General features: G+C 30.0%; 20 protein-coding genes and 2 long non-coding RNA genes across 55 annotated transcripts in view; 7 read left to right on the top strand and 15 right to left on the bottom strand.

The window, feature by feature from the left end:
* Window positions 1–2,575, top strand: part of LOC149893473 (uncharacterized) — an 8,753-nt gene extending 6,178 nt beyond the window's left edge. The window contains exons 1-2 of one of the 3 annotated variants that reach the window (XM_090072570.1): window positions 1,007–1,132; window positions 1,262–2,575. In XM_090072570.1, coding sequence (XP_089928696.1) covers window positions 1,263–2,369 — 1,107 coding nt within the window. In that variant the 5' untranslated portion in view covers window positions 1,007–1,132; window position 1,262 and the 3' untranslated portion in view covers window positions 2,370–2,575. Of the gene's footprint in view, window positions 1–1,006; window positions 1,133–1,261 lie in introns of those variants that run through there. The other 2 variants (XM_090072565.1, XM_090072572.1) reach the window with 2 other exon arrangements.
* A 4,608-nt stretch (window positions 2,576–7,183) lies between these two features.
* Window positions 7,184–8,874, top strand: LOC145187653 (uncharacterized). The gene is made up of 3 exons (XM_080064109.2): window positions 7,184–7,337; window positions 7,489–7,727; window positions 7,830–8,874. The coding sequence occupies exons 1-3, from the start codon at window positions 7,277–7,279 to the stop codon at window positions 8,004–8,006; spliced, it is 477 nt and encodes a 158-aa protein (XP_079920235.2). The 5' UTR covers window positions 7,184–7,276; the 3' UTR covers window positions 8,007–8,874.
* A 10,038-nt stretch (window positions 8,875–18,912) lies between these two features.
* LOC149893472 (glutamine synthetase-like) lies at window positions 18,913–21,178 on the bottom strand. The gene is made up of 4 exons (XM_090067992.1): window positions 20,334–21,178; window positions 19,982–20,209; window positions 19,652–19,818; window positions 18,913–19,564 (listed from the first exon to the last, which is right to left on the bottom strand). Exons 1-4 carry the CDS (start codon window positions 20,700–20,702, stop codon window positions 19,231–19,233), a joined length of 1,098 nt encoding a protein of 365 aa, XP_089924118.1. The 5' UTR covers window positions 20,703–21,178; the 3' UTR covers window positions 18,913–19,230.
* A 2,025-nt stretch (window positions 21,179–23,203) lies between these two features.
* On the bottom strand, window positions 23,204–25,171 carry LOC145188339 (glutamine synthetase-like). Its single transcript, XM_090068038.1, has 5 exons — window positions 25,035–25,171; window positions 24,392–24,769; window positions 24,023–24,250; window positions 23,737–23,903; window positions 23,204–23,618 (listed from the first exon to the last, which is right to left on the bottom strand). Exons 2-5 carry the CDS (start codon window positions 24,758–24,760, stop codon window positions 23,285–23,287), a joined length of 1,098 nt encoding a protein of 365 aa, XP_089924164.1. The 5' UTR covers window positions 24,761–24,769; window positions 25,035–25,171; the 3' UTR covers window positions 23,204–23,284.
* A 7,527-nt stretch (window positions 25,172–32,698) lies between these two features.
* LOC145190905 (uncharacterized) lies at window positions 32,699–35,654 on the bottom strand. 3 transcript variants are annotated; one of them, XR_016454520.1, is made up of 4 exons: window positions 35,145–35,358; window positions 34,853–35,020; window positions 33,429–34,621; window positions 32,699–33,299 (listed from the first exon to the last, which is right to left on the bottom strand). XR_016454520.1 is itself a non-coding variant. In XM_090094098.1 (4 exons), exons 2-4 carry the CDS (start codon window positions 35,243–35,245, stop codon window positions 34,093–34,095), a joined length of 798 nt encoding a protein of 265 aa, XP_089950224.1. In that variant the 5' UTR covers window positions 35,246–35,262; window positions 35,477–35,654; the 3' UTR covers window positions 32,699–34,092. The 3 variants fall into 3 exon arrangements, 2 of the variants coding, with proteins under 2 accessions (XP_089950224.1, XP_089950213.1); XM_090094098.1 differs by adding an exon at window positions 35,477–35,654 and having other exon boundaries at window positions 32,699–34,621; window positions 35,145–35,262; XM_090094087.1 differs by having other exon boundaries at window positions 32,699–34,621.
* An 8,299-nt stretch (window positions 35,655–43,953) lies between these two features.
* Window positions 43,954–51,290, bottom strand: LOC145187486 (N-acetyl-beta-glucosaminyl-glycoprotein 4-beta-N-acetylgalactosaminyltransferase 1-like). 4 transcript variants are annotated; one of them, XM_090096258.1, is made up of 9 exons: window positions 51,201–51,290; window positions 47,407–47,932; window positions 46,400–46,533; window positions 45,774–46,315; window positions 45,470–45,687; window positions 45,166–45,326; window positions 44,869–45,009; window positions 44,591–44,735; window positions 43,954–44,365 (listed from the first exon to the last, which is right to left on the bottom strand). In XM_090096258.1, exons 1-9 carry the CDS (start codon window positions 51,204–51,206, stop codon window positions 44,208–44,210), a joined length of 2,031 nt encoding a protein of 676 aa, XP_089952384.1. In that variant the 5' UTR covers window positions 51,207–51,290; the 3' UTR covers window positions 43,954–44,207. The 4 variants fall into 4 exon arrangements, with proteins under 4 accessions (XP_089952384.1, XP_089952378.1, XP_089952372.1 ...); XM_090096252.1 differs by lacking the exon at window positions 51,201–51,290 and adding an exon at window positions 48,529–48,879; XM_090096246.1 differs by lacking the exon at window positions 51,201–51,290 and adding an exon at window positions 48,404–48,473.
* Window positions 51,291–60,016: 8,726 nt separating this feature from the next.
* Window positions 60,017–61,421, bottom strand: LOC145181213 (uncharacterized). Its single transcript, XM_090094397.1, has 2 exons — window positions 60,861–61,421; window positions 60,017–60,611 (listed from the first exon to the last, which is right to left on the bottom strand). Exons 1-2 carry the CDS (start codon window positions 61,419–61,421, stop codon window positions 60,120–60,122), a joined length of 1,053 nt encoding a protein of 350 aa, XP_089950523.1. The 3' UTR covers window positions 60,017–60,119.
* A 3,419-nt stretch (window positions 61,422–64,840) lies between these two features.
* On the bottom strand, window positions 64,841–65,976 carry LOC145188160 (tRNA wybutosine-synthesizing protein 5-like). The gene has a single exon (XM_080064731.2). It carries the CDS (start codon window positions 65,892–65,894, stop codon window positions 64,911–64,913), a length of 984 nt encoding a protein of 327 aa, XP_079920857.2. The 5' UTR covers window positions 65,895–65,976; the 3' UTR covers window positions 64,841–64,910.
* Window positions 65,977–67,368: 1,392 nt separating this feature from the next.
* On the top strand, window positions 67,369–70,000 carry LOC149893471 (uncharacterized). The gene is made up of 2 exons (XM_090101164.1): window positions 67,369–67,496; window positions 67,928–70,000. The coding sequence occupies exon 2, from the start codon at window positions 67,940–67,942 to the stop codon at window positions 69,539–69,541; it is 1,602 nt and encodes a 533-aa protein (XP_089957290.1). The 5' UTR covers window positions 67,369–67,496; window positions 67,928–67,939; the 3' UTR covers window positions 69,542–70,000.
* A 4,126-nt stretch (window positions 70,001–74,126) lies between these two features.
* Window positions 74,127–97,447, top strand: LOC145187526 (band 4.1-like protein 4). Its single transcript, XM_090094393.1, has 25 exons — window positions 74,127–74,472; window positions 78,992–79,096; window positions 79,282–79,324; window positions 79,489–79,576; window positions 82,479–82,523; window positions 82,608–82,660; window positions 84,327–84,400; window positions 85,145–85,191; window positions 85,354–85,530; window positions 85,873–85,939; window positions 86,027–86,118; window positions 86,198–86,272; window positions 89,833–89,901; window positions 90,084–90,115; window positions 90,459–90,492; window positions 90,724–90,813; window positions 90,889–90,933; window positions 91,765–91,827; window positions 92,220–92,288; window positions 92,415–92,486; window positions 94,818–94,913; window positions 95,018–95,150; window positions 96,236–96,387; window positions 96,896–96,920; window positions 97,167–97,447. The coding sequence occupies exons 1-25, from the start codon at window positions 74,389–74,391 to the stop codon at window positions 97,248–97,250; spliced, it is 1,914 nt and encodes a 637-aa protein (XP_089950519.1). The 5' UTR covers window positions 74,127–74,388; the 3' UTR covers window positions 97,251–97,447.
* Window positions 97,448–107,275: 9,828 nt separating this feature from the next.
* On the bottom strand, window positions 107,276–127,129 carry LOC145187593 (tyrosine-protein kinase CSK-like). Its single transcript, XM_090066340.1, has 15 exons — window positions 126,808–127,129; window positions 123,034–123,093; window positions 122,843–122,893; window positions 122,525–122,628; window positions 122,170–122,292; window positions 120,454–120,562; window positions 119,855–119,963; window positions 118,967–119,135; window positions 118,785–118,872; window positions 117,087–117,160; window positions 116,948–116,998; window positions 112,187–112,235; window positions 111,434–111,529; window positions 108,193–108,279; window positions 107,276–107,745 (listed from the first exon to the last, which is right to left on the bottom strand). The coding sequence occupies exons 1-15, from the start codon at window positions 126,838–126,840 to the stop codon at window positions 107,566–107,568; spliced, it is 1,383 nt and encodes a 460-aa protein (XP_089922466.1). The 5' UTR covers window positions 126,841–127,129; the 3' UTR covers window positions 107,276–107,565.
* Window positions 127,130–135,097: 7,968 nt separating this feature from the next.
* On the top strand, window positions 135,098–144,599 carry LOC145187861 (haloacid dehalogenase-like hydrolase domain-containing 5). The gene is made up of 9 exons (XM_090065493.1): window positions 135,098–135,603; window positions 137,250–137,362; window positions 140,499–140,589; window positions 140,755–140,794; window positions 141,195–141,363; window positions 141,534–141,579; window positions 141,656–141,801; window positions 143,619–143,695; window positions 143,950–144,599. Exons 1-9 carry the CDS (start codon window positions 135,259–135,261, stop codon window positions 144,168–144,170), a joined length of 1,248 nt encoding a protein of 415 aa, XP_089921619.1. The 5' UTR covers window positions 135,098–135,258; the 3' UTR covers window positions 144,171–144,599.
* A 3,955-nt stretch (window positions 144,600–148,554) lies between these two features.
* LOC145187427 (lymphoid-specific helicase-like) lies at window positions 148,555–160,969 on the bottom strand. Of its 2 annotated transcripts, XM_090083918.1 has the most exons (17): window positions 160,631–160,864; window positions 160,310–160,476; window positions 159,380–159,965; window positions 158,939–159,121; window positions 158,780–158,848; window positions 158,610–158,690; window positions 157,215–157,532; window positions 156,119–156,348; window positions 155,608–155,733; window positions 155,354–155,450; window positions 150,600–150,761; window positions 150,310–150,455; window positions 149,907–150,147; window positions 149,611–149,730; window positions 149,331–149,447; window positions 149,095–149,254; window positions 148,555–149,018 (listed from the first exon to the last, which is right to left on the bottom strand). In XM_090083918.1, the coding sequence occupies exons 2-17, from the start codon at window positions 160,381–160,383 to the stop codon at window positions 148,753–148,755; spliced, it is 2,976 nt and encodes a 991-aa protein (XP_089940044.1). In that variant the 5' UTR covers window positions 160,384–160,476; window positions 160,631–160,864; the 3' UTR covers window positions 148,555–148,752. The 2 variants fall into 2 exon arrangements, with proteins under 2 accessions (XP_089940044.1, XP_089940050.1); XM_090083924.1 differs by lacking the exon at window positions 160,310–160,476 and having other exon boundaries at window positions 160,631–160,969.
* A 7,523-nt stretch (window positions 160,970–168,492) lies between these two features.
* Window positions 168,493–181,730, bottom strand: LOC145187587 (CREB-regulated transcription coactivator 3-like). Of its 4 annotated transcripts, none has more exons than XM_090093529.1 (10): window positions 180,097–181,730; window positions 177,693–178,000; window positions 174,545–174,755; window positions 171,287–171,364; window positions 171,107–171,194; window positions 170,907–170,994; window positions 170,470–170,528; window positions 170,325–170,371; window positions 170,053–170,111; window positions 168,493–169,977 (listed from the first exon to the last, which is right to left on the bottom strand). In XM_090093529.1, exons 3-10 carry the CDS (start codon window positions 174,728–174,730, stop codon window positions 169,131–169,133), a joined length of 1,452 nt encoding a protein of 483 aa, XP_089949655.1. In that variant the 5' UTR covers window positions 174,731–174,755; window positions 177,693–178,000; window positions 180,097–181,730; the 3' UTR covers window positions 168,493–169,130. The 4 variants fall into 4 exon arrangements, with proteins under 4 accessions (XP_089949655.1, XP_089949666.1, XP_089949661.1 ...); XM_090093540.1 differs by lacking the exon at window positions 180,097–181,730 and adding an exon at window positions 178,872–178,886; XM_090093535.1 differs by lacking the exon at window positions 180,097–181,730 and adding an exon at window positions 178,123–178,192.
* LOC149893469 (uncharacterized) lies at window positions 180,087–186,764 on the top strand. Its single transcript, XR_016454324.1, has 3 exons — window positions 180,087–180,225; window positions 181,099–181,169; window positions 185,403–186,764. It is a non-coding gene; the product is annotated as an uncharacterized LOC149893469 (long non-coding RNA).
* On the bottom strand, window positions 182,531–184,017 carry LOC149893470 (uncharacterized). The gene has a single exon (XM_090093551.1). The coding sequence runs from the start codon at window positions 183,647–183,649 to the stop codon at window positions 182,681–182,683; it is 969 nt and encodes a 322-aa protein (XP_089949677.1). The 5' UTR covers window positions 183,650–184,017; the 3' UTR covers window positions 182,531–182,680.
* A 1,820-nt stretch (window positions 186,765–188,584) lies between the features above and the next one.
* LOC145188340 (putative ATP-dependent DNA helicase HFM1) lies at window positions 188,585–216,844 on the bottom strand. Of its 18 annotated transcripts, none has more exons than XM_090096303.1 (41): window positions 216,637–216,821; window positions 216,379–216,437; window positions 216,099–216,149; window positions 215,895–215,962; window positions 214,204–214,336; window positions 213,150–213,301; window positions 212,818–212,898; window positions 208,952–209,110; window positions 208,779–208,825; window positions 208,464–208,617; window positions 207,727–207,815; window positions 207,450–207,493; window positions 207,217–207,318; window positions 206,046–206,071; window positions 205,851–205,970; window positions 205,628–205,675; window positions 203,572–203,618; window positions 203,359–203,492; window positions 202,926–202,973; window positions 202,732–202,812; window positions 202,537–202,628; window positions 202,350–202,456; window positions 201,852–201,899; window positions 201,529–201,592; window positions 201,024–201,057; window positions 200,484–200,565; window positions 200,021–200,067; window positions 199,776–199,861; window positions 199,499–199,531; window positions 197,952–198,002; window positions 197,445–197,584; window positions 196,272–196,372; window positions 195,342–195,425; window positions 194,486–194,555; window positions 194,233–194,281; window positions 194,071–194,110; window positions 192,465–192,490; window positions 192,288–192,371; window positions 191,946–192,108; window positions 189,542–190,772; window positions 188,585–189,456 (listed from the first exon to the last, which is right to left on the bottom strand). In XM_090096303.1, the coding sequence occupies exons 2-41, from the start codon at window positions 216,401–216,403 to the stop codon at window positions 189,420–189,422; spliced, it is 4,278 nt and encodes a 1,425-aa protein (XP_089952429.1). In that variant the 5' UTR covers window positions 216,404–216,437; window positions 216,637–216,821; the 3' UTR covers window positions 188,585–189,419. The 18 variants fall into 18 exon arrangements, 9 of the variants coding, with proteins under 9 accessions (XP_089952429.1, XP_089952413.1, XP_089952418.1 ...); XM_090096287.1 differs by having other exon boundaries at window positions 188,587–189,456; window positions 189,542–190,856; window positions 216,637–216,809; XM_090096292.1 differs by lacking the exon at window positions 192,288–192,371 and having other exon boundaries at window positions 188,587–189,456; window positions 189,542–190,856; window positions 216,637–216,812.
* A 799-nt stretch (window positions 216,845–217,643) lies between these two features.
* On the bottom strand, window positions 217,644–220,576 carry LOC149893468 (uncharacterized). Of its 2 annotated transcripts, none has more exons than XM_090076003.1 (2): window positions 220,291–220,576; window positions 217,644–219,787 (listed from the first exon to the last, which is right to left on the bottom strand). In XM_090076003.1, the coding sequence occupies exons 1-2, from the start codon at window positions 220,301–220,303 to the stop codon at window positions 217,812–217,814; spliced, it is 1,989 nt and encodes a 662-aa protein (XP_089932129.1). In that variant the 5' UTR covers window positions 220,304–220,576; the 3' UTR covers window positions 217,644–217,811. The 2 variants fall into 2 exon arrangements, with proteins under 2 accessions (XP_089932129.1, XP_089932140.1); XM_090076014.1 differs by lacking the exon at window positions 220,291–220,576 and having other exon boundaries at window positions 217,644–219,611; window positions 219,722–219,901.
* Window positions 220,577–227,684: 7,108 nt separating this feature from the next.
* Window positions 227,685–237,509, bottom strand: LOC149893467 (uncharacterized). 4 transcript variants are annotated; one of them, XM_090097701.1, is made up of 17 exons: window positions 237,381–237,509; window positions 237,109–237,290; window positions 234,525–234,644; window positions 233,206–233,264; window positions 233,096–233,137; window positions 232,724–232,828; window positions 232,419–232,481; window positions 232,101–232,139; window positions 230,890–230,991; window positions 230,627–230,741; window positions 229,940–230,116; window positions 229,703–229,800; window positions 229,037–229,188; window positions 228,827–228,928; window positions 228,654–228,728; window positions 228,103–228,172; window positions 227,685–228,022 (listed from the first exon to the last, which is right to left on the bottom strand). In XM_090097701.1, exons 1-17 carry the CDS (start codon window positions 237,416–237,418, stop codon window positions 227,960–227,962), a joined length of 1,602 nt encoding a protein of 533 aa, XP_089953827.1. In that variant the 5' UTR covers window positions 237,419–237,509; the 3' UTR covers window positions 227,685–227,959. The 4 variants fall into 4 exon arrangements, with proteins under 4 accessions (XP_089953827.1, XP_089953844.1, XP_089953834.1 ...); XM_090097718.1 differs by lacking the exon at window positions 232,724–232,828; XM_090097708.1 differs by lacking the exon at window positions 233,096–233,137.
* Window positions 237,510–239,022: 1,513 nt separating this feature from the next.
* On the bottom strand, window positions 239,023–240,089 carry LOC145187601 (uncharacterized). The gene has a single exon (XM_080064035.2). The coding sequence runs from the start codon at window positions 239,913–239,915 to the stop codon at window positions 239,220–239,222; it is 696 nt and encodes a 231-aa protein (XP_079920161.2). The 5' UTR covers window positions 239,916–240,089; the 3' UTR covers window positions 239,023–239,219.
* Window positions 240,090–245,916: 5,827 nt separating this feature from the next.
* On the top strand, window positions 245,917–248,256 carry LOC149893466 (uncharacterized). Of its 2 annotated transcripts, none has more exons than XR_016449231.1 (2): window positions 245,917–246,274; window positions 246,339–247,419. It is a non-coding gene; the product is annotated as an uncharacterized LOC149893466 (long non-coding RNA). The 2 variants fall into 2 exon arrangements; XR_016449230.1 differs by having other exon boundaries at window positions 246,040–246,274; window positions 246,879–248,256.
* A 15,431-nt stretch (window positions 248,257–263,687) lies between these two features.
* On the bottom strand, window positions 263,688–264,428 carry LOC149893465 (uncharacterized). Its single transcript, XM_090066419.1, has one exon. The coding sequence runs from the start codon at window positions 264,426–264,428 to the stop codon at window positions 263,688–263,690; it is 741 nt and encodes a 246-aa protein (XP_089922545.1).
* Between the last annotated feature and the right edge of the window lie 11,180 nt (window positions 264,429–275,608).

Here is a 275,608-nt window from a genome sequence, read left to right as displayed (position 1 = left end):
TTAGCAAGTTTTTGTTAAATTTTTCTTGCTGCTGAAGCTTTACTTAAATCTTTGTTACCAATCACTAGGATCTTAGTTAACAACTTTATTACCAACAACTTGGACCTTTCTTTAGCAATTTTTTGTTGTTGTCAAGTGGAGCGTAACGATGATTTTCATTGAATTCAATAAAAATCTTTTTTACGCTTATTTAAAACAATGTTTTAAATTGTGACTTTTTTTTTTTTGAACTCATGGATTTTAATGAATCCATTCATTTTGTTTTATGCAAATGAGGTTCCATGCATTTGGGGTTATGATTTGGCCGAAAAACCTTTACCGAAAAATGGTTTGAACCTAAACCAGTTTAATTATCAACGACGCTGTTGATTTGTTTCGATCATAAGTTGGGAAGCATCATTTTTTGATGACTTTTTTCAAAATTAAATTTGTTTTGCTCTTAATAACAAACTACATTTACATTATTTTTTTTGTAAGAGTTTTTTTTTAGATTTATATCTACTTATAATTTTACTTTGAGGGGTGAACACACTCTTTTTTGTTTATTCATTTTTTTGTTGTTGTTGTTGCAGTTAATTTAATCTGAAATATCCAAATTGCAAACTGGTTAACTTTTACTCGTGTAATAGACAACAGATTAAATTACAGAACCAAACAATTTACAAAAACAATTTGCATAACCAAAACTTTAACTTATGTTCTTGTGTATGAATTTTTTGCTTTTTTTACTTTACTGACATTTTTGTGATGATAAAACCTTCGGTGCACGTTTAAATAGAATGAAATTTGGTATCGAGCGTGCTATCTTGATCGCAATTTTAAGTAGGTTTAAGAAAAAACATGTTGAATTAATACACTTAAATGTTTGATTATCCATAACTTGAACAATTGAGATTTGTTAATTTGATACAACTTTGATATTTACTTCCAAGATTATCAAGTTAAAATACCAAATATTTTGCAACAGTAAATATTTAATGAAGGCTGAAGAATTTTCTACGTTTGAAATACTTTGTTTATTTTTTATATCGATTGATTACCTTAAAGACGTCATTTACCATCAAAGTAGAAATATTTTTGACTTCAATGTCTCTGTTTGAGATTGGGTACTCAGTTATTTAAAACTTATCAGGTTTTTTCAAATTTTTAATACAAATTTTTGATACAAATTTTAAAAGATATTTCGTACTAATTGCCAACTCGTTTACTGTTTCGTTAATACGTTTACTAATTCGTTAATTACAAACTTTGATTCCGGTAGGATGTTAAAATGGACAAAAACTAAGTCACGAAATGGTTCTTTAGTTGATGCTTCAGACATTGAAGAGCATTTTAGGAAAGATTATGAAGAATCTGCTCCTTCAGATGATCTAGAGTATGTTTTCGGCTCCCCTGATAGGAAGCATTACTACGTTCGTAGAAAGTCCACAGAAAACCTCATCAACCAATCAACAAGAGGATGCAACATCGTAAACCTTAGTTATTTAAGAAGAGGAAGTTCTTGTTTAGACCTAAATATAGAATCAGAAAGTGAAATGAAGCGCAATATTGAGTGTTTAGTAAACCTGAACATTTTATGTGAAGCTGATGAAAATTTTCATAAAAACGTGGAAGGAATTGACGAGGACAAACCTGATTTAAACTCTGACAGCTGTAAAAGCAGGATTTTTTTAAGTTCAACGGAAACGACGGCCGGTGATGGCCGTTTTGTTAACGAACATTATGGAAAAAACAACTCCGAAGACATTAATGAGCTTTCAATTTCTCGTTTTAGTCAAAGTGATACAACAAGTGATGATGAGGTTGACTTTGCTGATGACTGTCATAATGAACTTAGTTATACCAAATTTCAGTGTTATTGCTGCACAGAAGATGATGACATATTTTCTGAACTTAATTATCATGATGGTAGAACTATTATTTGCTCTGGCTCTTGTCATGATGATGCAATTGATAATGTAAATCGTCAAAACGTTAAAAATTCTGAAAACGATCTGATAAACAATAACCAGATTAATGATAACCTTGATTACAATTTTAAATCTAAGGAAGTAGCCGACAGTTATAATGCTAGCGAAAATGTTACGTACAATTATAGTAGGGATGAATATAGTGAATATAATGTGTCTTCCGGAAGATGTGACAAGTCAATCAACCACTTAGGAACATTAAAAAGTGATCAACATTTGACACGATGGTTGGTTCGAACAAACTCCAAAAGAAAAAAATGGAGGAGAAAACCTATAAGAAAATTAATAAATACAATTACAACCGATGAAGAAAACGAACGCCCTGTTGTTGTTGCGAATTTTGTGCATAGAGAGAAAAATAGCAAAGACGATACTAAAGTAATTGAGAGGCTTATATAAAAGTGGTGATAAAAATCAAAAAGTATCTCACTCAGTATTCTCTTCAAAACCTTTTAACGTTCCAGGGTTCAAACGTGTAACGACTCGATAGAAACGTGTAACGACTCGATAGAAACGTGTAACGACTCGATAGAAACGTGTAACGACTCGATAGAAATGTGTAACGACTCGATAAAAATTTCAAAAATATATTTGTTTCTTAAAAACATTCTAATTAATCTTTGAAATTTCTGCGATCTTCAAAAAAATAGCTCAACTCTTTAGTATATACAAAATGGTTGGGATCCAATTATATGCTATGGAGTTTTCATGCTCGTGATAGGTTCGTTGAAGCTCAAAATATATTTTAGAGAAACCTTATTTAAGAAATCATTATAATCTGCAGACTTGGGTAAATGCCCTTAATTAATCAATTTTTAAAGAAAAGAAAAAAAAAAAAAGCATTGAAATTAAGACTAAAATCAATCAAATAAGTCAATGACGTGAGCAGAGTTGCGTCGGTGATTTTTGTGTCATTAAATTTTTTAATGACGAAGTAGAAAAGATAGGAACACACTTAAAACTTCAAAAAAAACCGAAAAAGGAATTCAACTAGACCGAATATTGAAATCATGCTAGTAATTTACCGCAGCTTTGTGTTGTTTTTTTTTTTTCAAACAATTTTTCGATCTCAAATATCTTTTTAATACTTTAAAAAAAAAATCAAGAATCTAAAAATTTTTAATTTTTTTAATAAGTTTAGAAAATTAAAAAGAATTTCAAAAACCTCATAAAATTTGCGACATTCAAATAAAACAAATTTAAAAAGATTTTTGCAAATCCTTACGTTTCACACTTTTTATTCGAAATATAATGATTTGCTTCTCAAAAGATTACAACAAATCTACGTGGGAGAGTGTCAAGGAGTGTAAAACGTTGAAGATTTAACTTTAAAGTTGAAGATTTAAAAAATGAAATATCTGTTATTTAAAAACGTTGAAGATTTAAAAAATGAAATAGCTGTTAATTAAATCCTTTTAAATATTTAATTTTTTTAATTTATAAAAACTCTACACTCCACTCAGGGTTTTCTTTAAGTAAAATAAAAAAAAAGCTGATTACATGAAATAAAACAAACGTTATCTGAAATTCTCGTTTTAATTCTTTCTTTCTTACGCTTTTTGACATGAAGCATCATTTTTGTGTAAACATAATCAGTTGGTTTTTCCGATGACAACAAATAAGTTCACTATTTCGTCATAGAGTCATTTATTCTTGTGGGATGTATTGTTTAACTTTTTTACATGCCCTAAATCTTGTTGGGGTGATTTTTTTTTTATCTGGGAACAGCACTTCTTTTAATATATTGAGTTTAAATGTTAATGTTTAGAAGACCATCACTAATGTTAGAAGCCTTCATATAACCTTTCAGCTGACTTTTGAACACCAAGAGTCAGTACTAGCTTATGCTTTTTATCCTTTTTTTCAATACCGTTTGCTATTTTTTAAAATACTAAGGCCACCCCATTTATGAAAGCTTAGCACGTCTTCATTTTTTACGGATTTTACTTTATAAGTTGGTGAGAACTATTTGGCTGTCTTAATTAGATTTTCATACTGGCTAGGTTCAAAGATTTTGAAGAAACCTTCATACTGTTTGCTTTATCACTGAAAAATCTCGGTAATGGAGCAAAAAAATTGTGGCTCCTCGTACTGGAAAATATTGGTGGATGATTGAAAATCTGTTATTAATTGTCATAGCCAAAAGCATTCTGGTCACCGTGTGATTTCTATTTTAGCCACCATACGTATCACAAAATATATGAAACTCCTTTACTTCATCAGATATCGTCTTGAAAAAAAACAAAAAGAAAGTAACAAACTTCATTTGGAAAGCTACAAACATTTTTTGGCGGTGTAAATGCAAATTGTTGTTTTCTAATAAAACATGAACATTGAATACGTAAAATCCAATAATATATTATATATACTAGATGTCTAACTTCGATCCGAAAAGTGAAGCCGTGGAAGCCATTTCTAATTCGGGCAAAAACATGCATTTTTAACTTTTATTTCGCACGTTGGATATAGCTTTTGCCCTTATTACAAATGGCGGATTCAATTTGTAAACAAAAAAGCGGCTTCACTTTTCGTCTAATAAAATCCCGCAAGTTAGACATCTAGTATATATAATATATCATTAGTAAAATCATAACTTACGTAAATAGAACGTTTCCTGGATTGACATGAATGGACGGGGGAGGTTTTGCATATAATTAAACGTTATGGTCGTTATATCACCCTTTGTTATTCTTACTGCAAAGCAATACATAATTTTCCTAGTCGAAGGAAATGTTAGGTATCTTAAGAACTAAATCAATTATGAATTCTGTGCTCTGCGATAAGTTTCATGTAAGAAATACACAGAATTAAATTTTTGATTTTTTTTAGAAATTTGGGGCGTCTTCTACATTATTGGAAAGTTTAAAAACAACTTGAAAGTATACACAGCCACCCACACGCTTCGTTTGCTGACGAGAAATATTGATAGCTTCTATTAGCAAGATCCTATTCACTAGTAACACGGATTTCTTTTTCTAGTCAGAATCCTGGTTGAAAAAATCATTGAAAAACTATTGTACAAAAGGTAGAGGTTTATTGGCCTCTTCCTCTTTTCCTTAATTTTTAAAACAGAAACAAAGCCCAAATTTTTTTAAAAAAACTATGACCCAAATCTGTAACTATAATAAATTTAAAAACTTTTTTAAAACGGAAAAATAGCCTGATTAAATCTAATTAATTCATACGACGACTTCAAGCGTCGGCGATCGAGCGACATCATACAAGGCGGTGCGATCGAGCGACATCATACAAGGCGGTGCGATCGAGCGACATCGGCGGTGCGAATCGCATAATAAAAGTATTTATTTGTTAATCAAAAATTTATTAGGAAAAAAAAGAACGAATAAAACAAATTTAACGGTGTTAGACAAATTTACATGAGTTGTGTACAAAACCCTCGAAAATGTCGCAAAAATCGTACAATTTGCGTTTATTCGTGTAATGAAATGGCTTCTTTTTTTCACCTATAAGTTTAATCTTATAGCATTTTTAGCACTGCTTTGTAATCAGAAAAGTTGCTCAACATTTCTTACTTATTGCACGAAAATTACATTTAATAAATACATTTCTAAAAAATTTTGCTCGTGGATTTTCTTTTAAAAAATGCTAAAGGAGGCTACCATGAGGTTTACATGAGGTTTACATGAGGTGCCCAAAAAAAAAAAAGGAAAAATTAAACACAATAAGAAATAAATTTCAAAAAATCTCTTTGTTTTAATTTTCGAAGAATAAAAATGCGTTATAAAAATGGGTACACCGCTCTTTCGTATTGTCCAAAATAAGTTGTTTCTATAATATTTTCCAGAACAAAATATTTGTGAAAAGAATTAACCAAGTAAAGCACGAAGAAGCCTCTCCAGCGCTTGTATGTTTCGCACTAATCACTTGTCGGTCTGAAGGAATTTTATTGCATCCATCTCGATTACAGCAAAATGTCTATAAAAAGTCAACAGTAAAAAAAAACGGAATAACAAAGAAAATTAAAAAAAAAAAATTTTAGATAAGAAACCTCTTGTTTTACAACTTGATAGTGAGTAATTTTTGCATAAACTACGTTGTTTAAGAATGAAAATTAATAAAATATAAATAAATAAAAAAATTAGAAATTATTGTTTAAAAATATGATTTTTTTATTGAACTTATTTTTTCCCTAAAATTACGTCAATAAATTCAAATTTGAAACTATCATTAACTATTAATAATTATATTAATCATTAAATTAGTAACTTATTCATAGTCTTTTAAATAAAAAATAATAACTTTGCTTTCGCGTAAAGATAAATAAAAACAACATAGTAACCCCCTGAATAATTTATTTCCGATTTTTTCAAAGAAAAATATTAAGGTGACGTTTTACCTTGCATTCTTTGCTACCCTGAAACGGTTGACAGTAGGCTCGGCAGGTCCGAGTTGTTCGCGCACATGACTTATGGTATCTCGATTTTGCCAACGTTTCATTACCGGATTGAATTATGTTGGTGTGGTAAATTGTTAAACAAATGTTATGATTCTCTTTACATTCTTCAAGTTTTTGCTTCGCATGGCAATTTTTCTCAGAACTCGTAGAGCAAGTATAGCATTTCAAACAAGAATCTGCGTAAAACAATTCATTTCCATGAACATTTTTGTCAATAACTTAATTATCATTAGTAATAATTGTAACAACAGTTAAAGAAAAAAGTGTTTTCAATTAATATTTATCATGGAAATCAATAATAACAAGTATTCTTTTATGTGTTTGCTTTCATTCATAATAAATATTTCTTACTGAGAGTGATGTAAGATAATAGAATGGTCAATCTCAAAAGTGAAGCTGAATGCATGATCAAGTTTTATGTACTTCTTTCTCCTGTTCGTTCAATTTAATTATGAAAGTGAAGATTTTTTCAACTCGTTTTTTTTTCCATCTTATTTTCTTCACAATACATCCCGTTTTCTGCAAAGAAACTTATTGCAAAAGCTACGTTAAATAATTCAAGTCAAAAAAAAATATGGAAAGAGTTTGAAGCCTCCATTAATACCATCCTTGCAGTTTAGATTCGTGATGAAATTCGCTTAAAGAAGTTTTTTTTTTCACTCGCTCAAAACTCATCTTCTGTGCTCATGTAAAAATCATTAAATATTTATACATCTGTTCAAAATAAAACTTTATAAAATGAGTAATTTTCCCCTGAATAATTTTTAAAAAAACTATTGTCATCGACAAATGAAGATGATCCTATTCAGAGAATAAGTAAAAAATTAAAGTATGATTTTTTTAGAAATGAAGTTTAATGAACTTCAAGAAAAAAATTTGAAAATAAAAAATGGAAATGAAACCAATCGTACCATTTTTGGTGCACATTATCTTTATAGTAAGAGCAAGTGGTAAGAATTGTTAACTTCATCTTTGATACTCACCTTTAGGACAAATGGTTACAATAGTCTTATCCTCCACTTTAATAAAAGATTTTCTTTTTTTTTAAGAAAAGCTTTTCAACTTTTCTGTTTTTTTTTTTTTTTTTTTTACATTTTTAAGGTCTGGAATGTTACACTTGTATGGCTGACAATTACGAGAATTGTCGACGTACTCAGAAAAGACAAAACTGCTCACAGAACGATGATTCTTGCATAACTGTCTCTTATCGTTACCAAATTGAAGATCAAGATTTTATTTCGTACGAAACGTTTTTCGAAAAACAGTGTCATAACTCTGTTGCTGAAAGCTGCTCTAAAAGACGCAGAGGTTTTGAGGACATAGGAATACGAAATTCCCAGGTATACAAAATTAATCTAAAGTACAACTTTAGATTGATCTCTCTTAGTGACTTTTTATAGCTAAAAAACTTTATGAAAATATTCATTTTATTGTATTATTAGGTGGCGTGTTGTAACAGCAATCTGTGTAATGAAGTAAAGGGGAAGTTGTTTTTTAAGGTTTACAAAAATGCTGACTCAACACAAACACCAACGTCGCCGATAGTTTTTTTAACTACATATTTATCTACTATATTTATAAAAACTATTTATAAATGGATGTATTTGAAAATTCTGTAATTAAAAATCTGTTCATAAATTTAATTATGATCAAATATGTCTGAAATGTAAGAAATATCCAAAATGTGGTACTTTTTATTTACAGTTAATTAATTGGTTTTAAAGTCAAAGTTCTTTTATCGTAAAGAATTTGAATCTCTTAAACTCATGCAAAGATTTTTAGTGAAAAAATCTGGAACAAGGCAAGGACCTGTTTAATTTAAGAATTGACTTTCAATACTTTTTTGACATATATAGAAAATGTTACAACTTTTTTGTCAAACACAATGACATACCAGCCATCTCTAAACGTTTTGTCTTAGGAACTACGTTTACACGAAACAGTTAAAAAAATTTTTATTATAGAACCCATCAAAATTTTACTACGTTTCAGACGATACAAAATTTTACCACTTTTAAGACGATACAAAATTTTACCAACGTTTCAGATGATACAAATTTTAAAACGAGTTTGGTGCAAACCTAAAAAACGAGCAATTCGAATTTTTAAAATAAAAATTTACAAGTAAGTTAAAAAAGACGCTAAAATTTTATCAAAATAAAAAAAACTTTGTTAAAAACGGCCAAAAATTATTACTTTATTTGAATTTTTAAAGCTTTCGAATAACTTTGAAAAAACATTGTAAAAAAAAACATTTCAGCATTTCTTTCTTTAGCATTTTTTTGGCTTGATTTTTAAACGGGCAATTTTTAATGTACATTTTACCAGTTTAGTTACTATCTTCAAAAGAAATGAATGTTAAAAAGTGGAAATATGCGGAATAAATATTTTAATTTTTCAATTATAGATGGTTTGAAATACATGTTGTGTATGATCTGAAAGATAATGGTAAATGAGCGAAAAAAATATTTAAGTTTTTGTATAAAATTTGAAGTTTTATGTTGCGCATTTTTTTAAAAAAAGCCTTTGCAAATATCATTGCCGGTGGCAGCTGTCCTTAAAAATTTGTATTAATATTCAGTTTCATCCTTGTGTTTGATTACACATACAGTGAGTCCAAAAATTATTGGCCCACCCTTGGATAACTGCTTTATATTTGCTGTCATCTAAGAGTTATAGAAGAAAAATTACTCAATGTTAGTATCATTGTTTTGTCTGTTATCATTTATTTATATATAACAAGTTTCAGCTTTTCAATTACTTTTGTTCTTGTTTTATTGACAAAACAGTATAGGGCTGTTCAAGTATTACATACAAAAATTATTGGCCCAGAAGAAAGGAAAGAAAAGAATTCTCTTGAAAAATTCTAGAACTTTCGTGATTTTTTCAGAATGTTACAGAAATGTGTCGATGTTTTATCTAAAACCACCAATCTTATTATAAATATGTCGATGTTATATCTAAAACCACCAATAATATTATAAATATTCGTTGATTTCTAGATGACAATCAAATAAAATGACGCCTAAAAAGAAAGAACATAGTAATGATCTTCGAACTTTAGTAATTCAGCACCATCAGAACTGTGGTTCTCAACGGGAAACTGCTGCTAAGATTACTAATTTGTATTTCATAATTATGTAGCGTACTGATGTCAGTACGCTGCATAATTTGTAGTCTACATTGTAGTCAAATTGTGTCTACAGACACAACTTGTATTTCTTAATTATGTAACTTACTGTCAAATAAGTTACATAATTAAGAAATACAAATTGTGTCTGTAATATGTTCTGGCGTGGTCGAAAATGAATAATAACCGAAACATCGGATAGATTGATAGTACGTGTTGCGGTAATCAAATCGTCATAAAAGAATTAATGTCCCCCTGGTTAATATCGTCTATTGACTAGTAAAACTCATTAAGTGAAACAGCAGCTAATTTGAAATAATTTAAGTTTTAGTTTACTCAAGGACGTATTAATAGATGGGCGTTCAACGAATTGTTATAGGTCAAAGGTGCCGCCAATTAGCCAAAAACTATGCGTGTTACCGTCAGTTTTCTAAATTCATGAAATAGATATTCCGACTTCTACCCGTCAAATTAGTTTCAAAAAACCCCCCTTAGCAAACCCATTATAATTATGCATTTACTGAAGCTTATGGTTGTAAAAGACAAAAAAATTAATCAGCTATGAACTTTGTTTAATAAAAATTTAACTGTGCTTAAGCTTTGACGTCTAAAACTGGGCTTTTGCAAAAAGGCTATGTATGGTTTACTAGAATGAATAGAGTAAAGTGAAACAAATTTTCCTTGTTAAATTAAAATTGCTATGATATAGTTTAAAGGTCGAATAAGAGATTCTCAGTGTTCTTTTCACCCCACTCTCAGATTATGCTTCTCACTTTAAGGCTCAAATCAGAGAGTATTTCTTATTTTTGTCGGAAATGTCGAAATTATTTGCCTCGCTTTTTTTTTTCTCTTGAATTTTTTTTTATTTTCGCGAACGTCCTAGTTATAAATTTTCTTATTTTCGATGCCTAAATCGCATTTGGTCTAAAGGTACTATAACTAAAAGCATCTTAAAGTTCATAAAAAACTATTGACTTCAGAAGTTGGAAAGAAATATTAAGTATGTATTTTTAATGAGCATTTTTGATAGAGCATTTTTAAACAGTCAGTCATCTAAAGGTACTTTAACTTATAATGATCCTATTATTTTTATCATTATTGTTGTTACTAATAGCAACAACATATGATAATAAAAATAATAGGACCATACCTTTCGTTGCGTATTCTTGAGCCTTCTACAAGTGATGTACAACCTTATTTTTAACTTTTTCTAGATATATCAAAAGAAGTAGTCGTGTATTCCTATCTATTACCTCATTACTGGATAAATAATGAACCTTCATGAGGAATATTTAAAACATTTATGTAGAAAGTGTGGCTGCATAATAGAACAGGATAGTCAATATCAGTTAAAACCTGTTGTTATCTTTAAACAAGCAACTTTTAGTTTTTACAAGGTGGATATAACCTCAGACAATCAAAAAGTTCATCCTGAATATTTATGCAAATCATGTTACATGGTCTTATCCAGGTTAGATTTAAAACCAAAAAAAGGCTTTGAAGCTGAGAGGAATGATAAATTCTTCACTTTTTCTGAACACATAGAAACCTGTTATGTATGTAACACACTCACAAAAGTTGGAAGAAATAAAAAAAGTACATGTGATAAGTATTCATCAACAGTTAAAAGCATTTGCATCAAAACATGGTTTTAACTGTTACAATGAAAGTAACAAAAATTATCCACATGTCATTTGATGCATGTGGAGACTAATTGTTTTAAACCGTGAAGTGCCATTATCCATTAACATTAACAAATCTCTTCCAGATCTACTAAATCTTTAATCTGCTAATATCATATTCTCCAACATTTCATGCATAAACATCTGTAAATGTAATAATGACTTCTACTCTCTTTTTTTCTAATCAGAAATAAATTTTCTGATTTTAAAAATTTCCGAAGCACATCAAATGAGGATGTTGGAATAATTGAAAGGAAAGAAGGCAATACAGTTGAAAACTTTAAAGTTATTAGACATAAAGATTGTTGATGTTCAAAAGTCTGTTGTGATCTATCGTACTAACTTGCCTGTAATGGAATCCACGTTAATGAGTAACAAAAGTCAATCATCTATTACCTTTAACTAGCCATTTTTTAACTGTGCACATTTCCTTACACCAGTATATGTAATAAATGTAATAAAGACAACTTGCATTCTTCTATATGGAAGTTCAATAGTAAATTACAACAATTTACAGTTTTGAATGATTTCTAAAATCAAAATTAAGAACTATTACAATATTTTCATAATCTGGGAGTATTTGCAAATATAAAATAGCACCAGTTTAGAATTTAAGTTCCCACAACATGCGAGTATAAACACGCCATTAGTACCAATGTAACATTTCTTTTCGTACTTTTTAAAATTCGATTGTCTAAGCCCAGCAAACATCGAGTCTAAAAAAGACGTCTTTTAGATGTATAAAAAACGTCTAATACGTCTAAAAGACGTATTTAAGACGTCTTTTTTAGACTAAATGTTTGCTGGGAGATACTTATTGTGATATTTCGGACAGGTAAATTTAGTTATTAAGCGTTCTTCTGTTTTTTTTTTCAGCATTTTGGTTTCTTCTTCTGCAATTAGCTTCTCTGTAGGAATTGCTGTTGGGGTTGAATTGTATTTTATGTACGTAAATGTAAGTAATTAAAAAGTTCTTTTGTTTTTGGAATATTTTTAAACAAAAGAGTTTGAATAATTAAGAATTTCACTAAATTATTGAAAATATTTGTAAAGTGAAAAAAAATTTTTTTAAAAAAAACTATAAAATGCCATGACCGCAAGCATCTCGCTTTATTTTTCCAGATAATGAATCGGTCCAACCGAACGACATTTTAACTTCAAGATACAATCTTACCACTTTAGCTCGTATTTTATCAGACGAAAATGCTGTAATAAATTGGCGTACCCGTAATCGGGTTATGCCTAACTCATTTCTGTGCACTTCTTGTCAAAATCAATGTGGAATTATAAATCGAAAAGGAGTAGTCGACGGGAAACCTTGGTATTGTCTACAACGTAAAAAAAAGTTTAGCATCAGAACTAATAGTTTTTTCGCAAAAAGTCACCTTTCCATCTATCTAATTATACTGATAATGTACGGATTTGCTGTTGATTTTCCACAAAAAGACATTGCACGCGAAGCAGAAGTAGATCTCAAACGAACTGTAGTTGATTGGTTAAACTTTTGTAGAGAGCTTTGTGAACAGTGGCTCGTGACAGTGGCTCGAAGAAAATCCATGTGAAATAGGAGGTATAGACGTTACAGGCCGACCAATTGTGGTAGAAATAGATGAATCAAAGTTTTATCACAGGAAATACCATCGTGGCCTTTGTCGTTAAGGTCACTGGGTATTTGGGGGAATTGAGCGTAATTCCGGAAAATGCTTCCTTGTTGAAGTGGCTGATAGAACAGTTCGAGCTGCCATTGAAAGATGGATATTACCTGGCTCACATATCATATCAGATGGATGGGCATCGTATGCAAACATCGATAGTTGAAATGACAATATATATATACGCACGAAGTTATTGTGCACGAGGAGAATTTCGTGAACCCTAACAATCCTGATGCTCACACTCAAAATATTGAAAACCTGTGGATGCGAGCAAAAAGAAAAACTTCGCCGACAAAGTGGCACAAGTGAAGACTTGTTTGCGAGTTATTTGCATGAATTTGTGTGGAGAAGTTCGGTCGCAAACAAGGATTTAATTTTTAATGAATTCCTTAAACTAGTCATATTAACTTATCGAGTTTGAATAAATTAAAAAAAAAAAGAAAAAAAGATTAAATTAAAAAAATGGTAATAACAAACTTTTAATTTACAATTATTCAAAGAAATTGATTTAAAACATATTTTAGGTCTTAACAATAGTTGCATAATTATGCAATAATTATGCGCTTTTCCTTTAAATACGCAAAGTTGCGCTTTTTACTGTTTTAGTTTACGTACATAAAATACGATTCAACCTGCTGTTGGTATGAGCTCTAATTCAAAATCTTCTGATAACATGTCCGCTAACTCTTCAAGATCTATCTCAATAAAATCATCTACAACTATTTCAATTTTGTTATCAATATTTTCAAGCAAAAAAGAATAATCTTCTTGATTAATTGCAAAGTTTTCTGTCATACTCATTTTATGTGTCGCTGCTCAGAAAAATACTTTTAAAAATATTTTTATTGGACAGTCGAGACCATCTTTTTCCGACGTTGAAAAAAATAAAAATACTCCCCGGTTTCGCAATTATCATCTATTGTTTCGCTTTTGTTATTTAAACAATACCGTAACACGCATATCTTTTTTATGAATAAATGCGTTGAACGTCCATCTAATAATACGTCTTTGGTTTACTTTATTAAAAGTCCATTTATCGAGATATCAATGTGATATCTCTAGATAAAATACTACTATTTCGGATTGATTGACGCAGTTAGTGACTTTTTCTTGCAATAAGTTGTTAATATTTGGGCATCATAGTGTTATAAAAGTCAATTTCCCATAAAACTGTACATAATGAGTTTTACTTGTCAACCGACGATATGTAGAAATGTTGTGGTAATCAAATTGTCATAAACGTAAATCGTTTGGATCGGCTGCTTGTATAAAACAATTAATGTCCCGCTGGGTAATATGTATAAGTAGCGTGATCATCGAAACCTCGCTCTCTTGGAGCAACCTGTCAAACAATAACGGACTTAAGCAACTCTTCTATTCTTCTTGGAGCTGTGATATACGATATCTTCTTTGTGTTTATCGCATACTTGTATAACAATGCTCTTATAATATATTAATAAATTGAACTCGTTTTACAATACGACTCTTTCGTAAAACAACAGCACGCAAAGTAAATCTCCCAATGCTGTTTTCAAGTTCGAGGTCGAGATCGAATTAGGAATATCATTACATGCAAATAGACACAAAAACACTAAACAGACTTCATGAAGCTGAGCTTTTCGGTTGTGTAGCACGAAAGAAACCATTGGTCAACAAGATCAATCGAGGTAAACGTCTGAAGTACGCCAAAACAATGTTGAACAAGCCGATTATGTTTTGGGAACTGTCATTTGGTCCGATGAATCGAAATTTAATCTGTTGGAGTTTGATGGGAATGTAATGGGAGAGAGAGCACCCAAAGAAGAATTTGATCCACATTGTACTGTGGCTACGGTCAAGCACGGTGGGAGTTCTGTTTCCATTTGGTGTTGTTTCACGCGAAAATTGAATTGGCGAATTATATATTTTGGACCATACAATGGATCGATTTTATTATCGTGATAACTTAGAGCAGCGTTTGTTACCATCGATCCGAAAATTTAATTTTGGACAAGAATTTTTCTTCGTCCATAAAAATGATCCTAAGCATACATCAGGTCTAGTTAAGGATTGGCTCAAGCAAAACGATATTCAAATATTAGAAAGCCGAAGAATATCCATGATCTTCGGAATCTCTTGAAAAATGAATGGAAAAACGTCGAGTTGTCTGTTCTTCAGAAACTAGTTGAGTCAGTACCAAATAGATTACAAGAATGCATCAAAATGATAGTTTACCCGACACAATAATAGATTTGATGAAATACCTGTTTTCGAAGGACAAAAATTTCTTTCTTTCCTCTGGGCCAATAATTTTTGTATGTAATATTTTAACAAAATTGCACTGTTTTTTTTAATAAAACAAGAACAAAAGTACTAGTAAAGCTGAAGCTTGTAGTATATATACATTAATGACGATAGATCACACAATGATCTTTTTTTTTTTTTTTTTCTTTTCTTTTTAGTTTACAATTATTAATCGTAATACAACAATATAACAATACATAAACTTGGTATCTGAAAGAAGATCCAAAAGATTTTGTCGTCAGAACCCTATAAAATATATCAAACGTTTATATATAATAAAATAAAAATACAATTGATTTAATAACTAGTAACAAAGTAGAATTAACAAAAACTGAAAATAATTTTACAAATTATCCAGAGTGAAATAACTTTTCATTTCAAAAATATTTATATATATTACCAGTAGAAAGAATATAGTTTTTTAATTTAGTTTTAATAACTGAAAATGAAATTGACAAATCAAAATTTGGAACAACAATTTTGATCCACAAATATGGTGCTCGATAGTTTATGCAAAATTGATTAAACTTTGTTTGACAAAAGGGTTCAAGTAATAAATTATTATTTCGTAATAATAATTTTTTTTAATAATTTCATAAGTAATTTTCTCTAGTTCTTATGCGACAGCAAATATAAAGTAGTTATGCAAGGGTGAGCTAATAATTTTTTTTTCAATTTTTGGACTCACTGCAATGCAAGTAGTTACATATGAAAACCTTTTTATATTTTTATCATTTTAGGTAGAAAATCATTTTTTAGTAACAAAATAAAAAATGGCAACCTGTGGTTTATAAAAAGATACTGAGCGATACTTTTAATGTTTCTTGAACTTAAACTTTCTAATAAGTTTAAAAATATTTGAAAAAAAGTTTTCTATAAAAAATAGGATTTAAAAAAATTCTGTAATAGTATTTGTATTTTACTCATTTAAATATTTCATTACGTGTTTTTTTTTCTGTACCAAAAAAGTCAGTCATAATTTGGAACCAAGCTTCGTTATTTTCAGCTAAACTGACCACTGTGCCCCGTCGAGAGAACGAGTGAGTTCCGAGCCAACTAACACTATTGGTCCTTTGTAACCCAGGGGGTGCTTTTTTTTCTTTTTTTGTATATGGTTACGTTTTTGGGTCATTCCTAAATATAAAAATAAAACTAAATATAATAAAAGTTTATAACTTAGAAGTTTGCACAAGTTACCATGAGAACAATAAAATGTTCTGATTATACAAGTATTACGCGGAAAGAAAGTTTACAATATTCAATATACAATATATTTTAATTTAACGTTTGCTTGGTGATAAGTTTTATAGATTATATTTAAAGATTTATATATCCACATCCAAATTCGTAGTTAAATTTTGAAAGGGAAAAAACCTTTTAAACAACTTTTCTAAGACGAATCTAAACTTAATTTTTTTTGGAAGTAAAGGCAGACAATTTGTACGACGTCATGTTGGCTCGAGAAATGACATTCGGTACCAAATTTCAACTTCAACAACACAGAAACTTCTTTTGTACTTTCATGAAATCTAAGTTAACACAATCAACTTACAATATCATCACCATTATTATCAACGATAATTCTCTACTTGTTGAGCAAAGAATGGATTCCATCCGTGTAAAAGCTGCCTGGCTGCAACTCGAAGAATTTTTTACGAATGCCAGCTTTTACATCAGTTAAACATCGTCATAGCTTTTCCATGACATGTGAAATTAAAGGGCATTAAAAAGTTGATCGTCGGATTGTAGCGATGTCTGCAGAATATGGTGGGCGGGATCACCCGTCCCACCTCTATAAACCTAAGACATGCCAAATTTGTCATGTTTGGCCACATGACAAAATTGGCATGTGGCCAAACATGACAAAATTATATATTTTCTTTACACTTTGTTGTGCAGAAAATAGCTTTTTTTATTGTTGTGGCCGCGTTTAAATGACTTTCTTTCGCACTGACAGTATGACCTTCTTTTGGTGAGGATGTGCTTTGGGCTCTGGTTCTGCCCGCTCTTTAGCGTTGGCAAACTGACAATTTTTTGTGAGGTTTACATAAAGTATCCACTTCTCATCGCCCGCAATTAAATGATCTAACCATTTAAAGCGTCGCTTTTTGGAGAGCAAGAATGTGCAAACCTTTTAGCGCATGTCTTTGCCATGTTGTGTCAGACTGTGGGGAACCTAAAATTGCCCACCTCTTCAGAATCAATCTCAGTTGGACGATCAGACCATCGACTTCAGAATCAATCTCAGTTTGACAATCGAGTTGGAAGTCATTGAAATGAAAACATTGAAACCAAATTTGACAAGTGAGTTTGTTAGTTGTGCCTTGGCCGAAGGCTTGACATTTGTTTATTCGGCCTCACCGGCGGAATGACCTCAAATAAGAAGCAGTATCGAATATGAGATTTCTGATATGACATTTTATATTAAGCGAATATCTTGTTCTCACTTACAAAATTGAGGGGAATTTTCTTAAAAAAATGCACCGTTGATTCTTTAAAACATTCCGAAAATTATAAACTTTCTACATAAAAAGTAAAGAACAAACAGAAAAATAGTCAACAGAGGATTAAAGAGGAGATGATCCTTATTGTTGAATAAGTAAATTTTCAAAGATGAACCATACAGCCAAGATATCTAGAAAGATTATGATGAACCAGTACCAATACCTCTTGATCAGAACTGATCATACACCCTGAAATTGATATATCGCATGTTTATTTGGATGAAAACTTTTTTCTACTTTTTAACTTTTTTTGGAATTTGAAATGTCAATTGAAAAGCTGTTCTGTGTCACCTTAGAAGATCACCGAAAAAAATTCAGCTCAATAATCGAAGAGGAAGAGCTTTATGTAAAAATTTGGATTTTATGAAAGGAACACATTTTTAGCCTTTTTTTTTTTGTTGTATAATTTTGTTGTATAAAACCTAATTAGTTTTCTAAAATTATAAATGTGCCTAAATATTCATTTTATTAGTTCATAGCAAAGAATAATTGAGCTTAATGTTAACAAACAGGAAAAAAGAAAAAATGACAAATACCATAAAAATCAATTTTTACATAAAGCACTTAGAGTGGTCAACAACAACTTTTTAGACCTTTTTAAATCCTTATGAGGTGGAGAGTATCTTTAAATGTAGTGGTAATTTTCGAAAAAAAATTTAAAAGTTTTCACCCATATGTTCATATGTAATATGATGGTTACATAACTTTTGCCGTTTTTTAGCCGTTCTGACTCGCTGTGCATCGTAGAAATGGCGAGACTTCATTTTTGTTGTTTGACCACGACTTTAACTCGACTTTATTCATTACTTTAAAATCTTTTGATTTCACCTGTTTACATCCACAATCTTGACAATAACTTTCCATTAGATTTGTCATTAATCCTTTTAATGTGTTGGTGTATTGTGCAAAAATAAGTTGAGCATTTAATCTGACAACAATCATTGTTATTAGAAATTCCGGTAATCACTGCTTCGATTAAACTCAAAGTCTACTGGGATCTTTTACTTACAAGGTTTTTCCATCACCTATAAATTTTTTAAAACCTAATAAGTGTCATGTCAAATCCCTCACTATCATGCCATTCCCATACTGAAATCACAAGGAGTGTTTTTTTAAAATGGCTCCGTGTAATTGATGACGTTTTTTCTTTCTTAAGACAATTCTTTTATACATAACTTTAAACATGAAACTAATTTACAAAATACAACAACAATAACCATTGTGTGATTGTGTTGTTTGCATTGTTCTCATGATTAATCATTATCATAATCTTTTCACAATCTTTTTATTAAAAAAAGAGCTTTTAAAGTTTTTAAAAGAATCATATAAGATACATTTCAAAAGATTCTTCCTTTTAACATATTTACAATATATTATACAAATATTGCTATCAATGGGAATTGAATAACAAAAAATACTCAATTAGTGTTAACTTCTCCCAAAGAATAACCGAACCCAAAAGCCAAAGAAATAAAAGCTAATGAAAAGAAAAACAAACAAAAAAGTGACCTTGCTAAATATTTAAATATTTACCGAACTCAATTATGGAATCTTACTATGCTAATATTCTGTTATCTAACTATTCTGTTTCATTCACTAACTACTTCATTCAAAATAACAGTTCGTACAATAGCTTCAGTAACCACATAAGGATCGCAATTTGATGCTGGTCTCCTATCCTCTAAGTATCCATAACCATCTTCTGCACACTGACGAGGTACACGAATACTGCATCCACGATGTGCAACACCATGTGAAAATTCATGTATTGTAGAGGTCTCATGGTGGCCAGTAAGACGTCGTTCATTATCTTTACCTCCTGCTGGATCATAACATCGAATGTGATGCTTATGGTTCTTTGATAATTTCTCAATTGCTTCATAGATTTTTTTAATGCCCCCTTCTTGACGCATCTCTATGGTACTAAATGACATATTTTACATAATTAAGTTATGAATTTCAATGACAAAAATAAAACAATAAGTAAAAAATTAAAATATTCAGACAAACCTGAAATTTGAATGGCAACCTGCCCCATTCCAATCACCTGGAATGGGTTTAGGATCTAGTGTAACAACAATTCCAAAGTCCTCTGCAACTCTTTCAAGTAGATAACGAGCAACCCACAGATGATCACCCATCTCAATACCTTCACAAGGTCCAATTTGAAATTCCCACTAAAATTAAAAACAAAAATAAAACTTTAGATGAGAAGTTAACTTACAAATATATAAATGTTTTAAATTTAGGTTCATGACCAATTTTAAAGTTTAGTTGTTAAAACTTAAAGTTAAAATTTAAGTCTGTTAGATATTTGAAAAACTAAACAAGTTTTATTACTTGTGATGCCATAACTTCAGCATTTTCACCAGCAATTTTTAATCCAGCATAAAGACAGGCCCTATAGTGAGCTTCCATAACCTCTCTACCAAACACTCTGCCTGTTCCAACTGCACAGTAGTAAGGACCTTGTGGAGCTGGATAGCCACCCTTTGGCCAACCAAGAGGATATCCATCTCGATCCAGCAAGGAATACTCTTGTTCTAATCCAAACCAAGGATGAGAGTCCTAAAAAATAAACAATTTGGGTTCTTCAATATATTTCCATTCCAAAGTTTAAATTGCAGCAGTTCAAATATCAAATACTTTTGAAAATCTGACAAATAGATTTTAATAAATAAATAATTTTTACTTTAACAGACTCCATAGCAGCTTTACATGATTTTCGTTTATTTGATTCTGTTGGTTTGTGGTCATAGGTGTAAGTTTCACACAGCACAAGTTTGTGCTTACCTCCTCTGAATGGGTCAGCAAAAAGTGCAACTGGGTGTAAATAAACATCACTATTTTGACCAGTTGCTTGGCCTGTAGATGAACCATCGAAATTCCAGATAGGTAGTTCTTCAGGAGTTTGTGGATCATAATCAAGTGTTTTTGTTTTTGATCTTAGTGTCTTACCGGAACCATCGATCCAAATGTAGTTTGCTTGGATTTTACCTTTAGTATCAAGAGACATATACTTATCCAAGATACTTTGGTTGAGACCTTTGTAACCTTCCATTTTTTAAAATATATCCTAAAATAAATATGTTATGACGTCATATATTTTCAAACAAATTTATCAGCAGAAAACGTCGCACTCCACAAACAAGTGAACAAAATTGCTGTTTTTTGAATATCAAAAAAGAAGATCAACTCAAACAATTTGCTAACTCAAGCAAAAAATTCTTATTAACAGAGCAGATGGCTCTTTCGATTTATTTATTTTATTTTCTTTTACCAAAAGACATTTCACTTGGCGTTTATGTCCAAGATTTACTTATTCGTGTTCTCACTGTCTTCAATATAAATAATTGAGCACTAGAAAGTTTTTCAACTACCCTTTTATTCAAAAATTTAAGTAAAGAGATTAGCCTGAATTGCTTTTTGCGATGAATGCGCCACGTTCTCGTCACGTTTTAAAACAATCTTTACTTCCCTTTGTGCCAAAAGTCTTTTTTTTTGCTGTAAGGTCAAAATTTAAAATAAAATGTTAATAAAAATTCACTGAAAAAATAAAAACGACTATAAGTAGTTTTTACACAACTATGTTGTAATTAAGATTGCCGTATACTCCCTTTTAATCCAAAAAAACAAATGTAATTTAATTTCTGTGGTCAACCTATTTAGGAGGAAGTACCTAACTTTTTTTTTTAAAACATTTTTCTTTTTAAGAAACTATTTTTAATAAATTTTTCAAGGAGAAGAATGTTTTTTGTAAGTTTCTGAAAATGAAACACTGTTTCTTTCAGTTTAAATACTTTTGGGTAGCAAAACTATGCGGAATACCCAGACTAAAGCACTTGACCTTTTTTATTGAAATTTACATCCACCTCGTTATTTAGTATGGGAGTTAGGAAGCAGATTTTTAAAATTTTTCTTATAAATAATATTTATTTTTTAAAAATCTTTTTTTTAAAGTTTTAACCCCGAAAACAAATTTTTTTTTCAAAAAAAAATCCTTCATCTTGTTTATAACAGCATTGGTTGTTACATTAAATTATTTTAAAGTTAAGTTCACCCACTTTTCACCTTAATTTCTGATTCTGTTTTTTTGTTTGTTTGTTTGTTTGTTTTAATAAATATAATTCAAATATATTTCAATCGTCTCGTCGAAAATTAATGACACAAATGAAACAATTTTTGAGGTTCAGGTGACGAAAAATAAATTTCTTACAAACCCAAAATTTCTAACAATATATTTTAATCAAATACATCATATATACTGGTTGTGAATGTGTAAAATAATGTAGCGCTCATTTTTAATAAACATGATATAATTATTTGCAAAAAATAGGCTTTTGAAAAAATTGAAAGTATTTTAATAGTTTTAATCTGAATTGGTATTAAAATGCTTTTAAAAAGCTTTTCCTTTATTAACACTCAAAGCTTATCCATTTGCATGTGATCAAATCATGCGTTTTTTTAATCACACTTGATTGATAACACGTGTTTCGTGTACCGTAAAGCTTTGGGCATACTTTTTGGTTTTAAGTACAAAAAGTAGTTCATTTATATAAATTCGACTTTATTAAAAATGCCATATAAAAAGCATGTGTAATATTGAAAATCAGAGGTAGAAACCAACCATATAATCAACTTAGTTGGTAAATCAAGTACTTTAAACTTGTTTGTAAACTAATCTTTAAACGAACTTTACATGAATTAATAATAACAGATTTTTAAGTGTGGTAAATTTTCTTTGGCTTTTGGTAAATTTTTTTGAGGACATCACTTAACTACCACATCGATTAATCCATTTCATTCATTTTTACAAATACAGAAATTTTTACCACTTGCTAAAGTATTTGTTAGTTGAGAATTTTCTAAAGTTCAGTTTTATGTTTGTTAAACTGTAATTATTGTTTTAATCATTACATCTATATATAAATATATAGAGCTCAAAAAGCAGTTTATAGATTAATTTTTATTGATTTCATATTTTTATAATTTTTGTCGTATTGCTGAAAATCTATAATTACATTCATGTACTCTGTTTTTCATTCCGAATATTGTTGTCGACTTTTTAAAAGTTGCATTCTGCATTCTTCATTCAGAATTTTTTTTTTTTTTTTTTTTAAATTTTGTAGGTATTTTGTAAAATATAATTTCAAATTACACTTTCATGAAAAAACAATGACAATCTTCATACTCTCTTGAATCATGTTTGATATTCTCGTTATATTTTTAAAAACAAAGCAACAATCTTCGCAATAATCCTCAGAAGAAATAACTATTTTAGGGAGAGGGGAAATTCGTAAAAAAATATTTAAACGATGTCTTTCAGTACAACAACTTTCAAAGTAGGAATTTTAATCCCTTTTTTTAACAATGAAAATCTTAATCGGTCTTACGATTAACTGTGAGCTAAAATGTCTCCGACTTTAAGTTGATCAAATTAATTTTACTCCGAAGCTTAAAAATTAAAGTTTCATAACTTTATGAAATGATCTGATCGGAAATCCATTGTCAAAAACGTGCAAAAAATTCAAGTTTATATTTAAAATATCATTTGGGAAAAGATTTGAAAGGAAACGATTATGTATTTAGGAAGTAAATTGAACACATTACACTAAATTGATGGTATTCGTATTTTGAAGAAAGTTACTCGTTTACTATTTCGTTCAAAATTGTTGTTCGGACAATTGCTTCTGTTACTACATAGGGGTCGCAGTTAGAGGCGGGTCTTCGGTCCTCTAAATATCCGTATCCATCTTCAGCGCATTGACGCGGCACTCGAATGCTGCAACCACGGTGAGCTACACCATGTGAAAACTTGTGTATGGTCGAAGTTTCGTGATGGCCAGTCAAACGTCTTTCATTGTCTTTACCACCTGAAGGATCGTAACAACGAATATGGTGCTTATGATTTAGAGATAACTTTTCAATCGCTTCGTATATTTTTTTGATTCCTCCCTCTTTTCGCATTTCTTCCGTACTAAATAATTTAAAATTAAATTTACATAACTTATTATAATTGACTTAGAATTAAAGTAATAAATACATCATCTTAAAATGTTAAAAATTAAAATTTGAACAAAAAGAAAGATGCTTGCCTATAGTTTGAATGACAACCGGCCCCATTCCAATCACCTGGAATAGGCTTAGGATCAAGCGTAACAACAATTCCAAAATCTTCCGCAACTCTTTCAAGCAAATAACGAGCAACCCATAAGTGATCGCCCATTTCAATGCCTTCACAAGGCCCGATTTGAAACTCCCACTGAAAAGAGAATTTTAGATACTCGATACTTGTTATAATACTAAAAATATAATAACAACATACTTATATGTTATACTATTATGGAACTAAATAAGGTAATAGTATTTTTCAATTTAAACCTGCGAAGCCATGACTTCAGCATTTTCCCCAGATATTTTTATCTCTGCATATAGACATGCTCGATAGTGAGCTTCCATTACTTCTCTTCCAAAAACTCTACCTGTTCCAACAGCACAGTAATATGGGCCTTGTGGAGCTGGATAACCTCCTTTTGGCCAACCAAGTGGATGTCCATCACGATCAAGCAGAGAATATTCTTGTTCAAGACCAAACCAAGGATGAAAATCCTAAAAAAGAATGGTTTTACAATTATTGCAATGGATAACATAATGGATTAAAAATTCTAAATGTAAAATTTCCAAAAATATTGTTTTCCAAATATAATTCCTTATTGTGCACCAAGAAAAAAATATGAAAATGTATAATACCTTAACAGACTCCATAACTGCTTTACAAGATTTTCTTTTATTTGATTCCGTTGGTTTGTGGTCATAAGTATAAGTTTCGCATAAAACAAGCTTGTTCTTCCCTCTTCTAAAAGGATCGGGAAACATAGCGACGGGGTGCAAATAAACATCGCTATTCTGACCAACTGCTTGACCGGTTGACGATCCGTCAAAGTTCCAAATCGGCAGTTGCTCCACTGTGGTTGGATCATAATCGAGAGTTTTTGTTTTTGACCTCAGTGTCTTACCTGAACCATCAATCCAAATGTAATTTGCTTGCACTTTACCTTTTGTATCAAGATCCATGTATTTATCCAACACTCCCTGATTAAGACCTTTGTAGCCATCCATTTTGATTATCTGAGAGATGAAAGTTAAAGAAATATATCAAAAATTCCTCATTGAAATCTTTTGCCAACAATCAAGATAATGATGCTGCAACGAGCTCTAGCTGTTAATTGCAGGAGTCGTTGATTGAACCAATATTTACAAAAGAGACTTCAAAAGATAAGAAAATTGAACGATATGATAGAAAAATAAATTAAGTTTTTATGCAGCATTTAGCAAATTATGAATCAAAGGATTGAAACTTCAGTATTTCAATGCTAAAAACAAAATTACGTACCTCACAATATATCAACACTTAACCCGGTTGCTGTTTAAAACAGCTAGTTTTACAATAATGCTCTCTTATAAACTCTCCTAAATAATGTGCTTAACAGAGCGTAAAACTTTAAAGATTATCATTTAAAGAAAAAGCAATTAAATCCGATCTGTTTTAGTAATTGAAATTTAGTGGAATTATCCAAACAGATATTTTATTCGAAATGCGCAACTTAATATTGCAGCGGATATGAAACAATCATATTAATATATGCTACTAATTTGTTTTCATTTTTTTAAAGGCTTTTTTTTTTTTTTTTTAAATCAAAAATTTGCTTTACACAAAATAATGATAACTGAAGGTAATGTGTTTTGTAAACTAATTTAAGGTCTTTCAACTCACAATCAGGATATCCGTTTGTTTTATTTAGAAATTTTACGAAAGAAAATGCGTAAAATAAACTTCTAATTACGAAATTAGAGATAATTTCGTAATTATAAATTTATGCTATGCATTTTTTAAGTAAATAATTTTATTCATATATTTTTGTTACAGGATTTCAACTTAAAAGTGACCTTTTGTTTGTTTGTTGTTTTTTTTTCCATCGAGAACTTTTTTATTTCTTAGTGTTAAAATATTCCTCAAAAACAACTTTTTTCTCGACTTAATTTCATGCCCAAATAATACTTGAGCACTGACACTAAATTTTAAAATATTTGACAATTATGGCGTCCTCTGCTTAATATGGAAGGAGACGTTGAGCTGATAAAATTTAAATAATTCAAGGCATTTCCTAAAGTAATTACCATTAAAGTTTGATAACTCGAAATATAATAAAAAACAAAATAGATATGGCAGCACGCAAAAAGCGTTAATGAAATTTAAGAAAATATAATTCTCATAAATGGGCTTCATTAGTGAACTATAATAAGGGTTTAATGTTAGAAGAGGGGGAGGAAGGATGTATATTTATCTCCACATAACCAAAAAGAACTGAAAGAATAATGTTATACCTCATTTAGCGATTTAATTTACTTTTTACCCAGGAGATTTTTTCCCAATTCATTCCCATGATTATATATTATAATAGTAGTTGGTCGGATAATTTATACCAAGTTGTGCCGAATAACCGGTTTGTTTTAACATAAATATCGGTTCGTTTTAGAATATATCGGGTAAAGTGGAAGATAGAAGGTGGTATTTAAAAAAAATAGTTATCCTAAAGTTCAATTAAAATGGTTCCAAAAACATAAAAAAAAGCCATTTGAGGCTTTTTTTAACTTTACTACCCAGTGGGCAAAGCGACGTCGGAACAACGTCGGATCGATATCGGAGCTGACGTCAGATCGATGTCGGATTTACGTTGGAAATGGAAAGGGTGGACGACGTCGAAAAAAAGACATCGGGCGTCGTCAGAATTCCGTATCAATCAATGTCGAGAGATGTTAAACCAACGTCGGAGCGACGTCAGATTACTGACGTAAAGACGATGTCATTATGTGGTAGAGCGATGTTAAACCAACGTAATGAACACAGTTAAAGAATAGCACATATTTTCTGGCGTAAAAGAAGTTATTACAAAAAACAACTTTCTATTTTGCTTCAGTATCTTTCTGGAGACGCCCACCATCCCCGCCAACAACTTTGCTAGGGCCTACCGCAATACCTTTTGAACTTCCGCTTTGATATCGACTACCGTAACCTCGCTTCTTTTCGTCATGACGCTAGCTAAAAAGTATAAAGGCATAGATATATAAAGACCAACTTTAGTTAGTTTAGAATTTCAAATCATATAAGTAAAGTTATTTCGGTTACAAAAACAAGCAACTAATGATATTTTGAAAAAAATTATCCATTGACTACGCGACAAGAACAGCTTAAATTGACTGAAAACGTTAAGGCGTATTTCCACGGAGCGAATTATTTCGTGCGACGCGATTTTTTTCGCGGCTCGTTTTTCGCCGAATCAGAATGTTAAATTCCACCATCAAGTTGGCACGCCTTTTTTTTTTGCTAGAAATCATGTCATTAATAAGGAAAAGGTTGTTATTGATTAGTAGAAAAATAATTATTTTAAAGATTATGCAAATAAAACGAGAAAAATTTAAGAAACGATTTTGGGTAAGGAAAATTTATGCAGAACTCCAACAGAAATGAGAGTTTCATTTATTAGTGCAAGATTTACGTTTGCACGACTAGTAATACTTTTTTAAGTATTTTCGTATGTCTCCAACAACTTACGAAGAGTTGCTTGCGTTTGTAGCGCCTATTATTGTGAAACAAAAAACTATAATGAGAGATCCTATCAGTCCAAGTGAGAGGTTGGCCGTAACACTTAGATTCCTTGTAACAGGAGATGCTCAGTGTACTATTGTTGCAAGTTACAGAATCAGTGCTTCCACTATTAGTAGAGTTATTAGTGAAACGTGTGCAGCCATTTGGAATTAATTGAAAGAGAGAAATTTTCTACACGTCCCATCAGAAAAACATGAATGGAAGTCAATTGCAAAAGAATTTGAAAATACTTTGGACTTTCCACATGCTCTAGGTGCAATAGATGGCAAGCTCCCCATAATATAGGGTCAGAATATTTTAACTATAAAAAAACGCATAGCATTATCCTTCTGCCAGGTTGTAATGCTAAATACGAATTCACTATGGTAGACATTGGTGACTCGGGAAGACAGAGTGATGGTAGTGTTTTTAATAACTGCAGTCTTGGTTATGCAATTTATGTTCCGCTACACTTCAACCACTGACACAATTAGGCTATAACAACTACTTAAAAGATGCAACACAGGTCAGAGACGACTTTAAAGAATACTTTAATACACCAGAAGAAGAACTGGGATGGCAATTAGACTTAGTAAATAGAAACTCATAAATTTGAAAAAATGTCAACCGATCAGTTCCTGTCTCAACTTAAAAGTGAGTAAAAAACTGTAAATTATTACTTTTTGTAAAGTTTCTGAAGTTGAAGTAAAAATATTTTTACTCTTTTAATAAAAAATAAAAAAAACAAAGATTCAAATGTTTATTTGTGTAATGCACATTTGCATAAAAATACTTTGATTTCACATAACACATAAAAATTTTGATAACCTTGAATTATGTATCCCCTATTATATGTGTATGTATAAACTATTTATAAAAACTATTTATAAAAACACCTAATTGTATCCCCTATTATATGTATATGTATAAACTATTTATAAAAACTATTTATAAAAACACCTAATTGTATCCCCTATTATATGTATATGTATAAACTATTTATAAAAACTATTTATAAAAACACCTAATTGTATCCCCTATTATATGTATATGTATAAACTATTTATAAAAACTATTTATAAAAACACCTAATTGTATCCCCTATTATATGTGTATGTATAAACTATTTATAAAAATTTGATTACACATAAAAATAAAGGATGAGAAAATAAAAAAGAAGTCATGAGATAAAAAGCATCTTCATAAATTTATGTAAATTTAAAGCATCTTCATAAATTTATATAAATAAACTTAAAAACTTATTATTAAAGGTGACAAAAAAACATAATAATAAACCATATAGTTTCAAGGTAATGTCTAACAACTTTAAAGCAAAATATTATGACACTTTAAAAGCTAAAATGATTTAAAGACAAACATTATACAGTTGATTAATAAGTGAATATTCAAATGGTGGAATTCATTTGCAAGGTTAACTTTTAACAGTTGGCACATATGCTTTTAATCATATATTAACTACTGTAACACACTTCAACAATAGCTTTAAATTTTGAATTTAAAAATAATAATTTTCATGTCAATCTAAAAAGATCAGTTCATCTAAAGAAGTATTTCATGGAGCATATAAACCTAAAGGTTTTAATATACATTCATATATATACATATGAATATATTAACATAAATTTCTTCTTGTTCACCGTATTTCATATAAAAAAAAAAGTGTTTTTATCTTTATCATAGTCCGTCTGAGAGACATCTCTATCTCTCAACCACTCCGTTAACGGGTTGTTGTCGGCCATTTTTAAATTTATTTTATTTTCAACAATTTCGATGTGTTAGTTTTATAACACGATTTCTGAGTTTGCATATTTTAAAGGATCTGATTGGTTCCTTATTTAAGTGAATAAATTTGCCACAAATAAAGTTGAAATCTATCCAACTTTTTTGCGAAACTTTCAGAAAACTAGACCCATTTACTAGACCATCTTTATAGGTAAATAAGACTTATATTAAGTCTGTTTTGTTACTTCAGGGTTTCGTCAATGTTGAAATCAGCTAAAATGTTGTCAAATTTAGGATCCAATTGTTAAAGGGATATATATATATATACATATATATATATATATATATATATATATATATATATATATTTATCCCTTTAACAATCGGATCCTCCTCTAAGAAAAAAAACATATAATCAGAAAAATAAGTTACCATAAAATCAGTAAGATCCTTAAAAAACCCCTGAAATCAACAAAATTTCTGTCCCCTAATAATTAAAGCCACTAAAACTGTGAACTCCCTAAAATCAGAAAAATGAAATCAACAATTTTCTTTTATTGACTTTTATGGAGAGTAAAAAGTTGCTTAGCAATTTTAAAGTATATTTTTAATGTTTTGAAAACAATTAATTTTTTAATTTGCAACAGCAGATGCCATTTTTTTTACAAAACTTGAAATTCTTAGTGGTTATCAAATATCTGGAGATATGAGTGTGCTACAGACAAGTATATGACATATTTGGTAATTGATTATGTCAATGCGATGTGTAAAAAAATTTGAGCACCTATTTCTCTTGCACCACCTTGTGCCAAATACTTTTTAAAATTTAGTCAAAAAAAAACCAAGCTCAATCAATCATTTTACCGCATTTACGCAATTTCCGATGGAGGGATGCTCTATTTGAAAATAGTAAACACATACCAGTCAAAAAACAGGCAATAATAATTTTTTTTTTTAAAAATAATGCAAAATTATAAATACGGCAAAAAAAATGTAGCCTTTTAAGTTACTGTTTTCTATATTAGAAACATAACTCTTGAAAACTTCCTGAAGTTAATTACAAACATAAGAAAAATTAATTATAAAAATTAATTAAAATAATTAACTATAATAATAATAAGTTAGAATAATTGATTAGATAGTTTTAAGTTCAAAAGCACTAAAACAAAAATACTTCACCCACATTTACATTTCAAAGTTACACTTATCCTCAAACTACACTAAGGATCAATCAAAATGAATGTTAACGGTTTAAAGAACTCATCTTTTTCCTTGATTACATTTTTTTTCACTTCTGAAACCCATTTTCAATAAAATTTTCAAAACTAAATAAAATTGATTCAATTGAATTCAGTTAACACACACTTCAGACCTTTTGAAAACCGCCAAGCTGAACTTCAAAGTGAGTGCACAACATGTAAACAAATATTAAATGGGAAAAACTTGTTAAGTACAGAATTACGGCATGATCTCGCTAACTGTGTAATTAACAAGCCCTGGTTGGCGCAGCTATAAGTGCCTTCCCTGAAAAATCTTTCTCGTTAACACGTAGATTGAAAATTTGTCTTCAATCTACTATGTCAAAAAAGCAATTAAACGGATTGGCAATACCATCTTCTCAAAAGAAGCTGACACCATTGGTATGTGTTACAAATGTGGCTTGTTTACTGAAAACCAACTGGAAAAAATAACTTTGGAAAATTTGTAGAAGATCATTTGTAAGCTGATATCGCATTTATTTTACATTGGGTCATTATAAATTAAAATTGTAGCTTTCTAATTTTCTCTCAAAATTTTATATTATGAGGGGAGATGTGGGTAACCCCGGACACTTAACAATAATAGAGATACTACCCATATGCATACGGAAAATAAAGTGAAAAAACTATTTTAATCAAAGTAGAAACATTAATTTTTTGAATTAAAAACAAATAAACAATGATAGGGTACTTAACAAAAGCGCAAAACTTAAAATAATTGACATAGGGTTGCATAAATATACTAGTTACTAGTTTTTTTATGCGAAATTTTTGTTTTTTTCAAAATTATCTTTGAAACCAACAAATTAATACGATTAAAAGCGCATTACACGTGTTAATTAATTGGTATATAATTCGAACTTGTTAGGTTAACCAGTCTTGAGTAATTATTAATTCAATTAGAATATACCTGTACTTCTAATGTAGCAAAAATATTGAGTCAGCTATAATTTAACGACTTAAGTTGAAATATCTCAACGAAATGTTATCCGAGCGATCTAAAACTTGGTGGTTGATTTCTTTCGAACTATATAAACGTTCTTGCGAAAATAAAATTAAGTTTTCATTTTTAAATCTTGAGTTATTCACATTGGTAATTATTTGGTAAAGTAAAAAGACAAAAATGGGCAGAATAGCTGTTTTAGACAACGTACGAGACAAGTTGTAGGTCTGCTAAAAGATAAAACAAAAAGCCAACGAGAAATAGCTCGAAAGTGCAATGTTTCGCTTGAATGTTTACAAACAACGTTGAAAAACCACGAGCTACATAATGATGTCAAAGATTTACCAAGGTTTGGTAGGCCTTTAAAGCTAACTTTAAGAGACCAAGGTTATCTCTATCGAAAGGTTAGACAAGATCCTAAAATTTCTTACCACGAACTTGCTGAAGGGTTCACAAATACTCCTGGTAACGTTAGTGTTAGTAGATGGACTGTACAAAGATGCCCAAATTAGAAAGGCTTAGATTGATATGTCGCTGCTCGAAAATCACTTTTGTGTGTCTCAGATCGCCTAAAAGATTAAAGTGGTGTAGAGAAAGACTTCACTGGTCTGTAGAAGACTGGGCCAAAGTCATTTTCAGCGACCAATCCAATTTTTAGGTGATAAATTGCAAGTCAAGATTATTTATCAAGAGGCTGGCTGGTGAAAAGTTCAAAGAGCGTTTTTGTGTACCAAGGATACAAGGCGGAGGAGGATCAATCGGAATATGGGAATGCTTCTCCCACAAAGGGTCATACAACATTTATAACGGCAGAATTAACCAGTACAACTACAAAGAGAACCTTGAAAGTAGACTTTTGATCCAAAGGTGATCAAGATTAATACCGATTGCGCATTATATTATATTTTGAAGATCAACACCGCATTTGTTACTTTTTAATCAACATATAAAACATAATATTTTTACCCTATTTATACAATTTTAATCGGTTAAAAATAGATAAATTGGTTTTTTAATAATCATCATAAATGTGCTATATATCGTCGCGTTGGTTTGACAAGGTTCTAACTGATCCGCGAGTAGTTTTGAGAAAATTAATGTTAAAAATTGTTATGTTCCTACCACCAAAAATTATTAAAATCCATCGATAATATTTTTTACTCATGATAACATAAGCATTTGCTATAAGTATTACTACTTTTGATTAAAAAATGTTTAACTCTTCATAGAAAAATGAATACCCCCAAAATGCAGTTAGAACCTTGTCATAGTGAAATAATCATATTCTCACTATGACAAGGTTCTAACTGCTGTTTAATGGTAGTTAGAAACATGTTAGTGACTTTTAAATTTCGTGACTGAGGCAGCTAGTTACTTTAAATTTTGTATCTGAAACAATGATATGATAAAAAAGCTAATTTTTATAAAATAGACTATTGTTTCAGTCACAAAACAAGGTTACAACATTTTGTTTACTCTTTTTTTTTTTTTTTTTTTTTGTACTACATTTTTTGGTACATTTTAAAACCATTACATTAAGTACAACCCTTAAAAGTTTTTCATGTTTATTTTATAGGTGAAGTACAACTTGATAGTAATCTCTGTCCTCGAGAGGCATAAGCGGAAATGCAGCTTTAATATCTTTGTTTTTTAAGTCTGCAAGTTCCTTTGTACAATTTTGAATCTTTGGTTTTACATTCAAAACAGTGGAAGTTGATGAACTTGTTGCTGCATTCTTTCTGTTAGGTTTTTCATTGAACTTGACATTCGCACAGTTCATAGGTTCATTGCGATCATGGCTAGATTTAAAATGTATAATGTGAGATGTTTGAGTAAATTTTAGAACAGCAACGTTAGAAAAAGAAACTGACTTGTAATTAAACAGCTTTGCTGTTACTGAATACTCCTTGAAGTCATGTGGTTTCATTTGAATGATACGATAAGGATTTTTTCTGTTCACTTGTTTCAACATCTTTATCAATCCAATTGGACTGTAAAAATCAGTTTTCCTCATGAGCTTCTCAATTTCGCTATGGGCATGATCCACCTCTTGGACGCATGAATGACCTGGAAGGGAATATTTCATAGTGATTGAGTTAATGTTAGGATTGTCTCTTAAAAAATGTAACACAGCATTTGATAATATACTATTCCGATTTTGAGGAACGCAGGAGTCAGACCAAGTAATTAAGTCACGTCGTTTTCCTCTGCCACATCACTCAAAATTTTGCAAAAGATACTGGCTAGATCATTGCCGCTTCTTCCTGCCATTGATTCATTCCATAATGCACAGTACACTTTTTTGGTTGTTGAAAAAAAAGCTGTCAAATTATACACGCTTAGCTTTCTCAGATAAAATAGGGAACTAATTTCTGCATGCGGAGTCAAAATAACATTTTGAAGGTCAAATAGTAAAACCGGAATATTTTTATCTTTTTTTTCTTCAGCACGTATATTTCTCATTTCTTTTTTAAAAACTTGATGCCTTTCAAAGTCTTCTCTCAATTTTTCAGACATAGTATCAGTGTTTTCAACAAGTTTAAACTTCTCGCAAAGGTCGCATCTATCCTTTTTGGGAATGTGAAAACCAAGATTGAATTCGGTTGAGAAAATATGGTTGTACATAGATTTTTTTACTGGCTCAACATTTTCGTTTATACATTTCTTTTTGTAAAGATTATACATTTTTGAAACATTAAGGTGTGACTCAAGGTATTCTCTATTGGTACTTACACAACAATAATGTGACTCAACTGTTGGAAAAGATTTTATGTGATCCCTAGCTGAGTTGGCATCACTGTGCGGTGTACGTTTGCCTTTCATGATCTTACCTCGTAGATCTTGTGCTGGAGTATTTGTTTTAACATCTTTGGTATTGTGAGCTGTGTAAACTGGCTTTTTGTGAAATTGACAGTGTAGTTAGGTAAAATGTTTTGCAAATACGAACTTTTTCTCCTTTTACATGAAAAAAATATCTATAGGCGTACTTCCTTTTTGAAAAAAATTGTTTTTCAGCGTGGTCATCAGTTTCTTTATTTGCATTTTCACTATCATTATTTCCCTCATGGTATCTTTTTGGTCTAGCAGTGGTTGTGCGATCAGTTGAAGTAATAAAGAAATGCCTCTTTTCAGTAGCTGAATTTAAGGCATAAAATGATAAAAAAATATCATTTCGCTCATCTGATATTTTCTTAGTACATTCGTACTTACAGTTTGCCAGACAGTTTTTTTTGTTTGTTTGAATGATCTTATTCGGTACTTGTTTTCCTCTTCGACTTGTATAATTTTTACCAGCTTGGTATGCCTTTTTTCTTTTATTACATCCCCAGGTTTCAGGTTTAGATATTCGTTTTCGGACTTTTTTTTTAATCGTTTGTTGAACGTGATCCCTAGAAGAGTAATATTACTTAGTTGATAATAATATCTCTAGTATATTATTATATACTGATTGAATCATTCTTAAGTGGTTAAAAATAGTTCACTTTGTATACAATAGTAGACTTTAATATCAAAATCACTTTTTAGATGAAACTTTTATGATAAAAACAAACCATAAATATATTTAAAAATATTTATGATTTAGAGGATGATCGAGGGGGAACACTACATATTTCGCTCACTTGTTTGTCACTAATTCAGCATCATTCGTAGGTTGCACATTCATGTCTATCTCAAAATTACTTTCAGCCTGTGCTACATAAACATTGGCATTGTTTCCAAAAGCGTCTTCTACAATATTTCCTTTAGAATCTTGTGCAGTTCTGGTTAAATTAAAACCCCTCTTCTTCCTGTTTGAACATGTTAAAAAGAAAAATCTTTTTAAACAACTTTTCCGAAGCTTATAAATATAGTTATTTTAATATGTAAATGCATGGGCAAAGTCACACAAAAAAGTTATATTAGGTTACTAACCGTGTACTTAATTCACAACAGCCTTCGCCGCTTTCACTGGTTGGAACAACAAACTCGTCACTATCATATCTGCTTTTGATATCAAATACTACTCCTTCCATTTTCTGTTGATATTTTGCTTAAAACGAAAATTAATACTTTTCAAATTGTCTTTTTTTTTATTTTCAAACTTTCGAAAAAAACTTTCAGAAAAATTATTTTCAAATCATTTTTTAAATCTTTTTTTAATTACGCAGCCTGGTTTTTATTATTGCTACAAAAACGTTTTATTACAAGTTGTTTAAATTTTAATATTACTGATTTTTTTGATTTAACAAGTTAAAATAAGTTACTTTGTAAGATCAACGTTCCAAAGTGCACATATATCGACTGATCGTTGTAGATAAGTAAAAAAAAAAGAAGAAGTATTGACTTAATTTTTGGGGTAGGTACTGCAAAATATAGTTAGATCGACTTACCGTAAGGGAATGGCGCGGCGAAATGTACTTACATTGACTGCGGTAAGTTTGTAAATTTATTAATGCAAAAACATCATTACTTTAAAATAAAAAGATAACTTTAGCTCAAAAATCCCCTTTTATTTTGAATTATAACAGTTATTTCTATGCTAATCGAAACCAGTATTTTGTTTCGTAATGTGACAGGACCGGTCACATTGGCACATGTTGTCAATTTGAGTAACGTTATAAAAAAGATTTTTTTTAATTTTCAAATAATAGCTTTAATGGTATTTTATTCTACATCGGTATCAAATTAGAACACTTTTTGTTGATTTTCAGGCTTATTTTTTATATGATTTTTGATGGGTATAAAAATTCTCCATCATAATAGTTAGTTAATAAAAACCAGCAAGAGATTATGCAGTTATTGTTAGTTTAGAACCTTGTCATACTAAATATTAGTTAAATTAAGTTGCAGATAGAACTTTGGCACTTTAGCAGTTTGCTTGTTATGCGCTATGTAGCTGTAAATTTCAGTTTATTTTGTTCATCATGATTTAAATAGTCTAATAAAATGATAAAATCAATTTTGGCAAAAATGTCAGTTAGAACCTTGTCAAACCAACGCGACGATATGGCACACTCATGGTAATTTGTCACACAAAAGCACCCAGGCACCACAACCACGCATAATTATATATAATTATGCGTGGTTGTGGTGCCTGGGTGCTTTTGTGTGACAAAACAAAATGAGTCAAAACAAAAACAAAAGTTGATCAGAAGAAATTTACGTTAATATCATTTTTGTAACTTCAAAACAAAACAAAAGTTGTATTCAAAACAAAACAAGTTTACCAACAGTCAGAGCTTTTTACGGAAGACGACAACAATTGTTTTTTTAGCACGATGGCGCAACGGCTCACACTGCAATCTCGGTTAAAGAGTGGCTTGATCGGAAAACAATACAGTCATGCCTTGGCCAGCTCATTCTCCAGATCTCAATCCCATCGAGAACATTTGAGCTTGTATAGACAAGAGATTGGTCAAAGAGAGCATAGTTAGTGTTTTTTTTTTTTCTTACTTTGTTTATAATACCACTGTTAATAAAACTTAAAACAATCTAAATTATTAACTTTTTTGTTTGCTTTAATTTTTTAAAAAACATTTAAAAAAATCATATTAAAAATCAACTGATTCTATCTTTATAGAATCAGTTGATTTTTAATATGATTTTTTTAACTTTCAAAGTTAGAGGGTACAATCTTTATATATAATTTCAACTCCTTTTTTTTTAGTAATGGTCACTAATGTTATTCATAGTTTAAATTACATAATGCCACACAGACATCCCAGTGATTATAATCTGTGGTACGAACAATTTTAACACAATTTTTGTGCTAAATCCCTCAGAATTAATGGAAAATTTTCAGATTCAGGATTGCGGGGATATAAAAGTCATGTATTTGCGAAATGTTAAGTTTAATCTTCGTCATGTGTAAAATAATCCAAAATTATAAGAATAAGGTTTTTCTTTCAAAAAATCCCCACTCAGTTCTTCACTATACAAGGTTGGCATATTATTTGGGAGATGCATTCATTTTCAAACCGTCATCATTTAGAATTTTATATGTTAGAACATTTGCTAATTGAAAACAAATTGAAAAGCAGTAAGTTTGAAATTTTGTTGTTTGTAAGTTGAATGTCGGTTTCTAAGTTAACTAAATCAAAAATGACAAAACACAAAAATATTCAAGTTGAATGTAGCCTTAGGTATACACATAAATCCTTCACTTATAAAATCATGTTTCATGACTTCATAAATTTCATTATATGAAAAATTCGTAAATTTTCATTTTTAGGAAAAGTTTGTAAATTTTCATTTTGGGAAAAATTGTCTGGAGGTTCCCTCCAAACATGTGTCCGGTCCCACTCGATCATACCTAATTTACAAATAACTGTTTAAAAAGCTATTTAAAGAATAACAAAAAATTTTTTTAAAGAATTATTGTAAATTAAATTTTATCACAAACTAATAAAAAGTTAAAGGCATAAGAAAAAATTTGAGACAGTATTAAATGAATCAAATGATGATGATACATAGTTCTTCTGATGGTACCAAACAATATTTCGCACTCCCAAACGATTGCTTTGGTGCATTGGGACAGATATTTTTTATAAGTCACAGCTTAAGCGATTGTTTTTGTGGTACTTAAGATTAAATAATTTCTTTAATTTTAGCTATACGTTAAGTGTCCGGGGTTACCCGCAGTCCGGGGCTACCCGCCTCTCCCCTATTGCTATTCATATCTCTAGCCGATAAAAGTAACTAGCTTACTTAAGCTTACTAACTAACTTAAGAAAGGAATTATTTTGTAGATATTTAGAGAGTAAATACCGAAAAACTATTTAAAAATTGTTTTAAAATAAATTTAGAAATATCAGTTTTAAAGAATAAAAAGCCTACCAAATAGATATTTACAGTTTATTTGCTACATATTGTTAACGTTGAATAACGAAAGTGAAGACAGACACTTATTTCAAGGCTTCAACTAGTTTCAAGGCTTCAACTAGTTTCAAGGCTTCAACTAGTTTCAAGGCTTCAACTAGTTTCAAGGCTTCAACTAGTTTCAAGGCTTCAACTAGTTTCAAGGCTTCAACTAGTTTCAAGGCTTCAACTAGTTTCAAGGCTTCAACTAGTTTCAAGGCTTCAACTAGTTTCAAGGCTTCAACTAGTTTCAAGGCTTCAACTAGTTTCAAGGCTTCAACTAGTTTCAAGGCTTCAACTAGTTTCAAGGCTTCAACTAGTTTCAAGGCTTCAACTAGTTTCAAGGCTTCAACTAGTTTCAAGGCTTCAACTAGTTTTAACGCTTCAACTATTTCAAATTACTTGAGCCGAGAAAAAGTTTCATAAACAAAAAACCAATCATTTTGATTTTATATTGGGAATAGTTACAATTAAAATAAGTACAACAACATTTGTACAACAACATAAGCAGACATTTTCGACAAGAGTTCACTAGATGTTTTGCGATGATTTTTGTATAGAACTTAATTGAGTATTACTATTATTTGTAAAGTAATGTAAATGAGGAGAAAAACCAATAGTAACTATAAATATTAGACATGTTCCGAGTCAGTTGTAGCAAAATAATAAACTTTGTTGCCTCACGTGTTTCTATAGCGTCACTTTTCACATGTTTTGGAAACAGGTCATTTTACCAAGATGAAAAATTTTACCTTCGTTTCAAACGCTTCGTTTGAAAAGGTTCATACTTGTGCTTACAAAAGATTGAGATTCAATTTTTTTGTAAAAAAGATTAAAATCTTTGAGTATTTTTTTTTCATTTTAATTTAGCAGGTAATAAATTAGCAGGTAATAAAACTGTTAAGTGTTGATTTCAATCAAGAAGCCATAAGACTTTTGAAAAATAAAAATTTAATTGAACTCTGTAAAAATGTAAGAACTTTTTAACGAGGAAACTATGAAAAGTGAAACTTTTTCAAAACATGACTTTTAGATTTTATAATGTCTGACTTTATGCATTGCATCGGGTTTTGCAGCTAGTAATTCATAAAAAACCCTCAAATACCTTCATAAAATTAAAAAACCACTTAAATTATGTTTACAAAGATTTCTAGTTAAAAAACCATTAACACGTCATACAGGAAAACTACGTAACGTCATTTTCTTTTTACCACTTTCCACATTGCGTCCGCTCAATGCAATAGCAATATTAGTTAAATTTCACTGAATGAAAAATAAGTGTTTAAAGCAATATAATAGAAGCACGTTAATTGCTACACTGAAGAGAATCTAAACTCAAGAGTTAAGGAATATTTTTTAAACCACAATATGAGTATATAATATTTTTTAACCCTCAATGTGGGTAAGTCACTAAAGAAATGTCAAAAAGGCAAATGCAACGCACCTAAGAAAGATTCAACAACTGCTGAAAAATCATTTACCTGAAAAAGATTCACCAACTATTGGAAGTTCAGGTCCTCAGAGAAGAAGTGTCCAAGCTGTTGTTGATACCCCAAACGACAAAAATGAAGAGTCTAAAATTCAGTTGTACAAGAAACTCAAACCAAGCGTAGGTAAGGGTTAACTTCGCAATCTTGAAAAAAAAAAAAAAGTAACAAATACACCGTAAATGTCAGCCTGACATACGCATTAATATCCGAAATAAACAAGAGAAGGAAAAAAAATATGTGTAATGAAATAAAAGTTACTTTAGAAATTCTCCGTTACATTAAGTTAACAAGTTACCGTGGTGTGATCTAACAAAGCCCTATGCTTTAAGAAAGTCCTAATTTAATAAATTACAAATTTCGTATATATAAAGTAAATATCTAAAGGAAAAAATTTAGTTATTTTAACTAACTAGATATTTTGTTAAAATAACTAAGTTACTTTCCCCAAATGTTTATTTTATATATACGAAATTTGTCATTTCTTAAATTAGGACTTTCTTAAAGCATAGGGCTTTGTTAGATCATACCACGGTAATTAGAATATAATTTTTTGTAAGAATAATAGAGTAGCGTAAATAATATTTCGCTTTATTATTTTCATCATTATTTATTTATTTCAATCATTATTTACAATATTTTATTAAAAGTTATTTTCGTATTTTAAAAAAATTGAATTAAACGTTCAAAATAAAGTTTACCATAAAACACTCCACAAGCGAAGTGCTACAACACATAAATATGTCATAGAGAGTTAATTACTTTGGTGTTCTCATTATCACTTATTCTTCGCCGCCATAGAAACTCAGCTAAGGGTGATGGGGTCGACAAAATTTCTTTGATGAACAACATCATCATGTATATAGATACCACTCGAAAATTGTGGAATACTAGCATAAGATGTCCAACCATCAAAGATTATTCGACTTCCAGATAAAATCCGTTATTGTATTATAGGTAGCAGTGTTTCTCGCCGTCCATCAGGCACCTCTACTAGACAGCAGCGTCCCGAATGTCGCTCTATGGGCCCATAACCCAATGACCCTGCCGCCATTGATCACGATGATATTTCCGGTGAAAATATATAGACTCATCAATTTCCACATCTGTTGGTTCAACATTCTCATCTAAACCTCCAAGTTATTGCGAATTTTCTTCTAAATATTGCTTACAAATTTCACTCATAAAGTTGCACCAGTATAACGGTTTTTCTAGAGAGGCGTAGTTTTTGAGTGATTTGTACCTGTGTAAATACCTGTGTAAATGTATAGCAGCAATATTAGAGTTTTCAGAGGCAGATTACTTCTTTCGAAAAATGATTGATGGCGCACAGCTTGACTGATATTGTCTCCATTACAACGTTTATATTTGTATATACGACTATATTTGTTCAATGTGGACTGGCTGTTGCAGATTGAACATTTTAAATTGTTTGCCACTAGTCGGTGCCTAGTTGCATATTGCAAAACAGAGAAATCATTGAATTCCGCAAATAAAGGTAATATCGTCGGTATTTGTCAATAAACGATATTGAAGTATTCTCAAAAAGAATTTCTCTTGCAGGTAAAATCTTATCAACAATTCTGATCTTCGTCTACCGGCCATTTTTCAAAGTGAAGTGATTAGTGTAAAAAACACGACTTAAAAAAGAACAAAAGTTTTGACAAGTCTTATAGAGTAGAATGGCAAAGATAACCATTGTTACAAAAGTTTAAAAAAAAAAGGAAGGATGCTCAGTTCAAGCTGCATGAAATAATTATTGAAACAAATAATAGTTTAAATAGCTTTTATTTTAACTTATAGCTTTATTTAATAACATTTGCATTGTCAATATAACATTTCATTCCTATATTTTTTCCCCGGATATTAATGCGTTTGTCAGGATGACATTTGCGGTGTAAATGTTACTTTTTTTTCTTTCGAGAATTACGACGCAAAAGTTAACCCTTAGCCCAAGCGTGGATATTTATGAGGTTAAAGAAATTTTTTTACATTTCTATACTGGATGCTAAAGAAATAGGACATACAAAGTTCATTTACGATCTCCTTGTCATGATCAAGAAAAAAGCAAGATAAGAGCAACTGATTTAATGATTAAAGTACAAAAGTATATCGATGTCTTTAGCACATTTATTGCAAGATTCATGAAAATATAAATGAACGAAGAGCTATTCAACAATAGACATAACAACCAGATTAAGTTTCACAAACTTTAGTTCGAAGTTAAAGGAAATGAGTTGTTGAGTTCAATTTGTACGAAGAACAGGAGGAGGAGATATTTCTAACTATAGCAATATCGCTACAACAATATCGCTAAAACTGCGGCTGATATCAATCAAAAGGTATTTAATTTATGCTGAGCCAAAAATTTTAAAAACAGCTATTTCAGGATAATTAAGTTCTAGAATTTGAAACGACACGTGATGTAAAACGTGATAAAAATTGGAAAGAACTTTATAATATTTCTTAAGTTGTTATGGACTAGTATTTTCCCAAGTCAATTTTGAATGAATTTCAGTGGATTTTCGTATAAAAAACTAAAAAAGTAGGCCAAAGTGTACAAACTTAGGAAAAAGGTTTTTGAATATAGCAACGTAGAGAAGAATATTGGTAAGAAAGATGGTTGAGTGAAACAACTTCTAATTCGCATCAAATGTTGAGAAAAACTAAGTGGAAAAACAGCTGGATTAAAACTTTAATGCTTGGAATAATGGCGCGTAGTTTAAGTAAACCCTTTAGTTAGTCCGAAATACTAAAATTTGTGAAAATAATAACTTTGGCATTGAAAAATCTGAGAGAGAAATTTGGAGTTGGCTTGAATCGGCTAACCCAAAACAAGCCATACAGTTTGGTAATGTTATGATTGTCCCAACCTTTAAGGGTGAGGATAATATTCTAGCTATTATAAAGTTTCCTCCCTCTGAGTTCTATTTTCTCCTCGTCACAGTTAATACCATGTTTTTTAAAAAAAGGCTAAATATTTAGCCTTCTGCTTTGACTTGTAGTCCCATTTAACATGAAGTAAGGTTTTAGCTTCAATGCCAATGTTTGCAAGAAGCTTTTATGTTGTTTGAACCTACTAAAGGCAGTCTGTGCACGAATTATTTGCTACCTTTGAATACATTGAGAGTGAAAGTCTTATTAAGATAGCTGAGGCCTGGTATAGAGTTGAACCACATTGGCTCCGATATATTGATGAGTTCAGGGAGGTACTTCAGGAGCCTTATCTCAAAACAATTCTATCACTGTTCGAAAAACAATTTGAAAATATTCTCCAAAATAATTTGTTGTTTTTGGTTTTTTTTTCTCTCTGTTTTATTTACTTATTTTTTCTCCTATATTATTAACTTTTTTCTAATTGATTTAAATTGAAAATATTTCCCTTTCTTTAAAATCAAATGCTGAGAATGTTTTTTGAAGGGAAAGGGAGGGGGAAAACGAAAGATATTTAAATCATCATCTTTAAGTTTTACATCATTCAAATATACAACATATTCGATTGAAGAAAAGTGCGAAACAGCCGAAACACCAGGTGGACACACACATATGCATATGCATGAAAAACAAATCAGTCACACCATTGAAGTTTAAAGCTTTTTTCACAATAACTACAAGAAACTAAAACTGTCACTATAACTTGTGTAACTGTTGTAATTGAATAGTTAGTAATGTCTGCGACAATTCTGTAATTATTTTATGATTTTTACCAGTAAGTTGAGTCCGGACAAACGTTAATCAAAAGAAAACTGGTAAAACCTGTTTCAGGGAGCCATGACTACGAGAAATAAAAACACTAACGAACTTGAAAATAAGTCTTAAGAAACATCACCGGACATAAATAAAAAGATCGGTTTAGAGAATCTAGCAGATTTTTAGCTGAGAGAACTTTTATAGGAAGATTTTTTTAAAGTGAGAATAGTTCTAATATATTTAGAAAGTTTGGCCATGAGTCCAAAGGTGATAGGAGAATATTTTTAAATGACTTTTGATTGCATATTATCATATAGAAAAAAAGTTTGTAAATATTTAAAGAATTTACTTGAGTTAAATTTTTGTAAGTATTTATTAAGTAAAACAAGAATAATGATTAGTAAATATCATTTATTATTTCATTTATATTTTGGTTGAAGCATTGCTATATTGCTATTAATTGTATTAAGATTTTATTTTTATACCTTACGTAGTCTAAAGTGTTAGAAGCCTTGAAATTTACCGTTAAACGAACCATACTAACCTATATAAGACCTTCACACTCACATAACATAGAGGGCGTGAGACCCCCCCCCCCCCACATGACTTACTCCACCCTCGCGCTATTCATTCATAAAAAATAAATCCCCGCCCTCACAATATGTTAAACTGTCATTGTTATATTCTTTAAGAAATTAAAATTCCTGTTGTATATATATATATATATATATTGTAATGTTATATACATGTGCTATATGAATTACAAAATAGACTATATTTGCAATAAAGCTTTTCAATTTTGAAGGGTATGGCGTTCATTTCCAAACTTTGCACTTCCAATCTTGTACTCAGATGTATTCGAACGGTTTTAATATGCGTCAGTACCAAACCATGTTTAAACACAAGTAATTTGCAAGACGTGACCATGGTATGATAAAAACATATCCTATTGCACCTCTTTTTAAAATTTGTTATCCCACATTCCTTTTTTTGTGTGGAAATAATGAAAGAAGTAAGGGACTCGAAGACGCTCGATTTCCAAACCACTCTTGATGACACGATCAGCAAAATCCCAGTCCTCACCTCCCCATGCATTTCGAAACTTTTCTACATCCATACCTAAGAATAAAATAATTGATTATTCAATCTGCTTAAAGTTTCAAAATAAAATCCTAAAAGGCATTCTTTTTTTTTTATTTCCCTATACAAAAATGCGTTTTTATTTTCATAATAATGTAGAGCGTTTTTATTCATCACAAAAAGAAGGGCAGTTTGCCAGGGATAAGAACATCCGCGTTTCGTCTTTTATTTTCCTTCTAATATGAAGAGTAGTGATAAACCTACCGCCCATGTTGTCCCAATCGCTCTTGTAAATCCCAAATATGCCGTATCCGAAAGCTTCCCAGAATCCTGCAGGCTTATGGCTATACTTTCCGCATGCTAATCTCATCAAAAGTGGAGTGTAACCCATTTTGCCTTGAACGCAGTGCTAAACAGAAAATCATTCTTAAGTAAAACTTGAAGTTCTTGGTATTATGTAGTTCTAATTTATCCCAAGAGCTTCGAGGTTTTGGATGACGCTTTTAAAATGACAATCGTGTTCAAGATTTAAAGTTTGTTACCTTTCTCGAGTCATCAATAAAATTCAAGGGAAATTCCAAATGTAAGTCAGTTTGCAAGGCGATACTATCCGACTCTTTTATAGCATCAATAGCATTTTGAATAGCTGACGTTTTATGAAATTTCCCGGTCTGTGAAATAACCTAAACAAATTTATTTTGGTATATAAGAGTGTTCCAATTGCAATTTGAATTTTCAAAAAGTTTATGCCGTTTATCTTTGTAAGTTTTTCTTTTATTTTTGATTTTTTTTTTAATGTTTTATTCTAAAAACATAAATGTGTTTAAAGTAGTACACACCTTCCAATGAGGAAGAATACTTCGCTGCAGTAGTTTCGTGATGTTAACGTCAAAACTTTCAAAGTCGATAATGACCAAATTAAACCTATCATCTTTTGTATTTGCATAAATGTTTGATAAAGATTCAATGTACTGTTGCACCCAAGGTCCTTGATTTTTTACTAAGAAAAAGGTTTTGCCATTTTTTTAATCTATAAGAGTAATCTTTTGCATTTTGATTATAATTCTTTTGGTATGATAACGTGTATGCGATAAAAAATACAGACACTTCAAAGTGTAACATCTGTTAGAAAGACTGAAGTACCTGTAAGAATTAAATGAACCATCGCGTCTTTTTTCCATTGGAAGTTTGTTGGGTAACATAATTTGTTTAAATTGAGTGGACGAAACACATATACTGACAGCCTTCTTATCTTATTTTGATTAGCGGCATCTTCGAGGGCAAGTTCAATCAAGAAACGACTACCTTTAGCATTATCGTGTGCGTTCTCAACATTGACGATGGTATGCAACTTGAAGCGACTGAAAAATAAAATAAAACCAAGTAGAACTTTTTTGAGAAAGATTTGTTTTGAAATTATGAAAAAAAGATTGATTAATCAAAATACTTTGGAAATTTATTTGCAAGAGCCGCCATATATTTGTTAACTGGCCATTGAGCAGAAACTTCATCTTCTACTTCGTTGCCTTGACAGTGCATGGGTTTTAATGACACACCTACGCAATCAGATGTATGGTCCCACGTTTGATCTTTTGGAAACAAGCGCGTAGAAATGTTGTAGTAATGAGGCAAATGCACTCCTTCGTATTCCCCTAGGTTCTTAGCTCTTTCACTGTTTGGCTCAATTATCCAGCTTGGGTGGTAATTACAAGAAGAAAGAACATCCTTTACTTCACTAAATTCTATGTGCGGTAATGATAAAAACTCTGCGCTGTCCCTTTGATAAGGTGTTGTACGTTCTTTTAGCTTTTTACCTAGCTCTTTTGTGAATTGCTTGATGTGGCTTGGGAGATCAGGTAGCGTTAAGTTATTCTTTAAGTGATCAAGATAAACTAGCCCGTTTTCAATATTAGTGTCATCATAATATCTTGAAAGATATTTACTTTCGATCTGTTTAAATTTTTTCTCAATAGGCTTTTTCCATACAACCTAAATAAGGCCACCATAAATAAAGTTTTAAAGGCATACACGAGAAAAAAAAGACAATATAATTTTTTACAAGCAAACTCAAACCTGAACGTGGCCACGTGCCCTCTCTTGTTTCCAAAGAACGTCGAAGAAGTATTTTTTTCCAGCAAAAAGTTGAATCTCTATTGATTCTTGCTTTGAATACTTGTCAAACTGGTTTTCGTAAGACCATTCGCTCCCTAAAAAATATTCTTAAAAAGGTTCTTCACAAAGTAGCGCAATATCATAATTCTAATCACAATGTAAGATTGATAAAACATTAAGAATTCCGATTATAAAAATTTAGGATTAGTAACATTAGATGTCCAATGATAACAATGCATAATTGGAAGCGCCGGAATTCCAATAATAGTAATCTCTGATTGGTAGCATCAAAATTCCAATGATAGCAATCTGTGATTAATAGTATCAAAAATCTAATAATTACGACCTATGATTAATAGCATCAAATATCTAGTTGCAGCAATCTGTTTGGTATGAAATATGGAGATTAAATCAACAACATGCGATTTGAAAACAATTTAAAAAGAAAACACTGATAAATATTCAATTGACATGAAATCAAATATTTTTAAAAAAAGTGGCGAGAAACTAGAAATATTTGTAAAACTTTTGTCGACAAAGTGTTATGGGTAAAACCCATAATCATAAATAAAAATAAAAATGACATCACATCACATTTTGATATCAATGTAGAGACTTTAGTTTAGCCTGGCTACTTTTATTTTTAAATAGCTTAGCCTAACTACTGAAAATTGAGAAACCCACTTAACATCGAACAACCTTACAACTGTTGGGTCCTCAATTAGGAAGGAGAACGAAAATCAAACCTCTTTTAAAAGTAACATTTATATAGCGTTCTCCTCCGAAAAAGCTGTCTGGTATTTTGCTTAAAACTACTATAATTTCGTAAACATTTTTTGAAATTATCAGAAAAATTAATTTTTTAAAGTTGAATTGTAAAGTTTCTAATTTCTAATATGGCTATTAACTCTGAAGGCTCTATAAAGTAATGAAAAAAACTTATTTCAACTTAAAATTAATAATTGTACCCGAATTCCCGCCAACTTCTGCTAAAAGCTCCAAATTTAAAGGATCTGCATCACTGCTCAACCAAAATTCTGAACAATCGTCTGAGCTTATAGCAAAAATGTAAAATCCATCCATGGGGGGGTGAATGTAACCAAAAATACGGGCGCCAAACTGCAAGTCGGTGTGTTTGAGATGCAAAGAATTTGTGGTATCTCTACGGAAAGGCAAAAAAGGAAACAAAGGGTGGCTTCTCAGATCTTCAACCGTATAGCCACATACATAATCCCAATAATGGACGTTAACGGAATGCATCAATGTTTCATCCTCGTTACTGTTCCAAATTAAACTCATGATGTGTCTTTCGTTTTGAACTTTCGTCTCTTTCAGATTTGTGCTCTGAGATTCATTGGATTGTTCTTTTACAGCAATTTCAATCAAACAAATGTACAACAAAATGAGGATGAATAGTAGAAGTATCGCTTTCTCAAACGATTTTTTTACCACTATTAAAGTTATCGGCTTGACTTTTTCTACATTTATCATTTTCTAAATTAAATTTAAAAATTTACAGAAAATATAATGTTGAAACAAAAATGAAAACCGTTAAACAAAATTTTAAACAAAAAAACAAATAAATATTTGCCTATTTTTTTGGTGTTGTTGATGTTAAATTAATTATTGTTGTTGCTGCAACTTTCATTTTTGTTTGTTTGTTTGTTTGACAACTGACATGTATATATTTATAACTACATATTTCAAATTATATTATAATCTTCTCATTATTTCCAAAGCACTAAATACCAAGTTCAATTGTTTTTAAAATTGCTAAATTCGGACAAAATCCGTTTTTTTATATTGCTCCCCATCAGTTCATTACAGAAGACCAACGCATTCACGTTCTTTTGTATGACTTAATGTATCTTATTTTGAAACAACCTTAGAAATACTATATTTATGCAAAACTACAACGACTTCTATGTCAAAATAAAAAAGATTGATAAAAATGTTAAAAAATACCGTCCTTGAAAGCAAATTGACGTGTTTTTTTTTTAAAGATTTTAAAATCATTTTTACAGCTTCCTGTTTATTATAGTCTATTCTTTTATGTTGCAAATAGATTAAAAAGAAAAAAAAAATTATACTTTCGTTACATAATTGTATTGTTTGCGATAAAAAATTTCTATCATCAAGATAAACGAAGTTACAAATGTATGCCTGCTGCGACCACGTTAACAATATATTTTTTCAAATGCTCTGTTGTGCCTTTTAAAAAATCTTTCAAGTCCAGTGGTCGTTGAAATAACCAATCCATTCCTTTAATTTATCCATGTCTAAACCTTTTCTGCACAAAATGAAAGTTCTTAAAAAATCTCTGAGAAATCAACAGAAAAACAAGCGTCATTTTCGTCGACTGGTTTGATACGTTTTCCGCCAGCATTCTTACATGCACGACAATTTTCTGTCGCCATAAATTCCATAGCGGATCTTTATTACATTTATTTATTTTTTTTTACCGATATGAGTTACAAATGAATTAAAATTTATTTGTAACGTCATAAAGAAAAAATTGCTTAAGCCTGACGTCAGTTTTTCTTTTTAGCCTACGCGCTATGCTCTCATTTAATCTTATTTGGTTGTCAACAGAAAAAGAAAAAAATTTAGTTGCTGAGGTAATGGAAAAATAGCAGAAAAATAATTAAAATGTTGCTAATACAAAATCTATTGAGAACACCTATTAACTACGACAGTTACGATATGCGTTTAACAGGTCGGACAACAATAAAACCTCAAGCTATTTGTTCGGAATGTGTATACTGCATTAAAGAATTTATAGCTACTAAATATTAGAACTCTTGTTGATACTTTATGTAGCAAACATTAAAAACCACCCGCTTTCTACAACTTATAGCACTGGCAAACAAGTTTTGCTACGCTCAACAAAATGCATTCTTTGGGTTGTTTTTAGGAGAAATGTTGCTCGAAAGTTCTTTTACACACATAAGTTTTAACATACGTGGAATGAATATGCACGTGGAATCATTACAAAATGAAGAAGAAACAGATTTTTCTTGTACATTTGAAAGTTGCTATAGTGATTTATTTGACAGAGAAAAACAAAATGTCAAAGGTTTGTAAATCACGGCTAAATACATATCTTCAAATTTGGCTTTAGCGTTTATATTTACAAATATGAAAAAAATAAATAAATAAAAGCGGTTATTCAAATGAAAAATTATTATATATATATATATATATATATATATATATATATATATATATATATATATTTGTTAACCTTTTGTTTTTATTTTTAGAGCTTTTGTCGCATTTGAAGGCGGGATTGAAAGTTATTTATAAAGAAACGCCTCATTAGAGTGATTAGGATAATGTTTACAAATGCGTAGTGGATCAAAAACACAAGCAATGCATTTTGAACAACTTTTCGTTTAATAGGATTTTGCATATTAATCTATTTTTCTTGCATTAATCTTCCATTATTTCATTAATCAATGCGTCTTTTCTGTTTGTTTTCTATTGTTGATGTTACAAGGTAACAGTTACACAAGAAATAGAGTTAAACTGGAAAATAAGTTTGCCATTCTTCACGAAAAATTTATGAAATGTTCTACATTGATCGAATTCCATCGTTAAAATGCTTTTATTAATGTCAGTTTACTGAGTTAATTATTAGGTCCATAAATTTTATTTTACAATGACTTTATTTAAGTTCACAATTGATAGAAGACCGTCAGGCTTCACACTTATTTGTGCATTGACCTCATCCTCGGTCGTAAGATCTTTTATAGGTGTTTAATATCGTAATTAAATTTGATCCGAGAATTTATTCTTTTGTAACAAATTATCTATAACAGTAGATTGAGAAGAACGATGTAAATTTTGAAAACTTTTTGGAAGCAGGAAGGCAACCTGTAATTAGAAAATTATTTAATTTTCAAACCGTACCAATAGGGACACGTCGAGCTTTTGCGATATTAGTTTAGTACTTCTTTTCATTTGATATTTAGTTTCGAAGCCTTTTAAAAGATCTGGGTCTAATATAAACGTCATTTTCTAAACAAAATAATATTCTTATTATTTCAGAGTTTTTTTTTTTAAAAAAAAAAACATGGGTACGCTCTGTTTTCATAATATACCTTGAGAATGTGATTTCTTATCATTGAATGTTGTATAATTTGATACACAAACTGTGCTTCCGCTGTCAGAGTTGCAATTTATTTCATATCTTTAACAATCTTTTGTTATCTTTTAATTTTGGCGGTATGTATTTGTTACTTTTTACTGACATCAGAAAGTCAAGATTTTCTGAACATTGCTGTATGCTTTTGAAATGCTTTACGTTTTCCTAACATATTTTATTTCCTATTTGCATGATTTTATATAGTTTTACAGAGGTTCGGTTAATTAGCTTCCGAAATTTTGGTTTGAAATTTGTCAAAAAACTTAAATTGAAACAGTTTACTAATCATTTTTAAAGATTATTTCACTAACCATTTTTACGGATCATTTTTACTGATCATGCATCAGATAACTTAACAAAGTGAACTTTAGTTGCTATAAATTAACATCAGTAACGGTAGATTATTGTAATATCTTTGCAATGATGAGCATGGCTTACACGTGAAAAAGCTTGGATTATTTCTTTTATGATTTTAATTTGCGTTTGATATTATTGCATTGTTTCAATCTGACGATTGCGATGTTTGGCCTTAATTTTTGGCAAATAGACAAGAAACTGGCACAACAAGGATGCTGCGGTTGTTGAAAAAAATAGAATAATTACTATCATAATTACCGCCATTTTACCGAGGTCACCAATGATTTTTCACTCAGAGTTTTCTATCTGTATTTTGTTCCATTTGTAAAGAGAAGGAGATCCCACAATCTTGATAAAAAAAACATTGAACTACCTATGTATTCTTGTTAACCTTTAAATTCTTGACAAACAGTGTAGAATAAACTATATATATATATATATATATATATATATATATATATATATATATATATATATATATATATATATATATATATATATATATATATATATATATATATATAAAACAAAGAAACAAAAACTATGTATCATCCATCAGCCATGAAACACAAATGAAATATATAAAAACCGTTACAAAATTATAAAATCACTGAGTCGTGTGTTCTGACGTCATAAAAGAAAGAAAGAGAGAAAGAAAGAAAGAAAGAAAGAAAGATAGAGAGAAAGAAAGAAAGAAAGAAAGATAGAGAGAAAGAAAGAAAGAAAGAAAGAAAGAAAGAGAGAAAGAGAGAAAGAAAGAAAGAAAGAAAGAAAGAAAGAGAGAGAGAGAGAGAGAAAGAATGAAAGAAAGAGAAAAAAGTAAGAGTTTATTCCTAGTCGTCAGTAACAAATTTCGAAAGAAGAAACTTGCATCTGCATTTGGAAATTTTGTTCCTTTTATTCAATAAGATCCGTTCTCAAACATAATAATCATGTATTTCTCATGAGAGTTGTAAAATAAACTTAAAGTTATGGAAAGTAATCATGGTTTGTCGCTGCCACTTTAAAAAGCACCTAATTTTTAGTCGTTGAAAAATTGAGAATCAAGTTTAGTTACTTACAATGATGATGATGTATTTTCTAAACTGTACAGAATATATCCTTTTACAGACCTTTATATATGATGTAAAACTAGTAAATAAATAGAAAAATTTAATCAATAAATATTAGCATAACCAAGAAATATTGGCTTTTCAGTTGAAAGTAATAAAACCAAGTTTAAAATTATGAATAATCTACAGAATGCACAAAAAAGGTAGGGTCACACTTACAGTGCGTTTATTAAGTAACGTAAAAAACCATAAAACTATATTTTCACCCAATGGGATTTTGTCACATTTTTTTTATAAATAAATATATATAGAGCATGTATCGAGGTTTATTTAATTTTTAGAAAAAGTATTATTTGCCTCTACGTATTTAAAACTAACATGGATTTAGCAACACGCATTGAGATAATATAATTGTTTTATGAAAACAAAAAAGAAGCAATTGCAGCTCTCAGGCAATTTAAAAAAAAGTATGGATTAAATAAGAATCCATTCTGAGTATCCTCAATCACTAGATTAGTTGACAAATTTGAAACAACTTGGTCTGTTAGAGATCCTCCGAAATCGGGATGTCCATCTCTAAAAGAACTCCGATGGCCCTTGTGGTGTTGCAACAACATCTGATATTTCAAGAGTAACTAGAATATGTAAATCAAGTGTTTTCACTTTGCTGTGACATCATTTGCATCAATATTTTGACAAATTGCGTTTAACACATGCTATAACAGAAGCTGACAAAATTGCACGTGTCAATTTCTCAAAAAAGTTTTTGAAAATCAGCATCTCTTAATGAACATCATTTGGAGTGATGAGGCATATTTTTACATTGACGGCCATTTTCACAGACACAAATGTGTCATTTGGGATGATAAAAAACCTTCTAAATCATTACCAAAGATGTTTCATGCAGAAAAAGTTTGTGTTTAGATGGCTTTACGACCTCATTTTTTTGGCAAACATTTTTTTTTGAGGATACTATAACAGGAGAAATTTATACAGACATGTCAGAGACTTACGTTCTTCCACAAATGCGTAAAAAAGGTTAACTATCCTTAACTGTCTTTCAGCACCATGGTACACCTCTTCATTATTCCTTGTCTACTGGAGAAGTGCTAGAGGAGCACTTCCATGGACGTGTCATTGATCGTGGATTTGATTTTAATTGGCCTGCCAGATCACCAGATTTTTAATCCCTTAGATTTTTATTTCTAGGGTGTAATTAAATCAAGAATTTATCAAAGAGCCAGTGTCCAAAATATTAATGAACTTAAGAAAATAATTTTAGAGGTCATATCTGAAGTATCTCAGTATGAATTATTGGCTTCTGTGACCGACGTTCTTTATCGATGTGAATTTGTAATGCAAGTTGATGGAGGTGTTATTGAACATATAAAGTATATACCTCCAAGAGTGCTAATAATTCTGAAATTTTGTTGTATATACAGTATTGGACAAAACATTTGCAACCAACATCGAACAATGCTAAAAAGTGTTCCTAATTTTACATGTCTTAAAAGCGAAACAAACTATACTACCACAGCAAACAGTTCAGGAGTCTGGAGTCATAGCATGCCATGACATGAGCAATCAGCTGACAGGTGACAGCACAAATGCAGAATTTCGTTGACAAGTGCCATTTTGCAGCGGACAAAACAAGTGCAACTTTTTTGGTTTGTTTCATTTTCTTAAGTCTGGTCCGTGTCAACGTAACGGAAGTTTTTTAATAATTAAAGGAAGTATCCAGAAGCTTCCAGAAGCATTGAAAAGAAGCATCTAGAATCTTCCAGAACAGGTTCACACAGGTTCATTTTACTATATAAGAGATATGTAAATCGACATGTAATTCAGTCAGTATATGGAAGTCAATCAGTCAGTATTATCAAGACAGTTTATCGAAGTGAGTTTTATCAAAGCGTTTTATCGAAGAACATCAATACAAGAAGTGAAATACAACAAGTGTTTCATTACATCAATACAGTCCACATCCAACCAAGACGTTGTGTTCCACAGAACATTATTGTATCATCACAAGGTAAATGTAACACGGTAAGCCTTGAGAAGCGTGATTATTTATTTTTATTATTTTTATGACTTCAAGTGCAAAAATGGCTCCCGACAGTCTTGGATTGGAACTAAGAAAGAAAATTATTGGCGATTACGTAAGTGGAATGTCACAAAAAAGTATTTGTGATAAATATCGCGTGAAAAAATGGACCGTATCAAGACTATTTTCCAAATATCGTTTTACGGGAAAGTTGGCAGCAGATAACAAAGGTGGAAGACCGCATTTCACCACTTCTAAAGAGGATTTTATGATCGTCAGATCCGTCAAGAAGGATCCCTGGATATCATCAGTCGAGATACAAAAGCAATTAGAGCTGCCTGTATCGGAGCGAACAATCAGACGACGTGCTGTTGAAGCCGGATTGTTTTCTCGACGCCCTGCAAAGAAACCGCTGATTTCACTAAAAAACCAGAAGAAAAGACTCCTGTCTGCTACATCTCATATTGACTGGAATGTTCAGAAATGGCGAACTGTCCTGTTCAGTGATGAATCGAAGTTCAACATCATTGGGAGCGATGGCATTTGCCGTGTACGTCGACCGGCCGGAAAACGCCTCGATTACGTTACTGCCATAAGACCGTGAAGCATGGTGGAGGCAATGTAATGGTCTGGGGGTGTTTTTCTGCTAACGGTCTAGGTCCAATACATTGAAACGATGGAATAATGGACCGTTTTATGTATAAAAATATCCTGAAAGATGTTATGTTACCTCATGCTTAATGTAATATGCCAATAAAATGGGTTTTTCAGCAAGACAACGATCCAAAACACACTGCAAAAGTAGTCAAGCAGTGGTTTCAAGACAACCACCTATCGGTGATGGATTGGCCGCCTCAATCTCCGGATCTCAACCATATCGAGAATCTGTGGGAGATCGTCAACTGCAGAATTAATCGTGAAGGTGTTCGTAATAAGGATCAACTGTTTGAACAAATCCAAAAGGCCTGGGCAGCGATTCCACAAATTGTATCTAAATCTATGCCTCGAAGATGCAAGGCTGTGATCGACAACAAAGGATTCGCCACAAAATATTGATAGCGAAATACAGCTTGGTCAACATTTTTTCGTGTACAAATAATGAACTTTGTGATGAACAAAACTTGAAGAACTTTGTCTCTAAACAGTTACATAGTTATTTCTCTAAATTGAAAAAATGCAGCACTTTTATATAAAGAAACTAAATTAGCATTATTTGGTTGCAAATGTTTTGTCCAATACTGTATGTTTTAACAAAACGTTTGAGATAATGTCTATTTATTTTTTGCGTTACTTAGTAAACACACTGTACAAATGAAAAAGCATATGATTTTACTGTTGCTTTTCTCTTTGTTTTTGTTGAATGCGTGGCCCTTTAATTTTGCTTTAAACTCTATATAGGTAAGCAAAGTACATCAAATTTATAATGAAATGAAATAATTTTTTTTAACTTAATAATGCACATTAATTACAAGTTAAAAAAAGATTTTTAACAATGATCCTTCAAATCGTTATAATTAAGTATCCTCACCCCCTCTGAATAACCTTGGACTATAATGGCTTCAAATATGATTCTATACCTAGCAACAACATCCTAAACTAATCAAAATTGAAGATTTTTCAAAATTTTGTTATATTTTTTTACTAAAGACTACATTACTGAAGTATTAGGAGTGGCGCCACCTTGCGGGTTTAAACACTAAGTTGAAAAATATTTTTCTAAAGCTCTAATTATATAATCCAAGACTTAATATTCTCAGAAATACAGTGATAATCTCATTGTCTATCTGTCTCTAGGGAGTGATCTGGTTATATGACGCAAGTAAAGAATTGAACATAATTTCATTACAACTATTGGCAGCCTAAAGCTTATTCAAGCCTAGCCCTGACAGATTGTATTAAGAATCTATAAAGTGTGTTTTATTTTGAGCAGGTTGGTTTACTGCTTAATATCTTAGGGTAGAAGGTTGGTTTACTGCTTAATATCTTAGGGTACTGCTTAATATCTTAGGGCAGGTTGGTTTACTGCTTAATATCTTAGGGTATTTAACCTTGAATAATGAAATTAAATCTGCTAGAAAATTTCTGTATAAATATAAAAAAATTAGAAATTTGCATCAACCCAGTTTCCCACTTATATTGTTAACGAATCCAGTTCCAGGCTCCACTATTTGTAAATATAATCATGGACGTATAAGAGATGGACGTGCAACTCATTGTTTTACATCAAAGAGGCCGCAGAAATCAGCGAGCCATGCGAGTTTCCGACAAACTCCAAATTTTCACCCATCAACAAAAAAATCTATTAAAATGGCTGCCCGCAGCTTTAAAACAGAAACTCTGATCACGTGGTATTAGTTTAAACTTTTATTGCATTTGTTTAATAAGACTGTTCAGGATAAAGTGGCTAAAAGTGGTTAAAAAATCTTTTTTTAACAATGATCCTTCAAATCGTTATAATTAAGTATCCTCACCCCCTCTGAATAACTTTGGACTATAATGGCTTCAAATATGATTCTATACCTTGCAACAACATCCTAAACTAATCAAAATTGAAGATTTTTCAAAATTTTGTTATATTTTTTTACTAAAGACTACATTACTGAAGTATTAGGAGTGGCGCCACCTTGCGGGTTTAAACACTAAGTTGAAAAATATTTTTCTAAAGCTCTAATTATATAATCCAAGACTTAATATTCTCAGAAATACAGTGATAATCTCATTGTCTATCTGTCTCTAGGGAGTGATCTGGTTATATGACGCAAGTAAAGAATTGAACATAATTTCATTACAACTATTGGCAGCCTAAAGCTTATTCAAGCCTAGCCCTGACAGATTGTATTAAGAATCTATAAAGTGTGTTTTATTTTGAGCAGGTTGGTTTACTGCTTAATATCTTAGGGTAGAAGGTTGGTTTACTGCTTAATATCTTAGGGTACTGCTTAATATCTTAGGGCAGGTTGGTTTACTGCTTAATATCTTAGGGTATTTAACCTTGAATAATGAAATTAAATCTGCTAGAAAATTTCTGTATAAATATAAAAAAATTAGAAATTTGCATCAACCCAGTTTCCCACTTATATTGTTAACGAATCCAGTTCCAGGCTCCACCATTTGTAAATATAATCATGGACGTATAAGAGATGGACGTGCAACTCATTGTTTTACATCAAAGAGGCCGCAGAAATCAGCGAGCCATGCGAGTTTCCGACAAACTCCAAATTTTCACCCATCAACAAAAAAATCTATTAAAATGGCTGCCCGCAGCTTTAAAACAGAAACTCTGATCACGTGGTATTAGTTTAAACTTTTATTGCATTTGTTTAATAAGACTGTTCAGGATAAAGTGGCTACTTCACGCGTTGACAAATTACTTAACTAATTACACCAAGTTGTTCTATCTCCAAGTTTAAATGTTGGGAGAAAGTTTTTGCTTTTTCTAAAAGTAAAAATTGTTTAAAGTTTTAGCTGTGATTTTTAAAAAAACAATAACTTATGATTTAAATAATTTATGTTTAAGCAAATTATTTGGAAAAAAATTCATAAAATTATGCATATTTTAGAAGTTATTATTACTAACTAAAATTAACAATTCATTTTCTCCTAACTTTTAAAATGGGAGAGAACAAAATAATTCTAACCTCGCGAAATGTTTATCTTGGAAAAATGATTAAAATCTGTTCGTGCCGACAACTAATTTCCTTTAACCTCGCGATTTGTAAATTTGGGAACTTTTTTCGTGTAAACAAAGTTTCGTCAATTATAAAATAGAGCTGCAAGGATAATTTTAAAATGACTTAAAAAGTATAGCGAAATATAAAAAAGCTTCAATAAATTTTTTTGTCAAGATCTGGTTTCATTCAATTTCTTGGTCCTTCATTCACCAGCCTTAATTTTGTGTATTTTTTTAGTATTTTTTCCGGTATGTCGCCATTTTTTGCCTCGACTACTCTATAAGCTTCATAATATATAGTCCACTATGCATTATTTTTTTAATAGGTGTATTTTCTAAAGAGCTTTTTTATAATTCATTTGATAAAGCAAATCCTTTTAAAACATTTCCAGAGATTTCATGTGTTCGATTTTCATATTTTATAAACTATTTCATTTGTCGTAAAAAACACATAGTAGCCCATTTATTTTTGTCAAATAAAAATTAGTTTATATACAGCTGGTAAATCATATTATCACGGTGCATAGGAGCACGCTCTAAGACCTTGCAACACGTCCCCAGAAAATTTTCTCTTTTTTTTTGATTATCATTAGAAAACATTTCCTCATTCAAAAAATGTAAACGACAACTTTTTTTTTTAGTGGAGGCCTGGGGAGAAATTACATATTTTAGTATGTTGATAGTGGTGTCGAATGAGGATGACTTGCATAAAATTAGAGTAATTGGAGCGAAACCAACCCCTCCCCAACCCCTAACCGGCCCCTTCCTAGAACTACGTCTCCTTTAATCGTAAAAACATTTTTTTTGTTTCATCATAAACTAGATCAAAATTCATCGACAGATTTCAAATTTCATCAAAAAATCTCTTTTCGTGTAAAATTTATAACCATGCAAAGCTTAAAATTACCCCCTGAAATAGCTTTAAATGGTCTTTACTTTTAAACGAAAATTTGTTTTTTGATGTAATTTGAAATCTGTCAATGAATTTTGATCTAGTTTAATATAAAAAAGCAAAAAATTGAAAAGGGGTTTTAGGAGTCATACCCAAGGGGGGATTCGGGGGATAGTTTCAAATATCACAAAATCATGCCAATGCCCCTATATTTAGATTTTCAGAAATATTTGTGATAGATTTATCAATTTTTTAAAAAAAGTTGATAAATCTATCAGAAATATTTCTGAAATCAACATACTAAAAATTTGAGTATGCCCCATGCCTCTTAGTTACCTATCTTGAACAACAAAATTCCTGGGCACTCCCCTAAAGTATGTAATTTCTCTTCAGGCCTCCACTAAAAAAAAAAGTTGTCGTTTACATTTTTTGAATGAGAAAATGTTTTCTAATGATAACCAAAAAAAAAAAATTTTCTGGGGACGTGTTGCAAGTAGGAGATAAAACAATCGAGGTCGATGTGTTTCGAAGTCGAAGCTTCGACGTCGCAAAAAGTCGTGTGTGAACGTGTTTCGAAATCGTTAAAAGTTGTATGAAATTTATTTAAACGGTTTTCAAAATCGTATTAACTTCGAATAAAATATATTTTCGCGGTTTTCAAAACCGTAAAAAGTTGTATAAAACTTAATTTGACGGTTTTCAAAATCGTATTAGTTCAAATAAAGTATAGTTTCGCGGTTTTCAAAATCGTAAAAAGTTGGGTAAATTCGAAAATGGCGTGTTTTAAAACTGTTTAAAATTTCTAACGGCTTTCAAATTCACTTCCAAAAATTTAACTGTCTTCGAAATCGTTTAAGTAAACGAAACGAGTGCATACAAAAAGTAAACAAATGAACGTCGCGTGACTTCGTTCAGGTTTTAAGCTCAATGACTTCAAGTTCAAGTTTAATGACTTCAACTTCAAGCTCTATTAGCAAAAATTTTAAAGTGAAGTGAACTGATAAGCCATATTTTAAGCTGAACTTGTATGTGGCTGTACTATTACTGTTATACTCTTCCCTTCTATTCTCCTAGACTCCTACTCTATCCCTTAGATTTGGAAAAAATCACAATCGATGAGAAGCTAACTATGTTCAGGTTCAAAGACATCGGTATAAAGTAAAGTGAAGTGATAACTGGTTTGGTATATGCTAGCAATCTCTGCCCTTCTATTACTTAATAATAAAAATTTGAAGTATACACTACAGTAACATTACAGAAATACAGAATATACAAAAGATATGCTAAAACCCTTTCATTTAATAATCATTCTAGATTTTATAAATCCAATTTCTTAAACATGTGAAAAAATTATTTGCATATTATCGATTACCTAATCTAAAATAATCCTAGCATGCTTCCCTAGTAAAGAATATTTAGTTGTCCGCTTCCAGTCTTTCAATCTCATTTTTTTGTGCAAGTTCCTGGCCTTGGGAGCCTAAATGATGTCTGTCTCACCTTTCCAGTTCAACAATACTGGAGTTTACATTTTTTTATCATCATCATCATCATCATCATCATCATCATCATCATCATCATCATCATCATCATCATCATCATCATCATCATCATCATCATCATCATTTTGATTTCTGTCTGGAGCAGATCTTGCTGCCATTTGCTCTTCCATGGAGTGGTATTCCCAAATTGGTACAAAGGAGTTTAAGAGATCGAAGTTCTCGTTGATGAAGACCAACTTCTCAGTGGTTTTTGGAGACAACCTGCATCTCTTTTCGTGGACCACCTGTCCAGCTTCACTAAAGGCCCGCTCACTTGAGGCACTTGAGGCTGGCAGGCAATAATACTCCCGCGCAAGTCCTGCCAAGATGGGCATCTCTTTGCGATGTGTCCTCCACCAGTCAAGGACATTAACCTTCGAATCTATCACAGTTGTTTCTCTGAATTTTGCCCACTCAACGGAAATCGGAGGACCCTCAGCTGTAGCATTTGTCTGCCTGAATTGGCTGGACACAGTCTAAAAGAAAGGAAGGAAGTTAAACGTTTAGTAAACTTCATATAACTTTGCTTTCTTTAATCTAAAATTGTTTAAATTCAAATAATTTTTAAAAAGTTCGTTTAACTTTGAACCGCCCCCCTCTCTCCCGTATGGCATCGTATCCTCAAATTAAAATTTTTATGACTTTGTTTGTTCGATTGCATTAAGATTAGTAGATGTATATTTAACTAGCTTTAAAGAAATTTATTTTATATTACACTTAATAGCTGTTAACTTTGCTGCTGCCTTCCAGAATTCAGTCTCACCATCATCTTTAAGAAACTCATCGGTGATCTCATCTGAGACATTGATTGTACCTTGCTGGTTTGACATCCAGTCTGCTGTTGTAGGATGACTGGTTTTCAACTTGTCAAAAATCTCATCCCTGACACCATAAGCGTGCAGTTGTTGGCCTTTCAAAAAGGGGTGCAACAGGCAACCTACAGCATAAGGCATGATGTCACATCCTCCTCTTGGGAATTGTTTCTCAAGTTCTACAATGAGCTCAACCATGAAAGGACCTACTCCAGTGACACTGTTCTTTCTTATTTCTTTGACCCTCAGAGAAGCACACCTATCCACAAGATGAACAATGGCTGTCAGTGCTCTATCAATTTTCTTATCACTCGACATTGACTCAGAGATGACTCGGTTTGTGGTCAGGAGTGGCAGAATGGTTGCAACCAGCTCAAATTGTTCATCCTTAGGAATGGGTGTGGTCCATTCCTTCTTGTCGGCCCGGAGAGCACACAGCACACTTTGAAGATGGTTGATGTCTAGGAGCATCATCTGGACAGAGTTCCATCTGGTTGCGCAAGGAGCAGCGATCTTTCTGTAGGGTACTGAAACAAAAACTAAAATAAAATTTCGCAAAAAACTTCGCATGAAATCGTAAACTCTTAGAAAACTTTGTTTGAAATTAAAAAATATTTGTAAAAATTTGACATTAAGTTGTAAAACTTCGTATTCGTATCTACTTAAAAAGTTAAAAATATTACCATTCATCTCGAGGCACTTCTTTTTCAACACCCCTTCAGCAAGAGGAGAGTGATGGACTCGGGCGGAGATTGTCCTGCATGCATCGATAGCAGCCTTGATATCAGGCTGTTTGTTGACAGTCCTTTCCAGCGCCATGTTAAGCTTGTGGTCAATGCACGTGATTGAACCACTTTCAAGATCAGCAATAGTCTCTGACTTCCTCAGTGCAGCTTTTATATTTGAAGCACACACAACAACCCGCTTCTTGACCATTTTGAGTGACTCAAAACGTTTAACGAAGTTGTCCAATTGAGTAGCAATGTTCTGACCAGTGTGCTTACCTGGGAACGGAACAACTCCAACAGTTACCTTTCGTAGAACAAACTCTTTGGTGATGTAATGAAGAGTCACCGCCATGAATGGGTCGCTGTTGCGTGAGGCCCAGATGTCAGTGCTGATTGCAACTCGGTCGCAATGAGGAAGCTCCTTGTCAAACATGCTCTTCATGGCCCTCTGCAGATTCCTATAGAGGAGAGGTAACTTGAAGCGAGCCATGCAGGCACCACTTTTAACCTTAAACCTTGAGTCAAAGTGGGCAAGCAGTCTTTGGAACGGGATAGAGTCACATATGGAGAAAGGCTGATTGTCAGTTGCAAGGTAAATCATGAGCTCCATGTCACCACGAAGTTGAGTGGTGCTCTGTGTTGGATAGCACAGATTCTTTCTGGCTTTTAGAACCCTTTTTCTTTTCCTGTGACCTAAAAAAAATTGTATACATTTGTTAACATTGAATTAACCCCGGATTTCGTTGTTTACATAAAAAAAAAGTTGTATAACTTCGCTACATCGCATTGTAAGATCCATTATGTAACTAACTTACCAGTGCCAACTATTTCCAATTCATCTTCTGCCTCTTCAACTTTGTCCTCCTTGGCAGCTTCTGCCTCATTCTGTATCTTTTGATTCTGACACATTTCGATGTACTCATCCTTATGGTTGGATCGCAGGTGACAACTCAGGGTCGATGTTGACCCAGTATTCATTTTTAGGTCCTTCTTGCAGATATTGCACACACCATAGGCCTTATCTCCTCTGTATTCCTTCAGGAAGTACTGCCAAACCAGCGAGCGATGGGTCTTTGGCATATTTGTTTAGTGTTTTACAATGTTTAAATCTTGTTAAATAACATAAACAAAGTTATAAGGTTTTCAAATTCGTTAAATATAATGTAAACAAATTTGTACGATTTTCATAACCGTAAAATTTTGATTTACAACATTTTGCGGCTCTCAACATCGTTTTAATTAAGTTTTAACAACTTTTAAAGGTTTTCAAAGTCAATTTAATTTAAAGTTACGGCTTGTTACGGCTTTCAACATCGTTTTAATTAAGTTTTAACGACTTTTAAAGGTTTTCAAAATCGATTTAAAATTAAAGCGACAACTTTTTACGGCTTTCGTAACCGTTTAATGAACTTTTTTTCGATGTTTAACGGGTTTCAACTCCGTTTAATTTAAGAAACTTCGCCTAACTGACGGCTTTCAAAGTCGAACAAAAAATATACGATTTCGAAAACCGTATCTCGATTGTTTTACCTCTGGTTGCAAGGTCTTAGAGCATGCTCCTATGCATTGTGTTATCTTAGTATTAAATACTTAGTTATTCTTGCGGTTTGCCATAAATTGGCTTTGCTAAATTTTTTAAAACTGTGACAAATTACTTTCTTTATTGTATTTATAACCATTTTATGTTTAAGTTATTTATCCTTAACTGTATATATTTCTGTTGTTAAACATAAAAATTGAAAATTCAATAATATTCATAAACTGGAAGTCTACAGCAATATAGTAGATGGAGTAGTTCCCTGGACATGAAACAATTGTGATCTTGCCCAGTGGGCATGTATCGTCCGCACGACGTTTTACGGACGTCTTACGTACTTATGGACGTCTTACGGACGTCGTGCGGACGATGCATACCCACTGGGTTTTAGCTACAAAACTAGTTGATATTTTGTATTATTTTTTATATATCTAGTTATAAATGTACTAAAGGAGTTAAGTAAATGATCTCAATTTTTATATCATCATCAGCATTACTTCTTAAAATATATAGTATTAAGCTCAAAACTTGGTTTTATTGCTGTTATCTTTAATAACCAAAAGGAAGTTGATGTTAATGGTTAGACGAGACCAAAAAGTTTCGACTAATCCGACAGATTTTAACATAATTTAGTTTCTATTGTTTAAAACAAGAGATTTGTAACTATGCGCAACTAGCACGTTCGCAAAAAAAAACAATAACGTTGCAAGTCCATCTTTTATATGTCCATGATATAATATAATACGTAAGATTCCAGATGCGGCTCCACCAAAGGAGCCGTACATTTTGAATGCTCTTACATTATTATCTATCTTTAAACCGTAAAAGCACACGACCCACAACAAACAGTCAAGGTTATTGCAACGAACTAATTAGAAAGCTGTCCTTAAATTTGAAGCTTACTCCTTAATAACAATAATTTAAACTTTTCCCTTATCATAGAGCGTATAATATTCAGCTACTTATTCATCGGAAGTTTCCTTTGCAACTAAAACTCCTCGATATGTACAACTTTAGCAAGGCGGCATTGTATTCCTCTTTTTATAAGATTTTTCATTCCGGTTAAGCAAATTGCAATGTACATTTTCTAATTTAAAATTTACCTGCTTTCTTTAAATTTTGTCATTTTTATTTAAGTCGTTGAACTTTTTTCACGTTTTATTGAAAATAGATAGAGCATTTAGCTTTTTAATTAAACTTATTTTTTTCTATAATAAAAACAGATTGAAGGTTAAACCTTTGTGTATTTTCATAAATATCCTGAAATTGAAATGTAAAACTACTATCTTTTTTGTAAACTGTCTTCTTCGAAAAAAAATATCTACTATATGTCTAAAGTAAAATGGAAGATTTTTATATAATTTGACAAACTTAGTTTAAAAGTATTGTTCTTGTATATAAAAAAATTGAAAAAATGATTAAAAAAGATGAAAACATTCTGTTTCTTGCAGCTGGTATGAGTTGGTTAGATGGAATTGTTAACCCAATATTATTTAGACGAGCAAAAAGAATTACAGCCAGCTCTGTGTTATGCATATATATATATATATATATATATATATATATATATATATATATATATATATATATATATATATATATATATATATATATATATATATATATATATATATAACACATAAAAGGTTTTCATCAGATAACTAATTTAAGATGAAGATATCTTATCTGAAATTATCTTCACCTTGAAGAACTATTATTCGTTTCACTTTCTTCTAAGCTCCACTTTTGTATTGTCCTGTCTATTCTAATTATTAAACGCTTTGCATAAAAATCTTTATAATCATGTGGTAATTCTTCTAAGAGTTTTAAAATTTTATCAAAACTTTGCATTCCTTTTTCTGCAGGTACAAGATCTTTATTTCCGTAAACATCTTTTTTATTATACATTTTATCGCTAAGATGTTTCCAGAAAACATTTACTGAAACACAAAAGTCAATGGCAGTCACATTATGGAACCAAAGGGCTGGAATAAACAAAACATCACCTGGACAGATTTTGCAACAGTACCGATCAACAGTTTTAAATTTTGGAAACTTTTTAAAGTCTGTGTTATCAATATCAATTATTTCTGATTTATCCCCATTCAAATATAAGTTTAAAGCATCTTTTGGTGAAAAGAAAACAACTTCTTTTTCTCCCTTTATCTGTATAAGCATATTGTCCATAACATCGTAATGAGTCCATAGTCTCATGCCAGAAGAACTAATTCGAAAAATACTTGAAAAAAAACACTCTTTATCAAATAGATTTGGAATGACAAGATCTTTTGAGAGATTTGGGAATTGTTTGTCTATATCAGCAGGGTCATTTCTTACATCTTCTCCCAGAGACCTAAGATAATATTTTTCCTCAGGACAAATGAAAAAATTAGTTTGGACTTCTTTTTCTGCTCTAGCTAAGAAATCATCAAAATTAATTGTCTTATACAAAAAATTCTTGTTTAAGAAATCAAGTGCTGGCACAGGGCAAACGTGTATTTGAACAGGGATGTTTTTAACACTTTCTGACAAATACTGTCCACTCCATTTTTCTACAGCAGCTCCTATATCAAGTCCTTTAATTACAGTCGGTTTCCTTCGCATGTATATGTGACTTTGAAAATATTCTGAAAAATTATCAATGCCATCAGCATTAACAACATCAACTTTCAATTTCGCCATATTCAGCTATGAAATAGAAGGTAAAAAAATAATAATAAAAAATAAAATGGTCAATGTCGCGAGGTAATTATTGTACTTTGCAGAACAAAATTATTCTTTTCGCTGAGACTATTAATAAACCATTTTCCTTTTTTCTTATTCTCGAAATCATTTAAAAAGAAGTTTGATTAGTGCTTGAGAGCGAAAACTGGTTGAGAAAAAACAAACAATTGGTGTTTCTTCAAACTCCTCGTCAAAAAAAATAAATAAATAATAATATAACGAATAACTCATCGCTAAATTTTAGTGTCATAATGTAAGTGCTTTAACTCCAAATTTTACCTTTATGCAAATAGGTCTATTTTCATGTTTGCCTATGCATGAATGAGTAAAATTTCATTTTTAATTATTGTCCCTCGTGTAATCCTCTTTTGAAGACTTTTTTTTGAAAAAAAAAAAAAAAAAAAGCGGGTTATTTACGAGTGCATACGGTAAATAAACTTAAAAATTTTAATTTTGTAATGCAGATTTATATTGTCTTTTCAAATAGAGTTTCTTGTGTTTACTCTCGTCACTTTAACTCTCACTATCTTTTTTAGCATCCAACATATCGTTGTCACTAGGCAAGTTATTAAAAAGTTGGGCATCTTTAGGGTTAACAACTCATGGTTAGTTTTATGATGTCCGGTTTTTTGCGCCTTTTAAGGGAATCCAGCCACTGTATGAATATTTGAACAGAATTGTAGTGGGAATGTTTTATTTTTTTGTTTTTTTTATTTTGTTTATTTTCATTTTTTTTTTGTTTTTTTTTTCTATTATTGAACCTTTCTTATAATCACAAAAAACTATTGTGCTTTGCAATAACTTCACTAACACACTCCCGGTCAATTTTTTATATATCCTTATCTATTGTAGCTAAGTTATGCTCAAACCTCACAATTAAGCAAGTTACTTCCGTAACATGCTTGAAAGAATGTCTGCGTGTTTTTCTAGCTTTTAATAACTTTATCTCACTCTGGTCAGAAATTAGAAGAAAAAAACCGAAAAAATTCCAAAATCAAGTTTTTTTTATCACTTTTTTTTTTTGGCAAATAATGTCAGTTGAAAACAAATTGCATTTAAAAAACTTTAAGTTCAAAAACATAGAATATATGTAGTCTTTGAGAACAATAAATTGCTATTTGGATTTGTGAAAGGAGCTTCACTGTTTTTCATAGCTCTGCACAACTTTCCTTGAATAATGATTTTCTCAGTCCTTAGCTCCATGGTCTTTTAAAAATCAATTAAAACTTTTAATTCAGTGGAGAAAATGTCATAAGAGCTACAACATTACAATAAAGTAATCTAATTTATGCAGTAATTTATCCATTTCATTATACATTTGAGTATGTAAAAAAAATCTTTCCTGGTTGTTTGAGCCTTGCGATGTAGGGGAGACTGGTTCTCCTAGGGACGACATGTACCTAGGGACACTCAAATATTTTGAGAATTTTGTATAAGCATAATATTTTTTGTATGTGACAACACTCCACCTCTTGAGGTCAGTTGACAGCCGAAGTGTCATCGTGTTGGTGTGAAGCGTTGCAAAGTGGTGATTAAAAATTGATTTTACAACCCTTTTACGTAAGTTTTTTAACATTTTTCTTTTTTAATTTCGCCCTTATAATGTATTTAACAAAATTTTTCTTAGTTTATACGAATACATTATTTTGTTTGCTTGAATATTGCGTTAGTAATATCTCTCAAATCCTAACCTAAAATTTTTAGTCGGCGTTTTTTGTCAATATGGCACTCTATTGTACCTAGGGACATGTACCTAGGGACATGTCCCTAGGTACAACAAAGTGCCGAACTTCTGTATCATCAGGAATTATTTGTGTTTTTATGTAATAAATAATTCATTTATGAATCGTGGTGTAATAAATAATATAATTGTGACTCGTTGTGCAGTAATTAATAGGAAATAATAGTTGTAATTCAATTTATGCCAATAATAATAAATAATTAAAGTTATAGTTATAAGTTATCTTTAGTATTTTTTATTTTCATTCTAGATTTTGTTTGTCATGCCACGCAGCAAGAAACAAAAAATCCGGCAAGATCCAGATAAAGAAGTTGTGGAGAAGGCTGTGAAGGAAATAGTTGCAAATAAAAATACAGTCAGAGGCGCAGCAAAAAAATATGGAATATCGAGATCGATGCTTTGCCGCCAAGTCAAAAAATTTAAGGAATCTGGACCTGAAAATTACTCGTATGAAACAAATTATGCACATTGGAAAGTTTTTACTCATAGCGAAGAGTGTTTACTGCTTGAGTATGTTCAAAAAGCTTCTCAACTTCATTTCGGATTAACAACAAAGAAGCTGAAAGAACTAGCTTTTCAATTTGCCAAAATAAATAATAAAAAATATCCTGAACAGTGGGAAAAAAATCAAGAAGCGGGCAGTGAATGGTTGCGTACATTCAAAAACAAATTTAAGGAAATTATATCATTAAGGAAACCTGAAGGAACTAGTTTAGGCCGGGCTACTTCATTCGATCGAGAAAATGTGAAGAATTTTTTCAATATATACACCGACATTCTACAACGACACCACTTCGATCCGTCAAGGATTTATAATGTAGATGAGACGGGAGTTTCAACTGTACAGGCTAGTCCAAAAGTATTTGCGAAGAGAGGAGTCAAACAAGTTGGAGCAATGACTTCTGGTGAGCGAGGCATCAATGTAACAATGATTGCCGCAGTGAACGCGATAGGAAATTCGATTCCACCTATGTTCATTTTTCCTCGAGTCAAATATATACAAATGACAATGATGAGAAGAGCTCCTCCAGGATCAATTGGGGCAGCAAATCCCTCTGGTTGGTCGAACGAAAAAACATTTAGTGAATTTTTGGATCATTTCATAGCGCATGCTCATCCAAGTAAGGATAACCAGGTAGTTTTATTAATGGACAATCACGCGAGTCACATTTCTATTGATGCTATTGGAAAAGCCAAAGAAAATGGCATTCATTTGGTGACATTTCACCCGCATACTACTCATAAGATGCAACCGTTAGATAGAACCGTCTTTAGTCCATTTAAAACACATTACAATAATGCTGTAACCAATTTTATGATATCATCAGAAAACGCAGGAAAGCCTATTACTATTTATCACATTGCAGAACTAGCTGGAATGGCATACACAAAAGCGTTTACACCATCCAATATAATAAATGGTTTCAAAGTTTGTGGCCTCTATCCACTGAATCCCGATATATTTTCGGAAGAAGACTTTTTGCCATCAAGCGTGACTGATAGACCACAAACATCAGAAGATAATAACCCACCTACATCGTCTCAGGGCTCACTTTTGCCATCAAATATGACTGATAGACCACTAACATCAGAAGATAATAACCCACCTACGTCGTCTCAGAGCTCACTTCTTTCAACACCGCCAAAATCTGATTGTACAAATCTGAAATCTGTGTCTCCTTTCGATATAATGCCATTACCTAAAGCTGGTCCAAGGACAAACAATAAACCTTCCCGTAAGGGTAAAGCACGTATTGTTACTGACACGCCAGAAAAAAAGGAAACAGAGGAGAGGAAAAGAAAGAAAACAACTTGTAACGATAAATCGAAAAAACAAAAACGAGAAATACTGCCGAAAAATTAAGTTTCTAAAAAATATAAATCGAAAACAAAAAACACATTTCGTTTAGTGGGATCATCTCCATGTTCCTCGAAACAAGTATTTTGCCGTGTTTGTCACAATATAATACACAATGATGATAAATGGAATAAATGCATAGTCTGCCGAAATGCAGTTTGTGTAAAATGTGCAGAGCCTGGTATTCTGCCATTTGAATTTATTTGTAAAAGATGTTTAAATGCTTATAGCGACGATAGTGCTGCAGATAAAGATTACAACCCAATGAACCAGTCTTGTAATGAAGATTCTTCTTAATTAAAGTATTTTTTATTCTGGAAAATTTGGTATCACTCTTTTTGACCTATAATTATTAACTATTTTATTTTAAACACTGTTGTTTCTTAATTAAAGTATTTTTGTCCTGGATATGTTGATGTTACATTTTTATCTATAAGTTTTAATTATTCAAAATATATTGCTGCTTCTCAATTCAATCATTTTTTGTACTGGAAAAATTGATATCACTTTTTTTCATCTATTGGTGTTAACTATTTTAAATATGTTTATTTACAATTTAAATATTTGTTTGTTCTAGAAAAATTGATCTCACTATTTTTTATTTATTAGTTTTAACTATTTTAAATAATATCGTTACATTCACTACAAATAAATAATTCTTTTAACGATCTATATCATTGTTTTAGTTTCCTTTCAGGATTTTTTACAGGTTCTTTTGTATTTATAATTATTAGCTCAATAGAAGCCAATCTGAGTATTCGATTACCCAGCGTCCCTAGGTACAACCGCCGTCTCTAGGTACAACCACCTATGTCCCTAGGTACAACCCCATGTTGTACCTAGGGACAAAGTCAGACCTCATTTTGCGGCTAAAAAAAAGTACTAAAAAATTGGATTATAAAGCAGAGATTCTCATCAAAAGTGCACAAAGGACCATATTTTCATATACAGTTTTCAAAAGTTCAATTATATTCACCGATGAAAAATTACACTCATTAACCTAAAAACGTCCCTAGGAGAACCAGTCTCCCCTATATTTTCTGAGCCTTGCGATGTATGTTTTTTGAGCCTTGCGAAACATGTTGAAGCTTTCATTTAAGGAATTTAAAAACCAAACTCTGTTGCAGAGATCCCTGTCTATTGCATTACTGTCCAGCTAGCATAGTACTTCTTGGTCTCCATGTAGCACACCGAAAAATTGATGTAGCATTAATCTTAAAATTATAATAACTTTAAGTTACGGACATATAGGGACAAGATCTTTTGGAATTAAATGACATGATCCTTGAACAATTAATTTACAAAATACCAGGTTGCAGCTTTTTGGTCCTCTAAAGTTATTAACTAAAGTAATCTGATTATTCTTGCAATTTAGTGCATATTTTTTACTGAAAGTTTTACTGATTTGATTTTTATTCGAAATATTGTTTAACATGATAAACAATATTTCGAATAAGAATTAAATAAATAAAACTTTCGGCACACCTGTCACTAATACGAATAAATATGCATTATTTCTAGCTAAATCACGTATGTGTGATATACACACACACACACACACACACACACACACACACACACACACACACACACACACACACACACACACACACACACACACACACATATATATATATAATGTCGTAATACATGTACGACATAATTATTTATACTGATTGATTTAGTTAGTCAGGTATGTTCATTTTTCGATTTTTTTTGTCTGCACCACAAAAGTAAAATTTAAAATATTTTAACAACTACTTCAAAAGTTTTCCGAAATGTCTAAGATCTACGAAATTAGTGTTGAGTTTTGGCAAATGATTGATCATGATCATGAAAGTAGCTTAGGGTAAAGAAAAATTTTTGAAAAATATAATGCAAGCAAGGCAGCGCAACAATCAATTATACAAAAGTATAAAAAATTTGAAAGTGTGCAAAATAAACCACTTTCAGGCCGTCCGCCAAAAACAACATGTAGAGAAGATGAGCTTATAATACGAGAAGTAAAACGAGAGCCTTTTGTTTCTGCCAGAGCTATAAAAGAAAAACTAAGCGTGAACGTTTCTGAATGAACAATACACCGTAGACTTGGCTTCGCAGGGTTTTATGGGTCCTGTGTGACAAAAAAACTTTTTCTAGAAAAACTAAAACAATACGTCTTGCCTTTGCAAAAAAGATACTTTCAAAGCCAATAAATTTTTGAAAATCAGTTTTATGCTTTGATGAAAGCAAATTCGAACTAAAGAATTCGAAAAAAGACCAAATATATGGAAAAGAAAAGGGAAACACTTATACAAAAAAAAAACTATAAAAGCAACCATCAAACACGGAGGTGGTGATATACATGTTTTGGGGCTGTTTCATTTATAATGAAATCGGTACTTAGTTCAAAGAGAAGAGAAATAAATCGGAGCTGTTATATCTTAAAACTATTTACAAAACCTAAATGACAGTATTCCATGTCGCTTGCAAGCAATTATCGATGTCCAAGGACTTCATGTTAAACATTTTTAAACTATAAAACAAACAACTAAATTCCATTAATGAAATTTTGAAAGGTATGAATACTTTTAACGCTTCCTAACATTTCATTTTTTTTAGAAACAAGATTTATTTTTGCAAATGTTATAGTTTACATTATTATTAGTTACTACAACAATTATATTTTTAGTATCTATTAAAAAAAGGCATAAAAACCATTATTTAAAAGGAACATTATCAGAAAATGTCGGTCATACCAACTAGTGTTCGGCACAAATTCAAATAGTTTGATCAAATATGCGTCAAATGTTTGAAATGGCCAAATTCAAATCTTCCTATTTTGAATTTAGATCAAATTCAAATCTTTCCAAGATTTGATGTATATTTGAACGTTATTTAACTTATTTCATTTATTAATTTTAGTTATCTGAATCTATAAATTTTATTCATATTGCAGCATTTGTTACTACTTCTCACACATTACAGCTTCTTTTATTCTTTTTAATCCAACCAAGACTTCAAGCACTGGCAAGCTTGAATGGTATCTGCAGAGAGAAGATTTCTTTTGTCAGTAATAAGATTTTTTCCTAATGAGAAGAGCCTTTCTGATGATACAGATGTAGCAGGAATGGCCAGGTAATCTCTGGCCATTCTGGATAGGTTTGGATATTTGTCAGATCGAGATTTCTACCAAAGTAATATGTTGCTATTATTGCCGCCATCTATCTTACTTGTATCATTACAATAGTTTTCAAACTCATTACATGGGTTTGATGAAACACGCGATTTGAACGGGGTATATTTTGAAACGTTTTGAATGCTTGTAGCAGTTGTACCATTGCTTGGGGCATAATTGATTTGATATTCACAATTGACTGTGTCCATAATCTTTGTATACGACTCGCTGTTTGCGCCCTTATCATTTTTGTAATACTCAATACCAAATCTTGGGTCCAGGACAGTGCAGATAGTAAAGCAGTCACTAGTCAAATTATAATATTTTGACATTTTTGCGAGCGCTGCAACTGTAGAGCGGTGTAGATTATCTTCAGGGTTGGTTTTTGTGGTCATCCATTCAGTAATGTGATCCAAAAGAATATTGAAGAGAGGAACCACCAAAGACAATGTGGAATATGAATCACCACTAATGAGCTGGGTAAATTCCTTGAATGGTTCAAGATACAAAACAATTGTTTCAAACCTGTTCCAAACATCTGCTGAAATTGATAGACAACAGTCTGGATTGTTTGCAGTTGAGTCAAAATCGCAAAAATACGCAATGAAACCAACTTTTAATTCCATTGCTCGTTTAAGCATATCAGCTGTTGAGTTCCATCTTGTAGGGACATCGTTTTTTTTTCAAACGCAAAAATTGAGAACAAAGTGAATATTTGAAAATCAAATCCAAATCCTCCAGATATTTGTCAAATCAAATTCAAATCTATCCCCTCAAAGAACAGTTCAAATTCAAATCTTTAAAGGTTTGACGTATATTTGATTTTGCCGAACACTAATACCAACCAAGCAATAAATGTATAATGTATTCATACAGGGGTTAGACAAAGTAATGGAAACACCACTAATAATAGCAACCTGATTTTCATGTGTCTGTAAACCCCTCATTAATATCTTAAAATAATATATTATCTCATTAAGATAATATTTTACCTAATTAATATCTTAAGATATTAATGACATTATCTGACCACATTTTCTCGAAGTAATTCGAGAAAATGTGGTCAGTTACTTAGAAGTTCCTACTGACATAAAATTTTCTAGCAAATTTCAGGGGGTCTACTTGGAATGGGAATCATGGAATTTTCTTTAAGTTGAAGAACTTTAATGAGAATAGTTGTAAACTATTTGTCGCTGTTCTGCTAAAAGTTTTCAACGATCGGTTTTTACCACCTTCATCTATTAAAATCTGCAGTGAGAACATAATAGTTGTAAGAGAATCAAACACATACTTAAGAAATTTAAAAAAATAAAAAACGAATGTAAAAAAAACAAAACAAAGGAGTTTTAAAGACATCTTTTATAGTACTTCACCTCAGATATTTTAATTCACTTCGTGATTTAAAAATTAACTACTATAAAATATTTTTTGCAGCTTAAAAAGAGTCAGAAGTATCTCATGATTTGTTCGTTAGTAATTTTTTTTTTCAAAGTATTTTACTTATATTTTACTAGATTACTTCTTCATTTGAAGCAGAAATGTTGGGTCTAACTGATCACGTGCAAAATCAGTGCCGAGCGTTATTGTTGTTATTTAAAAACAAACCTTGATTATACAAGTAAAATACCGATGTCGCGAACTAAGGAAAATGGTATTAATACTGTTTGAACTAAATATCAAAAACAGCTGAAGCAAAATGAAGCTGTTTAGTAGTGGAAAAGGAACATTTGAGTGTCGAATTCTTCTTCTTGATAATACAGAGCAAAGACATACTCTTACGGTATCCAATTGTTTATACTTTTAGTCAATTATATAAAAAACAAAAAAAAATAAATAATAACATTAATGTGTAAATGTATTATGTTAATTTTTTTCCAAATTATAGAGTTTGAGTTAATGAGATTCCCTTAATAGGATTTTCTGTTAACAATTTAAAATGTATAAAGTTAGGCTAAAGTTGAACATGAGTTCAAACAAAATTTTGTTTCCATAGCATATAGATACCACTACTAAAGACTCTCTAGCAGTCATAGAATCTGCACTATTACGTTTTACACTCGTAGAAAAATAACTGAATACTTCAACTCATCCAACCTTCATCAATCATCTTTTCATTTTTCAAGGAGATTCAATGAGTTGAGAAACTGCCAAAATTAAAATCTATTGCAAAATATATTTCACATCAGCTCAGATGGTTTTTCTAATCCTGTTACAAAAATATTTCCAGATAACCAAGAATATGAAGATTGGTTGTAAAAAAAATTAGCACAGATTTATAAGTTTTGTTTAGCTCCATATTTCAAAGATTGGTTAGCTATAGATATCCTAAATTTGTTTCTTGTTTTAAAAAGTCAATTACTAGTGTGGCTCAAAAAAAAAAGCAAGCTATTTGTTTTTAGTATCAATATATTAAGATTAGAAAAACTTAACATGATTTTGTTATGATTTCTTTAAGAACTATTTATTTTTCTTTGCCGCAGTAGCAAATTTCTAATTGATCATCCCTAACAACTTTGGAACTTTTTTATATTGTGCAATTAAAAACATTGAGCCAAATCTATTTGTATTTAAAATTGAGAAACCATTTACCTTTTTTTTTTTACTAATGGGCAGACGTTAGAAATTAAAAGTTTTAGGTGCCAAATGAACAGCTGGCTAACTAATACAAGGTAATTTGAAAAATGAATTAAATCATGTTATTGTTTTTAGAATTAAAGTTTTGATTTTTAAACCAAAAAAACCTTTAAAAAGTCAAAAAATAAATAAATAGATAAATAAAATCAAGCTCTAGACAAGAAATTATTTTTAATTGATGTAAGTTATTTATTCAGTTTATTTTATCTAGTTTGAAAATTTTAAGTAGTAGAGTTCAACAATCCACTGTGTAGAGCATAATCAGTTCTCTCACCAACCCAAATTTCATCTGTAAAGAATTCATTATTGATCAAATAATTCATCATTGATCTGCTAGATGGGTCTCAGATACTTTAGCTAATTGGTTTCAGTTCAATATTCTAAATTGTTAATTAATTAGGCAATTATGCTTAAGGCAAAAAGTTTAGTTCTTTTAAAGTTGCAATCAGATAATTTTATATGAAAATTAAAAACTTATAAAGCTATGTTTAATATTGTGTCATGAGAATAAGTCTGTTTGGTAATAAATAGTCATTATGATGTAAAAGAATCTAAAATCGCTTCCTAAAGAGTTTTCTATGAGGAAGTAATGGATAAAAGTGGAATATTGAATGTTGTTATGAATGGTATTGTAACTATTATGTTAAAGTAGAAAGAACTATTATGTTATTTTGTTATGAAATATCTGTTATGCTAATTTATCCTAACTTTCCTAATAAAGTTATGCTAATTTATCCTAACTTTCCTAATAAAGTAATGCTAATTTTTCCTAATTTCAACTTATATGAAGAAGAAAATTTTTAATTTTCTAAAGCTTCAAAAAGTAAAGCCCATGGTTGAGTTGAGGCAAAAAATAATTACATGGATTGAGCTTAATGACTTTATGATTATATCTTTTTCTTATGCTTAGTTCTTCCTTTTTCTCAAGTATTGATCAGAATTAAACAGTATGCAGTATTTTCATAAGAAATACTCAAAGTACCATAAAATAAAAACTGATATTCACTACTGAAAAATTATTCTTAGACTCATCTTATATCAAAATATCACACTGAAACATTTTCAAACAAATTTTTATGAACAGTATGAATTTAAAAAGAAGCAAAATTGGGACACCAATAATTGTTATTCAAATCTCCTAAAAATAAATTTAATTTTAGTTATTGTTAAGAATTGGTTTAAGACGATTTCAAATTTCATGCATTTTTCTTAAAATAAATTTTTCAGTACTTTTTATATGAACTTGCTAAAAATAATAAAAAAGAAACTATTGAATTAACCTTTTGAAACCCACATTATCATTAGATATATATCATATCGTGGGTATACTGGCAAAAAATGTCAACTCAAAAATCCCTGTTTAGAGAAATCAATCATTTAAGTTTTCTTAAAATACCCGTTTTATAACTTAACGTTAAATGTACAGTAGCGTCCAAAAGTAATTGGACAAACACCTTTTTTGTTATATTTTCTCATTAAGTAAAGATTTTTAAATGAAATTTCGTGTAAGCGTGAAATTATACTACAATTATGAAAAAGAAAACAAAAATTCCCTTTTGGGAGTAATTACTCAAAATTTTGCTAAAAGAATGGAAATGATTGGCTCAAAAGTAATTGGACAAACTAAACTCTAACAATGTTGATATAACTTAGACTATTTTAACTTCTTTTTCTGAAGGCAGATTTTTATAAAAACATTCAATGATCAATAATTTGTAATGGGACATAATAAATATTTAAGCGAGGCAGTGAAAAAGTTGATTGTACAAGCATTTAATAACGGTAAGACTGTGCGACAAATTTCAATAGATATGAATATTCCACAATCAACAGTTGGTTATACATTAAAAGTTTTTCAACAACGGAGTCACTTCCAAGTATCAACAAAGTCAGGACGCCCGAAATCAACAACTTTTTGCCAAGATAATGTTGTAGTAAGATCGTCAAAGGCAGATCCGCGCAAGAGTGCTAAAGAAATTCATAGAGAACCTACACAGTCCCATTAAATTTCTTGCTCTTATGCAACAGTAAAGCGTCGCTTAAGACAAAACAACCTTTTTGGCCGTCGCCCTGTTAAAAAACCTTTTATTTCTGCAAAAAATCGTAGAGCACGGTTAAAATTCGCTAAAGAACATCTAAGTTGGACAGCAAACCAATGGTCAAAAATACTATGGAGTGATGAGTCAAAGTTTAATATGTTTGGTTCTGATGGTATTAAATATGTTCGACGTCCAATAGGTCTTCGAAATGATGTCAAGTACCAAGTTCCTACATATAGCATGGTGGTAGTTCAATTATGGTTTGGTCATGTTTTAGCCGTGATGGAGTAGGTCCAATCTATCGAGTTCAAGGCATTATGGACCAAAGCATGTATAAAGGAATAATCAAAGATATAATGCTGCCACATGCAAATAACAAAATGTTGCGTGGTTGGACTTTCCAACACGACAATGATCCAAAACACACTTCCAAGCTAGTCTTGGATTTTTTAGCTCAAAAGAAAATTCGTATCTTGGAATGGCCGCCACAATCTCTGGACCTGAACCCAATCGAACATCTTTGGGAACATATTGAGAGAAAAATTAGTGTTCGGAAACCATCTAATCAGCATGATTTGTTTGAGTTGATTAAGTGCACTTGGGAGGAAATACCAATTGATGTTTTAATTAATTTGGTTGATTCAATGCCACGTAGATGTAATGCTGTCATTGCGGCAAAAGGTTTTCCAACGAAGTACTAGGATTATGCTCAGATTATATACATCATGTAACAGAATATAACACTATGTAATATTATATATATTATTTAACAGAAATCTTCATAAAAAATGCTGAAAATTTATCCTTTGTTGAGAAAGTTTTATTTTTAAACAACATACTTAGTTTGTCCAATTACTTTTGAGCCAGTCATTTCCATTCTTTTAGCAAAATTTTAAGTAATTACTCCCAAAAGGGAATTTTTGTTTTCTTTTTCATAATTGTAGTATAATTTGACATGCTTATGCAAAATTTCATTTAAAAATGTTGTTTCGATGAGAAAATATAACCAAAAAGGTGTTTGTCCAATTACTTTTGGACGCTACTGTATATTAAAATCAGAGAAAAGATGTTTCATTCGACTTAAGTGTATTTTGCCAGTTTGTAGAGCGTTGTAAATTTTACAATACTGCATCATTAAGTCAAAACTGCCAATTTTCGACTTAACATCTTTTGCCAGTGTACCCAAGATATATCTAATGATAATGTGGCTTATATAACAACTTTATCATTAGATATATATCATGTATGAATAATTATATCTAAAATAAATCATATATCTAAGATAAATTAAAAACAATATTGTTCAAAGAATAATTTGAGTATAATTTTAAAAAGATCTTTTATAAATTTTTATATCAGTTTGAAAAGAAATTCATTTAACTTTTAGTTATTTGCTTAAAATGGTTTCTGACAAAGGAAATGAATCAAATATTTTAATAGAGTGAACACATTAGAGAGCATTAATGTAAAGGCACATATTTAACTACAAGCATGCTTAGTGGGTAACTTAAGCAATTAAATACCTTAAATTAAAAAATTGTGTGGTAAGTGATGCTCTGTTTGATTTAAAATTTTTATTTTTTTAGATACCAGATCTTAATCTTAATCTGTATTTCTTAATTTTAGAACAAATCGCTTGGTGATGAGTTATTAACAAAGGTTTTTGTAGCATTAGACTTGTACGAAAGAGAATATTTTGGGTTAAAATTTCGGGATAGAAATGGTCAGAGTGTAAGTACTTTTTAATGCTTCACTACCGACAAGTTAATTTTTGTAGACTGCACTTTTGAAGAAAATATAGATTTACTATAAAAGTCCATTCCTTACGGTTACAATATGCTAATTTTTGCTTAAATCAAAAAAGAAAATTTAAAGATAAATGCAATAAAATTCTAAAATGAATTTTTACTGTTTAGCATTGGCTCGATCCAACAAAATTAGTAAAGAAGCAAATCATAAGTATGTTTTTATTTTAATCAAGTCTATTTATTTTGAATATTCAGTTGGTAAATTTCACAAAATATTCATGAAGTTTGCAATTACATAACACTTTTTCAAAACTTAATTGTTGGAAATGCATTGGTTTTTTTTAATGCAGCTTAATCAAATTTTTTTTCATTTAGCAAATTTCAATACTCCTTTATACACGTTTTACTTCAATGTAAAGTTTTATGCTGCTGACCCAACCAAGCTTCGAGAAGAAATTACAAGGTAATTATATACATGTATGTATGTATGTATGTATGTAATGTATGTATGTATGTATGTATGTATGTATGTATGTATGTATGTATGTATGTATGTATGTATGTATGTATGTATGTATGTATGTATGTATGTATGTATGTATGTACAGGGTGTGATAAAAAAAAATATATACATGTTTTAAATAATTGAAAATCAGGTGTTTATTATTATATTTATTAATCTTTGAACATGTAAAGTAATTTACAGACATTGTTCTATTGTTTTGTCACTGTATGTTCTCAAACTGATGTCTGTTCTAATCCGAATAATTTTTTATTCATTTTTATTGCGAAGACAACAAATAGATGTGTTATAAATAATAAGACTTATTTTGTTCTAATGTGAAGTGATGGAACAGCACAACATCCTGTAACAGTTTCCTTGGTATTCGCTTGCATTCAATGGCTGCTCCTTATTGATTGATTGTAGGTTTTCTTTCATAGACTTTGTGTTTTAGGTATCCCCATTAAAAGAAGTCTAGTGGTGTGTGATCTGTTAAGTGTGAAGGGTATTCAACAAAACCCCTCATTTTTTTGCTACTTTTATACAGATGAAAAAATCTTCAAAAACTGATCTTCCCTGTATTTCCCTGGCAACCTTTAACAGAACTGTTCTACAATTTAAATGCTTTTTTCCTTTTGAATTGAGTTTTTATAAAAACCATCCTTGAATGTTGAGATGTTTGCCTCACCTTTAAATTATAAACTTTATTCAATGCCCCCAGGAGAGGTTCAAGTATTCATAGAGTTTCAGAATAAAAATTGACAACTTCAAAATTTTTAACCTCATTTAAAAAGTTCCAACTTACCTGTTTGGCAAAATCTCATCAAGGAAGGATCTAACATTGCAATGGTGGTGTGGTGTCCCATTTTTATGAAAAAAAAAATCCGCTGCTTCAAAGTCTTCTCTAATGCTAAACATGACAGACTGTTGCAGCAGGTTCAAGTAAATAGGACAAGTCGCAGTAGCATAAAAAAAACCGTTCAGTTCATTCTTTTGACAATAAGCCCTGCCACACTGTAGTTCCTGATAAATTTAAAAGATGGTTGACTGTAATGTGGATTCTTAACTGCCTAGTGTGTGCAATTGTGATGGTTAATTAAACCATTTTATTTGAAGGTGAACTTGTCACACAATCCTTAATGTTAAAGGATGCATTTTCGTTACATTGTTCTGAGTATCACTTACAAAACTGTACTCTTCTATCTGGATCATTGTCATTTAGAGCAGTGTTTCCCAACCTTATTTCATTCAGGCCCCACTAAAACACATCAAAGATTTTGAATGGCCTCTTTATTCTGAAAAAATATAATATTAAATATACCTATATCCCTATGTATAAAAAAAAAAAAGAAAAGGTAATAAATGTTTATTGAGAAGTTAAATTTGACTTTATTCAAAAGATTATAATATTTGCCTTTATTTCATTTTCGTATTTATCAGAACAAATGTATGGGAAATATTAATTAAACTGATTCAATACAATTTGCTTTGAGACAACTTTTTTTCATAGATTTGTTACTTAAACTCTGTTTGCACAATAAACAGAATGGTAAATGTACATCTTGAGGAGCAGATATGAAACCAAACTTCAAATACTCATCGGAATACTGGCCAAATTTTTATTTTGCTACACTACTCATTTTATATAATATGGGGTTATTTAACAACTGAAATATAAAAAAGCTCTATTAACCATTTTTTCCTGCAAAATTTAGTGACAGCAGAAGACTAAATAATATATATTAAAAAATCACCACCCATTTTCTATTTTACCTTATAAATGTATTTAAATTTGATTCAGTTTTTTTTACATACACAAATTACTTTTCTGAAAGAAAACTAATGATTTATTATGCACTTTTAAAATTTCCACACGCAAAGTTTTTCATGCCAACCTAGCTTACTAATTATCCATATATAAAATAAAAAATTGCACATTTTCATATTTTGGCTGTTAAAAAATGTGAAAATATCAAAGCAGGACATAAAAAATTGTTATAAAATAAAAACAACTACATATACCACATATACAATTTATAATATATATCTATATTAAATTGTTAAGATGTTCAAAATAAATAAAATAATTTCACAACTTGAACAAACAAACAAACAAACAAACAAAAACTTTGAATTTGAATTTGACATTTCATTTAAAGTCAAATCAAACTTTGGTTCTTATTTATCCAATTATAATTACGTTCAGAGTCATCTACGAAGTGATTTTCTAAATATTTATTTAAAGTGGAATTCTTCTCAAATGTGATTTTAACTGAAGTATTTTCAATGACATTTAAAATTTTTGGAAATGAAATTCAATGATTTGGAAAATAAAAAAAAAAAATGAAAGAGTGCAAATTAAAAAACATATGGTTAACAACGGTTTTTAGTTGCAATATATGTTTTTGCTAAGGCATTTTAAGTATTCTTTTTTCCTTAGTAGGACTTGTTGATGAATGTGGTCTCTTAGAATGCTTTTTGAAGTCATTATGAACAGTTCCGTTAGCTTCAACTTATCTCTAATTTGAATGATGGTAACTCATGTTGGTGATTCTTTTCGAAACATCCTCCTAAATTGTCTTTACACTTAAACTGCATTTTCATGCTTCTAGTAACATTTTAGAATGAATATTTTTTCATCAAACTTGAGTCTAGCTGCTATTATTTGGATCACTGGGTTTAATCTGTAATGAAAAAAAAAGGCATCTGAGTTTATCAGCTGCTAAAAGATTGAGTATTATAGAATACAACAACTGTATAATAAAACTATTTTACATGTTAAAAAATTATTGTATAACGATAAACATCTGATGTATTGTATTTGCATATATATGTAGTGTTATTACATATTTTTTTTTTGCAGATATCAATTTTTCTTACAAATCAAAAAAGATATTCTTCAAGGAAGGTAGAAGATTCTTCATAGAAAGTTTATAATTTTTGTTTTAATTCTCCAAAGAGGTTTATTTAGAATTAAATATCCTTTTTTTAGAATTGTTTGTGATTTAAAAACATCATCAGAGCTTAGTGCATACTCAGTGCAATGTAAGAGTTATTATTTTTCTATTATATTTTTATTTTTAATTATGTTTGTAAAGTTTATTATTTTTCAGAAATGAATTTCATATATAAATTAATGAAAATAGTTCCTGTTACACTATTGCTAATAAATAAAAAGCTGACTATTAACACAATTGCTGCTAATTTAAAAGTTACACTAATTGTGAAATTAGTTAAGTTTTTTAATCAAAAGATCATTTAATGCAAACTTCATTTTCTTGTTGGTATAAACAAGTTTAATCAAGTTTAATCAAAAAGCATCTTTAATCAAATTATGGAAAAGTTTGCACTTTCTTTATTCAGAAAACTGCAATCAAAACTCCTTTAGATTGTCTTATACATTTTATCCAAGCTACTTGTTCTGCTAAATATCACTATGTTTTTTATGAAAACTGTTTTTTTTGCCTCTCTAGCTAAAGTTTGGGATGTAATTAGTTAAAAGTAAGGAATTTGTTATAATTACATTCAAGATAGTGAAACTTTTTTAAGCCATTGGCTTTAAGTGTAGACTTTAAACTGAATTGGAACATACACTGGTACATGCTGGAGTATTATTTTTTAAAACTTAAAAAATTTTAAAATAAATCTTATGCATGTCATTAAGGTTGATTAAGAGGGACTTCATAAACTTTAGAAAAGTATTTGAATATAATAATGGTATTTAATCAGCGATCACTAACCAAAAAATTACCAACATATGTCAAGTTTTTAAGTACAAAAGTTTGTGTTATATAAATTATCAACTCCTCACATTTTATCATAAAAAACAAACATCTTTTTTAAATGTTTTATGTTTTACTTCCTTTACTCCTTGATCCTGATTATCTAAACTAATAAAAATAATTATAAATTAACTCAATAATAAAAGTCATGAATTTAACTTGATGACAAAGTCATAAATCAACTTGCTAATAAAAATACCAAGCTTTACTTTCATCATTAGTAAGTGAAAGAAGATGTCAAGACTGCTTAAAACATCTAAATTATTTAATTGCTAAAAAAAACAATTGTCTAACTAACAAAATGTGTGATATGGATTTAGCGAGTGTTTGATTTTAAGAGTATTTAATTTTGTTTTGAGAAAATACAAGATTTGTAGCTGAACTACAATGTAAAGCAAAAACAATTGTGATGTTTTACTAACTCTGTTTTGTTTTAGTCACTAACATGTTGGCCATTTTTAATTTGCAAAAGATATGACTGAGCATTTGATAACATCAAATCTGACACTGCTGGTTACATGAACCCAGATTGTTATATGCATCTAATGTTTTAACACATAATATAAGAAATATAGTAACTTAATTTATGTATTTACATTGCATAACATTAACTATATAATGTATAAATTGTAGTCAGAAAATAACTCAAACATGTTGTTCTTGGTGCACCATTCAGATGTTTTTTCATTCATAAACAAATCAAAATTTGTCTAAAAAAATCTCTTGTAATTTTGTTGGTAATAAAATTATACTAGTTCTACAAATCCTCTTTACTGCAGTTGCATACCAAGTTCATGCATACATACCGATTCAAAATTCAGTAAATTAAACAGATTTTCTTTTAAATATGTTAAGTTTCTTTTGACAAAAAATAGTTTTTTGTTTATTTTGTTTTTTTTAGCTTAAAGAATACATAATTTATTTTTCAGCTGAGCTTGGAGACTACGAGCCATCAATACACATAGGCAATTTTATTTCACAATTCAGATTTATCCCTAACCAGGTATTGATAAATACAAATTGTTTGATTGTTATTGTTTTAATGACCTGATTTGGCTTTAAAAATATTTTTTGGGAATTGGTTTGCAAATAACTTATTTTTATTGATTCATCACATATTGATGATGTATCAGGTTTCATTGCATACTAAGTATCTGGTGTATTGAGTTGAATTTGGTCACCTTTTTTTTTTTTTTTTATGCAGTTTCAAGTTGTAACTGAATCTTAGTTGTATTTGTTAAATGTTACTAAAGTCTTCGTGTTATTTCATCTAATTTTATGTAAAAATAAGTTAGCTTTTTTTTGTGAAAAATACATGCCTTTCACCATAACTTCATAAGATGGTAATATAATTCAATAGCGTCATCAATCATTTCTTACTCATGTTGTTGATTTGTCCTTGTCTTAGTGCACCACAAGAATATGAGGTTACAGTCACCCATACTTCACAGTGTCTTGTGATGACTTATCATGAGATTGATTTAGCTGAAAACAATGTTTATTTAAAGATGTAGAAATAATGTAAAAAAATGCTTATCTAACAAAGTAGATCATGTCTAATTTATCATTCACATTATTGTTACTTTGAAATTAAAGATTGCTTTAAGTAAACACATGTGATTTCCAAAACTATATATCAAAATTCACAGTTTTAAGCCATACCATAAATAGTCACATGGAATTTATTTAGGTAGCACATCATTTTTGAACCCTAGAAATTGAAATTAAGAATGTTATTTTATTTTAGTCAAAAGAATTTGAAGATATGGTGTTTGACACATACAGGAAGTTGAGGTTGAAAATCAAGTTTTAATTTATTTATCTTTTATAAGAAAAAATGAAACACAAGTCTTCTGATTGGTATAAAAAAATATTTACTGGTTACAATCCATTATTTTTTTGTTTTTTTTTTCCTGTGTTTATAGTTTCTAACTTTAGAGGTGTATGTTTTTGTAGAGGGCTCACACCTGCAGACATTGAGATAAAGTTTTTAGAGCGTGTAAAATGGCTTGAAATGTACGGTATAGATCTGCACTCAGTGAAAGGCCAAGACGGCATGGAGTATTTACTTGGGTTATCCCCCACAGGAATCGTACTGTTTAGAAGTAAAAGCAAAATAGGCAGTTTTATATGGTAACCATTTCTACTTCATATTTTTTGATTGTTAATGATAAATGATACCATTTTTTTTTTCTTTTGGTATAAAGGATTTTTCTTCTTCCTTAAAATCAAAAGAAAAACTACCACAAATATGTAAGTCTCCCCTAGCTCTAGTCTCTGCTAAAAGAATAAATATTTCTAGATGTAATTGCAATTTTATGATATAAACAAAAACTTTATGTTTATTTTTTGCTGTAAATATTATATTATTTGCTGTTCTTGTGTAACGAAATAATATTTTCTGTGAAAAACCATAGTAGTGTTATCAGTAGTTTAAAAATGTTTAGAAAGAAGTAACTTACTTTAATTTTTTAGGCCCAAAATTACAAAGTTAAAATATAAAGGTCATTGCTTCTTGCTTAGAGCAACTCAAGGACGAAATGTGAGCAGTTTGTTTTATCTTTTTTTTTTATTGTTTTGTGTTACCCTTAAAAAGATTTTTTTTTTTAAATTTAAAATGTTTCTGTAGGACGAAGAGAAAGAATATATATTTTTGTGCGCTGATAAAGACTCCGCCAAAGATCTTTGGAAATGCTGCGCAGAGCATCATACTTTTTTTCAGTAATGTGTTTTTTTTGAAATTTTCTTATACTCAAAAGATGTTTACCTAACTATATCATGATTTATTTTGATTTTTTAGGTTAGAAAAAGTCAATGATGTTCCTGCATCTGCTCACAATTTTTTGTTCAAAAAAGGTTCAAAATTCAGATTCAGGCAAGTAAAATTGAAAGCCTCATTTTTTTCACAATTTTTTTATTTACGAATAATACATTATGCTTTCAGAAATTTGTAAACATTTTTTTGCTTTCACCAACACTTTATAAGAGAACAAAAATATTTTCAAGTTTCTTTTACTAAATTTGTTAAATAAATTAACTATAGTTCTGTTAAAGTTTAAGCTTGAGAAAAATTTAAATGAATTATTTAAATGAGGGGGCAACTGTATGTAGGGGACAAGCCCTATAAACAAGCAAACTTATTAAACAAGATCTTGGCTTTGTTGTTATTTTCTTAATAAAACACTAAAACATCAGACAAAACTTTCTTTATAAAACACTAAAATAGCAGGCAAAATTTTCTTAATAAAACGCTAAAATAGCAGGCTAGCTGGTAAATGGTTTTTTTTTTTCTATATCTTATTCAAACCAATTTGTTTTCAATTGCTGATTTGTACAATTTTTCAATTCTTCATTCAAGAAAATTTGTTTTGTGCATATGCTTATGGAACCTTGCATTTTAAAGTTTTAAAAGATAAGTTTATTTGCTCCTTACATTACCTAAAGCTGTTATTAAAAATGGCTGATTTTAAAGCAAAACCATAACAAAAAAGGTTCAAATGGTAAAAAGAGATTTTAAAGAACATAACATTAGACTCTTGTAGGATAATTCAGCCAATTTTGAATCCCTTGATTTCAGTTCAAATGGTGATAATATCATCATGCTGATAATATAATTATTATAAAAAGAGCAAGGCTTATTCAAAAATGTAAATTAAGAAAAGAAATGGAAGAAGTAATGTTAGAAACTAAAAAAATTTTACTTAAAATATAAAACATTAGCTGAAGAAGTGGAACTAATTGTTCTATTAAGTTTTTGAAAAAGCTGTATTGATATAAAACATTTTTAAAAAAAGGCATTTTTAGTTTGAAGGATGTTAAATATTTTCATTCTTCTAACAGTCTTTAGGATTATCATCAGGGCCAGAGGACTGAATATCTCAGGCTTCTTCAATTGATGGTCTATACTGGTATGTACCATGTCAACTTATTGAATACAGGCTGCTAGCAGAACATCATTTTGTATGATGAAAACAACCTTAATGTTTAGGTAAAAAATGCATTATACATTGCTCATTCTGCTTTGCAGAGCTAATGAATCTAAGAAGAGAATAAGATTCTTTATTTAAAGATTCAAAAAGATTTTTAAAATTTTAAAATTTAAAACTTTTCTTCAGGCCATATACAACAATAAACATGTTTTTTCAATGAAAAATGTGCTTTCATGTTTTGATTGCACAGAATCCTAAGATAAAAAATGTTTGACATGTGGGAAGAGATGTTAAACAGACCTGGCCGCACCTAAATAAAACTCAGGGTAAAATTTAAAAACTTTGATATCATGTCAGGGATTCCTTGCTATTTATTTATTTTTATTGAGAAGAACTTTGGGTGCTACTTGACTTTCTCCTTCCCTCCCTTCCCTCCCTTCCCCCCCCCCCCCCCTAAATTAATTTTTATGATTAATTATGATAAAGAATTTTTGAGGTTAAGAAGATTACTTAAGATTTTGTGACTTAAGTGCTGATTTCACTCAGTTGCTTAAAGTATTTTTTTGAAAAAATGTATTTGAAAAACCTAACATTTGTTATGCCAATCTTTTTGTTCCAAAATATTAAATTCTGTCAAAAAAATTGAATATATAAGCAATTTTTTATTGGTAAAATCATTGATACAGCTCATAGAGACAATCTTATGGATAATTTCAATTCAAATTATATCCTTGCTCTATTTGCACGGGAAGTATGATTCAATACAAAAAATCTGGGTGTTAGTAGCTGTAGGCTTTCATAAAAAAATGAAATTAGCTAATATCAGAATGTTTAAAAAGTTTCAAACTTGATTAAGAATGTTAAAAATTATAAAAAAGAGTAGGTGAATGAGCACATTTTTCACTGTAACACTTCTTGTTATCAAGACTCTAAAATTGAATAATAGTTTTGTTGGAAGTGATTACGACATTTGAATTTACAGTTAGTGCAGTCCTCCACTTTTTTTTTTTTTGTTCTTCAAATTATATCTCCAGGTAATTTGATTTGTCTGGTAATGTAGACGGAAAATGTTTTATATTATATGTATTTTAACAATGTAGCAAGAAAATGTAAGTTGTTTTCACAGGTAAATAACAGCAAGTACAAAAACTTTCTACCTAATTCTGATTTTTTGTTTTTTTATAAGACTGCACTACCCTAAACATTTGTTGTAAATAGTTTAATTAATAAATAATTTTCAATTAATAAATAATAATAATAGTAAATAATACAACAATAATAATAATAGTAATAAATAATAATGATGAAAAATAATACAGCAAAAGTTTAGAAAAAAAATTATAAAATTTAATCCCTTATTACTATAGAAGACTCAGATTTTATATTTTTTGATTGATTGCTTTTCTTCATTTATCCAAATGATTTTATTGAAACAGGCAATTATATTTTATTACCATAATTTATCAATTGATTAAGGCTTGTAAGTAGTCATTTTTTCACTCCAAGATAAAAGGAATCACTTATCTCTATTTTGTTATTGGGATCAGTGTTATTATCACCTTCAGAATCAGTAGTCCTGTGAAGGTTAGCTTCCAGTTAAAAATAACAAGCTTCATCTTTTAAGAATCTAAAGAAAGTGATCTTCTGATCTATTACTCCTAAAGATCTAATTGATTATAAATTTTAGACAACTTTATATATTACATCAATCAAAATCTTAAAAAGTAATCTGACTGTTTCAACAGGTATCAAATTATTTCTTATTAATAATTAATAAGGCATAAAAGATAATTGAGTCAGAATCGCACAGTTTGAATGTCTTTTTCTTTGTACTGAGTCTTACAAAGACTTTTTGAATTTGTACTAAAAATTACAGAAACGCAAAAAAAAAAACTACAAATTCAAAAAATCCTAGTGCAGTATTGAAGTGTTTTGTAGAATTGACTTTTAGCAAATTTACCTTTCAGATAATATAAAATAATTGTATGGATAAAGCTTAACTGGAAGATGAAAAGATTTTAGGAGAAATATATGGAAGTAACTCTAAAAGCAAGTTCTTTAAAAGATTACTTGACATCCTAAATAATTGAAATTTTTTAAATGATCAAATGCGATTATTTACTTATAAACTTCACTAGGAGCCACCCTAGTTAAAAGATTTTGACACCACATATCTGTTCTACCTTCTTTATATAAGCACAAGTACTTTTTCAAATTGGATGCCTCACTCAACTGGATACTCACTTTCTCTTTTTAAGTGATTACAAGCATTTACTCAAAATCTAATTGCAGTAAAAGTTTTTTATTCATCGTTTACAAATTTTCAGTAAAACTATTTTATATATCTATCTTTAAGCTTTGAAATTGAAACAAAAATGTACAGATAACTAGTAAGCCTTATTGTGAAAATACTGAGTGCATTTTTTTTTTTAAAAGTCTGGCAAAAAGGCTTTTTTTCCGAATAAACATCCTTAAAATACATAATTTTTTTTTGCTACTATTTTAGTGGTCGAACACAGCAGCAACTTGAAAAAGAAGTTGACACAAGACCCAGGATTCAACCTTCAGTTTTCAGGTGCATTTTTAATCTTAATCTTTTTTAAGCACTGTTTTAAATACACAAAAATTTTTTAATAATTTGTTGTTAACTCTTTTTTTTTTGTAATGTTATTTTTTATTTTCTTTGTCATATTAATGTTATTCTTAGTGATATTTTGTGGGTGATAATGTTTTCTGGTGTTTTTTTACCGTTCATAGGACACCGAGCCTAAAGCGTGATCAGACAGATCGTATGTGCTTTGCAACTTTTTATTTTCTATTCTAATTAATAATTAACTATTTTAAAAATTTTCTTTCAAAATTTATCATATAAGTTTTTATAATAAAAATTGTCAAACATTCTGTAGATAGTAAATTTTATCTCTTTGTAATAATAAATGCTCTGTAGAAAAAAAAAAGATGATAGTTATTACTGTAGATAATAGATTTCAACTCCAGATTACAAACACTCTGTAGATGGTGTGTAGATGAGTATTCATTTGATGAATTGTTTTATGCTCTTTGTGTCAGATGTAAAAGAATTTATTTTGCTATGTTTACATTTACTTTCTAATGCTTTAAATTCTTTTGTAGAAGCACCACCTATCTCAAAGAATAGCTCAAACTTGTATGTAGTTAATCAAATTTATTACTTTACTAACTTTTAAGCAACCATTATTCTTTTCTATTGTTATGATTAAATGTTTTACCAGTCTATATTTTTTTTCCTTATGTTTTTTTGGTAAAGATGTATTTTTTTTAGCTACTTAACAGTTAAATTTTTTTGTCAGTTAAAAAAAATTATCTTTAGAAAAAAAAAGATCTTTTGTACTTAAAATTTCTAACAATTTATTTCTAGTGACCTTTACTCAAGTGGTCAAAAAAATTCTTATCCTGCTCGTCCTTTATCAGTGGGTATTGAAAAAAGAATTACACCAAAGTACCAGGGGTATTAATTTTTAAACATTTCTTTGTATTGATTGTTGTAATGTTGTTATACCTTTTGAATGGTTTTTAATTGCAGTTCTGGATACAGTTCAGCTGGAGAAGTAGAGCAGAAGCGTAGGAGGTCAGTATCTTTAGGTTTTAAGGACAATGTAAAGTAGCGTTCTGTAAGAAGTTTGCATTTTTTAAAATCATGTTTTCTTTTTGTAGTAAAGAAAAGATTTCCTGAATAAAAAATTCAAGTTAAGTTTGTGTGATGTAAAATAGAAAGTCCATATCTGATGATATTTTAAAGTTAGTATACCTTAAAAAAGCCTTGTCAAATGCAAAGTATGTTTATCAAAATAACACTTTATTTACTAAAAATTTGTTGATCAGACATAAAAAGTGTTATTCTACTTGCTAAGAGATAAAATTTCAACTTCTGCATAAAGATATTCATCAACCTTAGATCATTTAAATTAGAAAATCATCAGCATTTCAGCAAAAACGGTTATGAGAGAAACTATAAGGAAATCAAAGGTACATTATAATGGATGATGAAACCTACTACAAACTGTTCTCCACTTTCAGTTTAGAAGATCTAGGGACAAACTAACTCCAACACTAAAGATTAAGAGGAAAGATACCAAGAGGAAATAAAATACCAGCTTAACATTTTTTGGATGATCAACAGTAATGTTTTTGTCGGCAACCAAATTCATTTTGTGATCTCAAAAAAGAAGTATAGGAAACTTCAAGGTCTTTCAGAGGATCTTCTGTAACAGTTATCTTTAGTGAGGACCTTTTAAAAATTTTACATCTTAACCCATGGGTTGAAATTTGGCAGCAAACTAAAAATATTATATAAGTAAATATATCTATTGATACAATGTAGTTTTTGTTTTTTGTTTAATTTTAAGTAATGTTATCAAATAAATAGTTTTTTATTAAAATTTATTGGTTGTGGTTTTAGAAATCACTACTATAGTGGGTATACCAGCACTGGGGAGCCAGAAGTTCAAAATAATAATACCAGGTACCTTGTGTAGTTAGCCATAATTTTGTTTATTTTTATTTTAACAAAACTTTTGTTTCTATTTTAAAAAAATGATTTTTGTTCACAATTTTTTTTTGATACAGAGGTATGAGAGCTTGAATGAGTTTTGAGAGATAATAAAGTTATGAGAGGGAATGAGTTATTGACTTTGACTTTATTGACTTTATACTGTTTACAACTATTAAGTAGGAAAAAATACTAAATTTCTTCCTTGTAAAAAGATTGTTGTTAAATTATCAATGAGAATTGGAGGGATTTATATATGCAGAGATTTGACAGAATAGAAAAGATAACCCTTAAATAAGAAAAGTGATTTAATGAGAAACGATTGGTTGAAAAATAAACTAAGTATAAATATTTTTTTAATCTAGATATGGATCAGCTCCTAATGTTCAATATAAAGCAATTGATATATCACAAAGAAACCATTCAACGCCTGAGTAAGTTCCTTGAAAGTTTTTATGTGAGACAATTGTGTTTGAAGTTTGAAGCAATTATGTTTGAAGCAATTGTGTTTGAAGTTTGAAGCAATTAATATCTTCTAAACTAACAGCTTTTTCAATCAGATACACTCCTAACAATGGCCAACTAAACCCACGTGACCAACAGCATACTCCACGTGGTTATGAGCAACAACGGTTAGTTTCACTTTCTTAACATGTTTGTTATGATATGGTGCTATTTTATTTTATTTGTATAGCATATAAGTTCTTTATCTATTTTTTGAATCACAATCATTAAAAAGTAACTCACCTTACAAGTAAATTAAGGTGTAGTGTGGTAAAACTAAATGATACAAGATGGTACCAGGTTAGGTTTCACATTAGTAAACCATGTTTTATACTCACTACACATTGTTCCCCATAATAACAAAACTAATTTCAACAAAGCCACATTCAAGAAATATTCAAGATAATTCTAAACACATATTGTTTTTTTAACTATACATGTTCAAAATTATCTTGAATATTTCCCTTGAAATTCCTATTAAACCATTATTGCCAAAAAAAGTGTTATGTTTCAGTTTTTTAATGGTTGTACCCTGGGAAACAGATTGACAGTTTTCATTAGTAGTCTGCATATGCCAGAATCTTAGCCTTTATCCTAGAACTGGTTTTAGCCCATTAACAACAAACATGTATATTAAGCTTCAGCAATTTCTTTTTCCACTAATAGCAAATGATAATGAATAATGTATTATGAGGTGAACTTACTTTTGAGGGTTTTTTAAAATTTTAAAAATAAGCATAAATTTTAAATTTAAATATGATTTTAGCATTTTAAATTAAAATTTAGCATAATTTTTAAGCAAAATTTAATCTTGGAAATTTAGCATAATTTTTAGCAAAATTTAATCTTGGAAATTTAGCATAATTTTTTCAATAAATTTGAACAAAATTTTTTTTTTTAACCAAAAATGATCAGTTTTTAGCCTTCAAAAGATCATTTGCGTCATGTGCTGCTTTTATTCTTTAATTAAAAGAAATCTGCTGTTGAAAGTCATCGTTTGCTTGCAGAAACTTATGAAAAACATGGACCATCTGTTAAAACATGTGAATACTAGTTTAGACAATTTAAAAGTGGTGATTTTGATCTAAATGACAAGGAGCGTCCTGGTCAGCCAAAAAAGTTTGAAGATCTGGAATTGCAAGAATTATTGGACAAAGTTTCAGCTCAAACTGTAAATCAATTGTCCTATGAGTTAAGAGTCACTGAAGCGGCTGTTAGTAAGCATTTACGGTTGTTGGGAAAGATTCAAAAAGTAGGTAAATGGGTGCTATATGCATTGTAAGAAAGAGATTTGGAAAGAAGATTGGTAATAAGTGAAAACCTCCAAAGGTATAAAAGAAAATCCTTTTTGCAATGAGTTGTTGAAGGTGATGAAAAATGGATCTATTTTGAGAATCCTATGCAAAAAAATCATGGTGTGATCCTGGTTAAATGTCAACATCAGAAAAGAAACATTTGCAAAATAAAGATGGATGTTTCACCCTACCCCCCATATTCACCAGACATTGCTCCATCAGATTATTGTATGTTTTGGTCAATGCAGCATTGGCTTGAATGCTGTATAGCTCAAAAACCAGAACAATTTTTTTACAATGGAATTTATATGTTGCCAAAAAGATGGGAGAAGATTGTTTCAAGCAATGGATATCATTTTGATTAAATACATTTTTTATTATTTAGAAACAAATATATTTTTTATGATAATAAAAAACCCTCAAAATTAAGTTAACTTCTTAACACCTAAGATGTTTTAAGTAAGCGTATCACTGGTCAACTTGTCCCAGCAAGAAATTGCTTCAAGAGCTCAAAATTACGCTTATAGAAGAGTGGGGAAAGAAGAAGAGTGAGGAAATATCCCACAAGAGCAGTTTAATCATCTTATCCAGTTCATGGTTTTGAGATGTCTCGCTGTTTGTTTTTGTTTTTTGAAAACTATATGCCCTTTTAATAAAAATATATTGCGTGTTCTTGCTTAATTGGGCTATGTGCATTGCTTTTATAAATTTTATGTACATTAAAGGTTATAATTATTAGTAGAATTTTATGAACATCTTACAAAAAAAAATTGTCACCTAATTGTTTTGAGCAGTATGTAAAAGAAGCTGAAATATCGAGACAGACGATGGGGAAAAATTGATTATAAAGAGTTGTTGCGTTAAAGATATAGGAAAAAGATATTTGTTTGGCGGTAATAAGCTTCAACACCAAAAAACCTTTGAATTTTAAATGAATTTTAACTTTAGAACATCATCATGATTTTCATTTGTAACACCACCAAAAAATTTTACATCATTAATTCATTACAAGTCTGGTGGAATTTCGTGGTTATTTATGCATTATTAACCTTTGCTTTAATACTCGTGAACTTTGCTTAAATATTCGTGAATTTATGTATATATAAAATTTTCTTTTTATTATTTTATATATAAAAACTTTTATTTTATCTTATCTTCAATTAGAATTTATCCGACTGGGTCTAAGAGTGATGGAGAGGAAAATAGCCGTAACCGTAGGCGTCATCGGTATCACCGCCCTGGAGACGCAGGAACTGACAGGTATTCTTGTTTTTTGCAGCTGCAATAAATTACAGACTGTGACTTTACAAAATTCTGTTCTTGAAGTAAAAAAGATTCTTTAGTAACAGAAGATTTTTTTGTAGCGAAATGGTCGCTCCCTTAGATATTTATCAAAATCATTCAGACGTCCAGAATCGACGACCACAGCAACGACATCAAAATGAAAGACGTTCTCATCGGCATCATCGGCATACATACGATCCAACCCAAACAGAAGTAAGTCTTTACAGTATAAATTATTTTTTTAATTGTTTTAAAGTTGCCTAAGTTAATTTTTTTTTATTTGGAAAAATAAAATAGGTTTTCAAAGTATTCGCATTAAAGACTGTCCTGAACGATCCATGACCCATGGAATTTTTAAAATATTTCGAGAATCACTTAAACGATGTTGATGATTTTTTAAATTCTTTTAAAGCACATTTATCTCCCTTTCCAGTAGGCATACGACGTTATTTCAACGTCGATATATGTCAAACTTTAGGGTTTTGACGTTGTTTTAACGTTATTCCAACGTCGTGTGCCAGCTGGGTTTCAAATAATATAACAGTATTTTTAAAAAAGTTGGCTGTAAACAAAGGAAACGTATTCACAAGTAGAAATGAGAAAATTCATTTTGGACGAGTGGCTTAAAAATCGTAATTTTCCAATTAAGTCGCTAGCAAAAAAAATGTAAATTTCAAAGGAAAACTGTCAGTTGTTAAAATCATTAAATCATGATGTAAAGGGTCGGAGATTGGAAATAATGTCGAAAAACCGAGAAAAAAGTTCGTCAAGTTTAAAACTTGATCAAAAAGTGATCGGGGGATCAATCGATTAAGTGTTTCTAGAAATATTTCAAAAAATCCCATAGGTCATTATCATTCCGGACAGTATTTCTAGAAATAATCGCAGAAAGTATATAATTTCCAAGCCGCAAAGTTTAAAAAATTCCGAAGTTTCATGCAAGAAAAACTTTCAGTTTTTATCGCATAAAAATAATAAATAAATTTTGTAGCAGCATAATACACAGTCAATCAAAAATGTCAATTCTGAAAAGGCTATAGATATTTATACCAAGGTCAGTATCACCACTTTGTACAGCCTTCTGTAAAGCTTGTTCATTGCTTTTCATCTTCATTAGCAAAGGAACTTGATCAGCGGCCTTGGCTTCATAATCTAAAAGCTAAAACATTGTCTAAATATAAATATCAGGTATAAACACAAATATAAGCTTCGGAGAGTTTCGGACAGTCTGTGGCTCAACTCATTAGGTTTATGGCTCAATGAATTTATTTTATTATGTTATGTATGATGATTTAAAGGTTCTGTTGGAACTTGGTCCAAACGAAAGCGAAAGTGTAGAGAAGCAACAGGGTGTAAATTATGTATCGCGAAATGGCAGTTCTCTTCGCAACTCATCAGCTAGTGTTTACCAACAAAATTCTCCAAACCCTTTGCATCAGTATTTGCCTCAGTAAGTCATTTTTTTCTGTCATTTTTTTTGCATCAGTACATTAAAAAACCTTTCGGCACAGATTAAATGCTTATATCACTTAAAATTTGTGTAAAATTCAAAAAATTTAATTTTAAACTTGTTAGATTTATAACATTAAAAGAAATCAACATGGTTGAAGTTCTTAAAATCAAATGTAAGATGTATATACTTTAAAAATAAGTCAAGCGGAATATGAGTATGTGTCAGTTTGACGAAGGCAAAGATCTCTAGTTGAGCGTTAGTAACAAAATTAAACGTGTTTTTAAGTTTTTAGTAATTTTAAGTAGTTTTTTTCCCTCGTCTGCGCCAAAAGGAAAATTTTGGCAAAATGAAGCTGTGTCCACATCGTGATTTTTCTAAACTCATCTTCTAAGTGAAAAAGGAAAAAAAAAAAAACAACATTTTCTATTTTTCATTTTAATGTCTTGTTTTCAAAAACAAAAAAAAATTGTCTTGTTTTTAATTTAAAATACTTTGCTTTATTTAGACATTTGCGAGAGAGAAACCTTCAGGTTCGTTTTTGGTGTTTGTTTTTTTTTTTATTTTTTGCTTGTGTTGATGCTTATTTGTTTTCACTGCTTCTTTTGACTGCAATTTTTCTTTGCGTTAAATCTTAACTGGTTGTTAACAAAATTAATTCCAATTTACTAATTATCTGTAACTCAACGGAAAAACGGACAACGATAAACATCGTCCTCATAATTATGTTCATCGTGGTTTTTACCGTAATTTATGCGGAATTTTCATTATTTTGACAGGCTTTGCCTTCAAGAAACCGGGTGTCAATGGACAGACAGCGTTCCAATGAATTTTCAAATTACCACGTATCCACTGAATTGTAAATTGTTTTGTTCTCGTTGGCGGCTATTTTCGAACAAACAGTTATTTATAGAGTTGTATAATATAAACAAAGTAGTAGCAGTAATTATAAGAAAAATAATATATCCATTTATTTTTATGCTTAAAAAACTTGCGCTGTATGTTAGTTGCTGAGCAACCAGAATTGTAAGTAATTTAAATCAATAAATTAAATTAATCGCAATTTAATCTTCGCTGTTTAACGCAGATCATGAAATTTCGAAAGATTTAAATGTCAAAAAGCAAAAAGTTCGATTTTTTCTTATAAGTTTTCGTTTTTTTTCCAAAGCACGGTTCTTTAAAATGTTTTTTGTTTTAGTTTTTGTAAGCTCTTAAAATAATGCGGCGTGTATATTTTTTTAAGCTCGTCTAACACAACAACTTAAAAATTTCGATAGAATTTCCTTTTTTTAAAAAAAAAAAAATTTTCACACTTCAAAGTTTATTTTTTTTTTTTTAGGTTTTTCAAAGTTTTATTTTTCTCAATTCGAAAAAGTTCGAGGTTTTAACAGTTTTTATCCAATTGAAATGTGAAATAAAATGTTTAGTGTAAATGTAGTATTAGATAGCTGCTCAAAAGATCGAGTTTTATATTTGCATTTTATGGCTTCTTTAGAGTGCTTACCCCCGTCATTTCTCACAATTTCGTTGCATATTAGCATAAGGGTTTTTCTCTAATGGGGAAGTTTTAAAGCTATCGAAAATACTCTTTTGTTGTGAGAGGTGTGGGGGGAGGGGTTTATTTTATCTAAATGAAATATTTTAAATAGATGATTTAAATCATAATTTAGCACATAAAAAAAAGAAAGATAAAAATTTAATTGTAGAAAGCAAAGAAAATTTATAAGCTGTCCCATGGCACAATGTTAAAAGATGTTAACGAAACTTTAGTGAACAACTTTTAATTTAAAAAATTTTTTTTTTTCACAGAAATTTTTAGTGATTAACTTTTCATTTTATCTTGTAATTCTCTTTTGATAAAGATTTTTTTACCTTCTGGACACCGCTTGAGGGGGTTCTAGTCAACATGCATAATTTTTTAGAGTTGTTCTAATCATTTAAACATGATATTATTCAATTACTCAAGGTTCACACTCAGGATAAATATTGTTATCGTTAATACTAAATCAAATAAAGTTATTGTAATTCACAAAATAAAAGTCATAAAAAGTGGGACAAAGCAAAAAAAGTCATTTGGTGAGATGGGGTACAGGTTAAAAAGAAAAGCGGGACAGTCATGCCAGAAGGGAAACAGTTCATTGACAAACAAAGGAAATTTACAGAAATTAAAGAGCAACACTTTTTTATTTTTTTTTATTGTGAGATAGCTTGTCCCGCTTCTCACAACAGTTGTTTTGTGACATTAAATCAATTTAAGTTCTTTGACATAACAACAAGATATTCACCAATAACCATTCATTACGGAGATAAATAACTTAAATTCAATACGGAGATAAATAACTTAAAATGCACTGTGAGGCAGCTAATTCTAATTGGAAATTATGTTATTCGTAACAATCTAATCACCCAAAATCAACAATCAATAGTTTACACACTTAAAAAATAGAAAATGAAAAGACATCAACGCCCAGAGCAATGTAGCCAATATAAAAAGCGAGAAACATGTGTTTTTAGCCTTCAAAAGATCATTTGCGTCATGTGCTGCTTTTATTCTTTAAACAAAAGATTAAAGAATAAAAGACATCAACGCCCAGAGCAATGTAACCAGTATAAAAAGCGAGAAACATGTAAAGTTAGAGGGTGAGGAGTGGGGTTTTGGTTTTACGAAAAAGTTATGTGGTGCGGAGTTTTGAGTTCTACATTAAAGTAGAGAAGGTAGTAGTGGGCTTTTTGGATTTTACGAAAAAAAAGGAGAGAATAAATGGCATCAGAAAATGGAAAGCCAAAGTTCGACAGATAAAAATATTCTTTATCAATGTTAAAAGGAATATTCCTTAATGTTATGCAAATTCTTTTTTGTTTGATTCCTTAACGTTGTTGATCATTGCTTGTAAGCAATCATTAACAACGTTAAGTTCTCATGTGGTTTTCTTCTTTCAATTTATTGATTTTGCCAGTTTTCAAAGATATGATGATGCGAAATGGATGGTTTCTGAAAGCAATAGTTTTAACTCGGGGGGTTCCACTTTTGTATTAGCTGAATTATCAAAAATCTAAAGCACAAGGAAATTTTTTAAAATTTTTTTAATTTTTTGATCTACTGACACAAAGTGGATCAAAGTTGCCAGATAATTCCTGGTTTTTTTTCCAGGGGGCAACTAATAAAATATCCGGACTTCCTTTAAAAGCCAATCAAGGTTCTTCAACTTTCTAAATCGAAAGAGACAACCAGGGAAGGTTAATTATATGAAGATAACGTCGAATGTGAACAAGAATTGTTCACCCCAAAAAATGGGATTATTCAGCTCTAAAAAAAAAAAAGAAGACTTTTATTGAAATTATTTTGGGACAAAAAACTCCTTATTCCAAAGAAAACGCATTAAACCAAAACATTTTTACATCGTTAACTAAGATTTTGATGAAAACAAACTGACGAGCACTAAATCTTTAAAACTAATATCTACAGGGTGTATACTTAATTTCTGACCCCCTATATCTCGGTTTAAGAATACGGTATTTCAACACATACCATTTTATTACTGTCATATCAATTTAATTAGACAAAGAATATATGTTAATAGTCAGTAATCAGTATTTTGTCCATTTCTTTCTATGGATTGGGTAATTCTCCTTGGCAGGCTTTCTACTAGGCGAAAACACTCTTCTTGCGTAATGGCAGCCCACTCCTGTTCAACACGTCTGATCAACTGTTCACGATTACGAGGTCGAGGATTGTGTAAAACACTGTCCTGGAGTCTTGACCAAATATGTTCGATGACATTTAAGTCGGGCGAGTTGCCAGGCCAGTCGGTCCACACTGCTGGAAAGTCTCTGTTGATCACATTCATTGTTGCTCTTGCCGTGTGGCAAGTTGCTCCATCTTGTATCAGAATAACTTTATTTCTCACAGGAAAGATGGTCTTATCATCAGCTGCACGTTTGTACACAGGTAGAATAATATCACGGTAATATTTTCCATCAACAGTTTTATTTTGCATGTGGGGGGTCAGAAATTAAGTATACACCCTGTAGGTGCTTTCGCATTTACACACCAGCAGTCAAAAAGCAAGACCAAGAACTTTTGGTAGCTAAAAAACTGAAGAGACAAGGATTAATTCGAAGCAAAATGAATGGCATGCAATTGAAATCTACAAACACAATATTTAACTGTGCAAAGCGAGCAAGCTTACAGAATACCAGTGGAAATCACTTGTTATAAATTGAAGATGAAAAATACAAAAAGTCTGTTTCATTTAATAAACTGTCAGATTTGGTTCAAAAGGACTTTAAAAATACAAGTTCTCTGAGCGCATATCGGAAAACGTCAAAATGCTTTGACACATGTCGTCTTCTTTTTCTTGTAGTGCAGAGGATAAGATTGATTCTAAATACGAGAAAATGTGTCGGGACATCACAAGAAATACCTGTAAACAGAAAGAAATATATCCTAAAAAACAACGTCAGCAGCTATTTTTTTTCGAAAGCTACAGTTTTAGCATCAAAGAGCGGTCTTCATAATATCCCGCCTGTAACCGAAGAAATGCTTCCATACCCCGGAATTATTATTTTCAGTGACGAAGTCATCTTCTTAATTTTGGTTTTTTGTGGAAGAATTCTGCTGTCTCTCACCGACTGTGTAGATCCTTTTAGGAGGTAGCAAATTAAAATATAAGTAAAATAACAAAAGTAAATAGCATGCATCAATAGGTTAACAGTTATTTTAGTTGTTAAAATGTATTGTTGGGAACCATTAATTTACCAGCAAAAATTTACCGGTTTTTACCGTCTGGAGAATTAAATAAGTGAAGTGAAAATCATGTTATTTTTAATAAAAATATTTATTTACATATTTTTTAATCTTTTTATTTATTCATATATAAGAAATAAACTTCTAGAAAGCATAAGACTAAGGAGTTTCACGCTCATTCGTGACCTTCTCTTAGTAATAAAGCAACCTACAGCACTAAGTGCTCTTTTACTTTCAACAGAATTTGTGTGCTGACAGTAAAGTCTTTAAATTTTTTGTCCTTTCCCCATTACTTTCAAACAGAACTCTCAAACAAACTCTTAGGACAATGACTTGAATTCTTTATTACTGCAATCCTTTCCAGCAAGAGACCGACTGGTCTGATATAGTTCTTCTTCAAGTGACAACTTCAGTTGACTCTCAGGGTTTGATGAACTGTTGTGAGAAAGCTCTAAGTCAGTAGTACTAACATTTTCATCTTCTTTATTGTTGCAAAGGTGATGTAGTTTTTCATTAGCTATTTTAACCAACGTAGATTTTAAAGGAACTGATAGAAGATCATTTATTTTTCCTACTGATCAAAAGTCAGATGATTTCAAATATCTTAATAAAGTAAGAAGATTGCTCTGTTCTCTTTCTCTGTATCTTTTTAATGCAGCTTCTTTCATGCTTCCTGCAAGATAGGTGTTATTATCTTCTGACTTGTTGATAATGAATTGATAACTCCATGTGTGGTAAGCAAAGTAGCTTCTCTGCTGCAATTTTTTTTCAAGGCAAGTTCAAATGGCTCAAGAATCAAAACTGTATTGCTCAAAAGTTAAATTTCATCACTGGTAAGCTCAAAGTCCATTCCAATCTCTTTGGAAACAACCTGAACAACATCCAAAACCTGGGGAAATCTCCTAATCGTGATAACCACCCTGTTCCGTCTCGTTTTCACACTTGTAAGAAGAGGGGTTTTCTAAATTTTCTCACAATATATCTAACTTTGGATATAAGAAGTTGAAAAAAACATGAGTTACTACCAATAACAATCTATATGCCACCCACAATTGGTGCAAACAAGGTAATATTTTTCCAAGTTTGATTATAACAGATGCCCCATCTGTTGTTAGACAAACAGCTTGTTCCCAATATAGACTAACTTCATCTAGCTTTCTTAAAAGCAACTTTTTAGCTTTTTTAGACTACCATCTACTATGATCAACCCTAAGTAATAAAATTTTCCTCTACAGCTTACTTTCAGATTGACATTTAGTAACCTTTGGTTATTCACACTTGCATATTCATCAGCAGTCAAGTTAATATATTTTCCATGTAAATCTTGAGCTACTTTTCTTTTCATTTCCACTTCAAAAATTCATCACTTTGAAATTTTTTGTGTGATCCTTTGGAGGATTAACGTGTAGGTTGATGAATTGAGAGCCATTGCATGAATGCTGAAGCCATCAACTGAAGCCATCCTGGCATACCTTGATGTCATAGTTTCTCTTTCCACAAGTTCTGTTATCTTTCTTTGCCTTTTTACAGGTAATAATGTATTTTTTTCTTCAATATTTCTCAACTTTTAATGTTCAGATTTTAAATGAGCCCTGAGCCCAGAAGTTGATCTGCCTGTAAATTTAACAACTTTCTTACAAAATTACCGGTAATAACCTGCTTCTTATTACCGATTTTTATGCTACGTTATCTTTGGTTTAGTTTTGTTGACCCTCATATAGGTGTAACAATAAATCATGAAGGAGCAATGTCGTGTTAAAATTAAATCAATGATGAGACTTAGCAATCTCACAATTACTAAGTCTCACAATTGCTTTAATTTCAACACGACATCGCCCACAATTTTTTCACCCACATAATTTTAGACAAATCGTCAGAAATTGTGAAAGTGCAGCGTTTTAGAAAAACACTGTTTCTTTTATCTTCGAAGCGAAATTGGTCTCAAATTCTCCTCTTTTTCCCTTACAAAAATTCTCCTGTTTAAATTTCCCAAAATGAAAAAAAAAAAAAAAAAAAAAAAAAGAAAATATATGTTGTCTTAAAACTTATTTTAGCAGAAAAAAATTTTAAATGGATTTATAAAGTTAGAAAACTAACAATTACGAAATAAGAAATATGATATAAATATGTTATAAATGTTATAATTAATATAAAAAGTGGGTATTTTTGTAATAGTTATGTGTTTAAAAACGACTATTATTACAGGAAAAACGTTTTAAGTAACAAAAACCAGACTACTTACGGTTAAAATAGAAGTAGTTTTTGAATCACTGAGTTTAAACTAATCGTGTTGAAAAAATGGCGAATACTAGCACATTTGTAGGCTTTTTATTTTTCTTCAAGTTAAAGTATTTTCTTCAAGTTAAATTACTTTGCGTTGGTCAAAAAACAAAGTTGACTTTTCTTCATTTTAAACGACGATCTTTACAAAAATCTGTAATAACTGTCACTGTATATTGAACCTAGTGACGCTGGTGCTAAAGTGCACTCCATTCAATATGCATTGACTGTTTTGTTTGTACTTTTTGTCAAATAATAAATTTGTTTGGTAACATTGAGTTGCAGCTCTAAGCACAAAGAGTCTTACCATTTGAGAACTCCTCTTTAAACAATGAAAAATATACTAGAATGTTTAGGAATTCTGTTTGTAGATAGGAATTCAAAAATTCAATCAGTTGTGTGGTAAAGCATTCAAATTTACACTCGCACCAAACCTCTAACCGTGATATCTCTTTTGAAAATATTCTTGTTCTCCTGACTTTTAGTAGCGGACAATTTCATTATTAATTACATCATTAATTCCCTTAGGGGAAAACCTCAATGAATGGGACAGTTTTTGCAAAATGCTTTTTAAACTTAGATAAAATTGTTTAATAATTATATTTAAATATGTTTGATAACCAACGACTCTTGCTCAATGATATAGTAAAAAACAAAAAATTGGATTTGCATTTGGCTAGTGGTAAAAAGAAAGTTTTATTGGAGTATGACATTTGTCCCATTCATTAAGTATGTCTCATTGAATGGAACAAACATAAAAAATTTAAAAATAAACGTATTTAATTCAATCATTTTTCAAATTAGTTTATTAATTGTAAATGTAGTTAAATATATAGATACATACATAAAGACCACACAAAAAAATTTTTAACTTTAAACATTTTAACTCTAATTAAATTTCAATCAGAGTAGAACTTTCTTATTTTAGAATATTATATTTAGTTATTTTTATTTAAGTAAAATATTGCAGTATAAAAGTGTGTAAAAAATACCCATTACCCATAGGGATAAAAGTAAGGGACTGCAGCATCCCTCTGCTGAGCTGTAAATAATACTTTATTAAATTCATTCAATAGGTAGTATTTTGTCCCATTCAATATGCGCATCACTTTATCCAAAAATGATTAGTCACACCAAAAACACCATTAATTAAGCTTGAATGTTTTACTCACTGTAGTACTAGAGACTGCTATCTTTTTAAGCATGGAATTTTATTTTCCATAACTTCAAAAATTGCTGCAAAATCAGAAAAAAAAAGCATTTTTAAAAATTACTTTTTACATTCGAAAACACAATAACATCCATTTTCATTACGGTTATAGAGCAAAATGGATGGATGGATGAGTTGGTCAGTTGAATTCTTGTTTCTATCACCCTTTGTTACAGGAATTTGAATATCCTTACATCGATGCTTCTATAAGAATCTGAGTTTGTCCCATTCAATAATCGTCCTATTCATTAAGGTTCTCCCCTACTTTAATTATTAAGAAATAAATTATTTTCATTCAATCTCTATCATCTTTATTATCTTGAACACAAAGGCCTTGGGGAATTTAAGACCAAAAATAATATATAAATAGAATAGTTTTTACATTCTGAAAACCTAACTCCAGAAATGTTTAAGAAAATGTTCAATTAAATCCAATGCAAATAAGTTTCTTCGTGCGGACCTCTGCGGAAGGAAGGACAAAACACCACTGAATTTTTTTGTTTAGTTTTAAACTTTTATAAAGTAAATTTCTGTTGAGACAGAATTTTTTGTTGTTGTTGTTTTATTTGCGACTAAGAAAAATCTTCAAATATAAACTTAAATAAAACAATTCTTGTATAAAATGAAAACAGAACCAAGGATATTTGAAAAAAAAAATAAAATCTTTCCAATGTAAAGTATATAGGGTAAGGTTGCTAATATTGTACCGATGCCTATACTGTACTTTTAACATAACTCGTTATTTTTACAACCCACAAAAAATTTTTTAACTTATTTTTTATCTTTGCTGAATGAAATTAAGTAGTCAACTGTTTTTTTTTTGTCATCCAATTTCATTAAGCCCAGAATAAGCTCTTGTTGGTTTGTTATTGAAGATTTCTTATTTTAGGTTTTTATGGCTAAGCGTATTTCACTAAAAAAAGCAGAAGATATGATTTGTTCAGTGTACTTATGTTAAAGCATAATTTATCTAAATTTAAAATAAATACTTAGAATTTAAAATACGTTATTTTTAGTTGTCAAATTTTTTAATTAACTGAATGTCAGATTAGTTGCGTAAATTGTACCTCAAGGCATGTCCTAAATTGTACCGACGCAACCATTCTGACCGCTAAAAAAAACGTATGTAATGTTTAACAAAACCCTTTTGAGATTTCAATTAGAGAAATATCCATACTTACAATACGAACTTCACCACTTAAACAAAAAAAATAAAAATTTTAGTATTACTTTTGTATTGACAAGCAGTCCTTAAAAAGATGCACTCTCTAGTTCAGTTTTACCAATATGTCAAGGCTGGTGTCAACATGGCTGTGCAGGTGTTAATCAAAAACAGACACAATATATCTGAAACTTTTGCCAAAAATAATATTTTTATGTATTTTTTTTTTACAATATTTAGTGTAGTTGTTTTTAAAACAGATATAGAATATATTGTTTTACATTATTTAGTATAACTTTCTTTAATACCAACCTTCCTCTTCTATTCTAATCTTAGCTAACCCATTGGTAAACATACAATTTAAATAAAAATTGTGCCATATGTGGTGATACCAGAAGAAAAAAAAATTCAAGTTGCATAGAGTTTATTAAATAAAAAATTTCATTTCATTATATTATGGGCAGTTAGGTGTTATGTTATGTTATATCAGAATATTTCCAATTGCTGATTTTATAAAAACTGTTCCTTTTAATCAGTTCTTTAAGTCCCTTAAATCTAAAATCATAAAATATTTGCAAAGCTGTAAAGTAATTGAAATCAAGAAAGTGGTACAATATTGGATTACAATGGTACAATTAAGGATCTAGTTTCCTTAATTGTACTCTTAGCGCTATTTTTTTAATTTGATTCTTCGAGACTTAACGCTTTTTAAATTTTGAGTTTTTTTAACATCTTTGCAACAAACAATCCCTAAATTATGAAAGCCTATTGAAAATCCATGTTTTCACTCAGTAGCTTGCCTACATTTTTTAGTTTTGTCTTAGGGGGTACAATATTGGCAACCTTACCCTATGTAAAAAGAATCCGCAGAGTATTTACTGAAAATTTTGTAACTCATTGAGTTTTTTCAAACTATAAAAATTCAAAACAAAACTCAAAGATACCTCCAAATAACAGTCTCGGATGTAAGAATATTAAATCCAAGCAGGAATGTAAACAGGGTAACCCCCCCCCCCTTTTAACTTACCACAAGGCCAAATCCGATATGCGCTCCCGCCTAACTACAACGTTATTACTTGATTTTGGTTTGATCTCACATTTTCCAGAGGAGCCAATAAGTTCTATAAAAACTAAATTATTCGGTTTACGGCTGCAGATTTTTGCTCCAGGTATAAAATTCATAAAATTTTTATTTTGAACAAAAGTTCTTTTCTTGTGCATTAACTACACTTTTCAATTCCATTTTTTTTTTAATACTACGTTACAAACTTTAGCATAGTACAATTATGTATTATATCAAAATATATATATATATATATATAAAATAAAGAAAGAAAAAAAGAACAAAAACAAAAACATAAACAGTGAAATATCAGATGTAAATGTTATTGTGGGGATTGTATGATTCTACAGAATAAAAAAAGACTTCAAAACGAGGTTGATAATAGAATGGAAGTTACTTTGAAATCGCAACAAAAATATTTGACATAAAAATATATTTTCTTTTTAAACTTGCAATTTAACAAAGACATTTCTTCACTCAGTTCGATTTTCAAGCAAGGAAAAAAACAAGAACTTTTATATTTGACATCTTTTTCCTAATTGAATTATATCAAGGGCATCAAGAGATAAGAAATCAATTTTTCAGTAAAAACGTCAAGCGATATTTTTCACGATTGATCGAGTGTTATAAAGGAAATCATAAATTCTAAAACTGACCTAGATTTAAGACATCTCTCACAAAAATGAGATTGAGTACAAATCATTTGAAATTTCTATTTACAATTTAGTTTCTCTATCGCTATAACAGAGGTCATTGCTGAGCTGCTTAAATGACGGCCTCTTATTTGGGTCTGCATTCCAACAGTTGAGCATTAGACCATATACATGTGGTGGACATTTCTCAGGTCTTTCCATCCGATAATTTGATTTAACTTTACTTAGCACTTCGTCGAGAGGCTAAAAAAAAAGTTAAACTTTATTCAAATTACTTTTAAAAACTCCCAAAAAAAAACTTTATCAGAAGAAATTTTTTTTCTGCCTGAAATTTTAGTTAAAAATGCAGCTTCATTTAAAACTGTAGCTTTACTAAAAATCCGGAATGGAGCAAATATAGTGAAAATATGTCTTAAGTATGAAAAAATTTTTACGCTAAAATTTTGCAAGGAACTTTTGAAAATTCTGCATTTTAAAAATCTTTGTTTTGGCTTTTAGAAAAAAAAAAAAAAAAAAAAAAAAAAGTTTAGTGTCACAAACTCACGGCAAACGGTAAAAATGTTTCTCTAACAAAATCCAAAAAAAATTTTTCTAGTTTGGAAAAGAATAAGATTTTTAAGCGTGAAACAAAACAAAATAAAAGCGTAATTAAACTTATCACAACTAATAGTACATGGCACTTATACTTACCACCCGAGGGTATGGATTCCGCCCGAATGAAAAGATCTCCCATAGCAATATACCAAAGCTCCATACATCAGACTTTGTTGAAAAATTCTGAACATTACAAAACAACAATGTTTTTATTTCATTTTTGCTTATATTAAAAAGGGAATTAAAAGTTCGATTTTTTGGTCGAATAATAAAATTGCTGAAAAGAAAAGAGTACTTTTTAATCGCCTAAACCAATCTTTTTTGACCAGTTATAAAAAATTATTAAAAATCACTCTTTGTCTATGTATGTACACAAAACACGAAAAATTAATACGTATGAAAAGCAATCGAAATTCACAGAGAAACTTTCTTGAAAATTGATTTAGAATAAGCGTTTGAAAATTGATTTAGAATAAGCGTTTGAAAATTGATTTAGAATAAGCGTTTTTACGCTTTAACTATAACGCCGATTACACTTTATACATGTTTTTATTACGCATTTTTACCGCTTAAAATGCTTTCGTTGTTTTAAGCGGTAAAAATGCGTAATACCGTCTTTTGTAATTCTTCTTTTACCGTCTTCTGTAATTCTCATTACTAAGGGTCTGCGTCTCGGAATCGTATTCTCGAAATGAAGCGGGAAAAGTGTAACGAGACGAGAAATTTCCCGGAAAAAAATAACGAGACAAAGGAAACGGTTGTCCCGGAATAAGGTTAAAAATCGGGACAAAATTTTTTTCTCGGAATTAAAAAAATGTGTCCCAGATAATTACGAAACGTTACGAGACAGATTAACTATATTAACTAGATATCTAACTCGCGCTTTCGCAGTGAAGAAATATTTTTGCCAACCAAGTTTGTTTTCCCAGCCAGAAATGACGCACAGTAAAATATATTTTCAATTATTAAAAACACATCAATGTGTCTTGTGGTTCATTTATTTACTTTTTATGAACTATCTACTATTGAAAAATCGTAATTCGTATCCTTTTTAACATTTATAATTCCACTATTTTCTTTCAGATCTTACCACCCACTATCTTTTTAGCAGATGCAAAAAGCTAATAATAAAAATAAAGAGGCTGATAAGTCCAGTACCAAAAGAGGATATTTAAAATTTTTTACCGTTTCTGGCAGAATGTAAGCAATGCTCTGATTCCTGGTCTTCTGAATAACAGGTGACCATGCATAAAGTTCATACTTAACCTCCACTTGCTTTGCAAAAGAACCGTAAATAACGTTGAAGAGCGTGACCCTCAAGTTGCAGAGTGCGTACACAACTTCATGGAAGAATTTGAGAAAAGTCTACCCAATAATGGCATTGGAGTCAAATACTATACGTGGGTTCACTTCTACACCCATATAATAGAGGATATACACTCAGAAATATATCAAACAGTGAAGGGAGGGAAGCTGTCATCAAGGAATTGATTGACAATAACCCAAACACAATCCACTTCTATGAGTTATTAATTGATAATCATACTTAGCTAAAAACATCAGACCTTGACAAAGCTTTGGATTCAGTGGACCTTGAGTTTTTGAAAGACAGGAGGCAGGTTTCAGCGCAGCGCCCTGGGACTTTACAGTCAAGTCAATCAAAGCTCAAGCCACCCTTGATGCTTGAATGTGAAAAGTATCAGACAATAGCTTTAGCTAAAAGGAATGTGGATGCTTTTGAATATTGGAAGCAAGATAAAAATGAGTTACCTTTGCTAGCTGGTCTGGCTAGAAGTTACTTTGTTATACCTGTGACTTCTACTTCATCAGAAAGAATGTTTTCAGTAGGAGATAGGACTTTACAGATTTTAGGCATAATGTAAAACCAGAAAACACTAGTATGATAGTTTTTTCTGGTTTTACATTATGTCAAAATTATACAAGGGTTCCTTCTAACCTCAAAGATTAGGAAAAAACTTGTGAAGAAGAGTCATATGATTTACCACATGTCACATCACCAACTGAGAAGACTCACCAATGGGGAAGATCACATAGTCAAACTAAAACTAAAGAGGTGCACCTAAAAAAGCTTTTCCAAGTCAAAAATCAGAAACTGAAACTGGTCCTGAACCTAAAAAGCAACAACAGCTACAGTTAGACACTAAAGAGAGTCAAGGACTCTAGCTCAACAAGAAAGGTATGAAGGAACTCAAGGTGAAGACCAAACTCTAAGCCTCTCATTTGCTTATTCCAATGACACTCCAACAAAGACAAAGAATGCAATTTACACATGGAGACATAAAACAACCAGCATTCCAGGAGACAAAAAAAAGCTCCATCAAGAAAAAGTCAAGCTGCAAATCAACTCAATGTCAAGGAAGTGTGAAAAATCTTTTCATTTTATCAACTGAAATTCAGAATGTCAATTAAATACATGGACTTACAGTCTTATAGAGAATTATAGTTGTACAGTTAGGAGATAACTAGAAGATAATTAGTTAAAGCTTAATTAATTGGTGGTGTAGAACAACATAAGCAACTTGTGTAAAATAAAAACCTAAAAGCCACACTCCAATTCATAAAGCTCCATTAATTGAACCAATTGTCATTTTGGAAAAACATTCTATAGGGTAGCAAGTTAACAATTTATAGATTTGGTACTGATAGCAATCTTCATGTATGATGTCCAACAAATTACACAGTGGAATTCTAAATATACACTAAAATCAGTGAAACATGGAGGTGTTAACATCATGATATAGGCAGAAATTTCCTGGCATGGTTATGAAGGATATTTTAGCATGATAATGACCCTAAGCATATTCACATTTAATAAAAGTGGCTTTATGATCATTCAACAGATGTTTCGAAGTGATCCACCCTAAATCCTGATCTTAATCATTTAGGATGATATTGAAATAAATATAAAAACTAACAAACTAAAAAGTTGGAATAAAATAGGGGAAGCAAAAAAGTAATTTATTGCTGTTATTTGTTTTTTATATCTTGGAGCCAAGCTTAAGTTAAAAGTTTGTTAGGGCCCTTGGAAGCAGTTATGAGCAGAAAATTTTCCCACCCAAATAATTAAATTAAAAAATTAAAAATAAAATCTATAATTTTTTATGAGTAAATTAATTTTGTGGCTAAATTTGAATAAAAAAACAAACAAACAAAATTTAAGAAGAATCTTTATATGGTATTTAACTTCATAACAAAATATTCCCACAGAAAATTTAAACACAATATTGATTGTGACATAAGCTTGCTAAGTCCCAGACCACTACTGTGTATCCTACAGCCAAATCTAATTCATCAATTACAGCTAAAATGCAAATACCTTTTGCTCAATAGCTTCGGGAGCAGTCCACTTGACAGGAAACTTTCCAGCTGCAAGCTCTTGCTCAACATCTTTTGCAAGACCAAAATCTGAAACCTTAATTTAAGAAGTTAAATAAATATGAAAATTATCCAAATACACAGAAGTTAACTAAATGGTCATAATATCAAAAGCAGTTGAACGTTTTGCTCTCAAAAACTTTTGAAAAGATAAAGATTTCTCAATTCATGTCCATTCAACAAAAGCTGATAAATGCTTTTTCAAATGTCTACTTGACATAAGCACTTGCATCATTAACAACAATTTTTTCTTTCTTATGGCAGCTCAAACTTACTAGTTAACAACCAAGAAAACTCCCTGTTCCTACAAGCATTTGAAAATGTTAATGAAGCAATCAAAACAATGTAGCATTATAAATGCATCTTAAAATATAGCCTGAACAAAAAAGAAAGTTGATCACTTAATTATACAAATAACAGAGAAGTCAGTATAAAATGAGAATGAGAGCAACCAACATATCAAAAGTAACATTTTATGGATGCGTTTTTTTTTAATCTGAAGGTGATTTAATCTGAATAATGAAGAATAATCAGGGTAGATTTGATAATGCTTTAAATTTAGAGCATAGCAGTTGCTGAATAATTTATGAACTAATATTAATGTAAAACTTAATAATTTATTGATGCAATACTTTTCAACTGAACCCAAAAAAAGCTAATCTAATTTTTTTTAACAAGATTATAGAAGTATTACCTTTGCACAAAGGTCATCTGAAAGTAGAACATTTCTTGCTGCAAGATCCCTATAAAATAGTTATAAAACCATATTACAAAATACTTATAAAGAATTTGATTAAACTTTGAACAACTACAGATAAAAATACTATATAAATAAATTTATATAGATAAAAATTAACTGATACACAATTAATCTGAGTAAACCTGAGAAAAAAGATGTTTTGAATAAACTTTACATCTTTACATAAAACTACATTTACATTTTTTAAGATTTAAATTACCAGGGTAAAATTACTTAGATAAGTTACCCTGGTAACCTATGGGATTCAGTTAAAATCCCTTTTTACAAAAAAAGATTTACTGTGGAATTTACATAAACTAAAATACCATTGTAAACTTGCCTTCCATCAACTTTTAACTTTGCTTATTGAACAAGAAAAAATAACTTTTCCAGATAAAAAAAAAACCATTTGCTAGGAAAACAACTGCTTTTTTTTTTAGGGTAAAGTAATATAATTCATTTGTTGTTTTTTTTTTTTTTTTTCTGTTGTTAATTTAATTTGTTATTTAGTAATTACAAAGCAAACTGCAAAATGTTTTTGAAACTGAGAATATTTTGTGCAAGAAAACAATACAAACATCCAAAAAGATGCAAAAGCAAAATATATGCAAACAAAAAAAATATTTTAGCATAATTTTAACATTAAAAATTATCAGTCAAAATAATACAAATTAGGTTTTTTCTTGTTTCATATTTTGATTCAAACAACAAACCTCTGCATAAAAAAAGAGCATATCAATGTGATCTTTATGAGCTTACCGTGCAAGGCCTTTAAACAAGATCTGCTAAATGTAGAATAGGTGGTGTGAATTAAATTGAGCAACTACTTTTGTTACGTATTTTTGGAGCACTTTATGTGAATGATAATTAAGAACAATTGCTCACTTGTGAGCAAAAGCTTTTGCTCATGAACAATCGCAAAAAGAGCTGATACAGCATTTACTCAAGCAATGTTGAGAATTCACTCTTAATTTTGTTAGCGCCTCTAACAGTTGTTTTTAAGTAAATCAAAAGAACTTTACCTATGCAAATAAATATTGCTGCAACTATACTTTGGTATATTTTTTACCAATAAACATATAAAAATTATATTTATAGTATGAAAAGTAAATAAATCGTGTATTTTATTTATGTTTTTAACTTTAAAATTTAACTGTTGATGATTCGTTCATCAACAGTTAAATTTTATTAAGTATCAAAATTAAAATTAATATATTTATTAATATCTTTTATTAATAATTAAAATTAATTTTTTTGCTTTGAATTCTAAATTTTGTTTTTTTCTGTATGTGTTTAATTATTACATACATTTATTATTTATTTATGCGTTTACTTATTACATACATTTATTATTTATTTATTACAATAATTTTCTATTGTAAATTTTACGGCAGTGCTATATTCTTAACATATATGGCTCAAATGATTATTACCGAACAAAAAACAAAAACTAACATGCAAAGGTCATAATCAGCTAATGAATACCATAAGTTATATTGATTTATTATAATGATCATGCTTATTGGATGGCAGATCATTTTATAGGTAAAAGCACTAAGACTCATGGGGGATCTCTAACAAACAAGCAGAAAATGAGATTAAAATTACAATATCTTGCAAACCCTGGTTTACGAACTGGAGTTGTAAAGGAAACAGGGATTCACCGCAATACTTTTTCGAAGAGGATTTCTTCTATGCTAAAGAAAATTTTGACTAAGGCTTCTCAGTGGATAATTTTTCCACATACTAGGAAACAAATATTGAGAGCAAAATATGCTTGGGCAAACAAATGGGGTTTTTCCTATACAATAGGTGCAATAGACTGACCCATGTAAAGATTAAAAAACCTCATGGAGATTTTCCTGATGAATATATCAACAGAAGAAAGTTACCTTTAATCAATGTGCAAATGAGTTAATTTATAAAAACGCTATTCATTTATGAAAGCAAAAATTCAATTAATTTGTTAAAATTATTTTAAAACTTTTGATTAAAAGTATTACACGTATCAAAGCTTCTTTCTTTAACAAATTTTTTTTACATGCAGGCAACTGTTAATGAGTATTTACCAGTGTAGATGTCAGTTGACCTGGATCAGTGAATGATTATAGAATATTGAAAAACTCAAATATCTATCCATTATTAAAAGATCTTGAAAATCAAGGTTTTCTATTAGGAGATGAAGGGTATGGAATAGCCTCTTTTATGATGATAACATTTAAGAATTCTCAAACAGACCATGAAAAAAATTTAAACAAAAAGCACACTAAGAACAGTGTTATTTTAGAAAATACTTTTGGCGAGTTGAAAAGGCGCTTCATAATTCTCAGATATGGTGTAAGTAGTCAAACTCTAGCTAACTTAATTCATAATAGTTAAAATACTTTATGTTGTTTTACCTAATTAAAATAATGGCAACAAGTTTTTATCTTACTATTATGTAATAATGATATAGGTGAGATCAAATTGGCAACGATTGCTACAAGTATCACTGTATGTTTTATCCTCCACAATATTGCCAAACATTTAAATGACCCAGATTTTGAGGACAATAAAGATGATATACTTTCTGTAACTGACACAGAGTGAACAACAAATTTGCCTGCTTGGTCAGCAACACAGAAATCAAATTGCTTTAGTTATAACATGATGTAAGTAATACAATCCCTAGATAATAAGTTAACAAAAAAAAACTAAATTAACTTCGATTTGCCTCAACATGTTTTCATCTTCATCTACCATTGGGTAGGCAGTAGTGTTCAAAATCTGCTCATAATGAGAACACTTAAATGGTAACAGCGTAGCTGCTCCAACATCGCTACATGTTGCAGCTCAGCATTACTCCAATTCTTTGTCTCTTCTGTTTTTCCTTGTATTTTCACTCCTTTGGCATGATGGAAGGTGATGCTTTTGCAAAAGGGCCACCTAAGAGATGGTACAACAGCCAAACAGTAAAATGATAGGTTTCAAATTTTTTTTTAGTAAATCAGTCAGGATCAGTAAATAGTGAAAAAAAGAAAAATGATGATGGTGTGTGTATCATCAGGAACTTGACTTTTTTAAAGAAATATCAACAATTCACATAAAATTTTAAAAACAATTCTTCTTCAGTTTTGTTAACATCAGATAAATCAGTTGCAGCCATATTTAAATTTTCACGAAAAAAAAAAAATCCTATTGGTAGAAACCCAGAGCTTTTACTCAAAATCAAAAGAACTTACTTGTGAGCAAAAGCAAGATTAAAACTTTATTCACAGATTTTTGAGCATTTGGATATTATGAGCATTTGCTTATAGGCTTTTACTTTTAGCTTATAGTTTAATATAAAATTGTTTCATTGAGTTCTTCGACTTAACCAGTTTTCAACAAAATTTAAGTGGTATGGTCAAACAACTTCCATTCAGTTGATATGGAATTATTTCAATTTTACGTTAGGGAGAGCGGATAGAATTAAAAGCCTATGAGCAATTGCTTATTAATATTCACCTGGAAGTTTGGCCTCAAATTAATTGAGAATTATGATCAAAATTATTAGATGTCTAAAAAAAACCATAACAGTTTGATCTCTTTTGCCTTTGATACCTTTTGCAATCTTTGAACTAGAAAGGACCTTAATGGCATCATCACTGTCTTAAACTGAGATGTAAGTATTAAAGTTTGTGCTTGTTTAAATGGCTTTCAAGAACTTATGAATGTTTTTAAAAGAAAATGATTTTCAAAATGAAAATAGTTTGTTATTTTTCACCAGTCTAAACTTATTTTAATTACAAACAAAAAAGTAAAAAGAAAAAAAAAATTGAAAAAATTAATAAAATAGTTAATAGTGGTATTTTTAAATTTATTAAACTCCTTTTTAGGTAAATTTTATCAGATAAGTTTTTATAAAATTGGATTTAACATGGAAACATATTTTATCTCATTACCCATTTAATTACCTGGTAATTGTGTTAAATGAATTGAATATTAGTCTATTATAAAAAAATCTTGTAGTAAGTTTAGATTTATTAGAATATTTTGTTAAACTTTTTTATTTAAAGCAACTAAAACTCATAAGTTTTATTAAAGTTATTGCTTCATAAATAATATATACAAATAATGTATATATATATATATATATATATATATATATATATATACACACACACACACACACACACATATATATATATATATATATATATATATATATATATATATATATATATATATATATATATATATATATATATATATATATATATATATATATATATATACATATGTATACACACACACACACACACACACACATACATACAGGCTTGGTTGGGAAAGGCGTGCGATCACACTCTATTCTTGACCACGCATACAATATTTAGTTGCGACAACTTGCCCACAGCTTGGCAAATGATTTTGAAATGTTCTCAAAACATCTTAAGAGCTGTGGCCAAGCTGTCGCAAATAAATACTTTATGCGTGGTCAAATGTAGAGTTCAATTGCACACCTTTCCTAACCAAGCCTGTACATACATACATATTTTACAAAAATGTCTTAAAAACCAATGAATTCCACTAATTAATAATTGTGATTATGTAAAGGTTTCGAAGATAATAATTATAGTTAATTAACTGAACAATGAAATCAGAAAAATGACAGACAATACACAGAATTAGGGTAAGAGTTATTGGTAGGAGAGCTGAGAACTCATTGGATTGAGGAACTACAATAAGAAAAACCTGTGAACGATGTTCTTCTCTTCCAAATAGCACATCCCCCTACATACATCGCTATAACAAAAAAAATGTTTATAGAAGAAAGCATTGAATATCCTTTAAAGAAAAAGCTTGTTAAGCTTTAAATTTTAAAAAAACTCACAGTGCAAAATTTTGTTGTTCTCCTTCTGTGATGACTGCTCGTCCTCTTGTTCTCAAGTAATCTACTAAAGCACCCTTAAAAAAAAAAGCTGAATAGTTTGTATAAAGTAAAAACCCAAACATTTTTTTAAATAAAACATAAAAAAAAACTTTTAAAATTTTTTTTATATGTACTAAGAATTATCAACTTCTGCAAATATTAATATTAAATTATTGTATTAAATTGCATTAGAAAATCAAAGATCTAATTTAATAAATTGGGAGAGAAATAGTTAGAGAAATGCAGATTGTGATTTTGAAAACAGCTTTTTATAATTACATTAAATTCTAGTTTTTATTATTTCTCATGCATGTTCTTAAATAAAAAAAATCTGTCTTCATTTTCAAATTCCCATTTATTTGTCAACTGCTTATACTGTTTATCAATAATCTTCTGAAAGTCAATATGAAGAACTAAATTGAATCTCTTTGGTGATAAAACTCTGGTTTAGAAGTAATCTATCAGTAAACTGAATTCAATGTAAAATTATAGCAACACTTAACCACAAAATTATTTTTATATTAAATTCCAAATTATTTTTAAAATATTATGTATTTCACGGATTTATCAATTACAAAGGTAATAGTAATGCCTATTGTTATGCCTTTTGTAGGTTTTATTTCATTTCCTTTATTTAATTTCCAAATTATAGCAGCTTTTCATAAGCAGCATGTTTTGCTTTAATTAGACCTCACTTCTAAAAGAAAAGTATGTATTGCTTTTAAATTGTTTTAATAGTAGAAAAGATAACCATCATTTGAGCAACACATCTGTTTGCAATACAACGTTCTATACAAAATTTAAATCATTAAGAGTGTGTTGCAATTGTTACTTTGTTCAATGAAGGATTAACAAATCACAAACTTGGTAGAAGATTTGGAGTGTCTCATACAACAGTTGGTAGGATTCTACAAAGGTTTGTAGAGACTAATGATTACAGTAGATGACTTGGCCAAGGCAGACCTTGCCCTACAGAGCATCTTTGGAACATAATGGGAAACCATGTTAGAAGTCAACATCCACCATCTAACAGCCCAGACAAGCTGCAGCAAAGTCTTATTTGCATGTGGGAAGATACCCCTCAAGAAACGATTAGATCTCTAATTGAAAGCATACCACGGCACTGTCAGGTTGCAATAACATCAAAAGGTGGTAACACTAGTTATTGATAAGTCAAAAATGTTTCAATTTAAGCTGTATTAGTGTGGATAACAATAATAATGATTTTACTTTATTTTGTTAAACGAACCATATTTTTGGTTTTATTATTATTTTTTTTCACCATCCTCAAAGTCAATTTTATTATTATCATCGAAATAATTGTGTTCATGTGTTCTATTCTTAACATGTTTTTCAAAGTATATGATAATATTGATGATAATTAAAATAAATTGAAATGTATAAGTGGTACGTTAATTTTGCGGTTAAGTATATTTTCACACAAAAATTTATACATGATAATGCAAGTAGAAAAATTTTTTTTCTTACCCTTATTAACAATAGAAATGCCTTAACCCTTACAAACATTAGAAATAACTTTGAATTTGAGTATCTTGCTTTCAGACTTACAGCTAATCTTCTAAATATTGACTGGAACCAACTTTGTTTTCAACTTTACTTAAATACTTTGTGCTAAAAACTGAATATACAAGAAAATACCTTTTCACAAAACTCTGTTAATATGAGAACAGAATTTCCGTGAAAACTAATGGCCACCAAATCAACCAAGTTTTTATGGTGAAGAGTCCTGGTAAATAAAAGCCAATTAAAATATGAAAAAAAAACATTGAGTACTTAAGACAAAAAATTTATTCTTTTCAAGCACAAACAAAGAATCTTACGTCATCACAGATGCCTCAGCAAGAAATGATTGAGCAGCTTTAGAATCATCTCGTAACATTTTTATCGCTACAGTTTTTTTATGCCATAAACCTTTATAAACATCACCAAATTCGCCAGAACCTATTAATTCTTTTTTCTCTATTTCCTCAAATGGTACTGCCCAGCCCTCTACATTAAAATGGTGGAAAAAAAGTTTTCAAAAATGAGTCAATGATGTTAACACTTGGACCAGTAGATCACATTTACTTTTAAATTATGGAAAAGGTAGAGATAAATCTCAAAAATTTTCAAGTAGTGTTTTTTATATAACTTTTATAAATTATTGTAAATATTAAATAACTTTTACTATATTTTTATTATTTTATTTATGCTTTGTGCATTACATAAGAGCAGAATTTTACACAGTTCATCAAAAAAAGCTTTGTCAATTTTGATGGAATCTAAAAAACAAATATAAAATGTTTTTACCTTGCAAGATACCATAAACTTAAATTTTACACTACTTTTCCATACAAAAACAACTTTTTAACAAAATGTTTTTACTTTAACTTTTAAAATTATTTTAGCATATTTAAAACTTGAAGAAAAAGAAAAAAAAACTCTTTCACTGAAAAAGTTATTTTTGGCTTATAAAATATTGGTTGCATTATCAACTTGTCCTTTACTATCATTATTAAGAACTCGTGGGAACTTTTATTGAATCTTTTTATTGAACTTTTTTTTATAAAAAGTCTAAAGTTTGGTATTACTTCTTAAAAAAAAAAAAGATTTGTGATGAAAATTTGAAAAAAATTTTGCGATGCTTCACAAAGTAATGTTTTTAACAACTTGTAATGACTAACAAATCCTTTGGAGCAATACAAATAATTGGATTTTAAATTTGTTACCTTTCTGGAAAGACTCTTTGAAAAGGGTTGATGATAAATCCATTTCGGTTTTCTTTTTAAGTGGTTTCTTTAGCATAGTGCAAAGTCCATCTGCATCTTTTTCATAATGCTTTAATACAAAAACATCATACATTACATAATGCTTTAATAACACTAAAATATCAAAATCTTATACATCTTTTGAATTATACATGGAAATCATATATACATTTTTTTCCAAATCACATATGGATACTTTATAAATCTTTTGAACCTGGTAACAACATTTAAAACCTTGAATGAAAAGATTATTAGGGGAATGTTACAGTTATCAATTAACCTAATGATGCACAGGATGCTTTTTCCATTTATTACCTGGCCAGATATTATATTGAAAAAACCATATACTGTGCTCTATTAGTTTGGACCTAAATCACAAGATTTTTCTGATTTTTTCCAACTTTGCAAATAGGAGGAAGAAGAAAAATATATAAACATAACTACAGCTTTAGTGAGATTGTTTTGTAATTTTTTTTTAAATTTCAATCATCCAACTTGCAACAGTTTATTTGCTACAAGTTACCTTCTTTATCTGTTTTCTTTTAATAACTTCTATTTACCTTGATCAGCTCAATTAACGTAGGGAAAAAAGCCTCTTCATCAACTGTAACTTTATTATCTGGTGTTGAGATGACTCGATAATGCTCGACTTTTTTATTATTCTGTGGACTAAAGCACAAAGGAAATATTTAACTTGACTAAGTCCAACTTGAAGCATTTTATTATTCTGTGGACTAAAGCACAAAGGAAATATATAACTTGACTAAGTCCTACTTGAAGCATTTATATTGACATTATGACATCCTACTTGAAGCATTTATATTGACATTTGAAGTCAAATGTCAATATAAATGCTTCAAGTAGGATGTTATAATATACAGTGAGCTAAAAATTAAATGTTATAGAATAATTTATACAAAATTTTTTAAAATTGGATTTTAATTTATGTCCAAATTTAAAAAAAATTAAGTATAACTTTTTAATTTTAATACAAGTCAACAATAAAAAAAAAATTAAAAAACAAAAAGACAAAAATACATGATTTGTTATTTTTTTTAATAACCTTTTAAGTAACTTTTTAAGTTTTAAAAATGTTATAAAAACATTTAAAATTCTGTAACTTCAATAATTCTGTGAATTCAATAACTCCTGGAAAATCTTTTAAAGAAAATATTAACTAACAAATAACCATTAAATTAACCATTAAACCATTTAAAGTATTAACCATTTAAAGAATTAACCATTCAGAGTAATATGAAAAAGTATAGAAATTTCAATTCAGTAGCGGATTTGCCAGGCTGTAACTCCCAAAAAAAACATCTTGTCAAAACGATCAATTTCTTGAAAAATAAATTACCCAAAATTGTTTCAGCAAATCTTAAGAAGTGGCTTTAGATAAAGAAAATAATTTTGGTATCAGGTTAACACCATAATCAATTTTTAAAACATAAAAATAACTTTTTAGGACACAAAAAATAAATATTAAAAATAGAAATAAAAAAACATGGAGCAAAAATTACAATTTGTTAATAAAATTTTTTTTGATACCTTTGAAGTTTTTGAAAAAAATTCTCTGACAATACAGAATTTAATTTAACTTAAAATAAATTTGCCAGATGCAAAAAATTAAATTTTGTATCCAATGTTCAGTAGATGTGTTCTTCTAAACATTGGATACAAAATACAAGAATTTGAAGAAAATTTGTGTGCTGCTAAAGCAACATGGGATGGATTTATTGTTTCAAAAGTAGATGCTAACATGTACTGTGATAAACTTAAAAAATATCTATAAAAGAACAATGATCCCAAATGCATAGTTGAGAAAACCAAGGAATTTTTTGATTGAGATTCTAATTTTACTGAAATGGCCTATTAAGAACCCAGACTTAAACTCAATTGACATTTTTTTGCTCACTGTATTTTGTACAGTTTTTTCATTAAATGAATTAATTACTATTATTTTTAATTTCAACCATATAAACTCAAAAAAAAAAAAATGTAATAAAGTTTTTAAAAATAAAAAATTCCTTTTGCATGTTTACAGTTTACAATTTTTATTTAACTAAAAAAAAGGTTACAACTTTGTGAAAGTTGCAAGTATATAAAAAGTTATAGTAGCAGAATAACTCCAAAGTTATTTGCATAACATATATAAATATATACATAATAAATAATCTCAAACTATTTCACAACATTTAATGTAAATTGGAATAAAAAGAGAAACAGTAATTTTTTGAACAAAGCTGGCTCAAATAACGTAAATAAAAAAAACATACCTTACAACACAGAGTGTGTAATCACCAGGAAAGTTAGTACTTTCTCGGACAAGAAACAGTCCTACTTCTCTAGGATTAAGCAAATCTTCAGCCTTTTCTCTAGTAATTTTCCCGAAAAACCAGCTACAAAAAAAAAGCTTCATGCACAATTTTTAAAAAAAATTTCAAATAAACTTTTATGAGAAAAGATCTTTTAAAAGATATACAATTTTTTGTTGCTGTAATTCTATTTTTCTTTTTTTTTTTTTTTTTAAGTTTTTGTAACTTTATTTAATTGAAAATTTGTGTACCTTTTACAAATTGTAATGTTAAATCTTAGTTTAAAATATTTATAGTAAAAAAAAGGCCAACATACGGCATTTCATGCAGATGTAAAGCTCTTCGAGGTTGAACATAGTTTATAGGAATTATGCCAGTACTGCCATCTTTCAGTTTCTTAGCATTGTACCAGTTAGGATCCTAAGTTAAAACAGATGAATTTGACAACCATAATGATTAACCACAATTAATAGAGTGTTGGCTTAAAAATCAAAACTTTAACAAATAAAATAATCTAATATTCTCATAAACTTTGACAAAGTACAGGCTCTTTTTTTTAGTTACAAAAACAAAAAAAATCAATGAATAAAATTAAACGTGAATTTTTAAAACCTAAATAAACTCTCAGACTTACTTTGGTTGTTTGGCAAATTTCAATAATATCACCTTTTTTGAATGGAAGATCCTAAAAAGAAGTGGAAGATCATAAAAGTCTGTAAATCCTTTTTTTAAAAAATCCCAGTTTGTAATGGTGAGAATAAAAAAAAAAAAATTAAAGAAATTCAGCATCATTACAGTTTTCATAATTATATCAAAGAAATTTACCTTATCATTGGTACCAACAAAATCATAGCGTGCAATGCATTCAGTCCCAGGAGAAAAAACCTTAGTAGAGCAAGATTTATAGAGAAAATACAAAAATATAAAGAATAACAAATAAATGAAACTTAATTAATTCAATAGAAACTTTATGACTATTTTTTCTAGATTTATAATTATTTTTAAAATAATTTTTTGATACAAAATACTTTAACAGTTATTTAGAGTCTGCCATTAGCAATCTGCAGACAGAGAGGGTTTTAAAGACTACCTTAAAAAATAGAAATCTGACGTTTCCTTGTAATCCTGGGCTACATTCTTAATCACAGGATTTTGAAACTAAATTTACTTAGCCATAGGATCTCTGGATTTCAAAATACTGGTTCTTGAAAGATATAAGCTTAGTAAAACTTTTTAAAAATTAACAAAATGACACGTAACTGTGAACATGTGAGTCAATTTTCATCAAAATCCGAGTCAGTGATGTTGGATGGGTGATTCCACTTGACATGGAATGCCCCACATATAATTGTGAGTTATTTTTTTCTACCAGCCTTAAAAAGTTTAATCACGGGATTAAGTGCCCAATCCTGAGATTTCATAAGACTCCTTCATAAGTAACCAATTTGAAACAACAAATTTACTGTAGTAAAATCTTAACATTGGCTGTTTCATCACCATGATACAAATAATCCAACTACTTAGTGCTTTAAACAACATTTATTAGAAAATAATTTCTGAACAAACAACTTTTCTGAACTCTTGTTATGCAATAAACTCTTATGAAATAACTCATAAAATTATGAATTTGTCAAAATCATACTTGAAACATTGTCAGTTGGACAGAAAGAATTTGTTGTTCTTTAAGTTCATATTCTTGAAGAATCTTTTCCACCAAGACCTAGAGAAATTTGCTGGTGTGATTAGCTTTGGTGTCTTTTACTGCCAATGTCTTGGTAACTGCTTCATTTTTTTCAAAAACAAATCAGACATTGATTGCAAAATAGTTCATTCAGTTAAGAAACACAAAGTTTCCCTTAAGATATTCTTTAAGTTCTTCTTTTTGTTTAACAGCTTCTTCAATCACTAATTTTCTAATACTCTCTCACTCTCCAGAGAAACAAAGTTAATTGAATACTTACAGTCTTTCTGTTTTGTGAAAAAGTTCTTTTGTGCTTGGTGGTGGCACACCTAGCTTTCTACTAAGAATATGGTTGGGGCATCATGAGGTCATCTAGTTTAAGGGATGGTAGAGGAGAGAACAGGGGAGGTAATTTATGATTCTCAGTGATAAGCAGCAAAATACCCTATTGCTTATCACTGTTTTAAAGGACTTAAACTAACATGTCAAACTCCTTGCCCTCCACTTGTTGCAAACTACAATTCCCATTATTTCTGGATATCCTACAGCTATCAGAGCATCCTGGGACTTGTAGTTTTGTAACAACTGGAGGGCTAGAGTTTGGAGCTTGTGCTTTAGACTGACAGAACATAAAATATTTTAATGAATAATATCTATAAAATCCATATAAAAATTATGAAACTTTGAAAGTTTTTTTTAACTGGAGTCGGAGTCGTTACAATTTGTTGGAATCCGACTCCAGGCAAAATGAGCTCTAACTCTGACTCCACGACTCCAACCCCACAGTCCAACTGACATTAGGTTTCAATTACCAGTTTTTAGAAGAAAATAATCAGTTCCCAATACTTTAATTTTTTGAATGAACAGTGTTAATTTAGTTGCTAAATTATAAAACAGAATAAATTATATAAACAAGAATAGATGAAATAATATTGTTTTTAAATATAGAAGCAAAGACACCATGCTCATATTTTTTTTTTTTTTTAACTTTTAAAAATGAGACAAATGCTCAAAGCTAATTGCAATAAGATTGCAAATTGAACAAATTAAAAAATTCAAAAGAGATATTATTTCTAATTTCTTATATCTAAATATACATTCTGATCCATTATGGGTTTGATGTGATGAAGTGGGCCAATAGAGTCAAACTGAAAGATCCCCACATGATTATATTGCCGCCACCATATTTAACTGCTAACATTTGATACTTAGGAGCAAATCTTTCACTTTTTGGGCATCTCATATACTTGATACTATTGCTACCAAACATTCAAAACTTTGATTTGTTACTGAAGAAGAATTTTGACCATTCTTTTTGAAGTCCAATGGAAATGATCTTTTGCAAATTTAGTTAGTGCTAAGCAATTATTTAATAACATTAAAGGTTGCTTGGCAGAACAATGACTAAAAAAACTGTGCTGCCACAGGAAAAATTTTGTAAAAAATACAATTTAATTTGTTTATAAGGAATCTTTTTCTCTACAGCACCTATTATTATATTATTATATTTATATTATTTACATTTTATATTATATTTATATTATTAATATGATATTAATATTATTATATTTTTCTTTTCTATATTTTTTACATAATTTATCACTTTAGAGTAACAATTGTTAAAAATATCATTAATTTTCATTTTATATAATGTATAAAAGCTATAAATCTACATTACTTTTATCAGATTTTACATCAATTTAATTTTTGTTTACTTAACATCTATCTTCTAAAAAAAAGCTCACTACACTGCTCTACCATCCGTAGATATTAGGGCATCATAATTTTAATTACTGTACATTTTATGGTTTTTATATTTAAATATACTATAAAATAAGAACCAAAAAAAAAAGAACCTTACTTTTTAAGGCTTATCTTTAATTTATTACTTTTTATGAATTCTATTATAGATAAAACAAAATCAAATTGTTAATTTACAAAACAATTTATAAAGTAAATATAGTTTATAATTACTGTATGTAATTTATAAATATAATTTATAAACTACATACAGTAATTGATATAGAAGATAAAATAAAAGATTAAAAAGCTATTATAACTAAAAAATTACCAATAAAAAATCTGTAGCTAATGATGATGGAGCAATCAAAAAAGATTTAACAAAAGAGTAAAACAAGAAAACATAATGATGTTAAAGATCATCAACAGTCATAAATAAATTTTTGTCCTAAACGATTCTAAATAGTATCAAAGTTTTTGGTATTCATTTATTTTTCCAGATATAGTGCACAAATCATTATTGAATTTTATCTCTATAAATAGTTAGAACTCCAAAGCAATACTTATCATTACTGTCACATTCATCACCTAATCCTAAACTAAATTCCACTTAATGAAATTATCTATTTAGTACACTATACTGGTCCATTTAGTGAATTGATTAAAATAACATCAGTATTATACAGGAATTTCCACAATACACATAATTCATTTTACTTTCATCTAAAGTATTAAAAACATAAATATGATAATGTTAATAATCATTATTTATTTACTCTTACAAAATATGCATTAAACTATGAAAACCTGGAAAATCAGAAAAAGTGTTTCTCAAGCTATGTTAAACCTAATACACTTAAAATGATCATACAACCATAGTAACTATGTGTTTTTATCTATACATATATATGCATTTATAAAGTCCAAAAGCATCAAGTAAATTTACTTTGTAATACTATTTTATAATAATAAAATAGTATTACAAAGTTTATATTAATTTTATATTAATAAAATAGTATTACAAAGTTTATATTAATTTTATATTAATAAAATAGTATTACAAAGTAAATTTAAGTAAATTTTATATACATAAGAATGAATGAAAATGTATATATAAAAAATTATATCTGTATTTTATAAAAAATAGTGGTCTATTATTAATACAAAATAAGACTCACCTTGCCTGAATTTCCCAGTAATGAATTTGACATTCTATCTCAATTTAAGTTCTTTTCTCATGTCTGAAATATTTATATGATTTATTGTAATAATATATTTTTGGATATTTTTTTTAATTTCGTTAGTTGTTAAATAATCTTATATATCTTTTGTATAGCTATTAAACAAACAAGAAAGAATTTTTTTTAAAGAAGATAGTATTGTCATTTAAGTGTAAGCATTGAAATTTAGTTATAAATAGGTGGAGAGCTCCTTCTAGACGCGCCTGTCGGTCGGACCCAAACAATTCGCCATTTTTATTTAGTTATTGCAAGATCAAAGGGATCAAAAAATTATTCCGATAAAATATTGCTGACACTTACAAGTAATTAAAAAGTCAAATATGAAGAATTCAAAATTGGACGGTCAATAAATAAATAGAAAGTAAAGTTGGTCATTTCGTCGTGAAACGGGGCTGTTATATCTAAACAAAATATACTTAATGAAGCTGGTAAGAAGATATTCATAAAATAAAGAAGATTTAACGCGCTAGCCTGGTAGGCTTTGAACTTATGATAAGAGTTGAGCTTGGTTCAAGATGTGTGCTTCGGTAAAATATCGAATGGCAATGTAATTATAAAAGGTGGATATTATGTTTTTCACTTCGCAAGTAAAGCAGGTTAAAAGAAGGCTAGGAGTTGGGGTTAAAAAACTTATTAGAACTTTTTAAGAAAACTCTTTTTACGATAGGCCATTCAAAACCTAATGAGGCTACCTACAAGTTCTTTTGTTCCGAACAACTTTGCGTAGAAAGTAAACTTTTTTTATTTGAATGCAAAAGTTGCATTAATTAAGAGTTCCAACTGGGAGATGATTGCTCATGAATTCCGGATTAGTTTAGTATAATGTAAGAAAACAAAATAAAAAACATGGTATTGTTGACAAAGTTTTTGGATTAAGTCTCAAATCTCACTTACCAATATTGAGAAATCTAAAAATTTTAAAAAATTTTTAGTGGAAAAATGAAGGCGACTTGATTAACAAGCATTATTAAGCGTAACACAGCCAATTGTTTGAAATACCGTATGTTGTTTTGTTTTGACGGTCGTTATAAAAAAACTTATACAATAAAACTTATAGCACAAGTTTCAAAAAACAACTTCGTTTTTATTTGAAATCTTGAAAACTTTATGTGATAATGCATTGCACGACACGATGGGTTAAATCACCCTGCTCGACGCACGATGTAACGGGTCAGTAGCCTCGTTCTTTATTGCTGTTATTTAGAAACGTACAACTACTGAGAAATTGCTATGACCATGAGTGTGAGAAAGGGTTACCACAAAAATATTCATTAATAAAATTAAAATTAAAAAAATTATCTTTTAGAGAGCATATGGTCGAACTGCACGTTTTGATACCGTATTTAACGCTTTAAGGAAAGCAGGTATGTCTCCTATCACGCGCTATGTCATTGTCGATCATAAGTGCGTACCAAGATTGGCCATAGGTATCCAACAACCACCGTTGGAATTAGCTCTATTCATAACAGCCACAGAAAGTTCAAGCAATAGGTTATAACTTTATTCATGTATATCGGGGACTTTGAAAATTATCTGCTGTTACAAAATACAGTCTTTGGTTGAAATCTATGGCTATAAAATTGCAAGATTATGGCTGTAAAGATGCAAAGTTGATATATAGTGAAAAAATTTTAATTGATCTTTTTTAAGTTAATTTTATGTCTTGAGTTCATTTAATACTATAGAAGTGATCTTGTTTACATTTTACTGACCTCATTTAGAGGAAGGTTGCTTAAATCATTTAACCACTTAACAAAAAATTTTCGTCACGAATAACTCTGACCGCAACTGTGCAATCTGAGGACCGACCAATCATGCCATGACCAATGTATGTATGCATGCATGCATGCATGCATGCATGGATTGATGGATGTATTGTCCATAATAGAATTTATAGTTTCTTTTTTTACTGTAGTTGTTGGTGTGTTATCTGGAGTCATGGCAACCTTAAGAGATTTACTTTCATAAAAACGTCTTTTCTTTGCTCTGGTCTTCTTATACCTGTTTTTTAGATCCAATATTACAATAATGTTATCAACATAAATTGCGTAATAATTCTAGCTACTTTAATAATTCTTTTAAAACAAAAATTTACTCGTACAAACATGATCTGATTTTAGTACTTTTAAAAAATGACATTTAGCTTGAGAATTTCTTGATAGTGTAAATAACAATAATAAACGTCCCGTAAAAAGCTGAAGAAAACTGCCCAATAACTCAAAAAAGAAAAGCTCCAACTGTCACCCCTTTTTTTTTGGAATAAAATTAAGAAAAGTATAGAAACTTTCATTCCAATTTTTGTATATTTTTATTTCTCTTAAAGGTTTAACCTTCAAAAAAATAAAAACTCTTATTTTATTTTTTTTCATTATGAATAGTGGAGAACCACCTTAAACAAAAAAAGAACGATTTGAAAAGAACTCCTCGTTAAGAAAACTGTTTTATATAGTTATCTACAAGTGGGACGTTATTTTACAAATCAGGGGGGGGGGGGGGCGCTGTTTTAAATTATGCATTTGAAGTATTTTTTAACTTTAAGTACATTCTATATGGATATTTCAACTAAAAAGATACAGTTTAGACTGACTAAAATAAAATTTGTTTAAAATTTGCCACACGAAGATCTTCAGACCAAACGTTTCTGTCTGAATATACTCAAATTTTTTGCTGACATTTTTTGAGTGGTAGCGCAATTGATGACCGGGCAAATGTTAGAAATCCTTTTTGCATTACAGTTCATCGTCCTCAATAATACGTAAATTTTCTCGGTCTAAAAGAGTGACAAGCTTCCTTGCGCGGCGAATTGCTTTTAATTCTCCATCAAAATATCGCATCGGGATTTTTTTCTTGCTGTAAGCCTTCAAACCCTTGTTCTTGAGTGCTTTTCTAACAAGGAAACGAATGCATTCAAACTTTTTGGCAAGATCTCTTTGGAATTAGCATGGATTTCTTGAAATTGACCGGATGATCGAATTCAGTTTGTTATTGTTAACAAAACCTTTTTCTTTCGATAGCTTAAGCCTCTTTGTATCTCCTCAAAATGTTTTTCACAACTTTGCAATTTTTAAATGTGAGTGTAGGTTGGATTTTGAAGAAAAATTTCAAAAACGTTTTTCCGATTATTCAATTGTTTACTTATTTAGGGCTGCATCTACACCAAGCATTGTACAAAACTATTTATAAGATTTAGGGCTGTACTACACCAAGCATTGTACAAAACTATTTATAAGATTTATTATTTAGTAAAACTTTTTATATTTTTTACTTAAACTTTTTATAAGAAAGGTCAAATTCGTGCATTATTTTTTAGTCAGTTTCCCAAAAAAATATCATATCTAAATTTAGAAATTTATAGGGTATAGCTACTTATAAAATTAATTAACTATTCACTTAAGGAATAAAATACACTTAGCTTTTGTTTACGGTATTGTTTGGCTAATTTGCCAATTTTGGCGATACAATATTAGCTAAACAGTATTGGCCGATATTGTTAAAATGTTGATACCCCAATTAAATTTTATAAAGTTACTAAATAAGGTTTGAATTGAGACAAATAACACTGTGCAACATACTTTTCTTAACATAGAACTGTGCCATTTTCACTAAAATTGGTACCATAATTGTAAAGGTTGCACCAATATATTGCCAAAAATGTTTACTTTTTGGCAAGTCTTCTCTTATAAAATAAGTTGCATGCAATGTAAAGTAAATTATTTTTAATTGTACAATTGATGGCTATTACAGAATCAGTAAACGCAGATATTTTAAATGAGCAGACTAAACTAAAAAATTTAAAAAAAAAACATGAAACAGCCCCCTGTTTTTTGTATTCAAAAGCTACCAATAACTGAAACAAGCAAAAAAAATTTATGCCTCACTACAACTAAATAATGAAAATTCATCATTCCAGTGAATCAAGTAGGAATTCATCAAATTTACTTAACAACCTGTTAATTAAAAATTTATTAGATTTTTATGGTCTGGAAACCTAACAGAGGAACTTAGAGATGCAAACCCAGCAAAAGTGTAAAATTTTTTTTACAATAATAATTTTATAAAATATGATTATTACTTCTGGTAGGCTTTAAAATCTTTACTGAAAATTTGTGCGTCTTATCAATAGATATTTTCCACAAACATTACAGAAAGAGCTGGTGCTGAAAGCTTCTATTAGCTTTTTTTTTTTCTTTTTTTTCTTTGAAAATTTAAAATGAAATTTGATCAATAAAATCTCATCATAATTAAATTTAAACTTTTTCCCTAAGTATAAATTTAGAACTTAATAAATTTTGCATTAATAAAGTGTTATAATATTTATAACATTTTTATCTTTTGTATAAATTTTGAATACCATTTTCATTTTGCTCAATGAAAGCTGTCATTTAAAATCTAGAAAAAGAAAAAGAAGTTACAAAAAGAAGGAATAACAGCTTTGTAAGTTTTCTGTTTGGCAAAGTTGATTTAGGGGACAATGCAACCTATTAATACAATTGCAGGATTTCTTATTTTGATTTTCAATATCGTCAATGATTTTTTGGTTATGCCAGTTTATTATAGATTTTAAATTCGGCATGCAGCTGTAACTCACTTTTAAAGTGTTTCTATTGAATATCTTGTTCAAAATATGCTTAGATGGAAAATGTTTGTCTACCAAATTAAGAAATGATTTACTAACTTTTGTGATGACATTTTTGCTAAATGGTGGGTTGAACCATATAATGTTACGCTTTCGATTATATTTCTTTCTGGTATTATTAGGAGTGTTAATATATTATAATTTGTAACCATATCCTGCTTTATTTAATGCCTCCTCATAACACTTAATCGCTTTGCCGAATATTTTCTCACTGGATGAAAGTCTTGATAATCTGCGTTCCAATGAAATGGGTATTTGCTTAATAATATTCGGAGGATGGTTTGATTCCTTATGAATATAGTTTATTTGATTCCCTGGCTTGCTATAGGGTTGGTAAGTAGAATCGTTTAAGTTTAAAGTAATATCTCACTGATCTCTATAATAACTGGATAGCGCAACTCCGAGCAAAACTTCTTATTTTTTGACCCCAAAATCGCCATATTGGAAAGCCCCAAAAATTTTAATCCCGTAAGCTTTAAGTTCTGTTTTTCGGCTTATCGCTTTATCGCTTTATCACACATATCAGATTTCATTGTTCTGGGGCTTTCCAATATGGCGATTTTGGCGTGAATTTTGATATTTGAGATGCGCTATCCAGTTATTATAGAGATCAGTGTAATATCTAGGTAGTTAACGATTTTAAGGTTGCATTTAATGGTAATGTTTTATCCATATTCTTTAAACATTTTTGTAATTGTTTTCTTGACTCTTTCTAATTCTGGGCCACTTGGCTTTTCAAAACAGCCAAACCATCGTCTCTGTAAATACCTATAAATTATTTACTATAAACGGATGATAGCTTATCTAACAGAAATATACCCGCTAATCTTTTTTAACGACATTTTTAACTGTTTTTTCGTTTTTATTTAATGTTTTCTTTTTGTAACGTTTTTTTTTTCATTATGTATTTTGGCTGATGATTGCCGGTACGCCGGTATGAAACTTTAAGTACCAACAAAGTTGTCATCCTTCGCTGTATCTTCTATCTATATCTATATCTATATCTATCTATCTATCTATCTATCTATCTATCTATATATCTATCTATCTATATATATACTTATTTACAATTTAAATTTTATAAGTATAGTGTATGTAGTTTTAACTTATTCCTATAAACTGAAAATTATAGTATATTAGTACACTGAGAGAGAATGTAAACTTTTAAATTAACGGCAACGCTTTAGATACTTTATAGGAAATTATTGAATATTTTCAAACTTTCAGGAAGTATATAAAAACCACTCTTAAGAAGATACAAAACTATTAATAAAACATTCATAGACAATAAAAATATTTTCCTATAGTTAATAACAATTCTCTGTTGTTTTTTTTTATATGATCAATATCTCTTAGTCTTTCTAAAATAACAAACCGATGTAAGATTACACAAAAACCTGTTTTTTACTGTGACGGTTAAACTTTCTAATATCTATTTTGTAAAAATTGGATGGCGTAGCTTTTCAAATTATTCTCATCTTTTTTGGTTACTGATCAACTATTGCACAATCTGAAAATAGCGTCAGAGATATACGAAAATACTTCTGTTTTGAACAGGTATATTTACTCTGAGCAGGTATATTTACTCTGAGCAGGTATATTTACTCTGAGCAGGTATATTTACTCTGAGCAGGTATATTTACTCTGAGCAGGTATATTTACTCTGAGCTAGAGTATAGCCTAACAATTTATCAAGAAAATTTTGTGTCCGATGTAAAGGATGATAAGCCATAAAAATAAGAAAATAAGCCATATGGAAAATAAGCCATATGGATAATAAGCCATAGAGGCTACACCAACTTTATTTTTATTAAATTTTCACATTTGAGTTCGAGTAGCAAATCGATTCTAGGCTCTTGAGGTCATCTATTTGGAGCACCTGTGTAACAACCCCAATTCATGGTACTGTTCCTACGTGCTTAGTAGAATGTTTGTAGCTGTTAGCAGAGCCACTTTTTTCACCCAAGTTTTTCCATTAACCAAAATCTTTATGAAACAAAATTAATTTCAATCGATCGATTCTTGTGCTTCAAACAATTGTTTGGCTGAAAGGTAGCCTCCGTGTTGTTAAATGTGTCCTTCTAAAAACTCTTAGGCAATTTTTTTTATCAGGAAAATAAATTCCAACTAAAATATTCAAAAAACATTTCTAAAATAATTTGACGCCTATTTAATTCTACTCGTATATATGCATGCTTTTAATTGTAAAAATATTATATTTTTTTAAGTTTGATTGTTTTCTATCTTTAAGAACAATTATAAAACCTCCTCAAAATGCTTTTAATACCTAGTTTATTATAGAAAATGTGAACATTAAAAGACTTTTGAAAAAGTTTTATTTTTTAATTCTTAACAGCAGCAGTTCAATCTTAGAAAAAAAAGCTTGAGATCTTGCGATTGTTTACAGCCGAAAGAATCTGAAATCTGAAGATTTGCCGCTTGATTTATCGATAAAATACTCCAGCACTTCTAAACTATCATTAAACAGCCATTTGTGAATGATGCGTATTTTTCCATTTTATTTCGAATGAATTTTCTACCACCCTTTCTTAATCTGATAATTATTTTGGGTGCAGAATTGACCAATAGCGTGATATTACGTTAGAATTGACCTCCTTGTGGTATTACGTTCTTGTATCGTTTTTGTACATTTTTTATGTCATCGATTTATATGCTGAAATTGCTGTATGCGGTATTGACTATATTACATACTATGTTCTATAACTAGTATAAAAATACATACCCAAATGTACAACGCTCACTCGTGTCAGCCGTTCGTTTTCAGAGGTCATCACTCCTTCGTTGCCTTCTTAGTGTTGGCGCTTTTTGCAAAAAAAATTAAATGGTAAAAAGATTTTTAAAGTATTAAAAACAAAATATTCTCTTTATAACTCATTCAAAATATTTCATTCTTTCAGTGAATCAGTTCACAAAAGAATAGTTATGAGGATATTTTATATGAAAATTTTTATAAAAACTGGTAGACAAGCAAATCTACTGAGTTAGTTCTTTTTTAATTGTCGAAACCAAAAGCAGATTAACACGATAACTTTATTATTATTTTTTGTTTGTTTCAATACTCATGAGAATAGGAAACTTGATTACGTTGTTACACTCCTAAAATCCTGGAGACTAAAAGCTAAGTTGAAAGGCTTTAAGCCTTCTTCGTAAAAAAAAAAAAAAAAAAAAAAGCCAAATTAGAACGGTATGAAATTTCATATTTACTAGTAAAAATGTTTTCAAAAAGTTGCGAACCATTTAACCAAGTAAGAACGTTAATTGACATTTCACCTCGTCATTATAATTTGTGGGTCACGCAATTGGCGAAATACTTTTACTTAAACAGTGAAATATTTTGAAATTTAAAATTTCTTATTTATAAATAATTGAAAAAAAATTGCGCTGTGACAAAAAAATTTTTAAAATATCAAAAGTTGATAACATTAAAATAAAAAATTAAAATAAAAAAAAATCAAATTTTTCGAAAATCCCTGTATAAAGAATAAAAATCGTCAAAAAGCCGTTTTAGACGCGGTTAACTTTTTTGGTTTTTTTTGAATTACAGTACGCATGCGTGATTTAATTGTAAACATCCTTTAACTCGAAAAAAAAAAACTTTTCCTAGAACAAATACTTCATTTAGAACCTTTTATATAAAAGCAAAAAAAGGTGAACGAAGTGAATTTTTAAAATTTATAAACATAGTTTAGTTTAAACCTTTACAGGTATGAAATCTTGAAATTTAGTAAAGTATGGCAACTGTTATAAAACGCTCTTTAATACAAAAATGTCGGTTACCACTAAACAGAGCCGAAATATCAAAGAGACAAATTTATACTTCCCTATATTTTCAACATGCTGCTTTTGATGCCAAGTCGAAATCACACCTATCTGAAGATTTTAAAGTAGAGCATAAGTTTGGTGTTGTATTTGATATAGATGGAGTTTTGGTTCGTGGAAGTAAAATTATTCCATGTGCTCAAACTGCAATAAGAAAACTGAACAAGTTTAATATTCCTCTAATATACCTAACCAATGGTGGGTGTGAAACAGAAGACCAGAAAGCTCTATCATTAAGTAAGCAGCTTGATATTGAGGTATGAAAATACTATATATTTTATTGTATCCATTCATTTTGAAACTTGAAGCTTGTGAAAACATATTTTGTTACATAAATATGCCAGTTTTGATAATTTTTTTTAAAATAATTATTTATTTCAAAAATTTTCAAATTTTATTAATTTGAAATTGAAATTTAAATTATATTAATTACTAGTTATATCTATGTAGTTAACTAGAAATTTGTTAGCTTTTAACATTTTAGCTGAGAATCTTTTTTAAAATTGCCAGCAATACTAAAATTTTATTAAAACAGAAAAAGGGTTTGTCAAAGAAGTTAAACTTTTTGTTTAAAGATAAGAGGAGGTTCATATAGTACCTTAGCATTCTTTTGGTTGTTAGAATTTATTTACTTTTTATTGCGTTAATGCCTCTCTCCAGGATCAAAATAGCCCATGTTTTTCCTTTTTTTGTAGATGTGTTTTTTTTTGGCCCAGATGGAATTGAAAAAAGATAATCTTAACCTAATTTGCTCAATATCTCATAGACATCGTTTAATTTTGAAATATTATACTTAAATTTAAAATTTCTGGTTAATTGATATGGGAACTAAATACTAGATAATTATTTTAATGTCAAATTCTTTAACAAAAAAAGGTATAATTAAAAACCACAAACTGTTTTTTCTGAAAATTGAGCTTTTCTGCCAGGTAATTTATGTTGTTTTAAAACTGTTCTTAAAATTGATATTTAAAAAAAAAAAGTTGCAGTTATAAGAATTGTTTCTACAATCACAACCATTTATAAGTAATAATTTCAACAAATTCCAAAAGTGTCCAAATTAATGTTATTTTACAAGTTTCAGATTTTAGTTGCTTAGTAAGTAGTCATATTTGATAAATGATGTTAGTTTTGATTCTGGCATTACACAACATTAGCTACTCAATGTACCAAAAAATATTTTAAACTAACATTTCAATAATTCTTCTCATCTGTTGACAAGTATGAGTCAAGAGTTTGATTAGAAGAGTCAAGAGTTTTATAAAAAGTAAAGTTTAAGACTAAAAGTTTAACTTGTTTCAAAAAATTATCCTTCAGATATCTTGTATAAAAAAAAAAAAAAAAAAAAAAGTGGTTTCTTATAAAATTTGTTAGTTGCTGCCAACAGATTGAACTTTTTTTTTTTGCATGCAGTAAACTTGATTAAAGTTAAGATTTCTTTAAGAAAAATGTAAATTTTTTAGTAATATTATTGCAAAATTTAGTAAAAACTTACTGTATTGTATATATTTTAAAATAAAGTGCAATACATTAGTTGTAAGTTATATTCTAAACTTAGTATATTTTCAATATAGTTTGTGTTATATTCCTGTATTGTTGAATGCAAAAAATCTATCATATTTTTTGAATTCCGTATCTGCCAGTTTTTCCTATTTTTAATTGAAAAGAGTAGTTTAATGTTATATCTTCTTATGTTCTTAAGGAACATTTTTAATCCATTCTAAATGGCTTATAGCTTTGACTTTTATATCAAGTTATATATGCTTACAAATGGTGAGTATCAATATAATTGAAAGTTTAAATTTTTTATCATTTTTTTGTTTTTGTATCAAAAAGCTATTAAAAATCTATTGATTTTTTTTACTAGTTTTAATAAAGAAATTTTTTAAATTTTTTCCTGCAGATTAGCTCTGATCAAGTGGTATTATCTCATTCTCCATTACGAATTTTAAGTGTTCTGCATGATAAGCAAGTGTTGGTGTGTGGCCAAGGACCTGTATCTGATATTGCTAAAATGTACTTTTTTTATTTTTGAAGTTTACATCATAATTATTTAATTACTATTATGCTTTTGCTTGTAATTTTAAGTAAACATTAAAACCATATTTAAAATTAAAATGACTTACATTCATTTAGTTATAAACTACAAGCTGTTTTAAAATTAACTAAGTATAAAATTACTAAAGTGTGTGTATGAATGCATGTGTGTATGTATTTATATCATAGGGGGAGTGTGCACGTGTGCATGTGTGTGAGTGTATGTGTGTGTGTATGTGTGTGTGTGTATGTGTGTGTGTGTGTGTGTGTGTGTGTGTGTGTGTGTGTGTGTGTGTGTGTGTGTGTGTGTGTGTGTGTGTGTGTGTAGGGGGAATCATTTTGAGGAAATTCTAAAAACTCAAGAACATACATAAGCTTTGGTCAATCAAATGACTTTTATATTCCCCTTAAGAACAAAGTTGTTAAAAGTTTGTCCTTTAAAATAGGAAAAGTAGGCTAAATTCTGGCTGTTTGAGGACAACCAGAATAAAATCTTTAAACCTTTTTTAAAAAGCTTTTTAAAAATTGAATAAAGTTTTAAGTTTTCAAATAGTTTATCTAGCAGATATGAGGCAACAGTACAGTTACTGTAAACAAGATAAGGAACATAATCTATTGAACTCAATAGGAAATTTGTCATTTAAAAAAATCTCTAAAAGTACTGTCAACACAAAAATTTACAATTTAGTATTTTAAATTGAGTAACAATTTCCTTTTCATCATCTTTTATCATCTTAATTCACTACTTCTGTTTTTTCAGATTGCTGAGTGACATCAGGTTCTCTGAGACTTTTTTTCTTTGTAATCTTACTTCTTTACTTGGAACTCTGCGATGGAACTCTGCGATGGAACTCTGCGATGGCTGCTTTTTCTCCTTATAAAACTTTTTTTATTCCATAGGTCAAGGGAAAAATTTTTGAATCTAAAAATGCTCTGTGTGTTTTTAAAGAGATGCTAACACAGAATCAATTACTTAAGCAAACTAGTTTTTTTCCTTGATTCATCTTTAAAAAGGTTTTGCCATCAAAAAGAATTATACAGGGGATAAGAGGGTTATTCCAAGACATTGTTAATATCTGATGTAGTAATTTCTGTGGTCTCCTCAGCAGTTTTTTTTGTCTTCCTTAAAGTAGTTGAAGTACTTGTTTTGATATTGACTCAACAATCTTGAAGAATTGCACCATTACTTTTTGTAAGACATTTCTCACTGGGTAAGACATCACTTACTGCAGCTATGACAGATACATTTGCACCAAGAAAATTTCTAGGGATTTTGCAGTAAGTTTACAATTATCTGATTTTCTATGATGCCAATCCCCTGGTTCAAAATCTGAATCAGGATCAGTGTTAGTTTCTGTGGAATCAAATTCTAACTCTGAGATTGCATAAGTTTTTATGGGTTTATCTGGTGGTCTATATATATGTAATGTATTCAGATTTTTTTTGCCTTCTGATTCCAAAGTGAGGTGTATTTTCCAAATAACCTAAGTCCTCATGTTTTCCTTTATCTAAGTGTTTCTAGTTTGTTTATTCAAATCTGTGCAACCAATGCAAAACAGTTTTTTTTTAAAATACAGCAAAATCCCCTTAATTTGCCTTGTCTTTAGTTGTTCCCCTGTATTTGTTTCTATTCAAATCTGAATGTCCATTTTTATTATGTTCTAGAGAATATCTTTATCTGACATTACTTGAAATTCTGCTTTTAACCCAAGGTATTTAGACCAAACCTAAAATGCATTCAAAGGCTCTTTTACATCTCTTACATCTCTTAAACTTGAATCTTGTTGGGAGGAGAAAAGAAAGAATTGCAGGCTTTTTAGAATTAGGTGAAAGTTTTGATTTTTCTTTAATTTTTGAATTTTTATTTTTTGTTTTGTAGGCGATGTGTTAAAGAATATCTATTCCAGTAGGAAGGTGAAGATTTCCTACTGGAATAGATATTCTTTAACACATCGCCTACAAAACACAAAAATAAAAATTAAAAAATTAAAACTCTAGCAGTTTGTATATTTTAAGCAAAATATTTATATGTAATTGGTGGTTTAGCTTCATTTATGATAAAAGAATTATTTTTTCTTGGTCTGAGGACTTTCCCCTACCTTTTATCTTTCATAATTTCTTTTTCCATTCAATCCATGTAGATTTGATAATCTTTAGTTAGTTAGACATTCTTACATAATTTTATAATTCTAAATAAATAAACAACAATCAAGTAAATGCACATATTAGTTATTTAGAATTAAAATAGTGTAAGCACTTTGACAAGTGTGTAAAAATATTCTAAGAGACAGAGAAAGATAAAGTTTACAGTGCAATAGTTTCTGAGGAACTGGTAACAAACATGTGTACTGTATGTACTCTTTAAGTTTTTCTCAAAAAAATCATCCATAATATTAGTACATGAAGATATGGCATTATAAAATATTACATAAAATATTATATAAAATGTACGGCATTATAAATGAATTTTTGATCACAATTAACCAATTTACTTAACCTCTTAAATAACAGAAATTTTCTTTATTTTTCTCTAACAAATACTGTTTTACTCTAAAATAAGCAAAAAATTCTGATGAGATACCTTTTTAGAATAAAAATATAGATAACCAGTCTGTATCAGAGATGAGAACAAAAGTCTTTTTCAGAACAAAAAAAAAAAGTTATTTTCTATTGTTATGATATTGTCAATGAAAAAAAAAATGTAATGTCTGGTATTTATTTTTGATAATGAAAAATATTGGAAATCTTCTGAAAAAATCTTCTTATAGTTTCGGTATTTAAAAAAAAGTTTTATACAGAAAAAATCTGAAAGTTCTATATGGTGATCTGAAATTTTTGAAAGTTTGTTCCCATAATTCTGAGCATCCAACCGTCTAATCATATCAACCTTTGCTTAAAGTTTTTTGACCACAATATCATATATCATCAAGAAAATAATTTAAAATTTGAAAATGTGACTTTACATTATTGTCAACTAGATAAAGAAAAATGGACTTTTTAAAATAAATTTTTTTGAGAAGGTTAATAAGCCCTAAATAACAACATTTGTTTTATTGATAAGAAATTCTTCTTTTAATTGGTGCTGTTCTTTTGATAGTTGTGGCTCTTTTAATAGGTGTGGTTTTACAAAAGTGTTGCATATTGATGATATAGATATGTATTTCCCTGAACTTGATGTCAATGATCGATCCAAAAGATATAGATTGGTATGAAGTGTTACATAAGTTTCTTTAATACCATTGTGTTATCAAAAATTTAACGGTTAATCTGTTATTATTAATTACTTATGTACTTTTATTGTGAGTTTCTCATTATACACACTTTAAAAGTTTGTTAAAATTATCATATTGAAATGTTAAATGTTATTGTAGCGACCTAGCCCTCCTGCAAAGCCATTTTCCTCTCCAGAAGGTTTGTTTTTGTTTCTACTATTTATATAACAAAAAAAGTTTGTGAAAAACCCCAAGTTTTTCGTTTTAGAAAATCTTTATCTGTTTTGTTCTACTGTTTAAATTTAAAAATAAAAACTTATGTTGAGATTTCTTAAATTGCAAATTTGTATTGCTTATCTACATTGCAAATTTATTTTAGAATTTATTTTAAAGTTTATATTGCAAGTTTTTTGTTCAAATTTATTCTGAAAATATAAGAATTTACTCTCAAAGTATAAGAATTTGATCTGAAAGTTTAAGAGTTTACTCTAAAAGCTTAACCATTTACTCTGGAAATACAACAATTACTCTGGAAATATAATAATTTTATGGTTGTATTTTACTTAAAAGAAGAAAAAAAAATTGTTTGTCTTGTTTAGCCATACTTTTAATGGGTGAGCCCCTAAACTGGGAGCGAAGTCTTCAAATTCTTATTGACATTCTACTTACAAGTGGCCACCCAAATAAATTATACTCAGCCAACAGTTTTTTGCCAGTGGTTGCTATTAACACAGATTTTTTATGGATGAGTGAGGCAGTAAACCCTAGGTATTTTATTTCTTTAGGTAATCTTTTCTGAAATATAAGCTTAACAACAGTAATACGTATTTAATGGTAAAGAAATTGTTGTTATCCTTAAGGTAAATATATCAGGTCTTTACATTGATAATATGCATTTTCATAACAATGTGTCTTTAAATTTGCTAAATCTTTTTTAGGATTGGTCATGGTGGTTTTCTACTTTGTCTTGAAGCACTTTTTCAGGTTTGACCAGTTTTGGTTAGACCAGTAAAGAACTTAAATAACTGCATTATAATGTAGTTATGTTTTTAATATTTAGAAGTATTCTGGACAACCTCTTCGATATACTGCAGTCCTTGGTAAACCAAATATCTTTACGTATCGCTACACTGAAGGTATTATGTTGAATCTAGTTATGAGTATGTTTGGAGATGGTGCAACAGTAAATACAATATACGGAGTTGGGTAAGTTTCAATAATAGCATAGATTATTGTTTTCAGAACCCCACAAAATTGTAAATAAAATTTTTCCCACAAAATAAAAATCTTAAGTTTTAAACGTTGAAATTCTCTAGTTGTAACAAATTACTTTAGCCAACAAAAAAACATATTGCAAAAGCTTTTCAAACATATGAAATTAAAATTCTTAATTTTCTTAAAATTATTCAATTCATAATTAGTTTATCATGTTAATTTATGTTAATTTATGTAAGTAAATCTTGTGAAACTGATGGCTTCTAAATATTTTATTTTATATCTTTTTTTTTTGTTTTTTATTTACAGTAAAAGCCCCAAGCAAATTATATATTGTTACTTAAAACAAGTCTTTTTTAAATTCATAAAAAAATCTCATTCCTGATACTAAACTTAAAATAAGAAATGCGCAATGTATTTTTCAAAAGAACATTTAATGGAATTGGCTACCATGCTCATTAGATACATCACACATATTTTTATCATATTCTTGATAAGATTCAAAATTGCAGCTTTATGTGTCGAAAAAAAGCAATTGCAAATATTTCAAAAAAAACAGTAATGCTACTTTTTGAACTGGTTTCAGAGTGTTTTCAAAGTGCTGATTAAGAAGCAGTTGTCTCAACTATTTAATAAAATCACTTTCTGTTTCTTGCAAGTTTGAAATTTAATATACTTTTAGTCAACCTCATGTTAATTTAGGATGTTTAGTAGACATTTTTCAACTTCAACTTTTAATTTAGGTTGTTCTTTAAGATTAATATGTAATACTTTTTGCTTTTGTTACTTAACATTGTATTCTTTATCCAGATTATTCAGTCATGCTACTTTTTTGAACTGGTTTCAGAGAAATCACTTTCTGTTTCTTTCACAAAAAAACTTAAATTTAGGGCATTTTGTCTCCATAAAAGTTTAATGCAACACAATCTTTGCTAAGTGTATTTGAAAGCTGATTGATGAGACCTAATTTTATATTTAAAAGTGAGAAAACTAATCTTGTTCAGTTAAACAAGTAGAGAATCACCAACATTCTTTAGTTTAACAGTAAAATCATCTTGCTTAGCCCTTACTCTTTAGAATAGCTATGTCATCCTTGGGAATCCCAAAGGTATAGGAAACAATAGAACTTAGTGTATCTTGCTTGTAGTTCAGTTAGGATCGCAACAATTTTTAAATCAGAATATATCATCTGTTGATGCCAATTATACTGTATAGCATTCAGAATATCTTTCATCAATTTACAGTTGTACATTGTTTCTTTTTTGCAGTATATTCACCACATTTATAACAAAAGTTGTTCTTCTCATTTTTTTTGCTCCTTGCCATTTTATTACCATCTACAACAAACATGCAATTAATCATTGGCCAGTTAATTTTTTGAATTCTTAAAAAAGTAATGTTTTCCAACACCTTGTATAAGAGTTCAACATATTAGCTGAGGGGGGGGGGGGGGATGATATAAATAGTGGACTACTTATATTAGCATACATTAAAAAAGCAAAAGCAAATACAAAAAAACGCCTAGAAGCTAACACCTAGAAAACAAAAAATGCAATTTACATGAAACCACCTGTTCAAGATACATACATTGTATTGCATTTAAAAAAAAAATTTTGTTGGACTGTAGTTGAAAAATTGGATGTCATATTTGTAAATATCTAAAGCCATTTCATAAGATTTTTCTTATTTTCTTAATTTAAAAACTTAATTTTCCTACTTTTATTAAAATTTTTTTTTTCTTCATGTTTTTACATTTTTAAAAGATGTTGAAATCATCTAAACAAATTCATTTTATGAAATTCATTTAGTGATAACATCGACACAGATATTTATGGTGCAAATCAATACAATAGTTATTTGAAGGCGTTGCAAGGATCTGATATTGGCAAGTCTGATTTATAATTTTGTATAAAGTTAGGCATTTATTTAGAACATTTGTGACTGTTGAAATGTGGTCTTCAATTCCTAAAGGCAACTTAACTTTCTACAATTATTTGAGATGGTCTTTAAATGCGAATTGCACAGAGAAATTTTTGTAAAAATTTTTTTTTAGAGAATTTTCAATATCATTAACAGGAGGTTAAAGCCTACAAAAAGTTTTTTTTTATGTAGGTTTTTATTATTATTTCTTTATTTTAGTCACCGACGTATTACACCCAACTTCTAATAAGGGACCTCGCCGAATGAAGTCTATACTTGTAAAAACAGGTGTATCGAAAACCATAAACAATGATCTTTCTGAGTTGAATCATTTACATCGCGATACAATATATAGACCAGAGTTAGCTGTACCAACTTACGTTTGTGAAGATGTGTTGCATGCTGTTGATACTATATTAAATGAAGAAAATATATTATGATAAAAACAAATAGAAATATACCATAAATGCATTAAATTTGTAAAATAAAGAAATCGTTTCTTTGTTGCACTCTTTATAGTCCCTCCTATTCATAACGAAATTTTTTTTTAATTGTTTTTATCTAAGTTCCATATTTTATCAATTATTTTTGTTGTTATATTTTTACTGTATTTATTCAATTTTAAATATAAATTATTCCATTTAGCGCAAATTTATTCCATTTAGAGCATAAATTATTCCATATAGAGCATAGTTTATTAAAACTTTTACGTTTCTTTTTCAATTTACATTTAACTTATTTTATAAAATAATTTTGTATTTTTTAATATTTCACTTGGTTATAAGTATATATATAGTTGAATAATTATTATTGTAAAATTCTAGTTTTTTTTTTTGAATAAATTTATCTTCACTTATCACACAAAAAAATTATATCACATTATAAATCTTCGTTGTCGTCGTTTACTTTTCCGTCGCCATATTATCATAATTGTTGTTTCTAGGAAATTTTTTAAAGAGAAGCTGATTCACTACCGGTCCTCAAAAAAAAAAAAAAAGAAACCTACAAGTAATGGCAAATAAAATAAAATTATATTCGCGTGTTACATGTTACCATCGAAAAGTTAGTCGAAAATTATAAGGAATGGAAAACTTAACGTCAAAAATTTCCTTGTCAGCAACGAAAGTTTTACTATAAATGTTTGAACGAAAGTTTCATTAGAAACTTTCGTTCAAATGCTTTGGTACACTTGCCTCAATAGTTGCTATGCACCTGCTGCATTTTTGTCTCGTTTTTTTTCAGTGCTAGCAGATGGCTGAAGTCATCAGATTTGACATCACAAGTTTGGCTTCTCATAGACTACCAAATCTGTTGTAGTATTTTTGCAGTTCTTTTGCACAGTTTAAGATTTTTACACTTCAATTAAATAAAATTTTTATGATCTCTGCTCTTCGCATAACCAAGCACCTAAATATATATAATAAATAAGCCACAAAATAGACAAATGTGTTTCGTTCATCACCAAATTTTTAACAATTTTGAAGAAAATTTTTTTCACAAAATGTATTGATCGTCACCAGGTCGTCACTTCAAAGGTATATAAAATGTTTCATTGTTTGGGCCTTGAAATTTCATGGTTTTCAAAGATAGTATTTAAACTTTGAGTCTATTTTTTTTTTGAGTAGATTATTCTATTATAAAAAACTTCGTTTCTTGAGCTTTTTTGTTAAAGCAGTGAACTAAATTTTCGCTCATTATACGTTTTTTGCTTTTAGGTCCTAAACTATAATTAACAGTTTTCTTCTCTAGGCGTAGCGAAAATTTTTTTCGTTGTTCGGAAGATTTCCTCAGTAAATTCTAGAATGATTTAGAACTTTTGAACTTTTAGAATTAAACACCAAAATTAGACACCCGAACATTTAAAACTGGACACCACCCATTTTAAAAAGTCTATTTTTTAAAAAAAGAAAAAATATGAAGCTTTGATATACGAAATAAAACCTAAGAATGTTAAAAGACTCCTACCGATGCAACCTCGTAAAAATTAAAAAAAGCTTCAAGAACTACTTGTAGCTTGACAATTTCTCATCCAATTGTTTTATTATACAGAACAGCTTTGCAATAAAAACATGGTTATTATACAGAACAACTTCACAACGATTTTCTTGAGTTTAAAAGAGGTAAATCTTCTGAAAAAGAAAACCAAGCGACTTTTTGATCAGCAATCAAAACTCAACAATTCGAGACCATTTGACCAAAAATGATTCATGTGCAATCTCAATCACAACTGAAACACATCCTGAATTGAGAACAAAAAGCATAATATAATTATAGGTGAAAACTTTTTTGAGGCAAAAGATGAAAGTGAATCAAATGCCAGCTAAGTGATCAGTGCCTCAGCCCATTGGGTAAGTAATTATTACATCATTGTTCTCAGTTAAAGTTCAGGGAAAATATGCAAAATGTAGCTTCACTAGATGCCAAGGCTGCTCAAGCTGCAGAACAGATAGCATCCAATGTCATTGAAAATAAGGGAACATCTCCAAAAGGCACAACACGCTTGGCAAAAGCATCTGGGGGTCATCCACTTCCTATTACTCCAGGTAAAATGTCAGTTAAAATTGATTATAAAATTATAATTTTATAAATTTCTGTTTGTTGGAGGTAATAAATGCAAATTTTCTATAGGGTTAAGTGCAGCAAGATCACTTTCTGTCACATCAAAAATTACAACACAAGACCTCATCAATCTATAAATTAATACTGGCCTCTCCAACGATGCGATCAAAAAATTAGTGAAAACTGTTCATCAGACAAGAAGACGATTGAGCCCAAGTTATGAGCCAATGTTAAAAGCAGTTGAAGGACTTTTTTACTTGTACAGACTTAAAAACCACAGATTCCAAAGGTTGTGATCCAAACCATGTTGTTGTTCATTGCAAAGATTTTTTTGTTCTGGTTAGTCAAGTCATGTGGCTACTTTGTCATTTTAGGCATTGATGGAGGCAGAGGTTTCCTCAAGTTCTGTGTCAGTGTTATTAAATGTTCCACAGAACAAGATGCATCGAACTCACCTCCTAAAATGCGACTTTGAGTTCCAGAACAACAAAAATCAAATTCTAATTGCAGTCTCAAAAGATTTGCCAAAAACTCACTTTAACAAACAAAAGGTCTGGTCACTCATCATGGTGGATGCTCTGAAGTTGATTATTGTACGTGATATGAGAGTTGCCATTATCATTTGTAGACTTCAAGCACGATCAAGTATGGACCGTTGTTGTTGGTGTGATATTGACTCAAGAGCCTTGCTTGCAGATATAGTTTATGAACATATGGCTCAGTCAAAACAAATCTCAAGTCTTTTGAACAATTTAGCGGAGTGTTGGCCAAGGCCAAAATGTTTGGCAATATTGTTCACAAGTCAATTATCAATAGACCTGAGGATACAATGATTCTAGACATCATTCCACAAATAGAGCTACACCTTCTTTTAGGCACAGTCAATCAACTCTTAAAAGTTCTCAAAACTGTGTGATCTGATGCTGAAAAGCGGCCAGCCATGCTTTACATTTAGTAAAGCCCATATCATGGCGGACAGTTTGAAGACAATGAATGCAGGAAAATTTAGAAAAATATTGATATTTTACTGTCTTGCTGAAGAAATTTCCAACACAAAGGTTCTCGCTGTCATTGAAGCTTTCATGAAGTTTAATTTGGTTGTGAATTCATGCTTTAGAAATATACTAGAAAAGGATTTTTTTTTCAAGATTGATCAATTTAAAACCACATATTTAGCTATCCAACTTAGAAGCATCACCACACAGTATTCCACCATGACAACAACAGTTTTGACCCTCTAAACCAAAAATTTTGGTAAGAACATGAAAATTCTAATTTTATACAAGTTGTTGGTATATTCAACTAGAGTATATGTTGGTATATTCATTTTACCTACATCATGGCCTGGAGGCTAGCAATGGGCTATAATTGGAAAAGTTTTGTACTCAAAGTGAAAAAATCAACACTTTTTTCACAATTTTTTTTATATTGCAGGGATTGTGAAAAAGTTTTATCCAAATCTTAGTATTGGCAAAGGCAATATTGCCACTAAATGTTATTGGCCTATGATTTTTATATCAAAAATGTCAAAAAAGAAGGTAAATTATTTCCATTTTTGTAACTTTTTAAAGTCACTTTTTTCCCGCAGACGTACCTAAAAGATTTCATAACTTGTACTAGGTGACCTTGGGATGTGTACACTATCACCCAATATAGGTGGCATTCTCGGGTCAGCAAGGTTGACAATATAGGAGTTTTTAAACCTCCGCTCATCATTAAAGACTTTCTTTTTTCATTTGGAAACCTGTCTTTAAAAATGTCACTAGGGTCAGAAGCGTTCTGTTATGGAGCCAAAATTTAAATAACATAATGAGTGTTTTATATAGAGAGGAATATTATTTAATTCTTTCTTTTGTAGAGGGGTCTTGCTAATTTACACAGGTCCCGTAAACTTTGTTTTGGTTAAAACAATAAGTATTAGAGCCCTTTTGGCTTTAACTGGTCCTTCAGAATGTCCATCATGTTTATATCAGACTTGTAATTCATTTACTGCGAAGCTCAATGATGAATCCATGTTTCTGATATAGTTGACACTCATTAAGACAATTTGAAAAATTAGCTTTGAAGAGAAAAGAGACCAATTCAAGTTTTTAGTAAGTTTTTGATTTAAAATAACTTTTAAATTCTTTTTCACCCTGAAAACTATCGGACTATAATCGCTAATTTCTATAAAACAACTTTTTTAGTATAGAAATTATAAACTTTAGCACAGGATTATAAATTTTCCATCCTTAATGCTTGATTTAGATATTTTATTGTGCAAAGTTCTATTCTGTAACTTGTCTTTTCAATCAAAACAAAAACTAAAAAGTTACAACGTCTTTATTTACAACATTTACACACTATAAATATGCTTTCTATAACTAAAAATAATTAACAGAAGGCTTGAAACGAATAAGAACATAATACCCAGACGAGATCGAGTCGCGCAAAGCAAAACGAAAGTTAAAAACTCCACCTTTTTTAAAAAACGATATCTTCCGCAGAAGCATTCTCAATAACCTGAAATATCTTATGATCGTTGCTGGCTCGTTTTTCTTTAGTTTTTTTTCGTTTTTCGTTTTTCTTAACATCCCAACCGTCCATATCTGAACGATCCAACAATCTTTTTAAATCATCCTCAGATATTATATTACCGGCATCAAAACTCGAAGCATCTTTAGACTGTAGTAATTCTAATAACTCACGAGGAGAGATAGCTGAGGCCAGAGCTCCTCCTTTGAAATTTTCTATGAAGAGAATTTTAGTATATGAGGAGTATTATAATCAATTAAAAGAATAAAGAAATTTCTAAATTTTGTTTACTTTTATGTATGACCATTTTCTCCAACTTGCGTTTGCAGGCAGCTCGTTCAATTATCTTCTGATCAATGGTGTTTGCAGTGACTAGTCGATAGACTACCACAGGTTTTGTTTGGCCAATTCTATGGCAACGGTCTTGGGCTTGAAGGTCTGCTTGTGGATTCTAATAAAAAAAGATACAAAAATGAATGTCCCATTCTTAAAATTGAATAAATGGAGTATTGCAACAATTGTCTCACCCAATCGCTATCATAAATTATGCATGTGTCAGCCATCATTAAATTCAAGCCCAAGCCTCCTGCCCGGGTACTCAATAGAAATATAAAAGATCTTTGGTCTTGAGTGAACTTTTTAATCTGAATTGTTAATAATAAAATGGTAGTTAAATTTACAAGATTTTTTTTTAAAAAAAATTAACCTGCTTTTAAAATATTCATTAACTTCTTTCAATATCAACAATTAGATCAAAAGAAACAATTTGAACATTTTATTTAAAAAAAAAAGAATTAACCAGAATACATTTTCCTGCCGATCAATAACGGACATGGCACCATCAATCCTACAATAACTGTAATTCCTTAAATAGCAGTAATCTTGCAAAATGTCTATCATCTGTGTCATCTGAGAGAAGATTAATACCTACAAGAAGAGAATTTCTGAGATTAAATTTTAAGAGTACATACTTGACTAGTCATTTATATATATGTTTTTTTTTTTAAAAACAAAATCTAATTTAATTTAAAATTTTATTGAAAAAAAAAAAAAACACACCAAAATTGCAGTTAAAATTCAAGTCAGAATACAAACTTTCATACTTTGTGACCATTTTTTTGTAAATGAGGGAGAATTTTATCTAACAACAACATTTTTCCAGAACACTCAACGATCTTTTCATCAATGATAAGCTCCTGAGTTTTTTGGTTTAAGGGATATTCTAATAAATATGGGTGATTACAACATTTGCGCAATTGCATCATAATATTCTGCAGACGAATGTTTACAATTGAAGTACGATTGTTTTTCAGAGCAGAAGATTTACTTTCAACTTCTTTTTTTCTAATAAAATGTTGATGGAAGTTAAATATGTAAAGTACAATACATAAAAAATCAATTTCATTTTGATTCTGGTTTTTATTATAAATATATTTTTTAAAAATGTCTTGAAATTTAACTATATTTAATGATTTAAAGAGGACAAGAAAGCAAGAATATACATACCTTTTCTCTTCTTCTTCAAAATCAGCGAGAAGCTTTTCAAAGTCAAACTCTTCTGAATCATCTTCTTCTGTGTATTTGACTTGATTAGCTCGAGATCTGCGCTTAGGTCGACCTGATGATGTTAATTCAATCTCTTCTAATGGAGTCTAGTGCAAATCCATTATAAAAAAATAGACTTTTAGAAAAATTATCATAATAGAAAAATTAAATTGTCATAAAAAAGAAGTAGTATGGTGCATTTACAACTATCTCCTATGTCTTACTTATAAAAGAAAAATGACTGAACATACATTCTTTTTCTGAATCATGTCAATAATTGTACGATCAAGTGTACTCTTATAATAAACCTCCTGCATTGGAGTTAGTGGAGCATATACAATCACTTCTTTCTTTGGTGGTATTGTCAAATCAATATCTGTTTTCAGCCGGCGTAGGAGAAAAGGTGTCAAGATCTATTTTAAAAAATTAATGTTTTCATTACAGCATCTCATTTCTTCAAGAAGGGTGAAGATGAACCAACTACTAGCAATAAAACTTACCTTATTCCTGAAATATTTTGAGTGGTTTTTGAAAGAAACATTTTTTGACATTTATTAGGAAATATTTTATAACAGACAAAAAAATTGTAGAAAAATAATAAACATTAGAGGTGTAATACTACAGAATACAATTTGTTGCTAAACAAATTTTTACTTTTATACAAAATAATGGTAAATAACAGCAGGTTAGTTGTATGTTTTTTGTGATAAAGTTGCATTAGATAGGTAAAAAATAGTTAATCAGTGTTCAGGTTTGTTTTAGCTGCATTATTTCTTCTTGGTGTTAAAATTCCATGAATTTCTTTCTTTTGGTTTTTTATTAGAAATTTTACTTTTTTTATTCACAGGCCCATGAAGTGCTATAGTTTGTTAACTATGGTGCTGATATCTCAGCACATGATCAAGTGCATGCTGGATATGGTAAATATAAACAAATGTTGATATGAATTAGAGAAGCTGTGTTTATTTAAACAGTTGATCCGTTTTTTTGGCTGTTGGGTATTGTATATACCACTTTGTGAGCCAAGAATTAAGGTTTTTTTTAAAGTTTAAGTTGGGCCAAAAGAGAGATATTGACCAACTCATCCTATACACCTACTCAAATTTTATTTTAATTAAATCTTTATAATCAAAATTAAATACTGGCATATTACTAATTTATATAGATAATTCAAATACAATTATATTTCTATGATAACATATTTGATACCTTTTTAACAATTAATATACTGACTCACTTAAAAGAGATCATTTAAATCAAATTTAGTGTTAAAAATAAAATTGTTTAAATAAAAATTTATTTTTTGTTCCATATTATTTTCTAAAAATCACTGAATGTTGAGGAGGAATCTATTCCAAATTCATTCTAGTGAAAAGTATATGAGACCGTCAGCTTCAAAACCGGCCCTTTGCACTAAAGCAAATTTTACAGGATACACTTTTTTTTTGGGCAAATAAAAAAATTAAAAAAAACATATACACCTCATGTTTAGTCACTAATGAATGGTTTTCTATGTGAATATCAGTAATTGTGATAATCATTGAATAGAAATATTTAATTAAAGGGCATTTTTTTCAAAAAAGAGCCGGTTTTGATCCAGCCATTGCACATTTTAATAAAATTTTAATTGTTTTGTGATTAATTTCGTTAGAACCCATGGTTATTTAAAGACCACCGCGATTTCACACGCTTTTCAGTATATTTACGCCATCTATGGACAATTTTAGAAAACTCTCCCCCCCCCCTTTTTTTTTAGCAGGATAGCCCGCTAATGTTTTTTAAAAAGTTAAATATATTTCGAAATAATTTTTCCCATGCATTAAATTTCTATTAAAATGCAATAACGTAACTAATTATTAGTGGTCATAAAAAATGAAGAAATACCTGGATCACATGTCATATAAGTTTAGCTACCTGGGTTTTATAGTAGAAGCAACAAAACACGGAAAAAATTTTTAATGAGAAATTTATTATGGTTCTTGCAATATGGTGTTATTAAATAAATTTATGGTGTACATAAAATTTCTGCTAGACATGTATAGGCCACAAATACATGTGTGAACAACATTTAAAAGATTAAATTTACTTATGTAATAATTAGCAACACAAAAATTATATAGCTTTCTTTTTTTTATATGCACCTTAAAAAACACATTAAAAAGGCAAGTCAATGTCATAATAAGAAATTCTTTACAATAAAATAGTTTCAAGTTCACAAAATTTAAATTACTAAATCCTAACATCAGCATCATCAAGATCAGATGATCCATCTTCACAGCACAGCGCATTATTTTCTTCTAATTCACTGTCCTGATCAGAGTCAATGCCATCTATTTCCTCATTAGGTATGATTTTATTGTAAAACTCAAGATTTTGATCTTGTCTCCAATCAACACCATAATGAGAGTTTAATAACTTTTCTACATCCTTTATTTTCTTCGGGTTAATTTTAATTTGTGAATGAATGATTGGTACATTAATTGAATTAAAATTTTTACCTTTCTTGGTCAATGACTTAAAAGCATTAACTTCTACTGTATAAAAAGGTTCACCTCTCACCTCAACAATTCTTGGTCTTTTTAACACAATGATTCTTTTACAACTAGCTATTTTGAAATGCCAAGAGACATTATTTCTTAGAACTGTTTTCAAATAACTTTTCCAATCAAAAATTTCATAATTTTCTCCTAAGTGGAAAACTGCAGAATGTTTTTGAATGACCTCCACATACTCTTTGGGTCTAACAATGATCTCCTTCTTATTGATGACCTTTTCAATGGTGCCAAACACCCTATCTGGTGGGATAAAGGAGTGACCTGTCACTGGGAAATCCAGTTCCACTGTTTGAATATGAGGATGAGCTTTATTGTGGAGCTAATAACTGATCATACCAATCATTACTGTATTCTTATTTTGCCCAGGGCATCCATCACAGCACAATCTGACTCTTTTTATGTTGCTAGACATGCTTAAATTATTCAGAGAAAAATAAAGAGCAGATGCAATTTCATTTGATCCCTTAGATTGCTCCCCCTCTATCCAATAGTGAGAATCAATATTTTCTTTGTTAAGTGTATTATGAGAGCTCCCTTTTACAATTGTAAAATTATAAAAGTTGAGCTGCCTCCTATAATATGCAGCTTGATCTGATAGTTTAGGTAAGACTTGATTCTTCTCACAATCAAATGAGGGGGTAACAAGGTCATCACTTTCTTCCCTCAGCTTGTCAAAATAAGCATCAGCTCTTTGGCAATGGATGTTTAACTTTAAAACTATTTTTTCTCTGGCTTGGAGATCTTTAGTATTTTTGATTCTAGTTTTAAGTTCAGAACATGCAGAGCAGGTGTCAACTCTAGGGGTCCCAAAACCTTGATTATACTCTGTATTGAATATATTTGTAAAAAACCATTTGGTAACTTTTAATTGACTATCACACTTTTTGTTATACATCCTCCACATTGCAGCAGTTGAGAGTTCAGCTGGTAAGTACTGCCTACATTTTGAGTGTGACCTACAGTAGTGCTTTTCACAAACTTGAAATGATTCTATGAATTTATTTACTTTCTCTTTTTTCTCAACAAACTTCTCTGCTTTCCTGTCTCCACCTCTACTTTCTTTGGCTGAAGTACTAGATTTGTGATATCTACTGATAACTCCAAGCAGTCTATGTTTTTTTATGCCTAATATTCCTAAAAATGTTCTCCTACAAACTGGTATTCTTATAGAGGAAGAGACAGCCTTTGTAACAAAATATTTTACAGTAAATTCTCTTTTCCTATTTGATTCACCTTTAACACGTTTTGGCTGTAGGAATGAACAATGCTTCAAAATGAAGTTGTCCTGGTCCATTTTCTTACTTGTTTGATAAAATCGCTCATTGAAAGTGATGACATCACTCTGTGACAGGCAGTGACATTGGGAAGCACCCAATTTGTGGTTGCATGAAGGGATTTTTGGTGGACTCTTTGAATACCTGCAGAAAAGTAGAAGTTAAAAGTTAATAAACATAATTACAAATAATACTTCATCAGTAATGCATACCTAGCTTTCTTCTCCCTTGCTCGTTTTGTGTTTTCGGGGTCTGCCACGCGTTTGCGTGACTGCAGTCTGCTTGTTTTTTTTACATTTCGATCATTTTCCATCGCAAAAAGTCTGTAAATGTTTAATTAATTAATATTTCATAAATATTTTCTACTTTTTCTATTACTTACAAGACAAATCACGAAGAATTTGCAATTTCCAGAGGATAAAAGCATTAAAAACAAAAGTATTTTCAATATCAGCTGTTGTGATCACGTGGTATGATAAGTGCTTTCCTATTGGCTGAAATAATAAACTGGTTTTGAAGCAGCTGCGCAAACAAAAAGAGCCGGTTTTGCACCATTTGCTGAATTTTACATAGTAAAAACTATAGGATTGAACAGGTTTTGCATCATTTTTTTAATTTTTCAATATAGTGTGAGCCATTACGAAACATTTGGCTTGCTTCATTCAATATCGAAAAAAATGTCAAAGGGCCGGTTTTGAAGCTGACGGTCTCATATAATACAAACAACTTTCTGAGTTGTCTTTCATCTTTAACTTGTTTTGTTATAAATAGAAAAAAAACTAAAAAGTGCATTCGAATATTAGATACAGCAAGTGTCTAATTTTTACATATACAAATAATTGTGCACATGAATCATTACACAATAGTAATTCATGTACACAATTAAGTGTAGATAAAAGATTCAAGATAATCAACCTAGAGGACTATCTATCCAAGAATGTTTGCTACTTTGAGACTTAATGCTTATTACCATATCTGGTAAGCATTAGAAGCAAAATTAATAAGCATTAGAAGCAAAAAATTTCAGTGTAATTTTATATATTTTATGCTTCTGTCCATCTAGTTCTTAAAAATTTATATATGCAGAGCACTTGACTTGTTCAGCTTGTATAACTAAACAGTTAAACTATATAAACAGGAAATAAACACCACAAATTTCTTTTTATAAAATAATACCGAGTGCAGTGTTTGAAGCACTTTGGCTTCTTGTTCTTGTGCAATGAGCTTTTCATTATCTTCTTCCACAGCACTAAAGTCAAACCATGACTGGAAACTGAAAAACAATTTTGATTTACATAAATTTGTATTTTTGTATTTGTATTCAAAAAATGTTGTATTTGTATTCAAAAAAATTGTATAAAAGACATTGTGTTAAAGCATAAGTAAATTCAAGATGTAAAGATAATATTTGGGGAAAAATAAAAAAAAACCTAGTCAAGTCATCAAAGATATCTGGTAGAATAAAATTAAGCAAAGACCAAAGTTCAGATAGATTGTTTTGAAGAGGTGTTCCAGTTAGAAGAAGGCGGTTTGCTGTTTTGTATTCCTTCAACTCTCTAAAAAAAAAACATTACAATCAACACTAATATTTCTTTCAAATACTTTATAAATTTTATCTAAAAATCCAATGAAATTTGTGTAAAATAACAAAAATCTAGAAACAAAGTCTCTGTATTTAAGCAAAAAACTTCTCTGAAATGTCAGTGACTAAAATAAATTTAAAATTGTTTTCTAGTATAAGTGTTACTTACAAAAAGCTAAAATATAAAATTAAAATTCAGTCTATTGAGAAATAAGATATGTGGAAATCAAATAAGATATACAAGTAGTTCAACTAGTTTAAGTTTATGAAGTGTGCAATCAAAAAATAGTAGCATTTTGTAATAACGCAGCAATATAAATTTTTATTAAATAAATCAGTTTAAAGCAAAGGATTCTAACTTAATCAACTTGCAGTTGAGATTCTTGATTCGATGGCCTTCATCAACTATTAAGTATTTCCATTCCATTCGCATATTAGTAAAAGCTTGTCTGTCACGCATAAGTATTTCATAGGAGGATATCACAACAGGTAGGCTTGCATGACCTGTGCTGTAACGCTTAATTCTCATTAACTTTTTACGGATTTGAAAACGCTCTTCAATACTACCATGGTATAAAACAACATTTATCTAAACACAAAAAAATAACCCAATCATTTAATTCCCAATTTTAAAGTAATTAGTAAGATGTATGAAATGAAATTTACAAAATAGAAATTCAAAACTCTAACTACTCTTGCAATATCCAACGGCCACAATGAATCACATATCAACTGCAATGGCCACAATTAATCACCCTATCAACTTCAATGGCCACAATGAATCACCATATCAACTGCAATGGCCACAATGAATCACCATATCAACTGTAATGGTCAATATCAATTAAAAATTCAAATATTTAAACTATTAAATCAAGTATTCGAACTTTTTTTTTTTAATAATTTGTAGATTTAGAATAACTCAGTCTTATCCCCAAGCAAAAGGAAGGAGGGGAGGAGGAAAAGGGATTTTTGATGGTTCTGAAAAGGTTACTCTAATGAAAAGGCAGCTCTGATGAAAAAATTGGAATAGATTCTTCTGCTGTATCAAGTAATTCATATTTATTTAATAACAAAAATAGAATTAAGAATAAAACCAAGATCTTAATGAAGGATTTTTAATGATGAAGATATAAAAACTATTTTTGTTATTCTAACCAATGAAGCACATGTCACTATAATTTCATGCATTCTCTTTAAATACTTGAAAATCTATTTAAGTAGATTTAATTCAAGAGAAAATTTTTTTTGTAAAAGAGAAGATTTTATAAAAATTCAAAATTTTTTGTACCTTTATAAAAGTAATCTTTTTTTTGATTGATTTAAGTGATTCCAGATAATTTGTTAACTTACTTGATTTATTCTAAATGCTTACTATTAACTTTAACAAACTATTTACTCTTATAAGATAGCTTAGAAAAAATGTTATTAACTTATTGCATTGTAAATAAATACCTCAGGAGCAAATTTATGAAATTCTGCCATCCAATTCGGTAAAGTGGAAAGAGGAGCAGCAATCATGAATGGACCAATCACATTCTTTTCTATCAAGGATAAAATTAATGCAACAGATTGTATTGTCTTCCCTAAGCCCATTTCATCAGCCAAAATTCCATTTATACCATGTTCAAACAACCCCTGCAACCATTCCATACCATCCAATTGATACTCACGCATTACTCCTCCAGTTAACAGTTTTGGCTGGCGATCTGACACTTTCTCACCATTAATTTTTCGACAAAAAGTATCTATTCTCTTTAGACGATCTTGATCCTTGTTAAAATAATTTTAAGCTGTTTCATTATAATAAACCATTATAATAAGTTATAATAAACCATTATAATAAACCATTATAACAAACTATAATAAATTATAATAATTTATAATAAATAATAATAACATTATAACAAATTTACTTAAAATAAAAATAAATGATCAGTGAAACTACATGTATTTAAACAAATTGTCAGGTGCTTTTTTGATCATTTCGTCATCATCATGTCAGAGACTTTAATGTTTTAAATCAAAAATAATCTATTATTCAAATGAAAATATCCAAAACAATTTAAAGTTTTCAAATAACTTTAAAAAATAAAACAATTTTATAAAAAGGGATTGTTTGATCACAAATTCTTAGTCCTTATTGCAATCTTTATTAAAAGAAAAGCTTTTTTTTTTTTTTTTTTTTAAAGAGTAAGGCAGATCAAATAGATTTATGAAAATAGATGCAGATAAATGCTCATTCAATCCTAAAAGGACTACTACTGGTTGTTTCTTCATAAAATGGTATTTCAATTTGGTTTGCTTATAAAGATTTATCATTTGTAACTTATATACACATTCTCTTTTGTCATGCTCAGAGAGAAGATTAGTTCATAAGTCAAGCAGGGTCAACAAAAAGTTACCCTGTCAAAAGAACATACTCATCATAGCATTATGGCTTCAAGCATCTTGTTTTGTAAATTATTAATTTTATTAGATTATTATGATATACATTTTACATCACTAACAAAAGAAACAAAAAACATTAAAAAATAAAATTATTTGATTTTACATATTGTATTTTATACAATATTTCTTCTTTATATTCTAGATTAAAATGGTGGTGAGTTAGGACAAAAACATCAAAAGTGTAAAACCTCTCTTCTACTACTAGAATGTGTTTTTTGTCACATTCATCAATTGAGTGCATTTGATAGTATTGTATTATATACACTATAATTTAACACAAAAATAGCAAATATAATATAATATCAAATGCTCTCAATAAAATGATGGATGTGACAAAATCACATTATCATTTTACCTTTATGTTTTCAAATGTAGAATAAAAAACATGACATAAATTACTTTTTCAGACTGATTCTTCTCAAGAACATTTTGTTCACCAGATTTTTCTATCTTTTGTCTTTTGATGCGCTCTTCTAATTCCTATAAATTTTCAAAATGAAAATATAGTTTAAATATGCTTTTAGTTTGATAGCACAATTTTAACTGAACATCAGATAATAGAAACTCACAGATTTATCAATATAGTTTTCAATATGATCAGCTTCTTCTCTCTTTCTCTTTCTTTTTACTTTTTTATCCTGTTAGTTCAGAAAACTTTGTTAATATTTTGTTTAGACAAAAAGTTTTTATGTAAGAGTACATATAGGCTTAAAATATTAAAATTTCACCTTTTCTATGTCATCCGCAGGTTTTTTTTTATTTGAACTATTTTCATTGCGTTTTTGAGAGGCTTCAGAGCGTGCATTTATTCTATTTAACAAGTATTTTGCATAGAGTTGAGAGCGATCTAACAACACTTGAAGGCGATCATACCTCTGCTTTTGTGTAGCTTGGTGAAGACTGTTAATTGCCTAAAGTAAGTTTTATAAAGAAAATGAATTGTGACAAGACTTAAGTTTCACACTTGTTAACAAACTTTCAATTAACCAAAGAAAAAAAGCACTTTTTGCACTTTTTTTCACCAATGTTTTAAATCATATTCACTTATTCATCTTTAATCTGTAAACAAACATTTTCACTAATATTTTCAAAAGTCGACTTATTGATGGGTCTAAAAGACAAAAGTGTAAATTGTTTTAGAAAAAAAATACAAATGAATAGCAGCTAACTGATATATTTTGTTCTTGTGCTTCTTTTGCACATTCACTTTTGCATTTTTCTTCCTCTTCAATCATGCTTTGAGTAATTTCGGGTTCTCCCTTAAACTGTAAACTGTTTAAAGGTGAACTGTTTACAAGTGAACTATTTACAGGTGAACTATTTACAGATGAACTGTTTACAGGTGAACTAGCAGATTTTTCACTTTCAGCAGAGCTTTTAGCTATGAAAGAAGATCCTATGTCTTTTTGGAAACTGTCATTTGCTGAAGTCAACACTTGAACAACACTTATTGACTCAGGGTCTTGAATTAAAACTGGTGAAGCACTTTTATCATGGGAAATACTTTTATTTGTTTCTTCTATTGAAAAAACATTTTCTGATTTTAGGGTAGTAGAAACACTTTCATTTTTTAAGTTTTTAAGTTTATGTTTATGTGATGGTAGTTCAATATTGTTATTATTAGATTCTTCAAGCTCTGAAAAATCTGAATCAGAATGTAATTTATTATAACTATTATTTCCTTGCTGATTTTTTGTTATTGTTAAAAAAGTGTTCTTAGATCTTCGTCTTGTTTCCATACTTTTTAGCTTTGATCTAAAAAAAAAATTTTAAAGTAATGTTAGAATAATTTAATAGAGCGAGTTAAGTTATATTTTTTCGTATTGATAAGTTAATAGGAAATGTATAACTTATGTAAAAGTTAAAAAAAAACTAGAAGAATTAATTGAAGATGATTTCTGAATTCCTGTGTAGCTGATGAATGTATTAAGTACTGCATGAGACTGTGGGAAGCAAAAGTTAGCAATAAATGTTTATCAATAACATAGCAGTTCTTTCTAATTGATATGGGTATTTTAAACCTTGCAAACAAATATTTAAAAATTTCATCAAGTCAAAGTTGAGAAAGAAATTAAATCACCAAGATGAAATTTGCATACTTTGATGAGATGAAGAACCAGCACAAATCATAATGTCTCAAGTATAAACCAAAGAGAGATTTTTTTTTTTTCATCTATATCACCCGAGTATGCGTAAGCAAGATATTCTTAGTAAATATTGGATGTGGAATCCCCAATCGTATAAAGAACACTCGCTTTGCTCTCTGCTAAAAGGCATGGTGATTTAAAATGCAATTTGGAGCAGCACGTGATTTTTATTAAAAAATACATTTAACATGTTGGAAATGTTTTGAGACGTTAATAATGTTCTCAGTGCTTAACAAAAAAAAAAAAAAAAAAGAAAGTACAAAAATTACTCACAGATGAATATATATATTCTATCAAATATAATTACTAAAGCATAACTTCTACCAAACTACGCACATGGTAAACCGGAAATGGCTCGGATGTCACTTTACAGCGCAAATAGATGTAATAAATCCAAATAAAAATAGATATATTCTAACATATCGTAAAATAGCTGGTATACATAGTAATGAGTGTATAAAGTTCCTTCTTTTTGTTTCCTAGTCATTAAAAGAACTTATAAACAGTAAAAAATTCGAACAACTTTAAATCTTAAATCAATCTGAGTTAAATTTGCAACAAGCAACTTTTAAGGCTACATAATTCAAGATTATTAAAACATTTCAGTCACGTGATAAAATTAAAAAATCGCGCGAATAAATAGTATTCGCTCTGAGGCTTGTTGTTTAATTTCTTTGTTTAAAAAACAATGAAATAATTTTCTTTTTATTTATATATCTAGAAAATATGTCCTGTATCCCTCAAAAAGCGCATAATGATGATGAATATGAGAAAAAATATTTTTATTTTAAACGACTTTAGGAAAATGAAATGTTTAACCACTATAATCAACCACATCCCCTAAATCTTGAAACATTTTTCACTTTCAATTTAGCTATCTGAAAAAGAACATATGTGCATTTAAGATAATTATCATTTATCAATAACTTCTTTATTTCGATTATTTCTCACTTAGACTTTCTTTAGTTTACACTTTTAGCTTAGATACTTAGACACTTTCTGCTGGTTGACTAGGACAACTTGCATAGTGTCTTAAAGCCTGTCTTTGTGTGTGTATAAATAAGGTCTTGTACTTTAACCAGTTTATTTTAACTTGCCTAGTGAGTATCCATCTTCGGTTTCTTATGGTGAGTCTTATAGGGTAAGTCTTATAGTAATCTTAGGCCAGCCTTCAAAATCTGAATCGGGAGCACTACAACCACTGGAATAAAAGCTCAATGTTTTTGAAAACTTTTTCTGTTTCTAGAAATTACTTTTAGGCTGCTAATATCTGTTAAGGAAGGCTGCTGTTTCCCTTTTGCAGGCTTTTTATTTAGGCCATTTAAAAAAGGGGGGGGATTACTGGGACCATTTAGCATGGGCCTCATGATACATAGGGGTCTCTAAATCCCTAAAGTGTAAAAACTTTAGAAATTATACTATAAATCCTAACTTATGTATCTGTAGAATGATTCAGTACTATTCTAATTTTATCATTATTATAATTATAAATATCATTAGTATCGTTACCATTTATTTAAAAATAGAATATTTATTATTTATTCAATTATTTACGTTTTATTTATGGTGAACATTTGAATAGGTTGGTAATGCCTAATATAAATTTTGATCTTGCGTGCAAACTAGATTTTTATCAATCACGTATTTGTTGCGACAAATGCCAGAAAAGTATTTTTGTAATTTAAATTTGATGTTGAATCATTGGAAATATTGTTTTTATTTTTTCTCATTAACGATAAAGGTGGACGGTTTTAAATGCGTGGTATAATAGAGGCCTCACTCAGCCTCTGTGAGGGCTCATTTATTTCAGAGTTTGCATTTTGTTTTCTTTAAATTCCCCTACCTCTCTAATATTCCTGGAAAGCTTTCTCATTCTCCTCTTCTTCAGCAACCATTCTAGAGAATGTTTAATCCAAAAGGTTTGAAACTTTCTCACCAGCTAATTATAATTATTATAATTAATATTATTATAATTGTGATCATTGGCTTTTAAATTGTAATCTTTCAAGATTAACCTCTTAAACTCACCGGCCATAGAACCAACTATAAAGTGTTAATAGAACACGATTAAAGCAAAGGAAATGATGGAGCAGTATTCAGCATTTAGGTAACTAATTTACTTTGCGAAAATGCTGCTTTACTTTACAAAAACCTATTACAAAAAATTGGTCAGGTATGAGTGGGAGGGATATATATGAGTGGGAGAGATATATATGAGTGGGAGAGATATATATAAGTGGGAGGGATATATATGAGTGGGAGGGATATATATGAGTGGGAAGGGTATATATGAGTGGGAGGGATATATATGAGTGGGAGAGATATATATGAGTGGGAGGGATATATATAAGTGGGAGGGATATATATGAGTGGGAGGGATATATATGAGTGGGAGGGATATATATGAGTGGGAGGGAGATATATGAGTGGGAGGGATATATATGAGTGGGAGGGATATATATGAGTGGGAGGGAGATATATGAGTAGGAGGGATATATATGAGTGGGAGGGAGATATATGAGTAGGAGGGATATATATGAGTGGGAGGGATATATATGAGTGGGAGGGATATATATGAGTGGGAGGGATATATATGAGTGGGAGGGATATATATGAGTGGGAGGGAGATATATGAGTGGGAGGGATATATATGAGTGGGAGGGGTATACGGGAGCACAAAACTGTGTGCTTTCTATATTTGAGAAAATGTAAAAGAGAACAATACTCTACAATAGTTATTATTGAAAAAGTAAATAAGCTAGTAAAAAATGACTTCGACTTTAATGATAAAAAGGTTCTATGAGAAGTTTGTGATAACTGCCGGCTGCTTGAAAAATGGCATCAAGGTGGCGCGTTTTATTGTCTGAGCTATTTTACTTTGATTCCATTCATATTAAACCATTAATTAAAGGTTAATGAAAATCCTTCAGTCATTTTAGACAAAATAAAACAAACGTCCATTATCAATATCAAGAGCCTCATTCACAAAACAAGCTTTTTTTTAAACAAGGATTGGATAAATACACTTCTACACAACTGGAAAAAGACATCCAACCTTTAAGCGATTACATCACCAGTCAATCCAATAAAGAAATATCACCTAAATGATACCATATGATTCAGGCAAGCAACCGATAGCAAAAAACTTCTGGTATCTCCAGGTAACTTTTGTCTCTTTCATTAAAAAATTATTTCAAGTCTTGTTTGTTCAAGTCATGTTTTAACATTGATTTACAAAAGTTAAAGTTTCAAAATAATTCAGGTTCTAAATAAAGCTGCTCTTCGATATTCAAAAGCGTATATTTCTTTAACCAATACTCTTAAAACCCAAGACATGATCAATGTTCATCTCAAAACCGGCCATTCTAACACCAAAATGAGGTCTAGTTTGAATAAATTAATAGGGTTCATACTAGTGAAGCCATATTTTGAACAAAATTTAACGGCAGAAGGAAAGAAATTTTCTAAATTCTTTTCGCTGTATAAAGCCAACATTTTTGAGGAACAAGAAGCTACAACAGGTAAACATTGTCAATTGCAAAAATTTGGAAGAACTTATAAAACACTTGACGGGTCATTTTATCAAACTTAAAATTAATAGTGGAGCATCATTTTTTAAAATGAATCTTAGTGTATTAACACATCAAAATTAATGAAACGTCCAGCCCTTGATGGAAAATCTTTAATTAACTCAAAACTTCAGCAGCTCGAGACACTATAGTCAAGCGCCAATTAATCATTGTAATTGCAGAAGAAGTTCCAGAATCCTAAAAAAACTTTAAGGTGTTTCTGGATCAAGACAAACAGCATAATGTTTCATATCATACAATCTTAGTGTAGGCAATCTTTTGTGTGACATCATTGACTCAAAAAACATTTCCACCAGAGGAGCCTCAAGAACGTTTGGAATTCTACCGAAGCGTTCAACAACGTGATTTTATCTTCTTTGATCATAAGAAGACTTTCACCTTGTACTGGATTTGATGCTGCCGATAGAGCTTCATCTTCTTTTGAGGGTTGTTAATTATCTTTTCAAGAAGCTTCTCTACCAGTCAACCAGAAGCAAGAATCTGATCTGTAAAGCTAAACATTTAGACAGAGCCATTTAACAGTGGTCAATATGCGGGGACTGAGTGCAGTAATCTGTTATAGAATATTGACATTCTATAAAAAATAGCTGAATATTTCTGCGCATTTCAAGAATTTGTTAAAACTTTGATATACTTCAGTAGCGTTGTTAGTTTATGTTTCGGACGAACGTTTTGGACAAATATTAGAAAAAATTCCAACAGCTCAAGAATTCATATCTCTTTTTACTAATCACTGTAACTCCTAAAACACATTCTTTTTTCTATTATAGTTAAATAAACGCCTTGGCATTTCGCTTGGATATTTCAGTAAACAAAAACAATGCAATAAATATGTAAAGATCACTGGAAAAAAAAAAAAATCCAATCAAGATTATGGAGCCAAGCTTTAGAAGTAAATTGTCAAATTCAATAGCAAACATTTGTGAAGCCATTGAAGAAACATTTTAATTACAAAGTATTGATTTTAAAAAAATAATAATTAAATAAAGTAAAAGCACTCCTAAAGGTTAGTGTTGCTAAGTGAAAAACGTATTTACTTTTGTGCTTTTCTATTTCCATTCAAAATTTATTTACAAAAAGTTGAAACTTGCTAAATATTGCCGCTTTTCATTGTAATCTTAAAAATTTGAATCTCTCTCAGACTAAAAGATTTCAGCATTTTGCATTGTCATTCAATCATATGTGTAAAATCATACCTCCTCAGGGTTTTCTTGGGAAACGCCGTAAATATTAATCTTGAAGTTCACATCCTTGGATATATTTTCGAAAATCGAATCATTTTATACAAAAGTTTACGAGCACTTTTAGGAAATAAATATCACCTATTGGTTTACCGAAAATTTCTCACCATTATTTGGTAAACCAATAAGGTGATCATTGTCTATCTATGTTTAAAGAATATTGGATTGAGAATCAATTTTGAAGACTTTTGAAGTAAGACTCGTTAAAATGGTAACTGAAGGTAATCAAGTTCTAGTCAATTGTACATTTTATTGAAAAAAGATTACATTTTATTGAAAAAAGGTATTTTGAAAAAAGATACTTCAAGATGCTTCAAAACTAAATATAATTTCTTCTGGATCTTAACTTTTGCTTCTTAGCGACTGGATAAGCATAACTAATATTTATAGATGTTATTTTTAAGTATTATTTCTAAATTTTATTTCTGAAAATCTCACAATTTGTTTCCGTGGATATTATTGATTTTTTAATAAGCTGAGCACAAAATGGTCATAAAGCCACGGTTGATTGAAGACTTTAATTACATCAAATTAACGCCGATGACGCATATAAAAACAGTTAGTATGGGATTTACTCACCGTTTGATGGATTTTAAAGAAAACAGTTTGAATACAATAAATGAATTCTCTTTTATTATTATCAAAATCGGTAGTTTTTTTTTTATCAAATTTAATAAAAAAAGAATCAAAAAACTTAAAAGTGGCCTAAAATCTTTCTTACTTTAAAAAAGAAAAATTTAAGTCTATTTATTTCATCAACTCGTACGTTTTTAAATAATCGTTTGTTAAGAGTTAGTTATGAGCAATATCTTCATAACCTGTTTTGCTAGTTTAGATAAAAGTAGCAACTTTTTAAAGCTTGCTTTTGATGTGAAGGTAGCATGTTGATTTTAATCTAATATCAAGACATCAGACTTGAACGTTTCATAACTACAATTCCTAGATTCCTCTGAAATAATGCCAATACTGATGTTCTGGAAATCATCAATAAACATGGACCTGTGCACTCTTAGGGGAGACAGCTCTAATTTCTGAAGCACTTTCCTGATACACGTGTTTTAAAAATTTTTTTGCGATTTTCAAAAGTTTTCAAAAAGTTAACAGGTTATTTTTTTCTAAACAAAAGCAAGCCTTAAAAATAGTTTGTAACTTTATTCAAAATTGAAGACTTTTACATTGAAGAGTATGAAAAGAACTTAAGTCTTATAAAAAAACAAAAAGTAATCCTTTAGACTTGAATATATTTCTAGCACGTTTGTATTCTTAAGAGCCATTTTTTGTAAGAATGAGGCAACTTGTAAGTTTGGTTCTAGAAAATTCTTGAAATTTAAAGAACTTCATTTAAATTTGAACATGAAAATTTGAAAATTTTCCGTGTGATTCAAAGCTGGGGTTTAAAGTTTCATAAAATTTTGATTGGATCATTTTTCGATGTTGTCCATGTTTTAGGTGTAGCACTTTTAGGCAGTCCTCAAAATCAATTTAAACGTGATGAAGTGCTGATTTTTTTATGAGCTAGTTCAAAGCTGCTTTGTATACACAATAAAAAAACTAGGACTTAACATGATCACAACACACTTTTCTCCATTAGTCAATACCTCCCTGGGAGCATTCAATAACAAATATTCTGTACTTCTGAGCACAAATTCTTTCGCTAATCTAGATTATATTAGTATGCTTTGGGTTTTTCAAGAGAATTTCAGGTTTATGTAAAAATGTTTAAACTCTTTTTAAGCTCTTAACTTAATCTAAAAATCATGTTTAAAAACCACACCTGCTTTGAAAAAGATAAAAGTTATTCTAACTTTGATATAGTAAGAGCCAATTCGCTTACGAGCTGCTGAGGCATGGTTTTTTGAAAATAGTTGATCCTCTTTTAATAAGTTTATATTTTGATTTACCCTTAACAAGTAGAAAAAATTCAATAGATGGTTTTGTGCAAGTGCAGATATCTTTCATTCAAAATGTCCCTTCACACACGGATACATTCACACAAAAAAAAAACAAAAAAAAACACCTTTTTTTGGAAGAGGTAGTCATTTTAAAAAAACACACCCGTTTCGAAATAGGTAGTCATCTTAAAAATTTGAAGATGAGAAATAATTGATAACAGCTAATTATTGTTGGAGCATCAAGCGAGATTGTCCTTACTGATCACCCACAGCAAAAAATCCATAAAATTTTACTTCAATTACCTGCACATGATTTGGCTCTTAATAACAAAATACTTTGTATGAACAGTGATATCTTTATTGGAATCTTTTTATATGAACAAAATAAATATATGTAAACAACGTTTTTTTGCTTTTGTCAATTCAAGGAATGTTTTTTTTTTTAGATTGTATGTAACATTCTATGAAATACGCACAATTTTGATTAATGAGATAATTTTATGGTTTTTTTAATCAAAGAGAGAAGGTATCCTGTGGCGAAAAAAAAGTTTGTGTAATAAAGAAAAAACTGAGATTATTTTTGGATTTAAAATATGAGAATGCATATTGTTTTCCCAACTGCAATCAGCAAATTTTGTCATTTTAAGTCAAAAGTGTAGAAAACTTTAGTCTTGCTTTTTAAGTACGAATTTTCTAATTTATGGCACGAGCGATAACATGTAGTACATTTATTTTATGTAGTACATTTATTATACTTCACGTTCAAAATTTTTGCCTCCCTTTGATACTAAAGGACTAAGTAGGTTTCTCATAAATTTTACAGAAAATTTCACCGGGAGCAAACATCGATCAACGAAGGAGTAAAAGCACAAGAAATCTCATCCAACACGTTTTCGTCGCGTAAATTTCGAGGATCGGTTTTTATTTATAAAGTGATTATAAGCTCACTTTCAGCGATATTTTCGCTCGCAAATTTGGATGAGAATTCTATCGGGGGGTTCACAGTTCTTAGATAAATATAAAACTTACCTTTTTGGTTTTTTTAAAACCAAGTTATCACCAAAGTTAACAAAATATGAGAAATCAAAATTTTTAGTTTTTCCTGCGCGCATCGAACGCGCAATTTTCTCGTTATTTTTTAAATGTATGGATTTTTTAATTAAATAAGTTTAGATTCATTTCTTGCATTTTCAGTTCCACTTCTCCCTTACTAAACACGCCATTGATTATGACACAATTAGACTGATTACGTAAAAAAAATTAAAGAACAGTTTCTAGAGAGTGCTTACATCTTGAACGAACACTTTTAAAGTTTGATTTGAAGTGACTTTATTCCTTTAACAGGATATAATTACATGGGAAACAGTTTATCGGCCAACATTCTTGTTTAAAAAAAAAAAAAAACAAACGAAAAAAATAAAATAAATTTCGTTATCATAAAATATTTCTGCATCCCAATTATTTCAGCCATTGAAAGTAACAGCTTCTATGAGAAGTAAAAATTATAAAAACACGAGTTTGAAAATCTAACATGTAAATAGTTTGATCTTTTACAGTCGGGAAAAAAAAAAAAAGGATCAAAAGTTTAAACGATCGGTTTAAAAAATTCTTTGATGAAATAGTGAGATTCGTTTTCGGAGAAAAATTTCGTACATTCTTATCAAACTGTAAATACCACGAAAAATGTTGCATGGAAAAAAATTTCATTTTATTTTCGAAAAAACTAAAAGAATAAAAATGAAACAAATGAAATCTTTTAAATAAAAATTAAAATTTAAAAAAATTGTAATTTAAAATATCTAAATATAAAGAAATTGACAAAAGAAAATTACAAAAGAAACACGAGTAACAACACAACCGAACGTCTTCGCGTAATAGGTGGGATCTGAACACTAGTTTGGTTGCGTTTTCACGTGTCAATAGATCAATACAGTGCATTTCGCGCTCTTGCAAAAAAAATAAAAAGAAGCTCTTATATAAACAAATATTTTAGAGAGTATATGTACATCTGCGTCAATACAGTTATTTTAATTTTGAATCACAGCAAGAATCACTGATAATTTGCTCTTTCTAATCTGAATTGCTCTTCGGCAGATTGATCGACCAGTTCGGTATTATCGTCACTTAAAATACGCAAGTCTAAAGGATCAAGCGTTACACCGACGGAATTCAAGTCCGCTTCACTTAATTCGTTTTGAGTTTTAAATTTCATGAAATCGAGTGTTCGACCACAAAGATTGTTATTATTTCCCAGCTGACCTAAATTTTGCCTAAATATAGTTGACTTATTTGGATATTGGTTATTAGAATAATAGAGATCATAGCCATTGTCTCTACCATCAAACATATATGCGGACTGGTTTTGAATTCCGCTAATGTTTGGACTTTCAGCTTGCATTTGAAATTGTTGCAATTGTTGTTGCAAATCGTTCTGCAATGATTGCTGAGAAGCAATCATATCATTTGCAACTAGTGGGGAAAGCGTCTGGTTATTCCAGTAAAACGGTTGAGATGCGACAGGAGACAATGGGGTAGGACCAGGAGCAGGCCGGGAAATAGGACCGCCAGTCATGGCTACTTCATTTTTACCCAAGTTTTGATATAAATTAACTCTATTTTTTTGATCTCTGTGAAACGTTTCAAGCACGTCGGAGTTTGGAGACATACCCCTGTAAACCTGCTTACCTACAGGCCTACGCGGTGCAAGATTAAAAGGAGCCTGAAACGGATTTCTTTGTTCGTCAATATTCACTTTACTCTCTTGCTCATTATCAAGTGGAGTTTGTATAGGAGAAGGAATAGAAAGGTTAGACAGATCTGGTAACGAACTGGTATTGGCTTGCATTTGAATGGAATTTTGTGCCTTTGTTTTATCATTAAAGTTCACTTTCATCGAACTAAAGACAAAAAGGAAATCATAAGAATTTGCTTTCAAGAAAAATGCTGTCCTTGCGCGTTTAGTGAGAACTTACTTATTGAACGTCTGCACATCATTTTCATTTTTTATGGGTTGAGTTGGCGTCTGAATTAACTAAATAAAAGATTTTTAGAATAAAAGCACAAGGGAGTGTGAATACGCGAAATTGAAATCTGAACATAGACAATAAATATAAAAAATTAGAAATGAATGATCTTATAAGATTTAATCATTTTTAAGCACCTGATAGACATTTAAAGTTTATTTCAAAGAGTCATTTTCGAAAAAACTAAAAGTAGACGTAGGAAAAAAAAAGAAATTTCTTACCCTGGGTCCATTATTCGATGAAGTTCTGTGTTGCATTTGTGGAGATGCTGAACAAAAAAAAAAAAAATTACGATTCCTTAAAACAGAAGCAGCATTCTATTATGACGTAAATTTACTTGATTTTTAAAAAAATAATTTTACTTACTATTGGCTTTTTTAGGAAGTTGCTGCAGTGCTTGCTGTATTGCAGAATCCGAGAAAGTTCTGAAAGAAAAAACCTGAAATTTTGGACGCTCATGTAAAGTTCTAGAAAATAATCACAAAACCCACGATAGGTTAGCATACCAGCTAAATGTACTGACACTAAGATAAAAATAATTTCTTTACTTAATATTAGCATATTAGCTAATTGTAATTAAGTTCAGATACAAACCTGCTAACCTATCATGGGTTTTGTGATTGCTGGAATTAAGCTCAGATACAAATATTTTTTCACAGATACAAGCTTGTTCTTATGTAACCATGCTCTAGATAGCTAGTGACATGTCACAATCTTGCAATTCAACAGAAACAAGAAAAAATCCATGAAATAAACTTTAAAATTCAAAAACATAAAAAAAAAAAATTAAAGCAGAAAGATACCTTCTCCATTGTTGAGTTCCATCTCCTTGCTCTGCAATTGCAGCAGCTGGTTGTAGAGAATTTGTGCGATATGGAGCAGAAACAGTATCTAAGATAAAAAATATTCTTTCAAAAAAAAATTTATTTATGATCTTTTCAAAATAATTTGAGCTCATAAAACTAGCTATATGCTATTCATACTTAAGATAAAGATAACTTACAAGATCGTTTTGTTTTTGTAGGGAAAATTGGACCAGGGTAACCATTTTGATGGTTGTTATACGGCTCATTTAATCCAGGAAAATTACTCTAAAAAAAACAAAGATATTATAGATTGAAACAAAACCATTATTCAATTGATCAAATAATCTGTGTGTAAATATAAAAGGACCTGAGTTTACCTGAAAGTTCATTGGGTTAAGTGATGTATTGACATTAGGAAGTGATCCACCTTTGTATTTCTGCCTCATTTTTATAAACTAAAATTAATCAAATTAAAAAATAAAACTTGTAACGTTAAGTAAAAAGTATAAGTTCATATAACTTTTGTAAAATATTTTGGTATTAATAAATGATGCATGAAAAAGAGAAAAATTTAATAGATTAGAAAGCTTTAACTGAATATTATAAGACAACAAGTTTGTAATGTCATTAGTACATATTACCCTTCATGAAGTCAAAAGAGAAATAAAAAATTTATTTTCTATCTTTGTATGTATCAGGTCTGCTAAAAAAATATTGAGAAAATCAGCTACTAAACTTTGGCTCAACTTCAACTGAATGCTGTTCATGCAAAAATGAGTTCTATATTCATTCCAGAACATTCCTTAGTTTTGACTGAATTCATAAATTCTAATTTGATTTATAGCATTTTTCCATGAAGCGATAAAAGGCAAGAGACTACAACATTTCTCATTTGTTGAAAATGAAACTCAATTACCAAAGTCGCAATTGCTTACTTCTTCAGTTCAACAAAAGACAGAATGCAAGAGAGGAAGTATACTCAGATGCCTCCTTAAGTACATCTATAGCAATCTTTGTTTTGAATATTTTCATCAGGAGATTGAAGTCTGCAAGATGAGCTACAGTCAGGTCAAGCATCCTGCATAGATGATATGCTGAATTCTGTGCTCAAGCCAAATCCACTAAGTTCTATACTAAAGGAAGATCAGACCATCTGTAAGTTAGCAGGCAAATATGCTCATGAAACATGATTACCAACCACCTGCATCTAATGGGAAAGGTAAGAAAGCTGGATGGATTCCACATAAACTGCTTGAGAGAAAAAAAAATCAAGTGAGCCACTCTTTGCACGTCTTACTGCTTTTAAAACACAAGGAAGGTCCTTTTTTTGGTTGCATTCCTCAGCTGAAAAGTGGATTCTTTGGGACAACCAAAGCAGGTCTATACTGCAGGTATAGACCTGCTTTGGTTGTCCCAAAGAATCCACTCAGACCAATCATCCCAGAAGGTATCCAAACTGACTTGATGTAATCAAATTTAATAATCAAATAAATTAACATTAATTCTGGTAGTTTTTTTTCTGTAGGATAAATTGCTAAGAATTTAAAGCATTCTTTCAACAACTCACATTCTATTCTTATTATTGGTATGGCAAACTCTCCTAAACTTGAGTTATAGAGATTGGGACCTAGCAAATCGGTACAAAGTAAAAAGTTTTTGTTTGGTTGAACAAGTGCAATCTTTCCTAGAAGGCAATTTCTCCTAGACTAATCTAAATTTAATTTTACTTGAGCTCAGCAAATTTTATCAGCTCATAAAACTTATTTGATCTTCTAAATAGCATTATACACTCAAATAAACTTAAGCCTTCATTACTTTTACACTTTTTTTTTTTTTTACAGATTTTCTTTAAATGAAAAAATAAAAGTTTCAAATGAGAGTGAATCAGATATACTGCAGTTTTGCAACATTTTGCAGCATAAAAACTTAAGACATTAATTTTTAATTCATGTAAAGAATCCTGTATCTTAAAAACTTTTTGTACTTCATTACTTGGCAAACACTAAAAGAATTTATCTTAAATGCATTTATACTTTATCAGATGAAATGATAACTTACTCGAAGATATCATTTAATCTGATAAAGTATCAATGCTAATATGCATAATTATTTCAGATAAAACTTAGTTTTATGATTTTTTAAAAACAAGAAAATATCTGAAATAATTATGCATATTAGCATCATTTATACTGACTTACGTTATGTTAATGTAATTTTGATATATTGTGGAATAATTGACTTTCTCTTATAAAATATCTATTTGAGGCCAGAAGAAAGAATGAACAAACATTGATAAAACAAGGTCATGTCATAGTATAAGTTGTCTTTATTAGCTAACAACTTGATAAGGAAAATTAATTACATAAATTTGATAATATAGCTAATCTAATTGTTTATGTCATAAGTGAAAACAGTTAATTTCTAACTATTATTTATATCCTCAATAACAAGTTAACATGCAACAGCATTAGTCAGTTTTTAACAGGTTGTTGAGGAAAACTTTGAGAATAAGCATAATTTAAATAAAAATTAATCTAAATTTACTTATATAAAATCTTTAAAATCATTTTCTACAAATATAGAAATAGCTTCTTATGCAAAATATAGATTATTACTTTTACCATTCTGTGTACACATACTGAATGGACTGGATAACTTGATTTTCAATAAAAGAAAATAAATTATTTTGTAAATATCTACAGTTGATATCAAATCATGGGAAACAAGAGATATGCTGATGTACTTATTTCAAAATGTGTGAGGGCTTAAACATATAGATTGTGTTGCAAAGTTTAAACAAATATTACTTTTACCATATAGTACTTTAAAAACAATTAGCTTTAATGATTGAGCTTTATACTAAATGAATATGCAGTTTTATATAATATGTAAATGTCATAAAATTGATATATTACAATACTCTATAATAACACAGGGGGTAAAACAGAGCAATAGGCTGGGTCCCTCCTTTTTCACCTAAAATTAAATTTATGATTGGAAAGTACAGCTGACTTCTTAAATTACAATTTATTAAAATTTTTTTAGCTGTATCATTTTTTATTATGATATTTACTTTATTATTTTTATCTGTATTATTATTATTTGCCAGTTTTTTTTTTCTATCTTATAGTTGCATTGAAATTGTGTGTTTTCTTAAAAAAAAAAAAAAAATTAAAAAAACTTGGTAATTAAACATAATTTTTTATAACAATTATCATGAAAGTCAATTTTTTGTTTTCATGAAAGACAATTTATTTCATATTTAGTTCAGTTTTGAATGCATGTTGATGTTCATTTTGTGTTTTTTAATAAAATAAAATTAACAACTTAAAAAAAACATTTTTAAACATTTCAAAATAAAAAATGTTGTGTGTTTCTTACATTTTGAAAATATAACTCTAAAGTTTCACAGAGAAAGTTTCTCTAGTTATACCCATTATGAGAGAATTTTATTGCTAATGGCTTGAATTTAATTTTACTTTACTAAACTATTAGAGTTTTTACAATATATTTATATCACTATATAGCTAAAAAAAGAAAATGCAAAGATGAAAGACTACACCATAGCTTTACAGCTACATGATTTTGTCTTTAACATTTTTATCAACATTTTCGAATATACAAATTAATCTTACATCAGCATTTGGACTTCTCATCATATGACCTTGTGTATAATGAGATGACATTGTTGTCAAAGGAGGAGAGATACCCATTCTTGCATCTGAAACTTCTTGCATAATTTTATCAAAAGCTGCATTAGCTTCTTCTTCTTTTCTTCGAATGATTTCAAGTTTATCTGCAAACTTTCTTGGATTCGTCATTTTAAATAAATATGTATAGCTTTATCTGGAAAGCAAATTTAAAAAAACATGAAATATTATTTAGTAATTTTGGATTGAGAAGTAGCGACCGTCAGAAATTCGACATGGCTATTTTGTAAACACAAACATAAAATGGTTTCCCTAAAAGCAGTCTCGGTCCGAACTTTTTCCGAAACATTAAAATGTTAAGAACAGAGTCTGGCGCCAAACTTGTCACGTTGTTTTTAAAAAAAAAAAGGCTCTGTCTTCACCAATATAAACGCAAATCGTAGGAAGAGAAGTAATAATACTTAAGAAATTAAAGTGGGCGCAACAAAAGTTCAATTTATTGCAAGTCCATAATCTTCGCCCTGCACTCACATCATAAATGTTGTATATAAATGCCACTTTTAATGACATTGTAAAACATCATTGCATGAACCTTATAGATTAGATGTGTGTTTTTATTTAATATATAAAGTCGATGTATATAGTCTTAACGTCTTTTTTTCGAATAAACGTAAAGTAATGTTTATACTGCAGCCATTTTAGTTTAAATGCATAAAGGTTTGTGGCAATGTTAATTTTTGAATTCTTAAAAGTGGACGAATATACTGATGAATCTCTTTATTAAAACATTTATTATCAAGAAATTTTGATCTAATAAAGTTTTGATTTTATATCATGAGACATTAATTTTTTAGAACGTTTCTTCTATCTTTTGATTTTCATTTGGACGAGAACTATAAAGAAAACATGTTTTTCAATCAACTAGATTATAATTTTTTTTTCGTGAAATGTAACATAAAACCGTGTTCTAGTTTATGTTATTTACTTTTGAAAAATGGTTTTTAAAGAAAGGTTAAGCAGAGGAAAGATGAATATGAATACAATTTTCTATTCCTTTTTCATTTATTTTTTTATTATTTCTTATCTTTTATCTATTTTTATATTACTTGTTTTACATCAAATTCAAAAATTTCACCTTCTAAATATTTTCTTTGTGTTTTCGAAAACTCTTACCTACGTGCAGATGTTTCAATTTTAAATTTTAATATTTCATAAACCAGAGTGTAAAATACAACTGAGTTGAAAGTGTCTTCTCGAAGCAATCAATACTTTCGCTGATTTTTTTTGAGCAATTAACCTGGTGGTTGAAGGCATAGAAGCCGCATGGTGTAAGCCGCACTTTCAGGCAACTTCAGACACTTACTTCAGACACCTACTTCGATTAGTTAATGAGCCAGAGAAAAGATGGTTGTGAGCGCTACCAATCCACCAGTACAAAAAATGAAACACTGATATTTGAACGTCATTTTAAAATAAAGTCAAATTGTTAAAAGAATGGCTTATTTCCACATTTAAATTAAATCTCTTCATCCAGCACTTTCTTCTGCCAACTTTCAAAGCTTTTTCAAGTGAATAAAGCTGTAAAGTTTCATTTAAATAAGCCCATTTTTAAATAACTTTTCGCATTTGTACAAGACAATAATTTTGTGGCTTACTCGTTTAATTTAAATGTTTACATTTTATTCTGATTAATGTCCTTGCCCAAAAAAAGTTAAAGATGCTAAATAATGATATATTTTCATAAAAATACGAGGGTGCTACTCGTGCTCATCAATATTCTACATATTTATTTATGTTTACAACAAAAATGCTTTTCATCTTAAAATTTCCTATCTTTCGAAAAAAAAGACTTTATTTCTTCTGATTAATATATATTTCTTCTGATTATTATATATTACTGCTACTTAAAAAAAAGACGAGCTTAAGAATACTGTCTTTTAAATATTCCTTGTTGCAAATGTGAGACGTTTCCAAGATCTGTTTCAAAATTAGACTATTTAGAGAAAAGAGAGTTTAAAATTTAAGAAAAAAACTTTTAAAATACTTATACCCTTCACTTTCTTTTAATAAGTTTAAAAAATATGTTTTAAAATTATGGAAGGAATCAAGCAAAAACAACTAAACCGCTGTTCATATTTTAAACGTCGATCAAAAGCATCTATTTTGCCTTTGCTTCAAATGAATCTTCTCATCTTTTTCTCTCACAAAATATTCATAATATTTATATACTTATTATTGTTAGTATATTACTTTTATTACATTACTTTTTAAAGAAGGTTCAATAAGCCGACAAATTGGGGCTCTCTTCCAGAATAAGATATGAAAACATTTCCATTCGACTTCACTTTTTTTTGACGACATTTAAAAAGATCTCGTTGATAACAAGTTAATAGGCTTAAAATCTTTTTTTTTTAATTTAATTACATTTATATTTTTATTATCTTTGAGTTATTGTTACTGGGATATAAATATTTCATGTTAAATTTTAAATATTTATACATAAAATATGTTCATATGTAAATGTATACAAATAGTTCGGAATAAACTTCAATGTACTGAGCTGGCTTTTATACGCAATTATTTACGGGTTTATTTCTTTTTATGGTTTGTCAGATAATAATTGCAGATTTAAATGCGTGGGTTGATTTTTATTTTTAAAAGATTGTCATTTTATAGGGAATTATTAAAAAAATTCCGTGTCGAATATCCTAAGCGGCTTTGAGTGCAAAATGAAGACTTAAGCAAACAAATAGAACCGCGTTGCGTTGCTAATGAACGTAGAGGAAATAATAAAGATGGCTACAATTTACCATAATATTTATTTCAATAAGAATTTCTAAGGAAATTATGCCTTTTGAAAATAGTCTTAATTTCAAAAAAGTTTTTGTGGAAATTTGTTTAAAAACACAAAAAGCGTTTAAACAAAGATGTTAAAGAGAATTTTAAAATTTCTTAGTGTTCAGCAATGGTACATGCGTGAAGATACATGTGCGTATCAACATTATTTATGAAAATAAAACTTGTAAAACAAAAAATTTGTTATACATATTTCTCAAAACCTTCTGACATAATTATGTTTTGAAATCGCAGTTCTTAATAAAAGTTTGAAACTTGAAAAAGTATAAAGTTTTACCTCGTTTTTCCTTCTTCATAAAACACTTGACGCATAATTTCAGCAAAAGAAATTGAGTAAAAAATCTTTAAAAACTCTGCAAATACTTTATACCCTTAAATTTAAAAATGTGCTTTTAACTAACATAGTTTTAGTGTTTTTCATGTCATTGATGATTTTTATTTTAGGTAATTATTTGTTTAATGAACTTCGCTGCTTACTTTTAAATAATGTTAAATACAAGCATGGTCGTGTGATGGTCCAATACCGTTAACGTCGATACCGGGAATTTTTTGAACGGATTTTCCGTTAATGGTCGGTACTTTCCGCTAAAAAAAAATAATAGAGAAACAGCTTTTAAAACTAAAATGTTACTGTAACTCATCCAGGATAGTTTGTAGTTAATCAGAAAAGAAAATTCAGCAGTTAAATAATTAGAAATTATCATTACTTGTCGTATTTAATTGTCAAAGCAAAGATTTTTTTAATTTTTTTGAACTAGTTAAAGTATTCCCTAACAATTTTGTTTTTCTTTAGAAAAATGTTTGTTCTTTTGACTAAACATTGGCATTTGTTATTTCTGATAACGTAAAACAACGAGCAAAGTACAAAATTTCCATATCAGCCCATCGAAAACCAAAAATAGCGTTAGTAAAATTGCTTTTTTTTGCTTTGCAGATTATGAAAGATAGTTGTTTAAAATGGTAAAATTTGCTACTCATTTACAAACTATATATGCAAATTCCTTTATTCACTCGTTTATCTCTTCTTTAAAAATTCTTTGATAATAGTCTAATTACGCCTAATTACGTCTAATTACGTCTATTTAAGTCTAAATACGTCTAATTACGCTAAATCAGACAGATTTCAGGACTGTTATAAGAAAGTTTATATTCTGGGGGATAAAACTAATGTTGCTATCTTTACACCACTGCAGACTCTCAAGCACTTTTTTTATGAACAAAGTGCTATGTGCATAATTTATTGGTGCATAATTTATTGGTGCATAATTTAATGTGCATAATTTAATGTGCATAATTGGATCAGAGATTTCAGCCTGTACTGAAACCACAACAAGCTACAAATTTAGAGCTTCAAACTTAAAGAAAACATAAAAAAAAAAGATTTGCTGAAAAGTTCAGAAATCACGTTTACAGTGTTGCAAATTTTTTTTTTTTTAAAGAAATGAAAGAAACCTACTCTGAAGCTTTTGCGATTAAGAAAAGTAATTGCTGTTTTTCGTTTATTAAGTTCAAGCTAACAAGTTTATCCAAAAGTTGATCTGAGTACTTGCAAATAGATTAAGTTAAGTGAATGTTTTAAGAACTTTAATTCTTTTAAAAATATGATTATGGGGTCAAAAAAAAATAAACAAGTGCCGTTGCTATGGGGGTTGTTAGGAGAATAATGATACGTGTTATACATATCAATAATATAAACATGTCAATATAAAAAACTATTAGTCATAAAAATGAAAAAAAATAATTGATAAATTATTTCTTAAAAGATTGTTGAAGGTTTGATTTAAGTGTGTTGTCTCTTTTCAAGTACATCTATTTGCGTTTTTATTTATTTTTAAATTTGACCCATCGAGTCCCAACATTTATTGAATTTTAATTCAATACTTGGACCAAAAATGGGGCAAAGTTTAAAAAATTAATTGGACGCTATTGTAATCAGTTGTAAAGAAGCTATATGCAAAAAGACTGCATGAACCAAATTGTAAAATATATATTAAACGGAAAAATCTTTGTAAATTACATAAAACCAAACCTGTTAGAACCTGTTAGATAAGGTTTCAATTTTGTGTATCCACTTAAACTTGTGTACTTACAAAATTGTAGCATGGAAATAATGGAAATGGAAAAGATAGTGGAAATTTTGGAGCAACCAAATTATGTGTTTGTCTATAGCCCCTTACATTTTTAAATATCTTCGTCATCCGTACAAAATTTTGTTTTTACCTGCAAAAAGATAATTAATAAATTATTTCTTAAAAGATTGTTGAAGGTTTGATTTAAGTGTGTTGTCTCTTTTCAAGTACATCTATTTACGTTTTTATTTGTTTTTACATTTGACCCATTGAGTCCCAACATTTATTGAATTTTAACTGAGTATTTTGCCTTTTTTTTTCTCTTGATTTTGTTGTGATTTAAGTTAAATACCACGTGTTTATTACGTGTTAAATAACATGTGTTAAATATCACGAGCTAAATATCACGTGTTATGCTTTTAATCATTTTTTTTTTAAATTGCTTTTCCAGTAAAGATTTTTTTACTCAATTTAAAGCATTTTTTGATCTAAAATAAGATAGCTTGTGGTGTTCGGATTACGAAATGTTGGGTTCACGGAACATTTTTTAATTTGAATGATAGTGTAAATTTCTTGCATATAAAATATACTTGCATATAAAATTGCACATACTTGCATGTAAATTATTTGGTTGATATTTTGTGTAATGTTATCCTAACCCAGTTAGAATGATCAATAAAATCTTTTGAAACATTTGTCTTGCACATGATAAGTAATTTGGGCTGCTGAAAAAGTTTGGCTGTAAGTGTTGGGTTTTTTATAAAATTCATTGAGCTCAAGTTTGATTAAAGTTTATAAACACTCTAGTCCAACTTAAAGCACCTTCTTTATGAAGAAGAATAACACATTCACTCGGTGCAAGTTAGCCACCAGTTGATCTTCACCAAAATATTTATAACAGAGTGCTCAGCAAAAACTAAGTATCAATAAGCTTTAACGTAATTAATCTTCAGACAATTTTGTGCTGTACAAATAACAAGGTACAACATACATAAATGTACCACTGGAAAAGACTTGTTTGATTGATAGAGTTTTATGATAGGTTAATGTAAGAAGTAAATCTAGCAACTTAAAAATTTGATTGTTCCATTATTATTCTATTATTGTTCTATTATTGTTTTATATTAGGATTCGAATGTACTAGCCAATATAAAGCGATTTCAAAAAAATGACGCATTAAGCTTTTATTTTGTTCAAAGTTTAATTAAAATACGACAAAATAAAAACTAAAGAAGATAGTGACCGAATTTATTTATTTATTTATTTAGTATGACATACTGATACAAAAATATTTTATATTTTTAATATTTTAAGAATTCCTCTTAAAAAATTTTTGTATCAGTGAGTCATATTAAATCATAGCAACTATATTTTCAAATGATATTGATCATAACGATAAAATAAATCAATAGAAAAACTTCGACAAATCGAAATTAGCGCATAAACAATAAACTTAAAATGTATTATTTGAAACAATCTATTTTGGCCTGCACGCATCCATTTTGCATCGATTTTGCACCTATCTTGCATTGATTTTGTACCGATCTTGTATCGAGTTAGTATCGATTAAACAAGATGTTAAAAACTTTGTTTAGCTAATGGCTCTTGTTTTAGGCTACTTATGGACTTATTTGGAGCTCGATTATTTGTTTGTAGAATCGAATGGATTCGCGTCTTGTGATCGGGTAAGCGAGAGGGTTAAATTTATTTCACTTTCTTCCATCCAAGCTTTGTATTTGCAAGATGTGTAAAGTGTGTTAAAAACCTAAATAACTTTTATTCATTAACTTATAAAGTTCTGAATATTTTCTTTAAAATACATGTAAATATTGGCAAATGATTACTGTTTTAACTACTTTGACATCCTAGATGCGTAAATTTTTTTGCAAAAAAAAAATTATCAGCCTGTCAACTTATGACGTCCTACCGTTGGTTTACACCAATTTGATTACATTAATGGCAGATGAGTTGTAGTTGTAATTCACAGCACAAACATTGTGAAATGTAGTTTGCATAAATCGCTATTTGCACGCAAAATCATTATTTTTAAGTAAATATATCTAAAGTGGAACAAAAAAAATAAACAAAAAAACCTTCGAAGAACGAAAATTTTTGTAAAGTTACATAAAGGTAAAAGAAAATTGAAAGCGAAATCGAAGTAAAGTTGTTCCAAAAGAATCGAATTTCTAACACAATCGAAGTTCCAAAAACATGTCAACAGTTAATTTTCACATCAAAAAAAAAAAAAAAAATTTTATTAAAAAATGCTTTGATACAATTAGTTGAATACTCAGCAATGCAAGATCAGTATTGAAACATTGATTCTATTGTGGAAATTTTTTGTGGTATAAATGTGCTGTTTTTTTTTTTTAAATCAGTAAACTTATGAAGAGGTGTTCATTTTTAAAAACTAATTTGGGTCTTAGTTTTACTAACCCAATCCTGTTAATGTTACTTGAACCATTCAGAGGAAAAAAGGTTTTTGTTGAGCAAAAAATAATAAAATAAAAATAAAATAAGAAAATAAGAATAAAATAAGAATAAACTAATAAGATAAGAATAAAAGAATAAAATAAGAATAAACTAATAAGATAAGAATAAAAGAATAAAATAAAAATAAAATAACAAAATGAGAATGAAATGATAAAATAATAAGATAAGAATAAAAGAATAAAATAAGAATAAAATAATAAAATGAGAATAAAAGAATAAAATAAGAATAAAATAATAAAATGAGAATGAAATAAGAAAATAAGAATAAAATAATAAGATAAGAATAAAAGAATAAAATAAGAATAAAATAATAAAATGAGAATGAAATAATAAAAAAAGAATAAAATAAAAATAAAAGAATAAAATAAAAATAAAAGAATAAAATAAAAATGAAAGAATAAAACAAAAATGAAAGAATAAAAATTGGTAAAGTCTATTTGGTTTAGTGTGAACATTATTTAATATCACTACTTATCATTATTATTAGCTTTTTTAATTCCTTGTAACTGCTCCCCAAAAGCGCAAATAAAAGATTTAGTAATTGTATGGTCTGAGCAATTTATAATTTATCCTTGATCCTAGAAATTTAGGAAAATTAAAACGATAACGATTTTCTTTATTCATATTTACTCCGCAAAACACCAAAATAATTTTTTAGTTTGTTGTTCCTAATTTTAAAAAACATTGTATTCATAAAGTCTCATCAGTGGTAATAAAATTCATAACGTCTTATAGTTTTTGCAAAGCGACGAAGTCTTTTTAATTTTTTTTCGCGTTTCGCTCGCATTTTTTCAATCCATCCACGAAAAAAGTACACGACAGAATTTAATGCGCTGTTTAAAGAAAGTACATCGTTTGTCCAACTGGAAATGCGACCATCAACGAAAACATCAATAGAATATGGAATTGTCAAAGCAACAAAAGTACAAGCGACTGAAAGGCATACAAAAGATACGTTTTGGTTTGATTGAGTAGATTGGAACTTGTATTCGTTTACTATTGACTTAATGTTTAGTCTATGAATAATTAATCCGTAGCAAAAAATCATCACAAAATCAGCTATGATAATAATTATGGCAATTGCCTTCGTAATATCAGCTTCATAGTTTACGGCAGTTTCAATAAACGTCAGGTTTATTGTTTGATTGACAGTTTCATGTGCAGTGGTCAAACTGTCTTCGCTTGTTGCGTCCAGGTTTGCATAAGTGTACAAGGTTATCGCAGCTATTGTTGTTAAAATCCACGTTGATCCAATGAGTATGTATAATCTTCTTTTTGTAACGTGAACTTTGTGCTTAAGTGGTGCATAAACTAACCATAACCGATCAAACGTTATCCAACACAGGTGACAGATCGAAGTCACGATAAAATAAAAAAATATAGTAAAATAAAATTGCTTTACTTTATTGTAATATTTATTTCTCATAAAAGTTGCTATCTCAAGTGTAATTATTGATAAACCGAAAAATAAATCCGCAAAAGATAAACTGAGCAACATAACTTCGTAGCGCTTTCGTTTTCTTTTCAACTTTGCAATTAAAATTATTTCTGCAATATTAAGAAGTGTGATTGCTATTCCGATGCATATTGCTGATGTTTTAACATCACTTTGATTTTCCGCTATTGGTATTGACTGATTTGATTGAGAAGTTGTTAAATTTAATTCAGACATTTTTTACGAATTGATATTTCTTAACATCTTCAGTTCATATTTTATAAGTATCTTTGCATCGAATATTCAAACACAATGAGGTTGAGATTGATTATTTTAGACAATTTCGCCATTTGTTCAGTCTTCTATAAGTGATTATCTGAAATAAGATTTTTCATCCGTTTGTTTACAATCAATAATCCTTACCTTTTTTAAAAAAATATTTTAAACCCAACCATTTAATTTCGTTTATATTTGCAAAAAAATCCTCATTGTAAAATTCATTTAAATAAGCATTTTTTTAGCATGATATAATATGCCATACTTCGTGCAATACGTCTTAAATCGATTAATACTTTTGAAATCAAGAAGACATATTCAAGCTGTTCACAACATAATGAACTTTCATGAGACTTTTACTTGACTCTGTGAACGGTATTTTTAAGCTAAACAATCTCGAATTCCAGAGATTAAAAGTTATCATGGGAGTTGCATTCCTTTGAGCTTTTCCCATCTTGTCCTATGACCAAACCAGTGTAAAGGTCTGCTATGGAATCTCAGAGTTTAAAAATGTTAATTAAGTTTGTTCTACGTTAAGGAAGCGATTTATGAGCATGCTACATGAGCATGTCACATGAGCGGTTTTCCAAAAAAATTTTGTTAAATTTTAAGGTTATGGCTGGTATCAATCATTTTTCTAAGAAATCAAAAGTATGAATCATTTTTCTAAGAAATCAAAAGTCCTCAAGAGATTGTTTCTGTCCTCAAGAGATTGTTTCTGCCCTTAAGAGATTGTTTGTGTCCTCAAGAGATTGTTTGTGTCCTCAAGAGATTGTTTCTGCCCTCAAGAGATTGTTTCTGTCCTTGAGAGATTGTTATTGTGAAAACATTCTAATCAATAAATTATCTTGCAATGGTCTTATTTAGAATCCTTGATTGAATTAAAGTCATTAAATACGCATTTGAATCTTGCTAGTGTGTTAATTTTTTATTTGTAGCTCAATGCTCCCTTACAAAACATACCCCCAACTTTACCCTTACGGAAAATTTGAATCCAATTCACAAAATATTAAGTGTAGTATTAAAAACTTTACAAAAAAATGTTTAAAATTATAACTGGATTTAACGAGTATATAATCTCTACACTTAATTATATTTAATTATACTTATCTTTAATTTTTGCCTTTCCACCTGATGTAAGATGAAAAATTTTCATCCTCCCAAAAAATTATAATCAAGTTTAACGCGCTCTTTATGTAAAGCATTGCATTTGTCCAATTGTATACATCTCAATCGATAAAGTCATTAACCGTGTAGGGAATAGTAAAAAGTAATAAATGCAATAGCAACAGTTTGATATAAATATGAAACACTCTCAGTAACTATGGATGCACGTATATATTTTTTAAACTGTAGTTAACTTTGTAAAATTTAAGATTGTAGCAGCAGCCATTTTAACTTCCACTTGGTCTTCCGATATTTTCGATTATCTGGCCTTCGGAACGCCGTGGTCTCCGGCACATGAGCGAGGTGTTTATAGGCAAAACCGTGCCAGACAGCATTTGAATAAAAAAATAGCTATAATTATATTTATGGTAACTTTTAATCTGTTGATTTTTTCATAATTGACAATATCCTCAGTTTTTCCAAAAGAAGAATATGTTAAGTTAGGTTTTTTTAGTTGAATTTTTTTAATTGGCATTGTCTGGTAAACATAATTGCACCTGTGATATCCGTTTGCTTATATACAAGATCTATATCTGCTTTTTTGTAGCGTGTTTGATCAGCGCAATAACCAGGCGCATTCTATCACAAATGTAAAATGGAAGCAGCACCAGCCCTTTCTTTTTGGGAAAAGAGAAGGAGGAGGGGGGAGGCAGGTCATACAAGAGTGGCAAGTGATTTGGGCTGCAAATTTTAAGTCCTGTTACATGTTTACTTTTTAAATGTTTAAATTATTTTTTATTTTAAATGTAAACATTTTTTTTTTCTTTAATTGTCTTTTTTTGTAAAAATACAAGTGAGAATTCAAATCTGAAAAAGTCCTCCATGTTTTAAAACTATTAAATAAAAAATGATCTCTTAATAATTTTCAACTTATTTTTAGTAATAGTGTCTTTTCTTGGGTTTTTGATTGTGAAGCATTTTCAAACACCTCGATAGTGACTGTTAACGATAGTTTTTCTCTTAGATATTGTCCAAAGTAATAAGAAAGTATCATTATTTGATGAAAAGGACACAAATGCAAAACTATGAGAAAGGGGACATCTGTGGTTTTTCCCGTGTAGTTTCCAAAAGGTTAACAGACGAAAGTATCGCTCTAAAGGCAATTAAAGTCCATTTATTAGTTTAATATAATTAATGCGTAAATTGTTTAGTAACCAAACAGCGCAGAATAATTTGATGACATGTTTAAAGATGGCCAAGTAGTATGTTTTTTTGTTTTCCATTTTTTTTAGATGTATTGACGTATCATTGTATGATTTTTTATTATGATTTTAGTTAACAATACCTGTTACTGTAGCAAGTGGAGAAGTCTTTCTAAATTGAAATTAAAACTTATCTGCGATCTACAATAACAGAAACGCCCAAAAGATTAATTTACAAGAATTTAGGTAACCACTAGAAAAACATCAGTTACCTTGTTTAAAAATATATGTTTCATGTGAATAAAATATTTCTACGACTTTTGTTGTTTTGGAGTTTGGATGGCATTTTTTTTTGGTACACGTTATTTACCAGCCTTCTTTATCGAATTATCAGGAGTAGGCGGAAAAATTCGGCACGAGGGGGGGGGGGGCAGCAAGAAGGAATTGACCGGCAATGAAAGTTGAAAGAAGGCATAAGATTTCTCCTGGCTTTGATGTTAGCGATCATAAATATTTCTGTAGCGTTTAGCAAAATTACTGTAACTTCATTTATAACATCTGCCGGATGTTAAACGGTTTAAAGGTGCAACTTGATTAGTTTTATGTTCTAATTTCTTTTGTGAATTACGATAAAAAATGGGCGTATGCTTTATGCAAATTTTGACAATTTTCATAATTTATGCGAATCTATTAAATTTGGCCGTTACTACCTGAAGTGAAATGCGCTCTATGCAGCCATATGCTACTCGGATAAATTTGAGGTTAAAACTGAATGTTTTATAACAATCGTCAACATCTATAATTTCCATTGGTTGTTACTTGTTGATAACACTGTTTATTCATTGGCATATTTTACTAAAAAAACTGTATGATTGAATGTGTTGAAAAAATGGAAAACGTAAAAAAAAGAAAATAAGTACAACTAAAATTCCAATTGTCAATAATTTATTTTCCGTCTCAGTCTAATATTCGGGGTGTTTGTATAAATAGAATTAATCATCAATGGTGGTAATCTTATTACAAGCTACTGCTAAGGATCACATATTGCTAAGCACAGTAACTCTTTTTTTTCTCCATTTAAAATTTAAACGGCGAGTTTTGCCTGGAAGGCATTGCCTAAATTATTTGATTACATTTTTCACGGCCGTCAACATAAGCATCCTAAAAAAAGTTATCTTTCATCACCTGTATTAAAAAGCAAATATAGCAGTTTTAATGCGTGATAAATATTAGTGGAGATAAGCACAATAGTTTGTCATCATCCCGAAAGCAGACAACTAATTCGGTGAAAAAAATAATAACGCACGTATATAAGGAAACTTTTATTAACAGTTTATATTTACTTTTTTGTTAATTCTGTTGGTTAACAAACAGAAAAAAAAAGTCAGCGTTTCAAGCCTCTTAGATGTAAAACAAAAGGTTGCAAGTCCATCTCTTATAGGACCATGGTTTCAAGAGACTCCTCTGTCAAGCGGGCTTAAAATCATGCTAAGTAAAAAAATTGATCAAATAAAACGCGCGAAAACAGTTTGGTTCTCCGAAACAATTTTGCGCTTGTTTTATCCAAAAGTAGTTTTTTGCGCTATAATCAAATTGAGCGACAGTAAAATTTCAAATTGAATTAAAAAACAGAAATTCTTAAAACAACAAACTTTTACACGTTTTTTTTTTTTTTTTTTTAATAAGAAACCAAGCAAATAGGCGAGTACTAAAGTGTTTCTTCTTTTAAGGATACTTTTTTACAACTGTAATAATTTCTTAAAACTTTCTTAAGTATCAAAAGAGAGAAAAAAGAAAATGAAATACAATTCGAAAACATGTTAATAATAAGATAAAATGTTTTACAGTAAGTCAACTAAAACTATTTGAATTCCGTCAACATCATTCAATGTAATATTAATTCTCATATTTTTGTCCTGAATAAAAGACAAATTAAGGAAATATTCCTTGAACTCTTTAATGAAATAAGTTTCTTATCGAACAGTAACTTAGTACTAATATTTTCTTATATAAAAAAAAAAACAAAAAAAAAAACATATTGAAATTAATTTAAGATGCATTTTTTTTTTTTTAAAAGAACAAAAAGATTTTTTTGCATGCTCTTATATTTCCATAGTTTTTTTTTTGTTTACTTTGTCATAAAGTCGTCCGCGAAAAAATACAACTGCGGAGTTCAAGATTCTGTTTATTACAGGTAAGCATTAGCCCACACCGGTACGTATCCGTCTATAAATACGTTTTCTTGCGTAAGGGATTGTACAAATGAAATGTGATCCGGCAGATAAAAAACAGATGACGTCTTTTAAACGAAGATTATGGATAATGGTCTAATTTTTTCGACTATTGTTTATTTTGTACAATAAAAGCCCATAACAGGATAACCAAGAGAATACATACCCTCACCAACAAATAAAAAAATCAATATTAAAAAAAAAAGAAAAAAAGTACGTCATAAAGATAACCGCAAAAAAATTTTTGAAAATATTTCTTTAACTGAAAATTTTGCGTTAGAAAAACCACAGCGAACTCGACAAACTTTACGAAAAAATTTCATAAACTTCTTTTTATTTTTAATACGCTTAACAGCATCTTTTTGAAAACGTTCAGCAATCGAAATTCCAAAGCTCAAACTAATTATCGAAGTCCAAAAAAGCTCACAGCTAAATACTTGATTTAAACATAACACTACTTAATTTACTATATATTTTTATTTAAACAAAAAAAAAAAAAAAAAAAAAAAAAAAAAAAGAGTAAGATAATAACAACCAGTTCCAAAAATTTAAATCTTTTAATATCTTAAAGTTGTTAACCGGTTGATACAAATCAATAGAACTTAATTCTACTAAACCGTTTGCGCAACTAATCGACGTATCTAGACCTTCTATTATTAGGAGTGCGAAAGCTGGCACAGGATAAAAAGTTACCAAAAGTTGTTAAAGAAATAGTCAAGAATTAGTACAAAGCAAGATTTTTGTTAAAAAAAAGTTTTCTTACTCGGTGTAAAGTTTTTTCCCTCAAATCTAAATCTTCAACAGTTATTATCACATGATTATTTTTATCACAAGATTACATTATCGGATGGCAAACCTTTTTAGATTAAATTAACTGTATAAGATAATTCTTATTAAAGATCAAAAGGCATGCAATATTTTTATAAATACGATTAAAAATAACACAAAAGCAGGAAAAAAAAAAGCCTAAAACACTTTTAAGCTCGTAAACCGGCAACGTAAAAGTTCTCTAGATAATATAAATTCACTAAATAATATAAACTTTAGAAGGATTCGAATCTTTACAAATGAATCTATTAAAACTCGAACCTTTTAAATTGAGTTGTTCTTAAAACAATTAACGCAAGAACCGTTATCCGTTGACACGCGAGTAAACCTTGCGAAAAATTCATATTTAATTGTTTCGCTTCGTTAACACTCGACGAAATCAAAGGTTTCTTCCGGATCGCTAAAACATTGAGAATCTTTGTAACAATCAACAAAATTGCTAACAAAAAATCAAATAGATCTCATAACAAAATTATTAAACTCACGCCTGCTGTATTTGTTTTGAATCCATTTGATTCTTTCTATATAAGAGATCATCAAGCTGGAAAACTGAGCTTTGCCAATTTTGAGTTACAGTTAAAGATTCACTTCCAGGTAATTGTCGATTAGAAAAATTTTCTCGTTTAATCTGAGCCAAACTTTTTGGAGAGTTTATAGTCTGAAAGTGTGAAAGAGAATTTGCTTGGTTTTTACCGAACGAATAATTCAAATCAAGATTTTCATTATAGCACTCTGAATCCTCCACTCTTAGAGGCATCCTGAGCGTGGAAGCTTCATTCTCTACGTCAAAAATATGCCTATTTCGAAACTCGCCGCATATTGATTCAGTGCCGTCTTTTGAACATTTTTCATCAAAATTACAAGACATTTGATTAGAAATACTAGAAGTTGATTTATCACATGAGAAATCTTTCCCACATAAATTCAATGAAGACTTTTGAAGAACAAACGGACAAACTTCGTTTTGTACAACCGGCACTTTAATCATGTCAGGATATTTTTTAGTTAAATCGAAAAACTTCTGTCTTGTTTCCTTCATATTCAGAACATCAGGTTCTTCGAATTCTTTTTTCGAACCATTAACGTTCAGAACATCAGGTACTTCGTATTGAGATTGTGAACCTTTACTATTCATCGTATCAAAGCAGTTGTTTATCAATAACATACCATTCTCATCAGTATAACGCATGGTTAAATTATTGCCATTGAAATATTCTTGGCGATCCGTTGAGTCTCGTTTTGGAACAACGGATATTTCGCTCTCTCGTTTTGAAACAGATATTTTACTGTCATTTAAGTCGATGCTTTCAGTGATATTGAAAGTAGGAGAAGATAATCGAGGCAAGCTTGATAATTTTTTCAGATATTCTGCATGAGCTTCGAGTGTTTTAAAATACTGGTCACCGTACATCTGATTTCTGCTTACATACTTGTTACTAAAGTTACTAGTTAAATTGAAACAAGGTTCCAAATTTTGTGTTTCTCTACCACGTGTTTTTAATGTTTTGCAGATTGTTTTATCTGAAACTAAACTGCTTTTTGATGAACTACTTTTACGAAAGTTGTTCATTCCACTAGAAAACGAATCATGAATGCTTGTACTGGTTCTTTCTACTTCGTCGAAACACTTAAACTCAAATAAATTTTGGTCGGATTTACGATCACAAGCCACAGGAACAACATGCTGGAGTGTTGCTGACCTTTCAGTTTCATCTTCTAGAATAGGAATCGGAGTATGAGAATCTTTATAAAAGTCTTCCTCGTATCCTCCAAACTGGTCACCATTTTCATCAACCAATTCTTATAAAGGAATTTAAGACTAACTTTTACATACATACATACATACATACATACACACATACATACATACATACATACATACATACATACATACATACATACATACATACATACATACATACATACATGCATCCATACATACATACATACATACATACATACATACATACATACATACATACATACATACATACATACATACATACATACATACATACATACATACATACAGTATTGGACAAAACATTTGCAACCAAATAATGCTAATTTAGTTTCTTTATATAAAAGTGCTGCATTTATTTAATTTAGAGAAATAACTATGTAACTGTTTAGAGACAAAGTTCTTCAAGTTTTGTTCATCACAAAGTTCATTATTTGTACACGAAAATTAATAAATTAATCAAAAGTGTTAAAGACATGTAAAATTAGGAACACTTTTTAGTATTGTTCGATATTGGTTGCAAATGTTTTGTCCAATACTGTACATACATACATGTATTTAGTCTTATATTAACATATAAATGTAGCTTTGACAAAATATACGATTATATCATACATCTTATTAATATTTATCTTTAAATATTTAATATTAGCTTAAAAAAAGAACAACATTAACTTCAGTAATTAAAATTGGTAGTGGTCAGTATTAACAGCTGTTTTATTAACCGATAGTTAGGAAAAAAACCAGTACCGATAAGAAGAAAATAATGATAATAAAACCGAAAGTAAGTAATTAATATCGACTTCTCCCGATTTTCGGTACCGTCATTACTTTTGATACCGAATGCTCCGGGTCTTCTTATGTTTAATTATTACTTTTTATGAGCTTTATTTGCTAAAACAATTTGCTGTCATGTTTAATTATTACTTTTTATGAGCTTTATTTGCTAAAACAATTTGCTGTCAAGATCCTGAATTTTTAATACAAAACTTATTACTACAATGCACTATATTTTTACTATAGTAACTAAGGTAACAAAAAAAAACAAAAAAACAATCAAAAAAAACCTTTACAAAACTATTTGCTTCATTTTGAAAAAAAACAAACAAATAACCAAAAACTTTTTTCACGAATTTTAAATCTCTTACTTTGATCAATGCTAAAGTCAACATAAAGATTAGAAGCCGAAGGATCGTCTTGTAAACTGTTATATGCACGCAGATTTTGAAAAGAGTCCACCTGAGATAGCATACCTCCATCTAAAAGTTTCCGACGTTTATTCATTTCGCTATTGTTTTGTTCCGCTTCATTCTTAAAGTGAAAATTTTTTATCTTTACAGATATCTGAGCACTATTTTACTTTAAATATCTTTACAAACCCTTTACATACAAATATAAATTGTATATTAAAGAACTTTCATTAAAAAAAATATTTTAAGAATGTTAAAAAGCTATAGAAAAATTACTTTTTGAGGGTTTAAAATAATCACCTTTAGACAAACTGATCTTTTACGATTATATGCATAAGCTTCAAAATCATTGGTTACATTTTTTAAAGAAACCTCATAGGAAGGCTTAAAAAAAAACTATTATATATCAGATTCAAATGAATGAATGATCTTGCATTTGGATTGATGGATGGGTAATAAATGAAATTGTGTTATTACCTGTACATCATGTTTGGATGCAGCCGCTAAAAAGAAAGTTTACACTATGAATGGAGAAAACCATATCTTGATAATTTTCTACATAAACTCAACATTTTTGCACATGTGTTTGTACACACACACACACACACACACACACACACACACACACACACACACACACACACACACACACACACACACACACACACACACACACACACACACACACACACACACACACACACACACACACACACACACACACACACACACACACACACACACACACACACACACACACACACACACACACACACACACACACACACACACACACACACACACACACACACACACACACACACACACACACACACACACACACACACACACACACACACACACACACACACACACACACACACACACACACACACACACACACACACACACACACACACACACACACACACACACACACACACACACACACACACACACACACACACACACACACACACACACACACACACACACACACACACACACACACACACACACACACACACACACACACACACACACACACACACACACACACACACACACACACACACACACACACACACACACACACACACACACACACACACACACACACACACACACACACACACACACACACACACACACACACACACACACACACACACACACACACACACACACACACACACACACACACACACACACACACACACACACACACACACACACACACACACACACACACACACACACACACACACACACACACACACACACACACACACACACACACACACACACACACACACACACACACACACACACACACACACACACACACACACACACACACACACACACACACACACACACACACACACACACACACACACACACACACACACACACACACACACACACACACACACACACACACACACACACACACACACACACACACACACACACACACACACACACACACACACACACACACACACACACACACACACACACACACACACACACACACACACACACACACACACACACACACACACACACACACACACACACACACACACACACACACACACACACACACACACACACACACACACACACACACACACACACACACACACACACACACACACACACACACACACACACACACACACACACACACACACACACACACACACACACACACACACACACACACACACACACACACACACACACACACACACACACACACACACACACACACACACACACACACACACACACACACACACACACACACACACACACACACACACACACACACACACACACACACACACACACACACACACACACACACACACACACACACACACACACACACACACACACACACACACACACACACACACACACACACACACACACACACACACACACACACACACACACACACACACACACACACACACACACACACACACACACACACACACACACACACACACACACACACACACACACACACACACACACACACGTGTATGTAAAAGAAAGTCTAGCTTACATATAGATCTCTTCATCGGCAACCTTCGCAAATTAGTGTTCTGAATCAAAATGTTATTGAAAATAAAGTTATAATTTCTCTTTTTTTACAATTTGAGGAGCAACAAACTCTCAAATGAGAAGGAAAAATCTGTTAAAAAATGTACAGAACATGTATACTAACAGAATCAGGCATTCTTTGTAAAATAGCTTTGCAACATCGATGGCCACAGGTGTGCAATGTTAAAGAAATTTCAACTGGCATTATATAAACAAAAAAACAAAGATTTTAATTTGTAGTGGTTAAGAGTTGATTGTTAAATGGTTTCAGACACTCAGACAAAAATGACAGCAAACAAATTTTCGAAATGACAGCTAAAAGTGTCATTAAATACCAGTAGAAATTATGAAGGATTATAAAATAATGAAAAAGATATTTCAATTTATTAATGCATCTATGATTACACTCCACCAAGGGCTTTGCTTTGTTGCATGATATTTCTTGACCTAAGAGTAAAAACTTATAAAAGGATTTTAAACTACATAAACTTATTTCATGGATTTACTTTCACTATACTACTCTGGATTTCAAAAATTACTATAAAGTTTTTTTTTTTCAAGTTGTTCAACAACTTTAACAAAAAAGCTCATCTGAAAGACATGCCACTTTCAGAATCCTCACAAACTTTTGTAAAGGATCTTCAAAACATGGTTACACTAGTTTACATTAAACACAATTTTATAATATCAAAATAAAAATTAAATTTAAAAATGTTAAAAAACTGCTTGCTATGTTTGCATAGGATATAAATTTAAATTTAAATGATCCATTTTATGTTAAATTCTTAACAATATCTGAACTCAACTGATTACTTTTATTATAATCTTAATTGGATATTATTATTACTTTAACCATTACACTATTATCATTCTTACCGCTCTTACCACTAGCTTACTAAGGTTAAGTCAAACTTCTCATTTGCATGAGATACTTGACTTAGGCTTTGAAAGCTAAGCAGTTGCATTTAATTTTGTATAGGCTCTAGTTAAAGTTATCTATGACTTGATATGCTTGACATGCAGATGTAGGCAGAATACTAATATGTTGAGACCAGCATATGTTTGATTACTTGCATAATGATGCAGAGGAAGTAATCAAGTATATGCTGGTCTTAACTATTTTTTGAGAAAATATCACTTAAATATGTTATACATAAACACCCACAAAATAATAATCTAAAAGTTTTTAAAAAATGATGGCAATTAAAATCCAATAATAATTTACACATTTACCAAGTAAGTTAGTCTTTTCACAAATAATTTCATTAGCATTTCTAGTGAATCCAGGAGTGAATGAAGTTTGCACATCCAGACCAACTTAAAGAAAGAATTATGCTTATACAAGATATCAAGTGAATTTGTATAGTAATTTATTAAAAAAAAGAGCTGATCCTAATCATGAGTTACTGTTTTGGTTAGAAGACTCTGTAACAATTTTTGAGAAATAGGATTGTATTGAATGAGTTTTTTAGGGATGAAAAATGAACACACTTGTATACTATGAAAAAAAAAAGCAACTTTTTTAAATTGGACTTACCATTCAAGTTTTTAAAATCCAGTCGTTAAAAGACCAGAATGGTTAGGCAAAAAGAGATTTCTGTGTTCATTTGTAAAAGCCTGTGAATTTATGATATTTAATAGAATTAAAAAAAAAGTTTCATATTCTATGCAAATGCTGTCACATTCTTATAAAAGGTCACTAAATTTTTTCTACTAAATTCTCTTTTGCTAAAAAAAGACCATTTTTAGGTATAACAAATGAAATTTTTTAAAGATTTTTAGTAGTTAAAATAACAAATAAAACCTAAAACTTTTTCTTTAACGTAACTCTCACCTGAATTATCTTCAGATATCCTTCTGCAACATTTTTGTTTTTTAATTTTTGCATTTTTTATATATTTAATATTAACTATATTGCTTTTGCATATGTTATTACACTGTTCAAAAACTTACATTAGAACGATTTGTTTGGCCAAAAATGAGTCAACCAGATAATTCTCTTTGAGGTTAATAGTGACCTCTGGACATTGTTAACCAATTTTTCATCATAAATTTTATTTTATGATCAAGGTGACCATTTTTTAATTAAGCTCAAGTTTTTTATAAATTTTTTTTTTAATTAAAAAAGTCTATATTTAATCTGCTAATAAAATCTAAATATACCATATTGTAAATTGATAAGATTTATGCTGATACTACAAGTCTTTGAGGTCTTGTTAACAATAATTTTTGTAAACCATATGGATCCTTGAAAATGATAAATGCTAAATTAAAATGTTAATAAAAGTATTCAAGCAGGACACAAACAAATAAAAAATTAAAATGAAAATACATTTTTAAAAAGATTTTTTTTTAAAAAAAATAAAAAAGCAACTTCTTTGTTAAAAAAAATATTTTAAAATGGCAATATTAAAGAACATGCAAGATTGTAAAACTAAACTGAACATTTGGACATTATGAATGAACATTAGACATGATCATTTCATATCAAATCATGCCATTTGATATTATTGGTTATCATGGTTTTTTTTGAACAATAAGGCATTTTATTAAACAACCAAAACATCTCTGCTCCTCACATTTTATACCAAAGAAACTTATAAAAACTTATGTTTATTGCACACAATCCTTTAGCAGAAAACTGTTAAAGAGTTTGTATATTGTTAATAAAAAATCTAAGTTTTTTTAGTAAATAAGTATTCTAAAACATGTGTTTTTTAGTAGATAAATATTTTTTAACTTATAAAAACTATAGATATCAATAAAAGATTTCCCCTGTTTTCAGATGAAAACAATGGAAGAGTCCACCCAGACCATTTTTACATTCATCTTGTAACTTCAAAATTGATATCTCAAACTTTAAATATTCTGGAAAAATAGGGAGTATCTTTAGCTTTCATTCTTAAACCCATTATGAGTGTCTTTTTTGTGAGCCATTTCTTCTCTAAGGTTTGATAAAAAATATTGCAGCATCTTAACTTGAGAATCTTTTAAAGTTCCTATATTTTTAAAAGTTTCAAAGCCAACATGTCACAATAACAGTTTTCTTGTACTACAATGAAGGATAGGTCTAGTTTTTTAAATTAAGATTTTTTTCCAAGTAAGATAAAATAAGAGTCATTCTGTTTTTAATAAGAAATAGCTTCTAAATGTTAACAAATATTTTTTTTTTTTAAATTCAAAGTATCTTAAGCCTAAATAAACATGTGGGGCAATTTATTTACAATAATCTCAATATATAGTAAAAAACTCTTTTTACTTTTAAAAAACCAAAAAAGGACAAGACTGAAATATATATACTATTTAACACCAAACTAAAACTCATGAAAAACTTACGAAATTTTTTGCTTAAAGAGAATTCTGTTATCTGAATCACCAATAAGTAAAAGATACTGTAGAGGATGCACTTGATCTTTCTTGTTGAGCAAGACTACCTTCACTAATACATGTGCCTGACTTAAGCTAAGTTCTCCTTCCTACATTTATAACCATGTAAATAACAAAGCAGAGTTTAATTCTACAACACCATGATTGAGCCTACTTTCAACCTTTAACTTTTTTTTACTGGGGAGTCTCATTCTTATGTAGAAAAAAATAGAAGAAACTAATAACAACTGAGAGAGCACAAAATCTAAAGAAAATCGCAGCGAAAAATAGAATGTGTATGTAAGAACTTATTTTACTATTTAGCTGAAAGTAGAAATATGTTATTGAGAAATAAAATAACTTAATGCATTGTGATAAAGAAAAATTGTGTTTTTTTTATTTAAGCACTGTATGATAATATTAACATAATAAAACTGAAAAAAAGATTATTTTGTTGATCACACCAAAATAATTTACCTGTTTAACTATTACATCAAACTTTGGCAGAGATGAAACTAACTGTTTCACCTATAAAGTTAAACACACTACACAACACAAATATTAACATAATTTATTACGCAGGCCTGTAAAAAATAATGCTTAGAAATTTTTCCCTAATTTGTTTGATTTCTCTAGAATTTTTGGTGTCTTTAATAACGTTTTTTTTTTAAAAATAAACTCAGAAAAGAGCTATATTTTTTAATAAAAATCTTGTTCTTTATAAATGGCAACACCAATGCACAGCTAAAACGGAAGAAACTAATTTCAGTGAGACAGCACTACATTTTGGCAAAATATTTGTTTCATGTATAAAAAAGCACTTGATATCAGATGTGGCATATATTTTGTAACATTTAAATAATTTAATATTACTAAAAAAAGAACAAATATATTTTTAATATAATATTTATTTAACATACTTTAATAAATAATAATTAACTATGGTTAATTATATTATCTCTATTGTTTTTTTCTATTGACTTAAAACAGAAAAGTGTCAATTACTTCCCTTGTAAAATTTTCATTGTCTTTTTTAATTTTCTTGATCAGACATTTTCCTATTGTTACTTTTGTAATCGACATTCTTACTGATTTTGTTCCATACTGAATAGTCCATTTCATTCAGTTTGAGTGTATTTAGAAGCCATTTTTCTTTGGGTATAAAGGATTTGAAGTTATTTTTGCACCAATTTTGAGTCAAATCACTTGTATGTGGACTTGACCATCTTGTTGAACATCCAATCATCTCTATGGGAAAGCCTGTCACCTTCTCTCTTATAAAACTTCAAAACATCAATATAGTTCTCTGCATTAAGCTGTTGGCCTTTATCAAACAAGAAAGACTGCATGAGGCCATTTCATGATACCTCATAGCAACCATTACATTTCTAGGGTATTTCTCTTCTTTGAATATACCACCCGAATCATTTGCACTTTACTGATCATCAGCCCAAATAATATTGTTTTGGGAATTATAGTAGCCATCTGACATGAACATCTTTTCGTCTGTAAACATTGTTTTTTCAACTTTTTCTCAATTCAGGTTCTTTCTCATCCAGATGCAATTTGATTTTCTTTTTGCTTTATGATCTGAAGTTAACTTGGGAACTCTGATTGTTTTATATGGATATTTACATAAACATTTTTTTAGCACTCATTGAATAGATCTATTGCTGATACTAAAGTCTTGTGCTATGGCTCTTGAACTTTTTCAATGACTTTTGGATTTTAGTTGACTTTCGATTGAATTGATTAATCTCTTTGTTTGTTTACTATGCAGTTGTTTTTACAATCATGTGATATTGCAAAAAAAAAAAAAAAAAAAAAGTTGCATAACATAAGCCACATCCAATAATGTATAAGTTTCATTTTGAAGAAATGTCATGCAATGGAACTTCTTTACAAATTTTTAAAAAATAATTTTGGTGACCAGTGCTAAAAATGCTTTAAGAATGATCTATTACTTTTCAGACAATGTTTTTGTCATAAGCCTGTTTATATTACTATTTAATTATAAACCTTACTTGTGAACCGAATGGAGGATGTCGATTTACAATCTATATATAATAAAAGTTATGAAAAATTACTTTAAAAACTAAAAATATAAAATTAAAGATGTATAATTAAATTTAAGTATAATAATCTAAATAATTTAAATAAAGCACATAGAAATAACCTTTATTATATTGGTGAATGTATCCTTATGAACAAGATATTATTGTTATGAATACATATTGTTAAAGAAATATTAATAGATATTCTTAAAAACATTAATTTCAATAATATTAAACAAATAAGTACCAGTTCTATTTCCCTGGGATTTGTTTCTTCTATTTTTATGAATGTTGTAAGACCAGCTGCCACTAATGCTGCTGATAATGATGCACCTACAAATAATTTCAAATGGAAATAAAAAAAACAACCTCTCCCCAGATGAAGCTTAAAACACTAAAAAAAAACAAAGTTGTTTAAAGTTTTTAAACTCAAGAATAAAAAATAATTAAAGAGAATTATAAGCATTTTAAAAATAAAAAAACTATGTTTACCAATCTTTTCCAATTGTCGAGAGACATATATAGAATTTTCCCATAGCCTTAAAGAATAGAGGGATGTATAAATATTTAAAAAAAAATTCAGTAAATGTAACTCAATTAAATGAAAATTCAACCAACTTTATCTTTTATTAAGAACAGATTGTTAACAGAAATTGATAAATTATTATAAAAAAAACACCAACTTGAAAAAATGAATTCAAATATTTAAAAAAGCACAAAACCAATATCTAAAAACATGTAAATAGGTTTTTTGAAAAATTTGGAAAATAAAAGTGTGGAAAAAGTTTCTATTTACAAAAGGTTGAGAATTTTATAATTTTTACCTATTTGAATTCCAAGATTTTGTTTTAAGTGTACACTGTTTGGCCAATATTATGTATTTATAAGCAATCTAATTTTAAAATACAATTCATAAAAAAAATCTCAGTTCACTTAAATTTATAAATATATTTACTTCGCACGAATACATTTACATAACAGCACAGAGTTAAGAGCAGTCTGAAAGTTACTTTGAAGTAGAAAGTATTCCATCATGACTAAAATGAAAGTTTAAAGTATTAATAGCTTTTAATATCAAATTAAGGTAAACAATACAGGAGTCATGAAAAAAATTCAACTTTGAGTACTTGATACTAAAACAGCAACAATTTTAACCCAACAATTTGAAAAGAAAAATAACTACTTTTTAAATAATCAATTAAAATTAAAAACAAAAAAATTTCAAAAGTATGTAAGACAGTACTACCCTCACAAGGAAAACTAATTTATCTGCAAAAAATTGTTTTGGCGCAAATCACAAATATGAAAAGTTGGACTTTACTAACAAACTGTGACAGCATAATGTTAGAAAAACAGAGATAAGTTACAACTTGTTTTTTTATTGTGGAGACGTAAGACAGAAAAATTTGGTAAAACTAAAAAAAACACTTTTTTATTTTATCATTTTAATTTATTGTAAAAAAAGTTTGAAACTTATTTAAGAAAATTAACTTACATCGAGAGATTCTTTGACCAATTTGAAATATTTTCTACAACCAAAAAAAATAAAGACAATAAATAAAGATAACATTTAACATTTGTATAAAATTCTAACAAAACCAATTTTTTTTAAGAAAAAAAAAAACAACTTTATTCCCTCTAACAAGAGAAACAAGATTTAACAAAGTATGTCTCTTTGATTCAAAAGTTATTAACAGAATTGATTAGTATACATTCATACTATATTATAATGTAGAATGCAACACAGAGAGCACCCTCAATTTAATCAATGCTTTAAACAAAAACTAATTGGTTTTTGAGTTTATAATAGAAGTATAAAAAGTGTAATTAGATGGTTGATGAAAACAAACAGTTTATTGACAATATAATACAACATATATTTGCAATTTAGAACCTACTACTTGTTAAATACAACATAATAAACTCAATTATAAAGATGAAAAATTTTGATAACTTAGATATAGACCAGCTTCTAACAAATTTTAAAATATTCTATTTACCCCAGTGTCTTGCAATAGGGAGAATTCAGTAACAGAAAGACATCCAAGAGCAGATTGTAGAAGACTAGCAAAATAGTTTGTGGAAGTGTTAAAATACAAAATATAAACTTGTTAAATTGACTCTTATGAATTTTTTTTTGTACATTTCAAACAAAAAATCATGTTAAAGTCAGCTAAGCAAACTATTAAAAAATTAGAGTTCCACAATGCACAGCTGCATAATTTGCAGTGCCACACAATGACTGAGAATCTTAAGATAAAAACATACAAGCAATTCTTAAAATTTAACTGAAAGTTTAAATATAAACACAAAATCCGGTCACCAATTGATTTTCATTGCAGTACTTGATATCTTTGAAGGCAGAGGGAATCTAGAACCAAAACTCAATTCTCAAAACTAATAAAATGACAAATTTACTATGATAATATATGATAATATAGAACTTATCCTATGAATGCATTAATGAGTTGTATGAATTGATCACTCACTATAAACATTGATAATGTACCCTTTTTATTGAAAAACAGAACTTACAATATGTAATGAGCTATGAATTAATATAATGCACCATGAGAATTGACAGTTTAAAGCTGTGATGCATAACGTATATAAAACCATGAGGCCTTACAATTAAAAAAGAAAAAATTTCTTTTAATGTAACCTCTATTATAACTTTGATTGTTGTTTTATTCAATTTTTATACTTATAAAATCTATTTTATTGCTATAAAAGTTAAACAAATTGATTAAAATTAGCTTAGATGAAAATATACTGCAAAACACATCAAATAATGAGCCACACTTAAAAGAGAAAAGATCACCTAATGGTTGTTCTCTTTTTGTCTTTATTTAACATGTTAAGAACTTTCTTCTCATTTTGACGAACAGTCATTTCTTTGAATTCTTCAGCTCTTGATAAAAGCTCAATCTTTATTAGAAAAAAGAAAAATGAAAAAAAAATTCAACTCTTCATAGCTGAAATTTTTATAACAACAAAAAATTGCAAACCATGTCTGCCATGCTTTCATGCCCATTAGCTCCAGAAAACAACTTTAGTGTTTCAAAGTTGATGCAATAGTTTGCCATTAGCTTACCAATTTCTAAAGATAGTGTGAAACATCCTTATAAAGTAATAGAATGGATTCTTGGTAGGATTTGACTTTAAAATACCAACATATTTCTTCTTTTTTTAAATAATCATACCAGTTGAAATGAACTGTCCATTATCATTGCATAACACCAGATGTAATGTTTGTAAAGACTTCAGTGCACGCAAACACATTGCTGTTAAATGAAACAAAAAAATTTGGAATTATTTATCTTATTTTTGAAAAATGTTGCTCACAATGAACAGGATAAATTAGAAAAATATCCAGAAACTATTATATTAAATTTACCTTGTAACCTTTTGCTTAGAGCATCTTTATCTAGACCTTCAGGAGCCCCTGTTTAAAGAAAAAAATTATTTTGCAAAATAATTTGGCTTTTAATAGTTGATTGAAATTTTTTCCCTATGTTTGATATATATTTAAAAATAACTGCACTTTTTAAAGTATGAGAATTTTAAATAAATTTCAAAAAACCAGACTAAATTTTAAATTAACTTAAAAAAACTACAGACCATGTAGTAACTATTAAACCTTTTACTATACAGATGACCTCTATCATGTTAGGAAAATTGTGTTAGACAGAAGCTTAATACTTTAACATTAGATTTTTTTTTATATTATTAAGTTTATTTATGTCTTAATATTTTCTTCTTAACAGAATGCAAAATGTGATTTTTAAACAAAAAATAAACAAAAAAAAAAAACAGCAAATAAAACATGCCATAATATTTAGGATTCTGTTGCATTCTTCTGTATAAGAAAGTTGATTTTAACCAATCTTGTGCAACATCAGCGTTTTCTATAGTTCCTAATACAATCTCTACGTTGAGATGTTCAGTTAAATGATGATGCAAACTAAATAAATGCACAGCAACACAATCAATTTTGAATAATAAACAAATTAAACTATCAAAAATTGAAATTAATTTGTAACCTGCTTTCAATGCTTTGATTGCCTGAGACAAGAGCTTCATATTTCTTCTTTAAAAAAAAAAAAGCAAAAAATGCTTGCATGAGATCAACAAAGAAAATATTACCTATTTTAAACTTACCTTATTTTATCTTAGTTTAATTTTTTTTTTCCATTACATCACATTTTCTTATTACTTGCTTTATATACTTAAGTGATTTTTTTTTCCCATTATGTCACATTTTCTTATTATTTGCTTTATATACTTAAGTAATAAAACTAAAAACAGAACTTAATTTTTTTTTTAAAAAATCTCACTGAACAAATATTTCCTCAAACTTATTTAAAAATACTTTTTACAAATTATTATATAGCAGTCATCTTTTCCAAGGCTGATCTTATTATTTGGTCAAGGAATTAATTTGTGCGGTTTGACAAGGGATTACAAAACTAGCTTATTGTCTCAGCGTTTCGTTTAGCCATGCATGCGTGCGAAGATCACTGTTATTGCGCATCATTTTCATTATAAATCATTTTATTTAAGCGTAAACAACACTATTTTTAATTTAACTGATAATGTCGATTTTTGTTCCTGATAAAGTGTTTTTGCGGGGAATTCTTCTTCATTACTTTAACATGAAGAAAAGTGCTACCAAAAGTCATCGTATTTTGGTTGAAGTTTATGGTGACCATGCTCTAGCTGAGCGAACGTGTCTGAAGTGGTTTGCACGGTTTAAAAGTGGTAATTTTTGTTTGGAAGACCAAGAGCGACCAGGACAGCTGAAAAAATTTGAAGATGCAGAATTGGCAGCATTGCTTGATCAGGATTCTTGTCAAACGCAAGAGGACCTTGCAAAATCATTAGGAGTTGAACAATCAACAGTTTCCAGACGCTTCAAAGCCATGGGTATGATTCAAAAAATGTCTCATTGGGTTCCACATGAATTGAAAGACAGAGACGTGGAAAGAGGGAAGACCATTTGTGAATTGCTGCTTGAAAGACAGAAAAGAAAGGGATTTTTGCATCGAATCGTTACTGGTGATGAGAAATGGATTTATTACGAGAATCCTAAACAAAAAAAGGCCTGGGTAAAGCCAGGTGAACCAGGTCCATCACAAACCAAACGGAATATTCACTGTGCAAAGTTTATGCTGTGTATATGGTGGGATATGAAAGGTGTGGTGTACCATGAGCTTCTGACACCTGGTGAAACTATTAATGGAGAATGTTATCAACAACAATTAATGCATTTGAAGCAAGCTCTGGTCATAAAACGACCAGATTGGGGTAACAGACATGATAAACTCATTTTTCAGCATGATAACGCTCGACCACATGATGCAAAACCTGTCAAAAACTATTTGGAAAATGTCGGATGGGAAGTGTTACCCCACCCGCCGTATTCTCCGGACATTGCTCCTTCTGACTACTACTTGTTCGATTGCATGAATAACGATTTGATTGGACAGCGCTTGACTTCTTCAGAAAATATCGAAAAATGGGTCTCTGATTGGATCACTTCTAAGGATGAAGCATTTTTTCGACACGGAATTCGTAAATTGCTGGAAAGATGGGCAAAAGTAGTGACTAGCGATGGACACTATTTTCATTAATATATTCATCCATTCAGTTTTTGAAATAAACCTTCAATTTTCAATTAAAAACCGCACAAATTAATTCCTAGACCAAATAATTTAACTTATTTTAAATTCAATAATGGAAATGTTGGGGAAATTTAAGAACAGCTACGTGCCTATCTGGAAATTGTCAATCAGGGAAGTGTCCTTAGGATATGTTTATTAGAAGAAAAGTTTTTTACAGAGAAATTTGCATACCAAAATTTCTACAAACATCCTAAATTTCAAAATAGTTTCTAACTTGTCTAAACTCATTACAAATTAGTAATTTAAAATAATTAGTTACACTGATAATTTATTTGTAATAATTATAGTTCAATATAAAGATTTGTTTTTAGTTGAAAATCTATTAATTGAACTTATTCAATTATTTCATAATTATGTAAAATAGAAATATACTTATCTGGATTTCTCAATCGACATTAATTGAACTAAAGCCTACCTTATTTTGGATCTTAGTCATTACAACAGCTGTTGCTGAGGTGTCAAACTTTGCAGTAAACAAAAAACAAAAAACAAAACCAAAAAAAAAATAAACTAAAAAAAAAATAATTAAAAAAACCTAACTTTTTATTGCTAAAATAAACAAATATAGGAACAAAATAATTATAAAAACAAACAACTTGTTAAGACAATTTAAGTAACAAGTATTAAAATAAAACTACCTGAGGCCGTCCTGCTCTGCCCATCATTTGTAAAATCTGGGCCTCAGGATATTCAACATTATTACTCATTTCATAATGCATGGTGCCTTTTATAACTACCAAGTGAGCAGGAAGATTGACCTATTTACAATAACAAAAACTATAACTTATGTAAACAATTTCCATCATCAAATAAATGTGTAAATACAAACTCACCCCCATTGCCAACGTACTGGTACAAACTAAAAAAAAATCAAATTAGTTCATTTCGATTAAGAAAATGATAAAAAATTTGATAAACAAATAATTTAAACTAGTATTTAATTATTTATTTATCAAATCATTATTTATTAAAAATCTATTTACAGTAATAAAAGTATATATAGACAACTTGCTAATTAAAACTAAATTTAATTTTATCAATAATGTTCAACCTTAATGAAAATAAAGAGTGGGTGCAAGCGTTATTTCATAAAAAATATAAAATAAACTACATGAAAAGCTGTAACAATGATCAAAATAATGGGTTAGAGATCAATATTGTCTCCTAAGATAAAGTATTTTTAACCATTACTCACATTAGTAGAAGCAAAGACTGTGACTTACCGTATATACTTGCATATAAGTCGATCCAAAATCAATACAAAATCAATATTAAATGAAACATTTTTTAATCAAAAAAAAAAGAAATACGAAAAAAAAAAATTTCTAGGAATAAATTTGTTTTTTTTCTGACCCGCATATAAGTCGAATTGCTGTTTTAGAGTAAATATCTTGTCCAAAATTTCTCGACTTATACGCGAGTATATACGATAAATCTTCAGATTTAAAGATTGCCTGATGAGAGACAACTTTATTATTTATTCTTATTTGTAGAAATTATGTAAAGTGAAATAAGACACTGAGTTTAAAAAATCTACATTTAAAATAAAACTTGCATTACTGCTAAGATTTTTAGTGACAAAAGAAAGTCAGCAACCCATGTTATTTGTATTTCATATTTGCTACTCTGCTGTATGCAAATTTGTTGCAGAAACATCCATGATTTTTTTTTAAATCAGGGAACATAATGAGGTGTGAGAAAAAGTTTTAAAAAAACAATTTTTTTCAATTTCATGTTTATTAAAGTATGAAGTGCTCAGTTATTTTTATAAGCTCAGAATGATATCATAAGATATATTTATTTACAATAACAAAATGAAAATCCAAATTACCAGGAAACTTAAAAAACAAAAGTGTTCCAAGAAAATTATTAAAGTTCAATGCAAAAGGTTCTAAAGTATTCTATTTATTTACTGAGAGCACCTTTTTCAAATGCAAGAGTGTTAAAACTGTTATGGGATCTTTTTTCAAATGCAAGAGTGTTAAAACTGTTATGGGATCTTACATAAAACAGGGAGGTCTCCATTGGAAAATATTTCTTCAATGCGTTTGCGATCATTCAAATGTAAACCAGCATGATGGTATCCACAACCACGTTGCACATAATCTGCAACAAAGAAAATTTTTCTTTAGCAACACAAAATAAAATAATTATACTAAGTAATTTTACTAAAAATATTTTATAAAATAAAGTCATGATTTAAACCAATAAAGTAATTTTAATTGGGATGGAGAAACCTTGCAGTTTGGAATCATGCATGCTGTTTGCATAACTGAGCAGTCTAAAATTGATGCATATAATAAGAAGCAACCAGGAGAGAAAAGATTTTTTATTTTGCAACAAATTCTCCAGAAATTCTTTAAAATTCCAAACATTTTAGGAAAATAATAATTGCTTTTTTTTATTTTTATTAAAAAATTATTTAAAAAAAGCAGACAATACAAATAAAAATATAATTTTTTAAACATGAAGTGTAACAAATATTTCAAGTATTTTAATACAAAGGAAATTTACCTTTGTTTCTGTTGTGAATTCATAATAAAACGTGCATCTTTAACAAGAATTCCAGCTGCTTGAACAGCACTTTTGCGAGTGCAACAAAACTAAATATGATTTTAAAAAATCAAAAATTTCTTTAACACAACTACATGGTACTTTTTTAACTAAAACTACTCTAAAAAACAACTTTGATTTAAAGACAAATTAATTAACCTAACTTTAAATAAAAAGCTATGAAATTAATTTTAAATAATTAAACAATAATAAATTTCAATACCTCAAGAATTTTTTTATGTCTATTTACCCTGTTGCATAACTCAGATTGTAAAATATATATAAGATATTCGATTGCATAACTTAGGAAATTTAATTATTTTCACTTAAAAGTTATTGATTAAATGTCAGCTGCATATGTGTAGTTTTAAGCAACTTTTAAGTCAAATGAGTTCTAATTTTGATGTAAGCAACCTTCTAATTAAAAAAGAAAAAAAGAAGGAAAAAAATGTGTATGGAATTTGAAAGATTATCTTAAAAAGAAATACTAAAGCAAAAAGTAAAAAATCAATATCTTTCATGAATGAAAATGAAATAAAAATTTCAGAGAATATAAAACAGGAAAAAAATAAATAAATAAACATAAGCATCTACCAAACCTGCAACTGTTAAGATATTTTCTAGCACAACTACTTTACCTAAAACTAATTACTTGAATTGAAAAATTATGTTTTTAAACATTGAACAAAGTTACATACAACTAGGGATGGCTTATTGTCTGAGTAGGTCTGTATTATGCTGCTCAATTTATAACTAAGAGTAAGATCAAACTTAAAATCTGACTGCCTTTCAGACATTGGATAACCTAAAACAACTTTTCTTAACTCCACAGGTCTGTATTCATTACCAAAACTAGAAACAAAACAGCATAAACAAAACACACATTTAAAAAAAAAAAGAAGATTTATTCACTAAAAAAAAAGTATTTCTATATTTTTTGAAAAGCACAAGCTTTTATTAATTAAATTAGAAAAATGAACGATTAACAATGCTAGAAAAAGTAAAACAATTACCTAACACCAAACGCAGGAAGTAATCCAGTATCTAACCAAGCAGCAATCTAGACAAAATTTAAATTTTGACCAAGGCCATCATATTTTGCATCTTATTAAATCAAAAAGAAATCTTTGAATGATCATTAACTTTTCACTTAAAATTAAAAGCAAAAATGTCATATGAACTTTACATCATCGACATTAGGAATAGTTGCAGACACTGCAACAAATCTCATAACTTGGTTGCCAGTTTTACAAATTTCGTTATTAATTGCAACTTGAACAGTTTTCATGCGGCTTACAACTGCCTCCATAGTTGCACCACGAGCATTGTCATTTAGTAAATGAACCTAAAACAAAAAATAAAAAACTAAAGCAATACTTTGTATCATGGGTCAAATCAATACATATTGTACATCATGGGTCAAATCAGTAGAGATGAGCTGTTTATAACCAAATATGTTGGCATATCATTTTATGTTGGCAAATCTGTAGAGATGAGCTGTTTATAACCAAATATGTTGGCATATCATTTTGGATTCCATTAACTGTTTATTTGTAACAACACACATACAATTATTTGTCTTGTTGTAAAACAAAAAAATTGCAACAAAACTGAATGAAGAAGTTAACAAATACAAGTCATTAAATTTCTTTTTTAAGAAAATGATGTGTGCCCTGTGCATCAGTGTCTATTTAGAATTGGAAAATGCTAAAAAAAAATATTTTTTAAAAACTTACTGAAAAGAAAAATAATTACAAACAAGTTGTTACTAATTCATTTTGTTTGGTGCTTTTATTTTAATAACAATTGTCAAAAATATGGTTCTTCTTATAGGTCTACATATTTCATCTTATGGTACATATCTTAATCGTTGTGTGTATTACATACAAAGTCATTTGTTTGTTAAAACTGTTAACAGTTCTGTTGCAAAGTTACTGTATTGTGTGTACTAGGTTTTATTTGTATGACTTACTGTGATTATTTGTTTCATCTAAATTCCTTAGCATTTTTACATCACACACATACCTAATGCGTTGTGTTTCCAAGCATTTTTCTAAACCATTATTACTTTACTACCTTTTATAAAAACATAAATAGTAAATAAATTGAATCAGGGACAACAACTTGTTACAACTTAGTTTTTAAATTAGTAGTTTAAAATACCTATAATAATATCATTAAAAAAAATAAGAAAACAATTTACAACGTGATGAAATTAAATGTAGAGGTTTTTTTACATAAAAGAATGTATGGAAAACTATTCGATTGGAGGTTTTGATTTGCCCAATCAGCATTTTCCTGTTGGGCTATAATCTTGTTTTTCGTCTTTATTAACCCTTTAGCATTCCTACTAATATTGCTGGCATCTAAGTTCTATTTAGGCTGTCTTTACCAAAATTTGGCAGTTTTTTTCTTTACCAAATTTTGCAGAAATGGGATTTGTCGTCATCTGTTAGGTGGGTATTACTAAAAGTTGCAGAATATTCTAGAGAGTCTAGAGTAATTTAATTTTTAAAAACAGAAAATTTTGATGCTGTAAAAATGTCATATTTTCAAGATCTTCCTCTTTTTTATGAGTACACAGTCTATTTAAAGCTTTAGTTACTAGTTTCCCAAAGCTTTTTCAAGACTCCCCATAGTACGGCAAATTTGTCACTTTTATAGGCTTCCATAGGAACATTTCAAAAGTTGTCAGGCAGATAATTAGAACTGTCTCATAAATATCAAATCCCATGATGTCAATCTCTTAGCAGCTGAGTTTAGTATAAGTGTCTTTTTTGATTGCAGAGATTAATCTGCTTTCTATAAGTCTTCATTTACAATACCTTGAATCTCTTCTATCTTTTGTAAAACAACAACATTTCTATCCTCTTTATTATTTGAACAAAGTAATGTCTGTAGTATACACTCCCTAAAATAATACCAAGCTGATCTTTGAATGGATGGCGATACTACATTAACAACCACTTCTTTGTGATATTTAATTTGCTCCAGCTGGTAGAGAACATGTTTGGAACCTTTAATCTATAAAGATTTGGTTCTAATCTGAAACAAACAAAGAAAATAAATACCCACAATGAACTCATTGATGGATATCAGATTTTAAAAATCTTTAACTTTAATGCCATGTTTAGAGATCCATATTCTACATATTCTGTTAGCAATAGTCAACCATCTTCAATGTAAAACAGAACAAATTTTCAATAGAAAAAATTGCACCAACAAACTTAGAAACATAAAAAAGATCTACAAAAAAATCATAGATTGTTGCATCATCCAGGAAAACAATTGCCTTTAATTATTGGGTCAAATGATGAATAGATATATAGATCTATTTCCAAACCAAGCCTTAATCTAATGACTTCAGACCATTGTTGTTTGACAATTGTGGCAGTTTATTTGTGTTCAGTTGAAAAATGAGTCAAACAAGTTTTTTTCCTAATTAAAACTTCACATTTTTAACTCCTCCCTCACAACTAGTATTATTTGTAGAATATGTAGTCTGCATAATTTGTCTTTCTCTCTTAATTAACCATTTAACAATATTACCTGCAATTATTTCTGCATGTTTAAGAGTTTTGGTTGCTTTTCCAGTAGTAAAATAAAATAATTTCCCCCTGCATCCTGAAAAACAGTGTAGTGCTCTTCATTTTTATTTTCGTTTTTTTTTCTACCATTTTTGGTTCTTCAATTTTTTTTAATACATCCCTCTTTTTCTTTTCTCAGAACTTTTTTGTTTTCTGGTTTCAAACATCATTTATTTTAATTTAAAGCTTGCTTTCAAATATATATATATATATATATATATATATATATATATATATATATATATATATATATATATATATATATATATATATATATATATATATATATATATATATATATATATATATATATATATATATAATAGTATTTTAAACTTTTTTAGACAGTTGTAGTTAACATTTGTCTAGTTCAATTTTTTCCCTGGACATGGAATGGCTAGAACCTCATTCCATCATGCTGCTATTTAGTAGCAAATAGCTTTTCAATAACTAACTTAGGCAATTGAACATTTGCAATAGACTAAAGTCTAAAAAACCAGGTAATATATCTTTGGTCATCTCTCTTACTAGCTAATTTCTTCTTTTGAAGTCATTAAAATTCTCTCTTAATAAAATTCTTTATTATATTATTTCCCTACTTATTGTGGGACACAACACAGCATGGGATTTTAGAGGAACTGCATGACAATATTAAAATTTTTTAAAAACTTACTAGATATCCTGGGTAACAGGATATCTAGTAAATTTTAATAATTCATATCCTATCTCCATTTTAAAGAGATAATGTAGAACCCATGCTTTAAGGGCATTGTTTTAAAAGTTTGCTTATGCAACCAAATAGTATTTTTAATACTATAAATGCCAATGTTATAAAGATTTTAAATGATGATAAAAAAAAAAATGTTTGAAATACAATATAATGAATTATTTATAACGACAACTACTTTTAATTGTTGAAACTATAAAAACATAATTTATGTGAATGATGCATGCTATTAACCTTTTACAAGGGTTTGCATGAATTTTTTGTGTGTAGTTTACAGAGCACTTAATTGGAAAATAAAATATCTACATATGATTTCCAGCAACTAGTAAAATTCTTTGAATATTTCAATTCCAGTAAAAGATTAACTTTCTAGCTCTAACACATTCTAATAACAACATTTTAATATCAGAGTAGCCTCTAGTGATTTGGAACCTTGTCCCCAAGTATTAAAAAACAGGATCTTCTGGGTAGAGATCCTAGCACTGACACTGATACAACACTGGAGGCTGTATAAGTGTACTTGATTCCATCAAGTTAAAAGTTTTTATAGTTATAAGTTATTTAAAATATTATACCTGATTTTTCTAAAGAATTCCTATTATCCCTGTCTATTTCCTGGCCAATCAAAAAGCCAAATGTTTCTCTCATTTTTGGCCTTTGCCACCCTATTTTACTGTGACAACCCTAACTATTAACAATTCAATAAGGTGACATTGTATCAATAACATTTCTACTTACCTCATCTATCATAAATAATCTAACTGATTGAATCAATGATTTATGGTCTTTCCATTTGCGAGTCATACTGTCCCATTTTTCCTTAAAAAAATTTTTAAATTAGTAAAATTAAGGTTATTACAAAACTAAGTACCATACAGTGTCTTAACATTTAAACATACTTTAACAATTAAACCTTTGTTGTACTTTGCTAGAAAAATGAGTAGAAATTTAAGGAAAACTGTCCCTAAAATCCTTTTATGATTTTTAAATACACATTCTTTGGTGCTTTTAATGTATATAATTAAGAACTATTTTATCTGTTTATAAAAACAAACTAAGATATTTATTACTGGTGTTGTAAATACAATATTTGAATATTGCAATTCTTGAAAATCATCAAAGTCTGTGTCTCCTGTTAGTTCGGTACACCGCAACCCAAATGGTCCAAACTTTTTATTCCAGTCTTGGTACCTCTCATTGCACAAAGCTTTAATCGGAGCCACTGAACAATTGAATTTTAATAATTATCACAATATCATATTGCCACAATTAACTTCATAATTTAACATTTAACATGATAATATTATTATGTAAAGTGCCATCATACAATCAATATGAACCATAACATGACTCAAAAATGACAACTTGTATTTTCATTTCAGGAAATTTTGAGGAAGTTTGATAAAATACACTAAAGTTATATTTTTATAAATGACATCTATATTTATATATTAATTATACATTAAGCACATATTCAAAACATGGAAGAAACCTGAAAAAGATTAAGAACTTTAAATTTTGAAATATAACTCTATTAGATTTTACATCACTTACTTCATGGAGAAATCAAAACCAATGAATATAAATATAGAACCCTTTAGTTAATAATTTAAAAGGGAAATTTAATTGTCACAAAAAAATATTAATGAAATAGTTCTTAACAGATAAAAAAAATACCCTGCAAGCATCGATGCTTGCATAACTGCATTTATCAGTATTTTTGTTGTTTTTTTACAAAAAGAAAATATTCCTTTCTAAATCTTTGTAAAATAATTATTATTAAGTAAGAGAGAGAGAGAGAGAGAAAAGTGAAAATTAGTGTAAGCTGTATTTTCCTATGACAAAAGAACCATGTGGTCAGGTAAAATCTAGTGGATTCTTCTTTAATGAAAAGGAAAAATATGATTAGAAAGTTATTATTATTAACTATATCAGAGTAATACATAATAGACTCTCAAAGAATTTTATCTAAATTTATATTCTATACTTTGTTAGTTTATAACTTTATAAAAAGAGACCAGATGACAAACAATTCCACCAACCTTTACTATTTCAGGTTTTTAAGATAAGTTATGTTTTTAGAACATTTTAACATAAGGAGGCATATGAAATAAGACTACATACTATAAACAACTTTCTGATTAAATTGTGAAACACCACTTTTTAGTAATAAACGAATAATACAGAGCTCAAACAGTACAGTCTTCCCTGATCCAGTAGGTGAACAAACAACAATTGGATTATCTGAGTACATCACCTGGATGAAAAAAAACCAAACTAAATCAGCATTTTGTTCATTTTACATAAGTATGCCTTTGTATCTACATGCATACATACATACATACATACATACATACATACATACATACATACATACATACATACATACATACATACATACAAGAAATCTAATAAAAATTTGATTTAGTGCCAACTTTAACTTGAATTTAACTACGCCAGATCAAAATGATATAAATTTGCAACAGTCATATGATTGCAGGATAAATTTTACAACAGTCATATAATTACAGGATGAAGGCATTTTAGGTTTTTTGATTATTCATGTTAATATTATTATATAAGTAGCATACAGGGCTTTGCAAAAATTTACAGTACCCTATGAAATTAAAGACAAATTGTTGGTGTTGATTGTTGACTTCTAATGCTGCAGAAATAAGCTTTTTGAAAAATTATCAATTATGAAATTATTGCTAAGTAAGTTTATAATAACTTTTTGATGTCGCTATAGAAGCCAAATAGAGCATCCACTTTTTGGTCATCCAGTTGATCTACCTACAAATTATATCTCTACCTATTTAGACATTGTCAAGTGTTGATTCTTTCTTATTTATTTATCTGGACCGCATGATCTAGAAAAAGTTATTGCTAACCAAGTGAAAGACATCTATGATAAAGTAAATGTGCTATCAATTAATGTCAGCAGTATTGTGGTTTGAGTGAAGAGATTTACCTCACTTATGGATAACTTAAAAATTACCCAGTAGAAAAAAGATCATCTGTATCATTTGAAAATAAAGTTCAACCAATTCAAAAGTTGTTTGATGTGCACACTTGTAAGTACTTAAGTGCAGGAATTTCCTGATCTAATAGACATCCTTGGAAACATTGTTGATGTTCCTGATGAGGTCTGAAAAGGTCTTCCAACAGATTGATACACAATCAAGCATGCTTGATTGTGTAGGTAGGATTCAATTTAAGTCAGCACATGCCTTGGTTTAAACAAAAAATATGGCTTAAGAATGGCACTGAAATTCAAATACACAAGTGCTAAGTTATTGATTAGAAAGAACTGGGATCAATGCCCTTAAGAAATCATTTGTTCCAGATTTACCCAAATTGCAATATTTATTATTGAAATTAATTGGTACAGCTTATTTCTCTTTAGGATCACTCACACACGCATTAATTTCAGGTTTTCTGTAGTCTTAACATTTCAATTCTTCTTTAAATAGCACAACATTATTGAACATTTTTTCTGAATATATATTTTAGCAAGTAAAAAATTACTTAATAAGTTCATGCTAAGAAAGAGACCATACACACTGTTATAGATTAAACTGAAATACTGAAACAAATATAAGAAAAACCAATCTTTTGCAGTTGAAGCTAGTTCTTTAACATTACCTATTTTCAATTAACAGTAATTTGTATGAAAATATAGAAAATACTTTGCAAAGTGCTATAAAAAATAAACTGAATGAAGAAATATATTCATATTATGTTCTTTTAATGTAATACATTACAACTTTATCTTTATTTAAAAAAAAATAATAGAAATAAAAATATCTGATTACCTTGTCAAAAAGCTTTGACTGTAATGCATTGAAATATGCAAATGGAAAAACTCCTCTGTACTCACCAGCTATGCAATTTTGTAAAAAAAGACAAATACTTGAAATAAAAACTTGATTATATATATTATAGCTTTTTTTCATATTATATATATTTCGTTTTATTTCAACTCAGAAAGTACTATAATTTGTTAAAAAGATTATTACGTATTTCTCTGACAGATTTTAATTTTGTTAAAGATCCATCAGCTGAAGGTACTGAAAGATAAAAAAAATTTATTGAAATCTAAAAGCAAAAAAAAACAACTAGTTTTTCTCCCTTTTTTTAGATTAATGCATTTGTAAGAAAGATAACAAATAACAAATAAAAGAAATTAATTATGAATACTATATTTAATTTAAGCAAACTTGCAAATTATAAGTTTTTACAGTTATATGTAGATTAAAAAAAAAAAAAAAAAAAATGAAACTGATTTTATTTACGTACTTAATAAAGGCTTCGGTGTATCCATTTCAACGAAAGTTACTTTGTACTGTCCTCGAATTCTATAACAACAATCATTAAAGAAAGCAATAGTCATATAAAATATAGTATGTAACTAACTCACCAGTTTATTTGTTTCTAGATTCGTTCTAATATTTATTATTTTTTTTACTTAAGACCTATGTATACTATTGCATTCGAAAAGATAAATTCTAAAGAAGAAAAGTGAATGAAACTAATGAAATTAGAAATGAAAATTACCGCTGGTTTGTTAATATAATTTGTAGTGAAGTGTACAGTGAAGATAGATGTAGGAAATAAGAATGTTTGAAATTGTTTTAATTGCATATCAATTTAAATATTCCCGCGATAAACAATTAGCTTTTCCGGTCTTCAAAATAATTTTGCATAACAATAAACTTTCCTTAATTTAATACTAATTAAAATGTAGAACTAAATAGTCATGAATTTTGAAAATGAATTTTTCTTTTTCGTACTGGTCATAAATGCCAAAAACAAATTACGATTGGCTTTTCGTTTTTTTTTTTTTATCTTCGATCGAGTTCGATCGAGATTGCAAAAACTTCAATCGAGTTCGAGATAAAATTTTATTCACAGGCTTTTATGTATACGACAACTTTAAAAGTTACATTTAGTATTCACATATACTAAATTCAACTTTTAAAGTTGTCGGATACAAAAAAGCTGAAGAGCTTCGGAGATTGCCAGAAGTGATTGAGTAAGCTTAGGTTGACAAGAAAATAGACCTTTATTTTTCCTCCACCATGGACAACAATTGCGGCCAATTGCCATATCTCTTAAATATGTTGCCATATCATCATAAACCGTGTCGTGTTGATATTTTACTCTGTTAAAACTCTTAATGTTTTAATTTTACTGCGCAATAAAATTTTAACGTTTTTTTTTACTGCGCTGTAAAATTTTAACATTACTGTGCTTGTTATTATTTTACTATCATCAAGTGATGCAGAAATGTTAAAATTTGTGGGTGGGGCAGATAAGAATGTAACGTTAGTAGGTACTTGTTGTTGGATTCTGTATAATGAGAAAAGAGGAAGTAAATGAACTATTAAATTAAGGATACTTCAATTTTTCTTCCTATGAAACTTTTATTACGTAATGCCAATGATATATATTAACTAGATGTCTAACTTCACATAAATTCCGTAAGAAAATGTGAAGCAAATTTTTGGAGGTTGTAAAACCGGTAGCCTTAGCAAAGAAGAAAAATTTCTAGCGATGCACAGTGGAGTATTTGTATGACAAAACCGCTCAAAAATATTTTATGAATTTTTTTTTCGCTTTATTAGTTTAAAACACAGAGTTTTATTAAAATTAAATGTTTAATTAAAAAAATAAAATTTTTTAAAGAGTAATTTATTATTAACAAAAAGACATATTCGCTTATCAAAGCTTCATGCTGAGATCATCATATTGACTGCTTCTTTGGAAAAAGGCAACGTTTTTTTATGCCGTTTTGATCTAGAACTACTTATGTATGGGTCTGAACTCAATAGCAGCCTATTTAATACGTCTGTATTGCAGTCGATACGAGAAAACTTTCGACTAAAATTTTGTCTGTACTGCCGAAAGTGTTTGTTTCGGGCTTCAGCTGCCTCCTCGGATAACTGGCCGATAGGGAGGATTGCATGAGTTATTACTTCGGCACCATGCATCAAAACTTTATGCATGGTTGGAGACATGGGATACCAACCATACAGATTGATATACAGTTTAGCAGTTTCATGAGCAAAAGCGTCGAATTTAACAGCATCAATTTTATATCCACTTGAAATGACTTCAAGAATAACGTGTAAACCTTTTATCAAATCCAAGTTAACACCAGTTATTTGTGAAGATAATTCCGGGTTTGAAAAAAATCTTCTTGACGTATTGCCGTCATTCGTATTTCCAAACCCTGCTTTAGGTATATCTACTTGAAGCCCTAATTCTTCTTTGAAGGATGTTTGTATTTTCTTCTTTGCTTCTTTGACAATTTTTTTTTCCTCGTCTGATCGAGCTTGCCACTTTTGTAAAGGTATTTTATAAGCTAAATGAAGAAGCGATTCAAAAAAGCGGATCCTTGCATGAAGAATCGAGAGTCCAAATGAGATGGTTTCCGTATTGATTGGCTCTTTTTTAATCAATTTATTAAAATCTTTCGATGTTTGTCCACAAATGTAGCACCTCATAGTTGATGTAGTATCAGTTGCAGCGTTGCACACTTTACCATCTACCATTGTAAAAAGCAAGGTATGCTTTATTTTTCCAATTTCATTGGGCAACCTTGTTTCCCTGAGATTCCTTATTTGGTTTTTTACGTGCTCTATCTCGTCCATTGTTATGTCTTTAGATTCACTAATGAAACGTATTCGAATGGGCCTGCAGAACCTTGGAGATGAGGTGACTGAGTTTTGCCATATAATTTTTTCCTGTTGGCCATCAATTTTAACAATCATTCTCAGAGGTACTAAAGAACTTTGAAAAATATTTGCATCACTGTCGGTGTTGTTTTGAAATTTTTGCTTAAATTTTGCTTGTTGCGATCCATCACAGCCCCATTTTGATATTAAAACCATATTTTTCTTTTCTTCAATTGAACACTTTTCTACAACCTCTGAGACATATTTATATAAGCGTAATGTAGTGTGGTCAAGTAATGCTTGTAGTTGAATTTCAGCTGTTGTTTCGGTTACTTGTATCGATTCCTTATTAGGGTAACATTCTTTTTTGGCTTGTTGTATTATTGAGTAGCAGGGGTAGACACTTTTGTTTCTACTTTGAATAAGTTCCCACTGTTTTCTGGTAAAATCGCCTTCTACAAACAGTGCCAGTGCCTCTTGAGGTGTTAATTTATTGACAGTTACTTTTTTAAAAGCAGAGTTAAATGCTTTTCGGTATTTCTTTGCTCTGGTAGGCGTGGCCGTAATTTCTTTAATAAATTTTGAAACATCAGTATTTCCTGAAGTGTGCTGGCTCATTCTGGCTGCATACGTCAACTCATCAACAGAGACCTGTTTGCGCAAATCCATAGTTTTTCGACGCTTGCTGCAATCACTTAGTTCTATAAATGATTTTGATGGTCGTCCAGGTTTCTGTCGAATGTTTATTGACCAATAAGGTAGCTCGATGTTTGATTTGAGCCATTGTTTATTGTTTTTTATAAAACTTTCTTGTTTATAACTTGCAGCTATCCATCTTTTCTTGAAATCACTCTTAAAGAATTTTAAAATTCTTGTTATGGTACTTTTTTGATCTATTGGATATTTCATGACTGTTATAAGGTGTTCTTCTAACAACGAAAACTTTTCATCAAATTTTTTACCTTTACAATCTTTCATTATTTCATATAACTCTCTTCTAGTGAACAACTTTTTGACTTCTGTCGAATCTACATGATAAATAATAAAATCAGTAAATACATAGTGGTGTGACCTTAATGAAAGACAAATAAGATATATATATATTTTTTGAGATTTTATAGTTTGATAGTTTAATATATTAGATACAATTTAAGATTTACGTAGTTTGGTTAAGTTTGTACAAAAATATTCAAAAATTAGACAACAAGAATTTATTTTATAGCTATTTCAAGACGTTTTACGAGATTGTGTATATTACGAAATGGTCTACACACTATTTTTGAAGCGTTAATATAAAAAGTGGCGGACGTTGGCGGATAATTTTACAAAAGTATCTGATTGTTTACAGCCTATAGTTATTGCTCGTAAAAAAATTATAACTCGACAAGACCATACTTGTTAACAAAAACATTATTACATTATAATTTTATATGAAAATTAAAACTCAAATAGTCCATCATAAAAACGCTTTATATTATGCACAATAACTACAGAAATTTAATGTAATTTTATTTTAAAATATAGGTCATACCTTCCTCTGCCATAATTAGCCGTTTATTTTTTCAAAACTGAACAATATATAATAATAGCTGCAATAGCAAATGTCACAAATTTTTGAATTTTTTTTTCCCACGAAATTTCAAATAACAACGCCACGTTCTGAACAAAAATACGACAAAAGGAAAAATCGAGAAGAATTTTCTGTTACATAATCTAATGAAGCAATTATCTAGCTTGAAAATAATAAAGTTAATAAGACTTTTATGCGAACTTGATTTTTTGACTTTTGAGCGGTTTTGTCATACAAATACTCCACTGTGCGATGTTTTGTTTTATTTTTGCTATTCGTTTTTCCGTAATATCTGTTAACCAATCAGATGCTGGTGGCAAAACAAGTTATTATCCAATCATATGCTGGTGGCAAAAAAAATTTGCTTCACTTTTTTTCGGAAGTTAGACATCTAGTTAATATATATCATTGCGTAATGCATACATTAAATGATAGGTTACCAGGGTGCGGCAACAAAACTGAGACTCTTAAATATGATTATCTTTATTTCAATTTTAAAGAAACGGAAGAAGAAAAATTAATAAAATTTTGGAAATAATATTTTTTGATGCCTGAGCAACTTTAAACTTCAATATAGTAGCCATCATTCTCGATAATCTTCTTAAGCCGTGTCAGAAAGGCTGCGCAGATATTCTTGACAAATTCTTCAGGCATCAGGGTCCAAGGGCTGAATCCAGCTACCATGCAAAGTCAACATTTTTGTAATTAGCATCAATCCATGGCTTTACAACAGTTTTCAGAACTTCCAGGAAGTTATTCGGGCCAATTTTGAGACTCTGAGGGAACTAGTAAGGAGACATTCGCTTACCATCAGAGCCTACAACCCCGAGCATCATTGCTAATGCTGGGTGGTTCATGGTATGAATGTGATGACCTCTGAAGGACAGAATGCAATAAATCTGTCATTTCGGGCATTTCTAGACTGGTCAACTGTCCAAATAATTTCATCTGAGAAATTTCGAACTGTGGATTTTTGCTTCTTCTTCCAGGAGAGTATCGAACAAACTAGTCTCGACTGTTTGTAGGTTTCTAAAAGTAGTTGGCGCTTCCTATGCTGTTTTGAAGTTCTTCTAACTGTTCTCTCATGAAACTTGAACTTTTTTTACTGTTTTCCTGATGTTTTAAAGTGGATTGTTCTTGATATGGTATCTGATTTTGTTGTTTTTTTTGTAGTTTCTGCTGAGTTTTAAATTTTGTCCACCATTCCTGGTGAAGCTTCCCGAATTTTGGGCCCGGAAAACAGTGGTTCTGGATACACCTACAACTCTTTGGGATTGGCACTTGCACGCTTAGCGAATCCATGACTCTTTTTTTTTTCTAATTGCATCTTGAAGCTTTTCCGAAAATTTTTTTATTTGTTATTATTCTGATTCAAAATTATTTGAAAAGCCACCACCGAAAGAAACGCGGGAAATTCATTTACATGAAAAATAACAACAAATAAGAGTCTCAGTTTTGGTGCCGCACTGTGTACTTTCCAGACTAGATTTAGATTAATTTTTATATGTAAAGTAATGCATTTTCCCTTAATCTTAGCATTAGAAAGTAAGTTCATAAGTTACAGAAAACCATAAATTAATGACGTATATATCTTATGAACGGGTTTAGATATACAGTACTATCTCGCTAATTCGAATCTCCTTAATTCGAAAACCTCCATAATTCGGTTAAATGTAAAATCACCGTGAAATGCGCTTCAGTCAACTTTCCATAATTCGAAAATCTTTCTAATTCGAACTTTTATGTTTCTTCATAAAATTCGAATAAGAGAGATTGTACTGTACTTACACCAGGACTTTTTTCATGATGTAAAACAACATGAAAAGCAAGCGAAACATGAAAAACGAATAGAACCAAAAACATTTCAGTTCAGTATAATTTTTTTTTTCACTTTAAAGTTTTTAGTGACAAAACAAACTAAAAATTACTTTGCTTTTATTTTCGAAAGGAATTGCGTGAAATCGAGTTTAGTGGATTGTTGATATTTGAGCCATGTTAGTTTCTGTCTTGTGAATGACCACGCAGCTGTCAATTCGAATAAGATTCGCAGTATCGAGTATCTTTACAATTATTTTTGAAATTTTAAGTTAATTAAAAATTCCACTAAATAAGTTTTCCTCACTTTGCCTCTTTTGCAATACATCAATTTGTTGTCTACAATATGAAAGTTTGTACAATACCGTTTAAATTTTCCTTTCTCATTTACATCTTCAGAAAACTTTTTGTCAATTAAATATTTCTGATATCATAAAATATCATATTTCTGTGCATCTTTAAAACGCCGGAAAAATAAACGCCACATACTTTAAATTAAAAATATACGCAGCAAACTTTAAATTAAAAAAGTCAGTAAAATAATAACGACAACAGTAAAATTGCAACTTAAAAATTTTACTACGTACAAAAACTTTGTTGAAACTTTACTGCGCAGAAAATTTTAATAACAGTAAATTAAAAACGCTGCAAAGCGCACTCGTGCTAGACACATCAGCATCAGCAACATTGTTGTTGGTGGCAGTTGTTGCCATTATGTTATCCATCATGTAATCAAGGGATTCCCACGAGCCTGCTTATTGTGTTACTAGTGTATACCGTCACTGAGTTCTAAGACTAGACAACGATTTACGCAAATGCATTCATGTGGAACGCATTATAAAAACGTGCACAAAATTTAAATGAGGAGACAGAAAAGATTAGAGTTTGTTTTGTATTTCAGGTTGTAAAACGAGTTTTGTTAATTGATCTTAAAATAAATATATGTAGTAAAAGATATAAATAGTAGGGGTGTTCAAAAAAATAAAATTTCGAAACCGCGAATACACAACAAGCTAAATTTGGGGCAAATATAAAAAAATACGATTACAAAAAAAAAAAATCAAAAATATTGAGATTTACCTTGTGCTCAAGCGTCAAAACCCCCCTAAAAATGCCCCAAATAGTACCCTCGTAGCAAGGCTTTGAGCACAAGATAAATCTTAATATTTTCAATTTTTTTTTTTTTTTTAATGTGCTCATAATAATCTATACTTTTTTTTTAAATTGATGTGTATCCGTGATTTTTCTTAATAGTTCTTTAAATTGAAAACGATTTTATGCAAAAAACGAAAATATGAGCATTTAACAAAAAAGAATGCGCAATAATTCGTACTTATTTTATTTGTTTATATTCACATCGTTTGGTTTTCATTTTATTTGTATTAAGCTTTTCAGAAAAGCATTTTTTTTAAAGGCTGATTGAATAATACAAACTTAAATTACGTGCAACTTGTATCTTTAGAAAATATTTTTTTTATGTAAATACTAAAGTTCAAGCTATCTTCTGAATTTTGGAGCGTAAGCTAAGTAATCCCTTTGCGAATCTTTTCTTGCTTATAACTTTGTTACTTTGTTTCTTGGTTAATAAAGATTCACTGCCTGATGCCTTAAAAATTGAGCAAACTTTGTCCACAGCAATAAGCCTAATTTGTTTTTCTTCCTCGTCTCTGTAGCGGTGAACATATTGTTGCATTATTCCAATTGCCCTTTCAGCGTGGTCGTTTACAAAAACAATACTTTTTGCAAAATTTAAAAATAATTTATATGTTGGTTGCGTGTGCCAATACTGAGGTGGCAAGGTCACCCAATCATCAATTCGTTGATCTTTTATTCCGATCATATAAAACATTAACCAGGAGAACTCATCAACCAAAGTAGCTAAGCTAGAAATTTGCTGATGAATGTTAAGTTCAATTTTCAACAATTTTTCTATATCTTTTTTTTTGCTTATTTTCAGTTTTAAAGTAACATGACTTAGGTTTTGGAAATGATAATATTGCAGCAGCAATTTTTTTCTTTTCTTCGAGTGCAACACCATCATCCAGCAAGGCTAAAGGAATCAGAGTTGAGTCAAGATACCATGTATGTTTAAATAAAGAATTCAACACAGTATCAACAGCAAATGGTTGTGCACATACTGCTTTATACTGATGCATTTGATGAAAAGCAGTTACATCCATAAAAGGAGCTTTGATTGTATCATTTGATTGCAGGTACCACTTTGCATAAAAACAAGCTATAAATTCAGTTTATACCTTAATATGTTCTCTATTTTTTTGAATAAAATCAATTTGAGTTGAAAGAACTTGCATTTTTGAATAGTATATAGATTTCCCAAGAAACGTTGCTTGATGAACCGCTCCAGTTTTTCGAATGATAGAAGAAGAAAGATAGCTGACCGCTAGCTCTGCAAGTTCTTTTCTATCTTCCCTAACAATATCATTTCTCAATAAGTAAGATCTACAATACTTAAGAGATTCTGTAGCAGCTTTTTCAACAACATTTCCTTTAATTTCTTCCATATATAGACAAAAGCGGGTTCTGGCTCATTGTTACTTTTCAATACTTTTTCAATACTTAAGGATGCTAAAATTGATGCGTTGGTTAACATTCCATATCGTGTTCTTGGACAAAACCTATACTTAAGGATGCCAACATTGTTGGTTAACATTTCTTATGTTTTTGTTTCCTTTTCAATACTTAATAGGTGTCTTTAAAAATCTAATCAAGAAGAAGTATAAAAAATAATCATGTTATTTCTATACCAGTTCTTTAAGATGCCTAAAGTGTTGTTCTTCGCTTGGTTTATTGAGCAGACCTTGTTTTGTAGTGTCCAATAGCCAAGGTTCTGTGATCATTTAATAGGATCCTCTTATCATCTTTTGAGCTGAGTGCAACTTTGTTAATTTCTTCGCTGTAAACGTCGTGAAGATGAGATCTGAAAACGTTCATGGTTGCAAGTTGTTCATTTCCGTTCATTAAGCAGTCTTTAAAATGTTGATGTCTTATTTTATTTTCAACGACGTTCTTTTTGACTCCTTTGCATTTTTCGCGTTCTTCATTTTCTTGTAAGTAAGAGTAGAGTTTGGGTCGAAGTCCAACAAACTCTTTAATTTGCTTACAAGAAAATGAAGAACGCGAAAAATGCAAAGGAGTCAAAAAGAACGTCGTTGAAAATAAAATAAGACATCAACATTTTAAAGACTGCTTAATGAACGGAAATGAACAACTTGCAACCATGAACGTTTTCAGATCTCATCTTCACGACGTTTACAGCGAAGAAATTAACAAAGTTGCACTCAGCTCAAAAGATGATAAGAGGATCCTATTAAATGATCACAGAACCTTGGCTATTGGACACTACAAAACAAGGTCTGCTCAATAAACCAAGCGAAGAACAACACTTTAGGCATCTTAAAGAACTGGTATAGAAATAACATGATTATTTTTTATACTTCTTCTTGATTAGATTTTTAAAGACACCTATTAAGTATTGAAAAGGAAACAAAAACATAAGAAATGTTAACCAACAATGTTGGCATCCTTAAGTATAGGTTTTGTCCAAGAACACGATATGGAATGTTAACCAACGCATCAATTTTAGCATCCTTAAGTATTGAAAAAGTATTGAAAAGTAACAATGAGCCAGAACCCGCTTTTGTCTATATATATTCTTCCCAACCATATTTTACTAACATAGATGGGTTGTACTCAAAATTAGGCTGCTCAAACAGGTTTTTGAAATGTTTAAACAAAGGGTTATCGGGGGCCGTAGTTTTTGTGATTCTCAGCTCAGAAACATGATGTCTGCTAAAAGCTAAAAGAATTAGATCTTTATTTAACTTAGTAGATATTCTTATTAAAGATCCTTTATGCATTCCTGTATTGCTTGATGTAGTATCAAAACAAAGTAATCCAATCTTTGATTCGAGATTGTACTCTTTTAGGACTTTCATTACACCATTGTACTGATCTTCTCCAGATGAAGAGGGTAATTGCTTAACTCCGAGAAGATGGAACTCATTATCAATAGTTGCCAGAACAGCAAGTCTATCATGCTTTAATTTTTTTCCATTATTAATTTCAAAAAGAGTCTTTCCGTCAAAATGTATAATGCATGGGTAGGGAGAAGCTTGGATGCTAAGTTCGACATCTTCTTTAGCAATAACTGCCATTTCATGAGCTGTTTGTTTCATCTTTTTAGATGCTGTTGACCTACTGCAATTTACATTTGTAAGATCAACCCCAAAACTATCAAGGATTGCAGCAGTAACTTTTATCAAAACGTTTGGAGAAATATCAGTAATTGTGGCAATTAGAGCAACATTACCAAAAATAATATCTTTTGGGATCTCAGCTTTTATAAGACTACTTGACTCTATAGAACGCCGATATCCTGGTTCAAAATCGGAATCAAAGGATGAATCTTCGCTGGTGTCCGTACCAAATTCTAACTCTGAACTTATTTCTACTGATTTAGCAGCATTTTTTATAGATGGATTTCTCTTTCTTGTATTTTCCGAAATCTAAACAGCATACATTATAAAATAAAATATTAATGAACCCAAAATAAAAACCAATGAAAAATTGGAGAAGAGTAAGCAATAATAGGAGAGTTTTTAAATTTAGAAAAAAGGTTTATAATATGGATTTATATTATAATATATTATACCTTCTCGCTATATTTTTTGTCTTCAAGCCCTAGAAACAACTTTCTGTTGTGTTCTTGATAGTATAAAAAATCTAGGTCCTCTTTCCTATCTAGGTCTGATCTATTCTTTCCTTCTTTATCCAGTTTTGTAAGTCAGCTATTCCTTCCCAAAAGATTTTTCTCAGCACCTTTCTAAAGTCTTGTTGCTTTTTTAATTCTAAAAGCGACCTCCTGTGCGTGTTTTTTTTCAAATTCAAATATTTTTTGTTCAACTTATTCAGCTTTTGTATCAAGTTATTATCTGACTGAAGAGGGAATCCAGCTTTAAACCAGGGACCCTTGATTTTGCTTAGAACAAAGTACACAAATCAAATAACAAAAGAAAAATTAATAATTAATAAACCAAAACCAAATTTAAAATATTAAGATTTACCTTGTGCTCAAAGCCTTGCTACGAGGGTACTATTTGGGGCATTTTTAGGGGGGGGGGGGGTTGACGCTTGAGCACAAGGTAAATCTCAATATTTTTGATTTTTTTTTTTTGTTATCGTATTTTTTTTATATTTGTTCCAAATTTAGCTTGTTGTGTATTCGCGTTTTCGAAATTTTATTTTTTTGAATACCCCTAATATATATATATATATTGTCGATAATACACGTTTTTGTATTACATGGCTCGGAAAATAGTCTTGTGGTATTCATGACATAACATAACATTATACCAAAATGTAACAGAGTCCTGTAATAGTAAGCTAGTAATATAATTTCAATCAGAAACTTCGGCACTTGCCTCATTTGATTGAATAAGTGCAAAGTTCCTTGATATAACGATCTCTCCAGAAATTTCCATAGACAGGCAATTCGATATTTTAATTAAGAGAAAGAAATACTCAGTTTCTAATATTTTCATTTTAACTAAAGAACAGTTCAAAATTAAAAGTGTTCAGTGACGTCATTAGTAAGATGCAGGCTGCACCGGGTGACACTCAGAAGTTGACATCAAAGAACAATTTTTTGTCACTATGAAAATATTGCGTATTTTTTTTAGTTATGTAATAAAAAGTTGCGAACAAAGAGATAAAAAAACTGTATGATGTAGCTGACTGGGTGACACCAACCCTACTGACGCCAGTGAAATTGTTCAAAACAATTTTTTTTCAAAACTCAATCATCATTATCGTCTTCCACTTTTTCATCGTTGTTTCTTGAAATGTTTAGAAAACGTGGCTAGAAAAACAAGAACACAAAACGTTTGACTCTAAAAAACCGTTTATTTTTTAAATAAAACGCGTAAAAATAAAACTCACTTTATCTGCCATGATTTTATCGCACAGTATCTTTATTTCATTATGTTTTAACATCAGGTCTTTATGAAGTCTATTAAAACAAGATTTTTTTCTCGAAAAGAAGCAAACGGAAAAAATGAACAGAAGTAAATGGTTACTCTAAACCAGGGTTAATTAAGTACAATGAAAGATTCATATTTGATACTCAACTTTTTTCAAAAGCTAGATATCAATACCCTACTCTCTCTTGCCAGAGTGGATCTTAAAACCCGAATCACTCTCTTTAATGAGAGCCCATTTTTATTCTAAATTAATTATATTATTTTCTCCAGTTTGTATCGTACAGTTTACTTTATCAAACTATTTTAATTAAATATTTTTACCAGGAAAATTAATTTCATACATTTTCAATATTTACAATCAATTATAGGACTAAAAAACTCCTTAATTCTCAAACTTAAAATTCAATCTCCGCTCAATTGAAAATGATTTTTGTTTTAAACTAACAAGGAGCGCAGATGGAACAGATTTGATTATGTTAACAGACAGAAAACGAACTTAAAGAAAATTACTTTCTAATCGTTTCTTTGTCTTTGATGGCCTGCTTTTTTAGACGACACTGTTCTTGGTGCAATTGTGATTTAACGCTTAAAATAAATTATTTCATTTTCTATTTTATTTTATTTCCCATTTGAAAATAAAAAAAAAAAAAAGTTAAAAATGCTTTAAATAGAAAATAACAAACAATTTATATTCATTGAATCTTGCTTTTGATCCTTTGACGTAATTAGAAACCAAACTTTTGTAGGATGCAGAAAAATCTGAATCTTTTTGAATTTTAGGATCTCTAAAGATTACTTTAAGGATGCATACAAACAAATGGAAAAAAAAAGGTAACAATTAAGCTGTTTGACAAGGAGCATAAACTTATTTTATAAATTTATTTCAAGGATACAGAAGTTCAATTTCTGGAACTTTTAAATTTGTTATCATTATTTGAAGTTCATCACATTTATTTCGTAAACATTTTGACTGCAAAAAGTGCGAAATTAAAGGGCTGTGACGTTGGACTTTACCAAACGCCTTTTCGTCGTTAAAATGCTCAGACTGAAAAATAAAAAAATAGATTTGCATTAAAATCAAATTCAAAGAAATTTTTAGATGCAAGGGTCTTAAAACTACCGCTGAGAGCAACAAGAATCAATTACAACCCTTAGCAAAATACAATGAAACCCGCCCCAATCTTTTTTTTTATGAACAATGTTGTAAAAATACTTTAAAAAAGTGATAAAATATTTAAAAATCAAAGTATTTAACTTTAATAAAGAAATTTAAAGATTTTAAAAAACTTGTACTTTGAATACTTTACAACAGTTTTAAAGTTAACATAGTTTTAACAATGTATTTTTGAATTAATGAAAAAATACTTTTGCTTGAAAGCATTTTGTACTTAAGATAAACTTTTTCCTAATATTTTGCATTTATTTACAATTCTGACTAAGAATACCTAAAAGCGTTCAGAGACACGTGTAACCAAGAGAAGATTAAAAACATTTTTTTGAGAAAACTAAAATCTTATCAAACTAATAACTTACAATTGTTATTTAAAAATCATACTAACCCAACTTTTAATTAGGTTTTTTTCAGGTTGTGGAAAATATCTTTCCTTTTTAAATAGAACTTCATGAGATTGTAGACTTGTTCTGACGGAAAACAATTCTAAATAATGTAAAGTTAATGTTTAAGAACAAACTTTTAGGAGAGGGACAAAATTTTTCAAAATAATTTTAAATCAAATTGGAAATAATATATATTTAATAACATTTTCCTTTAAGGAGTTTCATCAAAAAAAATTTACTTTTAATATTGTTGATCACAGTATTCTCAACAGGTTTTTCCTCGTCACAGGTTTCTTCTTTCTTCACGTCAGAAGTTTCTTCTTTCTCTGCATCAGAAATCTCTTCAGAACGTTTGTTGAGATATAAGAAATCGAAGTTCCATGATTTAATTACTTCATACACACTTGGTATTGCTCCTAACGAGTCGAAAAAGAAAAGAAAATATTTGAAACCTTTTAAGAGATATCACGTTTCTGATGAGAAATTTTCTACATTTAAATATTTATGCATACAAATATTAAAAATTAAGTTAGTGTTTTTAAGCTGGACATCCTTGACTGAATAATATTTGCTGTACTTCAAACTGTGATTTTTCATTTGTGATTACAAAAAGCATTTTGACTTGAAAAACTGCAGGCTTTTTAAATTAATTTTTATACCTGGATTGACTGTAAAAAAAAGTCTTTCACAATTATTTATAAGAAAAATGAACAGATTAATGCACATGTTCAAGTGTGACTATATTATTGATGGTGTTTATTTCAAAAGTTTTGATGAAAGAAAAATTAAATAATATATGATATTTTGATTTTTAACATATGATATTTCAATATATATAACATTTTGACAGACTTGCTATTAAATAAAATAATAAAATTAATTATTCTTTATGAAAGGTAACCCTTAAAAAAAGCTATGAGCCATACCAGTTAACCAATGAAACACCATTCTAATCAACTGAAGTGCAAGAGAATTATCAAATGTTGAATGAGCTTTACAGAACAATAAGTATAGTGCTCGACATAAACAATCTGGATACAACTGAAACAACATAAACTTTAAATATGACAAAAGCACATATTTTAACAAAAGAATCGAAAAAGTATTTAAAAACATATTCGATTAATAATATACAACTAAGAAAACAATTGAAATTGTTTCAGTAAAAAAAATTTTGAACCAAAAATACCTTTAAAAATGTGTCCTTTTCTTTAAACGGTACACTTAGAAACAACAAAACAAAATTGTTTGCTATGCGATTGAAGAGAATAGCTTTGTCTTCTAAGCAAGACTGTTGAATACACAAAAACCAAATATTACAGAGCAGTGAGACAGTATTTTTTTAAATGTTAGCTTTTAAAAAGATATGAAAAGATCACAATATAATGTTATTACAATTGTATCAAAAGGAAATGACTAGTATTATTGGATTGAGGGGATGCAATCATAGAAAGGGGATGCAATCATAGAAAGTGGTAGAAAAAATTGATATTACATAGCTTTGCTGTATCATACAATTGATGGCTTTTAACTAGCAAACTTTCTAAATATATTTTGAGCAGCTTATTTTATGACTGTTTGAGGGCTTTTTATGAATTATGAGGGAGTATAAACTGGGCACCAAAAATTTGAAGAGAGTTTTTTTTTAAAGAAAAGAGCATGCTATAAGAAAACAATAACTAGTTACTATCTTCTTGTTTACTTCAATTACTTTCTGATCATTTTTTATTCTAAAGAGGGAAATTCCATACCATATTTTAAAAGAACACAAAAGACCTGGTTTCTTCAAGAAATTTAATGAAATTTCCCCTTAAATTGTGGATGTTGTAGGCATTTGGAGGGAATATTATCATATATCAACTTTTTAAGTTCTAAAATGTTGTAGTATCTGACAACTATAAATCATTAAAAAGCATATCTTGTTTCATTCTGCTCCTGTTCATAAACAAAAAACATTTTTTAAAATAATTCATAGTTTAATTTTTTAGAGTAAGAAAGTTCAGATGCAAAAAACTTGCAGATTTTTCAGAGATGAAATACTTTAGCAGACCTTTCCTCACTGCACATTTCCTACTGATTTTCAAAAAATAAAAAATTAAGGTTAACTTTAAATGAATTATTTTCAAACAATTTTCTTACACAAAGTGAAATACACAGTAGACCCTGTCAAGGACTTTTTCAAGAGCTCAAAAATTTAACTTTTGGAGTGGGTTTTTCAAGGTCCTGACTTGAATCTGATTGCACATTTGTGGAAGGACTTAGATCAACTAAATTTAAAGGCCAAAATTCCAAAAACAAAGATAAACTAAGTATTTTAAAAAAAGATTTTAAATCTTTTTGAACTTTTAATGAATTTCAACACAGAGATCAGATCATATCATATAGACATATAAAACAAACCTGATTCGAAAAGTTCAAAAAGATCAGCCAAAACAAGTCCTGTAATAGAAAATAGAAAAAAAAAAAACAATTTTTGTTGAATCCTCAATAAATAAATAGTTTATTGGTATTAAAAAAAAAAAACAAAAAAAAAAAAACATTACAAAAAAGGAATTTTATTCTGAAAAGTAGTCAGCCCCATAAAATGAAGATTTGTGAAAAGTTGCCAGCATATAAAAGTAGTATTTACAATGCCTTGAAAAAAAGTACCCACACAAAAACTGTGTATTTACAAAAATTGATAACATATTTAAAAAAAAAACTAACAAAGAAACTAACATTTAGAACAGCAATAGAAGCATCTGACAAAACATAATTGTGCATCATTAATTGCTCTTTTACCTATATATGAAAAAATATTCATCATTAAGCCATCAACGTAAAGATATTTAAGATATCATCCTCTACTTGTCCTACAGTCATTCTTTATCAAATTATGAAATAAAAAGCAAAAAAAAATCACTTTATATAATTACAGTCAATATGAGAAATTTATTACAAATAGATATTAGTGCTGTTTTAAAAACATTTTTTTTAAAAAATTGATTACAAGTTTTCACATTTTTGAAAGTAAAAGTTATTACTGTGAAATTTTGATTCTTTAGTATATGATTAAGTAACTGATATTCTTCAAAACCAGGAGGTAAAGGTGTATATTTATGGATAGAGAACTCAGGGCAAACAGTATCCTATTGATTAAAAACAATATATCTGTCATAATAATAGAATCCATTTTTTGAAATGGTTTTAACAACACTTTTATGCTCTATTTACACTGTGTGAGTAAGTTCACAGAACAGCATGAAGAATAAAATATTAACCCCCATAAATCCAAAACCTGAATTATCAACCTAAGCTATTATCAACCTAACTGTTATTAAAAAAAGAAATCTTTTTACAATTAAACAATGTGATAAGTACAAGTAACAATATAAAAAGATTGCAAATAGCCATACCTCTATATTGTTGATCTTTTTTTTGGAACTGAGCAGCTCTTTCTGAAAATTATTGTCCAGAAAATCATCATCAGGCATTATGTAAATACATTATGAAATGTGAATAATACCTTGTAAATCCCTTGAAGCCTTTCTTTTCTGCTTGCTTCCATTTTAGAGTTAACAGGTGCTAAAACCAAAAGTTTAAAGACTTAAAAAAGGGGAAAATATCAAAATACTCTTAACAGCCATTACTACTAAGACCAAATTTTTAAATGTAGCATTAAAGACTGACTGAAATACATAAAGGTCCTAATATTTTGAAAACACTTTAAAACCTCCTACAAATGTAATTATTATAATATTGGAATTTATTTAGTGTAACATAATTGTTAAAAACAAGCTAGTAAATCAGTGAAACTATATACAATTATTTACTGTATTCTGCACATACAGCAACAACTTCACTTTTAAAATATTCTAAAATGAAGAAATATGGTAATCCTTTTATTTTTAATGGAAAGTATTCTAATTCAAATTTTGGTATTTTGTAGCATGGTTTTTTTTCCATATCTGATTAAATGTCTAATTAAAGGCAATGACAGTGTTTATTTTAAGTCTATTGTACTCTATTGTTTATGTGGTTATAACTACAAAAAATAATTCTTTTTTCCATCCAAAACTCATTTCAGGTTGAATTTATTGCACTATAATGGTTAACAAAGTATCTGTACCATAATGAGCAAAAGGAATGAAAAAATCCTCTTCGGTTGCAGATTTAATTGCCAAATATCTATTGATCTTCTACAATTCACATTAAGTTTTTTTTAAACTGAGAGTGTGAAGCTATGGATTCAACTATTAAGCCTAGATGAATTAAACAGGTTGTTTATAAAGTATTAAAAATTTAAAATATTAATGAAAAAGTGGTTCTTATCTACTAATGATTTACTGCTAACTTTCAATTCTTTTTAAATGCCTTTGAATAGCTTTGACATGTAACATTAAGTGTTATTTGTTATCACAATAGTACTTCGCCTCATAACAGAGTAAATTGCATAATCATTTTTATGGCAAGTAATCCATATTCCCTGCACCACACCACCACCAAATACATTGTTACCTCTACTTTTTACCAACAAAGTTGAATTCTACAAACTTGATTGAGTTTTATTATCAAGTTTTTCATAACTGTTATGGAGAAATGTAATTGTTTATATACTTTTCCATCCTACATTAATTTAAATCACTGCAACAGTAAAAACCAGGATATAATTGTCTTAAGAAAATATGCAAATTTAAAAAATGCTGGTACAAACATTGTTTATATTTTAGAAGAAGAAATTAACTATGAAAAAAAACTTTCTGTTAACCATTTTTCATAATCTACAATAAAAATGGAGCAATGAAATACAACAAAAACTTTTACTACAAAAACAAAATCACTTACAACGCCCTCGAGGAGGAGAGGCACTACAACTGTCAAAAAAGAAAGAAGAGTACACCTGAACTTTTTTATCAAGAGATTCCACTGCACTAATTCCAGCATCCAAAATTTTGCTGTTAAATACTTGTATATAAAATTAAAGCAGTAAAAAAAATTAACAAGTTTTTTATTAAAGTGACAAAAAGGTAAAAAAAATTTACAAACAACTAATCACAGTTCCTAATTATTGGAGTGGACCTAATCTACTAGACCTGAGAAAACCCTTTGGTGGGATGATGACCCTCCTGAATTTAAAAATGTAACTTCCAAAATCAGGTATTGGGAGATGCCAAATAAATTTCAGTTCAAAATTTTTGCAATTTTTACAATTTTTGATTATAGATAACAGCCATTTTCAGCATTTTTATAGGATGAATTTTTCTCATAATAAATGAGGAGCTATAAAAATTAAGACTAATATGCACCTTCAGAAAATTTTATTATTCTTTAACCAACATTCTGAAATATTTAATAATAAATTAAGCATTGCATCATAAATGCTTGTTATACTCATTTATGTCAGCTACAATTATGAACTAATAAATAATTTCTAAACAAGATAAATGATGAAGCACAATAATTCTAGATTTTAAAAAACTAATTGAACATAATATTATCACAATAATTGCTTTGAACTAAACTCAACAAGTGCTCTGTTCACTGTGATCTCTAAGGGAACAGTTTTTTCTGGTTATAAATGTTTAATATGATAAAAAACTGTATGAATTTCTGGTATTGTTGAGATGCCAGTTGTGAGAAAAAACATTCTGAATTATTTGATTCTCATGTTTTAATCCTTACTCAATTTGTTTCTGAAGCATCCCTCAACTACATAGTTGAATTTTCTCATTAGCTCAATGAGTGGATTAGCTTCAAAAGGATTTTTCTTCTCAGCATAAAGTTGAAGGTGATCAACACTCTTGAGAATTTTTCTGCAATCAGGACCTGCAAGCTGACCTCCGTGAAAAGGTTGAGGTGAAATATGAATACAAGCCAACCATTCAATAATTTCAGGCCATTTTTCTTTCAAGGCCTTAAGGTAATGGTTAACTATACTCATCATTAGGTGGAGCTCCATGGGTGGGACAGCATCGATGATTGGGAGACTGTCAAAATTTTTGAACAAAATTAGAGCTTGCACAGCATTAGAAAAATCTCTGGTTCATTGACCTTTTTTAGTGTGCCTATTGTCTGAGGGGATCCTGATTTTTCCAGTTCTTTGGCACTGACATCATATCAGCAGCATGGATGCATGCAAGAATGAGACTGAAGGTCACAAAGAATACTGGCCATTTTCATGTCACAAGAAACAACAAACTGAAATTCCCAAGCTTGAATAAGATTAACAATGAGATTAATAATAAGTTTCTGGCACATCTTCTCCTATGGCTATTAGCATTTGGCACTTCACACCAGAGTCTATAGAAGATTTTTGATGCAACTTGTGACCTGATGAATCAGGCCACAAGTTGCATCGAAAATCAGCTTGACTATTTTCAGGTTTGTTTTCCATTTCTCCAAAACTGACTTTGAAAAACCCACCCCCAGCATCTATTCCAATCTTTGTGATGAGGCTCACAGAAGAATTTGATCTTTTTTCCAAAAGAATCTCATGAATGTGTTTAAATTTTTTACAATGAAAGATGGTACGAAAAGATCTTTGCTCTTTATTGATGTTGCACAGAACAAATTCATCTAATAGTTTTTTTCTGAGATTTTGAATTGGAAAGTTAGCTTCAACAAGTCTTTCACTTGCAACAGAATTCTAATTGGAAAGTTAGCTTCAACAAGTCTTTCACTTGCAACAGAACTCAGGGTGCCAGCTTTATCATATTGTTGTTTGACAGCCTAGTATTTAGCTAAACTTGTGCCAAATCTTGTGCTGTTATGTAAGTTGATGTTTTTAGTATTTGTTAAGATCAACCCCTTTTTTTATTACTTCTGTGATTTTTTGCTTCAAAAAGTCAGTCAAAACTCTTGATGCTTTAAAACAGAAAATGCAAATTACTTTCCTACTTTCCTTATGAGTTTTGAGTGAAAACATTTTGAAAAATGCACATTGCTTGTTTTTTTTTTTTTTGATAATTCATCAGGATTAACTTGATTTTGACCAGTACTTTCGTTTTATGCTAAGGCTAGGGCGGTTTTTTTATAATTCTTATTTTTTTATTAAAGTGTGTACAATTTATTTCTGTAAAATGGTTCCTTTATGTATTACTAAGTCAATTCATATAGATTTAGTTGTTTATTATCAAACTTGAATAAAAATTTATAATTTTAAGTGGAAAAAGTAGGTTAATTTATGGGAAAATTGAAGAAAATTTACCAAATTTTGTACTCAATTTTTTCTGGCATCTCCTAATCCCTGATATTTGGGGTTATATTTTTGAAGCCAGGGGGGTATACCCTATCATCCCACTAATGGGTTTTCTTTGTTCTGCCAGATTAGTTCAACTCCAATAATTAGGAACTGTGTATTGTTGGATGTTAAAGATTTGATGCAATTTAAAGTACTTAAGGAAAAATATGTAAAGTGAAATAGACATACATAAATTTGCTCTAAGTTTATCAAATAACTGTTCTCTGCTTCCAAGTACATCATTGTACTGCTCATCACCTAGTTCAACCTCTAAAGGCCAGTCTTCTAAGTTATTTGCTAATAGCCATTCTTCTAATGTGGTTGGGGGAGGAATTCTGTGATCTATTTGGAGCACTGACTGAGCAGTCTTGCTTTTACATTGAAAGCAAGAAAAAAAAATTATTCAACTGCAGAAAAGCAAGAAACACTCAAACTGCACAATTAGAATGTAACATACTTACCTAGGTTTTGACACTTGTTGGAATAATGATCCTGACATGAAGAATTTAAAATTAGCTAAAAATTTTGTTTAAAAATTTTTTAATCACAACAAGTTTAGGAATTTAAGTAAAAAAATTTAAAGAAAATCTCATGTTAAAATAAAATCTAATGTATTTACACAAAGACTTGCTAATGTAGAATTAACATTAGAGTTTCTTAATATTTGTAACTAAAAACCATACTAAGAATGTTTAATAAATAAATACAAAGAATTATTAAAAGACTAAATAACCTTACCAAGAGCTATTTAAAAATAAATAATCTTTTTAAGAGCTACTAAAAAAAGAAAAATTACTAAAAGCTTTTTAGTAAATATTTAGCTAAGAGCTGATTACTATTTAAAAATAAACTATTGAGGAACAAAATTTGGCTTGTTATTGATAATAAATGTGAAAAACTAGTAATAATAAATGAAATAAAACTAATAAAGATACAGAAAAAAAATTCAAATAAAAACTGTGAAAATTCAATGGGTATTTAAAAACAGTGTTTATGAACTCTGGGTTGCCATATGAGACAATTATATATATTTTTAAAGAAGCTTGATGTATTTCTACCTCTACAAGTTTATTAATTTTTGCATATTAAAAACTAGCCATGCTGAGCATATAAGACTTTTCTTTTCCTGTAAAGATTGGTGCCTTGATGGGTAAAACGCCTTTCAAACTTTTTTGTATAATAAAATCATGTCTTTAATCATTATTCTCACAATTTTCTTAAAAAACTAAACTTGAAACTGATTTCTGCACTGCAACTTTATCTCTAAATATTCTCAATTTACAAAGGTCAGTAAAAAATTCTTACAACTATTGATTTATACATACTGAAATTACTAGCCCCATAATAGAAATACAACTATCTTAAGCCTTATTATGATTATATAATGAAACATCTGATGCTTTTAACATCTAGTAATTTCTGCTTTTCTTTCTTGGAATATATTTTCAAAATTTTCTTACTGCTGAAATGCACTAGTCTGATTTCTACATCTAAAAAAATAAAGTCTCTTTTCAATTACTATAAATATATATACTGTATAAATATATATAATATAAATATATGTAACATATACTAGTCCTTATCAAGTATTCAATACTGATGCTGAAAGGCTATTCAAACTAATAAAGACTTTTTGATTTTATTCAGTTTGAGTGACAGTTTAATTTTGGATCATTAACACCTTTTCATAAATAATATGAGAGTATAAAGATAAGTAATAATAAATCACTTTAAATGTGTTATCCAAAAGGTTGTAAGTTAACAAACTACAACAAACTTTGTTACACTAAAGTAGAATAAAATGAAATGCACAACTCTTCATTTAAGATATTTATTTTTTTCTAAAAAAAAAACAAAAAAAAAAAAAAAAAAAAACTACATTTTATTAAAAGAATATTTGCTACAAAATTAAGAAATTAAAAAAAAAAACAAAAAAAACTGAACAGTAAAAACTTCTACATCATAATTTGAATAATACTTAAGTTTAAAATCAAGAGCTTGGGATGTGCATCATTCAGCTTAAAAAAAACATTTTAACTTTTTCAAAAAACACAGTAAAAGCAAATTTAATTAATTTTAAACTATTTTTTAGCAACAATTTGATCAGATTTTTTCCAAATTTTAATAACTGTAAGCCCTTGATAATCAAGCTAATCTATACTATTATTATAATTTTATAAAATTCAATGGGTATTTAAAAAACAAAACTTTCAAGATCCAAATATATTCACATGAGAAATGCGCTCTGAAACACTTTTCAGAAGTTATATACAAATGACATTGTGCAACTTAAATAGAACCTAAGGAGGTTTTTTTTTATTATATTGTCTCTGATATTCAGTTTGCCAATGATCAAATTGTGTAAGGGAATCAATTAGAGCTTGATTTTTCTTCTTCTCTCTCTCGATTTTCTCTTCTCTAGTTGGGTGTAATTTTCTTCTAGTTTCTCTAATTTTTGCAAAAGCTAATGCTGATTGTTTTACTTCATTTGAAGGAGCATTTATGTTGAAAGTTTTTTTAGCTACAATAGAAGATTGATCATTCCATCCATATTGTATTATTGGTTTTTTATGATTAAGAATAACTGGCTTAGATTTTTTTTTTTGCTTTAGGCTCTTTTTTTGTTTTGAGGTTGATTCATTTAGGTCAAGATTATCAAGAGCAACACTCTTTCTTTTACTCCGCCGATGGGGTGTTTTTAGTGGAGTTTGAGTTCCCACACTTTTTAATGTTGTTTTCTCATCATCAAGTACTGGGTTAATTATCTTAAAAGAATCTATAGGAGACTTATCAAATGAAATATCCTGTTTCTCCACTAAAGAATTACTATCCATGGTTGTGTTAATCTCACTAAGATCTACCCATGTTATTGGTGTATGATGCATTTCACAAGTTTTACGTGTTTTACGAAAACGCAATCGATCAGTATATGCAGCTTCTGCAATGCCATCTTTTTCTCTCACATATTGTTGTTGATATTCACTTTTAAATGCCATTACAAACAACTATTCATTTCCTTTGGGAAATCTATAAGTATATATTTAAAGGAACATACAGTATAGCAAAATACTAGCTTATCGCATCTTTAATTTTGATAGGGTTAATTTTCAATTCGTTAACCAGAAACTAAAAAATATTTTTCTCATTCTTAAAGAGAAAACCAGATTTTAAATGTAATACATCATGAGCAGATAATTTTCTAAATAAAATTAGAAATACTAGGATTCACCAATTTGTAAAAAATATACATTTATTTTGAAAAGTAAGCTTTCGCTTTTCTTTATAAAAAAAAAAAAATTCTTTTTTTCACAAAATAAAAATCATCTAACATTAAGGAAATGAAAGCACAATCTACATATAAAAAACTCTTGATGTAAAACAACTTAATTTCTTTTAGGCAATAATATTTCACACAAACAACTTTCATAATCATAATAGAGGTGAAAAGTCTTAGCTATTAGAGAGGAAACTTTTGATTGAAATTTGAATGTTTGCTCTAAGCGGGAAAACGGTATTTTGTCTAAATTTACGGCACCGCACAATGGTTTCTGAGACGCAATTTTTTGGCATAAATTAATAACTTCAATCCCACACATGTTCGATTATGTTCAAATCAGAGCTCTGAGGAGGCCAAGGCATGGTTTTAAGCACTCCCTCCTCTTCCAGATTTGACAAACAATTTTTAACTAATTTGCAAGTATGTTTGGGATCGTTATCCTGTTGTAGGATAAAATAATCCCCTATCAGTTGTCGTCCAGAAGGCACAGTATGATTATGTAAAATATTTTTATATTTTTCACCTGTAAGCTTTTCTGTTATTCTAACAATGTCCCCTACCCCCTTTATTGAAATACACCCCCAAACTTGAATATTCCCCCCACCATGTTTGATAGTTGATGCTAGACATGGCTCTTTTAATGCCTCTCCCTTTCTTCGCCTAACATACTGACGTCTATTCGTCCCAAATATTTGAAATTTAGATTCGTCTGTAAACAATACCTTGTCCCATTGATTTTTCTGCCACTCTTTGTACTCTCTGGCGAACTTTAATTTTTTTTCTTTATTACCTTTGCGTAGTAAAGGTTTTTTAATAGCTACACAGCCTTTTAATCCAGATTTTATTAGAGATCGTCGCATAGTAGATGCATGTACTAAAGCCCTCTTCATGTAAAACAATGATGCGATTTCTGTCATTTATTGATATCTTTGGCATTTTATTAGTACTGAAAAGTAATTTTATTATAAAACAAAACTTTTGAAAAAAAAAAAAAATTTTTTTTAGACGAAAAAATCTGTAATTAACGCGAGAACTCAACAGTAACTAAAAATTCTTCGCCACATTCTTATTTATCAAAAAATATTTAACAATAATAAATTTAAACAAAATAAATAAATAGTACAGTAATTGATGTAATCAATTTCTAGTGTTGATCCTTGTCCGTAATAAATGAGCAAACATTATAAGTGGGTGAAAAATGATACGAGTTGAAACCATCTAATAAATATTAATAAAAAAATTATATTTTTAACGAAATCATTAACTAAAATAAATAAATATAGTTTTATTTAAAAGAATATCTTAGTTTAATTTAATAAAAACTCAATATTATTTACTTATATTTATTTAAATGTGCATTTTTTAAAAAATATTTTAGGTGCTACTTTCTTTTGTACAGTACTGTATATACCTATAAACAAAAATTTAGGTTTAATTACATTGGATAATGAAATATAGTTGAAATTTAACTGATTTTTTGAATTAGAATTCATTTAATAATATTTTTTACAGTAGATATAAATAAAATATACCTATATATTAAATATATTTGTATATTAAATATATTTGAATACTAAATATATATATATATATATATATATATATATATATATATATATATATGTACATATATATATATATACATACATATATATATATATATATATATATATATATATATATATATATATATATATATATATATATATATATATATATATATTTATATATATTTATATATATATGTGTATATATATAATATTCAAATATATTTAATATACAAATATATTTAATATATAGGTATATTTTATTTATATCTATTGTAAAAAATATTATTAAATGAGTTCTAATTCAAAAAATCAGTTAAATTTTAACTATATTTCATTCTGAAAATAAATTTTCAGGTATGAAAATTTATTTTCAGAATGTGCTATTTTAAAGTCAATAATATTCAAACAAATGTTTAAAATCCCTATCCCTTGCTTTGACGCCTTATTTCAAAACGCTATCATAATACTATTTGTGTTGAAAAATTTATGTTAGTTGCAGCACATTATTACAATATGCTATACTTATTAGTTTTCACTAAAACTATATTTCTTTAATGTTAAAAATAAATATAATAAATTATCAATACTTTTAATTTTTTACAAACTTTGAAAAACTCAAAATATTTTCTACTCTTCTACTCTTCTAAGTTCTCATAACATTTCAAACAGTTTCTGATTTTTACCACTTAACCTTAGCTGAGTAGCAAGCAATAATGACGTAAACAAAATTCAAAATAATGATTTTCATTTTAAGATTTTCGGACAGTTTTTGAAAAATCGTCCACTGTGCATAACATAATTTGTAATAATTATTATAATTATCTAAAAAAAATCATAAAAATATATATTCTTATGAATTTATGGGCATGAATTATTTCATATATATATAAAATAACACTGAACAACAACCCAAAAATATCTTGTTTGATGATTACATTTTCGAAAGCAGTTTTTCATGCTAATTACAAATCTGAAAACCGTTTTTCTCTATCACGTCAGGTTTTTAAGATATTAACATAAACATACATTTTTTAATCCCTTATTGTTACCAATGAATAAGAAAATAGAGTTTAGTTTACTAAGTTAATAACAGATGGCAACACTAAACATATTCTTTTGATATTTTAAAATGATATATTCTGTTCTGAAAATAGGTCCGCTAAAAGATGTGCAGGGCAGTCGTTGTTTGTTGTGATCGAGTGAAGTTATGTTCGAACATTGTGCTTCTTAAAAAAGATCCCGTGTGTGCTATTTTAGTTTATAGATAAGGAGTAATGAATAAAGTATTTGATTTAAACATAGTAATTAAAAGTGAAAACCCCTGAGTGGTTTAATCGAGACTGAAATAAGTTATTTCGAGTTTGTTTTGTTTTCTACCGAGTAAGGTAATGTTTCACCTGTCTTTTAAGAAGACTAATATCATTTTACAGAAATGAACCCTGTTGAGTTCATTTATTTTTTATCGAATACTAATTTAGTGATTTTTGATATTTTCTTTTTTATGTGAATTGAATTCTCCCTTGTGAGGAAATGTAATAAGTATATAAATGACAAGTGTCTAGTGATAGTGACTGATTTACTGTGTATTAGATGTTTATAAACTGATGTAAATGAAAGAATTGCTTGTTTAATTTAGTGTACTTAATTTGTAACTGTATGTTTATTAATGAGTTGTGTGTTTATTCTGAGTTATACTATTCCTATATATTTGCTAATTTTTTTCAATGAAAACAATGGCGTCTAGAGGCTGCATCAATTCACCAGACTTGTTTTGTTATGTGTGCGGCTATCTCACAGACAAAAGCCACCGAAAGACATTTACACCATTTCTGAGAAAAGCTTATGAACTATACTTTGATTCAAAGGTTGACAGTGGCAAGTCATGGGCACCACAGTTCATTTGTTTGACATGTGCATGCAACTTACGGGGTTGGATAAGGAAGGCTAAAAATAGCAACCACCTGGCATTTGGAGTTCCTATGATATGGCGTGAGTCAAGCAACCACATCACTGATTGTTATTTCTGTTTGACAAATGTCACAGGTTTCTCATACAAGACTCGTTCATCTGTGAAGTATCCAGATATTCCCTCGGTTTCAAAACCAATTCCACATGATCCAGTCAGTTGTCCAATACCAACATCACCTACAGAATGCAGAGTCGATGATGCAACACAAGAAGAAAGTTCGTCTTCCAGCAACATGGCAGACTCTGACTACAATCCTGATGATGATGAAATTCATTTGATTAATAATGATGATCTTTGCAACCTTGTACGGGACCTGGCACTAACAAAAGGTCAAGCTGAACTGCTAGGTTCACGTCTGAAAGAGTTTAATTTGCTATCACCAGGTACAAGAACTTCACAATTTCGACATAGACACAAAGAACTTGTGCAGTTCTTTGCAATGAGTGACAATATGTGCTACATCACTGACATCCAAGGTCTTATGTCAAGCCTCGGTGTAGAACATAAGACTGAAGCATGACGTCTATTTATTGATTCCTCCAAGGCAAGTTTGAAGGCTGTATTATTACACAATGGAAACATGTATGCATCAGTGCCGGTTGGTTATTCTACTCATCTAAAAGAGACGTACGAAACCATGTCGCTACTTCTTGAAAAAATTTGCTATCGCGATTACAATTGGAATATGTGTGGTGATTTAAAAGTGATCACTGTTCTCATGGGAATGCAGACAGGGTACACCAAGTACTGCTGCTTTATCTGCGAGTGGGACAGCAGAGATAGGAAGCACCACTATATAAATAAGAATTGGCCCATTAGAGATAAAATGGAGCCAGGTAGTAAAAACATCCTGCGTGTGCCATTGGTTGAGCGTGAAAAAGTTCTTATGCCTCCACTTCATATAAAGCTGGGGCTCATGAAAAACTTCGTGAAGGCACTAAACAAAAATTCAGATGCTTTTCGGTACCTATGCAACAAGTTTCCAGAGTTGAGTTATGCGAAAGTGAAAGAAGGTGTATTCATAGGTCCACAAATAAGGAAGATCATAGCAGACAGTCACTTCGAAGATTGACACAGCAGAACTGAAAAAAAAGCATGGTTGGCATTTAAGTCTGTTGTAGCCAATTTCCTTGGAAATAATAAATCTCCTGACTATGTAAATATTGTGCAGAAGTGCATTAGTGCGTACAAGTTAATGGGTTGTAACATGTCCCTCAAGATTCATCTCCTCGACTCACATCTCGACTTCTTTCTAGAAAACCTAGGTTCTGTTAGTGATGAATATGGTGAACGTTTCCATCAGGACATCTCGGTGATGGAGTCACGCTATCAAGGCCGATGGAGTGCAGCAATGTTAGCCGACTATTGCTAGATGCTTCAGCGCAACATGCTAAATTGTCAGCACAAACGCAAGTCTACAGCCAAGAAATTCAAACCAAACTAACTTTTAATTTAAGGAACTTTACGTTATACCTATGTATTTTACAAGTGTATTATATCTTAAACTATGTGTATTTATGTTAAGTAGTACTCTATTCAGCGATATATGCTCTACTGTAACTTGCCTGCGAGTTGTTTGCTTTGATACTATATTAAACATATATAAATGGTCAATGCCAAATATCTCAACAACGGTGAGTGATAGAGACAAACGGTTTCTATATTTGTAATCAGCATGTCTTATTTGTCTTAAAACAAGTGTTGGTTTCCAAGATATTTTCCGAAAGTTTTTTTTTGTTGATCAGTGTAATTCATGCTCAAAATATGAAAGTGAATCATTTTTTTATTCTTTTGATATTCACTATTTAAATAATATTCAATTCAGCATAGAATCAACTTAAACCCGTCCCGTCACCTGGTGTGAAGGTTCAATTGAAGAAATGCGAGTTCTACACGCTTCATGTGGTCGAGTACCTTAAAAATATTTTAAAACTACCAAAAGCAATTTAAAAAGGTATTTTAAGAGTACCAGAAGGCAGTCTTAAAATACCTTTTTAAATTGCTTAACCATATAATATAATTACAATTGGGCTTTTAGAAAAGAGATGTAATTATATGAATTTTACTTTTTGCAAAAACTCAGCTAGGGCCTGTTTATATGGAAAGCGGGCTGGCTCGTTTGCCGAGCCAGCCCGTTTGCCGAGATATCGACGTCATGAATATTTTAACTTGCGTTTATATGAATTTTATTTTGCGTTTATATGAATAAACGAGCTAACCCGGATTGCGATCCGGGCTAGCTTGTTTAAATTGTGTTAATCGTGTTAATCAACCTGCAATAAAATTAAAACTTGATACAATTTGATTTAAAACTTGATAAACTTAAAATTGTTAAAGTATTGAGTCCGATATTACTAAATCTTTTATCAGGAATTTTCAACTGGTTACACGAATTGGCGTTGAAATATTGACTGGTGTCATTGTACGACCTTGATGTAGTTACTGTGAAGTTTTACTCATGGAAAAATTTCGATGAGTAAAACTTCACAGTAACTACATCAAGGTCGTACAATGTACAAAGCTCTCTAACAACATAAATATGTTAAACTCCTTGACAAGGTAGATATATTAAAGTAGACTTTGAAGACTAATACGCATGATAATTACATGTCAATCTTTATAGCTTGATGTCAACCTTTCATTTAATGAAGAAATCATGCTTTGGAAATATTATTCAAAGTGAAAACGAAGAAAAAAAATCAACCCTCCAAAAAATGCTGCGTAGTATTTAGGAAATTGAAGTGATAAGGAAATGATTTAACTTTTATGATTTAACTTTTATGATTTAACTTTTATGATTTAACTTTTATGATTTAACTTTTATGATTTAACTTTTATGATTTAACTTTTATGATTTAACTTTTATGATTTAACTTTTATGATTTAACTTTTATGATTTAACTTTTATGATTTAACTTTTATGATTTAACTTTTATGATTTAACTTTTATGATTTAACTTTTATGATTTAACTTTTATGATTTAACTTTTATGATTTAACTTTTATGATTTAACTTTTATGATTTAACTTTTATGATTTAACTTTTATGATTTAACTTTTATGATTTAACTTTTATGATTTAACTTTTATGATTTAACTTTTATGATTTAACTTTTATGAGGTCACAATATCTTAACTCTACTAGTGCACTGTTAATTTTCAGGATTCATTAAAAGTATCCACTCACACACGTTTATGGCGGTCTGGTTTCTAAAGAAGAATGCCAATTTTGATAAAGTTTTCACCACTTTACGTGAATTTTTAATAAGTGGTTCATAGTAATTGTTGGAAAATCCCTCTGAATTTGGAAAAAGGGAAAAATTTTAGCCTCTTACGAAGAAAAACTCTTAAATCGGGAAATTGCTAGAAGACTCAATAAATCAGAATACTTTATCAAAAGTTTTTTGAAAATCCCTCTGAATTTGGAAAAAAATGTACAGAAACCATACCAAGAGAATCTTTTTGATTTAATATCAGCATCAAGTTCAACTAAATGTTTGTCCCAAGTTAAAGTCAGATTTAGCGGTCAATTTTAGTATAGCTATGAATTTATGAAACTCCAAATAAAAGGTGGTGCAAAAATGAACAAAAGTTGGAGCAAAAATAAACAAAAGGTGGAGCAAAAATGAATAAAGTACCAAATCTGAAACCCACTCACAAGAAAAACCGCATAAAATTTCTGCGAAAAAAAAAAAGGCTCGTGATTGGAATCAGATAATTTGATGACGCTAAGTTTACCAGATTGTAAGGTTATTATAAATATGAAAAACGTTTTCTAATTTCAATAGAAAAAGTTTTAGTTAATGTTTTTGGATAAAAATATATTTAAATTGATGGATTGGATGGTCCTGATGGATTGGATGAATACTGATGTGATTTAAAAAAAAAAAGCAAACAGCAATATTTTTCAACCAAATATTTTAGAGGAGGTTCATCTTGGTTTGTCATGGCTTCTGTGCTACTGGAAAGCTGAATTTAGTTTTCAAATTGTGCAGAATAAATTGTGGAGCCTACACACAGTAGTTAGGGTCAAAAAATATTTAATTAAAGAATAAATACCCTCGTTAAGATTAACTTTCTAATAAGACACTTCAAGAATCCATGTCAGCACAAAGACATTGGTTTATTTTTTGGTTTATTGGTTTAAAGGTGAGAATCAGGGTTTTATGTGATAACGAGCTTGAAGCTCAGATTTGAATCCTGTGGAAACTGAGTGGGGAATCATTTAAAAACAAGTTTATGAAATTATAAGCAATATGATCACGTAGATGATTTGAGAATAACTATTTCTGAGTAATGGGAAAATATGGAAATTGAAGTTTTGCAAAGTTTGATTAGAAGTGCATCAACAAGTTTTTATCAAGCTATTGAACAAAAGGCGCAGTTGCAAAGTATCAAAATCAAAAAGTCTGAAATAGTCTTATATTTTTTGTGTTATAATTTACTAGAAATGAGACACTAAAATAATTGATTTTTCTCGAATTTATTGCTAATTTTCAATGATATTTTCATTCTAACATGATCATTCTTTTTTTCTAAAATGATTTTTTTTTTGATTAACTCTAACATGATTTTTCACACTTTTCTTGCTATGTCATGCATAAATTAAAACAATTGTTTTTAGATTTTTTTGAATAAAATTTTATATAAGTTTTAACCAAAATTTAGGTGCGTGTATATATAAATGAACAAATTAATCTTGATAATGGCCAGTTTGTTAAAACTAAATTTTGAACTCCACTTTTCACATTTTTATGAATAAATAAGAAAGAAGCCACTCAACTGCTGATGTCAGTTAATTTGATCCCATTTTATATTACATGAACATTTAATTTTATGATGCCCAATTGCAGATTGTTCTAATTTTTCTTCAGAAACATTTTTTTGGTGTTGTTTTGTTCTTGTTGCTATTTTCATTTTTTTTTCGCCGATGTCATTTTGTTTACACTCGCATTCTATTAGGTATACTCCGGGTTGGCTATTTGATGGTAGTTTTGTTTTGTTGCGCGAAGTTAGCAAAGATATAAGATTTGCACTGGATTTAAAGACTGCCCTATAACCTGCTTTCCTAAACATTTTTCGAAGCTTTGGTGATAATATTGGGATCCACGGTAGTGATATAGTTGGCATAGTCGCTTCGTTGTTAGATAAAACTATTTCATTATTTGAGTGTCGTTTTTTTATAACAATATTTGCAAGGTCTTGTAATTTCTTCTTTTCGTATCCATTTTCAGCAAACACATTTATTAGGAAATCGATTTCTTTATTTAAAAATTTTTTAGAGCAAATTGATAAAGCTCTATGAATAAATCCTTTAAATATTCCTTCTAAGATTTTTGGATCGTGGTTTGAATTGGGCTTAACCTGAAATATTTGTTATTGCTTTTTTTCGATGTATGTTAAAATTCAATTCAACAAATGCGGACCTAAAAACGGAGGTATGAATTTAGATGACGGTCAATATGTAAAAACGAAATTCTGGACGCCATATTTTTTATACCTACGTAATATTAAAGAAGCCCAATTAAAGCGAAGTTTAAACAAGCCATTAAAAAGTGACGTTACCGTTAAAGTTTGTTTGTAATTTAATTTAATTAATAATTTGTAATTAAAGCTGAAGATGCTAGTATCAATAATCTAGCGAAAATTTTTTAGATAAAATAAAAAATTAGTATTGAGAGAATTCGTATTTATTGAAGTTCATATATTAAATTTATTCAACTCTCATACAAGATGTCGTCATTTAAATATATATATATATATATATATATATATATATATATATATATATATATATATATATATATATATATATATATATATATATATAATGATTATAAACTAAAATCTAAAACATTTTACAGTTTCAATTCATAAGGGTGAATAGACAAGAGGTAATTTTGGAACTAACAGACCTCGTAACTCCTTTGTGATATATCCTTGTATCGCCCTGAATATCTTTCAGAAAACTTGCATATGGGTGGGAATTGCTCAGACTGATCTTTACTTCTTCATGTTCATGTTGTGTTGGCAACGTGAAACGTCTATTTCTTGAGCTCGACTTTTCAAAAAAATATCTTGAATAATTGGAAAACTTTCTTTTGGGAATGCTCTTGCTTGGTTGAAAAGTTTTTTTCAACAAACTACATCCGTCCACGATCATATAACTACCCTTTCTGTCGAAAAAAGGTGGCGGATTTTCAAGTTTTGTCTTACTTCCTTTTCTTTGAACTTGAAATCGACCGACTTTAAACGAGTTCCTTGCAGCTATGTTCACGACATCTTTTCTTAAATTTGCTTGGTGTAAGTAGTCCTCGTGCAACTTGATCAAGTTCATTTTTAATATAAGAGTTGTTTTTTCAGATTATTTGAAGATAAAAACGCTAATCTGATTTCGATGATGAAAGTTTCTGTGCAACACAAAAAAAAAAGAAATATAATTGAATTACACATATTCAAAAACGATGTAAACAAATCAAATGACAAAATAACAAATATACAAAACATAATTATGCAATAATAATATAAATACATAAATATGTATGAAACAATATTATCAATTACTACTTTGATTAATTTGTTATATATATATATATATATATATATATATATATATATATATATATATATATATATATATATATATATATATATATATATATATACAAAGTATATAATGTATTGTTATAGTATAACAATACAAATACTCTTGTGCGTTTGAGAGTGCTCGATACTATTGAATAATAGAGCAATATTTATTTATTTGTATAAATGATGACGATAAAAAATTAATATATCATGCAAGAAAATCTTTAATTTTTAAAAACGATGAAGCTTGGATAAAGAAAAGAGGCGGATTATTTGATGTCACAATGGGTGCATTTGATGGAGCTGAAGTTTGCGAACTAGTTGGTATCTTTATATTGTTTCAGCTTTCTCAACATTACGATAAAAATAATTTTGGCTTGTATCGTGATGACGGACTCGCTATTTTTGAAAACAAAAGCGGCCAACAAATGGAGAAAATTAAAAAGCATTTTACGCATATTTTTAAAGATAACAACCTAAATATCTCCATTCAATCTAATATTAAAATTGTCAATTATCTGGATGTAACATTGAACCTGATCGACAGTTCTTATCAACCATATTGTAAACCTAATAACCAACTTTCGTATGTTCATTCTGATTCAAACCATCCACCTAATATAATAAAAGAAATCCCTCGCACTATTGAGTCAAGATTATCAACTATGGCAATAAATGAAACTGTGTTCAATAACTCTATTCTTCCTTATGAAGAGGCTTTACGGAAATCAGGATACAATTCAAAACTCACCTACCAACCACAAATAGACAAGCATCAAAGTAAACATCGCAAACGTAAAATTATATGGTATAACCCCCCGTATAGCAAAAATGTTGAAACTAATATTGGAAAGCGCTTCTTAGCTTTAATTGACAAACACTTTCCAATAGGACACAGGCTTCATAAAATTTTTAATCGAAACTATATCAAAGTTAGTTATAGTTGCATGCCCAATATCAATTCTTTAATAAATGCACATAATAACAAAATTCTTCAAAGCGATAAATATAAAACAACAAAAGAATGCAACTGCATAGACAAAAAAAATTGTCCGTTAAACAACCAATGCCTTTCTAGCAATGTCGTATACCAAGCCACTGTAAGTTCTGGAGATCCTCAATTCAAAGACAAAGTTTATTTCGGTATAAGTGAAACTACATTTAAACTTAGATATGCCAACCATCTTAAATCTTTCAACGCACTAAAATATAGAAATGACACCGAGCTTTCCAAAGAAATATGGATGCTAAAATCTAAAAATCTGAAACCGGTGATTACATGGAAGATTGTAGCACAATGCAAACCCTACAATCAAGCAGCAAAAGTTTGTAACCTTTGTCTCCGCGAAAAATTTCATATATTATCATACAAAGGAGAAAACTTACTTAACAAAAGATATGAAATAATATCAAAGTGCCGGCATGCAAAGAAATTTTTGCTATCCTTATTCGACACCAGGGACTAAAACCTTTGACGTCTTTTTGTTTTGTTTCGGTTTAGTAACGTCAGAACTCGTTCTACCGTGATTTTAATTTGTAATTTTTAAACGGTTTTTAAATAACGATATACACTATGGCTGATGATTGCCGTAAGGCATGAAACTCAGAGTTCCATAAAAAGGTGTTTTTATTCATTTTATACAAATAAATAAATATATATATATATATATATATTAAAAAGTTGTTAAAAATAAATACAGATATAAATAACAGAAATTAAGTAGGTATTAACAAAAAGGCTAAAAGTTTTATTTAGAAATTTTTGTACTTTTCACTAAAGTGAAAATGAACAAACTTAAATGAAAAGATATTACCATTTCAAATTAAAACATTTTTTATTTAAAAAAAACTGGTTATAACTAATGAATTGGTTGTATTTAATGAAAAGTTCTTCTTAATATATCTTCTTGTTAGAAAATGAATACAAGCCTCGTATACTGCATTAATTTCTGTTTTTTTTTCAAATTCATTGTGAATTTAATTTTATGAATTACTAAATTGATTGTAAATAAAAACATTAAAATTTAATAACTTTTTTTAAAACTTAAAGTACTTGAAGTTTAAAGTTTTTTAAAACATTATTTCATAATAATTAAAAATTATTTAAACTAAAAGTTTTTTAAAACTTAAAGTTAAAAATATAAAACAATAAAATATGAACGCATGGGATTAAACCAGTAATCTCGAAGACTTAATCGATTTAAACTAAAACATTTTTCAGTTTCAAGTTATAACAAGTTATTTAAAACAAAAAATGTGTTGATTATTATACATGCATTTATATTATTATTGCATATTTATCTATTGTTTGTCTGTCACTTTATTTGTTTGTATCGTTATCTAATACCTGTAATTCAATTAGATTTCTTTTTCTTTCGTGTTGCACAGAAATTTTTATCATCCTAATCTGATTAGCGTTTTATCGTTAAAAGAGCATTTTCCGTTTTTTAAAAATACAACTCTCATACTTAAAATGAACTCCATTGAGTTGCACGAGGACTGCTTAAACCAAGCAAATTTAAGAGACGAAGTCTTGAGCAGAGCTGAAAGGAACTCGTTTAAAGTCGGTCGATTTCAAGTTCAAAGAAAAGGAAGTTAGACCAAACTTGAAAACCCGCCTCTTTTGTTCGAAAGAAAGGGTAGACATATGATCGTGGACGGATGTAGTTTGTTGAAAAAAACCTTTCAACCAAACAAGAGCATTACCAAAAGAAAGTTTTCCGATATTTCAAGATATTTTTTTGAAAAGTCGAGCTCAAGAAATAGACGTATTTTGAATTTTTTTTCTTATATTTCACGTATTCTCTTTTCTTTTGCTCTTTCCAAAATCACATATTTACTGATCAAATTATTTTCAACCGCGAGCATCATCAACGTAATTAAATCGTTTGCCGTTTTAGGAACACCATTTTTATTCAGCAAATTTTTAAATACGATGTTGTAAATCTCATTTTTATTACGGAAAGATTTTTTTTAAGTCAAATTCAATTTTTTAAGTTTTTTTTTAAAGACCTAATAAACAGCATTCATATTGGTTCCGTCTGAAACAAATTTAAGCTCTTTTTCAGAAATAACCACTGCAAAAATGATTGTGTTTGCAAGATTCGCTGTTCGGAATTTAAGGTTTAGCGTTAATTCTGCAGTTTCTGGCGTCACTCTCTCTTTTTGCTTGTTGATATCAACAAAGAACAACGGATACAATTTTATATATTCAGTCAAGGACAAATCAGATTGACAAACAAGTTCGTTTGTACCATAATATTTTTCATCAAAAGAGAATGCATCTGAATGAGCCATAACCACTTTCTTTTCTCCAAAATTCAATTTGTAATTGTATTTGGATATTTAATTCAAATAACGGTCACGTAAAAATTGCTAACATTACAATGGTCAAATATGGATGGATTAACAGTTTGACTGGAAGATCTGTTCTGCTGAAGTCCAAATACGATAAATCTTGGAATGCTTTTGTCCGTAATTCTTCCAATGACCAGGTGAATTCTGTAAGACCAGATGGAATAATCTGCCTTTCGACTTTGTTTGATTTATAAGCTACATGAATAGGTGTCTTTTTAGCTATTAAATTCATGAAATCGTTTTTCATCGAAAAATTAAATTCAACGCGAGGCATATAAAGTCTGAATTTTTTAGTGTCGATCATTCCTGCACTGACGCTCTCCGCTCTGTAAATAGCATCATCGCATTCTTTCTTTGTAAAGGTGATGGTGTGTCTGAATCCATAAACAACTTTGTCATAGGTTTCGCAAAATCCAAAAATGTGCTTCAAAGGAATTCTAAATGAAAAAGCTCCCACGGATGTAGTGTCTGCAAACAAGTGGTCTCGTCTGACGTTGAATCCTGAATTTCCAACAAGATTTGACGTATCCATGTACCACATTTGCTTCAAACCATCTGAAAGCTGAAAACCATAAGGGTATTTCAACATTCCAAGCATGGTGGTAGCTTGACCTGGATGAATGACTCTCTCTACTTGCTCTCCTGACAAGTCATAAGTGACATCGTTAAACAAATACATCAAGGCATTGTTCACCAGAGCAATCTTGTCTGCAGCTTTGTAAAAAGTCCTATCACTTTTTTTTAAAACTCCGTCAATGAGGATGTAAGCCTCTGATGGCACTGTTTGAATCGATTGACAGTCAATTTTAAAAGTAACCATGCTTGAAGAATTTAAATCGAGATTTGTTGGAAGGTACTCAAAAAAATCAATTTTTTCAATGCCAGTGTCGTACTCTGGATTTTCAGTAACTCTATCATTTTTATGTGAAAAAGGAATTTTTTTAATTCATTTCTCTTACAAGCATTCTTTCACGCAGTGCGACGCTGCGTCATAAGGGTCCTTCGGGCCCTTCGGGCCCTCAAAGTCGGTTTACAAGATCTATCATTTTACAAGATCTATAACGGTTTACGCAATCTTCATGCCGTTTCCCATTTTTACAAGGTCTTGAATTCTGATCGCATTCTTTTTCGACAATTTCTTTCTGTGGATGGATGAACCATATATTTTTTTATGCAATTCTTCCATTGGGTTCACTTTCTCAATCGCTCTTTTACCTTTATCAATGAGCACGTCTTTGGCGGTGGAGATGGGAGAAAAGGCTAACTCTTTTCCTGCAGACTTAGAAGCCATAATCGCCTCTCTTCCAATTTCGCTTTTTGTAGCATTTTTAAGCAAATTCACCGTTGCTTTTGACATTCTAGAAGCTACTGCTCTTTTCATGAAATTTTTAATCGTGTCCACAATGCTACCTCTTCCTACAACGTTCTTTTTCACATATCTTTGATTATTTATAAAATAAGCATTTTTTAAAAAAATTTTTTTTTTTAAGTAATTTTATCAATGTACCTCATCAACGATTTATATTGGTCTTTACTTATCTCTCCTTGCCTCAACAGCTCGTCGCATATGGTTACAGCCTCGTTTCTCGACCCTGTATTTCCAGCATGCCAAGCAGCCACGCTCAATTCAAGCCTTTGCACCAGCGCATTCGGATCGCTCGGAAGAAAAATCACTCCACGACCTTTTTTTCCCTTTTCAATACGCACCATTTTTTCCATATATCTTGCTCGAATCAGCTTGAAAATTCGACTCTAAAATGTTGTCATTGAGACTGTTCTGATAAATCCTTTTTCTGCTTTCATTAATTTCTCTCACAATTTCATCCCTTTTATTTGGGTCTTGTATTTTAAAGAAAAACATGTTTTTTAAAATACGTGGAAAAAAATCATAAATAGGTTTTTACACTAATGTCCTTTTTTGAATATGTTGGTAAACGCTTGAATGGCATCTTCTCGACCTTTTTGAATCTAAGACTCTTTAGTCAATTCTTCTATTCCATTTTTAGTTTTTGTTCTCATCTCCTCCGTCAAGGCTTTAAATTTTTGAAGCTCCTCCAAAATCAATTGAAACTCTGAATCGCTGATTTTACCTTCTATGAGCGCTTTGGAAATGAGGTTGCTGATGGTGTTTAATTTAGACTCTGCCAAAACTTTTATCTTCTCATGCTTTTCCGCTTTCAATGCCATTTTTTTGTTCACTTGACCTCCGACAATTGATAAAAAACCCATTCTAATAGCCACATTTTCACACGCAATTGCTGCTGGACTGGCAATAATGGTTGACAAAAGCCCAATTCCCACCGCACCTAGAGCAATGCACAAAGCTTGCATCGAATTTTCCACATTGGATATGATTCTAAAAACGCAATGGTACTTTTTGCTAAGAGTCATTCTTTTTGCCTTTTCATCCTCCATTTCTTTTTGGATTTCGCTTATTTTTTTGAAGGCGGTAAACGTCCCCTCCTTCATCTGCTGGGGCTGTTGGAAGAACTGGGTATATTTTATCTGTGCTTTTAAATATTTCCATTTTTTTAAAATCCATTCATTATTTCAATTCAAATCAATATGATTAATTTTACAAAACTTTTCGCCTTTTTTAACGATAACATCCTGTTTAGTGTAATTGTGAACTACCATAATGACGTCAATTACAGACTGAAAGAATAACATCGTTTTTGTAATAATTCAATTGATCGCTGCTTTTGTTCATCAAAGTGACGACTGCAATGCCTTTTTCCAAATTCAGTCCAACTGACAAGGATATGGTTGTGTGTGACATAGCTACAAATGTAATATCTTTCTGAGCAAAAATCTCATGCTGTCCGTTAACGTTGTAATAGGTAGGATGATCCAACTTTTTTATAGACACAATAATGTTGCTCGGTCTTCTTTGCTCCAACTCAATAACTCTCTCTTCCAAATGGCTCAATTGCAAATCCAAACTGTGGACTTCTGCTGAGGCGACATTTTTAAAAAATTTGAGAGTAGCATGCACTAACATATTAAAAAGAGATTTTTTAGATCATTTTTGCAGACTGATCAATTCTTTATTATCCACCCAAGAGTTAAACGAGTATAGATATACTTGCCATTTAACTAACGAATTGCTCTTTGTTTTTCGAATGATTTTTTCAATTCTAAATATGTCTTAATGAGTCTTTTGCATTTCCTGCTCATAAAAAGTTCCTTGAATTTCTTCTCCGTTGACGTCAGTGATTTTATACGTGGGCGGATCTGTATACTGAATTTGTACACTGTGAAAACCTCTTCAGTCCATCTCGGCGTATACCCTTTTTCAAAATTAGACTTCTTTTTAGTGATTCGCACTTTGTCGCCCATGGAAAATTTTGGTTGTTTTATTTCTGTTTGAGCCTTTCCATACAGATTCATCCAGACCTTATTTTTATTCTTTTCTTCGCTGGCTTCAACTGGAGTCATTTTTATGGAAAAGTGATTTGTATTGTTGTAATTTTTCACCATTTCATCTAAAACGTCAATGTATTTATTAGTGTTGTTGGCTAAAAAGTATTTAAACATTTTCTCTTTCATCGTTCTGTTCCATCGCTCTACGACACAACTTTTTTCCTCGTTTTCAGTGGAATACATTTGCACTCCCAGCGCTTTCACATGCTTGTTATAAAATTCTTTTCCTTTGTCCACCCACAATTTGGAACACTTTCTTTCTTCAAATATTTTTTTCAACGCTTCAGCCACATCAAGACCCGTTTTGCTTTTTAATGGAACAATCCACCCATACTTTGAAAACACATCAATCACCATGCGCAAATATTTTACTCCGTTGTTGAATTTTGAAAACAATTTCATGTCAACCAAATCTGCAGCCCATATTTCATCAATGTCATTCACAATCACCCTTCTTCTTTTAAAATGATGAATCACTGGTTTATGAAGCTCCTCTGCAAGCTGATCCGTCCATTTCAAATCACTCACACCCAATCCGAATTAAGCTTTGGGTTTAATGATTGGAGCAATCAGTTTTCTTTCGCTCATCTCTTTTGGCGTGGGGTTGTGTATTGAATTCATCTCCTCAAGCATCATCTGATCTGCTAAATTTCTGTTTTGTCTGTCGTTGAAATATTTATAAACCAAATCGTGGTGATACGCTGCATTGTCCACTCTGTTCACCGGCTTGCTCCATTCTTGATACATGTCCGTTGGAGTCAGTCTCTTGTCCAAATTCGTTCCTAAACCTGCGAAGTTAATGCCTGGAATATGCATTTCTCCTGGAAATTTTGCCCACGGAAGCTTGATTTTACTTGACAGTTTATTAATCGATTCCACCAAATCACCTCCTTTTTTCAAAAAAACAAACTTGCATTTGGCCGTTCCGCAATCGTTACATGTTCCTTTGATCATATTTCGATTATTTTTTGTCATCTCGTTTCTCATATGAATCGTTTCGGTTTCTTTTTTGCATTTAAAGCAGTACATTTTTTAAGTTAAGAAAAAGTTTTTTAAGATAATGGAAACTACCAATTGTCATGGAATATCGGTAAGAGCAAAAGAAACAACAACAAGCTTTTACCGAGAAGTATATGAGGAATCATCGTCGGAAAGTCTGGCTGTGAAAAAACAACTTTACTTTTAAATTTGCTGTTAAAACCTGGATGGTTGGATTATAACCACTTGCAGGTGTTAGGGAAATCTCTTTTCCAACCTGAATACAAAATACTCAAAAGCTCCTTCGAAAAGAAACTGTCAAAAGAAATTATCCTCAGATTATTCAACATTCAAAACAAAATGGAAAAAATGAACGCAAGTCCTGAATCTGTCATTAAAGAAATTTCAAAAAAATATGGTGATGAAACAGACATGGAGTGTCAATTCTTTGAAACTGCTGATGACGTTCCCGAACCTGAAGATCTCCATTCAACCAAAAACAATTAATGATCTTTGACGATTTGCAATTAACCAAACAAAACAAGTGTGAAAAATACTACATCCAAGGAAGACACTCAAACGTTGACTGCTTTTACCTCGCTCAAAATTATTTCATGCTACCCAGACAAACCATCAGAGAAAATTCCAACTTTATTTGCCTCTTTCCGCAGGATTCAAAGAATCTGGACCATATTTATCAGGACCACGTTTCGAGCGATATGACTAAAGAAGAGTTTAAAATGTTCTGCAAGCACTGCTGGTCTCAACTCCATGGATTTGCAGTCATCGACTTATCCTCCAAAAAGAACCAGGGATAAAAACCTGGCTTAATGAAAAAAGAACCAGGGATGAAAACCTGGCTTAATGAAAAATGCCAGGAATTATAATCGATGTAGATGGAAAATCAAGCGTCATTACAACAGAATTTTTAGAAAAAATCGTTTTTGGCAAAGGGAAAAGTTATGAAATTGCTTTTCTCGGTCTTGAGACGTACAACAGCATTCCAAATGTTACCAGCAATAACAATTCTTTTTAATACAGCATGAACAAAGGATACAATTGGGAAAACATTCTCATTCCTGATGGAAGCTACGACATTAAAGACATCAATGAGTATTTGCAAAATTCTATTTCAAACACAATAAAAACAGCTCAACGTGGAAGTTATATTGCTACAAATAAAATTAATTACTCTCCAAACAACCTTCAAATTGGAATCAATCTTAATACTTTAAAATCAACCATTAAACTTGGATTAAACTACTTAATTGATTTTAACGTGGAAAAAAGCATCGCTTCAGTTTTGGGGTTTACTAAAAGAAAGTTAAAGTCTAATTCTGAATACGAATCTGACAATATCGTTAGAATTTCAAGCATCAATACCATCAGATCGTTAACAACGTCATTGGGTCGTCATATATCAATGGAACCCAATTAAATTGTACCCAATTAAACTCATTTTCTCCAAACGTAGGCCTTGGGTTTAAAATCATTGAAAGGCCTACCCATTTGATTTATCTTCCAGTGAAACTGTTTGAAATTTCAATAATGATCACCCGCATCATTGATCAAAATGGAAATTTGGTTGATTTTCGCGGTGAGGACATTACAATCCGATATCACATTCGAGAAATGAAATAAACATTTTACAACATTTTAAAAAATGAGCAGTTATTTCAGTGTTAAAGTAAATGTTTCACAAGGTCAAGCTGATAAAATAAAAAAATCAATGTTGGATGGTAAGCCTGTGATCATTAGGCTTTCAAAAGAAGATTTTAACGGAAATGACGTTTTGTTCGTGACGGAAAAGCAATATGAAAAAATTGTGGACGCTCTCCTACAACTCTATACAACTCTAAAGTGAAAGTAGGATTTATCGGTGCTCTTTTACCTTTAATTGGTATGCTTGCATTAAGAGCTGCTCCTGTGGTTGCAAAAGGTTTGTTAGGTGGAGTTGCTTCAACTGCCGGCTCTGCCATGGTTGATAAAATTGCTGGACGAGGTGTGTTTTACATGAACAAAAATGAAAAAGGAATGAAATTCACCGCAGCTGGATCTGGCTTATACTTAAGACCTTGGTCTAAAAATACTCATGGAGATGGACTCTTCATAAAAAGCGGTAAAGAATATACATCTGTTGGCTCTGGTTTATTGCTCGGACCTAATTCACTTTTTTCAAGCATCCCCTTATTAGGCGCTACTTTCTAAATTCTTTTAAAACGTTTTTAATGCATCAGCTTGCAAATTAAAAAACAATGTAAAATGATCAATGTCGAAGGAATTGAATTGTCTAACGAGGCTTTAACCAATTTTCAACTCATAAAAGCTGCTCAAATTTTAAAAATAAAAAACTTTCGGGGTGTTTTTGTCACAGACCAATTGCCGAAAAAAATAAATAGAAAAGAATGTGAAATTGTTAACACTAGGGATTCAAGCACTAACGGTTTTCATTGGGTATGCTGGTACAAAAACGGTGACAATTAATACAGCTTCGACTCTTATGCCAACCCCCTCTTGTCGAACTGGTTAATTATTTAAAAAGTCCCGTCTTTTACAACAGCGAAAGGGTGCAGTTTGGCGATACTTTTTATTGTGGTGACTTGTGTCTCTACGTTTTAAAAATATTGGAGGAAGGAAACAACTTTCAAGACATTGTTAATACATTGTGGTGAATTTTTAAAAAAACTTTGTTTTTAAAAATAACAAACCAACAAAATAAACAAAAAAACCTAATTTCGAAAGTCGCACTCAGAGCCGAAGATGATAAAAGAGAAATTAGCAAGCAGACAGGCAAGAGGACTACCACAACAATAATTTTAAAAAGAAAATATCATTACAGCGACAAGAAAAGAAAAAAAATATCATCACAACAAAAAGTCATCAAAACACATGAAAGTTATCAAGCTTATATATGGAAAAAGTAACAAGGCGCCAGAACCGGCATTTCCTAGTAGTCCTGAGGCTTCCTCTTTAAACTTTCCAATGACCAATTTGCATGGACCTGCCATGAACCCAACGCTTTTAATGGCGGGATGATTTTTGTCAAATTCGCTCTTGTCGAATCTGCTCTTGACGTCATTTGAAATTACGGACCCTTTCTTGATGGGTGAACTGCATAAACGAATTCTTTTTAGGAAGATCGATTCTGACAGAACTGTGCTCTTTGCATTAAGTCCAATGCTTGGAAAAAGGTTCACAGAATTTTGTCCCTGCAAGCAATTGACACAGTATTATGTTTTGTGCTGATGAGCCTATGTTTGCGATGATAGCAATCGGCTCAAATTCTTAATCAAACAATAATGGGAAGTTTCTTCGTTTCAATTAAGAAGCAAATTAATTTTGTTTACTCTGTCGCGATGCTTGGATATTCTCAAAGGATATATGGGTTTAATTTCACATCCGAAAACATTAACGCTAATGTCATGATTGTTATCTTCAAACTTTTTGATTTGATGGAGTGAGACTGGAAATTTTATCCCTTCCCAATTCAACTCTTTCGACTTTTCAACGAGCTCTTTGTCAATCCTATCGCAGTGATCCTCTTTCATGTTCAATGCCCTGGTGACACACCACTTGAAGCATTCGTTGTCTTTGTTGGTCATGTTGATGATTGCCTTTTTGCTGGATAGAAACGAGTCCAGAGGAATGTGTGACGAAGCGTTAATGGGATTGTAACCAATCATGTTTATGTCCATCTTCAAAATGGCAGAAATTCTGCAATTTGAGCCCATCTTGTTGTACTTGACCATGTTCTCCATGATTTCTCCTTTCGCTTCGTCATACAGTTCTCCCAAATCCGTTGCTTCCAACGCAGTTTTAGATTCGGATGAAAAAGGAACAATTCGAGTTGTTTCCTCTCCAGTGGCGATGCTCACACTCGCATGTCATCTCGCACGTTAAAACAATGAAAACTTTTTTATTTCTGTTTTCCCTCATTATTTTCATCGCCTCCTCTCTTGCCAAGTTTAAGAAGGCAGAGGCGTCTTGATGATTTCCTTTAGCTTCATGCGAAAACCGCTTGGTGACCCGTTTCAACGCATGCCTCGTCAATTTAAAATGAATCAGAGGATTCATAAGGTGATCCAACTCATGCCTCGTCAATTTCCTGTAAACTGTTGTGCGCACGATCGATTTGAGAACGATCGATTTGAATGAGTCTATTTTTTTTCGTACTTCGTTCCCCACATCGCTTGCTTTTTCCTTCACCACTTCTGGGATGTATAGACTTATCAAATTCGTCACATCGTTCAATTTATCCAAAACAATATTTTTTACAGCTGATGTTATCCTTGAAAACAAACCAGGAACCAAAACAGGCGACGAAGCTGATGATGGAATTGGTTCGTAAAGAATATGACGTGTTGGTCTCGGAGCGGGAACCGGTCTCACAACGGCTGGTCTCTGAGGACGCGGAGCAGGAACCGGTCTCAACGCTCTCACGAGATCATCCTTTCGCATCTTGTAATAATAATTTATTTTTCGCTCTTTCGCGAATTGTCGCAATTCTTTCCTTGTTTTGATTTCCATTTTCCATTTGGCGAGATTTTATTTAAGTCATTTCAGTTTTTTTAAATCTTTTTAAATTTTATTGTTAAAAATTTAAAAAATTAAGATTCTTCGAATCCGTGAAAATTTATATTTTTAAATTCACTTGCAAATCACTGGAAAAATCTTTGACTTTTTTAAGAATTGCAAGTAATTCCCGGAAAAATTTTAAAATTTTTCCGGGAATTACTTGCAATTTAAAATTTGATATGCTCTTTGATCTCTTTCTCCATTCGTGAAAATTCAGTCTCATCATTCCACACGAGTTTGTAAAGCTTGTCTCTCTCTTCCTCGCTGAATATGTTTGGGATTTTAAAATTTCCGTTTTTGGTTGTGTAAACAGAATCATGAATAATAACTCCCCTTTCTCCAAATGCAAGAAGCTCAAGATGCTTTTTCTTACTTATATCGGTCTCTCTCATGCTGCATTCCAGAAAAAACGGATAAAAGTGACGCGTTTTTTTCTTGTTAAATCACTTGCTTATTGTAATTTAATATTTCTATTTTGTGTCCATCTTTGTCCACCTTTCCATTTCAACTCTCCAAGTACTGCCAGCCGTGTCTCGTCTCTCTAATCACCTTGTACAAAGAGTTGTACTCGGTTACCTCGCCAGTTTCAATATGGGTCAGTCTTACAGTCATAGGATTTTTTCTAATCAGGCCAAGCTTGGGGTCAATTTCTTTTTTTTTTGTTTTTCAGCTCTTTCTATTCTAGATCTTCCAATAGGCCTCTTTTCTTTCACATCTTCCACCAACGCATTTTTGTCTACTAAATTATTTTTAACCGCAGTCATCATCAGCGACATTACACTTTTCGACGTTTAAGAAATGTCGTTTTCTTTAAGCAATTTTTTAAAATCCTTTTTTGTGTATCTCATTTTTTTATTATATAAAGAATAAAAAAATTTATTTAATTCTATTTAATAAACAATAATCATTCTGTTTCCGTCTGATTTAATCCTAAGCAATTTATCAGAGATGACTAAGGCAAAGGCTTGAGTGTCTGCAGGAACGTTTGAATTAAATGTGGCTCTAATTTGCAGATCTAACACTAAAGATTTTAACCTCTCAGCGTGCTTGATCACATCAGAAAAAAAAGTGGGCAAATGTACTTATAATTTAACGCTGACAAGTTTGGTTGAGCAATTATCTCGCTAATTCCATAAAGCCCATTGTCAAACTTGGCGGCATCTCTGTAAGCCCTTGAGTATTTGCTGTATTTGAAGGTCAAGTCGTAATCGACAGCAGGGTATCTTTCACTTTTTAAAGTGATGTACATGTTTTTCAAGTCGCAGTGATCAAATACGAAAGGGTTCATCTCTTGACTGCCATCTTTATTTGTTTGGAATCCGACAATGACGTACCTCGGTCTTTCACTGGCGGTTCTTGCGCTCAACCTCCAACTGAATCTATTCGATACAGACACAGCGACTGTGTCACACTGTCTGGATCTGAGCGGTATGGGCACATTCACTTTCGGTTCAATGATTTTGTAAAGATTGTTGCTCGCCAAAACAGATGGAGTGACATGAGGCATAAACAAGGACAATTTGCTAAGATCCACTTTTCCTGCGGCTGTTGCAGCTGCTCTAAAAATTGCATCACTATTGCTCTTTCTCACAAGAGTAAGCGTGTGTTTAAATCCGTAAAGCACTTTATCGTAATTGTCGCAAAATCCAAAAATGTGCTTTAACGGAATGCAGAACGAAAACGTTCCTTTATCTTCACTCTGTGTAATGATGTAATTTTGTCTCTGTTTAAATCCGGTGTTATTGACAAGATCCGCTAAAGCTGTTGTGTCTCTTCGCCACAGCTGATTCATACCCTTTGATATTTGGAACTCCACTGAATATTTGAGATAACCTTACATGGTGGTGGCTTGTCCTGGACTATATATTGTTTCCACTTCTTGATTCGACAATTGATAGGATATCTGGCTGAACAAGTGGATGATGCCATTGTTTGCAAGAGCAAAGACGTCCGCATAGGATGTCCCATCCGATTTTAAAAGTCTTCCTTCGACCAAAATGTACGTCTCAGATGGAAGCGTGAACAAGTCTTGCTACTCGATGTTGATTCTTATTTCTCCAAAAGTATTTATATTTAAATTGACTGGCTCGTATTCGTGAAATTCAAATCTCTCAATTTCTTCACCGACAACGGGTTCTTCTGTAAAATTTAAAAAATCGGAATTTGACATTTTTAATATACAAAAGAAAAAAAATTTTTTTTTACGGATCACACTTTCTTCATCCCATTTCCCATTTTTACAAGGTCTTTATTCTGATGGCATTTTTATTTGACAATTTCCCTCCAATCATGGAAAAATCATCCATGGGTGGCGCGTTAGACGCTTTTGAGCTTGGCGCTTGCACAAGTTTGCTGTTATCCTGAAATGATGTCTTTACTTTTCTGAATGAGGTCCTTTGGATTTGGCGTTCCATTCTTTGCGTACAATTTCTCCATGGTCCTTTTACCTTTATCAATATCCACGTCTTTGGCGGTGGATATTGCGAAAGAAGCCAGCTCTTTTCCTGCTGATTTAGTTGCCATTATCGTTTATCTTCCTAGTTCGCTTTTTGCGATTTTATTGGCTATAGAGGATGCTGCTTTAGAGGAGCTCGACGTGGCTGCTCTTCTTAAGAAATTCTTCAACGTATCGATTATTCCACTTTCACCGACAACGTGTTTCTTAACATATCTATTTCTGTAAATGATCATTTTTTATAAAGGTGAATTTTTTTTTTCTCTATTTTTCGTCGATGTATCTCATCATTGCTTTATATTCGTCTTTATTAATGAAATTTTGCTTTAACAGCTCGTCGCAAATAGTCACAGCTTCATTTCTCGACCCTGTATTTCCAGCATGCCAAGCAGCCACGCTCAAGTTAAGCCTTTGCACGAGCCCATTAGGATCTCCTGGAAGTATAATTACTCCAGAACCTTTTTTATCTTTAGATTCACTCATAAATTTATCCCAAATAGATTTTATTATTTTTCTATATTTTTCGCTCTTTGAGGCTTTAGGTCTGTTTGGATTAGAAGCAGATCTTATAGCGTCAGATTCTAAAAGGATTTTTGAGTAATTTTGAAAATCTTCCTATGTAATGTCGTTTCTATCAGGAGGCGTAGATTTTGTAACAAACTCCCAAAAGCCTTTTGTTCCATTGTACCTTTCTCCACCAACAATAATATCATTTCCGTCTACAGACATCTCCATTTTTCCTATATACATTTCACCATTTTTTTTACTCACTTCAACATTTTTTTTCGTATCACTGTATTTATGACGTGCATTGTACGTGCCTAAATAGTAGGACGAAATATCGCTTAATTCATATGGGTGCTTTGTACTTAAATTCACAGTAGACTCGAGATCTTCATTGCGAATTTTGTTGCAATCAACAACTCTGTCCGCCATGCTCTTTATCTCGTTTTTAACCTTCTCATTGCTTTCAGTAAGAGGCTTGTAAAACTTGCTCAAATCAGGCTGAAAAATTGCATCTGAAATAGTTATTGAGGCTTTCCTGATAAATCCTGTTTCAATTCTCAATTATTTCTCTCACAATCTCATCCTTCTTGTTCGGGTCTTAAATTTTTTTTTTAAAAAAAAAAAAAGAATTAAAATCATCATCACAATCTCATCGTGTTTGAGACCGAAGAATTTTTTTTCTGTATTATAAAAATATACAGAATTTTTTTTCTATTTATTTTTATAATACAGAAAAAAAATTCTTCGGTCTCAAACACGATGAGATTGTGATGATGATTTTAATTCATATGGGTCTGTAAGACCTAATTTTTTTTCCACATGTTATTAAATGCATTTATCGCATCTTCCCTGCCCTTTTGTATTAAAGACTCTTTAGTCATTTCATCAATGCTGATTTTAGTTTTTGTTCTTATTTCATTCATTATGGATTTAATCTTTTGAAACTCGCCAAGAATCAGCTCATACTCGCTGTCGCCTAAATTTCCATCTTTTAGCGCTTTTAAAATAAAATCGCTTATGGTGTTTAATTTAGACTCTGCAAGAACTTTCACTTTCTCTGCTTCTCCGCTTTCAAGCTGAGCTTTTTGGTGACTTGTCCTCCAACAACCGACAAAAACCCTGCGCCGATAGCTACACCCTCGCACGCAATCAACGCTGGAGTGGCAATAATGGTGGTTAAAAGACCAATTCCTACAGTCCCAAGAGCTATACACAATATCTGCATCGAGCTATCCACGTTTGAAATAATTCTTACAGCTCGGTGATACTTTTTGCTCAGCACCATTCTATTCTCCTTCTCGTTTTCAATCTCTTTTTGTATCTCGCTTATTTTTTGAAGGCGCTAATTATGCCCTTCATCTGCAGGAGCGTTTGGAAGAACTGGATACAGATTAGGTCCTTTGGACCCACATGAATTAGATCCACACGAACTAGGTTCTTTGAACCCACATGAACTATGTTTTTCATAAGATAAATAACAGTTAACACCACAATTATATTCCATTTTATTAAGTAAAGAAAAAATTTAAAAAAATTTTTTAACTAATGAAATTCACAAAGCATAAACTTTCTCCTTTTTGAATTTCCATGATGACATTATCTACTGACTCTGAAATCACCATGTTGTATCTACAACCCACTTTCGCTGGTGGGTACTCTAAATGTTTATCGAAAAATAGGGTAGATTTATTCCATCCCTTGGATCCCTTTCTATCAAAATGAATAATTTTTTCAAACGCTGTGATTCCATCTTTTTATAATGTAAAGAAAAATTTAATTCTTCGAATCCTGTGGATTTCGCAAGTGAAATTTTAGATCCTTTTGGCTTATTGATGTGGGTCCGAAGGACCTTAAAGAATTAAATTCAAAAACGGAATGCTAGAAAACGGTGAATTTGGTCCTAACAATAAACCGGATCCAACTGATTCATATCCTCTTCCGCTTCTAACGAACAATTCATCTCCACCTACAGATTCGCTTTTCACCCAAGGTCTTAAAAACAATTCTGATCCTGCTGCTATCAATTTCATTCACCTTCCATTATTTTTCAAATAAACAACTCCTCTACCTGCAATTTTATCAACCATCGCAGAACCAGCAGACGAACCCATTCCTGCCAACAATCCTGTTGCCAGAGCTGGGACGACTCTTGTTGCGAGTTTACTTCCAAGCATTCCTAATAAAGGAAAAAGAGCTCCAATAAATCCTCTTTCTATTTTCAAGCATAAAATAATTTTGCGCTAAATAGAAACAATTCACGTTTGAATGCCTTCCTCTGATATAATATTTCTCACACTTATTTTGCTTTGTCAATTTCAAATCGTCAAATATCATCAAATTGTTCTTAGTTGCATCAAGATCTTCAGGATCCGGCACGTCGTCGGCTGTTTCAAAAAACTTACATTCCATGTCAATTTTATCGCTCCAATTTTTTAAAATCTCCTCAATGACTAATTCAGGGCTCGCGTTTTGAAACCTCCTCAATGACTAATTCAACGCTCGCATTTCTCTATTTTACTTTGAATATTGAAAAAATCAAGAATAATCTCTTTTGGCAATCTTTTCTCAAATGTATTTTTTAGTATTTTATACTCTGGCTGGAAAAGAGATTTTCCAAAAACTTGCAAACTGTTGTAATCCAACCATCTTAACAACAGATTCAACAACAAAGTCGTTTTTCCACAACCAGACTTTCCAACAATGATTCCCCTTATACTTTTTGGCAACAACTTGTTGTTTTTCTTTTTGCTCTTACCAATATTCTATGACAAATCGATAACTTCCATTTTTTATTATCTTGAACAAAAAAAATGTACTGTGTTAAATGCAAAAGAAAAACAGACACTCTCCACTTGAGAAATGATGTTTCCAAAAACAACAGAAATATGCTCAAAGGAACTTGCTCCGTTTGCGGAACAACAAAAAACAAACTTGTTTCTGCAACTTCGTATGAATCCAAGGGATCTACAAAAGAAGGTGACTTGGTCAACTCAATCAACAAACTATTCAGCAAAATAAAACTTCCGTAGGAAAAGTTCTCTCGAGAAATGCACATTCCTAGAATGAACTTTGCCGGTCCCGGCACAAATTTAGACGAAAGGCTCACTTCCACTGACGCAAACAAAAACTGGAGCAAACCCGTTGACAGGGTGGATAACGCCGCTTACCATCACGATCTCGCTTAAAAATATTTCAACGACAGGCAAAATAAAAATTTAGCAGAATAAATGATGCTTGAAGAAATGAACTCCATACCAAATCCAACACAGAGAGAAATAAACGAAAGAAAAATCATCACTCCTATCATCAACGCCAAAGCCAAATTCGGTCTCGGAGTTAAAACGAAAAATCTTAATTCATATGGGTCTGTAAGACCTAAAAAAAAAAACCACCGACGAACCTGAAATGGACGGATCAACTTGTAGAAGAACTTCATAAACCAGTGATTTATCATTTCAGAAGAAGGAAAGTGATTGTAAACGACATTGATGAAATATGGGCTGCTGATTTAGTCCACATGCAATCTTTTTTAAAATTCAACAACGTCATAAAATACTTGCTCATGGTTATTCATGTATTTTCAAAGTACGGATGGGTTGCACCCTTAAAAAAAAAACGGGTCTTGATGTGGCCGACACTTTAAGTAGGATTCTCGAAGAAAGAAGGTGCTCTAAGATATGGGTGGATAAAGGGAAAGAATTTTACAACAAGCATGTGAAAGCGCTGGGCGTGCAATTATACTTCACTGAAAATGAAGAAAAAAGTTGCGTCGTTGAACGCTGGAATAGAACGATGAAAGAAAAAATGTTCAAATACTTTTCAGCAAATAACACCAAAAAATATATTGACGTTTTAGATGAAATGGTGAACAGCTACAACAACACAAAACACTCTTCCATTAAAATGACTCGTGTTGAAGCTAGTGATGAAAAGAATAAAAACAGGGTTTGGCTTAACCTGTATGGGTCTAAAAGTTTGGCTTAACCTGTATGGGTCTAATTTATATGGAAAGGTGCAAACAGAAAGACCTGAATCAAAATTTTCCAGGGGCGACAAAGTCAGGATCACTAAAAAGAAGTCCAATTTTGAAAAAGGATACACGCCCAGATGGACTGAAGAGGTTTTTACGGTGTCAAAAATTCAGTACACGGATCCACCCACGTACAAACACCAATAATGAAGAAATACGAGACACTTTTTACGAACAGGAAATGCAAAAGACCCATCAAGACATATTTAGAATTGAAAAAATCATTCGCAAACAAAGAGCAAATCATTAGTCAAGTGGCAAGGATATCCAGACTCGTTTAACTCGTAGGTGAATCATAAAGAATTGATCCGTTTGCAAAAATAACTTAAAAAATTTTCTTTTTTTTAACAAAAATATGGATTTTATCACCATGAGAATTTCGACGAAAGCAAATTATCAGTTGAAGAAATTTACGCTGCAACAAAACCAATTCAAAATAACTACACCTCTGGAAAAGGCCCTGTCGTTTTAAGAACTCCCAATTTATTCTCGCTGGGTGTGTTTGAATGCAACAGTTTGGATACGAATAAACTTACTGAATATTCCATGTCCTTTCTCGGTTTTAACGAAAAAAAAGGCATGACAAAAGAAGAAGTAAGGTTTATCGTAGTGATTGAAAAAATATCTTAATTTCTTCGCAAACAAGTCATCAAAATGACGCTTTGTTAAAAAAAGGAAGAAGAACAAAAAAAATGATCACTGAAGATTTATCCATTTTTAAACACAATGCTAACAGCGCTCCCAATTTTTTCGGAAAGTTGTTCACAAAGAAAAAATGGAAAAAATATTGAAGTTACTTCTTTGTTTTACAAAAAGAAAATAAAAAACGATGAATAAAATGGGGTAAAGTGCGTCAAGGAAAAAAAAAATGCTCGTGAAGATCAACCTTCTGGAATACATTCGAAAAAAGTGCTTCGCTATTGCCTCTCTAAAAATTGAAGGTGTTTTTAGCGGCGCGCAGATTGAATCCATATAAGTAAAACTTCCCGAAGTCACAATCACAAAAAATACACCTTCTTTTCAAAGCATCATGGGCGAAGATTTAGATTTAGGAGAAATAGAATCTGATGATGATATGAACATTTAAACAGAGTGCTCGAAGAACGCAAGAAAAAAAGTTGGATAAAATTAAAATATGATCAATGTCGAAGGAATTGTCTTGCCTAACGAGCCTCTTACAAACTTTCAATTGATAAATGCAGCAAAAAAAGCTAAAAATAAAAAACTTTAGAGGCGTTTTTGTCAGAGACGAACTGCCAAAAAATGCAAGGAAAAAAGAATTCGGGATTGTCAACACGGGAGACTCGAGCACAAATGGGTTTCATTGGGTCTGTTGGTACAAAGACGAAGACAAAAAATACAGTTTTAAATCTTACTCCCAACCTTGTCTAGTTGAGCTCGTGAACTACTAGAAAAGTCCAGTCTTTTACAACAGCGAAAGAGTTCAGTTTGGTGGCACTTCCTATTGCGATCACTAATGCCTCTACGTCTTGAAAAAATGTAATGAAGGAAATGACTTTCAAAACGTCGTCAACACGCTTTTGTGATTTTTTTAATATCCAAAGGATTTTAAAAAAATGCGCATATATAAAAAATGATTGACAAATTCGGTAGATCAGAATTGGGAAGGTATTTTTATGATCCTCTTTCAACAGACCTAACCAACAATGCTTTTATAAGGACAGACGGATCCAGAACGATCACATCGGACCTGGATTTCAACTCTCACAAAATAATAAATTTAATAGAGCCGACAAACTCTCACGACGCTGCCACTAAAAACTACGTGGACACTCATTAGTCAGGTGGTGGAACTGCAGTGGGAATTGCAGACTTCGACTTAAACTTTCACAAACAGATGAATGTGAACGAATCTTCAGGCTTGCACAACGCCGCCACAAAAAACTACGTCAACGTAAGCTCAAGCATGCACATAAAAACAGACTGGTCGAGCACGATCACGAGAGACTTGGATTTAAATTCCCATTTATTGCTCAACGTCTCTGATCCAACCACTTCTCACGACGCTGCCACTAAAAATTACGTGGACACTCGAGTGGCGTACTCGAGTATCATTTACTCAGATATTAACATGACGTCACACAAACTCACAAATCTCGCTGAGCCTACATTATCGTCAGACTCTGCCACAAAAAGTTACCTGGAAAATCATGCATCTTCAAGAATAGGGAACATCACGTCAGATTTGGATTTAAATTCGCACAAATTCGTCAATGTGCTTTATCCGACAAACTTGCAAGACGCTGCAACAAAAAGCTACGTGGATGTTTCATCACAAAAATCCAGCTTTTTAGGACTCAATCCAAATTCAAGCCTTTCATCCTTAGGGCAAAAGTCTCAAACTATAGCAGGAGGATTGACTAGCGCAACTACAGTTTTCACCTACTCTGACGGTTCTGGAGTTCTAAGAAGATTATGGTTAGCTATGAGTGGAACTGGAATAAACGTTCCTGGAAATGTTTTTATCAGAATATATGCAGATGGAGAGATTGGTGTTGAAAATTATTCAGAAAGTACTGACGCTGTTGGACCAGATAGTGCAGCCCTTGCTTTTGACTTGCTCTTCTTCGCTCTCGGAGGACCGTTTTACGCAAACTCTTTGCTAGGATGCAACGTATTTATTACTTCTTCGTTGGGAGGGTACCTCACGCTCGACATGCCGTTTAGAACAAGCTTAGGCATACAATTGTTCAACAAGAATCCTTCTGCAATATCCTACTGGATTCAACCCTTCATATCCACATTCACCACAATCCCTCCTCTCATCTCCGTTAAATTGTACTCAAGGACGTTCAGGTATTTCAACACCACTTACGGAAACGAATATGTACTTCTAAACTCCGCAGGAAAAGGAAATGGCGTTTTTCTAAAATACATTAGAATGCATGTCATTGGCGGATCTAGAAACTGGTTGGAGTCTAGAGTAAGAATGTACGACGGAAATTTACCTTCTGGCAATGGCTCTGTACTCAGTCCTTAGACACCCTACAACACAAACAACTACACCAACTTCTCTGGTATGATGGTGACAACAAATGCATCTTCTCCTCGTCTAGATTGGAAGATTTTTAGTTGTCCTCATGGAACGGTTCAAACATAACCTTTTTCAACAACAAGTCGAATGGACTGCTGTACCAATCCGGTTCTTCTATCGGTTCCACCACCACCATCTCTTTTTACAGAAATTTTGCATCAGCGGACTCCATGCCCAGTGTTTCCACCGGCAGAAGGCTCGTCGTCACACTCAACTCCGGTGACACGTAAGTCGGTCAATCCGGAAGCTTTTATCTGCTCCTCGGACAGGTCTTCTATTACGCATGAAAATGCATATGAAAATTTTTTTTTTCTTGCTAAAATAAAAAGTGCTTCAACAAATATTCTCCATTCAAAAATTTGACAATGAAACAGGCAGAATGGAAAATCATGTCTTCCGAACTAAAGAAGGAAGAATTTTAAGACAACTGAAATGAAGAGTAAGAGAAATGTATTAAATGATGCTCCAAAAACGAAAAGAAGACGAAGAATACAACATCAGAAAAAATGCAAGAAAATTGAAAAACAACAGCTCAGGAGCATGAAAGTCAGCAGATCCCATTTACACCAATTGTACACAAATTAATAAAGTTGAACTCAGCGCTGACGACGATAAAAGACTCATCCTTCACGACGGAATTCACACACTCTCTTACGGACATTACAAATTGAAAAGCACTGACAGAAATTTTTAAGATGCAAAAAGAATCTTAAAAAAAAATCATGCACGGGGGAACTAAAATCCTGCACGACGTGAAAAAATGCTGCACGAAATCCTGAACGGAAATAAAAATCTTACTTCGCTTATGGTTCATCAACAGAGAAAAAAATTCGATTTTGTGAATAGCGCAGAAATCGGAATAAAAAATTCGTGGTTAGCAGATGGTAGAAATGGAAAATGGCGCAGAATCGGCAACTCCTAGTAGTAATATGCTGTATCATTTTGAAAAAAAGTTTGGACAAAAGTTAAGGTTATATTTCAAATAATATAAGAACAGCAGTTTACAAATGGAAAACCAAAAAAAAAGCATTCTAATATTTTGTAGAATCTCCTTTCTCATGGAAGCATTGGTTACTCTCTTTGGCATTGAATTTACAGTTTAAAATTTACAGATTTTGAGTTATTTCTTTAGGCACATTGTCAAGCAGTTTTCTTATTTCAATTTTTAATTGCTCAACATTTAAAATTTTGAATTTTCCAAGATGATGATCTAACCATAACCATAAATTTTCCATACAATTTAAGTCAGGGCTGTTAACAGGCCAAGACATCGATATTTGTGGCGCACCATCTTATTGATATTTGATATTACTGTTTTCTTACTTAAATATATCAATTGAGGAAAAAAGGTAATTATCTAAAATTTCAATATATCTATCAGCATTAAGTCTACCTTCAAGTAATTGATAGCATCAAAGTCCTGCATAATTCATGCAGGCCCAAATGCCTATACTCCCACTTCCTTGTTTAGTTCGTTTTAAAGTATAATTCGAATCAAATCTCTCTATATGTGATCGCCTTAGCATAACACGGCATTTTCGCATATCTTCCTCAACATTCATTTCGTCAGAGAATATAACATTTTGCCACTTGCAATCAGGCCAATTTTTATGTTGATTGCACCATGCAATCCTTGCTTTTTGGTTTTTCTTTGAAAGTCTTGGCTTCTTGCATGCAGATCGCAACATATAATTATTTCTATGAAGAATTCTTCTATCAGTTCCTGAACTCACTTTTATTCCAGATGCAGAAAGCGCTTGACGATAATTTTCTGTCATGTTTCATTAAACGAATTAATAAACGTTTATCTCTTTGTGTTGTTACAGCTGGCCGACCAGATTGTTGCAGATCCTTAATGTCACCTGCTTCAGTAAAACGTTTTAAAATACGTGCAATAACAGAATATGCAATATTTAACTTATTTGCTATTTGACGATGAGATGGTCCTTGGTTTCGAAGAAAAATTGATTTGTAACGTATTTTTTCAGAGATTCTCAATCGTGATTTGGTAGTTTCATGCTGTATTTCTTTTCTCATTTTGTAACTTTTTTATTATTTAACTTATTCGTGTTTTTATTAGTACTATTTAAAACAAAAAACAAAAAAATATCACAAATAATAAATGCAGATGATAATAAAACCAAAATTATTAAAAAAAATCATGAATATATTTCTTAAATTTTAAAAATAAAGCAGTGAGCCTTAACTTTTGACCAACATAAAAAATAAAAATTTTATTGCAGTATTTATCAAATTACTTATAATTAGGAGTACAAAATAAATTTTAAGGAAACCACATGTCAATTAAACAGTAAACATAATACTTATTATTTAATACGAATAAAATATTGAAAAAGTATAATAGTTTTTAAAATAATTTCAATCAAACAGAGTTTTTAAAAAAAAAAAAAGATAGTGAGCTCTAATTTATGGCCAATGATATATATATATATATATATATATATATATATATATATATATATACACATATATATAGAAAAATTTAACAATACGTCCTGTAGAGAAGAACATTCCTCATAAGCAAATTTCTGAGCTTTTTTATGTGGCCAATCAACAATTAACGTACTTAGTAAGAGATGTAGATACAAAAAGACACTTGAAAACAAGCATTGTTTTTGTCAGCATAGCTTGTGTTTGGTCATTGTCCTGCCAAGAAACCATTGATATTGTTAAATATTCGCTCAGCCCAAATAAAATTTGCAAAAGATCATTTGCATTGGACTTTAAAAGAATGGGCAAAAGTCTTATTCAGTGATGAATCAACGTTTTGTAGGTTTGATAGCAATGGTATTAAGTACATGAGACGTCCAAAACATGAAAGATTTGCTCCTAAGTATCAAATACTTACAGTTAAACATGGTGGTTACAATATAATGGTTTAGGAATCTTTCAGTCGTGATTCTA

Source organism: Hydra viridissima, unplaced genomic scaffold (assembly GCF_058129835.1).
Source record: "Hydra viridissima isolate aposymbiotic clone 2 unplaced genomic scaffold, HvirCarnegie_v1 scaffold_1, whole genome shotgun sequence".
NCBI lineage: Eukaryota > Metazoa > Cnidaria > Hydrozoa > Anthoathecata > Hydridae > Hydra > Hydra viridissima.
Note: the sequence above shows the minus strand (reverse complement) of the source record. Positions and strands in the feature narration are given on the sequence as shown.

Excerpts from the sequence above, each read along its gene's own strand:
- LOC145188340 (XM_090096287.1), bottom strand. The coding sequence starts at position 216,403 with ATGGATACACCGAAGCCTTTATTAA. Across the intron at positions 203,619-205,627 it reads TGACTAAGATCCAAAATAAG|AAGAAATATGAAGCTCTTGT; the intron begins GTAGGCTTTAGT and ends TTTTTTTTAAAG. Across the intron at positions 199,862-200,020 it reads TCGACAATTGGAAAAGATTG|GTGCATCATTATCAGCAGCA; the intron begins GTAAACATAGTT and ends AATTATTTGTAG.
- LOC149893470 (XM_090093551.1), bottom strand. The coding sequence starts at position 183,649 with ATGTCTGAATTAAATTTAACAACTTCTCAATCAAATCAGTCAATACCA.
- LOC145187427 (XM_090083918.1), bottom strand. The coding sequence starts at position 160,383 with ATGAAAAAAAAAAAATCTCTCTTTGGTTTATACTTGAGACATTATGAT. Across the intron at positions 158,691-158,779 it reads AAAACTATATTGATAAATCT|GAATTAGAAGAGCGCATCAA; the intron begins GTGAGTTTCTAT and ends GAAAATTTATAG. Across the intron at positions 149,255-149,330 it reads TAATTTATGATAGCGATTGG|AATCCACAAGCAGACCTTCA; the intron begins GTGAGACAATTG and ends TTTTTTTATTAG.
- LOC145187526 (XM_090094393.1), top strand. The coding sequence starts at position 74,389 with ATGAAGCTGTTTAGTAGTGGAAAAGGAACATTTGAGTGTCGAATTCTT. Across the intron at positions 79,325-79,488 it reads AGTAAAGAAGCAAATCATAA|CAAATTTCAATACTCCTTTA; the intron begins GTATGTTTTTAT and ends TTTTTCATTTAG. Across the intron at positions 90,116-90,458 it reads AAAGCGTGATCAGACAGATC|AAGCACCACCTATCTCAAAG; the intron begins GTATGTGCTTTG and ends ATTCTTTTGTAG.
- LOC149893471 (XM_090101164.1), top strand. The coding sequence starts at position 67,940 with ATGCCACGCAGCAAGAAACAAAAAATCCGGCAAGATCCAGATAAAGAA.
- LOC149893472 (XM_090067992.1), bottom strand. The coding sequence starts at position 20,702 with ATGGAAGGTTACAAAGGTCTCAACCAAAGTATCTTGGATAAGTATATG. Across the intron at positions 20,210-20,333 it reads CTGCTATGGAGTCTGTTAAA|GACTCTCATCCTTGGTTTGG; the intron begins GTAAAAATTATT and ends TTTATTTTTTAG. Across the intron at positions 19,565-19,651 it reads GGTTGCCATTCAAATTTCAG|TACCATAGAGATGCGTCAAG; the intron begins GTTTGTCTGAAT and ends TATGTCATTTAG.
- LOC145187861 (XM_090065493.1), top strand. The coding sequence starts at position 135,259 with ATGGCAACTGTTATAAAACGCTCTTTAATACAAAAATGTCGGTTACCA. Across the intron at positions 140,795-141,194 it reads GCCATTTTCCTCTCCAGAAG|CCATACTTTTAATGGGTGAG; the intron begins GTTTGTTTTTGT and ends TGTCTTGTTTAG. Across the intron at positions 141,364-141,533 it reads AGTGAGGCAGTAAACCCTAG|GATTGGTCATGGTGGTTTTC; the intron begins GTATTTTATTTC and ends AATCTTTTTTAG.
- LOC145187587 (XM_090093529.1), bottom strand. The coding sequence starts at position 174,730 with ATGACGAATCCAAGAAAGTTTGCAGATAAACTTGAAATCATTCGAAGA. Across the intron at positions 170,112-170,324 it reads CATCGAATAATGGACCCAGG|TTAATTCAGACGCCAACTCA; the intron begins GTAAGAAATTTC and ends TCTTTTATTTAG. Across the intron at positions 169,978-170,052 it reads GATGTGCAGACGTTCAATAA|TTCGATGAAAGTGAACTTTA; the intron begins GTAAGTTCTCAC and ends TTTTGTCTTTAG.
- LOC145190905 (XM_090094098.1), bottom strand. The coding sequence starts at position 35,245 with ATGGAAGGAGTAGTATTTGATATCAAAAGCAGATATGATAGTGACGAG. Across the intron at positions 35,021-35,144 it reads TGTTGTGAATTAAGTACACG|GAAGAAGAGGGGTTTTAATT; the intron begins GTTAGTAACCTA and ends ATGTTCAAACAG. Across the intron at positions 34,622-34,852 it reads GCTGAATTAGTGACAAACAA|GGATCACGTTCAACAAACGA; the intron begins GTGAGCGAAATA and ends TTACTCTTCTAG.
- LOC145187593 (XM_090066340.1), bottom strand. The coding sequence starts at position 126,840 with ATGTCAAATTCATTACTGGGAAATTCAGGCAAG. Across the intron at positions 122,293-122,524 it reads TTACATCTGCATGAAATGCC|CTGGTTTTTCGGGAAAATTA; the intron begins GTATGTTGGCCT and ends TTTTTTTTGTAG. Across the intron at positions 120,563-122,169 it reads TACACACTCTGTGTTGTAAG|TCCACAGAATAATAAAAAAG; the intron begins GTATGTTTTTTT and ends TTTGTGCTTTAG.
- LOC145181213 (XM_090094397.1), bottom strand. The coding sequence starts at position 61,421 with ATGATGCTCCTAGACATCAACCATCTTCAAAGTGTGCTGTGTGCTCTC. Across the intron at positions 60,612-60,860 it reads AGGCAGCAGCAAAGTTAACA|ACTGTGTCCAGCCAATTCAG; the intron begins GCTATTAAGTGT and ends CCTTTCTTTTAG.
- LOC145187486 (XM_090096246.1), bottom strand. The coding sequence starts at position 48,454 with ATGATTTTAAAATCTTTAAAAAAAAAACACGTCAATTTGCTTTCAAGG. Across the intron at positions 45,327-45,469 it reads GGTTCATTTAATTCTTACAG|TAAAAAATCAAGGACCTTGG; the intron begins GTACTTCAGTCT and ends CCTTTTTCTTAG. Across the intron at positions 45,010-45,165 it reads GTATTCTTCCTCATTGGAAG|GTTATTTCACAGACCGGGAA; the intron begins GTGTGTACTACT and ends AAATTTGTTTAG.
- LOC145188160 (XM_080064731.2), bottom strand. The coding sequence starts at position 65,894 with ATGGCGAAATTGAAAGTTGATGTTGTTAATGCTGATGGCATTGATAAT.
- LOC145187653 (XM_080064109.2), top strand. The coding sequence starts at position 7,277 with ATGGAAATGAAACCAATCGTACCATTTTTGGTGCACATTATCTTTATA. Across the intron at positions 7,338-7,488 it reads CTTTATAGTAAGAGCAAGTG|GTCTGGAATGTTACACTTGT; the intron begins GTAAGAATTGTT and ends TACATTTTTAAG. Across the intron at positions 7,728-7,829 it reads TAGGAATACGAAATTCCCAG|GTGGCGTGTTGTAACAGCAA; the intron begins GTATACAAAATT and ends TTGTATTATTAG.
- LOC149893465 (XM_090066419.1), bottom strand. The coding sequence starts at position 264,428 with ATGAATCAGCTGTGGCGAAGAGACACAACAGCTTTAGCGGATCTTGTC.
- LOC149893467 (XM_090097701.1), bottom strand. The coding sequence starts at position 237,418 with ATGTCAGGATCATTATTCCAACAAGTGTCAAAACCTAG. Across the intron at positions 229,801-229,939 it reads TGTGATCAACAATATTAAAA|AATTGTTTTCCGTCAGAACA; the intron begins GTAAATTTTTTT and ends TACATTATTTAG. Across the intron at positions 228,173-228,653 it reads GACAAAGAAACGATTAGAAA|ACTTCATAAAGACCTGATGT; the intron begins GTAATTTTCTTT and ends TTGTTTTAATAG.
- LOC145187601 (XM_080064035.2), bottom strand. The coding sequence starts at position 239,915 with ATGGCATTTAAAAGTGAATATCAACAACAATATGTGAGAGAAAAAGAT.
- LOC145188339 (XM_090068038.1), bottom strand. The coding sequence starts at position 24,760 with ATGGATGGCTACAAAGGTCTTAATCAGGGAGTGTTGGATAAATACATG. Across the intron at positions 24,251-24,391 it reads CAGTTATGGAGTCTGTTAAG|GATTTTCATCCTTGGTTTGG; the intron begins GTATTATACATT and ends ATTCTTTTTTAG. Across the intron at positions 23,904-24,022 it reads CTGAAGTCATGGCTTCGCAG|TGGGAGTTTCAAATCGGGCC; the intron begins GTTTAAATTGAA and ends TTCTCTTTTCAG.